The 286775-nt window shown below is 47.7% G+C and overlaps 6 protein-coding genes, 2 long non-coding RNA genes and 1 pseudogene across 12 annotated transcripts in view; 3 read left to right on the forward strand and 6 right to left on the reverse strand.

Annotated features, from left to right (window-relative positions):
* Nucleotides 1-11231: 11231 nt before the first annotated feature.
* LOC148109310 (histo-blood group ABO system transferase 2 pseudogene) lies at nucleotides 11232-12511 on the reverse strand (annotated as a pseudogene).
* A 2327-nt stretch (nucleotides 12512-14838) lies between these two features.
* LOC148109311 (uncharacterized) lies at nucleotides 14839-17457 on the reverse strand. The gene is made up of 2 exons (XR_015725872.1): nucleotides 16897-17457; nucleotides 14839-15158 (listed from the first exon to the last, which is right to left on the reverse strand). It is a non-coding gene; the product is annotated as an uncharacterized LOC148109311 (long non-coding RNA).
* A 9512-nt stretch (nucleotides 17458-26969) lies between these two features.
* LOC148109312 (uncharacterized) lies at nucleotides 26970-31797 on the reverse strand. The gene is made up of 2 exons (XR_015725873.1): nucleotides 31169-31797; nucleotides 26970-27480 (listed from the first exon to the last, which is right to left on the reverse strand). It is a non-coding gene; the product is annotated as an uncharacterized LOC148109312 (long non-coding RNA).
* Nucleotides 31798-31979: 182 nt separating this feature from the next.
* CHAMP1 (chromosome alignment maintaining phosphoprotein 1) lies at nucleotides 31980-45272 on the forward strand. The gene is made up of 3 exons (XM_045772954.1): nucleotides 31980-32107; nucleotides 36617-36736; nucleotides 41736-45272. The coding sequence occupies exon 3, from the start codon at nucleotides 41790-41792 to the stop codon at nucleotides 44238-44240; it is 2451 nt and encodes an 816-aa protein (XP_045628910.1). The 5' UTR covers nucleotides 31980-32107; nucleotides 36617-36736; nucleotides 41736-41789; the 3' UTR covers nucleotides 44241-45272.
* A 5943-nt stretch (nucleotides 45273-51215) lies between these two features.
* Nucleotides 51216-57878, forward strand: LOC148109313 (F-box only protein 36-like). Its single transcript, XM_087865289.1, has 3 exons — nucleotides 51216-51311; nucleotides 54881-54890; nucleotides 57681-57878. The coding sequence occupies exons 1-3, from the start codon at nucleotides 51216-51218 to the stop codon at nucleotides 57836-57838; spliced, it is 264 nt and encodes an 87-aa protein (XP_087721415.1). The 3' UTR covers nucleotides 57839-57878.
* Nucleotides 57879-60804: 2926 nt separating this feature from the next.
* On the reverse strand, nucleotides 60805-82074 carry UPF3A (UPF3A regulator of nonsense mediated mRNA decay). 4 transcript variants are annotated; one of them, XM_087864923.1, is made up of 11 exons: nucleotides 81842-82074; nucleotides 80989-81095; nucleotides 79835-79941; nucleotides 75731-75829; nucleotides 75497-75607; nucleotides 73830-73865; nucleotides 72281-72336; nucleotides 72044-72190; nucleotides 65950-66107; nucleotides 63997-64294; nucleotides 60805-61922 (listed from the first exon to the last, which is right to left on the reverse strand). In XM_087864923.1, exons 1-11 carry the CDS (start codon nucleotides 82046-82048, stop codon nucleotides 61770-61772), a joined length of 1479 nt encoding a protein of 492 aa, XP_087721049.1. In that variant the 5' UTR covers nucleotides 82049-82074; the 3' UTR covers nucleotides 60805-61769. The 4 variants fall into 4 exon arrangements, with proteins under 4 accessions (XP_087721049.1, XP_087721048.1, XP_045628888.1 ...); XM_087864922.1 differs by having other exon boundaries at nucleotides 72032-72190; XM_045772932.2 differs by lacking the exon at nucleotides 73830-73865.
* An 8131-nt stretch (nucleotides 82075-90205) lies between these two features.
* On the reverse strand, nucleotides 90206-120317 carry CDC16 (cell division cycle 16). 2 transcript variants are annotated; one of them, XM_045772929.2, is made up of 18 exons: nucleotides 120049-120317; nucleotides 118871-118925; nucleotides 118674-118771; nucleotides 117450-117488; nucleotides 116966-117106; nucleotides 115124-115283; nucleotides 114115-114206; nucleotides 113502-113635; nucleotides 111254-111333; nucleotides 109579-109628; nucleotides 108590-108663; nucleotides 106969-107094; nucleotides 100787-100939; nucleotides 99134-99197; nucleotides 96623-96684; nucleotides 95401-95536; nucleotides 93814-93904; nucleotides 90206-90696 (listed from the first exon to the last, which is right to left on the reverse strand). In XM_045772929.2, the coding sequence occupies exons 1-18, from the start codon at nucleotides 120148-120150 to the stop codon at nucleotides 90437-90439; spliced, it is 1917 nt and encodes a 638-aa protein (XP_045628885.1). In that variant the 5' UTR covers nucleotides 120151-120317; the 3' UTR covers nucleotides 90206-90436. The 2 variants fall into 2 exon arrangements, with proteins under 2 accessions (XP_045628885.1, XP_045628886.1); XM_045772930.2 differs by having other exon boundaries at nucleotides 120103-120315.
* A 163-nt stretch (nucleotides 120318-120480) lies between these two features.
* On the reverse strand, nucleotides 120481-168541 carry CFAP97D2 (CFAP97 domain containing 2). The gene is made up of 4 exons (XM_087865290.1): nucleotides 168449-168541; nucleotides 157522-157602; nucleotides 156437-156555; nucleotides 120481-120634 (listed from the first exon to the last, which is right to left on the reverse strand). The coding sequence occupies exons 1-4, from the start codon at nucleotides 168539-168541 to the stop codon at nucleotides 120481-120483; spliced, it is 447 nt and encodes a 148-aa protein (XP_087721416.1).
* A 39316-nt stretch (nucleotides 168542-207857) lies between these two features.
* Nucleotides 207858-286775, forward strand: part of RASA3 (RAS p21 protein activator 3) — a 107335-nt gene continuing 28417 nt past the window's right edge. The window contains exons 1-7 of the mRNA XM_045772893.2: nucleotides 207858-208035; nucleotides 250800-250917; nucleotides 263263-263366; nucleotides 270290-270384; nucleotides 277196-277272; nucleotides 285051-285131; nucleotides 285501-285573. Of these exons, the coding sequence (XP_045628849.1) occupies nucleotides 207981-208035; nucleotides 250800-250917; nucleotides 263263-263366; nucleotides 270290-270384; nucleotides 277196-277272; nucleotides 285051-285131; nucleotides 285501-285573 (603 nt within the window). The 5' untranslated portion in view covers nucleotides 207858-207980. The remainder of the gene's footprint in view (nucleotides 208036-250799; nucleotides 250918-263262; nucleotides 263367-270289; nucleotides 270385-277195; nucleotides 277273-285050; nucleotides 285132-285500; nucleotides 285574-286775) is intronic.

Consider the following 286775-nt stretch of genomic DNA (forward strand, 5'->3'; position numbering starts at 1 on the left):
GATTGCTTTTGGGGGGAGGGGTGCTCACTGGTGACCCCACTCACCATCCCCCACAGTGGTCTGCAATCCAGGCTCTGTGCCCAGCGTAGGTCAATCACCAGCACCCCACATGTTCCTGCCATGGGAGCAATCATTCAGCATCACCCCATTGCACAGAGGAGGAGAGCGGGCCCCAGAGAGGGGAGGCAAATGGCTCCAGCCAAAGGGCTCCTCCGCAGAGAAGCTGGAAGGCCAGCCCTCCCAAGCCCCCACTAGCCCACCCAGAGACTCCCTGAGCCCAGAGTGAGCCCTCCCCTGCCTGCCCAGCCACTCGCTGGTCCCTGAGTTTGATGACGGCCTGTTCTTCTTGGCTCTGAAGGTGTTGCTGGTCGACTAGGAGGGGGAGTCCAGCTGGCGGGACAGGCGGTAGCTACAGGACAGAGTGACACGTCTGAGCTAGCAGGAGCCACACTCTGGTCTCCCTCCCAGAGCCTGCCCGGGAGCTGGAATCTGGGTGCCCTAGGGGCCAGCATGCAACAGAGTCTCTGCTGACCAGGGAGCCGTGACCTTCAGGGATAGTCCACTCTGTCCTTTCCCCGCTCTTGCCCATCCTCACCTCTCCTCACTGTGGGGCTCCGAGACCCAGAACCAGGCCCCATAGGGCTCCTCGGGCTCCAGCTTGTAATGATTTTGCAGCCTCCGGAGCAGCTGGATTTCCTGGGGCTGGAGGGAGGACTGGCTGCAGTCAAGGACTGGGCTGGGGAGGATGCAGGGCCTCGTGGGGGCGGGGGGGTAGGATGGGGCAGGGGCCAAGTCCTGGAGCCCCAGCTCATATCTAAAAAGGGCTGAAATCCCTGAAGGCCCACGGGGTCCCTCATTAGAGTAACAACACCCTCACACTCGGGCACCCTGGTGGTGGGCCCCTCCTCCCTGGCCTCCTTCCTGTCCCTCTGACTCTAGCCAGGGCTGCAGCCAGGGGCAGGCTGGACCTCTGTCCCGGGTCCTGCCAGGAAGATGAGGCAGAATGAGGAGAAGAGAAGGGGAAGGGATGGACCAATCTTCTCCCTGCCCTGAGTCAGCCTCCATTGCTGCCACCAGGTCCCCTGGCCCAGCCATGCACTTAGCTGGACCCTGGGAGGGAGTCTGCATTCCAGGCCAGCTGGGTGGGGCGGGGGGTATTCAGTGACCTTTGCGTCCCCAGATATCCAACCCACCTGGCCTTGCACCCTGAGACTTGCTGCCCAGCGTGGGCATGGTTCTGGGGCTCAGCGGACTCTGGGGCCACAGAGCACTTGGCAGTGGTGAGGGAACATGAGGGACCAGTCAGGTGTGAAGCCATGGGTCTTGGGCACGTCCACAGCAGGACTGGGTCATGATACACATTCTGTGTGCAGGTCCCCTGTGAACACCTAACCCTCTCAGTGGGGAGGCCTGTGTGACTGGTGCACCTGTCCTCCACCTACCCCAGAAGAGCGGCCACATTCAAGCATTTCCATGCCCAACCCTCAGGGACAGTTGGGAAGCTGAGGTCCAGAGAGGCAGGGACTGGCCCAGGACAAATGAGGGGTGCAGAGTCCAAGGAGCAGGGCTGCTCTCCAGTCCTAGGCCAGCATCAACCCACCCATGAGGTTTGCTTTGGGGATGAGAGCCCCTCAGATCCTTGGGGATAGCTCCCCACCCCGTCCCATGTGGGGACATGACCTTGGGCATCCCCAGGCAGGTAGAAGCATGTGTACCTGTGTGCGCAGACACACACACACACACACACACACACACACACACACATATACTCTGACTGCCCAGCTGGGGGTCAGAAGGGGAGGACACCCTGGGAGCGAGGTGGGTGACAAAAAGAAGAAAGAGGTCGGAGACAGCTAGGCCATGGGGCAGGGGCATCAGGACTCCTGGCCATACCCCAGATCCACAGCATGGCGAGGGGATACACGTCAGGCTGATAGTCAGGGGGTCCCCAAGGGGCCCAGGAGGGTTGCCAGGGCACTGGGAGAGGACAGGGTCTGGGGTCCGGTGTCCATCACCTCCCTGGGCACCTGGAAGTAGGAACAGAAACCCCCCACTAGTGTGGAGGGGGCTACAGCACAAAAGGCCTCAGCTTACTCTACTGTCAGTTGGGCTGTAGAGATGGGTGTCTCCAGGATTCCACAGGCTTGTAGAAGAGCCTGCTGGCCTTGGATCTCCGTCCCTGACCCACTGTGCTCCCAGTCCTAGGAAAATGCTTTGTACTCCCTCGAGGTCCTTCTGAGCAGAGGGCAGCCTGGGGGCTTGGGGGGCTGAGGACCTGGGTATGCAGAACGTGGCAGAGCACTGACCACTGCTCGGGGGACCAAGGTCAGGACCCTCCTAGGTGCAGCCTCAGGGTTCCCATTTGGAAGAGGTTCCAGACTCAGTGCTCTGGGCATGGTGAGGAGGCCTTAGGAAGGAACTGAGCACCAGGACAGGAAAGGGAAACAGGGACAAGGGAGACTTCTGAGGGTTTCTCACATCGTCCCCGGAGCCCGCAGATCCTGCTCCTGTGAGACACTCAGAGACAGAGACAGAGACTGAACACAGGAGAGAGGAAACCAGGAGAAGTCACAGACTTTCCTCCATCAGCTTGGAAATGACATCCCATCCATTTGCTCCATTCTCTTTCTTAGAGCGCAGTCACAGAGGCCATCCACCCTGGAGGGGAGGGGACTCCCCAGGGATGTGTGACCAGGATTTGGGAATGCCTGGGAACCACTGTGGAGACTGCCCCGCACATGGGCACAGACGAGGCCTGGGGACCTGAGCCTCAACTTAATGGGAGCCCCTGGAAGTCTGTGTCGCCAGGGGATAAGGTTGGAATCAGTTCATTGCAACCTTCCCATGGGGCCTGGGACAAAGGGGTGGCTTTGCCTGGACCCCAGAGCAGACTCAGCCCCTCTGAGCTGTGTTCCATGCCCCGCCCAGCCCCTGGCTCATCCTTGCATTCCCAGGTGTGTGCCCCAGCCTCCTGTGATAGCAGGTACGGAATGTATGTAGAGGTCCTACCCCTGATGGTGTCCCTAAAAGTAGAAGCCAGAACACCCCACTGTGCAGATGGGGAGCCTGGGGAGTCCCTGAGAGGCACAGGGTCTGTCCAGGGTCACGGCCCTGGTCACGAGCAGAAGCCCGGTCTGAAACCAGCTCTGCATCCTCACAGCAGGGACACTGGCTGCACCCAGGCCCCCTGGGGGCTGTAGGTGGGCGTTGTGGGTGTCACTGTATGGATGGGGCATGGGGTGGAGGGTGAGCATAGAGCAGCCAGGGGAGGGGGGCCTTTGGGGGCTCTTGTGGGAGAAGGAAGTCAGGCAAGGGAGCCCCAGGCAGTGGTGACCTCACTTCCCTGACAACGGACCCCAACAGAATTTGGAACTCGGGTAACCAGGCACCCACATTCCAGAGCCAGCCCCCTGCCCAGCTCATTTCATTGGAGATCCTCGAACGAAGAACATGTTTGCGTGTTGCATCCCCAAGTCCGGAGGCTGCAGGCTGAGGAAAACGCGCCCTGCAAACACTTCCCCTCGCTGGGGATGTCGTGTCAGGGCTCCCCGACGCCTCTGGCCATTTGGCAGGAAGGACCGAAAGGTGACACCATGAGGCCCAGAGCCGGCCAGCCCAGCCCCACACGCTCTGATCTGACTGTGCAGCCCCAGGTCCTGTGTGTGTGTGTGTGTGTGTGTGTGTGTGTGTGTGTGTGTGTGTGTGTGTGTGTGTAAGAGGGGTCTTGTAGGGTGGGGCCACTCCGAGCAGGAGCAGGCTGATGGGTCAATGTCCAGTGGGCAGGTCATGTTCACAACCTAGGTCAAGCCTGGCTGGGTGGGACAGGGCATGTGGGGGCTGCGCCCTTCTGCCCAAGGTTTATCCCAAGCCCTGCAGGGATGGGTCACTACATCCCAGGTGCAGGGCTGTGCACGCACAGGTCTGTGTCTTATCTGGCAGCAGCAGGGGGCCTGGGCAGGAGGATAGTGAAGACAGCCAGGCAGGGCTGTGATGCCTCTGGGCCGGCTACCGGTCCCTGTCTTTGCAGAAGACCGTGGATGAGACTGAGAGGAAGCTGGTGGACACGCCCTCCTCTCCAGGAGCAGGGACAGAGGATCACCTGGGAAGGGTGCTGACTCCGCCCAGGCCACTGTCCCCAGTAGTCATTCACTCAGTGAGTGTGATCCAGGAGCCAGAGCCCACGGAGGCCGAGCCCGAAGGTGAGAAGGCTGGGGCTGGGTGTGTGTGGTGTGTGGGGATGGGTCAGTGCTGGCCCCACAGGGAGGAGCCCCCAGAGGCTGGTGTGGGTCCAGGAGCAAGGACCGGGCTCAGAGCACCCAGTGGGTGGACTGCAGTCGGGGACACGTCCTGGTCAGGGTTCCTTCCTGGCTGCAGCTTCTCTGGGAGCCCCTGGGCTGGGTTCTGTCTCTGCAATGGCCACGAGAGGAAGGCAGGAGGGTGAGCTTTTCTCCTCTCACAGCTGCTCCACCATCTGAGGAACTAGAGCCGGCTCCAAGTTCATGGGCAGCTCCAGAGGGAGGGGTGGTGCCTGCAGCAACTTCAGCAGGAGACCAGGAGCCAGCGGGTGACCTGGCACCTGCCTACGGAGAGCCTGAAGCTGTGCAGGAAGAGCCTGCTGGAGAATCTGCCGATGGAGAGCCTGCCCCTGAGCCCGGCACTGCTCCTGCCCCCACACCTGCCCCTCTCTGTGTTCCTGTTCTTGCCCCTGCCCCAAATCCTGCCCCTGCTCCTGCCCCTGCCTGTGCTCCTGATCCTGCAAAGGATGAAACTCCTGCCCCTGCCCCTTGCTCTGCCTGTGCTCCTGTTACTGCCCCAGACCCAGCTCCTGCCCCTGAGCCTGCCAGAGCCACTGCCCTTGCCCCTGCCTGTGCTCCTGTTCCTACCCTCCAGCTCTTGCCCCTGCTCCTGCCCCTTCCTCTACCCCTGCCAGAGCAGCTGCCCCTTCCCCTGCCTGTGCTGCCATTACTGCCCCAGAACCAGCTCATGCCCCAACTCTTGCCCCCTCCCCTGCCAGAACTGCTGCCCCTTCCCCTGCCCCTGCCAGAGACCCTGACCCTTCCACTGCCCCTACCTGTGCTGCTGCTCCTGTCCTGGACCCAGATCCTGCCCCACCTCCTGCCCCTTCCCCTGCCAGAACTGTTGCCCCTTCCCCTGCCCCTGCCAGAGCCGCTGACCCTTCCCCTGCCCCTGCCTGTGCTCACGTTCCTGCCCCGGACCCAGCTCCTGCCCCAACTCCTGCCCCTACCCCTGCCAGAACTGCTGCCCCCTCCCCTGCCCCTGCCTGTGCTCAGGTTCCTGCCCCGGACCCAGCTCCTGCCCCAACTCCTGCCCCTACCCCTGCCAGAACTGCTGCCCCCTCCCCTGCCCCTGCCTGTGCTCAGGTTCCTGCCCCAGACCCAGCTCCTGCCCCAACTCCTGCCCCTACCCCTGCCAGAACTGCTGCCCCTTCCCCTGCCCCTGCCTGTGCTCCAGTTCCTGCCCCAGACCCTGCTCCTGCCCCAACTCCTGCCCCTTCCCCTGCCAGAACCGCTGACCTTTCCCCTGTCCCTGCCTGTGCTCCTGTTCCTACCCCAGACCCTTCTCCTGCCCCAACTGCTGCCCCTTCCCCTGCCCCTGCCAGAGACCCTGACTCTTCCCCTGCCCCTGCCTGTACTTCTGTTCCTGCCCCAGACCCTGCTCCTGCCCCAACTCCTGCCCCTTCCCCTGCCAGAACTGCTGCCCCTTCCCCTGTCCCTGCCTGTGTTCCTGTTCCTGCCCCAGGCCCTGCTCCTGCCCCAACTCCTGCCCCTTCCCCTGCCAGAACTGCTGCCCCTGCCTGTGTTCTGGTTCCTGCCCCAGACCCAGCTTCTGCCCCAACTCCTGCCCCTACCCCTGCCAGAACTGCTGCCCCCTCCCCTGCCCCTGCCTGTGCTCTGGTTCCTGCCCAGGACCCAGCTCCTGCCCCAGACCCTGCTCCTGCCCCAGATCCTGCCCCTTCCCCTGCCAGAACTACTGCCCCTTTCCCTGCCCCTGCCTGTGCTCCAGTTCCTGCCCAGGACCCAGCTCCTGCCCCAGACCCAGCTCCTGCCCCAACTCCTGCCCCTTCCCCTGCCAGAACTGCTGCCCCTTTCCCTGCTCCTGCCTGTGCTCTGGTTCCTGCCCTGGACCCAGCTCCTGCCCCAGACCCAGCTCCTGCCCCTGCTCCTGCCCCCTCCCCTGCCCCTGCCTGTACTTCTGTTCCTGCCCCAGACCCTGCTCCTGCCCCAACTCCTGCCCCTTCCCCTGCCAGAACTGCTGCCCCTGCCTGTGTTCTGGTTCCTGCCCTGGACCCAGCTCCTGCCCCAGACCCAGCTCCTGCCCCAGCTCCTGCCCCCTCCCCTGCCAGAACTGCTGCCCCTTCCCCCTGCCCCTGCCTGTGCTCCTGTCCTTGCTCCTGACCCAGCTCCTGCCTTGGATCCTGCACCTGCCACTGCTGCTGACCCTGTCCCTCCCCTTGCTCCTGCCCCTGTCCCTGCTCTTGCATCTGTCCCTGCTCCTGTCCCTGCCCCTATCCCAACAGCTGCCCCTACTCCTGCTCTTGCAGGGCTCCCAGAGCCACATCCAGAGCCCACAGCCCTGCGGGGAGAGCTCCTTGTGCAATTACCCTTAGTTCCTTCACCCGAACCTGATGTCCTGCCAGAATGTTTCATCCCCTCCCCCTATGTTCTTTCTCTCTGGTACATATTGACTGTTACTTTATCTTTTCATGTTCTGTATACTGTTTATTATTTGTTTTAAGTAAAATTACTTGTTTTCAATTGAACACGTCATGCACATTGAGTATATTCACAATGTTGTGCCACCCCACCAGAGAACATTGCTGCAGAATATCTCCTTCCCCAAAGGAGTCCCTGAACCAGAAGCCCTCCCTGCCATTTCTCCCCCAGCCCACACCCTCAAAACCCCTAAGCTGATCTGTTTCTTTACCTGTTCGGATGTTTCTGTAAATGGAATCACAATAGGTACCTTCGTGTCTGCCCACCTATTTTCAAAGGGGACTCTTTTTTCTGTGTTTATTTGACATAGCATTTCCCTTATTCGATACTGAAATCCCCGATGGATTACAGATCAGACATAATTATAGAGACCACTTTAGGAATTATGGGCACAATCTCAGGGCCAAGACCCCTGTTCCTGCTGGGACACCACGGCCTGACCTCAGACAGGGAACAGCTGGCTTTCCTGTGACCCACAGAGAAACCAGGGAAATGCAGAAAGCTAGTAGACACACTACAAAGGGCAAAAGCATTGCTCACAACCCAAGGCCAGAGAAAGGTTTCCCCTGCCTCTGGTCCAAACCGTGCTCCAAGTCACTGGGTTCCACAGGGACAGAGACCAAACACATGCAAGTCCGAGGGGGAGGATAGGCACGCGGGGAGTATGTGTCAGAGATGCGGGAGCTCCCGGGGAAGGACTCCGGCAAAGGAAACCCTACGGAGGCAGCACTGGTCACGTTCAGATCAGCAGGTTTCTGGTCCGGGGACCAGCAGCCCTGGGGAGAATGTGAGGACACAGAAGTCCCCCGCAGGTCCCCTGGAGAGAAGGGTGATGGGCACCCCTGTCTGGGAGAACAGTGAGTGGCACCCACCCCAGGCCGCAGGTGCACCCATCACCTAGCATGCTCCTCCTCGGACTCACCCCTGAAACTCTCACTCAGTTTTTCACAGATGTATTTTCAGGAGTGTTCATCACAGCGGTGGTGGAGAGAGCAGGCTATGCACCAACGCTAATGCCCAAGGAGATGGATGGGATCCTCGGTCCCAGTCCTCATGAAAGGATGCCCTATAGCTACTGTCACAGCTTCCTCTGGGGCACAAGATCTGGGAAGCCCCTCCTGAGACTCCCCTCCTGCCACCCTGCTCCTGGGAACATTCAGAATTGTCTGATGAGGAGGTGGAGAGGATCCAGGATGACAGCAGGTCCGAGGAGAAGGATGGTCAGCACTGGGAGGACAGTTGGACGTGCCCTAAGCCACCATCCAGGGCCCGGGCTACGATGCCCTCGGACCTCACCCCAAATAATGGCTCCTGATGTAGGGACCCTACTTCCGTGGTTTCACTCCCTCCCTCCCTACATCATTTATCCACTCTGTCATTCATTCCCCCCGCCTCTTTCCTTCCCCTCCACCCCTTCCATCCTCCCTCCCTCCCTCTTTCCCTCACTTCCATCCTCCCTCAGGCCCTCCCTCATTCAGCAGAGGATCTGGGGTCCCTGCTGTGTACTGAGCACCGGGGCTTCATCAGTGAGCACCCCCCAACCCATGCAGTCACATCCACTGTGGGTGGTGACAGGGGCCAGTCCTCAGGGTGAGCAGGGGTGATGAGCACCAGGAATCTGCTCCTGAAAACAGAGACCAGTTGCACAAAGAAAAGAATGGAGAGACCCATGCTTATCACTTCCTCTAGAAAAATCTAGTCCTGAAAAGTAAGTATGTCCTAGACTTAACGCAATGTGAGTTCTCATGGCAGGTACGCACTGATTCCTAGAACCAACGAAGAGTAAATCATCCAGTGTTGATGGGGGTTTGTGACACACCTTTTCTGACCAAATGACAGCGATTCAGCCAACATCTCCAGGGCCTCCAAGTCTTCCCAAGGCCTCTGCAATCCTCTGATTCTTCCATCAACCTCCTTGGGAAGCTCTGTCCTGTTGTCTTCCTTGTTGCCTGCCTCTTCTGGAACCCTTCTGTGGCCTCCCCACCAGGGCCACCCTCACCGGGATTTCCCGTGACCTGTGGCTAGGTGCCCGCATCCTGTGCTGGGCCCCACGAGCCCTGTGCTTTGTGCAAGTCCTGTGTGCTCACTCTGGGTCACTTGGCATCTCCCCTTACAGCGGGCTACATCTTCCTGCGCTGGGTCTCCTCTGAGCAGTCTGTGAGGCCGGACTGTGCCCATGTCACGGGCACTGAATCGCGAGTCTAGAAGGTCCAGATGACCCACTCCCAGTCCCAGCGTGTAGAGAATGGGCCGAGGGTGGTTCCCAAGCAGAGGAGGACTTGGGCCCAGGGGGCCTGAGAGAGGGCATGGCATAGTGAGCCTGCAGAAGGAGAGCAAGCACCATGGCGGCCTGGGTGCTCAAGCCTGCTGGGAGACCAGGTCTCACATGCACTGGCTCTGTCCCCAGGACTGGAGTCCATCAGGGTATCCACACTCCCAGGCTGCAGGCTGGCAGTTGACTTGCAGGGGGGAGGCACCGCTGGTGCAGGAGAGAGCCCTCTGCAGGGAGGAAGGGGCAGGCGCTCCCCCAGCAGCAGGTGCACTGGGGAGGGCTGAGGGGGCATCAGCAGACAGCAGTGGCTGCAGCTGGGGTCTCCACACAGGCCCCTGCCCCAGGGCCAGCACGAGATTGGATGGCCTTTGTCCCCGAAACACAAAGTCTGGCCCAGGACCCCTCCCTCAAGCCCCCATTCCCAATCCTTTGTACTCAGCTCAAGTGACAAGAAATGGCCAATAGTTTAGGTGGTGCTGGGTGCACAGGGACATTTGTTTTTCTGGCCCATGCTGTAACAGTGCTGGCATTTTAAAGATCTCAAGGCTTTGATTCAAAAACTGTAGGAAGGTAGCTTTGTAGCTTTCTGGAAACCTGTCTCTGTGCCTTGCAGCCCTCCCATCCCACCAGCTCTGCTCAGAATCCCTCCAGGCCACAGACCCACAGTCTTGGGTCCTCAGATGGCCCAGACGATGTGATCCAGGTGGGGCAGCAGGACACACTGTGGATTTCAGCAAACCTCCCCCCCCCATAAAGTGAGGGTACCACTGGGCGAGCTGTCTGAAAACAGCCAGGTCAGGGTTCCAGGAAGACACCAGAGGCACAGGAGGAACTGGGGAGCATCTGAACGTCAGGTGGGGACAGTCAGAGCTTCCAGGCCCTATTCCCTAACGCTCCTCATCACTCAGCCTTTCTTCCAGTGAATCTGCTTGGTTTCTGTTTGCCCCAACTGTTACCCGTTGCCCTGGGCAGCAGAGACTCACATACACCTTTAAATGTTTAGGACATCGAATGCCCTCCAGTAGCCACCTCACTACAGTTGGTGGTAAGCAAGAAGTCACTGAGGTCTCCAAGGGTCTGTACTTGGTGTTTCCCTCTTCTGAGATGGGGACACCTGTGGAAGGTGCAGGTGGCCGGCTGCGGGGGGAGCAGGCACCTGACATGGACAGATGGGGTAGGTGAGGCCCAAGGCCCCGGGGGTGTGTGTCCGGCATCTGCACTAAACAGGTCTTCAAAGCTGCAGATTGGCTGGGATCATCTTCAGGCTGAGAAGGAAGATGAGGGGAGCAGAGGGGAGCAGAGGAGGCTCAGCTTAGACAGGAGAGGGCTGAGCCACTCCTTTGGGGGAAAAGTGGGTCAGGTCCAGGCTCATGGGGACAGACCTTAGGCCACTGTGTTACGTGAAATAAGCCAGTCCCTAAAGGACAGATACTGGACGACCCCACTTGTGAGGGATGGAGAGCACTCCAATTCACAGAGGTGGAAGGAGCTGCTGGGTGCCGGGGCTGGGGAGGGGGAATGCGGGTTAGGGTCTCGTCGGTAGAGGTTCAGTTTGGGATGACAATGAAGTTGTGGCGATGGATGGAGGTGGCAGGTGCAGAGCAGTGAATGTACGTATTGCCACTGAATTGTACCCTGAAACGTGCTTAACGGTATCAGTTGTATGTCCACTACACCACAATAGGAAAGTAGTGAGTCAGGAGGACGGGGCCATCGCGAGTCCCAGGAGGGCCCTGGAGCAGGGATCCTGTATCTTGGTTCTCGCTCTCATGCTCTGCCCCTTGTTGGTGACCGAGCTCACAGTAGGCACTCAGTGAATGCTTGCTAACACATAGTGCAGAGAGAATCCACAAGTGCAAACCCTCCAGTGGGCACTGAGGGATCCCAACAGGACGCGCATCCAGATGGAGCCAGTGCCCACATCTCAAAAACACCAGCAAAGAAATAGCCATTTAAAACCAAGGCAGGAACCAGAAATAACCCAGAGGGCTCCATGCTCCTGGAGGCCATGCTAGCGGTCACAGCCTCTGGTGGTCAGGGGACTGGGGGTCTGAGAGATGGCTCAGCACACCCCTGACCCTGAAGGCCCATGGCTGCCGCGAGGTGCAGGGACTGGGAGGAAGACCCAGCCAGGGCCCGTTCTGGCTCCAAGGCTGCTGCAGGGCCGCTCCCAGCCCACCAGGCCGTGTCCGTTTAGAACCAGGGAGAAAACCTTTTCCCTCAATTGTTCTTTTTAAAGATGGTTGCTCAGCATTGACACAGAAAAACATTCGACATAAAACTGGAGCCGTTTGCAGCTGCAAATGACCCAGAAATGATCGAAATGCACTGACCACAAAGAAAGGAACTTGTGCCCCAGGCAGGCCTCCTGTGCATGGGGGCAGCTAGGGGTCCTGGACATGCCCGAGCGGGCAGTGCTGGACTCCACAGTTGAGGGGACAGAAGAAGGAATCTGCTCTTATGGCTCCGCTCAGAGAGGCCACCCTGACGGAGACGGGGCGAGCCCCTCATGCGTTCTGGATGTCCTGGTGATTCTTGGGCACTGCCCGAATCTCAGCATCTTCATGACCCGGGTGGGGGGAGGGCAGCCCAGCAGCCTCAGGTCCCACGTGGCCTCCGGGGCTTGGTGGGCTTGTGGTTCAGGTGGCTCTTGTCAGGCCACATGGCCTCCATGCCATTGGCCAGGTCGACCCCCATTGCCTGGTGACAGGCCAATGTCAGTCAGTGAACCTCCACCACTGACCCCCCCAAAAAGGCCCCCATATAGTAAAAGTTTCCCTGGTGCCTGGGGATGTGGGCCTGGGACTGCAGCCGGCGCGCGTAGCTTAAGTTCTCATTGGCCACCCAGTAGAAACTGAGGTACAAAGTGACAAAGGGGGGGACAGGATCTCTACACCCACATGGTCACGGAACTTCATGTCCACATCCGCGCACACCAGGTCGTCCACCTCACAGAGGAAGTGCTGCTCACAGAAGCGGCTGATCATCGCCATTTGCTGCATGGACACATCCTGCCAGCGCAGGGCGCCGCAGACCTCGAGGACCACCACCCTCCAGCCTTCCCGGAGAGACACACAGGCCCGTCAGCTGGCGGTTCGTGAAGATGTACTAGGTGACCCTGTGTCCACCATGAGGAGAACCACCCTCCGGCCTTCCCAGAGAGGCACAGAGGCCCGTCAGCTGGTGGTTCGTGAAGACGTACTAGGTGACCCTGTGTCTGCCATGAGGCACCGCGGACCTTGAGGACCACCACCCACTGGCCCTCACGGAGGGGCACATGGGTACGGCAGCTGGCTGATCGCTGAAGACGTACTAGGTGACGCTGTGTCCACCATGAGGACCACTGCCCTCCGGCCATCACAGAGGAGCACACAGGCACAGCAGCCAGCTGGTCAGTGAAGACCTAGTAGGTGACCCTGTGTCCCACCATGAAGTGCTTCTTCACCGTCTGCAGGACCAGCTCCAGGAAGACCACATAGCTACAGGGACAGGGGACAGGGTGAGAGGAGGGTCACTGCCAGAGGCTGGCAGCAGGACCCCGAGGCTGAGGGCCATAGACCTGTATACCTTCTTCAAGGGGGCAGGCCCTGGGCTGCTTTAAGCAACAGCCACTCTCCTGGCCTCTCCTGAGTGAGTCTGCCCATGGGGCCTCCCTACCTTCTGCTCCCAGAGATGGGGGCCGTCAGCACCCCATCTTACAAAGGGGTGCCTAAGGCTTAAGAGGTTGGAAGCCCATGCAGCCCCACATGGGCTCTAGCATGCTGGAGCCAGGAACACTCCCCCTGTGCTGAGCTCCCGGGCAAACCCCCAGTTCCTGTCCCCACCTGCCAGGAGCAGAGCACCCTGGGGCACAGCCCTTGTTTCTATGCCCTACAGTCTGGGTAGAACCAGCAGGGCCGGCCACCATCCGCATTTTTTTTTGAGCGGGATGTCATCGGCCCCCACAGAGCTGTCTCCACCTCCTGTAGGGTCCTCCCTTCAAGGCTACTGGGCATCCTGCTGACAAGGTCTTCAGTAAACCCCTGGTATTCCTAGGAGGGGTCACCCTCGAAATCCCCCAGGTCAGGAGTCAGGTCCAGCCCATGGTCAGGGAAGGGGAAAGAGGACCTCTGGAAAAAGAAGGAGCTTGCTTAGGCCCCAGCCTTGAATCCAAGGGTGTAAGCTTCCAGGTCCAGGTCTACATCTCCCCAGACAAGAAGTTGGGAGTCTTGTCCAATCACTCACATGGCTGGTCCCCCTTTGAGGGCACTACCTGCTCCCCACCATGGGGACAGCAGCTCCCCCATCATCAGGCAAGTTTGGTGAGCCCCTCTGAGACTGATTTTTTATGCAGACACTAAGGCTACATCCTTACACCTGCCCCATCACGGGCAGGTTAGCAAATTGCTCACATCGGGAAGGCGGGCACTACATTTAAATAGCGGACAGGCACATTCAACCAGAAGACATGAGTCAGGTCATCAGGGGGCAATTCGGGGTCCAGCCAATGGGGAAACAAGCCAAACATGAAGCAGGGGGAGAGAAGAGTGCTCCTGGCAGAGGGCACAGTGAATGCAAAGTCTTGGACTCAGGCCTGAGGCACATGTGGGACAATCATACCCCTGGGTGGCCCACAGGGGGGCAGGCCGTGGTGGGAGGGGTGAGGCTGGAGAGGATGGGCAGGAGGGGAGCAGACCACAGAGAGGCCCAAATGTAATGTGTCGAAAAGATCACTCTGGTTACTGGAGGAGAATGGGCTCTGTGCAGAAGAGGACAGGGAGACCCCTAACCCTAACCCAACCATAACCCTAACAACCCGTAACACCAATCCTAACCACTAATAACAACGAGCAAATACATCCCTACACCTGTCTTAAAATAGATGTAAGAAGCCTGATCAGAAAAATTGCAAAACCAAGAGCTCTTAAATATATTGTACATCATAAGTGTCTCTTCACAAACATCTCAAAGGTTGTTCAATATACAGAAAACAAGCAATGTTATACTCCGCAATAAATTTTTAAATAAAAACAAGTGGTCATATTAATTGATGCAGAAAAGGTTCTAACCAAAATCCAATGTCTGTTGCTGATATAAACCCTCATGAAAACAGAAATAAGGGGTAATTTTTTTTCAATAAATCTATAGCAAGCACCATGCTCAAGTCTGAATATTGACAGCTGTACTCTGAAATCAGGAACAAGGACAGGATTCTGGCTTTCACAGAAGGACAGACACTGTGTGATTCCACCTGTATGAGGTGTCTAGAGACAGAAAGTTGAACGTGGCTGCAGGGCTGAGAGGAAAGGGGAATGGGGAGTTAGTGTTTCATACATACAGTCTCCCTCAGGGAGAAAGAAAAAGTTCTAGAGAATGGTGTACAACCGTGTGAACTCAGCTAAGGCCAGAGAACTGTGAACCTGAAATGTTTTAAGTGGTAAATGTTACTATGTTTAGTCACAGTGAAAACATGAAGGACTGATGCATGTCACCACGTGGACGGACACTGAAAACAGCCCAAGCGACATAGGCCATCCAGACAGGCCACCCACACTGGAGTCATCTGTGCTCCTAAATCCATCAGGGTTATGCAAATACGGGAAAGTCTCGGGAGCAGTTGCAGAAGAAGAAAACTGGATCCGAATGGAGCAGGACATTTCAGACAGCGAGGCAGGTGGCGACAGTTCAAGTGGGCCTGTGGTCTGGATTATAATATGGAAACCACGGTGATCTCCTCCTTCAGGGCTATGTGGTGGTTCCGCGGGAGCCTGTCCCTGTTCAGGGTAAAACGCACTGAAGTATCCCGTGTGAAGTGGCAAATGTGGTAAAGAAACGACAGCTGGGGAGTCCGAGTGTGGAGATAAAGTGTATTTGTGCTCTGTGACAGGTTCACTGCACCTTGAAATCACCGCAGAGTCAAGTACTCTTACAAACAACCAGGTCAGCACCAGGTCACAGGAGCTGAGACCACATCAAGCTTCCTGATGGAGGCCAAGTCCTCCCAGACCCGGTTCACCCACCGTGGAGAGGCCACTCGCCAGGGTAGGAGGCCACAGGTTAGCAAGAGACTCGTGGGAGGATGACATCGGCGGCTCCTGTGTCTTGGGTTCAGGAGAAGCAGCGGGATCTGGAATTCCAATTTTCCACAACACTCCACCAAAAACTGGTTAGAACTGTGAAAATGCATGAAGGGAAGGCTCAGTACAGTGGACTGGGGTCGCCAGAAGGGGGGCTGGGCAGCGGAGCGGATCACACAGTGTCAGCCACAGGAACAACTGTCAATTACAGACCCCACATTAGAAGCCCCACAGCAGAGACTCATCAGTCACAGGCCCCAAAGGGGAACACGCAGGTTTCACCACCTCCCAGAAATCACCACCCCTGCAGCTCAGCCAGGGAGAACCTCCATCACCCCGAAACCCGCTTTTCTCCAGGGGACTTTCCTCCAGAACAACCCTCCCCTTCCCTCCTCCTCCTCCATGAAATACTCAACAGGGGACAGCCCTGCTCTCAGACACCCGGGAGACACCAACGACAGACGGCGAGGGAGACGGACAGCCCTGCTCTCAGACATCTGTGAGACACCAACAACAGATGGACACCCCTGAGACACCAACGACAGACATCAAGGGAGACGGACAGCCCTGCCCTCGGACACCCATGAGACACTGATGACAGACGTCGAGGGAGACGGACAGCCCTGTCCTCGGACACCCGTGACACACCGACAGACGGCGAGGGAGACGGACAGCCCTGTCCTCAGACACCTGTGAGACACCGACCACAGACAGACACCCGTGAGACACCGACGACAGACGTCGAGGGAGACGGACAGCCCTGCCCTTGGACACCCCTGAGACACCGACGACAGACGTCGAGGCAGACGGACAGCCCTGCCCTCAGACACCCGGGAGACACCGACGACAGACGGTCACCCGGGAGACACCGACCACAGACCTCGAGGGAGACAGACGGCCCTGCCCTCGGACACCCGTGAGACACCGACGACAGACCTCGAGGGAGACGGACAGCCCTGTCCTCGGACACCCGGGAGACACCGATGACAGACCTCGAGGGAGACGGACGGCCCTGCCCTTGGACACCCGGGAGACACCGATGACAGACCTCAAGGGAGACGGACAGCCCTGTCCTCGGACACCCGGGAGACACCGACGACAGACCTCAAGGGAGACGGACGGCCCTGTCCTCGGACACCCGGGAGACACCGATGACAGACGTCGAGGGAGGCAGACGGCCCTGTCCTCGGACACCCGGAGACACGGACGACAGACGGACACCCGGGAGACACCGATGACAGACCTCGAGGGAGACGGACAGCCCTGTCCTCGGACACCCGGGAGACACCGACGACAGACGGTCACCCAGGAGACACTGACGACAGACCTCGAGGGAGACGGACAGCCCGGCTCTCGGACACCCCTGAGACACCGACGACAGACGGGAGAAACGCGGAGACGGAAAGACCGACGCCGTGAGAACACCTGCTCTCCCCACAGCCGTCTGTCTGCAGAGCGCGCGCTGTCGCTACCGAACCTCCAGATGCCAAACCGACTGCCCGGACCGCGTGTGGACGCGGGGAGGACCCTGCGGGGCCGAGGCCGGGGGAGCACGAGCACCAGGTGGGCGGCCGGAGGTTCCCTGACTGCAGACCGCCTGCGGAGCCCCCGGAACCGGATCCGTGTGCGCGTAAACACGGACCCGCGGACCAGCCCAGCGTATCCGGGCCCAGGGAGGGGAGACCCCACGGCCCCGCGCACAGCCCCGCCAGCGACCCCACGGCACCGCACAGAAACCACGGAAACCCCACCGTCTACACAGCGCGCCCTTCCTCCGCGGGGTCCTGTGAGCACGGACCCCTCGGCAGTCCCTGCTCAGGCGGCTTCTCCTCACCTTCTCCTCCCGCGGCGGGTCCTGGGGAGACCCGGGTCCATTGGTGTGGACGCGGAAACACGTCCTCCACTGCAGGTCCTGTCCGCGTGGACGCGGCCCCATGTCCTCCGGAAGTCTCCACAGCGGGTCCTGAGGAGGCCGGGCTCCTGACTGTGGATGAGGCCCCACGTCCTCCCGGGGCCTGGGCGTCAGCACAGAGGGTTGAGGACTTGGAACACCTGCCAGCGCACCGGAAAGCGCATGCCTGGCGGGAGTCGCGGAGCGGGACTCGGGCGCCCCCTGCGGGCGGTGGGGGCGGTGCAGGGCCGGTGCGCTCGGTTCAGTGGAGGCACCTGTCCTTTCTGGGGTCCAGCTGAATCCACTACATTTTGAAAATTCAAACTGAAATGGAGTCCAATTATCCCCTGACTTCTCCAGAAATATAAACAATTAATTAGAAACCCTACGGAATTAAGTGAAATGCAGGCACAAGCTTTACAACTTACACCAAAATTCATTCAAAATTGTAGATAAATTTAAAATGTGAAACTATCAAAATATCAGAAAGAAAACATAAAAGAAAATCTACATGACCTTGGGTTTGGTGATGAGTTTTAACACAACACCAAACGCCAATCCACAAAAGAAAAAAACTGATAACATGAACTTCCTAAAATTAGAACTTCTGCTCTGTGAAAGACCTTGCTCAGAAACTAAAAGACAAGCCACAAACTGGGAGGAAATATTTGCAAAACATATATCTGGTAAAAAATCTGTATTCAAAATATACAAAAAACTATCAGAACTGAACAATAAGGAAACAAACATCTGAACTGATAATGGGCAAGGGTCTGAAAATGCCTGGACAAAGAAGATATGCAGACACAGAATAAGCATACAAAAATATGCTCGACGTCATCATTAGGAAAGAACAAGTGTAAACGACAGTGAGACAGCACTGCACACCCATCCCAAATGCTGAACTCCAGAAACAAGAATACCAATTGCTGGAAGGTGAGGAATGGCAGCAACTGTCCCTTCAGAAGACAGTTTGGCCATTTTCTCCAAACCTAAATAAGTCTCACGTTAAGGTCCAACAATTGTACTTCTAGTATTTAGACCACTGCTTTGAAAAGCTATTTCCAAACAAAAACATGCAGCTATGCACAGCAGCTCTATTCATAGTGGTTACAAACTTAACGAAGCCAGGACGTCCTTCCATAAATAAATCCATAAGCACACTGAGTGTATCCATGTGAAGGAAATATGCCACCCAAAATATGCCTCTTTGGCACAAGGGTTATTTGGGCGGATTAATTTTAAGGAAGAGCAGACATGGAAGAATCTCTAAAAACTGGGTAAAAGTTGCTGTTTGGTGAGTGAAAGTTACGCTGATAAAGGAAAGCTCCATTTGTAAGCCTGTCTCCCTCTGTATCAGGAACAGAATGACTAAATCTTAAGAAACTCTTACCGAAAGAGAAGGCACAGACTTAAATCTGTGCAACCACCATTCCCTCGTTTACTGTACTCACCTGATAACATCCCTTAACTGGCCTTCCCACCACCCAAAATCTTCTGGTCTTTAGCTGAAGATGGCCTTTAGGGCCGGGTCACTTCAAGGAGTTACTCCATTTTCCTGGGTATCTCCCATGAATATGGGACGTATGCATCATATTAAACTTTGACTTGTTTTTCTCTTGTTAATCTATTCAGCAATAAAAAGAAATGAACCATCACCCCCATAAAAATGACACGGATGAACTTTACATTTTTCTAAGTGAAGGAATCTAGTCCGAAATGGTTACACACTGAGTGACCCCATTTGTAGGAGATTCTGGGAAAGGCAAAACTAGAGGTGATAAAAGGATCAGGGGGTGAATTCCATGATGGTTTAATGATTTATACCTGCCATGATGCATTTGTCAAAACCCAAACATTTTGGGGCACCTGGCCGGCTCAGTCGGTGGAGCATGCAACTCTTGATCTTGGGGTTGTGAGTTCAAGTCCCACATTGGCTGTGGAGATTACTTAAAAATAAAATCTTAAAAAACACGAACATTTTGGGGCGCCTGGGTGGCACAGCGGTTAAGCATCTGCCTTCGGCTCAGGGCGTGATCCCGGCGTTATGGGATCGAGCCCCACATCAGGCTCCTCCACTATGAGCCTGCTTCTTCCTCTCCCACTCCCCCTGCTTGTGTTCCCTCTCTCGCTGGCTGTCTCTATCTCTGTCAAATAAATAAATAAAATCTTTTAAAAAAAAAAACACGAACATTTTTATATCCCAAAGAGTAAATCATAATCTACTGAAATTAAGTTATTTAGGATGTGGGAATGTCACAAGATGGTGTAGGGGCCAAGGGCACGCTGCCCCAAATCTGCCACTTTGGCAGATAGATCATTTTAAATAAAAGTTACTTAAGAGTCAGTCTATGAAATGAGGACCCTCAGACCCTCCTCTGTCCCCCTGGAAGCAGGAAATCTATCTCTGTACCAGGAGGTAAAGAGACTTTGACATCACCAGAAATGGGCATTTGGAGCCCAGAAGGCTGTATAAACAACCCTTGTTACTTTTTACTAACTTACTATCCCAGCCCAAATTGTTTAGAATTCCTTACTAATTGAAGCTCCCAAGATTAAGTTTTCTTTGTCCTGTGATTTCATCACAGGTTTATTTTCTTTTTGTCCAAAAAGTATAAAACCTGGCTTCCTTGGTCATTTCTTTAGAACTCAGTTTCCTTGTTGGGTCTCCATGTGCACATCATTACACTTTGGGTTTTTTTCTCTTATTAATCTGTCTCATGTCAATTTCATTCTTAGTCTTGTGGTAAGAACTTTGGACCAAGGAAAATTTCTTCCCCCCCCAATGGAATATAAATGTGACACATAACCTAACTGTATTAGAAACATATGAAAAAAAACCCTCACTGTAGGTTGTATGACAAAAGGTGCTGACCTAAGTATCTTTGGAAATTAATGGAATCTGTAGATTAAAGAAAAAATGTACATACTGTACGTACACAGTGGACTCTATTTGATAAAGTTCTTTCCCATCAGAGTGGTAGCTAACAGTTCTGAAAACACCACATCTGTAATCTGGAACGGAGCAATGAATTAAATAAATGGCAAGTGGGGAGAGCCAGGTTTGTCACTGTTAGAGTAGGAAGTTACAGATCGCCAATGGAGAAGATCACAATATCCACGTGGTGATGGACCAGGTTGGAGACATCAGTATAAACTTGTCTTTAGCTTCCTATGGACACAGACAGTTCCACGTAGAAATCTTTAATTAGGTGTGTTTACATAGGTTGGAACACACGCATATATTGTCTTGCGTTGTCCTCTGAGCACATTCAGTTCCCACAGGTGAGACTTTAATACCATTCTCTAATAAAAGGAACCAGGGCTCTTTGAAGAAATTGCTGACACCAGGACTAAGTAAACATAGAAGCCAGGATAATCTTGAAGTATCAGAAAGTAAGGAAGTACCAAGAAAACCCCGCAAAGATAAAGTATATCAAAGGGAAAGTGGAGCCAATGGAAAGCCCTCCCAATAGCCAAGCAGGAATGAACCAGCAACCAAATACTGTAGCACTGGAGTGTAACCGACAGCCTAATATGACGACCCTGGTGTCCACACTGGTAAAAATAAATGATTAGTTAAAAAGGAATCCACAGGCCCCACAGTGAAGTCACTTACCTTAAGAGACCCAGATCAGCAAGCCAGGACTTACTAACTAACCTAACTGCAGTTTCACACATACACACTCCATGTAACCTTTAACCACTCACCCTGAATAATGGTCTCTTCTGGTCCCCTTAGGACAGTGACCTTGCCTCAGACAATGCACCCTTTGCTAATACTTTCCTTTTCTCGATTTCCTCTCTGCCTTTAAAAACCTATCCTTTCTGGGGTGCCTGGGTGTCTCTTGGTTTTGGCTCAGGTCATGACCTCAGGGTCATGAGATTGAGCCCCACGGTGGGCAACACGTTCAGTGCAGAGTCTGCTTGAGATTCTGTATTTCCCTCTTCTTCTGCACCTCCCCCCTCTCATGCTCTCTTTCTAAAAACAAAAAAATAAATCTTTAAAAACCTTTCTTTCCCTGTAGCTCAAAGGAGTGCCTTTGTATTTTCTAGATGGGATGCTGCCTGAAACATTAATTGTTCAATGAAAAAAATAGGATTGCTTAAATTTTAAATTACATAGTTTTTTTTTTTTTTTTTTTTACAAATGGGTTGAATAGACCTCTCCTAACAGAATTCCAAACAACAGACGTAGACATTCAGCTATCCCCCAAGCAGGAGGAGCTGACTTCCTCTCCCACAGTGTGGGCTCCACATAGCATCTTCCTGCACACTGTACGCACATGGGAGAGAGGAACTCATGGTGGGGAAGCCTGACCAACACGGCCTCAGCCAGCTGACCAATGTTAGCACAGTGACAAGTGACCTCCAGCGCATGTTCCCTTGATATAAAGTGATGACAGAGCACTTTACCTTTGTGGTCTGCTTCCTCAAAACCCATAACCCCAGTCTAATCGTGAGGAAAACACCATAAATCCGAATGCAGGACTTGCTACCAAATACCTGACCAGCTCTCTTCAATGCTGCCAAGGCCATGAAAACAAGACAAGTCAGAGATTGTCACAGCCAACGAGAGCCTGAAGAGACATGATGAATACGTGTCACATGGCACCCTGCATGGGATCCTGGAGCAGGAAAAGTAGAACAGGGGAAACCTGAATAAAGCATGGACTTTACTGAATAATAACATATCAATATTTGTTCATTAATTGCAAAAACTCTGTAGAAAAGCAGAAAGAGAGTAGAAATTGAAGGTCAAATAAGAGAAACCTATTGCATCAGACTGGAAACCCAGAGGAAATGGGTGATTTCCTAGTAAAAATACACTTTAACAAAATGGACCCTAAAATAAGGAAAATACAAACAGACCAATAGCCATCCAGGGACCTCTTGCTCCTGCTGGTTCTCCTCTCACTGTTCTGGGCTTTTCCTCTCCAGGGACAGAGAAGGAACAGCTTCCCTAAGACCGGACCCCACCCACTGTCTCGTCTCCCCAGCCATGCCCCGCCCAGTGAGGACAACTCGCTCAGGGAGTCTCAGGGACTGTTGACCCTGATGTGTGTCAGCTAGCAATTTTTGGATGACGAAGGACTGGACACATTTACTAAAGTAAATGAATTAATATTTTTTAAATGGTGGAAATAAGTTAATACTTGTAAGAGGCAAGTTAAGAGTATTTTTGGACTGGGTGTTACACGCAGCTAATGAATCACTGAACACTACATCAAAACTGATGATGTAGTGTATGTTGGCTACTTGAATTTAAATTTAAAAAAGAGTGTTTCTGGACTTGGCAAGCCCAGGGGCTCACACTCTCACAGTGTGACCTGGACCCTCTCCAACCCTCCACCCTGCTAAGTGCTCTGGGGTGGGCCCATTCCCAGGCACAGTCTCTCTCACTGCATCTGGGGCCTCACACACTCCGGGCTGACACCCACTCACCATCCGTTCTACTGGGAAGGGTTTCTCTATCCTTTGTGTTCCATGAAAAGTCATGGCTTCCAGTGTCTTTGGCCCGGCTTGGGTCACACTCTCATCCTTGAAGCCCTTAGAGCACCCAGAGAACAGAGCATGGGGTTGGGTAGACTTGGATCATACGCCCATCTCTGAGGTGGGTGGAGAGTGGGGTCTGCCCTCCGGAACTGTTTGGATGAGAGACAGGTGAGATGTGGTTCCCAAAGGCAAGCTGAGATGCTGGACTTGGACGTGAGAATGGATGCCAGGCTGGGAAAGCAGCAGATTCCACATCACTGGTGGCTGACCACAGGGCTGTGGAATCTGAAGCAGGGAAGGAAGGGGTCACTTAGGGTCAGGGGCTGCAGCTGCCCATCCAGTGCTCTTGCTGTTCTCCCACGATGGCAACACATTCTTCCACTTGCTGAAAAAGCAACTTTGCTGTTGGTGGGAAACAAGGCTCCTGCCCTGGGCACTGGGTCCTCGCATCTCAGAGACTGGAAGGCACACAGACCTCACTCGTGTCCCTGGGAGGAGGGAGCCCCGGAGTGACATGTGCCCCCCAACACATTAATCACCCATCCCCAAAGAACTAATTGGCTCATTGTACAGTCTCTTCTCTCTCCTTTACAAAGAGACCAAATGTTAGGGTGGTAAGGAAATTATTGCTCAGTGAAGCAGTGGGAGACTCAAGATTATCCCACAGCATGAAATCCACACTTGGCAGGCTTTCTAGGGTCATGCATGTGGCTCTCTGAGACCATACAGCCTCAGCAAGAAACTGCCCACTGGGAGACACAGGTTCTCCTATATCCTTGATTCTTAACAAGTATGCTTGTTAAGTCAAATATTTACATTATAACCGGAGCCCGAAGGACTGCAGGGCCAGTCTGCTGTATGGCTGTTGTGGCCATGGGCCACATTCAATGTTTGGAGGGTTACTACCTCTCTTAGAAGGCTAGGAGGCTGTGAGGGAGGATTGCTTGTCTCAACCACACAGACATTGGGAATGGAAACACTCCAAGGGGCTGTCTACAGCGCCCATGGACCTTTTAAATTCCCAAGAGCACAGTCAGCTCAGTGATTGACCATGGGGGTTATCAGGACCTGAATTGGAAGACCACAGATCCTTCCTGGATGATCGGAGGCCAAAGACGGTCCTGTCTGAGACCTGACTGTCTACTGCTGATTGCTCGGCTAGGACGAAGGATCCTGCCAGTGCCAGGAGGGCCCCACCACCCCACAAGAGGGCTGCACATGGGGGCGGGTAGTGCACTGCAGCCAGTCCTATATAAATCCATACGTGTCTACTGAGTACCCTCATGGGTCAGGGCTGTGCTGAAACCTGGGGCTGCCCCGGCAGAGTGGGGCCAGTGGCACCCTTCCCAGGTGGGAGGATGGAAGAACCCTGTATAACCTCTAAGGCCCTCCACACCCTTGACTGCTGTTGAGTTCGATCTGAAACAGTCAGTGACCAGGCAGATGTCTCATACTTCTTCTGTTAGTACCCAGGACTGAGGGGCTGAAGACCAACACTCCAGTTCAACCTCTGATGCATGTGTGACCCTGCGTGAGTCCTGCCCAACCCAGAGCACCAGAGAGATGGGGAGGGGGCAGAGAAAGGCAGTTATGCTAACCCTGACTCTCATCTCAAGCCTGGCCCTGACCCCAACGCACGCTCCCAAACATAAAATCCTAACCCTAAACCTTAATGACATTTTGTTTGCACATTCACCACCGATGGACATTCGCATAGTTTCTACATTTTGGCTATTGTTAACATTGCTAGGGGTTAGGGGTTCCGGGTTCAGATTTGGGGTTCAGGGTTCAGGTTCAGGGCTGGCATTAAGTAGGGGTTTGGGTCTGCAGTTCAAAATTCAGGGCTAGAGGTTCAGATTGGGGTTTGGATTCAGGACTCAGGTTAAGAGTTAGGGTAAAGGTTAGAGGTTACAGATTGTCTTCAGGTTGTCATCATAGATCCAAAATTTCTTCCCAAAGGGTCTAAATCTGAAATCTATTTACTCTGGGTGTCACGAGCAGGTTCAGAGTTAGGGTCCCAGGAACTCCCTACCAAGAGTGTTCTGATGCTCATCTGACAGGTGCAAAGAGGCTGCCTCTTCTCTCAAACAAACCCTTTGTAGAGAGGGATGAGCCAATGCTAAATTCGGGATCACTGTGTGTTTCGTGGAGGTGTGGAACCAAAACCAGGACTCATGGAATATGAAACAGGAGACAAACAATTCACGGACTCTTTATTCTTCCACAATAACAAAGACCAAGTTTAGCTCCAAACAGAATCTGATAATGTTTCCCTGGAAGGACTACGGTACTAATTATGTAAAATGAAGAAACCCTTTTAAAAAGAGGGGCGCCTGGGTGGCTCAGCCATTAAGCGTCTGCCTTCGGCTCAGGTCGTGATCCCAGAGTCCTGGGATCGAGCTCCGCATCAAGCCCTGCATTGGGCTCCCTGCTCGGCGGGAAGCCTGCTTCTCCCTCTCACACTCCCCTTGCTGGTCTTCCCTCTCTCGCTGTCTCTCTCTGTCAAGTAAATAAAATCTTTAAAAAAATTTTTTTTAAAAAGAAAGGAAAAGAGTTTTGTTTGAGCCCAAGTTAGGACAGCTGCCAAGCATATACGATCTTCACCAAGACGACAGTGCTCGGGGAAGAACATTTGGTGCAGGGTTACATGATTTTTACATAAAGACTTACAAATCATCGTGACCAAAGACAGTCCAGGAAGTTTTATCTTTATCTTATGTTTTTAGTATATGCCAAGCTGTGTGACTTTAATCTTATGGGAACCAGGGAAGTTTCTTTCTTTTTCTTATCTTGTGCTCAGAATGTTCCTTTTGGTTTTTTGGTTTGTCTGTTTAATGAAGCAGACATACAACGTGTGCTCCAGGAAGAAAGAGAGCCCATGCTTTGACGTTCTGCTAAGTCGTTCTGACCTTGGTAAATGTGAAAGTGTAGCTTCCTTGGGAGCCCAGGAGCAAGGCCCACAAACACTAAAAGGGAAAATTTCCTTTACCATTAGTCACTACTGGTACCAAAAGAGGGCCCCCTCCCCCAGGCTTAAACTAATAATCACCGGAGGATACTTATTTCGTTCCAAAATAAAATTTTATTAGTAACTAATTGGATGCCAGTGTGCAGTTTGTGGGGGTGTCACCAACGTTTTCAGTATGCAAACACATACGATGCAGGCAATGTTGTAACACACCGCTCACTGGAGTACCAACTACAAGGAGGGCTACTAGAACTATATCTACTATTAAACTCAACAGAAGCACCCTTTATGGGCATTTTATGAGGACACCTATCCATAAGACCTAACATCTCAGTGTAAGCAATCCATCCATTAGTATCATCAGTGACAACAGCCTGCTGACCTCTATAACCAACCCATCATTTACCTAGAGGCTTGAAATACACACTCCAACCGCCAGAGACACACTTCTCAGCAACAGAACAGGACTGGCCCACTCCCGAGGAACCAATTCTTACAGGGACGGGTATCTTAAAATCCCGCTCCTTGGAAATTCCAGCCATTAGGACAAAGTCACAGAAACCATGCCCAAACTTCACAAAAGGGACAGGTATCTCACCACTAGAGGCTGCAGATCACCACCCCTCTCACGGAGCAACTCCACAGTGGACTCCAGAGGCGTCCTCTTCTCAGGATTACAAGGGCCACTACATTCTTCCAATACTCCATCCTTAGAACAAGACCTTTTATTGTAGTCAGTCCTGTGTGCAGGCTCACGGTGAGCCCTGCGAAAGCCAGACACCGTCTTGAGAGTACTCAGCCTCTCATGCCTGTCCTAGCACCCCTCCCCCCAACTTCTCTACCAACTATGAAATACTCGGAACAAGTCTGGCCATACTCCACCCAAGAGGCATATTCTTCATCTGTGAAATTACAGTGAAACGACACTGACCCCTTGCACCTTCTGAACCTAGGTAAACTCGAGATCCAGGTTGGCCAGGGCTGCAACCCCTACCCCCTACTCCCCACACCCCCTTACCTTGTGCCCTCCAGATCGGTTTCCACTTAGCTCATTCTCAGCCACTGTCTCTGCAGAATACTTAATACTAAGCCAGCACCTGGGACCTACTCAATACTATAAATTAATAATCATTTCATCAACCTCCAGGCATCCCCATGCCATCCCTGCCAGCAAAGGTTCCTCTGCTTTGGGCACTTGGGAACAGAGCCCTGTGGAGGCGTGCTCTATGTGGTACAAAGGAGGAATGCTGCTCCCAGATTTTCCTGCCAGCTCTCCAGAAAAGGGTTTTCAGTGGTATTTCAATTCTAACTTATCTTATAATCGCACGTCCACATGTCTGCAACCCAATAGGAGTGGTATTAATTAAATGACCTTGGAGGCCACAGGTGAGTCTAAAGTGCTTTCTGGTTCATCAAGTAAGATGACCAGTTGCGGTCTGGGAATTCACTGTCGTTTCCATGGCAGTGGTGCTCAGAAATGGAGCTGTGACTGTGAGTGTGTGAGTCTGAGTGTGTGTTCGGCCACAGTCATCAAGTGGAACACACCTTCTCGTGATCATAGAACTTTGGTTTAATTGGTGCCAAGCAGTCCAAGATGATCAAAAGCAGTAAATACTATGGCATTTATGCTTGTGATTCTCTTGCCTTTTTTCTTTTTAAAATCAATGTAGATATCAAAATGCATCATGGTACCTCTTTTTCAGCAAACCAGTCAAAACATGCCCCTGAAACTATTTCCAAGCCGCTTCCCCTCCTCTGCTGTCCTCTGGAAGCGAGAACAGATCCACCTCAAACAGGAAAATACCTCCCAGAGCTTCACCGTGTCTTAACAGCTGCAACTCGGCTAATTTCCAAGTTCCATGTTCCCTCCACTTCTCCATAGTATTTCAAACCTTCTGAATTATGTCCGCTTCTTCAATGGGGTGCTTTATTCCTGGGAAAACAGCAATCATGTGGTCACCTGGGTGCACTGGACAAATTCTGTGGCACTGAGGATGGCCCTGGGGTCCCCAATCATCCAGGACACACTTCAAGGAGCCCCCACAGTCTGGAAGGCTTGCTTCCTGAGGAGTAAGGAAAAAGCAGTGAATCAATAGGTCAGTCTAGGCAAAAGTTGTAAAGCCAAACATTATACTACAAACTTTGGTCCCCATAATCTTTGGTTTTGTGGTATCTTCTGCATTTAAATTTTGAAAAGAAGTTGGTAGCCTTAGCAAAGACAGCTATCCAGTTTCTGTGGCAGAACAAACATCCATTTCCCTTAGGCCTTTTTCTGGGCTTTTGAAATTTCTGTTTGGCTCCAACTCATGGGACAGTAAAACAAGTTATCTTTAATGTTGGTAAGGCGAGTGCTAACCATCACAGAGCTGGACAACCAACTGAAAACAAGGCAGGCGGTCCAGATACACTTGTGAAGGCAAACAGATTCCACCGCTTTCATACACAAATCTCCCTGAAAGGCTCAGGAGCTGGCCTGAAGAGAGAGGGGTGGCCTTCTAGCTACGTCAGAACCTGTTCACCTAAAATCCACTCTCAGTGACTGGAGAGCTTCCCACTAGTCAAAAATGTCCAACATCACTAGCCATCAGGGAAATTCAAATCAAAACCACAAAGAGACACCACCTCACACCGGTCAGAGTGGCTAAAATTAACCACTCAGGAAACAACAGGTGTTGGCGAGGTTGTGCAGAAAAGGGAACCCTCTTACACTGTTGGTGGGAATGCAAGCTGGTGCAGCCACTGTGGAAAACAGTATGGAGGGTCCTCGCAACATGGAAAATAGAGCTACCCTACGACCCAGCCATTGCACTACTGGGTATTTACCCCGAAGATACAGACATAGTGAAAAGAAGGGGCACATGCACCCCAATGTTTATAGCAGCGTTGTCCACAATAGCTAAACTGTGGAAGGAGCCGAGATGCCCTTCAACAGATGACTGGATAAAGAAGATGTGGTTCATACGTACAGTGGAATATTACTCAGCCATCAGAAAGGATGAATACTTACCATTTGCATTGACATGGGTGGAACTGGAGGGGATTACACTAAGTGAAATAAGTCAAGCAGAGAAAGACAATTATCATATGGTCTCACTCATATGTGGAACATAAGGGATACAGTGGAGGACCATAGGAGAAGGAAGGGAAAACTGAGTGGGAAGACATCAGAGAGGGAGACAGACCATGAGAGACTCTGGACTCCAGGAACCAAACTGAGGGTTACAGAAGGGAGGGGAGTGGGAGGATGGGGTAGCCAGGTGATGGGTATTAAGGAGGGCATGTGTGGTGATGAGCACTGGGTGTTATAGGCAACTAATGAATCACTGAACATTACATCAAAAACTAATAATGTACTATATGGTGGCTAATTGCACATAATAATAATTTAAAAAAAAAGAAACAAAAAGGAGCAGAAAGGTAGGAGTGTCCCAGTTTGCTCTATCCCCCCAAGGCATCTTTGCAAAGGATGAGACACGGTTCTATCCCACCAGGTACAGGGGGCTTCTGTAGGGGGTCCGTCTTGTATCTAAGAGAAATGTGAGGATGGAACTTTTTGTTTTGAAGTTGGACAGTGCGTATCCCTAATTACCCCCAATGAACAAGCTATCATTCTTTTCTAACAATATCAGTTAACTTACATATTCTATGGGAAAGACAGAAAACCAGAGACCTAAATCTCGGCAGCCCTGTTGTTGAAATGAAACAAGGACTAGTTGTGACCTCAGAGGACTAAACACACCGGCGGGTGGAGAGCAGCTCTCAGGAAGTAACCACAGTTACCATGTCTAAGTGTCTATATTCATTTCTCGGTCATCTTTATGACATTCCTTGAGATGTACCTTAATGCTCTAGTGTGGATTGAAAATTTAAGTCTGCCTTTTTCTGACAAAAACTCTGTGATTTTGGACAGTCAGCCAACAAACTGCAGTGTTTGCAGTAGTGACTCTGTGAGGCTTTAAGTATGTACACAGGCTCAGTGTCACTATTTCTTAGAAGCACATCACAGATGACAATGCCCACTACCATTTCAGGTGTGTTTTGGGCTTCTCCTTCACTAAGGATATCAAGGTGATCACTTCTTGCCGTGATTTTAGTTCACCTGCTTCCATCTGGTATGAGTTGAGAAAACACCCAAATAAGTTAAGAAGTATGTGCTAAACAGGAGGCTTCAACCGGACTTTAAAAGGCTGTAAGGCCTAGTTTTAGTACAGGGTTCTGTGAACCTAATTTCTGCTCCTGGGTTACTTCAAGTTTAGGGCAATATACTGACAGATTCTAAAAGACCAAGATTTCAATAAATGGGAGTTCATTTAAATCATTCATCTTTTTTAAAATTTATTTTTATTTGAGAGAGAGAGAGAGAGAGCATGAGCGGGGTGGGGGGCAGAGCGAGAGAAGCAGACTCCCCGCTCAGCTTGAGGAAAAAACAAAGTATAGCAGCCATTCAAATTCTGGCCTGCAGCCACCATGAACCTTGTTTGTGAAACTGGATTTCAAAACAGAACGTAAAAAGCTCCTTCTTAAAGAACAGAAACCCAGAACTCCAGTGCTCCAGAGGCACCCACACACTTGGCAATCACCTCCAGGCCCCAGGGACTCCTGTCTGCGGATAGCAAAGCTCAGAACAAGGATGTGTCTGCAAAACGATAGTTCACAAATTGACAAATCACCCCAAGACAACTGATCTTCAGCAACTGAAGAAATAATAAGCTGGCACCTTGCTACCAGTCTCAGGTCTCTTACCAGTTCTTTAACTGGAAATTGTGTGATGTGCGTGACAAAGTACCTTCCAGGGGGAGCCGTAGGGGTAACAAGAGGAGGAAGAGTTGAAAGTTATTTTGTAATACTGATAAAGCAGCAACACTTGTAATTATTAGACTTTTTAAAAATACAGACCTAAAAGGAGAAAAACAGCACTACATATATACCCATACCGAATTTCACAACATAACTTATTAAAGGTAACAATCTCAAAAGTTAATATGCAAAACTCGATGGTCAGAGAAAGGTTTCTACATTTAAAATTCACAGCTTCAAAAGTGTAGATTGACTATCACTGTTTATGGACATCTCTGTTTCTTCTCTCATAAATAAGCTGTTGTGTCTTTTGCCTGTATATTTGATGGGGTGTTCAACTGTCCTTTTTCACAAAGAAAGTTTTGTTATGTTAGGAGATAAAGAGTTCATGTCACAGTTGGGACTTGGGAGCATGGGAAATGTCTGCCTAGGTAAAGGTTATTAAAGGAAATTTTCAACTTTTCACATTTGTGGGCCCTACTCCTAGCTCCCAGGGAAGCTATACTTAACATTTACCAAGGTCAACATGAATTGGCAAAACCTCAAAGCACGGGCTCTATTTCTGCCCCGCGCACACACTGTACCTCTGCTTCCTTACAGAAGATACCCAAGAAGGAGCACTCCGAACACAAAAAGTAAGAAACTTCCCAGGTTTCCATAAGATTAAAGTCATACAGCCCTGCACACACTAGGAACTTAAAGTCTGCAACTTTCTGAAATGTTCTTTGTCTAATAATTTGTACCTTTTTATGTAAAAAAATGTATATAATCCCACACCAAATGTTCCCTTACCACAGCACTGTCTCCCTTGTAAAGATCGTGTATCCTGGGCAGCTGTCCTAATCTGGGCATGAATAAAACTCTTTTTTAAGAAACTCTAAAAGGTTTGTTCCTTTTGCCTCGAAAGACGAATGGTGGCCCCCACCCCCGCCCAGGAGTCAGTTCATAATGTACCTGGCAGGTACCCCCTTCGAGACCAGGCAGGTGCCTCCATCCAGGAGTCCACGGAACATGGGTGAAAAAAATAACTGAAGGTTTTAAAATCTTTCATTATGCGGAGAGTTTTCTTCCGAAGCTATTAAAGCTAATCACAATTAATTGATCACTCTGCTATACAAGCAAAAATCTGAAAATTCCGTAAAACGCGCCCGTTACTATTTAAATATTAGAAGTCAGCATATTCTCAACAAATCAAAGAACGCAAGGCCCTCAATCCCTCGAGAAAGGGAGCGAGAACCAAGGACAGCCTGGAGACGCCCGCACTGACGGCGAGCGGAAGCCGCCTGCACAGCCCGGGGGGCGGCTGGCGCACCGGCCGCAGGTTCACCCTGCACTCGCGGCCGCGACTCTGGGACGCCGCGCCCGCTCCACGCTCAGCACCGTCTCGGCCGGCCGCTCGAGGCCCGCGGGCCCGTTCACCTCAAAGAACTCGGCAGAAGCGAGAAACGGCGCGCCGGGCGACCCCTCGGACCCTCGACCCGGCCGCAGTCAAGCAGGGAGCCGGGCCCTCAACGGCTCGCGTCGGTCCGAGCGACAGGGACTGAAGACCCCGCCGCCGCGGGGCCCAAGCAGCTCGGGGAGCGGGACAGGGCGCGTCACTTCCGGAGGCGGGGCGGGCCACTCGACAGGCCGGCGAGCTCCCGGCAAAGCGGCGCCCGGCGATCAGCGACCTGATTGGGCCGCGCTGAAGGGCGCGGGACCCCAAATTCGCTTCCCGTCAGCCCCCGCCAGCCCGTCCCGCGGCCGCGCGCACGCCCGCGCGCCCGCAGTCCGCGCCTGCGCCGCGCCGCCATTCCGGAGGCCGCCGCGCCGCAGGGCCTCGCGGAGCAGCCGGGGACCGCGAGCGCGGCTCCCGCCGTCCTTCGCGTGTGCGGACGCCGCCGCGGCCCACCGGTGAGGAGCGGGCCGCGCGGGCAGGGGTGTCGCGCGGACCGGGACGCCCCGCAGGCCCGGGTCCGAGGAGGCCCGCCCGGGGCGTGCACCGAGGAGCGGCCTGCACGGGTCCGCCGGCGGGGTGGGCCTCGGGGCGGGGGGAGCCCCGCGTCGTCTGCGGGAGGCGGGAAGCACCGTGCCGGACAGCACGGGGAGGTCGGGAGCTGGCTCCGAGAGGGAGGCGCTCGTTCCGCTTCAGCCCAGGACGCGGTTGTCGCTGCCCCTCGTCGGCGTGGGCTTTTGTCATTGTTGCTGCTTAAAAACGAGCTGGGCCACCCAGAGTGGGAGACGCGAAATCCTGCAGCCGGCCAGGGGGTGGTTTCCAGGTTATGCGGAGAGCTCCTGCCAGCAGCGACAGAAGCGGCCGGCTTACAAACGGGCAGGGGACTTGGTGGGTCTTCTCCACACAAGGCGCCCGGATGGCCCGTGAGCGCATCGCAGGATGCGCATCGCCATCCGAATTAGGGAGGTAAAACCAGAGTGAGGACCCACGGATGGCTGTGAGCAGAAACAAGTCACAGGTGTTGGGGAGGGGGCGCAGGTGGGGCAGGGGGCACAGCCGTGCGTGGCTGCCGGCCACAGAAAGTGCTGCAGCCAGCGACTGCGGAAAAGGGTGTCGTGGTTCCTCCGATTTTAGCACAGAATGAGGTAGGATCCAGCAATTCCGCTCCTGGGTTTAGACTCCCAGGAGTCGAAAGCAGGGGCTCAGATCGTTGTACGCCTGTGTAACCTGCGGCTTTGTTCAGAATAGCCAAAGGAGGGAAGTACTCCAAATATCTATCAACAGATGGAGGGAAAGTAAATTGTGGTATGCACAGTGGAATGGGACTCACCCTTAGAAAGGAATACAATTTAATACATGCCGTGGCATAGATGTGGAGAGTGAAATAAGCCAGACACAGAAGGACAAATGCACGATCCCATTCACTGGGACAGAAAATTGAATAGAGATTACCAGGGCCCAGTGGGACTGGGAGAATGGGGAGTTCTTGTTTAATGGGTGCAGAGTTCTGTTTGTGGTGATGAGAAGTTCTGGAAATGGATAATGGGGATGATTGTACAGCATTGTGATATTCTTTTTTTTTTTTTTTAAAGATTTTATTTATTTATTCGACAGAGAGATAGACAGCCAGCGAGAGAGGAAACACAAGCAGGGGAGTGGGAGAGGAAGAAACAGGCTCATAGCGGAGGAGCCCGATGCGGGGCTTGATCCCATAACGCCGGGATCACGCCCTGAGCCGAAGGCAGACGCTTAACCGCTGTGCCACCCAGGCGCCACAGCATTGTGATATTCTTAATGCCACTAAATCGTGGTTTTGAAAATTGTTAGAATAGTAAATTTTGTTGTATTTTACCATAATTTAGAAAATGTATGGGGGGCGCCTGGGTGGCTCAGTCGGTTGAACCTCCGACTCTTGGTTTAGACTCACGTCATGATTTCTGGGTGGTGGGATCAAGCCCCACCCACATCGGGCTCTGTGCTCAGTATGGAGTCCGCTTGTCCCTCTCCTTTTCTCTCTCTCTCTGAAATAAATATGTAAAATCTTAAAAAAAAAAAAAAAAAGTCTGGGAAAGGCAAAACCACGGAGACAGTAAAAAGACCAGTGTTTATGAAGAGCACAGGGAATTGTTCTGGCTGGGAAATTATTCTGTTCCATTGTGTAATGCTGGGTATGGGACACTGCGTTTGTGGAAACCCATGGGTTTGTACAACAAGGAGAGTGACCCCTAACTGAACTCTGCACTTTAGTAAATAATAATATATGAGTATTCCTTCCTCAGTTGTAACAATAATAGAAATTATGTGCAGAGGAGGAAAGAAGGTAAATCAAGGTAGAGAACTTCCCATTTAATTTTTTCTTTAACCTGAAACTAAAAAATAAAGTTTACTAATTTTTAATTAAGTTTTAGGGGTGAAGAGCAATGGTAGTGGGTTAGCTTTGAACATGCTGTCCATATTGAGTTTTGTTTTTAAAAGCTGTGCATCAGAAATTTTTTTTAATGTTTTTTTATTACATTATGTTAGTCACCATACAGTACATCCTTGGTTTCCATCAGAAAATTTTTAAAGGTGACCAGGTGTTAGACTTTGAGGAAGCTCTTGAATAGGAGATAGGTGTGATGCAGTGGTGGACTGGCAAACCACTGAGAACTTTCTTTAGGGACAGCATGTAGTCTGTAGAGGCAGAAAGTAGAATGAGAAAAATTTTGTTAGTCGGGGCAGTGTAGAGTTACTTTCATGATTAGACTTAGGAGCTCTGAAATTTAGGGGGGAAATTGCTAGAATCTTAAAGCTGGGAGGAATGTGTCTAGCCTCTACCCAGGAGCTGAATTCAGGACTCGTTGTTGCAGTGTGCCCATGTGAAAGAGATCCAGAATCAGGAAGTCAGGATCTTCTGTTGATTCCTCTGACCTAACTGTTGTGATCTCAAGCACTTTTCTCCATCAGCATCAGTTTTCTCAATTGTAAAGTGAAGAGTTTGGACTCTGGTCCTCTGAGGATCCTTTCAGTCCTGTACCGGCCATTGGCTCATAATTACAGAGGGCTCCTTCCTGGCAGAGCAACTCCTTCTAGTCCATGATTGAGTAGTTCGTAAAACTTTATCTTGAGCTGGAATCTGTTTTCCTGCTAGCTTCCACTTGTTGCTCCTAGGACATGTTATGTATTATCCATAATTCTTCCACGTTTGAAGTTGGTCGGTTTCTGTACTCACAAAAGACATGTTTTTAAAGACTGCTTTCTTTTGCATGTTGCCTGTTGTTACGAACTCAAAGTGTCTTTGCTGCCCAGAGCTGGAGACAGTGATCCATTGGGACATTCTGTCGAACGTAGGCTGTGGAATGCAGTTCTCTGCGGATTCCTCTTAGTGATTTTGCCCATTGTACCAACTTGTCAAGATCTTACAGATTCCAGTACATTAGTTTAGTCAAGATATATTAGAAAGAACCTGGATAAATGGCAGAACTTTAATCTGGTCCTTTGTCAGTTGCTGATTATTTGCTTCATCTTGAGCAGATTACTTAAGGTCTAGATTTGAATTTCCTCAGCTATAAATTTAAGTTTTAAAGTAGATGATCCCTGAGGTCTTTCTGCTCTAAATCCCAGTGATTTGAAAACTAAATGTAGCTCAGGTCTCTGCTAGTTTTAAACTCCTGTGAATCCAAGATCAGGTCTGCAGTCGGGGCGCCTGGGTAGCGCAGTCCTTAAAGCGTCTGCCTTCGGCTCAGGGCATGATCCTGGCGTTCCGGGATCGAGTCCCGCATCGGGCTCCTCCGCTGGGAGCCTGCTTCTTCCTCTCCCACTCCCCCTGCTTGTGTTCCCTCTCTCGCTGGCTGTCTCTCTGTCACATAAATAAATAAAATCTTAAAAAAAAAAAAAAAATCAGGTCTGCAGTCTTCATGATGCAAGGGTTACAGGGGTGAATTGGTAGTCCCTGCCCTCTGAGAGCCAGACTCTTTTAGTACCAAAGAGTGATGGCTACGCTGGGGGTGCGCACACAAAGAGGATGGGGGGGCAGGGAGCATGTTGGCCATTATTTAAGAAGTAATTCTGCCTGAAGAATGGAGAAACTTCCCTGATAGCTGGGTGGTGAGACCAGGGAGTGTAAAGAAGAGGAAATGCCTGTGTGAAGGTCCAGAGGCTTGGTTTGTAGAATTACAGGTGGTTCAGTATTTAGAGAATGGGGTCCAGTCAGGGGCCAGACAGATGGTGAAGAGCTTTATATGCTGTGGTTTTGTGAGCTGCAGGCATTGGGGATACCTTGAGGAATTGTGTGCAGGCAAATGCCATTAGGGTTTTATGTTTGGAACATGACTGGAAACCGTATGGTGAGTGGATTGCAAGGACGTGAGACTGGAGGCGGGGAGAGCACAGCTATCACAATTACAGCAGTTGACCACGGGTAGAGAAATGTGCCAGAACTTATCAGCAGAAGTGTGTTGTGAGCTATTACCTAGCTTGTTCGTGGCCAGTTTTCTTCCTTTCTCTTCAACAACTTACCCAGTACCTGATATTTTTTTGAAATCCAGGTGTGAAGAGGCCTAAGGGCTCACTGAAGCACCACTCTCCTTTCTTGTCCCCCAAAGCCTCTTCTTTCTTTGCCCCTTGGTCCTGTTGATTATCTTGTCCTTTCCTCACTGCCTGGTACTTCACTGCTCCGCAGTGTAGTGTGAATAATGGACAAAACATCAGCTGCTCTTGTAGTCTGTGAGTGAGATGGTGGGTTTGGGAGGGCTGTGCTTATAGACAAGGGCGTTAATTCCATAGTGGATTTTAAAGTAGAATTAGATGTGGGTGGTGTCGTGGTCATCTTTGGTATTATTTCATTAAAGCAAGTGGATTGGACCCCTGTCACTGTTGGAGGGAACAGGACAGCGAGAGAAACAGGCAAAATTCTTTTGCAGGGCACAGATTATCACAGAAATGTAGTTTTGATTACACTTCCTTTCCTTCCTTTTTTTTTTTTTCAGGTCCAGCTCTCATCTTTGTTCTTCATATACACAGGCTATTTTCTGTAGTTAACTCAGAAGCCATGTAGACTTGCCTGCCCTTTGAAGACATACTTTTAAGACTTCTAGGAAGATAAGCTGGTAAGTCTACCAGGGAAAACCGTGTTGGGCTTTCTTTCCTGCTCTAAACGTACTTGTCCTGGATTTATAGTGTTATTCTACCAATTTTCCTTTGCATATGTTTATGTTTGCCTTTTAACATTTAGAATATTTTAAAAATGTGACCTTTTTGAAAAGTGCTTAAGGAAAAATCTATGAAAACATATACACTCATGCATAATGGGGCATGAATGTGTGCTAGATACGCATATATATGATAGAGTTTGGGGACTGAGAAGTGAATTCTGTACAATTCTTTTTCTTTTCTTTTCTTTCTTTTTTTTTTTTTTTTTTTTAAGTAAGAGGTTATTAGGATATGATAACGAGGCTTGGGAGTAGGCAGGTTTGGGTATACTGGCCAGAAGAGTTGGTGGTAGGAAGAGGAAATAGGGAGGGGCAGGTGGGAGACATGGGGAACACCAAAATCTGAGGAGCCGTGGAATTTAACACAGATTGAGAGGGAACAAGATGGTGGAGGAACTGGTTGAGTGGCGCTAGATGAAGGGTGGGAGCGCTGATGGTTTAACAGACAGCAATTAAGGACAAAAGGAGTCAGTCCAATCTGAGAAGCTGAGGTGGCTGAGGCCACTGGAGGCAAAAGCAGCAGGAATTAGGCCAAGTGGTATTCATCAAAGAGAGTAGTTTACAGGAGCTGCTGTAAAACGCAGGGTGAGTGTAGAATTTCCAGAGAGGCAAGAAACAAAGATAGAGCCAATGGGAACTAGAAATAAGGAGAAATGGTGGTAGAGCTTTGCCTGTGGAAAGGAGCCACAACACTTGGGTAGGAGCCGGGGTCCAGGGTGTGGCTGAAGAAGAGACCAGCTCTCTACTTGTTGAACTGTGTTAGAGATGTCGCTTTTTCATTCGGTAAGTTTGCCGGAAGCATTTTTTAAAGACCTTCCTGATGACGGAATACTGTGCTCAGTAATTTCTGTGGGACTAGAAGAAAATGCTTTACCCGTATAGTTCATAATCTGATCCCTGTATTACACACTTACTGGGCTTATTGATAACCTCTATTTTATGAGTTAGTATTGGTAAAAAAGTTGATGAGTTAACATACAGAAAATGAAGAAAGTTGTTTTGTTGATGGGATTATAAATTAGGCAAAAAGAGGAGAGAGTTCATTAAGTAAGATAATTCTACTGTACACCAGTTTTTTGTCTTTGTTTTTAAGATTTTATTTATTTATTTATTTATTTATTTATTTATTTATTTATTGGACAGAGAAAGAGAGAGAATGAGTACAAATAGGAGGAGTGGCAGGGACAGGGAGAAGCAGACTCCCTGCTGAGCAGAAAGCCCGACGTGGGGCTCAATCCCAGGACCCTGGGATCATGACCTGAGCCGAAAGTAGATGCTTAACCTACTGAGCCACCCAGGCGCCCCTGTACACCAGTTTCTTGAGAAGATGGGAAAGTCTTCACAGTTAACAGTTCATTTAAGCTTAAGAAACTCAAGTCATGAGGGGCGCCTGGGTGGCACAGCGGTTGAGCGTCTGCCTTCAGCTCAGGGCGTGATCCCGGCGCTCTGGGATCGAGCCCCACATCAGGCTCCTCTGCTATGAGCCTGCTTCTTCCTCTCCCACTCCCCCTGCTTGTGTTCCCTCTCTCGCTGGCTGTCTCTCTCTCTCTGTCGAATAAATAAATAAAATCTTTAAAAAAAAAAAAAAAGAAAAGAAACTCAAGTCATGAAAAGTACGAAACCTCTCTTCCTGTCATGAGTAGGACTTGAGTATAGTTCAGATGAGATACTGTGTGTTGGTCAGGCAGAACTTTACCAAGGTCATTGGGGAATATTTACTTACCAGAAACTGAAGTATTTGTTAGAGGCTACCCTCGTAGTTTCTAATATAATAATCATCGCTGACACTGAGGGCTCTCCACAAGATACTGTTCTAGGTATGCTACAGAATATTAATATCCATTGTAGAGTCCAGAAAACTGAAGCATAGAAAGGTTCAACAACTTAACAAAGCCATATAGTGGAAACAGGACTCACTCAAACCCAGCAAGCCTGAGGTCTTAACCTCTGTGTTGTAAAATATATGATGTAGGGCTTATTATAATATAATGATGTGGTTTAATATGTAATGTCCTCCTTATTTAATATGAACATCCCTTGACTGTTCATTATGGCCACTTACAGCCAGATGGGTTATTGAGATACCGCTGCCTTTTCTTTTAACGTTCTTCTAGTTTTATGAGACGTTGGGTCTGAGATGAGTTGTTAACCTACACGTTCTTTCTACATGTTTTCTTCATTATGTTTGTAAGTTGAAGATTCTTTTCAGAGATTTTTCTTTAGTACTAAGTGATTATATTCTTTTTTTAGTCCATATAGCCCTAAAAACAATATTCTAAAAGCCAGGATAGTTGCAGGGTAGTTCACAAGGGGCTAATACTTTCTGAAAAGCACTTGTTTGTTTCCTCAACTGTCTTGTCACCTTTTTAAATTTAGACCGCTCCCCCAAAATGCAAATGATACGCCAGTGATATGGGTGATAGAAAACAATGTTGTCAGTAATGACATCTTCAAAACAAGTCCTCAAAATAGAAATGTTAAGTTTTTTAAGTTAATATTTTTGAAATTATTAAAGGGGGAGCCTCTGACTATAAATAAGTATCTCTATACTGTATTTCGAGGAGCTGTACCATGGAAGGAATACGTTTTGACCCTGTAATTACTATTAGCACAGAACACACTGCGTGCTCTCGGTGGCAGCTAATACTCTGGTAAAGGATGGGACGTAATTTAATGAGAAAAGACTTTGCGACTCACTTGGAGAAACTCACTGCGTATGTTACAGAATCTCTTTTTGCAGTTGGTGAGTTCCCACACTGAGAAGAGCATACCAGATGGAACCAGTAGAGAACAGAATAGAGTCTAGGGGCACTTGGCTGGCTCAGTTGGAAGAGTGTGCTACTCTTCATCTCAGGGTCATGAGTTCAAGCCCCATGTTGGAGATAGAGATTGCCTAGAAAAATTTAAAAATGAAAGAAAGAATAGAGTCCGGAATGAATTCATAAACACAAAATTTAGTAAATGCTAAATGGAACATTACATATCAGTGAGGAAAAGGTTTGGAGAGACAACTGAACTATCCATTTGGGATGAAAAAATAGGCTGAATCCCTATCTCTTTTTACCAAATAGAGTAAAAAAACAAATGTAAAGGGGAGCCTGGGTGGCTTACTCAATTAAGTGTCTGACTTGGCTTTGGTTCAGGTCATGATCCCAGGGTTGTGAGATCGAGCCCCAAGTCGAGCTCTGCCCCCCGCCAAAAAATACAAATGTAAAAAGAATGAAATCCTCAAAATCATAGGAAAAAAATATCGACTGCTTTAAAAAGTAATGGAGTGGGAAAGCATGATTTGTAACAGTCACAAGGAAAACACCTTTAAGTGTTTAATTTTTACATAAACCAGTTGTGTGTGAAAAAAGCACATATATATGTACACGTACATACTATAAAAGTGAAGAAACATGATAAAACTAGGAAAATATTTTCAGTCAAGGTCTCCTTTCTTTTATGCAGACTATAAATAAATGGACAAGGCACATCCCACAAAAGAAATACACATGGCTAATAAACCAGAGAAAATGTTCACTCTCTCTCATTAAAGAAAAGCACCTTAAAACAATGCTGAGACTCCAATTTTCACCTGAGAAGTAGCAAAGATTAGAAGTTTAATAATGCTCAGTATTGATGAGGGAGTTGGGGAATTGTCCCTGGTATATACACTCTTGGTTGGTATGTAATAGTACTGTAACTTTTTGAAAGTTTCATGAAATGTATCAATTTTAAATGTAAATCACCCTTGAACCAGGTAGTTCACTTCTAGGGATTTTCCCTTCAGAAATACCCTCACATTCAAGCTATGCACAAGGAAATTTAGTGCTTACTCTCTATCCAGTAGGAACACAGATGTGCTTACTTCGGCCTACTTGGCCTACTGTAGTTTGTAGAATCACTGAAACCTCTTCCTCTTCCTGCCCTGAAGCCTCAGGAGCCTGGACTTCTTTCTCCTGAACCACCTTCTCTTCCTTAAATGGAAACAGGTTGTAGAACAGTGTGTTAATATGCCATTTGTGTAGGATGTGTTTGTACGAGGCTGTGTAAATATGGTGTTCTGCATGAATGAGTACATTTTTAACTGTGAGCTCCGTTACTTTTCACCACCCTAGAAGACTTGCTTAAACTTTTAAAAAGTCATAATTACTGGCAAGCATGATTACTGCTTCCAGGGTGTCCTCTATCTGAATTACCCTTTGCTGGGCGAACTCCTTTACGTCATTCAGGATCTGTGTTCAAGCGTCTTTCCTCGACAGCCTTCTCTGCGTTCACATTTGGCTTTGCACCTAATGTAAGCACCACAGTACAAGACATCTCTTTAAACCCAACTGCCTAGAAAAACGGGACACAGAAAATAATTCATTTATTAAATGAATGATTAAAATATTTGATATGAGGATGGATAAAACATTACAAAATGTGTTGATATTTTTAAAAAGCCATCTTTTCTTAGTTTTAGTCGAACAAACGCTCTCTGAATTGGAGCTAGTTTCTTGCTCAGGCTTAAACTGCCTAGCTTTAATTTTGATGTTGGCTGAGCTTTATGTGCTGACAGCTTGTTGATTCCGGGTTTCAGAGTCAAGATGTAAGGCACATGCTAGGTGACTCTGGGGTCAGGCTTGGATCACTGTTATAACCTGGGTGAGGCACCTCTCTGAACCTGTTTCTTCATCTACAAATGAAAATAATACTGAGTCATAGTGTTAGGAGGATTACATGAGGGGATCCCTCTAAAAGTAGCAGTTACTGGGACTCAGTTAAAAATGAGTTCCATGTCTCCTTTCTCTTCAAAATCTTTATTGAGATATGATCTGATAAATGCACATGCCATTCCAGACGTAAAATTATGCAGTTAAAGAATCAAAATTATGTTCCCTGAAAATAATTAATTTCTACTTTATTGCAGCACTGTTGGAAGTTTTTACAGAATATAATCGTGTGTGTTGTGACAGAGAGAGAAATGGAAGTATTCCAAGAACTCCGTAAACCATCATCACGTTTGGAGTGTGACCACTGCAGTTTCCGAGGCACGGATTATGAAAATGTGCAAATCCACATGGGCACCATCCATCCAGAATTTTGTGATGAAATGGATGCTGGTGGGTTAGGTAAAATGATATTTTACCAGAAAAGTGCAAAGCTATTCCACTGCCATAAGTGCTTCTTCACCAGCAAGATGTACTCTAATGTGTACTATCACATCACGTCCAAACATGCAGGCCCAGAGAAGTGGAATGAGAAACCAAAAAATCAGCTAAGCAAAGAAACAGATCCTGGGAAAAGCCCTCCTCTTCCTGAGCACCAGAAAATACCCTCTAATTCAGCAGAACTCCCAAAACCCCTACCTGCCCTTTCCATAGAAACACAGAAACTTGGCCCAGTCTTGTCTCCAGAATCACCAAAACCTACACCTCTCACTTCCCTGGAGCCTCAGAAGCCTGGCCCTGTTGTTTCTCCTGAGTCACAGACACCTTCTCTTCCTTCTCCTGAGCCTCCAAAATCTGCCTCTATTTCTTCTCCTGAACTTCCAAAACCAGTCCCTCTTGTTTCTGAGTCTCAGAAACCCATCCCTGTTCCTTCTCCAGAACCACAGAAACTTGCCCCTATATCTCCTGAGCCAGTAAAGGCCACTCTTATTAATCCTAAACCCCAGAAACACTCCCATTTCCCAGAAACATTGGGGCCACCTTCAGGCTCATCTCCAGAGTCACCAGTTTTGGCTGCTTCCCCTGAACCTTGGGGTCCATCCCCAACTGCATCTCCAGAGTCTCGGAAGCCAGCCCGGACTGTCTCCCCTGAGCCAAGGAAGCCATCCCCATCGGAGTCTCCTGAGCCTTGGAAGCCATTCCCTGCTGTCTCCCCAGAGCCCAGAAGACCAGCCCCAGCTGTGTCACCAGGTTCTTGGAAGCCAGGGCCACCTGGGTCCCCAAGGTCTTGGAAATCCAGTCCTTCGGCGTCATCAGGACCTTGGAAGCCAGCTAAACCTGCTCCATCTGTGTCTCCTGGTCCTTGGAAGCCAATTCCTTCTATCTCACCTGGACCATGGAAACCAACTTCCTCTGTGTCCCCCGCATCCTGGAAATCTTCATCGGTGTCCCCTGGTTCCTGGAAGTCTCCCCCTGCGTCTCCTGAGTCATGGAAGTCTGGCCCGCCAGAACTCCGAAAGACAACTCCCACCTTGTCACCTGAACATTGGAAGACAGTTCCCTCAGTGTCCCCTGAGCTTCGTAAAGCAGGACCTCCCTTGTCTCCTGAGCTTCGCAAACCAGGCCCACCATTGTCCCCAGAGATCCGCAGTCCAGCAGGATCTCCAGAGCTCAGAAAACCTTCAGGGTCTCCAGAGCTTTGGAAGCTTTCTCCTGATCAGCGAAAAACTTCTCCTGCTTCACTTGATTTTCCCGAGTCCCAGAAAAGTTCCCGTGGTGGTTCCCCTGACCTCTGGAAGTCTTCCTTTTTTATTGAACCTCGGAAACCTTCTGGACCGTCTGAGTCCCCTAAGGCGACCTCCGATATCTGGAAGCCTGTTCTCTCTCTTGATACCGAACCTAGAAAACCCGCCCTGTTTTCTGAGCCCACCAAAACAGCCCCTCCAGCTTCTCCTGAACCACGAAAACGTGCTCTTTTTCCAGAGCCCCGGAAACATGCCCTTTTCCCTGAACTTCCCAAATCTGCTATCTTCTCAGAATCTCAGAAGGCAGTTGAGCTTGGTGACGAACTACAGACAGATGCCCTAGATGATCAAAAGTGTGATCTTTTGGTTCAGGAAGAACTACTAGCTACACCTAAGAAACTCTTAGAAGACACTTTATTTCCTTCCTCGAAGAAACTCAAGAAAGACAACCAGGAGAACTCAGATGCTGAGCTTAGTAGCAGTGAGTACATCAAAGCGGATTTAGACGTGATAGACAGCAAGGGCCAAGAGTCGAGCAGTGATCAGGAGCAGGTTGATGTAGAGTCTATTGATTTTAGTAAAGAGAACAAAATGGACATGACTAGTCCAGAGCAGTCCAAAAATGTGTTACAGTTTACTGAAGAGAAAGAGGCTTTTATCTCCGAAGAAGAGATTGCAAAGTATATGAAGCGCGGAAAAGGAAAGTATTACTGCAAAATTTGTTGCTGTCGAGCTATGAAAAAAGGTGCGGTTTTGCATCATTTGGTTAATAAGCATAATGTTCATAGCCCTTACAAATGTACAATTTGTGGAAAGGCTTTTCTTTTGGAATCTCTCCTTAAAAATCATGTAGCAGCCCACGGGCAGAGTTTACTTAAATGTCCACGTTGTAATTTTGAATCAAATTTCCCAAGAGGCTTTAAGAAACATCTAACTCACTGTCAGAGCCGGCATAATGAGGAGGCAAATAAGAAGCTCATGGAAGCCCTTGAGCAGCCACTGGAGGAGCAGCAAATCTGACTTTTCCACGTGGCGTGGGCACAGTATCGACAGAGCTGTTGGAACTGTAACACGCGGTTGGATCAGTAGATGTTGGCGTGTGTGCTGTACTGTGTTTAACTGTCGCAGTAGCGTTACAAAGAATAAGCATTTGGGTTTTTTTATGGTCTCTGTTTATGTGGCTATCTTGTACGTCAAGAAATTTGTAACTGTATTCCAGATGGATAAAATTTCTCTAATTTCTTTTAAATGTATTTGAATAATATGAAGATGTAGGTGGTCCACTTAACAGTCAAGAGCAAGTTTACTCAATTTAAAACTTCTAGTCAAAGTGTATTTTTTTTTTTTTTGTGAAACTAACTTCAGATAATGGAAATTATTAGTTGGAATGTTTAAGAATTAGGCATGAAAAATTTGAGAAATTTTTTTGTCTTAAATGTATTTTCAGATCATAAAAGGTATTTTGAAGTTCCTATCTGATCATGTAAAGTTAGTTTATTTATAAATCTTGAGCAGTTCTAGATGTTTATTAGCTTTTACGTCATGGAAAATTGGAGTCTCAGGGTTGCTGATTTTCTGCTAAAAGAGATGTCGAGTAAGTTTAAAAAGGTTTGCAGCCTCCTCTAGGAAACCGGGAAAGATGAGTGTGACTTAGGTCTTGTCCTTAGTTATTTCCTTCGGAGTCTTCCATTCTGCACCACTTTCCCCACCCCACCCACCCCACCCGCCAGGTCTCTCTCTTTTCTTCCCTGTGAGCTCACACCAATAGATGATCCTTAACTGCCAAATGTGTCAGAACTGCACTTCCTGCTCCTGGGCCTCACACGCCACCTAGGGGGGTTCAGACCTGGTCATGAGTAGGAACTGAGAGTCTTCCAGATTCACAGTAGAAAATTTTGTAAGTAGACATTTCTGTTTGAGAGTACGTCAGTTGTATGTTTTCCACAGTTGTTAACTGTAAATACCTTGTGCCTGTTCGTGGGTTATTTTGTTCTAAAATATTTTGTCAAATGTGTATCAACCAAATTAAAAACAAAGGCTTTCATGTCAGCATCCTCATGTGTGTGTTTTCTTCTGTGTAATTGTATGATACCCAGATTCCATGATTCTTTCCTGTTCCCCCTGTTCTCATCATGCTAATTTTCCTATCTGGAGCAGCATTTTCTAAGCTATGTTTTCTCAATACTGTGGCCAGGTAAGTGAGGGAAATGCTACACTTGGCGGTGCTTGTTGTGGACAATCCACATCCTGGCTGACTTGCGTAAAAACAGTGTGAAACATTTAGTGCCGTAAGGATTCTCCTGTGCAGCCAAGGGTTGAGAGACTACCTTTAATTAAGCTGTTCCCAACACTTTTTTTTTTCTTTTTAAAGATTTTATTATTTGTCAGAGAGACAGCCAGCAAGAGAGGGAACACAAGCAGGGGGAGTGGGAGAAGCAGGCTCCCAGCAGAGGAGCCTGATGTGGGGCCAGATCCCAGGACTCTGAGATCACGCCCTGAGCCGAAGGCAGATGCTTAACGACTGAGCCACCCAGGCGCCCCCTGTTCCCAACACTTGAACAGTGAGCACTTTGTTTTCCATAGCATCCAAATTAAGAGGCCAATTGAGAAGACTTCTGTGCTTATAGAATCCTGGGATGATCTTAGTGTTTGTAGAATCCTGGGAAGACCTTACAGGCTCTAGGTCTCACCTCTTTGGGGAGTAGTTGATGCTGTTGTCAGTTTACACTGGGCCCCTTGAGGACAAGCTTCCAGTACTGGAGTTTCCTTCTAGGCCAATAAGAAGGACAGTGGTCTTGTTCTCATCTATACGGACTCAAAATTACGACTGGAAAAGACAGGTGTGCAGCACCCAGAAACCCTTTTGAAGCCTGCAGTCTCTGTAACAGATTATTTTCCTTAGGACTTTACACTTCTGCAAATTTCTCACAGAATCCTTCCTAGACCTTTGTGCAAGGTGGAGGCAACTAGATCCCATGACTTGCCATCTTATGTGGGTTTTTTCACAATACAGAGGATATTATGCTAAAGTAGGGGATGCACGAATAGTTTAGCCCTTTGGTTAAGCCAGTGTGTTCTTGGCTCACCTCACGGCTGTCCACTTTTTTCTCATTGTACCTCAGGATCGGGATAACTGAACAGCCCTCCCTTTTTTTAACCTTGGCAATTTTGCCTCCTATACAGTAGCATCCCTCCAGTCAGTGTGACCCTGTCTACATATTCATTTTATTTTCCTATGTAATTACAACTATTTTAAATGAACTCAATCCAACGATTTTATATAATATGAAAAATTACTGTACCATCTTTCACTCAACATTCATGGACCTGGCACTATTATATTTTATGTGACCTACTGACTTTTCATTAATTGGACACTTCAGTACTTGAACTGGGATGTGCCTGTAGCAGATACTGCTTTTGTTTTAAGACTTTTTAAAAAAATGTTTAATGTCTCACCCAACATGGGGCTTGAACCCACATCTCTGGGATCTAGAGTCATGCTCCACCAATTGAGCCAACCAGGCACCACACTCCTTTTGTTTTTAATATTGGTGTGGATTCTGCAGCTTGGTCTTAGATGAAGACAGGAGGATGCTTACAATTCGCATCTGTAAACATCACAAAAAGAAGGGCATCTTTTAATCTGAGTTATATCCCCAGACCTTAAACACCCTGAAATTGTCTGCTTTCCTCAGTCTAGCTGTTTTGTTGGGTAATTTGGGGCATGTGGTATATGAGTTTCCTATTGCTGCCATAAATAAATGAGATTCAGTTGCTTACAACAGCACAAATTTGTTTTCTTACGTTGCTGTAGTTCACTGGGCCAAAGTCAGGGTGTCAGCAGGGCTGCCTTCTCTTCTGCAGCATCCATTCCCTTCCCTTTCTGTTGGCTCATGGTCCCCTTGCTAGCACCTAGCATCTCCTGCTTCCCTCCTCCATGTCAAGATCCTTGTGTTTACATTCGGTGACCCAGATAATCTAAGCTGATCTGCCTGTTTTAAAGTCAGCTGATTAGCAGCCCTAAATCTCCTTTGCCATGTAAACTGCCATAGTCATAGGGCCTGGCAGTTGGGAGTTGGACATCTTTTGGGGCCACTCTGCCTACCAGACCTGGGCTTGAAATTTGGGGTTTTGATTCCTCTGCTTGGCCTACTGCAAGCTAGCTTTCTTCAGCAATGTGTCTGTTACCACCTCACTGGTCTAGGCCATCACCACTGTGTACATCTGTTAGTACAGTAGACTGTAGTGTTGGGACTCACTGTCAGCCCCCAACCACCCTCTACACACTGAAATCAGGTCTCCACAAGACTGATTTTATGTTACACATTTAAGGTCTTCCGTTAGCAAACCATACCTGACTCAAGCAACCTTCCAACCCCACTCTGCTCATTGTTTTTTCTTCCCCAAGAAAATGCTCCCTGTTTCCTATTAAACTGCTACCCTGGGGCGCCTGGGGGGCTCAGTCAGTGAAGTGTCTGCCTTCGGCTCAGGTCATGATCTCTGGGTCCTAGGATTGAGCCCCACATCAGGCTCGGTGGGAAGCCTGCTTCTCCCTCTCCCTCTGCCACTTCCCCCTGCCCGTGCCCTCTCTCCCTCTCTAATAAATCTTAAAAAACAAAAAACTGCTACTCTCAATAAGCCAGGCACAGCTCTCTCCACTTTCCAGGGCTACTCTTGCCAAACTGCTTTTTATTTTATGAATTGGAGAAAGAAAAGAAGAGAAAAACCCTCTAAGACTGAATCAGTGCAGGAATGCTACATTTTCATTACAAGTTCTCCGGACTAAAACTGAAAAAACTGTTGGAATAAAATAAAATAAGATGATTTAATACTTTTGATCCTGGCCAATTAGTGGCTTAGTTGGTTTGAGCATAATACTAACTTTTTGCTTCTATCACTAGCTGATCTCTTGCAAATGCTTGCCACGGGCCAACAAGAGGACTAGATGAAATACATAGAAGCCTAAGAAATTCTTGATTTGTGTAAATGGAAGAGTTAGTTCTAGGTCAAGTGAAAAAAATTTTTATTTGAATCAAAAAAGAGAACCCTGGCCCCTCAATCAGTTCCCAGACTTGAGCCAGTTTACAAACCCAGAACCCCTTGTATGCCGGGGAGGCATGGTCCCCTTGAGCGAGGACCCAAGTACACTGCCAAAAAATTCATAGTTAGCCTTTCTCCCAAGGGACTGGTGGCCTTGGAGCAGCGTAACTGTGTGCTGCAGAGAGGAAGTAGACCCTCAGGACAACCTGAAACAGTAGATCAAAGGCAGTCAAGCAGCGAGGATTCTGGGAAGATGGTGGGGTAGGAAGCACCAGAAATCTGTCCCCCAGGTAGGCAACAGTTGCACTGGCAGGACCTGTCTGGTGTAACTATTTGAAGAAGCCTTGCAGCTTGCAGGGACGGCCTGCACAGTAAATTCTAGCTCTTCACACAGTGGCAGCTACCCATCCCCCACCCCCGCCACGTGAACATCTTGCACAGGACTTACAGGAACTAGGATGGGTAAGAAGGACCCGGTCTTCCAAATACTGGGGATCTGTGCTTTGACTGCTGATTGCTAGTTCTGTCAAAGGTGCAGGCAAAGAGGCGGGCAGACATTCTGGTTGCCTCTCCTCCTCTGTTGCAATCTCTTCCCCCCCCAGCTGAAGTGACTTTGAGATTTAAAGGGCCAGGACTCACCACCACCACTACCCCCTAACACCCCCACCCCAACGTCGGTTCTGCTTTTCCCCATTTGGGAGCCAGACATTAAAGACTAGGACATTAAAAAACAGCTGCATGTACAAGGAAAACGAGAAAGAGGCCATGAATGCCCAAGGAAAGGGTCCGAAGAGACATAAGAAGACACTGTTCATACCTCAGGCTGATAGAACCTACAATGATAAAAACAACAAAAAACAGCACACCCTGGGGAAGAGGGAGAACCCGATTTCCACAGTTCTGCATTGTAGATTCAAATGTCCAGTGTTTCACAAAGCATCACAAGATATACAAAGAAACAGGAAAGTATGACCCATTCCATGGAAAAAATTTCAACAGAATCTGTGAGAAAGATTTAATGGCAGATCTAGTAAACAAAGCCCCTAAAACAATGGCCCTAAAGGTGGAGAAAGTCAAGAAAAGGGTGTATGGACAAAATGGAAATACCAACAAGACTGAAAACCTAAAAAGAAATTCTGGAGCTGAAAATACAACTGAAATGAAAAATTCACTAAGGGGATTCAAAGGCAGATTTGAGCAGACAGAAGTATTCGTGAACTTGAAGATAGGACAATGGAAATTATCCAGGTTGAGGAACAGAAAGAAAAAAGAATGAAGAAAAGTGAGCAGAACCTACGAGCCCTGTGCGACACAGTCAAGTAGACCAACATACACACTGTGGGCAACCCAGAAGGGGAAGAAAGAGAGAAAGGGGCAGAGCAAATATCTGAAGAAATAAATGGCTGAAAACGTCCCAAACTTGAGGGGAGACATGAGTATAAACATCCAAGAAGTTCAACAAATTCCAAGTAGTATGAACTTGAGACCCACCCTGAGACCATTATAATCAAATGTTTAAAAGACAGAGAACGAATCTTGAAAGCAGCAGCAGAGAAGAAAATAACCACACACAGGGGTCCTCCATGAGAATATGTGCAGATTTCGTATCACAATGTGAAGGCCAGAAGACACTGGGTCGATGCGTTAAGAGTGCTAAAAGAAAAAAACCAACAACTGTTAACCAAGAATCCCATATCTGGCAAAACTGTCCTTCAAAAGTGAGGGAGAAATCAAGACATTCCCAGAATAAACCAAAGCTGAGTGAGTCTGTGACCACGAGATGTACCCACAGTAAATGCTCAGTGGAGTCCTGCAGGGAGAAATGAACGGACACTAGACACTACCTCAACGCCGTGTGGAGAAATGAATATCTTCATAAAGGTAAATATATGGGCAATTATAAAAGCTCGTGTTATTGTAACAATGGTTTGTAACTACTTTTTTCTTAGCTAAGTCATTTAAGAGACTAAGACATATGAAGAAAAAATATTACTGTAAAACCAGTATTACTGTAACTTGGCTTTGTAACTCCAAATCTTGTTTTCCACAACACTTGGGGAATAATGCATTTTTTTAAAAAAATTTATGTTTTCGGACACACAAGGTATAAAGATGTAATTCGTGGCATCAACAACCCAAAGGGGGAGGGGACGGAGTTGTAAAGGAGCAGTTTTTCTGTTACAGAAGTTGCACTGCTACAAATTCAAATTAGAATGTTATAACTTTAGGATGTTGATCCCCATGGTAACCACAAAGAAAACTGCTATAGATTGCATGCAAAAGGAAATTAAGAAGGAATTCAAACATTCCACTTAAAAAAATCAACTACACGTGAAAGAGACAAATACAGGAATGAGGGAAAAAATAGAGACCTTCCATGTGCTCCTTAAGCTATAGGGCACAGGAAACAAACAGCACCACGTCTCGTCTAGTGGGTGAGACGGAGACTTTCCACCTCAGCAAGAAAGAACCGGAAGATGAACTGTGGCCTGAGGACCATTCATGAGCCCCCTTATCAGAGGGAGAAGGAGGGGGAGCCCAGGCCCCCAGAAGGCCTTGCTGGTGGGAAGGGGGTTCTTCTCATCTGCCAGGCACAGCTGGCTCTGCTGAATGACCATCAAAGGTTCACAGCCAGTGGGGTGAGGCAGGTGGGAATCGACAGGGTCCACATTATAGGCACTCAAAACATACTAGCTGAATACGTGCAGGGATGGCCCTTCCACACATGTGCAAGTGAAAGGCTACCAGGAACCTGATGCAGGCCAGCTGAGTTCCTTTACACACGTATTGTGACAACGCAAATCCAACCCTCTTCCAAGTAGCCGTGTTTGCTCCTGCTCGGAACGGGGCCCAAGTAAGTCACCTGCTCTTGCTGGTGAAAAAAAGCAGGAGTGGCGAGCACGGCCAGGCCTTGGGTACTGTTTTGCGGCTGTGGAACTGCAGAAGGAGCCCATGACCTGTCTCCTGCCCTACATTCTGTATAAGACTAAAAGCCAGGCTCCCTCTCCATGCAAGGACTTCCAGCACTTGCCCATCCCCCAAATTGAGGTAAGGCACTGGCAAAACTAAGGGCCTACCTTCTTGGACGTTACAGCTTTGATGCTTGACGAGCACACGCTTACTCGCCTGCTGGGGATCACGAGTACAGCGGTTAAGAGCTTGGGCTGTGAAGTCGGACAAACCTGCCTTTGTACCTGCCTCCCGTGCTTGGCGCGCGCGCGCGCGCGCGCGCGCGCGCGCGCGTGTGTGTGTGCGCGCGCGCGCGTGCCGAAGGTGACCTTGAGCAAGCTATCATCCTCAGGTGCAAAACAGGGCAGACTGGTAGGACCTCCCTCATAAGGTTATTACGGAATAAGACAGCATAAAGTGCTCAGAGCTCTCAGTAAAATTCCCGGCACACTGAACGTACTTCGTAAATACCGGATGCCATTGTTACTTTAGGCTCTGATTGAAAATGAGGACTGTGACCACTGGCGGGGAGAGTAATAGTGAAAGATTAAGATTTTACGGCTAACCTCTTCTTGGCAGTGAGTTGAGGACATTTATGTCTGCTTCCCAGAAACAGAAGATGAATGAGTCCAAATGAATAACAAACCCTTTTAAAGGTCGGTTCTTCGTTTTCACTAAGATTGAAAGACTTATTAGATGGTAAAACCCTTACAAGTAATTTCTAATTATAGATACTTTGAACATTTGGCATAGAACTCGAAAGAAATTTAAAGAATTAGGTGGCATTCCTATGACAAGACCCCTCTGGTCCCTAACTACATCAACGTGGTCGCAGCAGTGAGACCAAAAAAATGAAAAACTGGAATAGGACTGTCCGGGATCATCTTGTTCCATCAGTACAAAGTAGTCATTCAGTTCATCCGTCAACATGTGAACCAACTGGAAAGAATCCCCATCCGAGATGAATTTTCTTTTTAACATGTACTTCTGAACATCTTAAACATTTACAGAAGTCGAGAGAGTAGTGAACTGGATCCTTACCAGCTTCAACCGTTGTGAACACACTGCTGTTTTTAATTCACAGAGGGATATGGCACCTCTTGTTTTTATGTTTTAGTCAATCGGGCTGCCATAGCAGATTACCGCTGCCTGGCCCCCACGGTGGAAACACCGATGCCAGAATGTGTGTGTCCGCGGGTTTGGGCACGTTACCTGGTCACGGAAGGTTTCTCTCCGCCTGGAACGAGAAACAGCCCTCCCAAGAGAGGTGGGGAACACGCACGCAGATTTCGTGCTGAACGAGCAGCAGTGGGGGGAACACTCTGGGGGTGCACGCGGCAGTGTCAAGTTGTCTCAGGCGCCCGTGGCTGCTCCTTCCTCCCTCTTGGCACTAGAGGCCCGGCTGGTGCATGTGAGGAGCCCAGGGGCTGCCCCACTCGGCTGAACTCCTACAAGCTGACTGTGGTTTGCAGTAACCCCCGGCCGAGCTGTGGTGCAGCCATGGGACCTACTGTCTGGGGCTGCCAGGGGGCCCTCCCTGGGCCACATGGTCAGACACTTCTTGTTCTATCCCGGGAGTGTCCCAGAGTGGAACCCATGAAGGGTGCATTGATTTGTTCACTCATTTAAAAGTGTCTGCTCTGTGTCAGAACCAGCTTTAGGCTCTGGAATAGGAAATGAATAAAGCAGCCTGCTTCTGTGGTGTTCAAAGGCAGAGGGGAGTGGTAATAGACAAACCAGGGCTATGAGGGGTGAGAAGGCACGGAGTTGATTCTAAAATGAAGAGTGAGTTTCTCAGGGAAGGCCGGGCACTCAGGGCACGGGGAAGACTGGTCCATAGCAGCAGGCTCACACCCTAAGGGGCAGGGGGAGCCTGGGAGCCTTGTAGGGTCAGAAGGTCTGCAGGGGCTTGAGACGCTGTACTCTCGAACAAGTGAGGATGCAGGGGAGAGGCATCTTGGTAGCTGAGGGGACAGCCACGTCAGTAGGAAACAAGGGCACAAAGAGGTGCAAGTGGAGGCAGCATGTGTGTGTTGGACACAGAAAGGAGCACCAAGGAAAGGTTGGATGGTCCCAAAGCACAGGTCCTCTTGGATTACTCAGGGCCACCGCAGTGCCATCCCTAAACGACTCCCACTGGTGACACCCATGCTGGCCCCTCGTGCCATAGTTGCTCACAAGGCATCAGTGAGCTGGGGTCCTGCGGGTCCTGTAACCCCAACAAAGGCACAGCCTTGCCAACAGTGTCAAGCTTGTAGATCTTTGCCAGTCTGCGGTAAATGCCTACAGAAAGAAAAGTCACAGAACAAACTTGTTAAGTTCTCACAAGTTCTTCGAGTGCAGCTACCCTTCTGGATAGCTGAGGCTCTCTGGTCTGTGAAACTATCCTAGTCTACAAATTGGTTGAAGGGCCATGTCTCTCTCAGGGTTGCTCAAGTCAGACCTGTATTCACAGATCTGACATAGGGTTTAAGTATGCAAACCAAACAGGGATCTCGTGGGCACTTTATCTTTTTCAACCCAGGCACTTGGTGATCAATCAATCCAGAGTTATCTGGGGGAGGGCCCTTCTGCCTGCTCTGGTCAGCTTCCCGGCTTTGCCACTGAACTCCTGGGTCTTCGTCTCCCATTTAAGTCAGGGTGCCTGTACTAATTTCCTATGGCTGTTACGACAAATGACCGCAAGCTTCGTGGCTTAAAAGCACAGAAATCTACGGTTACAGTCCTGGAGGTTGGAGCCCACAATCAGTGTCTGCAGGGCTTGCTCCCGCTGGAGACTGCAGGAGACAATCTTTTCCTGGCCTCCTCCAGCTTGTGGAGGCTGCAGGCTCCCTTGGCTTGTGGCAGTATCTGCACCTCATCCTCTCTTCTGAATACCTGGGTGTAAAACCCTTCCCTGCCTCCTTCACCTGCACAGCCCAGGAGAGTCTCCCCATCTCAGGTCCTGAATTTAATGCCTACAAAAACCCTTTTCCTCCCCATATACGGTAACCTTCACAAGCTCCAGAGACTAGGATGTGGCTACCTTTTGGGGCCATTTTCCAGCCCACTCCAGAGCCCACTTCAAGTGCGACAGGAATTTTTGGCATCTCAGCCTCATTGGGCCACTTAGTAACCAGTTGCGCCAAGTAGAATCTCTCCTTTGTTTAAACCAACACACTATCCATAAACTCAGCCCAACTCAGTATTGTTTTATTCTGTGGACTCCTATACTCAGAATCCGTTCCTCCAATTGTTCCCTTCATTTTTGCTGACATGAATTAGTAAAAGGTTGGGTTCTTCTCGTGTGGAAGCCAAGTCTTCCCAGCATCGACTTTGTTATTGGCTACTTCAGGTCTGAAAGCAGTGGTGGGCTGGGGGCAGCATAAGTGAGGTGTGGGTGTTGGTGAGCCTGGTGTGCTCCGAGTCTTTCCAAAACTCCTAAGTACCTCCATTCTGGTACAGAGGCCGTTCTTTCCATATTACCGAACCAACTTTCACATTTTGTGGCTATTTCAACCCTGTGACTATACAACAATATATTTTACCACTTGCATAGCAACTCCCAGGTCTTATGTTTTAAAAATTTAGATGTCTTGTTTGCTGTTTACATTCCAGTTCAGTGCTGTTAGTAATTGCCACCCTATACCACAATCTTGCACTCCTTTGCCTTTTACACTGTTCCACAGTGGTGGCAATGTGAGTTCCACAAACTCGACCCACACGAATAGTTGATTCCAGGTGCCACAGGTGACTAGTCATTTTCCATCACAGGGCTGGGCTGCCAGATTCTAATTCCTGGATATTAATGGTATTTCTACTCACGCCACTGTAACTTCTTTCCCGATTTCCTTGTGTTACTGTCACCTCTAACTTCCACGCTGTTTATCTGTTTTCCTTTGGAATTCTTGGTTTTAAGCAACAGAAACCAATCCTAGCTGAGTTAAGCAAAAAAGGGAAATTATTGGAAGGATCTCAAGTAACCCAGAGAATGAACGAGATGAGACTCAGAACCAACGGACGGGGTGGAATGCAGGAAGCCACACTGGGGCCCTGGGGAAGCACCACTGCCCTCTCACCGGGTGCCATTAGCACCACCACCACCTCACGCTGCTGCCTTGGGTGGCCCCAGATTGTGCCTCACCTCTGCATGACTCCTGAACCAGGGTCATGGGGTTGAGCTCTGGCTTCCTGTTGCCAGGGGCAAGGAATCCCAAAATTTATTCCTCCCAAATAGATCAGTATACTTGGAGAAGATGATTTAAAAAAATACCCATATTTCCTGTCAACACCTTATTTCAGCCCTTATGCCAGTGAACTGTTATAATTGTCTCTTCATTCACTTATGTGGATTTCCCTGGCAAACAGAGAGCTCATTATCAGCAAAACTCCTGTGCTTTGTAACCGCAGCATGCATCATCTGTCCCCAGCACGACATATACACCCAGACAAGTGTATCTTCACAGAAGGAATCAAAGTGGGGGTATAGGGTATAGGGCTGCCCTTGGCAGGTGAGGGTGTCTGTGGTGTGGAAGGGAGAAGACGCAGCCCTGTCCCTTATTCCTAGAGGGGAGAACCTATAATTCACCTCTTAGAAGCAGCACAAGAGGTCGACTGAAATGTATATTAAATGGAAATGCTTAGGTTCTAGGAAAACTTGGAGGACTTCGTATTTTTCTAAATATTTCTTGGGGTTTTTAAAAAAGATTTTTATTTATTTGAGAGAGAGAGCACGCATGAGTGGAAGGAGAGGCAGAGGGAGAAGGATAAGCAGACTGTGCTGAGAACAGAGCCCAACACGGGGCTTGATCCCAGGACCCTGAGATCATGACCTGAGCCAAAATCAGGAGTTGGGACACTTAACCGACTGAAACACCCAGGCACGCCTAAATATTTCTTGTTTAATTAGCAAAGTTTCAAGAGGAACCATAGTTTTATCACATTACAACCTACCAGTTGGTTCTACATTATAACCTCAAGGCTTTGGGTTGTTTCTTTGCAGCCATTTGTAAAAGGAGGTCATGGCTGTGCACTGGCATGGCCTCTGGTTCTTATAGGAAGCACGGTGGGGTGACAATGGTCTCTCGAGGCCTCAGAACCACCTGGAGGATGACAGCTGGGCCCTAAATTAACTGAAGTTCTTAGGCAGTGCTTGGGGACGTGCATTTCTAACAGGGCCCCCCGGAGCTGCTGGGGGGCGGGTATCACACTTACTGCTGTGCAAGCGGCGGGTTTCCTGGGGTGAACGCTTTCTCACACATTCACACAAACCCAAACCTGTCCATCAGGATCAGATTTGACAGCAAGTAATAGACACAGTCACTCAAACAGCTTCAACAACAAGGAACACCCCTTCACCCAACAGGAGTCCACAGGAGGTGGGCATCAAGGGTGAGCCGGTCCTGCAGTTCTACCACAGCAGTCAGGAGCCTGGGGTCTTCCCACTGCTACATTTTGGCTCCATGTGAAGGCTGACTTCCCTTGGGCCTCCTTGGCCACATACAGGACAGAGTGGGTCTGCTCTGTCACCTCCCTGCACTGACCAGGGACAGCCAACCCCATACAGGCTCAGGGCAGACTGGCTGTGTCTGGGGGTGGCACTGATCAGACGGGGGCAGGCAACCAGGGGTTATGTTCACAAGAAAGCAGGCAAAGGGATCACAGGCTACTTGGCAGTGGAGACAGAATACATATCAAGTGTCTGTTGCTTTAGGTGACAGTTTTTGCCTAGAATACTGAACACTCCATGTTATGTTTATGGCAAGATGACTGTGAAAACAGTTGAGTCCCGGATTACGGATAGCCTAGTGGAGGAAACTTTTAACTTTTTAAAAAAGTTGTTCCTTTGAGATCTGACAAAAGTTTAATATAGACCATAGACCAGTCCATAGAAAAAAAATTTTATGATCTGCTTATTCACAGTATAGTGAGACTAATTTAGGGAGCCTATGGGCAGACAGAGGAACAGCAGGGTCACAACAGCACTCAACGTGGATTTCAGGTTAAGGATTCCTGATCTAGGGGATCTGGTTCTCCCACTTATGACTTGGAGGAGTTGAGAAAGACCCTACCTTTTTGGGGTTTCTGCTCCTTTTGTGTTTAAGGAAGGGTGTGAGCCCTGAGAAGTCAGGGTGGTCTACTTTGCTCACTGCTGTAGGCTTGACGCCTACAAAAGTGCCGTCTCCCACACAGAGGTGTTCAGTGCAGATGTGAGGAATGAATGAATGAACGTCCCAGGGTGATGACAGAACTGCCTCTTCAAAGAGCTGTTGTCAGACAAAATGTGAAAAATATCACAACGGTGAGACTCTATCAATTCACTGAAGCAAAGCTGGAATTCCTTAACGTGACCATCTTTTCAGTGGGAATATGGCTTTATTCCCTTTGTGAAGAATCACAGGAACTTTTAAATCAAGTGACTTCTTTTGAGAGTGGGTGGGACTGAGTTGGCCTGTCATAACCTGGTCTGTCTCTCTTGCTGGTATTTAGGTCAGATGCGGAAAGTGTTTGGGAAAGAAGTATTGGATTATTCTTCGAATCTGTGTCAGGGAAAATCTGATTTGTTAGTTGGCATGCCTGACAACATAGTCCTACAGATCTTCTCTTTTTTTTATTTGGATGACAGTGGGCAGCTGTTGAAAACCTAGAAAAATTCCAAAAGGTAAGGCCTTAAAAAATACATAGATGTATTTTTTACCAGTAATTTTGAAGAGAAAGGGCATGATTTAGAAAACCTTAACTTCATATGATGACAAACACTGGATTTGGGCAATGGTAAAATATGTTTTACTTACAGCCCGAGAAACTTGTTAAGTTACTGCTCCAGAGGAAAAAGTAACACAACAGAGAGAATGATAAAGTGCTTATCTGTACAATATAAGGTCAGCGAGTGTCACAGGCAAACCTATTCTAGCAAAAGGAAATCCATCATGCTGCATGTCACGGTGAATGGTGTTAACACACATATTAAAGAAAGTGGTAAAAGATAGTACTGATATAGTTTCTACTTGAACTTACGCAAACACTAAAAACAGAAAAAGAAATTGCATGGAAATCCCTAAATACTGGTTTTGCCAGTGTCCTTCAATGAGAAACTTGGCAGTTTAACATAAACTTGGAAACCTTTTTTTCTGGATAATTAGTAATAAAACTTTACAAATATGAGAGCAGCTTCTGACTTTGCCAGCAACAGGTGCTCGGTATCTCTAAACCCGTTTCCTAGTTTATAAAAGGGAGATCATGTACGTCCTGCCCAATCAATCTTAAAAGTGAGTCTAAGCTGAAACTGGGAAGTGTATATGGAAGTATTTCATACCAAGGTAACCCATTATACAAATGTATTATTGTTTTATTTATTTTAAATTTATTTGATAGAGAAAGACACAGCGAGAGAGGGAACACAAGCAGAGGGAGAGGGAGAAGCAGGCTTCCCGTCAAGCAGGGAGCCCAATGCGGGGCTCCATCCCAGGACCCTGGGATCACGACTTGAGCCGAAGGCAGACACTTAGTGACTGAACCACCCAGGCACCCCAATGTATTATTGTTTTAAATCAGTAATCTCAAAGTGACTTCTGGGAAGCCCTGCGGACAAATCTCAGGGACCTTTGAGACGGTGTAACTACTTTTTACTTATTTTCCAGCTTTACTGAGGTATAACTGACAAATTTGTAACATTTAAAGTGTCCAAAATACTGATTTGTAAAATGTGTACATTATGAAAGGATTCACATTGAGTTAGCATCACCTCACATATTTACTTATTTTGGGGTGAGAAAACTCTACTCTCCTAGCAAATTCCAATTACACAATACAGTGTTATCACCTACAGTCACTATGTTGCACATAAGATCCTTGACCTTATTCTTATAACTGAATAACCTATGACTTTCACTAACCTCTATTTTCCTCACACCCTCGTCCTGGCGGCCACCACTTTACTCTGTCTCTATGAGTTTGACTTTTTTCCACACTGTACATGTAAGTGATACTATGCAGTATTTGTCTTGTTTGTTTCGCTTACCTCACTTAGCACAGGGCCCTCCAAGTTCATCCACGTTGTTGAAGATGGTAGGGTTTCCTTTTATGAGGCCGCATCATATTCCATTTTCTTTATCCACCCAACCATCATGGACACTATGGTTGTTTCCATACCTTGGCTACTGCGAATAATGCTGTGATGAACGTGTAAACAGATATCTCCTCAAGGTAGTCCTGATTCTGCTCCCTTTGGATCTATCTATGCCCACAGGGGCACTGCTGGATCATACGGTTTTTAATTTAACATTCTATTTTTAATTTCTTGAGGAACCTCCACACTGGCATACCGTAGTGGCTCTACTACTTGGCATTTCCACCAATGGTACACAAGGGTTCCCTTTCCTTCATATCCTTGTCAAGACTTGCTCTCCTGTCTTTCTGATTTTAACCACTCTTGACAGGTGTGAGATGGTATCTCCTTGGGGTTTTGATTTGTACTTCTCTGATGAGTAGTGGTGTTGAGTACCTTTTCATGGACCTGTTGGCCATCTGGGATGTCTTCTTTGGAAAAATGTCTATTCGGGTCTTTTGCCCCTTTTTTTTTTATTGGGTAATTTGGGTTTTTTTGCTGTTGAGTTGAAGGAGCTCCTCACAGATTTTGAATATTAACCCCTTAATAGTTATGTTGTGTGAAGACATTTTTTTCCTCTCATTTTATAAATGGGTTCCTTTCGTGTGAAGCTTTTTAGTCCAATGTAGTCCATTTGTTTGTTTTTACTTTTGTTGCCTTTGCTTTTCGTGTCAAATACAAAACATTATCACCAAGACTGGGTGACAAGGATCGAATCCTCTATGTTTCCTTCTAGGAATTTTATGGTTGCAGGTCTTATGTTCGAGTCTTCAGTCCATCTTGAGCCGCACTTGTGTTTCCAGATCAAAGCCCAAATGAGCAGTGAGAACACAATGGCTTCCTCATCAGGAGATCCAGTCTGATCCATACTCTAAGTAGGAGTCTGTAAACTACGGTCCACAGGCCAACTATGGCCTGCTGCATGTTTTTATAAATAAAATTTTATTGGAACACAGCCCTGCCCATTCATTATGTATTGCCTAACGGCAGAGTTTACAAGTTGTAACAGAGATCAGAGAGTCTGCACAGTCTCAAAGAGTTACTATCTACCCCTTTTCCATCAGGGCTGGCTGTGCTGGGTTACATGGAGCTCACAGAATCACAGCAAGTCCTTCTCACCCCTCCCCTGCCAAGTTCTTGGAGTTCCAGAGTCAAGAGCAAGAACACTACAATGCCATGGGACAGACTACGTATGCAACAGTCAAATGTCTTTAATGATAAATGAGTAATTCTCAGGGTTTTTTTGTTTTTTTAAAGATTTTATTTATTTGAGAGAGACAGAGATAGGGAGAGAGAGAGCACAAGCAGGGTCGGGGGAGAGAGAAACAAGCTCCCTGCAGGCCAGGGAGCCCGTTGTGGGACTCAATCCCGTGACCCCAAACATGACCTGAGCCAAAGGCAGATGCTTAACTGACTGAGCCACACGGGTGCCCCAAATTCTCAGTTTTTTATAAACATGTCATATTTAGTAAAGAATAATCAACAAAATACTCAGGTAATTAAAGCTACATTTTGAAAAGCAATATTTTATTATGTAAAATTCAATGTAGGAAAAGTACCATAACTGGACTTCAAATCCATAGCAACTAAAATTATTTAATATGTGGTCCAAAGCATAGTGCCAAAAATACATAAATGTTTAAAAATTTCACTAACATTAAAAAGTACTATGAACGCATAATTGCAGAAAGCTCCATTAAGTCTTTTAAAAATAAAGCTGCCTCAGACTGCAAAAAGGAAAACCCCAGATGTTGTACCTAAGTTATCCTTGTCCCCAAATAATGCCCTTATGTTACCTCAGCAGCCCTTACATAACAGTGGTTACACACCATGAGCAGGTTACACAAAGACTGTGAAAACAGTGGCCAAATTGTTCAAGGGGCAATACTTCAAGCTGTGGGACTGGACATAGTGGTAAGGCTCTTGTGTCCTAGGGCTACAGCACACAGACGTCAGGGAGTGTCCACAACAGACGGCACAGGTGTCTGGACCACCAGCTGACAACAGCATGAGAGCTGCTCCCTTCCCTTTTTTAAACCACAGCTCACACACACGCGATCTGGATCCCGACAGATCGCTTACTCAACCTATGTACCGGTTATTCCTACAACATGCTTCAAAGTGCTTCAGAGTCCACGCTGGTACAATACTAATTTTCTTCCGTTTTAATCGTATGTTTCTACTTTTCAAAGGAGATTATTCATTCCGTTCTGGCTAAACAGTATATACTAGTTTATACTAAAAACAGTAAAATCTATGACAACTTTTCAATTTTTTAACAGCTTGCTTCTTTCTTAAGAATGGTTTCTAGATGTTTCTATGCCACATTTATATTTCTAGTTTCTGACTTCTTTATGAGGAGTAAATGCATCTTGTGGGTTATACTCAAGGCTGACTGATACATTTCTGGAATGTCCTCTCTAACCCACAACATGCTGAATGGGAGCTCCCCGTCAAATGTGCGCACTGACTCACCCTGCCTCTTCACTCTTCTGGGGACCAGCCCATGCAGAATCTTCAGCCTCGCCCCTGCTCCCATCACGGCCCTCCACAGAGGTTCCCCCGCCAGTTTCTCGTGCTCGGATGCGAGCTCCCGGCTGGTACAGCTGCAAGGCCGGCCGATCCTGCCGGGACAGAGGGGTGGGTTACCCTTCCAAAGGCTGGCGATACAGGAGGGAGCAAAATGTCTCTACTTGCAGGATCTAATGATCCTAATTATCTACCACAAATCAGTCTTGCGGCTAAAAAATCTGCCTTTTTCACAGCACTATCTCAGAAACCAGGCATTCTGAAGCCCAAAAAAAGCTATGAAAAGGAAGACAGTCGATATTTAAAATAACCTGATAGAAGGTAAATTAGTGTCTGGGAAAATGTTATGCTCAAACCCAGAACACCCCCAGAGCCAGTAGAATCATTGCATTCCCCTCCCAGGTGGACAGGTGAAGACTTACACACATGTCTCAGCCCCTCCAACTCACCAGGCAGGGTAATCACGCAGCCTGAGACAAAGCAAGGCACAGCTCCTCAGAGGTGGCTTTTTAGGGTCATGAACTGAATAGTTAGTAACATCTGTGATGAGCGCTTTCCATGTGGGTTATTCCTGAACTGTCCCCATCACCTGATTAAATTCTCAGAGATGGAAGAATGCAACAATGTTTGAATAAAGTGTGTAAAATACTACTGAACTGCTTCAGGACACCAGGATGGTGAGGCCAGTAAAGGACAGAGGGACTCTGAAGCTTAAGGACCAGGAGCAACAGTGGGAAGCCAGCCAGCTCTGCCCTGAAGAAGAGGGTGACCAATCAACTGCTGGCTCAAGGGAGCCTCCTGCACCTGCACCCCTTCCTTGGCCTCCGAGGGGCCCTGGCACATCCAGCACGGTGTTTCTGCAGGGCTCACCAACTTACTTTTACCCACTCCCAGGCCCCAGGGTCCCCATCAGGGCATTTACCGGCATGCCCTTTTCTTTAGCAGAAGCCTGGCCGGTGAAGAGAATGGGAAAGGGCTGGGCAGGGGCCGTAGGTCTGAATCCCTGTGCACACAGAGGTGCAGGGCTCCCATGCCACCTTCTGCCTTAGGCCAACATGCACGGTCCTGCTTTTCACCAGGGCAACACTGGTGTGCACAGATGGTGAAAGGACACTGTAACCGGTCGGGCCTCATACGAAAAGTGCCATTATGCACAGGGCACTTTATTACCTCCAGGGCATCACAGTTCATTGAGAGGAGTCCCAACACCTAAAGCTGTGCAAATACAGATCACTCACGGCCACTACATGAAAAGGCAGCGGAGACACGAGTGTTCATGAAACAACCCCCACCAAAAAGACCCATGGCTGTACCTACTGTACCTGAGATTAAGGTAACTACAGAAACTTTTGAGTAATACAGATGTGGTTAGTCAAGGGTGCAGAGAAGAAGGCTCCCCTCTTGCCGGTAGCTCTGCCTTGCCTTTACTGGAAACATTTTAAAAATCCACATCACTGATACCAGCAACACCTTGGGTGGATCTGAAGGGGATTCTGCTGAGAAAGCCAATCTCGGGTCACACACTGTGTGCTTCCATTTCTAAAGAACCCCTGAAATGACAAAATCATGCAGAAAGAGGACAGTGTGCCTGCTGGGGTCAGGGATGGGGTGGCAGGAGGGTGCGGACTGCAACCCGGGGAGACTGGGGAGCCTCGGTCCCCTCGGTCATCAGGTGGCGGGCCGGTGGGGGACTGGCTGGCACCATGGCGCCTGGCCCTGGAAGGGAGGGAACCCCATTAATATTAAGTGCTTCTCCACAACAGCGTGATGTGAATAAAAATTAACCTCAAACTCTGGGGGGGAAAAAAAAGCCATTTGTTGGTCTAAGTGGGCAATTCCAATCCTGTGTCGACTGTGCAGATCTAACTGACCGGTATTTATGAGCCCTCTGACTATCTCCTAATAATCGGTATGTTATTAGTAACGTAAGAGAAAGCTCCACAGGGTGTCATGAAATGCAAGCTGTCGGGCAGTACACGCCCTAAGAGCGCAGGACCCAGCAGGGGCGGACTTCCCACTGTCAGTGTGAGTGATCTGAAATCTCAAGACACCTGATGTAGATTTCTCTGTCTTGGCTAAACAAAGGAACTTCTGTTTGGCAAAGCAGGTATAAGCCTGCAGATGTGTAGTCTATACTTTTAGGGTTGATGAATGAATGAATAGAAGAACCTTGTTTCCTGGGCGCTCCGCTTTGGGTGCTGGGCCGCTTTCACTTCTGTGCTCTCTCCCAGGCCGCTCTGCTGCCTCCACAGGGATGCCACTGTCCTGGCTCCCCTTCTTCCCTCTGTCTGGGGGGACTCCTTTCCCCCATTTTGGCTCTTCTTCGTTTCTCCTTGAAAACTTGTCAAACTCACAGTGAGCTCTGTGCTTTCTGCTGTCATCCATGTGGCATCTCTGTGTTTCAGGCTCTTTTTCTCGAAATCTTCTCTCCATTTCCCTTTGCTCTTTATCACTGTCATTCTGTGACCTGTGATTCAATACAAATTCTCAGTAACCTTAGGTATACTGCTTGTCGAGTACCTGTCTTGCCATCCAGACTGTAAGTTCCAGAAGAGGCAGGGAATCCCTAAGTCTGCTCATCAGCACATCACAGGCGTGCACGTAACGGGCACAGCACAGGCATTCAAGAAAAAATTGCTGAAAGATGAATCAACAATAGTAACGACAGTATCTACTGTTAAACCTGAAGGACATACATAATAGGCATATATACTTAGTTTTCTAATTCTCAGTAACCCCCCAAAGTAAATATAACTCCCCCTTTACAGATAAAATACAGGAGACCAAAGTGCTCATGTGACTTTCCTAGTGGCCCAGGTCCACGTCCATGAGGACACAGAGCTGATACTGACAGCTTGGTTTCTGCTTCAAGTGTAGTAAAATTAATTGAAATTTACTAATTTTTATACATACATCAAACTGATATGAATAATAAATAAATAAATGGCTGCTTAGCTCCATTGGTTCTTAAAGTCTTTCCCTTCACAACGCACAGGTAAAAGTCCTCACATGCTGTCCATGGCTTCCCCACAAAACAGAAGCAGCAGGATTGGTAGGGAGAAAAAGATCTCTGACAAAAGTATGAATTCATGCCAGAAACATGACAAAAGGCACTGCTATATCATAAACAATAATACGAACACCTCTAACAGAAACCAGAGTGCTAACAGATCATAGATTTCATAATCATGTAAAAATTAATTTTATAAACAAACCAATAAACCAGAACCCCCAAAAAGAGGGCAACAATTTTTTTTTTTAATCACAACTCTGTGTGGACGAAAGGACAGTAAAAAGTCACTCAGATGGCTGTGTTTCTGAGCAAACAGCAGCCTAATCTCATGACCCTGCCATCTTGCCTGCAAACATAAATTCACTTCCAGACACCTCAGAAGCAGAGCAGCCCTGGGCTCCAGGAAGCTCCAGGGGTGTCCTGATACAGTGCATGGGCAAGAGCCCTAGGCCAGGGGAACAAGAAGCCTAGATACACGTGGCCCCCTTGACTGTGTGGAGGTGGCCAAACTTTGACGAGGCTCAGAGGTAGGAGGGAGGGGCTCCCACCTGACAAGGTTCTGGCAGATCTCCCTGGCCCCTGTGCAGAGACTGTGTCTTCCCATTCCTACAGAAGCCCTGCTTGAGCTCCTTTCATGAGCAGCATGTCACAAGCAGGTAGAGAAGTACACACCTAAGGACCCCTAGCCTGAGACAGGCTGGGCTGGTGAACACCAGCTGCTGGGCTGGTGAACACCAGCTGCTGGTCAAATTCCACGGAAGGGCCACAGGGACGATAACGCCAACAAAGGAAGCTTAGCACTTGGACAAGAGACTGTGAAGGAGATCCTGAAGACCTAAAAGGCGGTAACAGGAATCCAAAGGAAGAGGCTAGGACAGGCACAGCTAAGAAACCAGCAAAACGACGTGTCCCTGCTTGGAAAGCAGACTTGAGGCAGATGAAGGGAGCTGACTAAGTTCCTAGTATGACCAAGGAGAAATAAAGATGTGGACAAGCATATCGTCATAAAATCTCTAATTCCACAAGCAGTATGAAATACAAGCACTTGTACTGACAAAGGACAGTCTGTGATCCTTCATGTGGTCAAAGCAACAAAAGCGCAGGCTTACTTTTCCCTGGGCTCCTCCAGTGAGCTCCCCAAGGGCGTGGGCTTCAGGACAGCACAGCTAGCACAGGGCTCCCGTATTCCATCTCCGATATCCACTTCCTCGTGTCTTTCTTTTGGCTTCTCAGTTGGTTCCTCCCCCTTTTCTGGTTTCTTAAGAAGCTAAGAAATTATGATCTCAGTAAAATATCACTTTTGGAGTATTTTATAAAGGAAGTTGTTTAATAAAAAATTAAAAATATAAAACAACATTGAGCACAAATATTTGGATAACAAAAATGTAAACTAAAGGTGCAGCGACCAGGTTTTTGGTTAAATACTGAGGGGAACACTCAGTCGATGAAATACTATAGTTATGAACAACGATCTAGGACAGTTGATGTGATGAGATGTTATTATTGACAAAAAAAAAAAAAAAAAAAAAGACCTGGTCTCTGTATGTTTACACACACAGAAAAACATCTAAAAGGCTGGCAGCACTGTGTTAATAGCGATGATTTTCGGGTGGTGGAACTGAAATGATTTCTTTCCTTTTGTCACCAAGTTCTAGTTTTTTCTAAAATGAACAAATATTGCTTCTGTAACACGTAAAAATATATTGTTTAAAATGTTGCTTTATGTTGATGACTTTTAGAATAGCTTAAACTTTTTGAAAACACATCTTACTCTTTCTTGAATCAGCCTGAGCAGGTTGCTGTCTCTGAATTTGGGCCTTCCCCCCCGCCCCGCCCCCGTTCTCTGTGTAGTTTACTCTTTGAAATTCAAGTGCCATAGGTAAATCAGTTTATAAAACAAAAGTAGAAGGCATACTTCTGAGAATTTTTTTTTTTTAAGATTTTATTTATTTATTTGATAGAGAGAGAGACAGCCAGCGAGAGAGGGAACACAGGCAGGGGGAGTGGGAGAGGGAGAAGCAGGCTCCCAGCAGAGGAACCTGATGTGGGGCTCGATCCCAGGACTCTGGGATCACGCCCTGAGCTGAAGGCAGATGCTTAACAACTGAGCCACCCAGGCGCCCCGAGAATTTTCTAACTTATAAAAGTGAGCATATTTTAAATTGTACTATAGCAAAATTATACACAAATTTCAACTACATGAGTTCATTTAAGAGTGAAACAAATAAAATGTAAGACCGAGTACAAAAAGTTGCTTCTCATCACAGGTGTGCACTATGTTACCTTACATGCTCTTATTCTGCCTGCAGGGTCTGTGAATTTAAACGTTTCCTGTCAGATATCAATTGACATTTATGATTTTTTTAAAAGACTTTATTTATTTGACAGAGAGAGAGCAAGAGAGAGAGAGCACAAGCAGGGGGAGCGGCAGGCACAGGGAGAGGGAGAAGCAGGCTCCCTGCTGAGCAGAGAGCCTGACACAGGGTTCGATTCCAGGACCCTGAGACCATGACCCTCTGAGCTGAAGGCAGACGCTTAATCGACTGAGCCACCCAGGCGCCCCTATTGACATTTATGTTTTAAGGTCTTATTTACTTGACAGAGAGAGAGTGCACACACAAGGAGGGGAAATGGCAGGCAGAGGCAGAGGGGGAAGCAGGCTCCCTGCTGAGCAGAAGTCTGTACTTGGGGCTCGATCCCAAGGACCCTGGGATCATGACCTGAGGCAAAGGCAGACACTCAGCTGACTGAGCCACCCAGGCGCCCCTATTGACATATTTTTTAATTAAAATGGTAATATATGCTGGTAATAAAAGTAAACCACAGGGAAGTATAATAGTTTATGTTTCCACCCATCCATCCAACAAATAATTGGTGCACCTATGAATCGTTTTTACTTGCAATACTTCTGAAACCAAACGTGCGGCATCCTTTTCAACACCACTTCTCCAACCCTCCAACACAGACTGGGTGTCCTACAGTTCCATTCGGTTTTGACACTAGCTAGCTGGAACTGATGTCAGATTGCACAAAACTGTCTCCACTTCAGACACCTGAAGCCACCCACAGCCTCAGCCACCTGTCATCTCACTGGCATATAGAAGACACTCTTATCACTCCAGAGACTGCAAGGATTCTAGAAGCTTTGTGCCCAGAACTGGGGAAAAAGGCTCTGTGTCAGGTGCTAGGAATATAGTTGTGCATAAGAGACAAGTGACCACAATGAAGGAATTCACAGGACATTCTGGCTGAGGCAGTGGTGGCCATGGGAGGAGGGGAGAATGGTGTACACAGTGACAAAATAGAAAAAGTACACCAGATAATCTTAGGTGTCACGAAATGCTACAAACACCTACTAAAAAAGAAAAAAAGGACAGAGAGAGATGTGGGGTGAGGAGTGATGGCTTCTCAAAGGGTTCAGGGAGGGTCTCTCTGTGGAAGTTAGACATGATGAGGAAACACTTATGAGAAGACATAAGTGGAAGGAAGCAAGCAGAGGCCTACGGTGAAATCAGACTGGCAAAGGGAGAAGGAGAGAGAGAGGGAGGAGACAGGGAGGGGAGAAGGAGGAAGGGAGAAGGTGGGAGGGGCAAGGAGCCAGGCACAGGAGAAGGTGGAAGCAGGTGCCAGGTCTTCTGTGTGTCCATCCAGCCCACATCTGTTGTTAATAAGCTTTGTGATAAAGATCACACAACTTTGTTAATAATGTAATCTATTGCCTACAATTTATATATTCAGGAATTTTATTTGTAACTTTGGTAATCTAACTTCTTACTTCAACTTAAGCTCACTACCTAGTTTTAGAGTCCTCAGAGGAAAATAAAAATAGCTGGGTTGCTCTTATATCATAGCTCTCTTTATTGTTAAAAACAGCCATGAGTTCTCTCTGCATTTGTATTTTTATGATATTAACACACACTCTTCTAGCATTTCTTCACTGATATTTTCAGGTTAAAAAAATTTTTTTTAATTCTCCAAATGATTTGTAAATCAGACATCCCTAAAATGAGCCCAGATGCTCACTTAGGGCAAACCTTGGGCTGGGGTGTGTGCCCTCAGGTCAGGACACCAGATACTCCTAAGGACAGAGATTGCTGCTTACTCGTGTCATTGGGGTCTACTCTGCAACCAAGGTCTTGTTTTACCAGACTTGGATAAGAATATCCTTTCTCTTGCTTTGTTTGTGTTTTGACTCCTTTTCTATATGAAAGAGCATATGTTTATTTTTGTTGACTTAATTTTGTTTTTCTTTGGCTTATTTTGGACTCTAATTTCACAATTTAAAATGTAAAAGTGAAATGCTATACTCCAAATACTTCAAGTCTTACTTAAAATTATAAATGAAATTGTAAGCTACAACTTCGAACATTATTCTTGAAAAACTCTCAAAGCTATTGATAAAAGTGCTTTTGAGAACGTAAAGATTAGGCAGTGAGCTAGCTATTATGTGCTTAGAAAGGTCAATGAGAAGGTTAGGCAATATTTCCATCTGTGACTGTAAAATCTGCATTAAATGCAAATACCTACTCTGCCTGAACATGACAGCTGAATTTCTAACACGATTACTGTTTAAGGATTCCCTACAATATTAAGGTTTCATTATTAGCTCCCTTTCGAGGGCTTTTAATTTATGCTGTTGGAGATGACAGGTTATAGGAAGTCGGTCTGCTACAATTTTCTTGGGAGAGTTGTGTGTTCACTAAACCATGTGGACAAACAGAAAACACGCCCTTGGTTATTTCCCTGAGGAACACCCTGGTTTTGCCATGTTCTTGCCGATGAGGGACAGACCATCTTTGATAGTCCTGGTTGGACTCCTCAATCTCATCAATGTTATCAGACTGTGAGACACTTTCTGTGGGACAACTGGTTCCCTACTCATCTTGCATATCTAGGATTTGTCTTCACAGCAAATGTGCTCAAGGGACGTGACCTACCCATACTTTTTTTTTTTTTTTTAGATTTTTATTTATGTATTTGACAGAGAGAGACAGCTAGCAAGAGAGGGAACACAAGCAGGGGGAGTGGGAGAGGAAGAAGCAGGCTCCCAGCGGAGGAGCCTTATGTGGGGCTCGATCCCAGAACGCCGGGATCGCGCCCTGAGCCAAAGGCAGACGCTTAACGACTGAGCCACCCAGGCACCCCTGCCCCATACCTTTTATCAAGATACGGTTTTCAACACTGTCTTTAAACTTGAAGAGAGACATTTTTGGCTCTCTTCCTGGCACTTCTTGAATATGTCCCCATCTGAGACTAGGTGCCACTATGTGGCCTGCTCTGACCAGTGCAATGTGGGTGGATAGGCTGTGTCTCTTCCATGTGGTTTAAGAACCAGCGTGCAAGCTTGTGTGCCACACATTTCTTTCCCCATCCTAGGGAATGCGGAAACGAATGCCAAGGTGGAGCCTCCATCAACGGGTCACTGGATGGCAATGGTGAGCAGCGTACGATGGCCACGGAATACCAGCAACAGACTCCAGTTGCATGAACTGGTGAGGTGTGAGGCTATCTGCTACTGCAGCAAACCCAGACAGGCCTGAGGGAGACGCATAGTGGTGTGTTTTCATAGGAATTTTGTTAAGAAATTGTTCCATCCAGCAAGTGAGCCCCATGTGACCACCGACAAGGAGAAACTGATTTAGAAGCAAACGCCTAGAAAAAGCTTCACCTCCCTTGAAGAAATGGCATGTTTTATCCTCATGGATAATGAAACTATGTTTCTGATCAATCATATCAGAAAGTAATTTATGATGGATAAAGAAGATGTGTTAGGGGCCTACGCCTGGGTGGCGTAGGCGTTAAGCATCTGCCTTTGGCTCAGGGCGTGGTCCCGGCATTCTGGGATCGAGCCCCACATCAGGCTCCTCCACTAGGAGCCTGCTTCTTCCTCTCCCACTCCCCCTGCTTGTGTTCCCTCTCTCACTGGCTATCTCTGTCAAATAAAATAAAATCTTTAAAAAAAAAAAAAAAAAAAAAAGATGTGGTATACCACACACACACACACACACACACACACACACACGATGGAATATCACGCAACTATCAAAAAGAATGAAATCTTGCCATCTGCAACAACATGGATGGAATTAAAGAATATTACGCTAAGCAAAATAAGTCAATGAGAGAAAGGCAATTATCATATGATCTCACTGATATGTGGAATTTAAGAAACAAAACAGAGGATCCTAGGGGAAGAGAAGAAAAATAAAACAAGATGAAATCAGAGAGGGAGACAAACCATAAGACACTCTTAAAACTGAGGGTTGCTGGAGGGGAGGGGTGGGGGATGGGCATTAAAGAGGGCACGTGATGCAATGAGCACTGAGTATATTACATAAGACTGATGAATCACTGAACTCTACCTCTGACACTAATGATACATTATATATTAATTGAATTTAAATTAAAAATATAATATATATCTAAAAAAGAAACTATTGCTCAATTATGGCGACTCTGACCTCTTCCCCATCCTCTCCCTTTCTACTCCATCTTCCCCCAAGTCCTGATCTTTTATTTTCTTTATGATACAATTTCAATGAATTCCTAAAAGCCCTTCAAAGCCTTCGTGGAATAAGGGAAGATACATATTAGGTTGAAATCTAGGTTTGATAAGGCCATCTAAGCAGATACTAACAAGGAAGGGCTGACTCACACTGGAGCACCCTATTTTACACAGCGAAGAACTACTTCTGTGCATTAACCCATCCTTCTAAATGAACACATCAGTCAAAAGAGGTATTGCGCAAGAGATGTAGAAACCACTGCTGCTATGGTTAAAAAAATGTAAAAACCCAGTTCTAGGAGTGAGCCTTTATCTAGAAAGGCCAGTATACACCGAGCCAGTAGTTTCCAAATGTATACTTTTAGTCAGGGAGTCTTTTCTCTAAAGGAAAATGTAAGCAGAAGCCCAGTCTGTGACAAGTAAGCGTGGGGTTCCTCTGGGTGAAGTGCTGCCATCACACCCAGGAGGCCAGGCCCCCTCGCCCACAGTACGCCCAAGGAACTCCCAGGGCTCAGGGAACACAGTTTGAGAACCACTACTGTACTGCAGAGAAATGGAACCATAATAACAAAACAGTAGATTAACTGAAAACGTCCTTACAAGTCGGAAGAGCTAAATACCTAAAAGGCAAAATTGTGGCAGAACTAGCTTTGGAAAAAAGAAATGAGCTGTCTCCTCAAAATTACCTTAATCCTTACTTCTCTCTCAGCCGCTCTCTTCTGTCTGTCTGCCTCTTTCCTCTTACACCTCTCCTCTTCTCTCTTCTTTCTCTTTTCTTCTTCCCGTAAACGCTTCTTCTCCAGCTCCCTCCTCCTTCGCTCTTCTCGCTTCTCTTCTCGAATCCTCTAGAGACGTGGAAAAGCATGTGTATAAATTATCTGTGTGGACATGGCAGGGACAGGAAGGATACTCATCAGGTGAAAGGGTGGACCTACCTGCTTCTCTAATTTTCTATTTCTAATATATTCCAAAAGAGGTGTGGTTCTTCTAGCTAAAACACAAAAATTGCAATGTAGTATTTAACTCTAAAATAAGATTTCTCTCCTTCATTTTAAACACTTGTTTCCAATCTGATCTTTAAATAATTAGTCTGGCTCAGTCGGAAGAGCATGCAACTCTTGATCTCGGGGTTGTAAATTCGTGCCCCATGTTGGGTGTAGAGATTACTTAAAAATAAAATCTTAGGAATAAATAAACAAAATTTAGATGAGCATACGTTGTATTTGGGGGAGTTCCTATTTCATCACTATAAAGTCAAGTAATTTGGAGGCACTGACAATTCTACAAATAATAGGCAATGAATTCCTGATTCTCAAGGGAGTCTTCATATTACTCACAAAGATGCTATAAAAGCAAAAAAGAAAAGTGAGTACAACACATTAGACTTCCTGAACGTTACGAGTATTTTCCCATTTTTGCAGATATTTTAAAACATTACATAACACAGTTCTAGATTCCCTTTGATTCAACATATATTCTAGAAATTTCTTCTTTTTCTGCTCTCTAGACAATGATGTTAAACAATGTAGATTCTTGTAATTTCTTATCATATACATTCCACAAACCAGAATAACCAGATGTAAAAGTTTAGACAGTGACCCCACAGGGCACTTCATCTAAGCAGCACTAACCACCCAGGAATGAACCTCTCTGTAAACTCAAACTTGATCCTCAGCTTTCATGCCCCAGACGTGTCTGATCTGACCTGGAATTTGGTGCCCAAATACAGCGGGCCTCAAGGCAGCCTCTCAGGGGGACTGGTTCTGAGAAATATGTGTTCCCCATGGCAATGGCTGACGATGCAGGTGGGAAGGTGGAAGATGGCGTGGGTCTATTCCACAGCGCTTTCAAGACCTAAGATTAAATGGGGGAAGGAAGAATCTCTGGACACACTTGAAGCCTGGCCATGACATTTCCCGAATTCTGAGATTCAGTATTTAATCAGGAATTTTATAAGAGGGCCCCTGGGCAGGGATTCTTACCTTGGAATTAAGGACTCCTGAACACCTCGACATAATGTGTCAAATGGCTTCTGCCAGGAAAGCTCTGCCCCAGATTTAGGGCTGCGCAAATGCCCACGTCATCACAGGTGCAGGGGTCAAGAAGAGCCTGTTCCCTCCCTGGTTGGCTCCTAGGTTAATCATGAACTCTCAGGAAGAGCACAGCTGACGCCCTCTGTAACAGGCAGTTGCCTCAAATTAGGGAGGACTCTTGCTCTGCACCATGGGAGTTGTGGACTTGTCGGCAAAGAGCAAGACCAAGACTTCCCTGGATGGGTGGAAGAGCTGACAAGACCCCACCCACCTTCCCCCTTCTCTAACAAAATACCTGCCTTGCTACCCCAAAGGATCAATGTGAAGGGTAAAGGAAACCCTGTATAATAAAGTGCTTTACAAACCATAAAAGTGTATCATTTGTTAAACAGAAGGTGCATGGCATGTAATATAACACTAAGTTAACCAACTTCTAACTGTTACCACTTACAGACGGCTGCTGCATCCTGGGCACTGTCACAACCACCTGGGAGGAAACAGGGATGCTAAGTCTCAGGGCTGGAAGCTGAGCCCAAGTCGTCTGTCTGCTCTACAGACCCTGCTATGCCACTGCACTAACCTGCAACTTCAGAGGGAATTAATATTTCCACTTAACCCTCACTGCTCAGACTAGATCATAGAATCCACTGAAGGCCAAAATCTAAGAAAAGAAAAAGGCAATTTGCCTTGAATAGCCGGATAAGGTCCCAACTTCAATGGGCAGAAACAGGATCACAGAAACAAAGCTCCACAGCCTCATCCTGGGCTAGTAGATTGTGAATCACACTTACTCATTCCCTAAAATACTACAATGCACCTACCGTGCACCAGGCAAGTGGCTGGGGTGGGAAAGGGTGTCCCTCCACTGTGGGAGGGTGGCTGCAGCCAGCTGGATGGTGTGTATCTGGCCACCAAGGACTGTCTCAAAGCTGCTCACAAGTGGAAGACCCTGGTCCTTTTCTGTGGCTATCCTGTACATGAGCATTTATAGCAAAGAGAGAAGGGGGGGCGAGTCCTATAAATAATTTCTAATTTGCTTTCTTTTTTTTTTTTTTTTTTAGCTCTTTTTAAATTTAACATGTTCTACAGTGAGATCATGATTTGCTTCCAGTAATATTTCTTCCCCAGTCTGCCCCATGTCAGTGATGGTGCCTCCAACCATTGATCTGTTCGAGTCAAACTCTTGGAGGCCTAGATTCTTTCTGTTCCCTTTCTTCCCACACCCAATCTGCCAGAGCATATGCAGACTCTGCCGGCTAGCACAAGCAGCCCTCCCTGGACTAGAGCAAAGCCTCCCCACTGGAAGCCTGATGTCTCCTCAGGGCAGCCACAATCCATCATGTACGGAGCAATGTGCATGGAGTGATGGGGAAAACTAATCAGGCCACATCACTCCATCAGCAGTCTCCAGCTGTCTCTTGAACAAACTCCAAACCTCTTACCCACCTGCCTCTCCAGCCACTCTGCCCCCAGCCCACCATGTACCAATCACACAAGCATATATCCTATTCCTACAGGCCCACATCTCAGCTCCCAGTCCCTTCTTCTTCCATGTCTTAGCACAGCTGCTCTCAGAGGGCCTTTCCCTCCCAGGACTGTTTCATCATAGTGTGGCACTGATCACAGGGACATGCCCTGGCTTAAAGCCTGATTATTGTTGCAGGTGTTTACTACAGTCTTCCCCACAAGCAGGGCAGATACATGACAGCAGAGGCCTCATGTGTCCCGTTCATGTTGCCTCCGCAAACCTAGGCTGAGTCAGTACCCAACCAACGTGTGCTGACCAAAAATGAGCACATGCATGGTAAGCACATCTTTATAAATATTTAGTGATTAAAAAATCCTTTGAGCTACACATCAAATCAGCTGTTACAAAATATAAAACTCCCTTCTCCACTGCTCATTTGGAAGCATCATAACTGTGAACAAATAACAGGAACCAAAAGCTCTGGTGCTCTCCCTCAACAGACACTCGGAAATATTTGCCATATTTCTTTACAACTGGAAAACACTCTATTTCTCTGCTAAGCCTGTCACAAGTGTGAATTTTTAAATAATCATGAAAAAGAAATAAATACATATCTCAATCTAGTAAAGAAAAGAAATGAGCAAACAGACCAATAAGTTCTCTTGTCTTTGCCTCTATGTCTCCCAGAAGAGTTTCGGGATTGGCATTAGGTTTCTCTTCCTCCACACAGTAAGTTTCCAAAAACTTCTTATATTCTGGATCTGGAAATTAAAAAAGAAAAAAAGAAAAGAAACATGCTCCTCCCCACATATGGGAGAGAAACTATCTTTGGTTGGTGTATTTAATTTTGCAGTTTCATAATCCAGCCTTTGTAAAGGACTCACCGTCTTCAATGCTTCCAGTTTGGGCATCTTTTCTCTTTAGCTTCTTTTTGGCTATCTTCTGGAATGGGGCGAACTCTACCACTGCAGGATATTCTAGGCCTTTCACAGAAAACAAATTGCAAAAACCATTCTAAAATTCCACTATATTCATTTTGGAAAATAATGATTTAGCTTTCTTTCTTTTTTTCTTTTTTTTTGGGGGGGGAGGGGCAGAGGGAGACGGAAAGAGAATCTTAAGCAGGCTCCACACCCAGGAGAGCCCAACGCAGGGCTGAGATCGTGACCTGAGCTGAAATCAAGAGTCGGGTGCTTAACCAATTGAGCCACTGAGGTGCCCCATGATCTAGCTTTCTTAAAGATTGGCCCTAACTACATTACCGTTTAAACTATTATTTTCAAGCAACTGCAAACTTAGCATGTCAAACTCCAGATCTGAACAAAGGACAGGCACTTATTTATTAAAGAAAATGATTTCTCACATTGCAATAGTGGTTACATAACTGAATGCGTTCAAAATATATCAAGCTGCACACCTTAAAATATCAGTATACCCTTCTCTCCCCCACTGAAGAGTCTATCATGGAATACCTTTAAATAGGTTCCTTACTAGTCACATTTTTTTAAAATTTTAAAATGTCAATTCATTGATCAATCTGTTATATGAATTCAAGGGGACTACCATGCTTAGAAGAGGCACCAAAGAGGGGCCTCAGATGGTGTGTGCAATACTCAGACAGGGTTTGCTTCAAACAGAAAAGTTCAGAACAAAAGCCATGAGAAACTGACTTGGTCATTATGTATGTGGGGGGGGGAGGAACATACCAAGAAACATTCATTATTTGCTTAATCAACAGAGGGAACACTTCCACGTTGGTACTGAATCCTTTAGCCTTGTCAGGAATGGTCAGGTGACCATGATATTGCAACTCTTATTTATCTGGACAATATTTCTGTGCTAACCATAACTATTCAGAATAAAGTCAAAGACCAGGAGGAGAGCAGGGCTTTGGACAGGCAGGAACAATGTCTGATTCACTGCTGCACCCACATGCCTGGTACATAGATACTTATTAAGTAGGAGTTGACACACTCCTGATTTCAAAACTTCTTACAAAGCTATGGTAACCAAAATAGTATGGTACTGGCATAAAAAAAGAAACAGACAGATGTCTACAACAGAGAGCCCAGAAATAAACCCTCACATACATGATCAAATGGTTTTCAACGAGGGTGCCAAGACTATTCAGTGGGGAAAGGACAGTCTTCTTTAACAAATACTGCTGGAGGGCGCCTGGGTGGCTCAGCTGGTTAAGCATCTGTGTTCGGCTCAGGTCGTGATCCCAGAGTCCAGGGATTGAGCCCCGTGTCAGGCTCCCTGCTCACTGGGGAGTCTGCTTCTCCCTCTGCCCTTCGCATTGCTCATGCTCTCTCTCACTCACTCTCTCTCAAATAAATAGAATCTTAATAAAAAAATACTGCTGGAAAAACTGGATATTCACATGCAAAAGAACAAAGCTGGACTCTTACCAGATACCACCGAGAAAAGTTGACTCAAAATGGATCAAACACCTAAACATGAGACCTAAAAATATAAAACTCTTGGCAGAAAACATGGAGGAAAACCTTGACATTGGATTTAGCAATAATTTCTTAGATGTGACACCAAAAGTACAGGCAACTAAAGTAAAAACAGAAAAACTGGACCACATCACGTTAAAAACATCTGGGTGTCACAAAATACAATGAAAAGAATATAAAGGCTACCTATGGAAAGGGAAAAAATCCTACATCTGATGAGGGGTTAAGATCCATAATATATATATAAAAAAATCTACAACAAGAAACAAATAACTCAATTTAAACATGGCATTCCTCCAAAGAGGACATACAAATGGCCAACAAGCACACAAAGATGCTCAGCATCACTAAGCATTAGGGAAACGTAAGTCAAGATCACAGTGAAATACTACCTCACACCCATACCCTTTGATGTCTGCTATCGAAGAAACAGAAAACAACAAGTGTTGGGAGGATGTGGAGAAATTGGAGGCCTCGTGCCCAGGTGGTGCGGATAAAAAATGAAGTAGCCTCTATGGAAAACAGTATGGCAGTTCCTCAGGACATTAAAAATATAATTACTTATGATCTAACAATTCCACTATGGTTATACCCAAAAAAACTGAAAGCAGAGTCTCAAAGAGATACTTGTACACCCATGTTCAGGACAGCACTATTCACAATAGCAAAGAGCTGGAAGCAACCCCTGTGTCCACTGACAGACAAATGGATAAACAAAACGTGGTATATACACACAGTAGAGTATTAGTCAGTCTTAAAAAGAAAATTCTGAGACACGCTACAGCACAGATGAACATTGAGGACACCACGCGATGTCAAATAAGCCAGTCATGAAAAGAGAAATACTGTATGATTCCACTTTTATGAGGTATCTAGACTAGTAAATTCATAGGAACAAAATAGAAAGGTGAATGCCAGGGGCTAGGGGTTGGGGAGAAGTGGGGAATTATTTAAAGAGTCCAGTGTTTTAGTTCTATAAGATGAAGAGAGTTCTGGAGATGGGTTGCACAACAGTGTGAATGTACTTAACACTACTGGACTGTATGCTTAGAAAAGACTAAGATGAGGGACGCCTGGGTGGCTCAGTCAGGTGAGCACCTGGAGCATATGACTCTTGCTTTGGGCTCAGCTCATGATCTCTGGGTCCTGGGATTGAGGTGTTGGCCTCTGCGCTCAGGCAGAGAGTCCGCTTGTCCCTCTCCCTCCCCTTCTGCTCCTCCTCTCACGCACTCTCTCTCAAATAAATAAAATCTTATAAAAAACACTAAGATGATAAATTAATGTTATATTTATCATAAATCTTTAAGAAGTAAAGGGAAATGGCACTTGAATAAAGGTGCATTCAACACAAACATCAAATAGTTCAAGATTACATCTGTTTTTCCTCACAGGAAAAAAATCTCTTGGCCTCAGCCGAGTAACTCTTTAAGGATATTTTGTTAGCTCTCAGTGAAGAAGAAAACACTTATCAGCAGTGGAGTGGGGTGGAGTGGGAGGAGGTTGGTTGGTGAGGGGTATACAGAAAATATGCTGTTACAGGTGTACACGCTTGATTGCAGCAGACACAACAGCTGACAGTCTGACTGGAAGGAGGACAAAAGCAAGATCCGAAAAGTACAGAGAATCAGAACCATTTAGAGTAGAGGTAAATACCCGTCTCGGCAGGCAATGCTGTTCAACAGAGTCAGAAACTCATGTTCATTATTACAATCCCCTCCCCCATGACACTGTCCAGAAATGGTATAATTATGAAGAGTACTCTGTTTAACATTATTTTATAAATTTTTTTCAAGATGTATTTACTTATTTTAGGGGTGCTGGATGGCTCAGTTGGTTAAGCCTCTGCCCTGGGCTCAGGTCATGATCCCAGGGTCCTGGGATCAAGCCCTGAGTCAGGCTCTCTGCTCAGTGGGGAGCCTGCTTCTCCCTCTCCCTCTGCCTGCCACTTCCCCTGCTCATGCTCTTTCTCTCTCTCTGTCAAATAAATAAATAAAATCTTAAAACAAATTTTATTTACTTATTTTAGTGAGGGGGGAGGGGCAGAGGGAGAGAGAGAGACTCTTAAGGAGACATCTCATTGAGTGTGGAAGGAGCCAATGCTGAGATCATGACCTGAGCCAAAATTAAGAGTCAGATGCTTAACCAACTGAGCCACCCAGGTGCCCCAAGAGTACTCTAAGAAAACATAGATATAAATGAATAATATATTTTAGAAAATTTCTATTGCACAAGAGTAAAGTGATTTGGTTTTGGTACATAAGTGAAGTTCACTTATCCAGAATCTCATTTATATGAAATACTCCACTCCAATAATAAATAAATAGATTGTCACTGATACAAACAATTGATGGATTTATGTATAATTTTACCTTTCAACATAAGCACACAACCACAGTAACACAACTGAAATTTATGAACTTATTTTAGATGGGTATCTGAGAATTTAATTATAATTCACAAACATCCCAGCAAAATTTAATGTACTTTGAGATTATATTAAAGAGTTTAAAAAGCCAGTGATCCAACCTTTACTGTCAATGAAGATATAGCCATCAAAACGATCTCTAAAAAGAAGGATGTCATCAGGATTTCTAAAATTAATGTATGCTCTTGAGTAAAGATGAGGATAAAGACTGAAATAAGAGATAACAGGGAAAATAGTTAGTAAAAAATTCAAGACTTCTTTAATTTTGATTTTTTTCTTTTCTAGATACCTAAATGCCAAAGAACACCTCTCAGCTAATTACAACAATCTGGGTATTCTTTAGCAAAAAAAAAAACAAAAATAAACAAAACATTACCCAAGATCTTTTTAATAACTTGGGAAAGACACTTAAGGTCAGTCTCTCTATGACACAGAACAGGGTTAAAATACTGGTCTTCCAAAGTTGAAAACCAAAGGCAAGGTTATTCAAAGGTCAGTCCTTATCACACATCATGACCCAATACAACCTAACCATGATTCATTCATAGATGAAAACATCATATGGCACAAGAGACTCTTCACTGACTTAGAGAACACCTCTATGTACTCTAGGGAGTATTCACTGTAGCACATGGTATGGGGACTACAGAAGAACTAAGCCTTTCTCCTCTGCCTCACAACTACCAACTTCCTTCATAGGCAGGAACTTTCAACCCCATTCCACAGATGAGAACACTGAGGCCCAGAGAAATTCAGTAGGTGCAAAAGGTGCAGTTAGTTAAAAGGTGGGACTGGGATTCCAAGCTGAGTTACTCTGAGTCCAGGGCCTGTCCTTTAACTGTACCAGTTTTTTTAAACTTTAGTCATTTGAAAGTCATCTATTTTTTTTTTTTAAACAAATCTATACCCCTGAGTGATATTTTTCTTTGAATGGACTGGCGGTTTTTACTTAATCACAAAACGCAGCTCAACTGTGCCCTGTGGAAGGTGTGGCCTGAGCTCTGCCTTCCCTGCTCGTGAGGATGTGGACGTGCTGAAGTGACCGGGGTGCGAGAGGGACTCGGCAAAGCAGCTGGGAGGTAGGGTGGCAGGGCGGGACGGGAGCACACGGGTCTTGCTCCGGTGTCTGGTTTCCGTGTCGGATGGGGGGTGCCGGCGGAGGCACCCGTCAGCTCTCCTCTAGGGAAGTGTCCGTGCGGGAAAGAGGGAGACACACAGCCTCCGCGGTCGCGCGGCCGGGCTCCCGGCTTCTCACCTCAAGTCGGCGGTGAAGAACTCGAAGTAGTCGTGCGCGGGCAGCGGGTGCAGCTGCTCCTCCAGCTGCTCCTTGGTGAGGCTGGGAGGAAGCCGCCGGATCACCACCTGAGGGAAGTGCGGACGGTGGGCTCGGCGTCCCGCCCCGCGCTGCCACGCGTGAACGCCGCCCGTGTTCAGGCTCGGAGGGAGCGCTGCCCCGGAGTCCGGCAGAAACGCCCACCGTCGGAAAGGCGCAGGAATCCGGGCACCGACCCGGCACGGCCGTCGGAAAGCGCGGCGCGGAACACCCCGCGTACTGTCCGCGCCCGCGTGGAAAACTCGACCCTCACACGCCCGCGGTGGGCGCCGACCGCACCGCACACGGCCCCTGCCCGGGACGCAGCGTCTCAGCGCGCCAGCCCCGACTGGAAACACCACAGGCTCCGGGCGCCGCTCTTCCTCCCCACGCCAGGAAAGGCCGCTTCAGGCGGGGCAGGAAACGGCCCGCTTCTGGCCGCTGGCCGCGGTGCTGAAGTGACCCGTCCCGGCCCCGCTCGCCCAGAACACGCCACCCGGGGCCTCACCCCCTCCGCTACGCCCCAAACCCTGAGCCCGTCACGCCTTCGCTCAGGACCATTCCTCTTCTCGCCAGGTTTGCCCGCCCCGCCTACCCGCCTCCGGAACACAACACCCTTAGCCCCCCTCCCCCGCCTCCAGCACCACGCCAACCCTTGGCCCCGCCCCACCTCGCTCAAGACGATCCCTCTTCTCGCGAGGTTTGCACGCACTTGCCCCCCTGTCCTCGCCTCGACCCACCCTGTTGAAGACCCTCCTCCCCTCGCGAGGTTTGTCTGCCCCGCCCCTTCCCCCACCTTGCTCAGAACCGTCTTCTTCTCCTCGCGAGGTTTGCCTGTAACACCCCCACAGCCGAAGGACGAGGTCGGTGGCACCTCGGGTTCTCGCCGCGGCGACTCCCGGCGGAACTGTACTTCCACAGCCGACAGCTTTTCTCTCCCGCTCGAGCCCCGCGCAGCAACGGCCGCCCCGGAGCCTCCCACCCCCTCCTTCTCTGAGCGCATCTCGCACCCGCCGCGGAGCAGCAGCTGCCGCCCGCCCCAGCCGAAACGTCGCGAGAACTGGGCCGTTGCCCCTCCCCCCCGCCGCCCATGATGCTCCACGTCCAGCACCCCGTTCTCATGCCCCACCGGGGCCTGGGGCGTGCCGCGGACCGGGACCTCCAGCCGGGAGTGCACGGTGCCGGAAAACTCCGACCAGTGCGGGCAGCCGGGTCTCGGGAGGGTCTGGGAGCAACGAAGGGTGGAAAGGCTTCGCCCAGTAGCCGGTCAGCGGGAAATTAGGGACCAACAGGGGACTCGATCTCAGAACCCCAAGATCAAGACCCCAGCCGAAGGCAGACGGCCAACTGACTGGGCCACCCAGGTGCCCCTCTTTACTTCCTGTCATTAACAAGGTTCTAAGAAATGGTTTCACAAAAATCACAGAATTTTAGAATTGAGGTTTGATTATTCTGAAAATTTAAAAATCTTATAATACAAATCGTAAGATATAGTGAATGAAATATACTTGTAAAATAGCTTAAGATTTTATATAAAAAATAACTGCATCACAAAATCTAGCTTTCTAGACATCATCACCAACCCTGTTAAAATGTTTTGTTTTACGTACACACACAACTTTAGACAAAATAACCTCCAAATATCAGAGTGAATGAAGCAGTTGACTTTGCTTTGCCACGCCACACATGAATGTGGTCCTGGGGTAAATGCTCGTCACCTTTTACTTGGGAGCACACCTAATTGGTAATGGATGGCAGTGGTTTAAAGCAGCAGGTGACCATAATACCCATATTCCTCCGAAAATGACAGTATGACAGTCTCTTTAAAGTTGGCAGGAAGGGTGCCTTTTTAGGAAGCTATCACTATAAGAGTACAAAATTGGGTAGTGATAGAAAAATACTTGACAGTACAACTACACGTTACCATTCTTTGATACTCTCTGAAGCCTAAATGCGGCATTAACTGCTGATCTGAAAAACAGCCTGGATTTTGCCTTTCATTTCTTAAAGCACTGGCAATATGGTAATGGCTCCTTTATCAGGAGTTTGCTTTATCAGAAACCTAAAAAATACCACATACATGATCAATGAAGAAATTACACGAAGAAATATTTTGGTCTGGAAGGCAAAATAAATGTGAAAACAATATTAATACCTTCATTTTTATCTATTTTAAAAATTACTATTTTAAGTTCATTTGATTTTCTAGCCCTACCTAAAGAGGGAGGCATAAAAATAGGCACATGTGATACCTGACAGAGAAGAGACTGAAAAGCCATTAAATAAAGATGAAAACTCAGAACCTCAGTAGAGCAGTAGGTAACTCATAAGTGCATTACTGCATTAAACCGACATTCACTGTGGTAAGCTGAACCAACAGCCTGGATGCTGGGCCCTGGAAGCATTAAGAGCTGCATTCAGTTTCCTCAAATGTACAAAGTCTTACTTCAAAGACCTCCTGGAGTTAGCACTTGGGAACCTCAAGGAATGAGAGCCATTATTTTTTCCCCTTAGCTTAAGGTAGATATATACGGAATACATTTTAGGTGAAGATAAAAGTTTTGGTATTTAAGGGAGCATTTCAGATGCCAGGAAAAAAAATTTTTAAGTGGGCTCCACTCCCCAATATGGGGCTTGAACTCATGACCCCGAGGTCAAGACCTGAGCTGAGATCAAGAGTTGGACGCTTAACCAACTGAATAAGCCACCCAGGCCCCCCGGAAAATTCATTTCTGTATAATAGTTTGCTAATCATGCTCTGAGTAAATGTCTCAGACACCATTAAAAAGTAGGGTACTGTACCAGCTGAAGTCAGGATGAGGGCTTCTAAGAGTCTGACAAATGAAGCATACAATCCCATCTCTATTAGACATATTTAAAGCTCTGAATGAGAAACACTGTCAACCAAAAATTTCATATCTGGCAAAACTATTCTTCAAGAAGGAAGGAGAAATTAAGACATCCCCAATAAACAGAAGTTAAGGGAGTTTGTCACTGGTAGACAAGTATAAGTGCCTTCAAAAAATGCCAAAGGGAGCCCTTCAGGCCGAAATGAAAGAATGCTAAACAATAATTTGAAATCCTATCAAGAAATAACAAGGGTAATGATAACTACATAGGTAAATATATAAAAGCCAGTATTAGTGTACTCTTGGTTTGTAATTCTTTTTTTCCTGTATGATTTAAAAGGCAAATAAATAAAACAAAAATTATAATTCAGTGTTAATGGGAACAATGAATAAACACGTCATCTGTGACAACAGCAATATTAAGAAAGGGGGAAGGCAGGGCGCATAGCAGTAGTGTGCTCAAATTAGGTGGTTGTAAGTTTAAGACGAAAAATGTAATCCTCAAGGTAGCCATGAAGAAAAACAACAATAAAAATACAGAAATACACACAAAAATATCAACTACACAATAAGGCAGTGAAAGAGGAACTGAGGAACAAGAAATAAGCAAAACACATAGAAAACAAACAGCTGGCGGCAGCTCAGGCTAAAGTCCTCATCAGCACTACTTCAAATGTAAATGATCAAACTCGCCCAATTAAAACCCAAAATGGATTTAAAAAAAAATGATCCATTTGTATGCTGTCTATAGGAGACCTGCTTAGATACAAAGACACAAAAGAGTGAAAGTAAAAGAATGAAAAAATATTCCATGTAAATAGTAACAGAGAGAGTTGGGCTGGCAAAACTGTTACAAGAGACAAAAAGGACATTATATATTGATAAAAGGGCCAATCCATCAAGAAGCTGAAAGAAGTATAACGTATATGCATCCAGTAAGAGCCCCAAAATACATGAAGCCAAAATCAGCAAAATGGAAGGGAGAAAGACACAGTTCTACACTCACAGTTTCAGACTTCAACACTCAATTTTCAGTAATAGAATCCTATTTGGTCATGTTGTAGGCATAACATCAACAAGGAAATAGAAGATTTGAAAAGTACTATAAACCAACCAGACCACTTCACCCAATAAAAGCAGAATACACAATCATCTCCAGCGAACAGCGTTATGTTCTCCAAGAAGGACCATAAATTAGGCCACAAGAAAAGTCTAAATACACTTAAAAAGACTGAACTTATACAAAATATCCTTTCCAACTACAATGGAATAAAACTGGAAATTCATAATAGGTCACCAAAAAACTCATAAATATGTGGGAAATTAAACAACACACTCTTAAATAACCAACGGGTCAAAAAAGAAATCACCTAAACACAAATGAAAACAAAATACAGCATAACACTTACGGAATGCAGCCAAAACAGTGCTCAGAGGGAAATATATAGCTCTAAATGCTTACGTTAAAAACAAAATCTTAATTCAGTAATAAAATTCTAAACCTTAAGGAACCAGAAAAAGAATAGCAAACTAAACCCAAAACTAGCAGAAGGAAGGGAATAAGTATTCAAGTGGAAATTAAAATACAAACTAGAAAAACAACAGAGAAAGTAAGAGCAAAAGCTGATTCCTTGAAATGATCTACAAAATTGCCAAATCTTTAGCCAGATGGACTGAGGAGGGAAAAAAACTTTTATTGGTAAAATCATAAAATGTTAGAGGAGAAATTATTACAGACTTTACAGAAATAAAGGATAACAGGATACTATGAACCAACAAACTGAATAACCTAGATGAAACAAATTCTTAGAAACATACAAACTACCAAAACTGACGCAAAAACAAACAGCTGTAACAAGTAAGGAGACTGAATCAATAATCAAAAATCTCCCAACACAGAAAGGCCCAGAACCAGATGGATGGCTTCACTGGTGAATTCCACCAAATTTAAAGAAATAACACCAATTCTTTTCAAAAACCTTCCCAAGAAACCTGAAGAGGAGAGGATACTACTTAACTCATTTTATGAGGCCAGTGTTAGCCCAACACAAGATCCAAAAGCATTACAGAAATGCAGACCAATAAATCTCTCTTATGAATGTATATGTAAACTCAACAAAAAATAATTAAACTGAATTTAGCATTTTATTAAAAGTATTGTACAACATGACCAAATAGGATTCATCCCAGGATCACAAGGCTGGTTCAACATAGAAAAATCAATCAGTATAATATATCACAATAGAAGGAAGGAAAAAACCTACATGACGTTATATAAATGAACCAGAGATGTTCCCCGTATACTGAACCCTATGTTGTTCACTTCTTCACAGCAGGCGGAGATGGTTAGCTGAAGGCCAACAATACCAAATTCAATTTTTACACATGCAATTGTTTTAAATATAGCTTAAACAAGCATATCTTTAGCCATCTAGAGCCTGCCTGTTTTGCATACTAGGGAAATCTACACTCAGCATCCGTTAGCTGTAAATAAGACAAATCCCGGGACGTGAAAGACCACACTGCCTGCCACTACACTTCAGACTTCTCTAACCCTGAAACTTCCTACCCAGCTGCTACCACATTGCCCCCAAAGAGCTCCTCAAATACAGCTACCCAAATAAAATGGGCTACCGCCACCTTACGGTCATGTTTTTCCCTCAACAGCCCCCAAACCCTAGAACTCATTACCGCTTACCATCACAACTGATCCACAAAAAAGAAAAAAAATTTGACAAAATCTGCAACGTTTCCTGATAAAAAGCAACAACAAAGCATTCAATAGGCTAGGAATAGAAGGGGACTTCTCCAACACCATGAAAGGCATCGGTGAGAACCTGTGATTTGCATCACTTTCAATGGTGAAAGACTGAAGACTTCCCCCTAAGATCAGGAACAGGACAAGGATGCCTGCTTCTGTCGCTTCTATTAGCATAATACTGGCGTTCTAGCCAGAGCAGTTATGCAAGGAAAAGAAATAAAGGGAATCCAAATTTGGAAAAAGAAGCAGACCTATCTCTATGTACAGATGACGTGATCCTACTACGTAGAAAATCCTAAATAAATACATGCGTGCACACACACACACAAACTGTTAAAGCTAACAAACACATTGAGGATAAAAAGTCAACACAAAAAAACTGGCTGTATTTCTATACACTAGGAATGAACGATCCAAAAAGGAAACTAAGAGAACTCCATTTACAATAGCATCCAAAAGAATGAAACACTTGGGAATAAATTTAACCAAAGACGTGAAAGACTGGCACAATAAAAAGTACAAAGCACTGCTGGAAGAAGTTAAAGACGGCATAAATAAATGGAAGGACAGCCTGTGTTCATGGATTCGATGACACATTAAGAAGATCTACAAATTCAATGAAATCCCTATGACAATTCCAGATACATTTTTTGTTGCAGAAATGGAAAAAAACCTAAATGCATATGGTAATTCAAGGAAGCCACAACAGCCAAAACAATTCTGAAAAAGAACAAAGCTGAAGGGGTGCCTGGGTGGTTCAGTCGTTTAGGCTCAGGTCATGATCTCAGGGTCCTGGAATCAGCCCCATGTCCAGCTCCCTGCTCAGTAGGGAGTCTGCTTCTCCCCCACCTTCTGTTCTCCCCCTACTTGTGCTCTCTCTCTCTCACATAAATAAAACTTAAAAAAGTTGGAGGACTCACACATCCCAGTTTCAAAGCCTACTACAAAGCTACAGGAATCAAAACTGTGGTACTAACATAAGGATACACATATGGACTAATGGAATAGAATCCAGAGCCCAGAAATAAACCCTCATATTTATCAACAATTGATTTTTGACATGGGTGCCAAGACTATTAGATGGGAAAAGGACAGTCACTTTAAAAAATGGTGCTGGGAAAACTGAATATCCACACTCCAAAGAGTGAAATTGAACACAACTTACAACATTTACACAAATTAACTCAAAATGGATCGAAGACCTAAGTTCAAGAACTAAAGTTATGGAAATCTTAGAGAAAAACCTAGTGAAAATCTGCATAATCTTGGATTTGGCAACAGTTTTGTAAATATAACACCAGAAGCATAGTAAACAAAATAGATAAATTAAACTTCATTAAATTAAAAATGTGTGCATCAAAGGACACTATCAAGAGAGTGAAAACACAATGGAAAGAATGGGAGAAGATATGTACAAATCACGTATCTGAGGATATCCAGAATTGATAAAGGACTCCAACAGCTCAACAACAAAAAGATAAACAGCCCAATTTAAAAGTGGGCACAGGATCTGAACAGACATTTCTCCAAAGACATACAAATGGCCAATAAGTACAGGATGATGCTCGACATCAATGGTTACTAGGGAAACACAAACCAAACCAGAAGAGCTACTACTTCCCACCCACTAGAATAATTGTAATTAACAAAGAGTAAAAAGCCCTGGTAAGGATGCAGAGAAACCGAAACCTCATACACTGGTGGTGGGAATGTAAAATGGGCAGTTGCTGTAGAAATTTGGCCAGTTCCTCAAAAAGTTAAACACTGAATTAGCACGTGAGCCAATTTCTCCTAGGCATACACCCGAAGGAACTGAAAACAGGGACTCAAATATTCACATACTCCTATTCACAGCAACATTATTCACAATAGTCAAAAGGTGGAAACAACCCAAGTGTCCATCCCCAGATAAATATGATATAGGTGATATATGGTATGGAATATTACTCAACCATAAAAAGGAATAAAGTTCTCGTAAAAGCTACAAGAGGAATGAACTTAAAAAATATGGTAGGTAAAGTCGGACACAAAAGGACAGATGCTGTAGATTCCACTTATATGAATTGGTCTAGATAGGCAAATTCAGACACAGAATAGATTAGAGGTTATCAAGGGGCGCCTGGATGCTTCAGTGGTCAAGCCTCTGCCTTCGGCTCAGGTCATGATCCCAGAGTCCTGGGACTGAGCCCCGTATCAGGCTCCCTGCTCAATGGGGAGTCTGCTTCTCCCTCTGCCCCTCCCCCTGCTCTTGCTCTCTCTCTCTCTTGCTCTCAAATAAATAAAATCTTAAAAAAAAAAAAAAGGAGCTGGAAGGAGAGATGAGTATGGAGTTAATGCTTAACGAGCACAAAATTTGTTTGGGATGATGAAAAAAATTGGAAATAAATGCCACTGAATTATGCACTTAAAAATGGTTAAGATGGCTGTCTATCTATCTCTATAACCACACACTCACACACTTTCTCAGAGCAGTTCAGGTTTACAGGAAAATGGAACAGAGAGCACAAGTTCCCACGGACCCCCCACCCACACCTTGCACTGGTGTATTTTTATCAACAGTAATGCACTGGTATTAACTGAAGTCCATAGTGCACACTATGTACATTTTACCAGAATAAAGACAAAAAACAGAACAACAAAAAACAAATGAATGGGGGGTATATCACAGGGACACAGGAGCCAAGCTGAAGGAGCTCCCAATGGCCAACACCAAAACAACCAAAACCCTAAAATAATATTGTTTAGGATTAGAACCTAAAATGTAAAATACATATACATGAGTCCACGCTGATGGCTGAATAAACAGGAGTCACAAATTTTCATTACAGAAGAATTCCAGATAATACATGCTGATATTCTCCCTTCTAGGGGTAGAGCTTAAACCTCTTGGTCCTAAAAACAAACCACCCCCCAAAAAACAAAACCTTGGTCCTACTGAGGACAGGCTGAAATTTATGACTTGCTTCTAAGCATGCATTATGGACAGGGAAAAACAGTAACTTTACAGGGAAAACCTGGTAGACACCATCAAGATTAACACCATCTGTGATAAATCATGCTGGTATTGTGAACCCCTGACATGTGATGAGAACAGCGCTTCATCCACAACTGTGGTATTTTCTTCCCAAAACCAAGAACCCTAGTCCAATATGAGAAATACATCAAACAAACTCAAATAGAGGGACATTCTTCAAAACAACTGACCAGTCCTCCTCAAATCCATCTAGGTCATGAAAAACATAGTCACAGCAGAGAGGAGCCTAAGGAGAGCTCAGGGCACTGTGGCTCCTGGACAGGGTGCTGGGGCAGCATGAGGACATTAATGGAAAAGTGGTGGAACTCCAATGAAGCCTGGAGTTGCATGACTTGCAGCATACCCGTGTGCACTTCTTTGTTAAGACAAGGTTTCCTGGTCACTCAGATGTGAATGGGGAGAAACCCGGTGAGGGGTCTGTGGGAGCTCTCTCTGCTACCGCTGCAGCTTTTTCTTCATAAACCTAAACTCAGCCCAAAAGAAAAGCTGACTGAAAAAGGAAAAAAAGACGTAATACACAATTTACCTCTTTATTCCTCTACACAAAACTGTTTTGTAGGATCAGAAAACGTGTGTTGTGAAGGTGTGCGGTCCGGTCTCTTCCAGCAGGCCTCCATTCCTAAATGGAGAGGTGCAAGCCTGCATTCGTGTCAAGAAATGGTGAATTCTGAAGACGGGACAAGGATGTGAGGAAACCCTGACCCCCCCCCCCCCCCAGGACAAAATGGAGCTGAGACCTGTTTGCAATCACGTGCTGTGGTCTGACATAGAGGTCTCCAGCATCATGTCACTTTCGTTCATTTCAATTTCGAAGGTTTCTTCCAAGGAAGGTCTGGGATCTGGGGTTTTCCTTGAGGTTTCTAGTGGTGCAAGCCCTGTTTCTTCTGTAGTCTGTTTTTCTACTTCAAATTCCCTGAAATCCCACGGAGGTGAAATAATGTTTTTTAGTGTCTTCATTGTATGCACATCAAAGTCATAACATTTTAATTTGTCTTTAATGTCTGCTCCTAAAAGGAAACACCACAAGGAGAATAAAATAAGAAACTCCATCATTTATCTGTCATTTCCATGGTTACACAGCACTGCCTCCATCATTTAGTTGAATGGTACTTTTAAGAGCACAAGTACAGCTCAGAAGAAAAAAACATTCCAATCACTCTTCTCTTCCTCTTCTCTTTATTATCAAGGGGGTTGTTGGGGAGATTTAGAAGCACATACGGTTTCTGCTCCCTATGGCTCAGCAGCACCTGTTCCTAAAGCCCTCACACAGGAGGGGAGCCAGCCAACAGGCACCTGCCCTCACCTGCTACAAACAAGAACCGCTGGCTGGCATTCTGGCATCGGTATAGTCGTGAGCCTTATGCACACAGAAACCACAATGAAAGGAAATGCACTTTCCACATATCAAAATCTTAAGACTAATGGACAAGAGACTTCCAACAGATACATGAGGTTCAATCATTTCTGACATAAACAATATAATTTTACACAGTTCAAACTAATAGCTTTCAGTAATAGGTGTTTTGACAGATCATGACATGCAAGCCTTCTAAAAATAAAAATAGCACAGTATGGTGATTGGAGTTAATAATACTGTATTGCATATCGCAAAGTTGCTAAGACAGATCTTAAAAGTTCTCATCAAAAGAAAAAATTTTCTAACTATGTATCCATCTAGGTCATGAAATACACAGTCACAGCAGAGAGGAGCCTAACTAGACTTGGGGTGATCATTTCGCAATGTATACAAATACTGAACCATTATGTTGTACACCTGAAACTAATATGCAATGTGACAATTACACCTGAATAAAAAAAATAAAGAGTACATAATGACTGATACACTTGGAAATCTCCACTGTAAGACCATTAGCTTCGTGAGGACAGGCAAAACATCTGTCTCACTCAGTACTCTACCTCCAGACTCTCCCTAGCTTTATAGAAATTTTGCATTTAAACCTCACAATCCTCCTTGAAGAAAAGAGGAACCTGAGGCTCAGACCTGCCCAAAGCCATGTGGCTGAGTGGCAAAGCTACGTTTTCAACCCAGAGTCTTTAGGGCGCCAGAGCTCAAGTTTTATGCTTTAGCTTTAAGAAACTGAGTCATAACACACACCATAAAGTGTGCATTGCTGGGCAAACCCTCATATATGCACATACCCACACAGCCATCACCAGACCGAAGGAGAACACACTCCCAGCTCCCAGAAAACCACCCTATGCCCGTTCCATTGAATACCGCCCCTTCTCAAACCAGAAGTAATCACTGCTCAAATTCTTCTATCACCACTGATTAGTTCTGCTTATTACTAATCTTCACACAAATGGAATTAATCATTGTATATTCTTTTGTCAAAATGCATGAGATTCACCTATGTTACAGCATGACTTAATAGTCCTTCTAAGTATGTAGTACTCTATTGCATGAGCTCGCCACAATGTCTTTCTCCATTCTCCTATGTGTGGACATTCAGTTTTTTCCAGTTAGGGTATATGAACATAGCTGCTGGAAACAATCCTCTCTGTGAGCGCTGGCTTCCTGAGGCCCTTGTACCACACACCTGGGAGTAGAACTCCTACATCCTAAGAGCAGCACGGCAGGTCACCACCCTAACACCGCAACAAATCACACCTCTTAGCCCCCACCCACGATGACACTGCACTCAATCATGTGACCTGTGCTGAACAGAATGTGATGGAAGTGATTCTGTGACACTTCCAGCTTTCAAGAGGTCTTGAGGCTTTAGTTCTCGTCCTTAGAACCCTGAGACCTCCATACTACAAAGAACGCTGAGATAAAAGACCTGCAAGAGGCCCGGCTGTGTCAGCTGAGGTCCCTATCTGTGCATGAGGCCATCTCACTGTCAGCTCGTCAAGTGCCTGCTAACCACAGCTGCATTAGTGAATGAGACCAGCAAACGAGCCACCAAACAACCTAGAGAACTGTGAGAAATAATGCATCATTGTCGGCTGGAGTGGTTTGTCTGGTAGCAACAGGTAATAAGCCTGTTTAACTTTAGCAGACATGTTCAACAGTGTTCCAAAGTGTAGTCCACCAACAATCAACAATACACCAAGTACCAGCTGCTCCGTACCACCACCAACACTAGGCACTGTTAGTACTTTCCATTTGTAGCCAGCCTGGCAGGTGTGCAGTGACATTTCAGTATGGTTTTAATTTCATTTCCTTTATATGTAATGATATTGAGCACATCCATTTGCCACATCGGTGGATATCCTCTTTGGCGAAGCTCCTGTTCAAGTGTTTTGCCCACTTTGGATCTACCTTTTTTTTCCTTTTCAAATTTTTATTTAAATTCTAGTTAACATACAGTGCAATATGGACCCATTTTTTAATTGAACTTTTTCTTATTGATTTATAAGATTTTTCGTATTCTAGACACAATTTCTTTGACCAGTGTACAAACTGTAACTTCTGGTCTATGATCTGCCTTTTACTCTGTTAACAGTGTTTTTCATGAACAGAAGTTCTTCATTTTATTGAAGCCTAATTTAATTAACACATTTTTCCTCTCATGGTTTTATATCCAGGTCTCAAGGTTTAACCTCACTGCACCCTCGTTACCTTATAAATTTGTAACTAAGTAAGTGCCCAAATACAGCAATTCCATCCAGATTTATCTTACGACTTGCTTATTACAAAAAAATTATTTAAAGAATTACACAGCACTGTAATGTGAATGTAAACCAACTTAATATCCCACTGAAATGTAAAAGTTAATATGCTACTAACCCCATTTTATAAAGTACTAAGGACAGAACCTTTTCATTTATTAGAAATTAGAAATTATTAGAAACTAAGTCTCCAGGATTTTTTCCATCAATTAGACTGATTCTCCTATATCACAGCATTTTATACGTACTCTGTAATAGTATTTTGCATATACCGAGTACTCTATTTTACAATTCATGAATACTTAATAAGTCATTAATTCCCACAGCATTGTTTCAACAAAATTAAATGGAGTTTCTTGATATTAATATAGTTAAATGGTTAGAAAGATAAACTTAGAACCTTACATGAGATTTGAGAAACCTAAACAAAGACATACAACAATCTAAAGAACAGAATACAATGTCAATCAAAATAATTAGCATCTTACCAATGTAAGCTTCAGAATCACCAATGTACATCTCAATGCAGTGACCAAGCATTGTAACAGAAAATGTATCATCTCGCCTAAGACCAAGGGCCTGTCAGAAAAGATTCAGCGTGGTTATTACAAGAAAATGTATTTCCCTCTCTTTCATTTAAAAATATTCCTGTAGGACTCAATTCAAAACACTCCAGGGAATCGGGGTGAGCGGGGGGGGGGGGGTTACATGAGTAGTCATGAACTGATGTCTGTTCAAGTTGGGTGATGGCCATGTGGAGGGTCATTACACCATTCTGCTTTGTTTGAAATCCCACTCCTCCAAAAAGATTTTCAAAACTGTATCTCCACACAGAGCCTTCTAAGCCTTCTGTATTAATTATATAAGAAGAGAGGCAAATTATACCGACTTCACACACATTTGAAAGATCACACAAACCAGAAAAGTTGCTAGTCCATACTTCGACTAGCTCAGTACTCTGGTTATCACAGTGGCATTTGCAGGACTTGATCTTGCCTGAAAATTTTAACCAACCCTATGGGTTTTCTCATATTTTATCTTTCTCTCCAAATACCATGATTTCACTGATTCTAAGACCCACATTTTTTTTTCTGAAAAAAAATTTTTTTCTCAACTTGGGATGTCTTGAACAACTGGTGGTTTCTTACTACTGTGGTCAGTTGGCCCCAGGCATCATGACTGTCATGCGTGAGTAGCCTGGACTTGGAGGCCATGGAGTTGTAGACTAAGCCACAAACCACATGAACGCTCACAAGTACAGGAACTGCCATTGTTGTTGACACTTTTTGGCAGCATAAGATCTGCAGAGCCAACGTCTCTGTTTGGGAAAAACCTAGTCAAGAGCAGGGTGTATGTGCTGGCACCACGAAAGCAGAGACATTGACCACCCAGTACAAAAGTGATTTAGAAGAACCAAACTCTGAATGTGAAGAATAGAGGAACTTAAGTATCTGTTTCACTTATATTTTCTTTTTTATGTAGATACTAGAGTGATCCCTGATGAAAATCTATGTCCTAATATGTCCAAAGAGAGCACTTTTTCTAAGTACCAAAAAACGGAGAGATGAGAATCGTGAAGTTTCAAGGTTTATTTGTACGCGTCTGTCTGACTCTGTGTGTGTGTGTGTGTGTGTGTGCAGTCAACTTGCTTCTTAATGGTGTCTTAGATTTGGTGAGATACGGCATGTGGATTTAGGAGAGATTCTTTCTTTGTGATGAACACAGATTGTTTTGTTCACCAAAGTGATCTAAGGGAATTAATTCTAAGTCCTAAATAGAGAAACTGGAATTTCTTTTCTCCTGCTTAGATGGGGCCAACAAATACCACGGACACATGTGTCTCACTGCACACTTAGGACAAGTCTCACATTTATCTCTAATTTGATGAGTACTGCACAACACACATGCTTTTCTCTGCAAAGGAAAGAAAGCACAAGGTCGCCTGAAGAATTTTAAAACTGCAAAACAGACACTGCCTAGAAAAACAAGCAAGCAAACAAAAAGCCCCAACATCGCCTAGAAAAGATCTTAAAAAATAAATGAATAAAAAAGTGGTAAATGTTAACTAGACATACTGTGTGGAAATAGTCAACAGCATTTTCAAAGTTGCCCATCAGACTGTGGATATAGCCTATGGCAGAATAGGTGGATGCGTTCTGGGGAATTAACACCAGTGCCTGACGGTGATAGTCCAAGGCCTCGGCATACTTTCTGTGAGAGAAGACGAGAGAGGGAGTTGGGAGCAGGGAGCAGGGAGAACGGGAAGAAAGAGAGAAAACAATTAGCAGGTACAGTGAAAGCACTCACTTGCTAGGTCTAAGAGGAGTATTCATCCACGTAAAAACATCAGAAGAGCAGTTCAGGCTGGTAACGGTTCTTCACAGCCACCACTGTGCACCTGGACACCTCCCTGGAATCCCCCTTCCCGCCTGCTCCACCAGCCAGCTGAGGGCACTCCCGCAGGGACCCAAGACTGGAGCTGGAACCGCACTACACTGCAGGGCCTCCTTTATGGCGAGACAAACCAGCCACACCACTGCTGGTTAAAAGCAACCAAAGGTCCAAAGAAGTTACTTGGGACAACATTTCTCAAAGTTCTCTGGAATATCTGCCCTATAAACCTTTTGTGAAAAAAGGTTCACTAAACTTTGGGAAATGTTGCGGCTCATAATGAATAGCAAATACTACAAGATATCCTGAAACAGATAAACCTGTTATATTCTGAGTAGCCTAGAGTTTCCCAAATTTATTTAACCAAAGAATCTATTTTTCAAGAAACTCATTTAACCAAAGAATCTGTTTTTCAAAGGCTGATGTTTATCATATCATAAAACTCATACCTAGAGAAAAAGAGTGAGTTAGAATATGGATATGGTTTTAAATATACCCTACTACCCTTATTCTTCCAAATTAATTTTGAACACCAATTTTTCAAATCTAAGAAAATAAAAGTTATTATAATTCTTTCAACTTCTAAACTGTACCACCAGAATATAAAAATTAAGAAGTAATAAATACCACTAGAGATAATTATTTTGATGCTTGCTATATTTGAGCAGCAAAGTACACAGCTGGAAGATCTCAAAATAAAAATATGGAAAAGGGTGCTTGGCTGGCTCCGCCAGTGAAGCGTGTAACTCCCGATCTTGGGGTCATAGTCTGAGCTCCACATTGGGTATAAAGATGACTTAAAAATAGAAAATCTTAAAAAAAAAAACAAACATGGAGAAGGCTACACAAAATTAAGTAAACTTTTAGTCACAAAGAATATTTCTGAAAATGTCCTACTTTACTTACTTAAGCTTCCTGCAGACATGCCCCAAGTTGTTCAACAAAGGCTCCCATTTGTCAACTGTTACCTGAAACACAGCAGCATCAAACCCATGACTCACGCAGGCCGCTTCTCAGATGGGCCCATTCAACCACACCACCACACGTGCCAATACAGGCTGCCCTCTCTCCTGGTGCCTATGCAGCCTGAAGCAGAGCCTTTGTTGGATTCTCTATCTTTCTTTCCTTATTAGAAGCGACTCCCTGAGGACGCTATTACTTATTAAAACAACTTTGTTAATAAGCCCCACCATACTGAAGAAGTTCAACTTCTGTATCTCCAGCCCAGAGCCTTCCAACTGCCTACTAAATATTCCTATTTAGAAAGCTCACAAGTACTGCAAATCCAGTGTGCCACGCACTAACCTCTTACGCTCTCTCCTGCCATCCCAGCTCCCCACCCTCATGTCCTTCTGAGCGCCTGCTTCTCATGCCTGGCACCCATATCATCCGTGACCCCTAGGAACTACCAAAGGCTCATTCATCAGCCCCCTCAGTGTAACGCCAACCCCCATGTAACAAGTCTTACCTGGGCCCCACCACCTCAGGATAAGATGCAAGGCCCTTAATGATACACACTTAACCCTCCTGCCCCATTTCTTGACCTTCTCTGTGAACTTAAAATCCATGCTTTACTGGATTCGCTCTAACTCAGCACACACTGTTCTCTATACCTTTTATAACCTCTTCCTCACTTGTGCCTGGCTGATGTCTGCTCCTGCTTTAGGATGGAGGTTTAAGATGCCGTATCCAAGAGGCCTTCTCGGCCCATCCTCAAGTCTGGGTTAACTGCCCTTCTGTGTGGGTTCCTTTATTTGCTCAATCAACAGCTGTTTTTGCGCATTGTTTAATTATTGCCAATTTACTTATCTGTAATCCCCAACAGGTCTAAGGGCAGGAACTATCATGGCAGTTTCCTATTGCCCCCCAATACCTCGCTCAGAGCTCAGCACACAGTCGACACACATTGGTCAGTCTGAGCTAACCAAACAACAGACCTGAGCCACCCTCTCCAGCTCCCGAGCCTGGCTCTAGGAGACATAGCCCACGGGAACGAAAACACGCCCTTCGTGATTCTTAGGCACCATTGCTTCCCTGTGGCTATTCTGACATTTGCTACAGTTAACAACTGAGGTCAAACAGTATTTCCCCACCTTCGTGTGACTTTTTAATGGGCATTTTATCAATTTAGTAGTATTGTGCATTTGTACTTAAAACCATTACTGTAAAATTCTGTAAGACTCCACAGTGCCCTCAGATCATCAAAACGTATAGTTTCAACTCTAAGTGGGGTTTGTGATAGTGTGTCTTAAAATTTTCTGTGCATGAGAATCATCTCGGGATCTTGCTAAAACTGCAGACTGTGTGTGATTCAGTGGATCTAGGATTGTGCACTTCTAGTCAGCTTCCAGGTGATGCAAGGCAGTTCGTCTAGTTAGAACAGCAAGGCTTTAAGGTATTCAACTCTGAAGAGTGGCAAGGTGATATGTGGCAACCCCATATTAACAAAAACACATTCATTATCCAGACTGCCCGAGACTGAGCTGTTCAAGAACCTGTTTTATACACATACATGTACCAACACACAGAAATATAGTGTTTGTAAGTTCCTAGGACAAATAAAAGACCAAAATAGATAAAGCTGTGTCTATGGGGACAAGCGGACTGCCCTTGGCAGGGATCCAGAGGGAGCTGTGTCTGTGTCAGTAAAGAGGAACCAACAGCCAAGAAAGATGTGGGCTACAAGCAAGGGTGCCCAAAAAGGAACAGAGTAAAAATGGGAAGCTGAAATCATAATGGAATAAAACAAAATAAATGTGAATAAAAAGAATCAAGAACCAGAAGAGTAGTGATATGCAAATCCCTTACCTACGGACGTTGACAATATCTAAAACTGTTCATTTTAAAATAATACCCAGGTGTACACATCCAAGCTAGCTGGGAAGTTAATTCATGAGCACACATCTTTCATATGGCAAAACCTAGTTAAATATTTCAAACATCGAGAGATGTAAATATGTATTAAGTATGAGGTAAGAGAAAGCCATGGTAGGTCTGAATAAAGGGATACTTGGCCTTATTCCTACAGAGGTGGGTACTGTATATTTACCCATTAATCAAAGAGGAGGCTCTTCAGTTCCAGAGAAGGACATCTTATGTTAGATGATACAGTGCCCACCAGTGTCCAGTATCACATATTCCCCATATCAAATAATCAACAAATATATTCTGATTACTCCCACATATCAAAACTACAGCCTTTTAGGAAGCACACAACCGACACCTACCCTCCCTCTCAATTAGAAACACACTCATTTTATACCATGTAGCAAAACAAGTGCCTGAAATCCAAACATTAACAAGCTATTTGCCAGGATAAATATTAGTCCCTGTCTCCTAGGCAAGACAGATTGTCCGTATCATTGTTCTCATTCAACAGCAAACACCCTTCAGAGTTACAAATATTACATAAAATACCTCATTTCCAATTGCTTTAATTTTTTCCAAAGCATCAAGAAACCATTTTTCTGCTGTTTTCCATCTAAAATAAAGGGGGAAACTTTGCAGATTATTCAAAATTAGCATGTATAAACATTATAAGAAAAATGAGGTAAACTTCTGTAAATAGTTTATTAAAACTCAAATTTAAAGGTCAGATAAATGATTAATTTTATGGCATTAATATCACAGGAGTTCAAGATTTTAGTAGATACAGTTAATTCTCATTATTCTTGGTAATTATATTTCATAAAGTCACTGTGAACACTGTTTTAACAAATACTGAACTATGGCTCCTGGCGAAAATATAGGGTCAGGTTCCTGCAAACCTGTGGTCAACTGTTCAACGTATAACCTGTTTTCCATGTGCTTCTGTTGACTGACACCTTACTTAACATACATGTTGACCCACTGACACTGAACACGACCAGCAACAAAGCTCATCTGCAGCCCTCTTGTACGTAGGGTCACGAACAGCACGTCAGTGCCACGCTTGGGGATCATTTTAAACAGTGACATCATCAACAAAAAGCATAAAAAGGTGAAAAGAAAAAAAATGCTCGTTTACAGTATGAGAGCAGAAATGGGAAGGCAGAACGTCATCTCCGCCTCAGCTGGGAACGTGCATCTATCTGCAAACGTGAAAGTGCTGACTCTGGCTTACAAACCAATGGACTGTCTAATAAACCATCACTGTATATTATTTTAAAACAGCTCCAGGGGTGCCTGGGTGGCTCAGTTGTTAAGCGTCTGCCTTTGGCTCAGGGCGTGATCCCGGTGTTCTGGGATCGAGCCCCACATCAGGCTCCCCTGCTGAGAGCCTGCTTCTTCCTCTCCCACTCCCCCTGCTTGTGTTCCCTCTCTCACTGGCTGTCTCTCTCTCTGTCAAATAAATAAATAAAATCTTTTAAAAAAATAAATAAATAAAACCTTTAAAAAAATAAATAAATAAAACAGCTCCAAACTTGCTTTTATATATACCCGATCATCCAATTTTTAGAATACACACACACACCCCATAAATAACACTACAGTAGTACTGAGTTACTGTTTTTAAATTAATGTATATTTTAGCACAAAGAACTACAAATATTTTTCTCTTTAGAGTATGACACTGAATTACTTATTCTACAAATATCCAAGGATAGAGTAATGTCTCAAATGACTAGTAAACTCCAAGACTGAGCCATTCTAATTAGTTTAATTTTCAGATTAACTGGCAACTAAATGAGTAATATTTTTCTTTCACAACTGTGGGAAATCCTTCTCAAATGTAGGACTCCAGCTCCTAATCAACAACAAGGTGATGAAGGGTTCCGTGATGCCTCCAGGCCACCGTATGGGGTGTAGTCACTTGACCATCGGCAACAACTGTCCAGTCTTGGAACTATGAGCCTGTGGCAGCCAACGTCCAAGGGGACCAAAACCTGTTTAGTAAATTTAAAGAAATCCAAGATAACACTTCGTATTTTCTTTTTTTTTTAACTGTCTGCCTCCTTCTCCTAAAATGGTACATATTTAAAAACAAAAATCGAATGAAGAGTCACTGAGGACAGTAAAACCTCTACTGACTGAGGTTTTACTTCATTTACAGAAAGAAAATGGAAGGGTTTTGGGCCTTTCAGTACTTACTCTCCATTCTGAAATGCAACCACACCAACCTCATGCATAACAAATGGGTCTTCTGGTGCAATGCTTAGCGCTTGGCCAAAGAATCTTTCAGCCAATTTTGAGTTATTGGTCAATCCATATTCTAATCCGATGTACAGCATTGGCAAATGACACCTAAAAAATTGGAAAATTTCACATATTCAACACCTAAAACTTTATAATTCAGCAGCAATTAATTTACCAATTTTAAATCCTGTCCGCAAAATAACTTAAACACAGCCAAAAAGCAAGGTACTTAACTTTTTTTCTAACACTTCATTTACTGATATTTAATCAAGGTCTAATAGGTTTTTAGATTGATCAGCTACTACTTCTAGAATCTATCAGCCACCTACTCATCTTTATTTTTCATCATTCTACAGTAGAAACAAAAAACCCAAAAACCCTCTGAAGCAGGACAGGTGTGTGCTTCCTGTTTTCTTCCACGATGCTAATGTCAGACCCTTAGCTTGGACTGTGTTCCCTCCTCTCCTCTTCTGATTCGGCACCATGTGTCCTTCATGAGGTATTCAAGTTCCACTTCCCTTTGTGAAACGCTTCTGACTTTCTAAACTAAATGGCTCTCCCTTGTGTGGATTCCTATTATCTCAACTCCTGTCAGTTCTATGCCAGGGAGTTCAGAAGTATGTCATGTATACCCCATTTTCACATCCTCTGAAACAGTTGTAGGCACAGAGTAAGTACTAACCACTTCTTAACTGAATCTTCATCTCTTGTCAGACCAGTAATTACATTAAAAGAAACAGAATAATATTTCTTTGGAGATGGATCTAAAAAAGTCTATAAATAGTAACCAACTGGTTGATATGTGCTTTGGTTTTAATCGAGAATCATGAGTCAGATAAAGACTCCATCACCTACAGAAGGGTCGTGAAGAACCCTTAAAAGGATTTACCTGGAGGAAGTACTTCCAAAATGGCCAAGTAAGGACCTCCAAAACTCTCCTCTATAAAAGCAACAAGAACACTGACAAATTATCAAAATAAACTTTTTCAAAACTTTGGAAGTTAACCAAAGGCTTACAACAACCTGAAGGGTGTTCATTCTAGAAAAACAGTGTAAGTGTGCAAAAGACACAGGGAACAATTAACAATCTGGGGTCAGAGGGGGGGGGGGGACCAGTTAACAGAAACTGTCTGGGACAAAGACCAAATGTTGGATGTACTAGACAAACCCTTTAAATATACTATTTTAGACATGAAAATAGAAATAAATAGAAAATCTCGAGTTGAAAAGTAAAATAAAAAATTCAGAAGGGTTTGACAGCAGTTTGAACAGGCTGAAAAATCAGTGAACCTGAAGACAGATCGATAGATAGATCAACTGAGACTACCCAGTCTAAGGAACAGAAAGATAAAAGAATGAAGAGAAATGAACAGAGCTTCAGAGACCTGTGGGTTGCCATCAAGCACACCACAATATGCAAGACAAGAGCCCCAGAAGGCAAAGGGAGACAGGAAGGGGCAGAAAGAATATCTGAAAACAAAGAATATTTGGGCCAAAAACACCCCAATGCTAAAACAAACAAACAAACAAAAACCCAAACCAAACCTCCAAGTAGACCAGAGATCCACACCCAGACAAATCATAGACCACTGAAAAAGCAACCCCCCACCTTTAAAGCAGTAAGAAACTACAACTTATAACACACAAGAGATTCCCAATAAGATTAACACCTGACTTCTAATCAAATACCTGGAGGCCAAAAAGGCAGACAGACGATGTTTAAAGTGCTGAAAGAAACAGAGCACCAACCAAGATTTTATACCCAACAAAACTATCCTTGAAAATGAAGGTGAAATCAAGAATTTCTCAGGGAAGCAAACAGCTGAGAAATCTTGTTGCAGATTCACCTTACAAGAAATACCAAAGGGAGTCCTCAGGCTGAAATGAAAAGGACACTAGACAGTACCTCAAATCCCACATTAAAAAAAAAATAGCTTAGTAAAAGTAACCACACAGATAAACATAAGACCATATAAATACATTTTTGTTTGCAACTCTTTCCTTCTATTTGATTTAATAGATAACTGAATATAACAATTATAAATTTGTGTTGAGGGACTTAACAATGTGCAAGATGTGACGTGTATGATAACAGCACAAAGGAAGTAGGAGGGAAGAGAGATGCACAGGGGTAAAGTTTTTATATACTCCTGGAATTATGGTGCTGTGGTGGAGTAAGAAATATATTCGGTCTTCCCTTTGTTCTTGATACAGAGCACCTAAAACCCTCGCAATCTCCTGAGTGATGGGAGTCTCTCTTGTTATTCATGACCCCTTTTGATCACACCTGTTTATGCTAATGAAGGTGATGCAGGGTAGCACTCTGCAACAGCCTTGTGATGGGACTGGTCACCAGAAGGACCAAGTGATGAGAGGGTGGCAACTTTTCTTCCCACCCACTGACCTCCCAGGAAGGGATGGGTTAGAGATTAAGCCCCATAAAAACTTTTAAACAGTGAGCCTCAGAGCTTCTGGGCTGGTGAGCACAGAGTAGTGCTGGGAGGGTGGCATGCCTGGAGAGGGGTAGAAGCTGTGGGCACCCCCACCCACATACTTTGCCCTGTGCATCTCTTCCACCTGGCTATTCCTGAGTGTATCTTTTATAATAAACCAAAAAACGTAAGTAAAATGCCCTCCTGAGTTCGGTGGGTCATTCTAGCAAATCATCAAATCTCAGGAGAGGGTCATGGGAACCTCTGATTCATAGCTAGTCAGAAGTGAAAGTGCCTGGACTTACCACTGGCATCTGAAGTGGAAAGGGGCACTCTTGTGGAACTGAGAGCTTACCCTGTGAAGGGTCTGCACTAAGTCTGGGTAATATCAGAACTGAACTGACGTGTAGGATGCAGGTGGTGTCCAGAGAATCAGGGAACTGGTTGTTGGTGTTGGAAAGCCCCTTTGTTAATATTAATCTAAACTAGACTGTTTTAAGATGTTAACTGTAATCTCCAAGATAACCACAAAAACAAAACAAAAACCCAAAACAACAAAAAAAAACAACTCAAAAAAACATACTATAAGGAAAAACCAAGGAATTAAAATGTATGTTACAAAATATCTAATACAAAAGGCAGTAATAAGGAAGAAAAAGATATGACACAAAACAGAGTAAAATGGCAAACAAATTCTAAATTCTCAGTAATTATATAACACATAAATGGATAAAATTCCATCAATAGGCAAGTCATTGGCAGAATGGGTAATAAAACCACAATCCAACTACATGTTGTCTATAAGAGACATACTTTAGATTCAAAGACACAAACAAGTTAAAAGTAAAAGGATGGGAAAAAGACCATGCAGACAGTAACAAAGGAGAACTGGTGAGATTGTAACAATATCAGACAAAATAGCCTTATGACAAAATCTGTTACCAGAGACAATGAAGGACCTTCTATAATAATAGAAGGTTCAATCCATCAAGAACCTAACAACAGAGACCCAAAATACATGTAGCAAAAACTGCCAGAATTGGAGGGGAAACGAGACAATTCACACAGTAGTAGCTGGGAGGTTTCAATACCCCACCTGCCATAAAGGACAGAATAATGGGCAGAAGATAAATAAGAAAACAGAAGATGAGAACAACACTATCACCCAACGAGAACCAAGGGATTACAATGAATCCCTTGTACACTGAACTCAAAAAGAGCAGAATTCTCAAGCGTACCCAGAACATTCTCTACAACAGACAGTGTTGGGTCATAAAACAAGCCTCAATAACTTTGAAAAGACTATGTTCTCCAACCACAATGGAATTAAACTAGAAATCCTAACAGAAGGAAATTTGGGAAATTCGCAAATATGTGGAAATTAAACAACATACTCTTACATAACCAGTGGCTCAAAGAAGATATCCTAAAGGAAATTTTAAAATATTTACACAATTTCAAACATTCACCCAAACATAGGGCAAGTTAAGAGAATGCAAAGTTGTTCTGATGGGGAAGAACTGAAAAGAACAATGCTTATCTTAATGAGCTGATCTGAAATTTTAATTGGATAAAATTTGTTAAATTGGGAAACAGTGTCATTGGTTTTGATTCTTAGGTAGGAACTAACAAACAACTAATAATAACTATTCTGGGTTTGTGAGCACCCAGAAAAAAAAAATTAAAAAAAAAAAAAAAAAAGCACACTCTAGCCTGTACTCATAAGAAACAATCCACAGTAAATTATGGAGATTTTTTACTGCCAATTTATCAGACTGATAGATACGGGGTCTAGGTAGACATGGGAACCAAGCTTCAGCAAAGCACTGGAAAAGTCTTACACATTTTCGTGGATAAATTGGAGAATCCTGGACTGGGTATCAAGGACCATTTGGGCAAATCAATAATTGGATGAACAATTTTAACCTGGAGGATTATTTTTTTTTTAAAGATTTTATTTATTTGAAGGGGTAGGAGAGGGGCAGAGGAAGAGGGAGGGGCAGACTCCCTGCTGAGCAGGGAGCCTCAACGTGAGGCTGGATCCCAGGACCCTGAGATCATGACCTGAGCCAAAGGCAGAAACTTAACTGACTGAGCCACCCAGGCACCTCTGGAGGCTTGTTTCTAGTATGTTGGTATTAAGACTGAATTTAAATGCCCCCTGCCTTGACCAAATTCATGTTAAGCCCTACCCCAATGTGACTACATTTGGAGAAGGCCTGTGAGGAAATTAAATAAAGGTTAAATGAGGTCATAAGGGTGAGGACATGACACAATAGGGCTGGAACCCCTGTGAAAGGAAGAGACCAGGGTTCTCTCCCTGCCATATGAGGACACAGTGAGAAGATGGCCATCTGCAAGTTAGGAAGAGCACCCTCACCACGGACTGAATGGGCCAGCACTTTAACAAGTGACTTCCCAGCCTCTGGAGTGGTGAGAAAATACATTTTCAGAGCACCTGGGTGGCTCAGTCAGTTGAACGTCTGTCTTTGGTTCGGGTCATGATCTCAGGGTCCTGAGATCGAGCCCCACTTCGGGCTCCCTGCTAGGCAGGGAGCCTGCTTCTCCCTCTGCCCCTCCGCAGTACTCATGCTCTCTCTACTGCACGCACTCTCTCTCATGGAAATAAAAAAATTTAAAAAAGAAAAAAAGAAAAAAAAAAGAAAATACATTTTCTTTCTTCAAATCATCCTGTCTATGGCACTTTGGTAAGGCAGTCTGAGGAGACTAATGCAGTTAGGGAGTGAAACTTTACAATATATACATGGATGACAAGTTAGATATAAAAGTCACATACGCCAAATCTAATAGAACTGAAAAAAATCTGGGCATCATTAATAATTTAGATGCAGAACTGGGCGCCAAAATAAGTCTGACAGTCTGAAGAGGGCTAACCCTAACGAGAGAACATTCAGTGTAAATGAGTATATGATCCCACTCCTGAATACTACAAACAAACAAATTAAGGCAGCTTTTACTGAGTGCTTTCTGCACGTCAGGTACTGTTCAAAGTCTTTAACTGGTATTGTCTCCATCACTCCCAGGAACTACTCCCAGGAATAAGTACTGCGATTACACCTATTTTTCAAGAGGATACATACTTTGCCAAGATCATCAGGCAGTGTGACCTACTGCACGCCTACTACCTACCTCTCCAGAGATGGAGGTGGCCCACAAAAAACAAACACTGCTCGGCAGGCCTAGGGCTAGGGCTAGGTGAGTCCAAAGAGAGTGGACAGGAATAACAGCAACACTTCATTCCCCAAAGTATGATACTCTTAGGGCACACTTACGCCACTGAGTATCAATACACTTAATATTGACATAAATCTAGAACACTGGCAAGTACAGTCCAATAAGCCCACAGCAAATACCTTTTGGACTTAAACAGGATATAAATAACAATTTGCGCATGAATACTTTCATTCTTGCATGAGCACGTGAGAAGGAGCTTCTAGCCTCATCTCTTCCCTCAGCTTCATTCCCTTCTGTATTGGTTAAGGTGAGCAGCCAGACAAAATCACTACACCAGCCTCTCCTTCCCTCAATTTCCACAGTTACTTTACGATCATAAGCTATTAACAGGACACAAGTATGGTATTTTTGTTTAGTTCAGCGACTAGATGGCGGTGGCAGTAACAAGGGAATCGTCATCTTGTGAGCAAGAGCAACCCTCTGTGGATTTGACCGCGTGCTCTGCCGTACCCTTTCATCAGCTGTGCAGCTGTGAAGTAGGCAGCCATGGCCTGGTCGTGCTCGCTCTCCACTGCAAACGAGTGCCCGTATGCCACCCACGCCGGCCCGTAAGTCTTCTCAAGTGTTGTCGCTTTGCTGAAAAAAGAGATGTCATTCTAGTCATACACTCATTCTTCAATTGTTAATCTTATATAAACTGATGGCTTCGAGGGTATTAGAACAAATGAGCTCTCAACATATTGAATACTTGTATAGCAATTGTGTTATTTCAAATAAAACAATGCTTAATAGTACAAGCAAAATTTTAAGAAATTTTGAGAGGTCCATAACTTTTTAGGTATGATAACCCACTGGCAACCTGTACAGAATTGACAAATATAACTTAATCCAGGAGCTTTGTTTCACCAACGGTGGTGGCAGCAAGCCTTTATTGAGACACCATGTTAGAGGCCTTATATGCATCACCTAATCCTAGTAACTTGCAAGATAAATCATTATATTTTAAACATAAGGATACTGAGCCGGGGAAGATTAAGTGACGTCCCATGGATGGTGGTAAGAGAGTCACTCTGGTTCTGCAGATTGAACTGCACGGTCTCAAACAGTCGTAAGTAATCTCCGGTCAGCAGACACACTGGTGACCCATACCATAAAATATGGAAAACATAAAGGATGAGATTCCCATTTCCCAGCATTTTATTTTCTACGTTTTCTACCACTCAAATGTTTCATGTCGAGTCCATCACTTAATCAGAGAAGCACACCTTCCTACTCCACGAAAAAGTACAAGTTCTTCTAAAATGCATAAGACTCAACTAACCAGAGAATTCCTCCCTATTTTTTTCCTAGTGAAAGATCCTTACATGTCATCCTCCTGGTTTTACTAACGAGCCTGGGATACAAGTATTGGATCATTCCCATTTTTAAAGAAGAGAGAGGGTCAGAGAAATTAACTTTCCCAAGGAATTACAGCTAGTAAGTGGCAGGACTTGCATTTGAATTCAAATCTGGGTCCAAAGTTTATACACTTTCCCTTAGGAGCCATTTTCTATTTTGTTCACGTGGAAGAAATCAGTTGTTACAATATTTTAAATCTCTAGTAATTCTTCCCACACTAGACATTTTTCTGTACTTGCATAATTGAATAATACTGGTTAAGGAGCTTGACTGGGTTGCATGGAGTCCCTCAAGCTAAGACCACAGCAGATTCTTGTTATAAACCAGTTCACTATGCCAAGAATTCTGTTCTACAGACACATTTAGTGATCCTAATCTCACGTGGTTTCATGTAATTTCACAACTGTTAACAAAAAGTCCTAAAAGATTAATAGTATCTCCATAAATGAAAAACAGGTTTCAAATTACATTGTTTCATATTTTTTCTGATTTACAAATAATAAATATATCCTAAGTTCTCGAGAACAAGGTCGACACCACTGACTTTAATCATCTCCCCTCATGACATCTTGTAAAAAGGTACATAATTGACACAACTGAACTGAATCTGCTAAAGAAATCATTCTTTCATACTGCTTTTCAATTATTTAACTAATTATTGTATTGAAAAGGATGAACAAGAAAACACTTCCTATAAGCTTATTACAGATGGAGGAAGACAACAGATTCATACCTGAGATATCTTCTGGCATGTTCATTTTTATGACCAACCATGAGATAGTAGCATCCCACTGCAAACCAAGACACCTACAAAGTTCAAAATTTATTGTGACCGAAGCTGCTTAACTTGCAACTGGAAATCTCTAACATATTAGGCCAGAGAGTGGACTAGATGCTCCATCACATGTTCTAGTTCAAGTTATTCAAGTTAGAAAATTCTCTGAGACAGGGTATTAAGTCCTAGGTGAAAAAGAACAGATTCTTCCTCACAGTGCCTTCAACGATGTCCCTGCATTCGATAGAAGATGAGACCCCTAAATGCTTAGTTCAAACACAAGCCTGAATCGTGTTCCCTGGCATGAACCTGGCTCTAAGCAGGCACTAACCAGGATCGGCCTCATTAGCTGACTTCTCTTACACTGGTTTTGCCTCTTTCTAAATTATTTTCACACTGGCCTAGGGTACAGATTCTTGTGTGAGCCTTAGGCCTTGATCCTGACTTCTGTCTCTAAAGACATAGTTCCTGATTCCAGTTTCAATTTCTGGGTCCTGGCTGTGATCCACAGCAGTATGGGAGACACAAGGATTCAATCATTACACAGTTCAACAAGGTATCTTACACATGCAATGTGAAAAATCATTACTCCCAAGAGGTGAGAGTAGGACTTACACTTTCAACATTTTATTTTTCTGTATGTCAAGTATTTTAAAAGAAGCATATATAATTTCTATAACCGGAAAAAAAAGGATTTTTGTCTTAAGCTATTGTTTGTAGATACTTAAAAAAAGAAAAAAAAAACTTTCGTGGACTGAAAAAGTTAACACTGCTTGTAATTATCATAGCACTAGGAGGTTCTCCTCCAACACCTTGAAATAAAACATTATTCACTTGAATTTAAATATAAGCTACTACTTAAAAACACCAGTTAAGTATTTTTTTAAGGTTCAGGTATTAAAAAAAAAAAAAAACACCCTAAGAAAAAAAGGTATACATTTACTTACAGGATTACTAGGATATAGATCCACCAACTTATGAGAAAGATAGAAAAGTTCTACATTAAAGAAAAAGAAAAAAAAAAACAATTATATCCAATGAATTTTAAGATATGACTTTCCTTCAGTTAAACTCTCCACAATCAGACTTTGTTCTCACAGCAGTAATTTCATACTTTTCTTTTTTTCACCTAATGAGATATACAAACTGCACGGGGCAGCTGCTACAGCTGTTTCATTCACTTCCCCCCGCCCTGACTCCTGACCCCATAAGTGGGTGCTAAGTGCTTCTGAGTGGCTGGAAAACCGGATGAGTGGCACAGGACAGAGCACATCATGGTGCTTAAGAAGCACCTATCTTAGGGGCGCCTGGGTGGCTCAGTCGTTAAGCGTCTGCCTTCGGCTCAGGGCGGGATCCTGGAGTTCTGGGATCGAGCCCCACATCAGGCTCCTCCACTGGGAGCCTGCTTCTTCCTCTCCCATTCCCCCTGCCTGTGTTTCCTCTCTCGCTGGCTGTCTCTGTCAAATAAATAAATAAAATCTTTAAAAAAAAAAAAAAAGAAAGAAGCACCTATCTTAAAAACTGATGTCTCTCACTCCATGGCCTTATTATGGACCATCTCAACCACCCACAACCAATGTGAGTAACCAAACTTTCAAGTTTATCAAATCAGCAAGATGATTTCTTGAGTAATGTGTAAATCCTAGCACGCCATGATGACGTTTCCTACGTGCAGACTCGGACTCATCAGACCAGGACAGCCATTGTGACCGCGTCCGCAACAAGCTCCGGCAGATGTGATGCTGATGGTCCATAGACCACACTCTGAGCAGCAGGGGTTTGGAACTGGGAGTGTCTGGCTTTCTACACTCCTGACAGAGTTCATTATTCAGTTTAAAAGATTTAAGGGCAAATATCATCCAAACGTAACAATGTTTCTGAAATGTTAAAATACAGAAAGCACAAGCAAAAAATTCTACCCCCCTCCAGTTTCTAAACAGTTACTGCCTGCTGTCTTATCAATATTCTTACGGATTTTACAAAAAAAAAGGAAAAAAGGAAAAACGGAAAAACTGCCCCCCAGTACTCTAAAGCTTATGTAACCTAAAGCACAAACTACATTTGAGAAAAGGAGGCAGGGATAAAGAAATAGTGTTCTGGTGGCATAACAGAATTGACCCTCAGTCATTTTGATAAACCTTTCTTACCCTAGTTATTACTTTTATTGGAGAACTCCATTATGTTGTCACCTGCAATCTCAATTATCCAGGATTTATGAGACAAAACTCCCAGTTACAGAAATTTTTTTTGTCTTAACAATTATTATATTTTTTAAGGATTCTATTTATTTATTTGCCAGAGATAGAGAACGTATGCACGAGCAGGGGGAGCGGCAGGCAGAGGGAGAAGGAAGCTCTCCAACGCAGGGCTTGATCCCAGGACGCTGGGATCATGACCCGAGCCGAAGGCAGACACTTAACCAACTGAGCCACCCAGACATCTCTTAACAATTATTATATTATCTGTTATTTTAAGTAGGCTCCACACCCAGTGTGGAGTCCAACACAGGTCCTGAACTCACGACCCTGAGATCAAGAACTCAGCTGAGTCAAGAGTCGGACGCTCAACCAAGTGAGCCACCCAGATGCCCCAACAATTATTTTAATTAAAAAAAAATTTTACCATTTGCTTTATTCAGCTCCACAAGTGTCCCTATATGTACAGGTAAACAGTTTGCATGGAAAGGATCTTTCTCCATTACTCTGAAAGTCAAAGCAACACATTTACTACATCAGAAGCAGTATGTAACAGAACATAACTCATTAAAATTAGCTATGTCTAAATACTCATTATAGCATTATGTAAAATACTGTGCGTTACAATACTTTCTTACTTCATCTTCAGGTTGGCACAGTTAAGGTTATAATTATCTTATAAAAGAAAGGGAAAATTCGGGTTCATTTATTAGGTATAAAAATAAACACTATCACATATTTATTTCAAATCAATAGAACTATAACACATAAAATAAGCAATCCAATTATTTAGAAGGATTAAAAGCAATATGAAATATTAAAGAGATCGTAAGCATTTGTCAAAGTTTTTGTAAAATCAAGTATTTTAAGCAACCCCAAAGATCTGTTAAAAATAGCATATGTGGGGGCGCCTGGGTGGCACAGCGGTTAAGCGTCTGCCTTCGGCTCAGGGCGTGATCCCGGAGTTCTGGGATCGAGCCCCACGTCAGGCTCTTCCTCTATGAGCCTGCTTCTTCCTCTCCCACTCCCCCTGTTTGTGTTCCCTCTCTCGCTGCTGTCTCTCTCTCTGTCGAATAAATAAATAAAATCTTAAAAAAAAAAAATAGCATATGTGTGCTCACTTCAGCAGCACATACATTAAAAACAGCATACGTAATTTAGCTAAGAGACAAGTTTGAATTGTGTACATTTGAAAACTAGTATGGGAGGATATGGCCTGGCTAGTTAGTGAGCCTGACTGAGCAACCAGTATCTAGAGGATTTTACTAGTCCCTACTTTAACAAAGAATGGATTTTATCAAGATAAAAAGCTTCTGCACAGCAAAGGAAACAGTCAACAAAACAAAGAGGAAACCCACAGAATGGGAGAAGATATTTGCAAATGACACTACAGATAAAAGGCTGGTATCCAAGATCTATAAAGAACTTCTCAAACTCAATACCCAAGAAACAAATTATCAAATAAATAAATGGGCAGAAAATATGAACAGACAATTTTCCAATGAAGACATACGAATGGCTAACAGACACATGAAAAAATGTTCAGTATCATTAGTCATCAGGGAAAGTCAAATCAAAACCACATTGAGATACCACCTTACACCAGTTAGAATGGCAAAAATTGGCAAGACAGGAAACAAGTGTTGGAGAGGATGTGGAGAAAGGGGAACCTTCTTACACTGTTGGTGGGAATGTAAGCTGGTACAGCCACTTTGGAAAACAGTGTGGAGGTTCCTCAAAAAATTAAAAATAGAGCTCCCCTATGACCCAGTAATTGCACTACTCGGTATTTACCCGAGATACAGACATAGTGAAGAGAAGGGCCATATGCACCCCAATGTTCATAGCAGCATTGTCCACACTAGCCAAACTGTGGAAAGAGCCAAGATGTCCTTCAACAGAGAATGGATAAAGATGTAGTTCATAGATACAATGGAATATTACTCAGCCATCAGAAAGAACGATTACCCAACATTTGCATCAACATGGACAGGACTGGAGGAGATTATGCTAAGTGAAATAAGTCAAGCAGAGAAAGACAATTATCATATGGTTTCACTCATTTGTGGAACATAAGGAATAGCAGGGAGATCGTTAGAAGAAGGAAGGGAAAAATGAAGGGGGGTGGTAAACAGAGGGGGATATGAACCACGAGAGACTATGGACTCCGGGAAACAAACTGAGGGTTTAAGAAGGGAGGGGGTGTGGGGAGATGGGCTAGCCTGGTGAAGGGTATTAAGGAGGGCACGTATTGCATGAAGCACTGGGTGTTATACGCAATGAATCATGGAACACTACATCAAAAGCTAATGGTGTACTGTATGGTGACTAACATAACATAATAAAAAAGTAAATAAATTTAAAAAATTTTAAAAAAAAAGAATGGATTTTATAAGACTATGTGCCAGAATGGTATTTTCAAACTTGAAAATTATAAGACAAATTAGGGGCACGTCTATTCCCCAGACAATGGAATGAAGCTACAGTGTACATAAACTGTGCCTGTAAATCGCTCTTCAGACCACAGTAACCCCTCTAGTACTCTGTGAAAGGTAAAGGCAACTTAAGTCATCACCAATTAGCTCAAGATTACTCAGAAAGCAGTCCCGCACCCTTCTTAGGTAAAAAGGGACTGGACTCTACGTTCCTACACAGAAATGAGTAGATATACTTACACAGAAGTAAGCTTGTAGCACATTTTAAAATCACAGTTATAATAATGTCTTTCAGCTAACGACACTACCACATCCAGATTCTCTTGCAAACCATCTACAGACTCAGGGAGGACAGTTTCACTAGGTTTATTATACTGCAACAGAGAGAAAGGTAAACGTGAACTCGGTGAGCAGCACAAATCAAATGGCAGACTCATCTGGCCCAAGGGCTCGGGTTTGCACAAGGCTGGTGGGAGCCTCTGAAAGCTCTAACTTCCTGTCTCATCCGTCCTCCTCTCAATTAGCTCAACTCTCTTCTCAATTTTATCACGGAACTCCAGGGTAGGAAGTATTTTACAAATTACAAGTTCAGGAAACATAAGAAAAAAATCCTCATTTTCATACAACATCACCCCATTTATGCGATAGTTCAATCTTTTAGGAGTCCCTAGGAGAAAGACATGTTTTGGAAACTTTTTTAGGATCGTATCATATATTTTAAGTAACTGAAATTTATTCTTGCAAATACGCTAAATTAATAAAAATTAACTTTTAAAAATTTAACTAGTAGAAGAACGGAGACCAAATTTAGTGAAATATTTACATAAAGCAAATACTATGTGTTTTTACTTACCTTTTTTAATTTGTTCTCAAAGAGAAAGCGTAGCAATTCCTGTTCTTCAGTACAGAGCTTGCTAAGAGGTAGTGATTCAAGAAGTTCTTTTTCTTAAAAATGTTAAGAAAAAAGAATGTCCTCACAATATTTATGGGGGAAAAAACATCAGCAGTGAAAAATATTCTTCTATAATTCTTGGTCTAAGTAAATCAAACTCAAAAGAGAAAATAAAAAGATCAAAATGTATAAGAAAAACCAAGACAGTGGTTCCAGACCCAGGTGATAAGAACCACCTGGAGGGCTGAGCCATGAAGCCTTTTAGGCGATGCTGGTCACGACCAGATGCGAGGACCAACAGGCTGGTTTCCCAACCTCACCCTGTGTGGACAATTCTGTCATGCTGGCTATCCTGAGCACCACAGGATGGTTAGCAGGATCTCTGATCTCTAAAAACTAGATGCTAGTAGCAACCTTGCACTCCCATGCCAATTTGAAAAATGCCCATACAGGGCAAAATCAACCTGGCTGAGAACCACTGCACTAGGCTAAACTATGCTTGAACCCCATTAATACCACAACCCCACTTTCTCTCCGTTTCTTGCATATATCCCCCTCACATTACTGCTCACATACTAGGTCTGTGGGTCTCAGCCCTAGTTGTGCCTTAGGGTCATCCGAGAGCTGTAATACATCTGATGCCAGGGCGCCAAGACCAGAGATTCTATTCCACTTGCCTGGAGTTGGGACCTGCATACTGATGTTTTTAAAGCCCCTCAGGGCTTTGAGGTGCTGGCACGCTGGGCACCTCTGATGGTCTTATCACATCAAAACCCCTAAAGATTCTGATAGCAAGGGACACTGTACACTACTGTCCTTTGCAATGTGCTCCACATTTGAAGATGCTAAGGAAGTTAACAGGTCTATTTAAACCTGCATATAGTCTGCTCTTGGTTCTACAGATTTCAGAGGAAAAAAATTCTAAACAATATTAATTGTGCTAAACATGAAAACACCTGAGTTTCCAAACCTTCTTGGGCTGTCAACATGTGATGTGATGTTAAAAGATCAAATGCTTCAAAACAGTAGGCATCGAGCTTCAAAGCTTCTTTGTAGCTATAGGTAGCTAGGGCTCGATTATCCAGGGCATCGTAGATCTTCCCTCGTAGGAGACAAATAGAACTCTTTATCTGTTGAAAAAATGATGAGTCAAACACAAATCAATACTTCTAAACTGAACTTTGGATCAAGAACTATATAGGGGCACCTGGGTGGCTCAATCGGTTAAGGGTCTGCCTTTGGCTCAGGTCATGATCCTGGAATCCCAGGATCGAGTCCCACATCAGGCTCCCCGGTCAATGGCGAGTCTGCTTCTCCCTCTAACCCTCCCCACTCTTGTGCTTTCTCTAACAAATAAATAAAATCTTCAAAAAAAAAAAAAAAATTTACATACTGTCTGAACACTGAGACTTTTCTTAACCTCTAAAAGGATTTGTTCCACCCCACAACCGTCAAGACGGTATAAATTAACAGAAACAGGAAAGCAAAGTAAAACTTCTCTAATCTATCTCTCCTAGGCTCTTCTCATTTCAACAATCTTTATAGAGAACATGTCATTGTTACTTTGTTCCTTATCTGTTCTGTATAAAAGACGGTAATGATTTAGATAGCAAACAGCACACAAATATTAAACTCAGTTTGACAGGCAGATCTCAATGAAAGGATCTTAGTTAATATGGGAAAATGAAGCAACATAGCACAATGATCATGGATTTATAGGACTGGACAGATCTGAGTTCAAATCCCAGGTCTGATGCTTACTAGTGACCCCAGACAAGTTTCCTTCTCTCATCTAACTTACAAGGCCTTGAGCACTACAGGTGATGGTTCTCTGCATAGCTAGCACATGTTAAGGTGTTCACACAGTAGCCACTGCACTACTACCACTAACAAGAGGATACAGTAATCCAACTTATATTCAGACTCTGACCCTCAAGAAACTCTTAACTAAACTTATAGATGATCCAGAGATGGGTGGCTAAAATGGGTAAAGGGCAAAGAAGATTGAGAAAATCCAAACCTAAAAATATTAAAGGATATAACAAGAAAATTTTAGACCTATTCAGTATCCTATGACTTGTAAAAAAAAAAAAAAAGTGATTTTATAAAATAATAGCACATTACAAATAAACTATGCTTTTCTTAGCAGGTAAATTAGTGGATAAGCAGTCCAAAAATAATAATGGTAATACCAAGCTCCCTCATAAATACCTTTCTAAGCAGAAAAATGAATGTGCTTCTTAGCACATAAATAGGTACCTCAAGAAGGCTGTTAAAACAAACAAACAAACAAACAAACAAAAAAACAGTCCAGATGTCCAGATTAGTAATCTGACTGTGAATATTATTTGTTACGTTACATTATATAATCTCTGCCAATAAGGAATTTGCGATTTCAGGCAGATATGAAGTATACAGACTGAAATATTCAAAATAACATAAATAGTAATACCAAACCACTCCCCGGAAAGAAGAAAACTAAAGTAATCAAGAGTTCATGGGGTAGGGGTCGCAACACCGTAAGATGGGGAAAGGGTATTCCACCTGTGGGAGTAGTTTAAGGTATCAAAAATAAGAAGAAAAATCTCAAGTCAGCCTATTTCAGATTCAAGCAATGAAGACATAACTACAGTTTCCAACTAAGGACTCCGAAATGTCTCAGAATCTTTTTGTGTTTCAGTGGCAAGTAGTTGGGAACCAGACTGTTTTAACATGGTTATACTCAAATAAAAGAAGGTGGTTCATGTTTGCCATGTCATGTGAGTAATTCTTACTGATGTTACTCAAGCATGCTTACTGCAGCACAACTCACCGAAGACTGTGACATTTCCCAGTCACTGGAGGGGTCTTTCAAGCCACTTTCATCCTTCAAGTATTTCTCAAATAACCTTTTGTTGATTGGCTCCTCCAGATCAAGAATATCGAGAGCCTGCTGATGCTCCTTTGCAGCATACTGTGTAAAGGCCAGAAACACTTTTTACCACCCGCAGCTTCGAAGACTAGACATACACACGAGTACCGCAGATTTGAAAAGGGTAATAAAATATCATACCCACTCATGACCTAAATTTAAAATGTAGAGTTTAAAATTTAGAATTCTAAAGCAGACTCTTCTTCATGCATGTCAGATTCCAGTAAATGGAGCATCAATATTTTATAGCAAACAATATTAAAGAAAAGACTATTACTAATCTGCCAAGCTCGATCACCAGAATCTGTACACATGTGTAAGGGATGTATAACATTCATATAATTAAACTTTTACCAAAGAAAACTGAAACAGAGAGCAAACTTACATGGCATCTAGCTGCAAGGTAGCGACATGCTTCATACAGCTAGGAAAGAAATTAATCTATTAAAAAAGAGATCAAGATAACATACACCTCATTCTAAAAAAGTATAAGCATAAAATGAAGGAATCTACTTTCATAATTTGTCCTTTTACTGTTGCAGAAAACCCAAATCCAGTCTTTTTAACTCATACTCATTGTGGATCTACTGTTTACTAGGCAGCAAGGATTCAAAAAGGAGTAAGGAGGGGCGCCTGAGTGGCTCAGTCAGTCAAGCGTCTGTTTTCAGCTCAGGTCATGATCCAAGGGGCCTGGGATAAGAGTCCTGCATCGGGCTCCCTGCTCAGTAGGAAGTCTGCTTCTCCCTCTGCCCCGCCCCCCCCCATGCCTGCACGCACACGCACTCTGAAATAAATAAATAAATAAAATCTTTTTTTAAAAAAAGTAAAATAAAAGAGTAAAAAAAAAAAAAACAAAGGAGTAAGGATCTGCCCTCAAGGAGGTTACGGCAGGAAGACATAAGACACAGCACTACATAAGATATAAACTACCTAAACTCTGAAAGAAGGACGTGAGAAATACTAGCCAGTTAAAGAAAACATGTGCAAGAGAGAGAAAAGTGAGAGGCTGGCCAGCATTCCAGGCACTAGGCATGAACAGCTGTCACAAGTCCAAGGGCCTGCAAGTAGTCAGCACAACTGGGGTGTGTGTTACATGTACTGGTGGTGGTGCTGGGTTCCACACAGACTGCAGAGAAATCTTAAAAGACCTTTGATGCCTACTGATGCATCTAATTTTACCCTGTGGGTGATGGGAGATCACTGAGAGATACCGTGAGTGCTATAATCGGCCTGCGTTTCTGTGTTTTGGGAAGATTACCCTTGTAACGGTTTAAAAGATAGTTAAAAAGAGAGGGAAAGTAGAGTGGGAAAGATGTTACTAGAGAAAAGAGACAAGAGAGGCAAATTAAAGACCTGACAGGTATGAGCAGTAATGAGATGGAAAGGAATATCCATAATTTCAGAGTTATTTAGAAAACATAATTTTCAAAACTTAGTGACTGAGGGGGCAAAACTTAGACTGAGGGGGCAAAAATGACTGAGATTAGGAGCAAGAAAATTTCTCCACATTCAGTAAAAAAACCTGAATCCTTTTAAATAATTCTGACATTTAATCTAATGACAGTTTTGAAAAGCTTTGGCAAGTTGTAGAGTTCACACCGACACTTACTTTGTCCAGTTTCCGTGAGCGAAGCGCATGAGCTGCTCTATGATACTGTGCTGTTAGGTAAAGACACTGAGCCAACCAATAAATGTCCTGGGGCTCCTCTGGAAGGGAAAAATCACACAAATGGTCAGAGGTACAAGGAAAAATAGAAAGGTTTTTAAAATATAGAAATCAGAAAAAAAATAGAAGTTGTCACTTACCATGAGAGAGTGAAGCTACTTTATCTGCCCAAAATAGAGCACTTTGATACTGTTGCTATATTAAAAAAAAAAAAGTAACTGCACTGTTATTTCAATAGTTTTAAACAGATATCTAGTATTATTAGAATGCCATATAGTAAATCAACATCTTAATACAATAATTGTTTACATGTAGCAGGGGTCTACCAATCATATCTTCATTTTACATCTCAGCTAGGTGAGTTTTGGTTCAGTGGTACAATAAAAACATTGTTTGATATTTACAGCTCAAGAAGGTAGGATTTCTTTTTAAACTTATACATTGGAAAAATGTATCAGCGGGTATCTAAAACACTAGAAAATTTAAACAATTCTTTTGCAGTATTTCATTAGCAATGGTTCTCAGTTCTCCAACGAAAACTAGAAACCCCATTGCCAATCTGGGAAGAGGAATGCTTACGGAATGGTTACACATCTGCTCACTCTAAGTGCCCCAAGAGTGGAAACCAGGCCCCTTTCATTGCTCACTAGTCCCCAGGGCTCCAAAGAAAGTGCTCAGGGGCGTCATATTCCATTCAACTGACTGACCAAAATACAGCCCTCCAATGTACGCAGGCATCTGGCAGCATTTCACACCATTGTGAACATTTCATATCGAATACGCTTCCCCCCCCCCTTCTTGGTTTCCGACTTATTTGGAGAGTATAAACTTTACAAAAACTAAGTGACCTTGCTGATTCTGGAGTCGCTTCTTCAACACTGCTGTTCATTCGAGAGCAGGGCAGGGGATACAGTCAACTTTTTTAAAGTACTGACTCGACAAAACACGGTTATATGTACCTTTATTCACTTAAATTCTGCCAAATAAGAATTAAAACTAAAACTTGAAAATTTTCTATTAACTAGCTAAATTCAAAAGCCACCCTGCAACCTTCCTCCTGGAGTAATCCCTCCACTTCACTGAGCGCCCGCTCTGCGCCCAGCAGTTAGGCTGCTGCAGAGCGGGGCTCCGGGCACATGCGAGGCTCGCGGGGCGCTTAGGTGGTGTCCACCCCCGTGTTCCTCATCCTCCCAGCTGCACAGAAGGCGGGGGTGGGGGTGCTGGACCCCTCCCTTCGGGGGCTTTACCCCAGGGCGAAGGCCCATGCCCCGCCGGACCAAGCGCCACCAAGACCGCGACCACAGTCTCCTCTACGGACCAGCGCTCGGAGCCGGTTTGCCTCACGAGTCCCGGCGCGGGTCGGGCCGCCCACCTGGTCCAGGTACTGCCGGACGCGTTTCCGCAGCCGCTCCAGGTTCATGGCCGCGCGGCCGGGGAGTCCGACCGAGCGCCGTCCGCCGCCCCGGCGCGTGCCCTCCTTCCCGCGGCCCACCGAACCCGCCCGAAGCCCGCTCAGCAGCCGTCCGACCCCGCGCACCGCCCGGAATCTTCCGCTCCCGGCCAGACCCCGCCCCGGAAGTCCTTCGCAAACGCGTCCCCTCTGGCGCCAGAATCGAGGGTCGCACCGTTGGTTCCGAGACGTTCCCTTGGCCCTAGGGTTGCGGGCGGTTGGGGGACCGTGGACGCCTTTCCTTCCCACTCAAGGTTCCTGGTCGCGCGGCGCGTCGTTGTGTCCGTGCGCCGTTCACTCCTATGCTCGTTCTGGGGGCGGGCGAGAGGCGCTCAGGGCCGGCCGCGGGGCCGCCGCAGACGGGCTTGGGGCGTAGGCGGCGACGCGGGCCTCGAAGTTCTGAGGCCGAGTCCGGGCGCGCTGCTGGGGTCGCCGCGTGTCCCTGTCGCGCCGTCTTGCGGCAGAATCCCAGGTAGAGGAAGCCGTGACCCAAACCCAGTGAGAACGGCAGAGGCTGGCCGACTGCGGCCGGGTCCGCCCCGTGGAACGTCATTGTGGACGCGCCTGCGCTGGCGGGGACCCCTGTGCCGTGCCTCCCTTGCAGGGGCGCCCGCACTGACTAAACTCGCCCGGGCCAGCTGAACCCCTCCCTCGACACCCCGAGGCTTCGTGCTCCGTCGTGCCTCGTCCCATCTTAGCAAGAATCCCCCCTCCGTGTGTGCTCACCCTCGTTTACGGGCCGATTCCTCGTCCCCCCCCCCCCCGCTTCCTTCGGCAAGAACGCTCCCCCCACCCACGATGCTCCCTCTTGATAACCTTCCATTCGGAGACCCCCGCCCTGCTCCTTGGCCGTGAATTTGCACTTGCCTGTGCTGTCTGCGGGTTGAGCCCGCCTTCTCGTCCTCCCCGCTCGTTTCCACGCGGTGGCCCCTCTACCTGTGGTGACAGCTCCCCTGCCCTGAATAAAATCTCCTTGCGTGCCTTGGCCAACGCCCCGGAGGAGTGTGTTCTTCAGCACACGTATATGAAGTACCCAGAAGAGGCCGATGCACCGAGAAGGGTCAGCGCTGGCTGTGGGGCGGGAGTGAGGGATGGGCTTGGGTGGATCACATACCGGGGATCTCAGTGGTCTAAACTGGACTGTAGCGACTCTTGCACAGCTCTGAACGAACTGTACGCTTTCCATTTTACCGTATGTGAAATAGAGCTCAATAAGACTGTAAAAATAACTTCTCTGACAAGCTGTGGACTACCTCAAAGAGTTACCTCACAGAGCAACCTGAGGTAGTGCACAGAACTTTGTACCGTCGACGGGAGGGAAACAGGTGTGAATATGCAAGTGCAGTGAACAACTGCGAAGACGCGGGACTCAGGAGGGAGTGGAGGGGCCGCGGGGGATCACTCAGTACTACCCAAGTGACAATCGGGTGACGCATAAGTGACGATGGAGACTTTCCTCCTCATAATAAAGCAAAGGCAATGCATTCTCATTACCCCCCCCCAAAATTAATATAGATGGTTGAACCGAAAATGAAGTCAAAAGACAAGCAAGAAATAAACTGGAAACCTACCATAAGATGCTAATTTCCGGGGCGCCTGGGTGGCTCAGTTGTTAAGCGTCTGCCTTCGGCTCAGGGCGTGATCCCGGCGTTCTGGAATCGAGCCCCACATCAGGCTCCTCCGCTATGAGCCTGCTTCTTCCTCTCCCGCTCCCCCTGCTTGTGTTCCCTCTCTCGCTGGCTGTCTCTCTCTCTATCAAATATATAAATAAAATCTTAAAAAAAAAAGATGCTAATTTCCTTTAGATTAAAGCCACTATAAAAAGACCAATGGCTCGGGGCGCCTGGGTAGCTCAGTCAGTTGAGTGTCTGCCTTCAGCTCAGGTCATGACCCCAAAGTCTAGGGACCGAGCCCAACATCGGGCTCCCTACGCAGCAGGGAGCCTACTTCTCCCTCTCTCTCTGCTCCCCCGCCCCACTCGTGCTCTCTCTCTCTCTCTTGCTCTTGCTCTCTCTGTCAAATAAATAAAATCTTTAAAAAAAAAAAAAAGACCAATGGCTCAAGAATTTAAATGGACAAATGACTGAAAATACACTCCACAGGGAAAGACATGCAAATAGATTCTAGAATTATGAAAGAAAGCTCACCATCATAATAAAAATTAAAATTATAGTAGGATACCACTTTTCATACATCAGCAAAGATCAAATAGATTGGTGATGCTTTGTTGGCAAGGTTGTGGGGAAACAGGCTTTCTCATACACTATTTTTGTGCGTGATGTTGGTGTACTGTCTATGGTGAACAAGTTGGAATGTCTTCCAAAACTAAATATGTACACACTCTGCCCTAATGTTTCCATTTCTAGAGATACATTTTGCACATGTGCAGAATGACCTGCTTTATAAGGATAGTCGTGATAGCACTGTCTGTCGAAGCAGAAGGTTAGGGACACTTTAATAACCTGACCCGTAGGAAACCCATTCAAGAAGGCACAGTGTACTCACATCGTGGAACACCGTACAGCTGTTTAAAAGAACAAGGCAGGGGCGCCTGACTGGCTCAGTCAGAAGAGCATGCAACTCTTGACCTCAGGGTTGTGAGTTCAAGCCCCATGTTGGGTGTAGAGATTACTTAAAAATAAATAAATAAACTTCAAAATATATAAACAAAATTTAAAAAATAAAGAATAAGGCAGTTCTGTGTATGACTATGGAACAATCTCCAACATATATTAAGGGGGGAAAAGCAAGGTATAAGGAAGTATTTCTCATATGCATCCATTTGAGTAAAATAGGAAACTAACAATAAAGAATAGGTAAGATCCTTAAACTACCTCTTAGATCCTTAAACTATCTCAAATCAGAAAACTGGCCACAAATGCAATGCCTTCTGGGATGAGCACTGGAAGCTATGAGAGGAGCCGTGAGAAAGGACTTTCCCTGGGTATCTTCTTGTGCCCCTTGAATTTCAGACATGTACGTTTATTACCTTTTAAAGGTAGATAAAACCTTTATACATATAAAAGCCTAAGAAAGAAAGAAAATGTAGAGAACTGAAAAGAACATAAAACTTCCCGTAGAGAATCCTATCCATTCAAAAATTCTCTTCTTAGCACTTTCGTGAGTAATCTGCCATCTCCTTTCTGTGCATACACATACACTGGTAACACATTGAAATTTCTTCTCCTATATCTTTCCCTTCCCTTCACCTCTTCCCAGAAACAATCCCTGTCAATGATTGCTGTTCACTTCATACTCTCCTTCCTGAGCTTTGAATGTACATATACATATTTACAAATATCTTTCTCTTTTCTACAAAAAAGGGGTGATGTAATATGTCATTATTCTGAGAATTGCCTGGCTCCCTGGTGTACATTAGAGATCTTTCCCTGTCAGAACTGCTTTGTTCTTTTCAACAACAGGAGAATGTTTCGTGTTATGCTCATCAGACCAGGCTGGGGTACGATGCTCTGTCAGCTAATGGTCTATCAGCAGATTCCACCTGAGCACCTGTGATGGTTAGTTTTATGTGTTAATTAGACTGGAGCATAGGATACCCATATCTTTGGTCCAACATGGTTCTGGGTCTGTTCGTGAGGTGTTTTCAATAAAATTAATATTTGAATCAGCAGACTGAGTAAAGCAGATTGCCCTCCCGCAACGTGGGCCTCATCTAATCCATTAGAGGCCTGAACAGAACAAAAAGGTAGAGTAAGAGAGAATTTGCTCTCTGCCTAACTGCTTGAGTTGAGACAATCGTTGACCTTCTGCCTTGGGACTCAAACTCAGACTGGAATTCACACCATTGACCCTCCTAGGTCTCCAGCTTGCCAACTGCAGATCTCGGGATTTCTCAGCCTCCATAACTACATGAGCTAATTCCTTATAATAAATCATATATGCACACACACACACTCTTCTCTCCTATTGGTTCAGTTTCTCTGGGAAACAGATTAATACAATGGCCATTTCATTTAGGAAATCACTTAGCTCCCCAAGTTGAGCTTATGTGTTGCTCATATTACTAAAAAGTATATGAAAAGTATACTAAATATTTAGTATTTAGTACTAAAAATTTAGTATTTAGTATACAAAATACTAAAAATATTACTTTTTAGTAGTACTGCATTTTCCTCGTAGAAACATGATTGTAATTGCCTGTTCATTCCTCCATAGCGCCCTGTGGTCTGTGTGTTCTTGAAGGCAAGTACTGAGGGAGAACGTGAAGAGAGGAGAATAAACAGAATTTCCCCTATTAATCAAACCACACTTGGGCATTCAAACATTTGGCAGAGTTCTGATTTTGTTCCTAATCTTCAATTAGTACCTGAAATGAGTCTCACCAGACCTGTGTCACAGTTTGGCAGGGCTGCTTTCTGTCTAGAGGCTCTAGGGAAGAATCCGATTCCTTGGCTTTTCCTGCTTCTAGAAGATGCCTGCGTGGCTTGCTTTTCGATCTTCAGATCTGTGACTCTGACCTTCTTACCTCTCTCACTTATGGCTACCCTTGTGATTACAGTGCGTTCACCCAAATAACCCGGGGTAGTTGCCTTATTTAACAACCTTAACTTAATCACCTCTGCAAAGTCCCTTTTGCCATTTGGGGTAACATTCACTAGGTCAGAAATTCGGTATCTTTGGGGTTGTTATTCTGCCCTCCACGCTACCTAACCAAGTCAGGGACCCAAAAACATGCCTTTATTACAAAAATAAGAAAATATGGGTGAATCAGAGGAAATCCACCCTTTCTACCTGAAACCAACTCAAAGTACGTGGACTACCCCTCCCAGGACCATCTCATCTCTTCTTTCCAACACCGTAGCCAGTGATTTACCCACTCCTTGCTGGAGGATAGCCATGCAGTGGGGAGGTTCAGATCTTGGGCAGGTTTCTGAGCCTCTCTGTGCATTGATTTCTTCATTTGTAAAATGGGGATGATAACAGCTCACACTTTGTAGGACTGATACGTGTAAAGATTGAATGAGATAATTTATGTAAAGTGCTAGAATCACACTGAACATATTGTAATTGTAATAAATATGTATATCAGTATATATATATATATATATTGCTTCACATTACATTGCATTACATTTTTTAAAAAATTTTGAAGATTTTATTTAATCATTTGACACAGAGAGAGAGAGAGAGAGAGCACATGTAGGGGGAGCAGCAGGCAGAGGGAGAGGGAGAAGCAGGCTCCCTGCAGAACAAGGAGCCCGATGTGGGACATGATCCAGGACCTTGGGACTCAATCACAGGGGATCACGATCTGAGCCGAAGGCAGATACTTAACTGACCGAGCCACCCAGGGTGCTCCTTGAATTTATTTGTAGAGGTGGTAGTAGCAGTCTCACTAGCAAGTCTGAGGGACAGAAACTAGCAGCACTGAAATTTATCTTAGCCATTTCCCAGGTCCATCTCAAAATTGGACACTTTGCTCTAGTGCCATTTAAGTCCCTGTGCCATGATGGTTCTTGTCTACTTTCTGGGCTATTCAATTCTATATAACAGCCAAAAAGCAGTGACCAGGCTGACAAACAAACTTTCAGATAGGCCTGGAGTTTCTCTGTTGTGGTAAGACTGGCCAGGTGACTTGTCATGCCCGATTTCATGTTTAGAGTCTTCATTGAACATTTTTTATTAATATAATATCCTAGTTAAAGTTACATATTTGAGATTAATAATTAGCAAAATCACAAACACAGTCTAAAATTTTCTCACTACCAAACTCATTTCTAAAAAGACAAAATAAAATAGTGAATTCAGTTTGGGTTACAAGCCCTTAGTAACTCAATCACTTTGCTGTTTCCCAGGCGTGTTGAAGTGCACACATGGCAGCCAGGCTCACCCGCTGCAAAGGGACTTCACAGAGTAAACACATACCCTTGAAAATACAGCTTATCACTGTTTTTCCATCCCGTTCTTTCCTGCTCTTGAAGGCAGCTCCAGAATCCTCTCCACTTTAAATCAGAGGATTGCTGAGACATTTGACTCTCTGAAGAATCTGACCCATGGACCGTTTTGTTTTAAAGTCTGAGGATCTTTAAGTAACAACCAATGTCGACATGAGGCTTCTCCATTTTCAAAGCACCTTCCCATGTAGCATGTTATTCATGTTATTCACCTCACACCTGCCTGTGTCGTGGGGGCATCAGCATCACCGTGGAGGATGGGCTCTGAGTCTCGGGGGCTGGATGTGCCTCGGCACCAGGGGGCTGGCTCATTCTGAATCTTGTGCTTGAAGGTCACTCCCCTAGAGGGGCAGGTAGCGTTCTTGCTATTACAAACTTCCTATGAATGAGTCCCAGAATGTTCTAGTTAATATCATTTCTCATTTCAGACGTTGCCGGAAGTATTTATAAGCCATACCATTTTACTTTACCAAGTCAGTAAGTGCGGTAGGGGAAACATAATGATGGACGTTTTAACCCAAGGAGCATCAGTGTAAGATCAGTGATGATGACGCGGCAGTGGGCGTAGAAGGAGGAAGAGCACAAGGATAAACTAGGTGTCTGCTGTGGACTGAATGTTTGTGCCCTCCCACAAAATGCATGTGTTAAAACCTAACAAGGAATTTGGTGTTACTAACACCTGCTCCCTGCCTGCCCTTGGGAGGGTGGCTTGTTGTTTGCCCAGAAACTTCAGGCCAGCCTCTGCCTGGCCAGATGGCAAACTCGTCAGCTATCTAGGACCACCACTCCTCCCCCTCCTCCTCCTCCTCCTCCTCTACTCCTTCTTCTCCTCCTCCCCCTCTTCTTCTCCTTCTTCTTCTTCCTCCTCCTCTCCCCTTCCCCCTCTCCCATCCTCCTCCCCCCTCCTTCTTCTTCTTCTTCCCCTCCCCCTCCTTCTTCTCCTTCTCCTCCTTCTCTTCCTCCTTCTTCTTCCTCCTCATCCTCCTCCTCCTTCCATTGTGGCAGTAGGAAGGTGGCACGGCTTTCCCTCACCTCAGATGATCCACTGCTTCATAGCCAGCATGTAGTAGTGAACCCTCATGGGCCCTGAGGTACCAAGATCCAGCCAGCTGCTACATGGAGTTTGACCAAGATCCAGCCAGCTGCTCCTTGGCAGGTTGATTGGAATCCTACCACAGAAAGAGCAGCACTTTTTTCTTTCTGGAATGACAGCTTAATCAGGATTTGAATTTATTTTCCTTGCCTTTCACATTTCATCAGATCACCACCTATGGACTTTGTAACCACCGCATCCATCTTCACAATTCTAACCAAGGATGTGAAGTAAAAGTGCAGCCAATGCCCATGGTGCTCATTGGACTCGCCATATGCAGAGACAGTTGCATTATTTTTGGTATCAGCAATTTAAAAAGATGTACAACCAGGGAGGTATGTGTACGTGTTGGGCACAATCTTCCCTCCACTTTCTCCCTTGCACCTATACCTGTGGCCAAAATGCACCAATCAGGTGTCACTGCTCAGTTATCTAAGGAGGTAGTAAAGGCCGAGGGACAGCTAAAGACTGTTCTCAAGGGCCAGCAGAGTGACACGGGGCAGTGGGAAGGATGGCTTACCCTCAAATAGCTTGTTCTTCTGCAGGAGAAATTCCCACTGCCTTCAAAATGGGACAATGAAGAATCATGTATAGAAAGAGGAAAGGACGCTGTGGTCACAAATCAAGCCACAAGTGATATTGGATAGCAATAAATTTTCATTCAATTTTTTCTAACCCCTGACCCAAGATTTTTTCTGGTGTGTTAACTAGTCTGAAGTCAGCCAAATACTGAAGAACAGCTGTACATTGATATTTTTATGCTATTCTAATTTTTGTGAAATATCACATGCATAAATCTGTTTTGCTGTTTTTGTTTTATGATTCCTTCCTTAAACTGTCCATGGAATACAGTCAGGAACACAAGGCATAGACTTTCAGTATGACCAGAATATTAAATATCTCAAGTAGTTTCTCAAGAATTTAAATTACTCTGAAATAAGGAGAGAACAATAATCTTGCTCATTGGATTGAGAAGTCTTGTGATATTGTTATCACAGGAGAGTAATTTAAGAATTGGTAGACTCCTATTGGCTGAAATAGGAAAAATATCGGGCTTTGAAAGGAGGCAAATAATTATTAACACATCAATGATTTGCAGACATCTCTGTTGTCATTTTACGTGACAATTGTAAAAATGTGGAATTAACCAAACATCAAATCTCCATTTGCTATGGATTTGATAGAGTAGGCAGCTGGTTAGACATGAGCTGGAGGCAAGGTGCTGGTAAGTAGATGACATATTAGAAGATATTTGAGGACACAACACCCCGACCCCCTGCGGTGCAGACTAAGAGCCACAGGTGCAGAACATGAACTCTCCTCTTCACCCTCTGACCCAGGGTAACCTATAGCCTCATTATAATATTTTTGCATGGTTTGTACCCATCCTCTGGGAAGATGGCCATGACAGTGCCACAAGAACCTTGTAGGGCCCAAAACTCCACCTCACAACAGCTAGGAGAGGGTGGAAAGAACCTCAGTCAGAGACCCCCCAGCCACAATGCATAACCTATGCAAACATAAAAAGAGAAGACACCCCTGACCCCAGTGCAGTTGCCACCTCTGCCCTCTTGCACCCTGAGGGCCTTCTGTCCTTACAACTGCTTTGTGCTTGGGACCTTCCTCCTGGCTGTCTTTGAGTGTGGATTCTCGTGCAAATCTGATACACATTGCAGACTCTCCTGCTGGTAACAGATTTTCCTGTGTCCTGCTGCGTTTGCTGCAGGCTTGCTAAGCATCTACACTGAACACCACTTAGACACTGGTCAGTTGGATCCGTTCAGGTTCTGATGGGCTGTCAGTGTCTCCAGCAGCGGGAGGCGATGGAGTGCTACCTGCCCAGATGCCAGGGCCGCAGGAACCCAGCCTCCTGAGGAGATAACAAAACCTTCTTGGTTAATAACTGTCTTTTGAATTAACCTCCACATAGATAAATAATGTCTGGTAAATGTTTGTTAACTTAAATTGAGGTTTTATGTTGGTTCATAAACGTATAGGCTAGGGGTGCCTGGGTGGCTCAATCAGTTAAGCATCTGCCTTTGGCTCAGGTCAGGATCCTGAGGTCCTGGGATCAAGCCCCACCCCCCCAGCATAGGGCTCTCTGCTCAGCAGGGAGTCGGCTTCCTCTGCCCTTCCACCCCACATGCTTGCGCTGTCTCTCTTTCTCTCTCTGAAATAAATAAATAAAATCTTAAAAAAACATATATCAACGTACAGCCTTGTGAAACCTGCTCTCATGGAAAATGAGACCCTGGAGGGGTAACTTACCTACTCAAGGTCACAGAGCCAATCAGCACAAAACCACAGCTAAAAGCTGGATGTCAGGACAATAATGATTTCTTTCTTTCTTTCTTTTTTTTACTTTTTTAAAGATTTTATTTATTTATTTTATTAATAATATTTTTTTATTATGTTAGTCGCCATACAGCACATCCCTAGTTTTTGATGTAAAGTTCCATGATTCATTACTTGCGTATAACACCCAGTGACTTCTGTTGTCTTATGTGTTAGTGACCCTAAGTGCGGGCTTTTAAGGCAAATTCAAGATCTGGGGGAAATAGTTTAGGGCAAACGATCATCTCAAAATCTTTAGAGTATTGCTGATTGCTTGTTTCTGTGACCCTGTGTTCACTTGAGCAGAGGTAAGTTGATTACGTGTTGGTCGTGCTGGGCCTCTAACAGTTGAGTGTATGTTGTACAGTAATTTGAGCGTATTTCCGTCATGGAATACCATTGCTTTATTGATTATTTTATTCAGTTGGTCGAAGTTAGGGCACGTGACTTGGGGACATGTCATAGATCTGTGTCAGTGGGAGTCAAGGTAAGTTATGCCCACAGGACTTTACAGAAACTTTACCGGGAATTACTGTCTATGCTCGGGAGTCATTCTGCTTGGGAGCTGGGTTTGAGGCTTGGGAAAATGAGCATCAGCATCATCCCACTTGCAGAGAGAGAGATCTTAACTGGAAGGCCCTTGGACAATTTGAAAGTGCCCGGTGATTTGAGCCCACTGCCCCTCTGGGCCTCTGGGCTCATGGGCTGGAGCCGCAGTACCAGGGAGCACCACTAGTGACCGCCACTTCTCCATGCATCCTTGGTTTTGCGCTAAGGGTTGTAGGGGACCATGGCTGGCCCAGAACTGGAGATTGGTCCGGGTAGGGGCATCAGAAGGTTGTCGTGAGGTTCAGGTCATAGAGCCCGAGAATCAGTGAAGGCCCCAGGTTAATAGCTCCTAGGGTTCTTTCTGTTTCAGCCACTGTTTTGAGGCTCAGTACTGTGTGTGGTTCTCCTTATATACTTACGGGTTATATAAAATTTACTCTGGTCCCAAAATAGACTTTGGAGTTTCTGGCAGTCCTATATCTCAGTATCTTTGAGAAACTAGAGAGTGGCCGCTGCATTGTGGAGCTGTCACTGGAGGCTGGATGACACAGAGGAGGGACCTAGAGATCCAGAGGGAAGGAGGCCCCCAAGTACAGTCAGGTCCTGCTCTCTCTGAGGGGAATGCCTCTTCAATTCGGCACAGGGGCCCTCCTTGCCCAACCCAGTGACCGCCTGGACCATAGCAGCTCCTGCAGCATGCTGCGAGGACAAGCCCAGTCTCTCCTCCTGCTCCCTCTCCCCCTCCCCACCCTCTACCACCCATCACTGTCCCCATTCATTCTAGTTACGGTGATTTTAAAGCATTTCAAAGTCCTACACATTTAAACTAATTTGATGCACAGTGTGACATGGGACTAAACATACACCTGGTACCGTATTTTTTCAAGTTATCTTTAAAATCAAAGCTCCCTAACCGACTAAAGTCTCTCTGAGCAAAGTTCAGAAAGAGCCGAAATTACCCTGTCATGGGAAGACCTGTGCTGTTTCCCAATAGAGAGTTGTTTCTTTCTTTTCTTTTCTTTTTTTTAAGATTTTATTTATTTATTTGACAGAGAGAGAGGCAGTGAGAGAGGGAACACAAGCAGGGGGAGTGGGAGAGGGAGAATCAGGCTTCCCACTGAGCTGGGAGCCCGATGCGGGGCTTGATCCCAGAACGCTGGGATCATGACCTGAGCCAAAGGCAGACGCCTAACCACTGAGCCACCCAGGCGCCCCAGAGAGTTGCTTCTTGATGATGTGGAGTCATCTGGCAGTCTTTTCTTTTTTAAGATTTTACTTATTTATTTGAGAGAGCACAAGCAGTGGGAGCAGCACGCAGAGGGAGAGGGAGAAGCAGACTCCCAGCTGAGCAGGGAGCCCGACGCCGAACTTGATCCCAGGACCCTGAAATCATGACCTGAGCTGAAGGCTGACGCTTAACCAACTGAGCCCCCCAGTCACCCCTCATATCATCTTTTTTTAAAATAGCAGCTTCATTGAGACAATTTTATACAATAAAAATCACCCTTTAGAAGTGTATATTCGAGTGGTTTTGGTATTTTCAGAGTTTTGCAATCATTACCAAATTCAATTTTAGATTTAGTTTGTTGAATAAATGAATGAAGGTGTGTATGAGTCTTTCGATCATTTTTTTTTTTTGAGGCATTAACTATGGGATAGATGTTCATTGTCATAGAATAGCATGAGGGGTCTTCTTTGGGTGTGACAGAGAGAGTAAGCATTTTCTGAGACACTCTTGGCAACCCTCAATCCGTCCATCGAAGCCCCATGGAGTCCTTTTACACCTCAGGGTTATGTGTTCTGGAGACTGGTATAGTTTCTTCACATGGAGGAGTTTTAATCTGATTTATTTAGATATTGTTTAAGTTATAATCACAGGTTTTTAAGGTAAATTATGCAAATCTACCTGAGAATTATAAACAAATACCAAACAGCACAGCTATGGTAATAAAGTATTGGTGACTAGAGAAAAAATCTGACTCAAAACTCCGTAGCTCCCAATATCACTCCTCTGTGTAACTGGTTTCCAGTTATCAGCTGAAGAAGCATGACAAATCGCTCTGCTGCGTCATCTGGCCAGGCATAGTTTGAGAGTGCTGGCTCATGCATGTGCACAGCTGTGCTCAGTGTGATAACAGTGGGGAGGACCTGGCTGGCCTCACGAGCCAGCACCCCAGAGGACCAGGGGTGCTGTGGCTTCGGGGAGCCCATGGCCACCTTGCCGTTTTCCCCGCCACACCTCTCAGACTTACCTTCTTTTCCCAGTTTGTGTTATGAGTCCTTCCCTCCCCTACACTTTTTGGGCTCGGGCTTGGATGTGGCCTTGCTATAACTCTCAGTTTCAGTTCCTGTTGGATTAAAACTGCATATTGGAAATAACACTGTCCTTGCCCAAGGACAGTAAAATATCAATTTACTAGAATGCAAAGTGAATGGGGTATTTTAATTTACTGACAATTCTATTTCATTTAGAATCAATCATATAATCTTTTTGTTTAAAATAGCAGCTTTATGGAGACATAATGTTATACAATATAATTTATTCTTTTAAGGTATATATTTGAGTGGTTTTGGTATATTCAGATTGTGCAATCATCACCAAATCTAGTTTTAGAAGAATTTTATCACCCTTCCCTGCCAAAAGAAAACCCATAGTGCTCCTCAGCTCCCACTCCTCAGGTCCCCTCCCACAGCCCCTGGCAACCACTAATCCACCTTGCATTTCTGTGGGTTTTTGTATTCTGGACATTTCATGTAAATGGAACCATACAGTATATGGCCTTTTGTATCTGGTTTCTTTCACAGAGTCTAATGTCTTCAAGATTTATGCACAAAGAAGCATGTATCAGAACTTTATTCTCTTTATGGTTGCATAATATTCCATTGGATGGTTATATCACATCTTGCTTACCTATTCATCAGCTGATGGACATTTGAGTTGTTTCTACTTTCTGGCTATTATAAATAACATTGCTATGAACATTCTTGTACAAGTTTTCTGTGGGCATGTGTTTTCATTTCTCCTGGGTATATACCCAGCAGTGGAATTCGTAGGTTATATGGTAACTTTATGCTTGACTTCTGGAAGAACAGCCAGACTGGTTGCCCCATTGACCATTTACATTCCTACCAGCAGAGGGTGAGTTCCAGTCTCTCCATATCACTCGCCAACTTGTTATCTTCTGTCTTCTGATTCTGGTCAACTAGTGGGTGTGAAGTGGGATCTCATTGTGGTTTTGACTCGCATTTCCCTAATAATATTGAGCATCTTTTCATGGGCTTACTGGCCATTTGTACATCTTCTTTAAAGAAACGTTGATTTAAATAATCAGATAGTCATTTATTCTTTCACTTTTGTTGTTGAATATCTTTCTAAAATGCATTGAGGTACTCGTCAGTGCTTCTACAATCGCCCTTTGAGCCTCACCGGCTTGCTGGTATTGGGTGGTGCAGGTCTGGACACCCCAGCCAGGGTTTTTTTCATTTGTTTCCCTCATCCTTACATGAAGGCTGTGCTGGAAACTGTCTGTGGATAAAGTCTGGTATAAAGGTGGGACCTAGTCCTATGGGTCACTCAGGGAAAGAAGTGGAATGGGGTTTCTTTCTCTGTTCTAGTACCATCTGGACTTGGAAAGGGGAGAATTACGGGCACCTCCTCCACATGAGATAGTCCAGTTACTCTGACCTTCCCTAGCGTAGGTGGGGCTACAGTTCACAGATCGTCTAAAATGCTAGGAGTGGAATTCTTATGTCTTTGTTTATTTTCATAATACAGTTAAGATATAATTAGGCAAAGAAACCATCAAGGGATGGCCAGGATGATCACAAAATATTATCCAAACTTACATATTAGGTCAAGAGGTAAGTTGAAAGCCACCTCAATAAACACAGTAACAGATTTCTATGGCTTGAAATAAGCCACATTAAAGTTTTTTCCAATATCTTAAATGGTTGAAACCTTTAAAAAGAAACTATTGGATTCTCTTCTGGCTCTAACTGCAAACCAAAGATGTTAAGCCCCTACTGGGAGCTCTGCTTAATCCCTGATGTTACAGGTTCCTGAGGAATAATTGTTGAATGATGATGCAGGAATATTTCAATAATTAAATTCTGATTCCAACTACTGATATAAAAATATTCCCCTATTCCTGAGTTGATACTGTCATATAAAAATAACCTTGGGCGCCTGGGTGGCTCAGTTGGTTAAGCATCTGCCTTCTGCTGCCTGCTTCTCCTTCTCCCTCTGCCCTTCCCCCACTCATGCTTGCTCTCTCTCTCAAATAAATAAATAAATATTTTTTAAAAAATCGAATAACATTAACAGGACACCTCCTTTTCCTCATCCCTTTTCTTTCCATACCGACTTCTCCAACACACAGACACACACACACATCCACACATAGTTACACACACATAGCCAGACATCCACACATAGACATGCACGTCTATACACAGATATACACACACATACACACACACTGAAATTATAAAATCCTTGACGAGTCGATGTCTTGAGGTACCATTTGTCTATCACATGTTCCCTTGAATGATTTTCTATGAACAGAATTTAGGTTTGCAGAAATGTTAAATGCTCTGTCTTTACTAATTTTTAAAAATCTTTTGACCCCCTTTGTGTATACACCCCCCATCACCCTGGCAACTGCCAGTCTGTTCTCTGTATCTCCTGGCTTGATTTTTGGGTTTTGTTTTGTTTTTAGATTTGACATATAAGAAGGGTTGTATGGTGTTTGTCTTTCTGTCACTTACCTCACTTAGCACAATGCCCTCGAGGTCCATCCATGTCGTCATAAATGGTAAGATTTCATTCTTTGTTATCGCTGAGTAATATTCCATCATTGTGTGTGTGTTCCATTGTGTGTGTGTTTATGTGTGCATGGATGTGTGGGGGTGTGTGTGTGTGTACATGTGTTTATGTGTGTTTATGTACAGGTGTACATGTGTACACTGTGTGTATGTATGTATACGTGTATGTGTGCATATGGATGCTCGTGTGTATGTGTGTGCTGGTGTGCATATGGATGCATGTGTGTACATGTGTATGGACGTATGTATACGTGTATGTGTGCATATGGATGCTCGTGTGTATGTGTGTGCGGGTGTGCGTATGGATGCATGTGTGTACATGTGTATGGACGTATGTATACGTGTGTGTGTGCATATGGATGCATGTGTGTACATGTGTATGGACGTATGTGTACGTGTATGTGTGCATATGGATGCTCGTGTGTATGTGTGTGTGTGTGGGTGTGTGTGCGGGTGTGTGCATGTGTGTGGATGTGTGTGTATACCACATTTTTTCATCTCATCACCTGTTGGTGGACACTTAGATTGTTTCCATTTATTGACTACTGTGAATAATGCTGCAGTGACCATGGGGTGTAATAATTTTTCAAGTTAGTGGGTTTTTTTAAAATTAGTTAATGTTTTTATTCTGTGTGGACGATACATACGGTAAGGAAGGAAAGAAAGAAATATTTCACTACTTGCCAAGTAGATGTCAGGCACTTTTATAATCATTTTTGCAAATGTTGCTCTTTTATCCCTGACCTGAGTTCTGGGAGGTGGTTCATATTCACTCCTTGCAAGTGAGGAATGGAGGTTCACTGGCTGAGCAAGCTTGGTGCCAGCCTGACGCCCACTGCCCCAAGCACACCCCTCTATGCAACTTGTATCAACTTTTGACTTATGCTCCCTAAGACCCTGACCCTGGCGTGGGTTTCATTTGCGTTTCCTTCTCATGTGTGGTTATTTGGGGCTGGGGCACTGGATTAGAGGAATACATACTTCCAGTTAACTGAGGGTTCCTGTAAGTTTCAGGATGGCTGATGAGTTTTATTGTTTTTTAAAGTTTTATTTTAATTCCAGTTAGTTAGCATACAGTGTAATATTAGTCTCAGGTGCACAATACAGTGATTCGACAGTTTCGTACAGCACCCAGTGCTCACAGGACAAGTGCCCTCCTTCATCCCTGTCCTCTATTCCCCCCAACCCCCAAGCCCCCCACCTTCCCTCTGGTCCCCACCAGTGTGTTCTCTGTAGTTCAGAGTCTGTTTCTTGGCTAATGAGCTTTATGCAATGATCTTATAGAAATCTTAGCCCCTCCGGATAAAAACAGGTACCAAGTTAGCTAAGTAATTTCTCTTTGGAGTTAGGGATAAATGAAGATGGAAGTAGAAATCCTTCCTTCGAAATGTTTTAGATATTTTGCAAGCTAATATTTAAACTAGGAAAAAAAAAAAAAAGCTGAGGCTCGCAGGAGAGCTGGCAGTGCAGCCATTCAGCAAATTAAGAAAGTAAGTGTTGCTTTAGGAGAAGCTGCTCGAAGAGAAGGAGCCTGTCTCTCGGTTTTCTCTGCCCAGTCAATGAGGGGCATATTTCTGGAATGTTAAAGGTAAACTGTGGTATACCCTGTGTGTACCAGATGAGCACAAGCCCCAGACTCAGCCAACAGAGATCAGGGTGGGTGTCTGGTCCTCAGACAGCTGGTCAAGGAGGGCTACGGTGGGGCCCATTTTCTGACCTTCTGTTCTTATGAAACGGCTCTTTTCTCCGTAATCCTGCAGTTTTCAAACAGCTTGATTTTGGTTTTCTTTCTCAAAGGTAGAGCCCTTGATAAAAGTGTCCTGCTACCCCCATCCCCACCTCCATGCTATTTCCAAGATTGGGAGGCAGGGGCTTGTCAGGGAAAAGCACAAGCATAGTCTTAAGAGAAGCTTCTTCCACTTCTGAGCCATTACACCCAAGAGCCGGGAAGGGATTTTTGACTAAGCCCCATAACTGGTGTCCTTCCCTCTGCCCCTGCGCCTGCCACCCTCTTCCTCCTGTACGTAGACACGTGGAGGCTGAAGGCTCTGGGAACTTAACACAGCATGTGCAAACTGCTTGTGACAGAGCTGTCTTTTGATTTGGGACGCTCAGACCACAGTTCTTTCTGACGTGGGATGCAGAGGCAATGAGTTGTTTCCTTAGGCTATCTGTGTTTGTCTTTCCATGGAGAGCAGGGATCAGCTCACCAGAGGCCTGGATCACTAGGGGCTGGTCTTGTCAGAGCCCTAAGTGCTTCTGCGCCAAGGCACCATTTCCCGAGACACCAAGCTGACTCTTCAAACCAAGTGCAGTCTCTGGGTTGTGGCTGCAGGAAACCCTATTTCTAGGAGCTTCTGTTTTCCCTCCCTTTGTTTTACTTTATCTCAACATCTCCTCTTGCCCTTGGGCTTTATCTGTTTCCTGTTATGTAAAAGGGGAATTTCAAGAGAGTCAACATAAATAAATGAAGGATGGATTTGAAACATAGGTTCCAAGCATTTTCTTGACATTTGCTAAAGAAAACAATATAATGGAGGAAAAAGAAAGGAAACAAAACAAAGAAAAAAGCAGAAACTAGAGCAAACAGGATACTTACATCAGTGAACATAAATGGACAAAACTGAGGGAAAAAGCCGCTGGGACCAGGGTAAAAAGCGAAATTACAGTGTTCCGCTTGAGGACACAAACCTGAAATAAAGTGGCGCAGATCCTAGGCATAGGGTGATGTCACCTGACACAGGAGCCTGCGGAGACCAGCCACAGCAGACAGCGGAGTCAGCCGCGCGAGGAAAATGCCAGGTGCGGTAGAAAGGGCCCTGGACCCAGAGACAGGGACCAGACCAGCCTTCCCGCCAGGGGAGAAAGGGGTCCCTTGCTCCTGTCTGCAGAGAGGATACGGAAATTCAGAAATTCGCGGCTCACCTGCGGGGAGTGGAAGCCTCCGCATAGCAGCTGTTGTGAAATACAGTGTGAACATTTTTGATACTGCAAACTGATATTTTTAACTTGCAATAAATTTGGAAAAAATGAACTTTGGTCTCTAAACAACATACACAAGTTACATATTTATTAAATTCTATATTAATTAGAGATTTAAAGTGAATCAAGAAAACCGTAAAAGTACTAGGAGAAAATATGGGAGAATATTTTTCCAATCGTAGCTCAAGAGATTCCTTTCTACGTATGGCACTAGAATCAGATTCCATAAAGGAAAATAGTGGCTGACTTGGCTACTGTAAAATAAACTTAGGTGAAATGATAATAATGTGGCAAAAAATATTTGTGACATTGATAATAGAAAGAAGCAAATATTGATAATATATAAAGAGTCACTATATGTTAACAACTAGAAGGGACACACCCAGTTGAAAATAAACAGTTAATTCACAGAAGAAGTTGGATGGAAGGAGATTCTAAAGTATGTATAATCCTGAGCATTGTCGAGAAGACGAGTAAACAGGCACTTTGAGGCACTGCAAAGTAGGTGCAAGTTGCTAGACCATTTTGGAGGGCAGCTTGGTAGTATCGAAAAATTAAATGTGCATACCTTTTGATTGAACAATTTTACTTTAAGGCACATAAGTTACAGAACTAGTACAGAAATAATGAATTAGGGCGTATCTGTAGAAAAGTTACTTTGTAACTGCTGAAAAGAAATGAAGAAGATCTTCATGCACTGACACGAAACTATTTCCATGATACATAATAGAATACAATGAGCAATTTACAGAAAACTGAATAGCGTGTGATCCCGTGTTTGTTCAGATAAACAAACATATATACATCATGAATAAAAGTCAGTGCTCACTAGCAAGTTAACAGTGATTACGTCTAAGGTTTCGGTCCAAGAGAATCCCCACCTTTTACTTACACACTTTACTGTTCGATGTCTCATTTTTTGCAATAAACAAACATAAGTATTGTAATTAAAAATAAAGATTTGAGGGGTGCCTGGGTGGCTCAGTGAAGTGTCTGCCTTTGGCTCAGGTCATGAGCTCAGGGTCCTGGGATCGAGTCCCACATCAGGCTCCCTGCTCAGCGGGGAGTCTGCTTCTCTCTCTACCCCTCCCCCTGCTCATGATCTCTCTCTCTCTCTCTCAAATAAATAAAATCTTTAAAAAAAATAAAGATTTGAAATGAAATACTCGAGGTTTCAATGTAAATTGAAAAATAAATTAGATTTTCTGAATGCCTCCGTATTAGTAATTATTAGTTACGCATCTTTGGAAAAGGTGCTTGTTGCCGCTGTTGTCAAGATCTGTAAGAAATGTCCAAGGCAAGCAGGCAGGCAAGCTGGGGCTTCTCAACATCCCTACCATTGCATACGCAGATGCCTGTGAGGCCAGCAGCTCCCTAAAGGAGCAGGGTCCCTCGAAGGAGGGCACTGGGCTGAGGGCCCGTGGGGCCTGGGACATGCTCAGGGGCAGGGGTTTGGGGCTGAGGGTGCTTATTTAAACTTTGGTGTTTATGCAATTTCTTACAGTGGACTAGACTTCAAGGGAAAGAAATCTGCTGAAATGACCCACAACATAGTGGCTATATATACAGGTAAGGGGAGCAAGTGAAGATTTTACAATTCTTTAATTTGATTCATTGGAACATTAATAAGCAGGATAATTAATGACAAAATTAAAATCTTATTTTTTTCATTCAAAATTATGGTTTTGCCAGCAATAAGAATAAGATGAAGAGAGAAAATTTAGATTTTAAATTATCTGGCAAACTTTTGCAAATTATTAATTTTCTTTGCCTCTCTGGACACAGTGTGCCCCAGCTGATTCAGGGTTGTCCCACGATTTCCTAGTGATATTTCATGCGTACTATCCTGCTAAGTTATTATTTTTCACCAAATCTCTCTCCCTCGACCTATAATCAATCAGCTGAGTTCATTTTCATTTCCTTACAGTTTTTGTGTGAGGAAATGGATGAATTCATCCGTTGAGTCATTGTTCTATGTCATCTATTTTTAGGGTAGGACCATTTGGCAAATGGTTGCAGACAATAGACTAAAATGTCCTAAAACAACAAAGAAGCCGTGAGTCCAAATGAGTGATAAATCTGATGAAGCAAATGGAAATTTCAAACAGCTATGTATTTAAAACGAACAAGAAACCATAGGCACCTTGTCCCTGTGCTTTTCTGCAGTCTCCCAGGACACCCTGCGCCAGCGTCCGGGTACCTGCCAGCCTGTCCTGGTCTCCTGCCCCCTCTGGGCTCTGTGTGATGATGGCTCTGGGTTTCTGGTCCTTTCCAGAACGGTTTTGTTTTCTCCTTGCACTCTGTGGAGTTCCTGTTCTCTTTTCCCCCTGTTTAGATTCCAAAAAACAGTGCGGATAGTTCTTGAAATACTGGAAGAGTTAAAGCCTGTGAGAGCCCTGCTTCTGCATTGGCGAGAATGAGCCCGAGTGCCCACAGGGCAGAAGGGGTCCCAGAAAAGGAGTGTTTACTCTGGTTCACTTGTTTGACAAACGTTTGGCAGCCCGTCCTGCTCCAGGTGCCTGGTTTGGGAGGTGCTGGGCTTCAGAGATGAGCAGCGACCTCACAGCCCAGGTAGGGAAGGGGGCGCACAGACCCAGTGAAGGTAGAGAGGAGGGTATGCAGCACAGTGTAGTCAGGGAGCTGGGGGCACAGGGCTGGGGATGCTCAGGGTTTCCTCAGGGCAGTGGGAAGAGGTAGCAACAGGAAGTGAGGCTGGGACAGAGTCCTGAGATGGTAGAGGTGTGAGGGGGCATGCAAGCAGGGAAGGACATCCCCAGCGGCAGGTGCATCTAGGCCGTTTGCAGAGGCTGGACTGTGCAGGGCCAGGTGCAGCTCTAGGAGTTCTGACTTACCTTGAAGGCAATGGGGAGCCACAGAATGGATGTGAGGCACGTTTCTGCATTTCCAAACGACCACTGCAGAGAAAGGGTGAGAATGGATGAGAGAGAATGGGAGTGGAGGGGGCATTGTGGGAACCCACTGCAGGGATGCAGGGTGAGGGATGGGAAGGGTGGAGGCAGGGCTCATGGGGACAGGAGGGAGCTGTCACGAGGAAGAAACAGGAGCAGCCGGTTCCCACGGGCTCTAAGAGAGGACCGGCGGTGGAGGGTGGAGCACAGGTTTCAGGTAGGTGGCTGGGTGGATGTGGGGAGAGGTGTCAAAATAGGGTGAACCGTCGAGCATCATCCTCACCACTGTCAGAACGTTTAAATGCACTGTGCTTCACTGATAGCAGCTTGCCATCCATGGTTGTATTTGCCGCCAAGAAAGGAAAATTGCCTTCAGCAAAACCATGCCACGCACTGGAAGATGCATTGGCGCTTCAGAGCCATTAAGGGGTGTGTGTGTGGAGGGGTGTATCTTAGAGTCTGTGAATTATGGTTATCTCACTTAATCCTTAGAGCTAGCTACCAATGCTAGCCTTACTGAGGTTAAAACTTGCCTGGAGTCACAGAGAATGGGTAGTGGCCTGGATCTTGAGCATGAGGTCTAACTAGGTGGGACACAGGTAGAATCACCTGTTGGATACAACGGCCGACAGACACATGAAAACATGCTCCACATCCCTCAGCATCAGGGGAATACAAACCAAAACCACATGAGATCCTGCCTCACACCGGTTGGAATGGCTAAAATCAACAAGACAGGAAACAACAGGTGTTGGCGAGGTTGTGGAGAAAGGGGACCCTCTTCCACTGTTGGTGGGAATGCAAGCTGGTGCAGCCCCTCTGGAAAACAGTAGGGAGGGTCCTCACAACATGGAAAATAGAGCTACCCTACGACCCAGCAATTGCACTACTGGGTATTTACCCCAAAGATACAGTAATATAGTGATCCGAAGGGGCCCCTGCACCCCAGTGTTCACAGCAGCCACGTCCACACTAGCCAAACTGTGGAAAGAGCTCAGATGCCCATCGACACATGAATGGATAAAGGAGATGTGGTTCATACGTACAACGGAATACTACTCAGCCATCAGAAAGAATGAAATCTTACCATTTGCAATGACGGGGATGAAACTAGAGGGTACTATGCTGAGCGAAATAAGTCTGCCAGAGAAAGACAGTTATCATATGATCTCACTCATATGTGGAATTTAAGAAACAAAACAGAGGATCATAGGGGAAGAGAAGAAAAAATAAAACAAGACCAAATCCGAGAGGGAGGCAAATCGCAAGAGACTCTTAATCATAGGAAACAAACTGAGAGCTGCTGGAGGGGAGGGGGTGGGGTGGGGTAACTGGGGGATGGGCATTAAGGAGGGCACTTGGTGGAGTGAGCACGGCGTGTTGTCTGTAAGTGATGAATCACTGAGCTCTACCTCTGAAACTAATAACATACTGTATGTTAATTAATTTAATTTAAATAAAAAAAGAAGAACCACCTGTCAGGCCGATGGCGGGGGGGGGGGGGGGCGGGGCGGGCAACAGGGTTAAACACAAGATTCCTGAAGGAACGTGCAGGGGAGTGGTGTGCAGAGAGGGCAGGGGTCCGAGGGGCCCAGCACGGAAGGGCGGTCAGGAGACCCGAGGGCACGACCGGGCAGAAGAAAGCAATCCGGGAGAAGTGAGAGAGACCGTGGAAGGAGCTGCGAGTACAGGACCGAGCTCCACCGCAGCGCTGCGAGGCGGCCACGCGTGAGGGCCACGCTCTAGATTCCATCGAACAAAACGGACGCTTTTGCAGGCCAGAAGCAATGAAAAATCCCAGCAATTGCGTCCAACACAAAAGGAGCGGCTCCGGCAGGAGCCTGCAGGAGAACCGTGCATCGCGAGCTGCGTCTCAGCCTCAGGACCTCGCTCACCTGCAGGCGAGGCCAGGGGACTGAGCAGAGATGGGGGGCTGCGCTGTGGCAACAGGCTCGAGAAACATTTTAACGAGGTGCAAACATTCTTTTCATTTAATGTGAGGTGAAAAAATTCAGGATATAAGATTATAGATGAGGAACAATTCTAATTGTACTCAGTACATTTCTATATGCACCAAAGTAAAACTACGAGAAAATGCAGACAAAAATTATTATCTCTGAGTGATAGAACTACACGTAACTTTGTTTTTTCCCTTTATATTCACTGATATAAATGTATATTCCTTTCTAATTAGGAACACATGAAATTATACTCAAAACTTCAAAAGGAAGCAAACGAATTTGGCAAGTGGGAAGTCGCAGGTGCGTTCTTCCGATAGGCTGCTCCACCCCTGCTGTGTGCCGGGCACTGCGCTGGGCATGCGGTCCGCACTGGTGAACAGCACAGACAGTCCGCTGTGCTCGTGAGGCTTGTGGTTTTGGGGAAGATGGGAGTAAACAGGTAAACTCACAAACAAATCACACAGTACGGTGCACGTGATAAGGGAAAAGATCATCGTCAGAGCAAGTGTCCAGGGGGACGTCATTTAGAGTGGGTGTCAGGCCTTCCTCAGGATATGCCATGTGCACTAAGACAGAAGCCTGAAGAGGTACTGGGCCTGGAAGAACGTTCTAGATTCCTACCCACATATTGGGAAGGACCCCGAGACACTGGGAGGGAGTGTTGTAAGTGAGACGATGTTTTCACTGACGGCGCAGACCCGTTCACTTTGCCCCCGGCCTTCTTTTAGGACACCATGGCTCAGGCGGTTCCGCCAGTTAGACGTCATCCAATGGGGCCTCTGCTTTTCTTTCTACGTTAAAAGATACATGTACGGATGACCTGTAGCTACTCAAGGGTTGACAGGGTCACGTGGGCTTCACATGTGTCAGGTGTGGGCAAGAGGGGTGGAGTGCATGGGGAGGGTCTGAGTCTGGGCTGCTACTGATGAGTGGGCTCTGGTCTCGCTGTGAGCTCTCATGGCATCACAGAGCACGTGTTTCTGGATTACGCCGTATTTGTGGATCAGCTTTACCTTTGCTCTGCTCTGTTACATGAGTAACTGGCGGCTGGCTTCATGTGTCTTCCTTCTTTCCTGAATTTTCATTTATTCAAATTCTACCTCTAAGGTTTTTTAAAGTTCCTTGTATATAAAACTACAAAGGAGTCCTATTTACGGTCATTGAGGGATGAGGTCGTCAGTGACTTGCGGATCTGCTCGTTCATTTTGAACACAGCAGGGAAACTTGCTCCTTGAGGGTTCTGGGAGCCTGAAGGAAGGGGTTCTCTAGGCCCCTACATAGGAAAGTGGACGCACACTGGATGAAAAGAGCACCCAGAGGGATCCCTTCCTGCCAGAACCAGGTCATGGAGCCACAGGCTGAACAATTTGGTACCGAGTGGACCTGAGACGGTCCAGTCCAGGGAGCCATGTGGAGGGTTAGGAGCTCTCTGCATATTCTGGGTATTAATCCCTTGTCAGATCGATGATTTACAAATATTTTCTCCAAGTTCGTGAGCTCCCTTTTTACTCTGTGAACAGTGTCTTGATGTACAAAATTTTTCAGTTTTCATGAAGTCGTTTGTCTAGTTTTTCTTCTCTTGCCTGCGCCTTTGGTGTCATATCCAAGAAATCATTGCCAAATCGAATTATAGGAAGCTTTTTCCTGTTTTCTCCTAAGAGTTTTATTGTTTTACATTGTGCATTTAGTTCTTTGATCCATTTTGATTTAATTTTTGTTCATAGTTTAGGTAAGAGTCCAACTTCTTCTTCTTCTTCTTTTTTTTTTTTTTTTTTGCATGTGGACACCCAGTTTTCCCAGCACTGTTTGTTGAAAAGACTGTCCTTTCTCCATTGAATGATCTTGGCACCCTTGTCAAAAATCATTTGACCATATCTGCAAAGGTTTATTTCTGGGCATTCTATTCTATTCTATTAGTCCATATGTCTGTCTTTATGCCAGTACCAGGCTATTTCGATTACTATAACTCTGTAGTAAGTTATAAAATCAGTGAGTGTGAGTCCTCTGGTTTGTTCTTCTTTTTCAAGATTTTATTTTGGCTGTTTGGGGTCCCCTGAAATTCCATATAATTTTAGGATGGGTTTTTCTATTTCTGCAAAAATGTCATTGGGGTTTTGATAGACATACTGAATCTGTGGGTCGCTTTGCGTAGTACTGACATTTTAACATTAAGTCTTCCAATCTGTGAACATGGTGTTTCCATTTATTTATGTCTTCTTCAATCTCTTTCAGCAATGTTTTATAGTTTTTATTGTATGATCTCTCACCTTCTTGGTTAATTCCTAAGTATCATTACTTTTGAGACTTTTGCAAATGCAATTATTTTTGTAATTTCCTTTTCAGAGTGTTCAATGTTCATGTACAGAAATGCAGTTGATTTTTTGTATTGACTTTGTGTCCTGCTACTTTGCTGAATTCATTTATCAGTCCTAACATTTTGTGTGTGTGTGTGTAATCATTAAGATTTCTACATATAGGGGCGCCTGGGTGGCACAGCGGTTGAGCGTCTGCCTTCGGCTCAGGGCGTGATCCCGGCGATCTGGGATCGAGCCCCACATCAGGCTCTTCTGCTATGAGCCTGCTTCTTCCTCTCCCACTCCCCCTGCTTGTGTTCCCTCTCTCGCTGGCTGTCTCTATCTCTGTCGAATAAATAAATAAAATCTTTAAAAAAAAAAAAGATTTCTACATATAAGATCATATCATCGGTGACCAAGATCATTTCATTTCTTCCTTTCCAGTTTGGAAGCCTCTTACTTCCCTTGACGAGTTGTTCTAGCTGGAACTCCCAATACTACATTGAACAGAAGCGTTGAAAGCAAGATCGTCCTGATCTGAGAGGAAAAGCTCTCAGTCTTTCACCTTTATGATGTCCATTGAGAGTTTTCATACATGGCTTTTATTATGTGGAGGTATGTTCCCTTCTAGTCCTTGTTTGTTGAGTGTTTTTACCATGAAAAGATGTTGAATTTGTCAAATGCTCTTCTGCATCAATTGAGATAATCGTATCTTTTTTCTCCATTCATTCTGTTAATGCAGAGTATTATATCAATTGATTTTCATATGTTGAACCATCCTTGTATTCTAGGAGTGAATCTCACTTGTCATGGTGTATGATCTTTTTAATACGCTGCTAATTGGTTTACTGGCATTTTGTTGAGGATGTTTGCACCAATGTTCATCAGGAATGTTGGTGTGCAGTTTTTTCTTGTGGAGTCTTTGTCTGGCTGAGGTATCAGGGGGAATGCTGCCCTCATAGAATGAATTAGGAAGTGTTTCCTCTTCAATTTTTTGGAAAAGTTTGACAAGCATTAGTATTAGTTTTTCTTTAAATATTTAGTAGAATTCACCAGTGAAGGCACTGGGTCCAGGGCTTTTTTGTTGGGGGATGTTTGATCACTGGTTCAATCTCCTTCCTAATTATAGGTCTATTCAGATTTTCTGTTTTCATGACTTAGTGTTGGTAGGTTTTATGGTTCTGTTAATTTTTCCATTTCATCTATGTATCCAATTTGTTGGCATATGATTTTTTCATAGTATTCTCCTATAATCCTTTTTTAAAAAGATTTTATTTATTTATTTATTTATTTGACAGAGAGAGAGAGCAAGCATGGGCAGGGGGAGGGGCAGAGGGACAAGCAGACTCCAAGCTGAGGGCAGAGCCTAACTGGGCTCGATCCCAGGACCCTGAGATCATGACCCAAGCTGAAGTCAGACACTTAACCTACTGAACCACCCAGGTGCCTCCATTTCTTATTTTAGTAACTTGAGTCTTTTCTCTTTTTTCCTTTGTGCATCTACCTCAAGGTTTATTTATTTATTTTTTTATCTTTTGAAGAACCAACTTTTAGTTTCATTGATTGTCTCTAGTTTTTTCCTACTGTTTATTTCCTTTATTCTGCTCTATGCTTTATTATTTCCTTCCTTCTGCTGGCTTTAGATTCAGTTTGTTCTTTTCCTGGTTCCTCACGTAGTAAAATTAAGTTGTTGATATGAGATCTTTCTTTTTTTTTAAATGTGTTTGTAGCTATAAATTCCCTCCTTAGCACCAATTTCCTTCATATCCCATAAGTTTTGGTATGTTGTGCATTCATTTTCATTTGTCTCTAAGTATTTTCTAATTTCCCTTGTGTTTTCTTCTTTTATCTACTGGTTGTTTAAGAGTGTGTTGTTTAATTTCCAAAATTTTGTGAATTTTCCAGTTTTCCATTCTGTTATTGATTTCTAATTTCATCCTGTTGTGGTCAGAGAAGATACTTTGTATGATATCTATCTCTTTAAATCTATTGATACTTTGTGGCCTAAAATATGGTCTATTCTGGAAAATGCCACACATACACTTGAAAAGAATGTGTGTGCTGCTGTTGTTGGGTAGAGTGTTCTGTGTATGTCTGTGAGGTCTAGTTGGTTTCCTTACTTATCTTCTTGTTCTGTCCATTGTTCTAAGCAGATAGCAAAGTCTCCAATTACTATTGTAGAACTGTCTATTTCTCCCATCAATTGTCAGATTTTGCTTCATATATTTTATTTTATTTTTATTCTTTTAAGATTTATTTATTTATTTGTTTGACAGAGAGAGACAGCGAGAGAGAGAGCACAAGCATGGGGAGTGGGAGAGGGAGAAGCAGGCTTTCTGCTGAGCAGGGAGCCCGATATGGGGCATGATCCCAGGATCATGACCTGAGCCAAAGGCAGATGCTTAACGACTGAGCCCACCAGGCCCCCCTGCTTCATTTATTTTAGTGATCTGTCCTTAGACGTACAAATGTTTATAATTTTTTATCTTCTTGGTGTATTAAATCTTTTTAAATATATGACATCCTTCTTGTCTCTTGCAAACTTTTTTTTGCATCTGAAGTATATTTTGTTTGGTATTAGAATAGCCACTTCTGCTCTTTTTTGGTTGCTATTTGCTTGAGATATTTTTTTTCATCCTTTGACTTTCAATAGGTTTGGATGAAGTGAGTCTCTTATAGACGGTATATAGTTTGATCATGTGTTTTTATGCACTATGCCAATCTCTCTTCTGATTGGAGAGTTTATCCATTTATATTTAAAGTAATTACTGATAAGGAGGGACTTCTAGTATTTTGCTATTTGTTTTCCATACGCCTTATAGCTTTATGTTGTTCATTTCCTGCATTACTATCTTCTTTTGTGTTTAGTTGATTTTTTTTGGTAGTAAAACATTTAAATTCTTTTCTTGTTTCTTTTTGCATATATTTTCTATAACTATTTTATTTGTGGCTATCACTATGATTTCATTCAATATCCTAAAGTTACAACACTCTAAATTGAATTTAGACCAGATTAACTTCAATAACATACAAAAACTCTTCCCTTACAGCTGTGTTCCCATCCTTTTTAGTTTTTGATGTCATAAAATTACACTCTTACACATCATGTGCCCCCAAACTTAAAATAACAAATCTTTTAAATAAATTAGTCTCTTAAATTATGTATAAAATAAGATTTGGAGTTCCAAAGTTCCAATAATACTAGCTTTGATATTTGTCCATTCATTTACCATTATTGAGATCTTTAGTTCTCTATATGGCTTTGATTTATTGTATCATAACTAGTAATTCCACCACGAAGGACTCCCTTGAGCATTTCCTATGGGTCAGGTCTAGTGGTAATGAACTCCTTCAGACTTCATATATCTGAGATTGTCTCAATTTCTCCCTCACTTTTGAAAGACAGATTTTCTGGATACAGGATTCTTGATTGACATTTTTTTCTTTTAGCACTCAGAATATATCAGACCACTGCCTTCTGGTCTCTGAAGGTTCTGATGAGAAATCTGCTAATTCTCTTATTGGTGACCATTGTATGTAATGATTTGCTTCTTTCTTGATGCTTTTAAGATTCTCTCTGTCTTGTCTTTCTAAAGTATGATTATAATGTGTCTTGGCTTGCGTCTCTTTGAGTTCATCTTACTTGAAGTTCATTAAACTTCTTGGATGGAACTTGGGAAGTTCTTAGCCATTATTTCTTCAAATATTCTCTCTGCACCTTTCTCTCTCTTCTCCTTCTGGAACTCCTGGCATATGTATGTTGATTCACTTCATGTTGTCCCACAGGTCCTTTAGGTTCTGCCTGTTTTTCTTCACTCTTTTATATTTCTGTTCCTCAGCCTGGATAATTTCCATTGCCTTATCTTCAGGTTCACTGACTTTTTTCTTCTGCCTGCTTAAATCTTCCTTTGAATCCCTCTAGTAAATTTTGCTTTTCAGTTATGTACTTTTTCAGCTTCAGAGTTTCTTCTGGTTTCTTTTTAGGTTTTATGTCTCTTCGTTGATATTTCCATTTTGTTCATTCATCATTTTCTTGACTTTCTCCACATCTTCCTTCAGTTCTTTGAGCATCTAAAACCATTGTTTTAAAGTTTTTGTCTTGTACGTCTGACAACAGGTCATTTTCAGAGACAGTTTCTGTTGATGCATTTTTCCCCCTTTGAATGGATATTACTTTCCTGTTTCTTTGCATGCCTTGGTTGAAAACTGGACATTTGAATCAGTAATGTGGTAGCTCTGGAAATGAGATTCTCCCCCTTCCTCAGGGCTAGCTGATTTTTTACATTATAATTGACTAATTTATTTATTTTGTTTTATTTTTATCATCATAGGCTGTCTCTGTGCTGAGGATCAACCTGAGGTGTAAACTTCTCATTTCTTTTCTGAGACTTTTTCTCGGCGTTCTTTAATGTCTGACTCCCAGAAAGAAAAACGGGGTAGGGGGGAGTGTGTGGAAATGAGGAGTGGATAGAGAAGGACACTGGTCCTTTAAATTCCCTGGAAGTCACTTCAGCAGGAGGAGGGTGGTCTTGCAACAATGAGGGGGGGTGCAATGCCTCTTCATCTGCACCTTTGTGATCAGAAGTAACAATCAGTGATCACAATATAGACCTGATATTCAGAGGTAAGGGTCCTTGTTGCTTACTTTGGCTCTCACAAACTGCTCTAGGAACACGTGTACTTATGAGTCTGCGGGTGGGCAGTAGGTAGCTGCTACTTTGCTAAGAGCTGATAGTGACTGGAATTAACCACAATTTTACATCCAAGCCTTTCTCTTGGGAGTCATAGCTTTCAATAGACTCCAGAGTTCCAAAGTAGTTACTTCACAGAGATTTTGCTTGTGCAATTGTCTAGGTGGAGAGATAGATTCCTGGTGCTTCCTACTCTACCATCTTCCCCACTGAGCACAGAGCCTGACACGGGGCTTGATCCCACCACCCTGAGATCATGACCTGAGCTGAAATCAAGAGTCGGTTGCTTAACCAATTGAGCCACTCAGCAACCCCAGAAACCTCATACCCTTTAACTATCAACTCACTATCCTTCCATGCCCCCAACCCTAAGCAACCACTAATCTACTTTCTTTTTCTGTGGAATTATCCATTCTGGCCATTTCATAGAAGTGGAACAGTATAACATATGTTCTTTTGGGACTGGCTTCTTTCTCTTAGCATAATGTTCTCAAGATTCATCCATGCTGTAGTATTTTCAGGACTTCACTCCTTTTTAAGAATTTTTAAAAATATTTTATTTATTTGACAGAAAGAAAGTGAAAGAGAGCACAAGTAGAAGGGAGGCACAGAGGCAGAGAGAGAAGCAGACTCCCCACTGAGCAGAGAGCCCAGTGCAGGGCTTGATCCCAGGACCCTGGGACCATGACCTGAACTGAAAGCAGACACTTGACTAAGCCACCCAGGAGCCCCAGTACTTCAGTCCTTTTAATGGATGAGTAATATTCCATTTTATGGGTATACCAAATTTTGTTTATTCGTTTTTCAGTTGATGAACATTTGGATTCTTTCTACCATTTGGTTATTATGAATAATACTGCTGTGAATATTCATATACCTGTCTGACTGTGGACATGTTCTCATTTCTCTTATGTATGTATCTAGGAGTGGAATTACTGAATCATATGGTAACTCTGTGTTTTCATATTTGAAAACCTATCAGACTATTTTCCGCAGTGGCTGCACCATTTTACATTCCCACCAGCTGTGAATGAAGGTTCCAATTTTTCTATATCCTCACCAACATTTGTTAGTATCTGCCTTTTATTCTTGTGGGAATAAAGTGGTATCACACTGTGGTTATGACTTGCCTTTTTATGATGACTAATGATGTTGAGCATTTTTTTTCATGTGCTTATTGGCTTTTTATAGATCTTCCTTGGAGAAATATTTATGCAGATCCTTTGCCTATCTTTTAATTGGGTCATTTTTCTTTTTATCATTTGTCTATAAGAGTTTTTCATATATTCTTGATGCAAGTCCCTTATCAGATATATGACTAGCAAATAGTTTCTCTCATTCTGTTGCCTGTCTTTTCACCTTCTTGATACTGTTCTTTGAAGCACAAAATTTCTTTAAAAAAAAAGATTTTATTTATTTATTTTTCAGAGAGAGAGATACAGAGATAGAGAGAACAAGGAGGAGGAGCAGCAGAGGCAGAGGGAGAAGCAGACTCTGCTGAGCAAGCAGCCTGATGTGGGACTTAATCCCAGGACAGCGTGATCATGACCAGAGCCGAAGGCAGACGCTTAACCAACTGGGCCACTCAGGCATCCCTGAAACACAAAAGTTCTTAAAAAACAAAAAAGTTCTTAATTTTGACTAAGGCTAATTTATCCAAGTAACTATTTTCTCTTTTGTTGTCATATCTACTCCCATTGCCAAATATGAGGTCAGGATGATTCACCTCTGTGTTTTCTTTTTCTTTCCTTTTTTTTTTTTTAAGATTTTATTTATTTATTTGACAGAAAGAAAGCCAGCCAGATAGGGAACACAAGCAGGGGGAGTAGGAGAGGAAGAAGCAGGCTCCAGCGGAGGAGCCCGATGTGGGGCTCGATCCCACAACGCCGGGATCACGCCCTGAGCCGAAGGCAGACGCTTAACGACTGCGCCACCCAGGCGCCCCTCACCTCTGTGTTTTCTTATGTGAATTTTTTTTTCATTTTATTTATTTATTTGACAGAGAGAGAGGCAGTGAGAGAGGGAACACAAGCAAGGGGAGTGGGAGAGGGAGAAGCAGGCTTCCCTCTGAGCAGGGAGCCCGATGCGGGGCTCGATCCCAGAACCCTGAGATCATGACCTGAGCCGAAGGCAGACACTTAACAACTGATCCACCCAGGTGCCCCTTATGTGAATTTTTATAGTCTCAGCTTTTATATTTTGGTCTGATCCATTTTGAGTTAATTGTAATATATGGTGTGAAGTAAGAGTCCAACTTTGTTCTTTTGCATATGAATATAGGTTGTTCCAGCACCAATTGTTGAAAAGACTATTCTTTCCTTATTGAATGGTTCTGGCACCATTATTGAAAATAAATTGATGTAGACACATGGGTTTATTTCTGGACTCTCAATTCTATTCCATTGATCTATACCTGCCCTTATGTTGGCACCACATTGTCTTGATTATCGTTACTTTACAGAAAGTTTTGGAATCAGGACACACAAGTCTTACTTTGTTCTTCTTTTCAGAACTGTTTTGACAATTTGATGTCCCTTGCAGTTCCAAAGAATTTTCAGATCTGATTGTCAGTTTCTACAAAGAAATCAGCTGGGATTCTGGTAGGGATTGCACCGAATCTGAAATCAGTTTGGGGAGTAGTACCACCTTAACAATACGAAATCTTCTGATTTATGAACACGGGATTTTTCCCCATTTACTTAGATATTCTTTCATTTCTTTCAACGTTTTGTAGTTTTCAAAACATAAGTTTTGCACTTCCTTTATTAAATTTATTCCCAAGTATTTTGTTCTTTTTGATGCTTTTGTGAATGGAATAATTTTCTTAATTTCATTTTCAGATTGCTAATTGCAAGCATGTAAAAATGTAATGGACTTTTGTATATTAATCTTGTACCTTGCTACCTTGTTGAACTTGTCTATTAGTTCTAATACTTTTTTTTTTAAACTGGTTTCCTTAGGATTTTCTGTATGGAAGGTCGTATTATCTGTGAATAGAGACAGCTTCATGTTTTCCTCCCCAGTGTGGTGTCTTTTATCTCATGTCCAATGAAGTCTGGAACTTGCCCACACTCTGCTGCGAATGAACTCAGTCACTCTGAGGGAACATCAGGAGCCAGCCGTTTCATGGCATGTTTACCCCCCAGGCAAAATCTCAGAGCTCTGGAGCTCAGAGTGGGGACAATGCCAAGCTTCTCTCTGTGTGACACCCATGCTCTTCCATTCTAGTAGGAGAGGACACGTAGATCTTCATGGCTTCAAACCACTATAGTAATTGAACTAGGCCAAGGGGATCAGGCCCCAGTATTCTCACCACACTTGATATAGAGCCTCCATCCTCGAGTGGGAGCTGAGCAGAAAGGAGGGAGCCCTCACCTCTGGGCCATACTCATCTGAGACTTGGTCTCAATAATAGGCAGCAGGGGACAGGATGATAAATGGTGAAGTCCTGCCTTTTCCCGGAAGAAAGCTCTCCAGCTGGGAGTTAGAGAGAGAGGGAGCCCTGTGTTCTTGGCTATGGCAGTCTGGAACAGTCTCTGCTTTGCTGAGCTGGGAGGGAGGGGGAAGGAGTGGGTCCCAGTTCAAGTACTATGGAACCTATCTGTTCTTGCCACCTTTCAGCAGCTTTTCTTGGATAAATGTTTCTTTATATTGTGTATGCCCTTAGAACCATCTCCATAAACTTTAATGGTTGTTTTAAAATGGTTTTTATCAATTTTGCTGGGGAGTGTGTCCAGGGACCTCCTTATGCTGTCATGCTTGGAAGACCTTCTCTGTGTGACTCATATTTGAGATTCTTCGTTTATCATTGAGTTTTCAATCTTGGGCAGAGATATTGGTTTTTTAATTTTTTTTTTAAGCATGAATACTCACAGCAGCCTTATTTGTAATAGCCAAAGACTAGAAACAACCCAAATGTTCACCACTAGGCGAAAGGGCAAACAGACGGCGATAGCTGTGTACGAGGAGGACGACGCAGCCACAAACAGGAGTGCTCTGCGGACTCACTCGGCCGTGACATTATGTGGGCGAAAGGCAGGAAGACGCAGACACCGCAGGAATCGACTCACACAGGGCTCAGAAAGCGCAAGCTTGTCCATGAGGACAAAGAGCAGACTGTGGGTGCATGGGGACGGGAAAGAGGAGGGGTGGGGTAGTTACTGATGGAAACAGGAGAGCTTGGGGAGTGATGGATGCAGTTATGATCCTGATTGTGCTGATATTCTCAAAGGTGTAAAGCATGTCAAATGTATCAAATGGAACACTGTAAATATAAAGTTTACTATATACCAATTATAATTTATTGACATAAAGCCATTAAAAAATAAAACAAAGACCGAAAACCCAACTGTTGGTCACGTATTTTCCGTATAGTGCTGATTTTTGCTATTGCGTAGCTAGCTAGCTAGGTACATCCATGCTAATTGAACCAGGTAGTTTGCAGTGTTCTGGCTTGCTTCCCTTCCACACCATGTGTTAACTTGGTAAGTGTCTTTTTTTTTTTTAAAGATTTTATTTATTTATTTGACAGAGATAGAGACAGCCAGCAAGAGAGGGAACACAAGCAGGGGGAGCGGGAGAGGAAGAAGCAGGCTCCCAGCGGAGGAGCCTGATGTGGGGCTCGATCCTGTAAACGCCAGAATCACGCCCTGAGCCGAAGGCAGACGCTTAACCGCTGTGCCACCCAGGCGCCCCAGTAAGTGTCTTTTATTAAATAAAGGACAGAGAAATGAAACGGCCAGTGATCAGGCTCAAATTGATGCATTCTTAACAAAAATCATTGACTTTCATTCTTGCTCCATTAAACTTATCACAAGGAGACACGCCATTTCTACCATTACCTTGTGAATTAGCTTGGTGCACTCTGCTTCAACACAGGAGTGAAGCTGAATTCATCCTAAGTTTGAACGAGCAAAGTGACCACACTCTGTTCTCACCTACGGCCCAGAGTTGAGCAAAGAGAAATATGTAGGAAAGGCACAAAGGGGTCTTTGACTGCTTTAAAATTCAAGCAGGACAAGGAGGTGGTCTGTGACTTGCAAAGCCTACGGAGATAATTTCCTGGTGTGGGAGGAGTTGGGTCACTTCCCAGGCCACCTTTGGCCCCTCACATCCCTTCCACGTTTCCTGAAGTCTGGCTCTGTCTGGCTCCCTTGTTCAAGCTCGGGCACTTCCTGTGGCCCTCTGACTGGCTGGCACCTCCCCGGGATCACTTCTGCTTCCTCTTTTCCCTCCTCCTCCCCTCACTTCCTGTGCGTGACGAATCAGGCAAGTTCTGAGGGGGAAGCCACTTGATTGTGTGGGCTGGTTGGGATCCGGGCTGATTGGGATCCGGGCAGCAGGGGGAGACTCTCCCTGTAGGATCCTGTCCTGGATTGAGATTAACTCTTAGTTTAGGGTACTTCATTACAGCTTTCAGGTAAGTAGCCTCAGCAGTGATTTTTATACTCAAGTTAAATATCTGTCTTTAAAGCAGAAAGCGATTCCAAATCTAATGTAAACTAGCCCAGGAAAATGGAGGTTGACCCATAACACCAGGGTTTTATGGCAGGGGCTGGATGGTGGGTGCAGCCAGGAAGCAAGGAGGCATTCCTGACACCCAGACCCTCTCCCCGTCCCCCAAACTCCCCAGAGTGAAGCCCCAGGTGAGCCACTGCTGGAAAACCCAGAGACAGATTGCTTCCACAAACCCATCCCAGCAGGAATGCAGGATCCGCCCCTCCCATGGAGCCCTCCTATGTGACACGCTTCCTGCTGCTTGCGGGTCAACTGAATTTTAATTCATTGCGAAATCTGGAAACTACTCTGAGCTTCTTGGAGACAGGCACAGGCTAAAGGTTTTAGAAGCATGCGCGCTTCTGAAAACTGGCCCGCGTTAAATCATCCATCACAAGCACTACTGAACTTTTGCATTTAAAAGGAAAGGACAGTGATTTAACCAGTGAGCAAAGTCTGGGAATTTGTAGGGTGCAGGGCACAGGCGTTATTTGCCTTAGAGAAAGGGGCTCTTAGGATTCGTAAGTGTCTCTAAATATTTGTAGGCAGATTTTAAAGACTGTGGAGACCTGCTGTCCTGCGCCATCAGAGAGAGCTCCACTTTGGGTAAAAACACTGTGGTTGGTAGGGAACAGCACGAGCACTGGGCTGTCCTCTAACAAACAGGAACAGTCACCATCCCACGCTGGACACAGAGTTTCACGACCTTCGATGCTGTTTCCAGACAGACATTGGGCCCAGTGTTGTGCTGGCAGAAAAACAACATTCTTGGCGCTTTTGCAGATGGAAATGCAGGAGTATGCCTGAGCACGGGCCCGGGGCCAGGAACCTGCTTCCTACCATCTTCTAGGTGCCATCTTGGGCAAGTTCCATTGCTGCCTGGTGCCTCAGTTTCCCCAAGGCCCCTCCCTCATGGGATGAGTATAAGGGTTAAACAGGAAGACGGTGTAGCAGGCACAGACAGCACAGAGGGACCCCAAGAGCTGCTGTTGGTGTCCTTGTTCTGTTGTGTGTATGGAATTAGCCTGAGCCCCAGCTAAGACCCTGATTCATGCACCACGGAGGAAAAGACACAGGGCTCTCTGCAGGGAGGGTGGGAACACCGTATTCTGGCTCAGGGGCTCAGGGGCAGCTCTTCTGTGCAGGCCCTGGAGCGGAACTCTCTGGGCCCTGCCAGGTTTGGTGCTGACTGTAGGGTGCAGGGGTACCTCTTCTGGGTGCAGTTGTTTCTGCTCTCAGTCTGTCCCCTGGTCCTCAGGATGCAGGACAACTTCTCCAGCAGCAGGCGGTTGTCCCTGTCGATGATGGCAAGCCGCTCCCCCTCCAGCTGTGGACAGACACACAAAGAGCCTTTGGAACCACCAGCCACGTCCATGCTGTTATTGTGCAGAGGTATTTAGAGGGACCCTCACCCCCCATTCCCTTTGACCTGAGCTCACCGTGGGCTTTAACTGCTTGCAAGCTTCAGCAGCCCATGCGGCATGGGCAGGCTCCTTTGTTTGTGAATTGGAATACATTAGCATGGGGCCAAATTTCATATGCTCAGAGTGCAAGTAACAGCGAGGATGCTACGATTCTTTGTGAAATTAGGTCACCCTCCAAAACTCTGTGACAGTGATGCTGATGAGGGAGTCACTTCGTGTTTTAAGAGAGGCGTCCTACACTGTTCCGAAGAGGAGAAGATTGGAGCCCAGAGGAAGTGAAAATCCTCGTGGTTTAGGGTTAGAACCTGATTGATGTGCTGGCTTGTTGACAAGGATGGGTCAGCTTCTCTGCTCTGCCCATTTCAGGTGTCATTACAACAGCCACGTGAGGAGCACGCAGCACTCTGCTCTGGAGGCATCACCATCCGCATAACCACGAGAGTCTTATTCTCACTAGATGGTTTACACTTTGAGAAATAAATATTCTGTGGTGGTCAAGAAATGCTCTTGTTTATTATTTTTTATTTATTTTTATTTATTTTTAAGAAATGGTCTTGTTTAAAGCAAGGGTACTAATCGATTTCTTTAAAGCTGCAGTGAGTAACTTGCCCTGTGCATTCCTGCCCCTCCCGCCCTCTCTTCCTGGAGACAAAGGGTCAGCAGGAAGACTGGAGAAGACTCCCGGTGTACCTACCACCCACCCGCTCCGTTCTGGCGAGATGAGGTCAATTGGCTGCTGACACGACATGTCATCGGTGATGACAGGAACCGTTTATCCCTTACTGAGCCTGCGTTTTCCATTTCCCTAGTTTCTGAGCGGACGTCTGCTCATTAGCTGCACCAGTAACCGAGAAGTAGAACGAGACTACCTTCAGCTTCTGGAGTTTCAGGTGGAGGTGGCTGAGGCTCCGTGGGGCGCGGGCGTCCACGAGGGGCTGGGCGTCCTGGACCTGTGGCGCAGAAAGGCCGTGTGACCCCAGGCACACTCTTAGCAGGTAAGTAACATGCACTCAGATCCGGCACCTTCTGGGCTATGGCACGGGGGACAAGTAAAGATGAGACTCCAAGTCAGCCTGGGACAGATAGTCCTGAATGAGGCTCAGGACTTGAGTCAGAACCGAAGTACCCCTGGGGGGAAACAGCCCAGCAAACGAGCCCACACTGCTGTTTTCAGGTAGAGAATCAAGTGGGTACGGAGGAAGAACTCATTACATCTAAGCGCCAGCGGACGTTTCTATTCTGTTGCCAGAGGCCTCTAAGACGGTGAATTATGAAACTGTCTCCACCTCCCTCTAATCTCTGAGCCTCCAGGGACATGTTCAGAATGAGCACTGAAACATTGATTAACTGCAAAACGATCTCTGGTTTCCTAGCAGAAAACGTACAAAAACGGGAAGAAAATTTACATTTTAAAATGTGATGGAGTAAATGCATGAGAGCCATATGTATTACCATGTGCAATAAAAAGGACCCCCCCCCCCCATATTCTAGATACTTGCGTGTAGACTGCTAGCCACTGGGACCTACTAGCTGGGAACTGGCAAGCGACAGTGCTGGGAAAGCCCACCAGCTGAGTGTGTCTAAAACGATAGTGTGGGCACCACGACTCTGGGAATCAGACCCCCTGAACCACGCAGCAGAGCGGCAGGGCTTCTGTGCAGACAGCCAGGACACGGCAAAGGGGCTCGATGGCCAGAAGTCTGAGCAGCACACTCAGGAATGGGTGCGTGGCCCCTAATGTGAGGGGAAGAATGACGCGCAGAGACAAGGGAGTAACACAACTGCGTACGTGACCTGGAGGCCCTCTGTCACCAGGTGTGGAGGAAGACAAGACCAGAGGTGGGCTGGCCAGTGCTGTGGGGTGGTGAGCAGAGGTATGCCAGTGATGGTGGGAATGGGGTCAGCAGTAGCCAGGCCTCCTGGGGGCACGTGTCTGTGGGGTGGGGTGAGGGAGAAAGGAGTGGCGAAGAATGGTCCGAGGCTGGTGGTTTTGATGCCTGGTGACAGCAGGACAGGAAGAGAGGTGGTGAGCAGTTTGGGGGTAGCCAGTAAGTCCTATGTTGGGTGAGTGTGGTGCTATCTAGAAGCAATTAGTTTGGGCTGCAGGTAAAAATTTGAGGCTAATTACGGTTATTAAAAATACGACACTAATTTGCCTTACAGCCCTTACTTTTGACCGAGGTCTTTTGAATACACTGTTTTCATAGCTGCTCCCTCCTGTTTGTTATACACATTAAATACGGAGGAAAGGACCTATTCCTTACAGCTGATAAATGTGGGAGGACTGAGGACATTGAAACATTGCCATTTTATGACCATCGTAGTACAGACTGGTTGGGGCACAATCATCAGTAGAGGCTCCATCTTGGGGGAAAGTCTGGTGAGGAAGACAGAGCTGGAGTGACTGACGTGGGGCTCCGACAGAGAACGACAGGGTTCACCTCGAAGAACCATGAGATGCTCAGCACTGAGAGATGCCAGGAAGCCTGAGGCTGGCCTTCAGCGAGTGCCTGGCAAGGCTGAGAGCAGGGGCCTCGTGGAGTCTTCACAAGAGGCAGGGATGCCTGCCGTCGTCTGCTCTGCCTCTGGAGATATGAGCATGGGAGACTGGCTGAGCTCACAGCGGGTAAGGCTGGGGTGGGAGGGGGTGTCAGGGCTCCTCCCGGCTCAGTGCCTAAAAAGTCACAGTTTCTCTAGGCATATTTCTGGGGACCAGGCTGCCCCAAAGACCACATGCCCAGACATGGGGAGTCCACAAACTGGATTAATTGGAGCATGCCGAGCCTCCAATCAGTTTCCGGTACTTTGCCTTCCAGACGCTGGAGGGATGTTTCCAACATGAAAATGAGAAATAAAGAAACCAAACAGTGGACCTTGCAGAGACAGAGATGATGCCAGGATCAGAGGAAAACGTCGGGTAAACTCTAAGTAACAACCTTGGAGAGACAAAAGAAGATGTTGCATCTGTACAATTAGAAGGATATTCTTGGAAAAAGGAATAATTACTGATAATAGTCCTTGAAAACTAAAGCTGAAATAAACTGAATTAAAGGGCTGAGGATAAAACCGAGAAACCTCCCAAAACTGAGCCAGAAATAGAGAAATGGACAGCAGAAGCAAAAATAAAAGGAATTAGAGATTCGATATTGGGTCTGGGACATCTAACTAGTAGGGTTTCCAGAAAGTGGAAAGGGACGGAATTTTCAGAGTCTCTAAAATGAAAGAATTCCTCAGAATGAACTCAAGGAGACTCATATGAAAGCATGTCGTCACAAAATGTCAGAACATCAGTAGTAAAGAGGAGGTCCTTCCTAAAAGTTTCCGGAAAGAAACACTCACCTGCCCACACCCGTGGTCACACAGGAGTCACAGGATTCTTTAAAGAAGGTGGCTGACGCAGAGGGCTGGCCACCCATTAACGCATGCTTACCCTGCCAGTCTCGGGCTGTCACTCCTGCCCGGACAGGACACCATTTCCCAGGAGTCTTGGCACTGAGGTATGGCCCTTGGTGAGTTCTTCCCAATGCAGCATCAGCCACCTGATGTTCCAGTTTTAGGCCAAGGTCTCTAGGAAGCAGGTGTGCCTTCTGTGCTCTCCCTCCCGCCCCCTGGCTGGACCCAGGTTGTCCCAGAGCCTAATGGGCCGCGGAGCTACAGGGGAGTGGGGCTGGTCTGGAGTCATTCCCACACGGGGACAGGAGCAGGGATTACACTTGATGGTGTTAGGGTCTTTATACATTTAGGGTCTATTTGTTACAGCAGTTCACATTATCCTAACTTAAGATGAGGACCAATGCTTTCAACATTCTGAACATCAACAAGGCTATTTCCATCCCAGAATCTTATACCAAACTTTCTATCAAGAGTGGTGGTGGTGGGGGGTGCCTGGGCGGCTCCATCAGTAAAGTGTCTGCCTTCAGCTCAGGTCATGATCTCAGGGTTCTGGGATCGAGACCCGCATCGGGCTCCCTGCTCAGCGGGGAGTCTGCTTCTGCCTCTGCCTGCTGCTCCCCCTGCTTGTGCTCTCTCTCTTTCTGACAAATAAATAAAGAAAATATTTTTTTTTTAAAAAAAGAGTGATGGGAGAATAGAAGGGTTTTTTGCACAGAGACCAAAAAAACCCCAAAACAAAAGAAAAAAGCCCCAAGCTAATAAAAAACCTCCCCTTCCTGTTCTTGGGAAGCCACTGTGGGACTTGCTTCATCACGTGAGCGCTTAAGCCAAGACGTGGAAAAACATGGCATCCAGGAGAAGCGTTTTCAACACGGGAGACCAGCCAAGGGAGCCCCACAGACATCAACTCAGTGGGCCCATGTGGCATGCCATGGGCCATCCAGACTGGAGCAGGAAGATGGAGGACCACAGAAGGGGGGGCCTGAAAAATTATTTGAAGTTTTTGAGAATTTTTCATCAGCATTTGATGACTAACGGAATATTTGAGAAAAAAACAGCTACAAATACATAGAAAACTCAAGCAACATGAAAACAAGGCAATATTAACTCTTAGAAGAAATTGTAAGAGAAAGGAGATATAATTACGACTTGACTAACAGTAAATGATTTTGCATAGTCACTATAACTGGTTGTGGATTTAATAAAAACTGAGTATATCTACGTGGAGAAGATATGGCAAATAAGCATTTATTTCATTCTGAGAAATGGAGAGCATTGGAGGCATGGCTGCCTCGGGACGGGCTTTGCTACAGGGAGAGGCTATTGTTTTTCAGCAGAGTGTTTTGGCACTATTTGATTTTTTAAAGATGTACTTACATTGTTGTAATGAACATTAAAGTATCTGAAGAATGATCAGAGAGATCACTAGAATGGAGAGAAGCATCATCAACCATGTAAGGCTCCTCAGAAAGCAGGTGGCCTGAGGGCACAGCAGAGTCAGCCACGCCTGGGCCCCACCAGGAGCCTGGCCCCCTGGCACTGCACATGGGCTTCCCCAGCCACGCTCAGCAGCCCCGTGCCCACCAGGAGAGTGTGAATCATTCTTTCCGGTAGGGTTTTGCCAGACGGGTGTGCACGTGAAGCCGAGGGCTCCGACGGCTCTGGTGGGTCAGCAACCTCCACCCTCCTCTGACTTCCCTCCCTGCTCTCTCCACCGGTGCCCCCATGGTGTGTTTCAGAAGTGCGGAGGGCACTGAGACAGGAGCGACGGTATTGAAGACCCCTCCCCTCCCATGGAAAATAAACAAGGGCCAACATCCTGTCCTATGGGGTTCAGATTTTGAAAACAGAAGCATCACAGTGCACCTGAGGTTGTAACCGCGCTTCAGCCCACCCCTCGCCTCCCCAGGCCACCCCCACCCTGAAGTCACCTGCACCCCTCCCACCCTGCTTATGCATCTTTACCCCTGGGAAGGCACCTATACCAACTTATTCTATTGTTATCTTTTTAAATTTACGGAAATTGTATTGACCTATAATTACCACTCTGCTTCTTTATTCACTCAAAATTATGGTTTCTAAGAAATATAGTATAAACTTTAAACATAAATAAAAATAAGAAAAATAGTATAATGAACCTCCATGTAGTCTCACTCAGCTTCACCAAAACCAACTCGTGGCCATTCTGATTTCAACTCTGCCCCCATCCACTGTCCCTCCCTCATCTGAGATTATAGCAAAGCAAACCAAGCACATCGTTTTCACCCTTAAACGTTTTAATATATGTTTCCAAAATATAGGGAAACTTTTAAAAAATACGTAAAAGTGATACCATAATCACAGCAGGTTGACAACTGTCCTTTGACTAAGTGCTCAGGGACCGCCCACGTCCCTTCTACTGTCCCTCCTCTTGCCCCGCGTGTATTTGCTTGTTTGACTTAGGACCCAAGTAAAAAGGTCCATAAATTGCACTTACTTGGTGTATCTTCTGCATCTCTCTCTCTTTTTAAAATATTTATTTATTTATTTATTTATTTTTGAGTGACGCGGGGGGGGGGAGGGGAGAGAGAATCTCAAGCATGCACCCCGCTGAGCATGCAGCCTGCTGACAAGGGGCTCAATCTCACAACCCTGAGATCACAACCTGAGCGGAAATCAAGTCAGATGCTTAACCGACTGAGCCACCCAGGCGCCCCTGCATCTCCGTTAACAATTATAGTTTCTCCCTCCATTTCCCGCTTTACAATGTGTTATAAGGAAACCAGATCCTTGGTCCTGTGGACATTCTCAGTCTGGATTTTGCTGACGGAATGCCTGGCACCACCTGTAAACTGACAGAAATTCAGGTTCAATTTTTTCCTTAGCAAGACTATCCCTTAGGTGATGCTGTGATATTTTATCACAAAGTGCACGTCTGCTTGTCTCTGTTTTTGTGAAAAATAGAGACGTTCCAAGTCCATCATTCATTCTGCGTTTATTCGCTGGAATACTTCTATGAAGACAAGCTTTACTTCGGGAGGATACGTACTGGGCTCTCTTTAGGGGTTGGTTCTTAGCCCCTTTCAAATGTGGCCAATAAGGTGTTTCTGTTTAACATCATTTGGAAATCAAAGATTCAAACTTATTTGGTGTGTTTCAGTCCACCGCCATTGATATTCAACGTGCCGTACCTGTGGCCTGGGAGACAGTTGGCTTTCTCAACAGTGCTACTAGCCTTGACAGTTTCCTTGCCTTCTGGAGTGACAAGATGATGCGGGATTATCTCGTATATATATCCTACCTCAACTTGGAATCTGCCATTTCTACAAGCGAGCCTGCTTCTTCCAATGGGAAAGGGCGTTTAGAGACCGCAGTCTGGGAGCCAGGAGTTTCGTTTATACCAGGTTTGTTCTTCCAAGGCCTTTGCCATAGGCAGAGCTCACCTGGTCCTTCCAGCTTTGGTTCAGAACCCCATTCCCTTTAGTTCGGCTTCTGGGTCTTATTTCTTCATTGCCCTTCTCTGGAGCTCAAATTCCCAGTTCTCAACGACACCAGCATGACTCCTCATTTGCTTTATCCCACCCTAAACACACACATAGTCCATAAGAATAATACTGACATCTCGTGGACATCAGCCTCAGCAACGTACTCATGGATATGTCTCCACGGGCGTGGGAAACAGAAGCAAAAATAAACCATTGCGATGACACCAAAACGAAAAACTTCTGCACAGTGAAGGAAACCACCAACAAAGAAAAAGCAACCTACCAAACGGGAGAGGGTATCTACAAATGACAAATACAGTAAGGGTTAATATCCAAGATATAAAAAGAACTTGTACAACTCAATATTGAAAAACAATCTCATTAAAAAATGGGCAGAGAATCTGAATAGACATTTTCCTGAAGAAGACATCCAGATGGCCACCAGACACATGAAAAGAGACTCAACATTCCTCATCACCAGGAAAATGCAAATCAAAACCAGTGAGGTATCCCCTCACACCTGTCAGAATGACTAGAATCAAAAAGACAAGAAATAACAAGTGTTGGAGAGAATGTGGAGAAGCGGGAAAAAGAGAACCCTCGTGCACTGTTGGTGAGAATGTAAATTGGTTCAGCCACTGTGGAAAGCAGGAGGGAGGTTCCTCAAAAAAAAAAAAAAAAAAAAGAAAAGAAAAAAAGAAATACCACATGATCTAATAATTCCACTATAGGGTTTTTACCCAAAGAAAATGAAGACACTAATTTGAAAAGATACACGCGCCCCTACGTTTATTGTAGCGTTATTTACAGAAGCACCCAAGTGTCCGCTGATACCTGGATGGATAAAGAAGAGATGGTGCATACATGTAATGGAATATTACTCAGTCATAAAAAAGAAAGATCTTGCCATTTGCGACAACATGGATGGACCCAGAGGGTACCAGTACCGGGCTAAGTGAAACACATCAGAGAAAGATAAATAGCATACAATTTCACTTATATGTGGGATCTGAAAAGCAAAACGAACAAACAAAAAACAGACTCGTCAATGCACAGAACAGACTGGTGGTTGCCAGAGGGGAGGGGGTGGGGGATGGGTGAAACAGGTGACGGGCATTAAGGGGTACAAACGTCCAAGTATAAAATAAATAAGTCAAGGGGACGAAAACGACAGCATAGGGAATGCAGTCGATAATACTGTAGTCACCTTGTACACTGACAGACGGTGACTACACTTAGGGTACTGAGCACTGAGGGATGTACAGAATTACCAAATCACTGTGCTGCACACCTGAAACCAAGACGGCATTATATGTTAATTATACTTCAACTTAAAAAAGAAATACATAAATCAAAAAGATAAAGACAACTTAAACATGATTATGAAACCAATTGCATCTGCACTTAGGTCCATTTTATTTTCAATATCTTGGAATGCTTCTTCAGTTTAATTTTGTTTTGTAATATGCGAAATATTTACCTGGCCCCAGAGTCAAATCTGTCAAACAGCTGCTTTTTCTAAGAGGTCTGGGGTGTCCCAGTCATCTTGGCCCTGTTCCCTGTTGACAAATCTAATTTTACCATCACTCCTTTAACTTCTGAAAATAAAGGATACACGATATGTGTCAATTTATTTATACGTATGTGTACGTAGCTAAATTGTCATCCCCTCTTTTTTAGACAAACGTAGCATATCTCACACCTTCTACTTCACGTTACCTTTTCCATTTCGCAATGCACTCTAGACATAATTCTATAGTGGTATGTAGAGAGGTTTCTTGTTCCTTTCCGTACCTGTATAGTACGTCATCGTGTGAAAGCACCCGAATTTATTCACCCAGCTGCCTTTGGTGGACGTTTGGGTTAGCTCCGATTCTGTCATTACAAACACTGCTGCAATCAGTATCTTTTGCGATTTCTTTTCAGATCTTTGCCAGCGTGCTTTTGGAATGGGTACTGCTGGGGTGAAGTCAAGGGCAGTTTCATTGAGGATTGCCAGTTTGGGGGATTTTGGCCAACCTGCTAGTCGAGAAAGGGCATTACAGTGCAAGTTTAATTTACATTTCGCTGTTATAAGTGAGGTGGACCAACTTTTTATAGGTTAAGAGCTACTTGCAATTCTTTTTCTGTGAGCTTTTGTTCATCCCCCTTGCCCATCTTTATGTGGAGTGGTTTGCATTTTTCTTTTTCTTTTTAGAAGTTCTTTATATATAAGGATATTAACCCTTTGTGATGTAAGTTGCAATTGTTTTTCCCAATTTATACTTGTTTTTCCATGGATTATTCTGGGTTCTTTAGATATTTAACCATTTCATCTACAAATGGAAAAAACCCCAATACCTACTTCATTGCATTTTCACACCTAATGGATTTGTCTTGTCTGCTTGCTAATACCTCTGACACAATTTAAAGGGTATACGGGATAGTAGGCATCCTTGTCCTATTTCCAACTTTATAGGGAATACCTTTAGTGTTTCCCTGTTAATTAAGTACTGTCTTAGGACCGAGACATTTATATTTTATTATGTTAGGGAAGTATCAATAGCAATGTCTATTTTATAAAGGTCATTTGAATTTTATTTTTAGCATGAATGGGTGTTTAGGCTCGGAGATGGAAGGTCCTGTTGAGATGCCAGGCTGAGGACAAGGTGCTCCATTCTAGAAATGCTTTGGGCATGGCACTCTCCTGCAAATCCTTTCTCTCCCTTTTATTGCATTGAGTCCTATATGTTCCCAAGGATTCTCAGCCCAGCAGTTAAAAACTAAGTAACTCTGAAGAGCTGACTCCCCTTACTCCTAATATGGAAGAAGAATTTGTGTAAAGCCAGGTTTTAGCGCCAGATGGTGAGATTTGGAATTGGTGCCTGCTGCTGTCTCCAGCCAGGTCAGTGTGGCGGCCATCCCCAGTGCCCTCGCTCCTGCCTCCCTTCCTTCTGCTGCAGGCCCAGTTTCCCCAGTGCCCTCGCTCCTGCCTCCCTTCCTTCTGCTGCAGGCCCACGTTTCCCCTCATTCACCGGGACTCCGCCATCCGGACCGCAGCCTTGTCTTCCCACAATGCATTCTACTCCACAGGGACAGCGCTGCCAGCTCCCTGCACCCTCCTGTCCTGACCTCTCTGCTCCTCTCCTCTCCAGCAAACCCCTGCCAGGACTCCTGGCATCGCTCCCGCCTGGAATGGCCCCTCTGGCTGCAGTTGCCCTATTCCACACCCACAGTTCCCTTCTTTTCAGTTTTCTTAGTTGACTGTATCTGAGACTTGCTCCCCGTCTTCATGTCATTCCCATCCAGGTAGGACATACGGCCCTCCCTTTAACACCTGACACTGGGATCACGGGTTCCCCCGCCCCGTGTCCTCGGCTGCTGGCCACACCGTACGGGGGTGTTTCCGCACTCCCTTCTTAGGCCCACAACCGTGTGCTTCTGAGACATGTTGGAGGTGCACACAGCAGGGCCATGTAATTGCAGGCTCCACCACCATGCTGGGTCCCGCGCCAAATGCCAGCTTTCCCTATTCAGGTCCCTGCTTCGTGCAATGACTATTTAAAATCTTCTCTCTCACTGCTTCTTAGGTGCGGAGCCCAGTTACTCGCTCACATTGAGGGTGTTTATCCTGCCTCTTCCCAGAGACAATTCTAGTCCCTGGGACCCACACATGAGCAACAAAACCCTCATGGCATTTGCATTCTTATCTATTATTCAAAGAGGCAATGCCGGGACGCCTGGGGGAGCTCAGTCGGTGAAGCATCTGCCTTCGGCTCATGATCTCGGGGTCCTGGGATTGAGTCCCGCATCGGGCTCCCTGCTCAGTGGGGAGTCTGCTTCTCCCTCTGCCTGCTGCTCCCCTGCGTGTGCTCTTGCTCTCTGATAAATATATAAATAAAATCATAAAAAAGAGGCAGTTGATTTTGTACTTATTACCATAAGCGTTCTTTCAGTTTTTCACAGCCAACAACTATTTGCTGAGCATGACTCACCAGGTGTTACAGGTGCTGAGGATACCACAGCAGCACGATGTGGCCACCACCCCCTCAGGTGGGAGAAACACACAAGATAAAGGCGTTACATCAGTCGTGTGGTGACATGAGACAGCAGAACGAGGGGCCAGAGAGTGATGGGGTGTGCTTCCTAAACGAGGGTACAGAGGAGATTGTAGCAAGCCCAGAGGTCTGGGGAAGTGCGGGTGAGCCCTGGGACAGCCGGGCTCCCAAGGAGGACAGCAGGTGCAGGGCCCAGGCCGGGGGGCGGGCAGAGCAGCCTCGCAGTAAGTGTGACCTCCCTGAGGCCACAGCATTCCCACAACCCAGGCACGCAGAATCCTGGGAGGAGTAGAAAGGCCCACCTGGATCTTGTGTCCTGCAGAAACCTGGGTCCCCTTGGGGAGATGCCCAGACAGCATCACAGAGCAACACCCCTTCTTAGAGCATTTCTCAACTTCGAGGAACACAGACGTGCAGAGACGGCATGGGCGGGGCATCATCAGAGGCAGAAGACAGCCACGGCAGGCCCTTTCAAAAGCACAAGGTGACCTTCTCAAATGATATCTGCATTTGTATCAAATAATGGAAATAATAGCATATCTCCTAATGGAGATAAAAGTCGGCTTTTAGTCCCCCTGGAATATGCTGTTTTGATAGGGGAGAGGGTCCGTCGGATTTCTGTGTCTTAAGATAGTTTCAAGTCAGTTAGGAAACATTAAGTGCCTTATAAACGTGCCATAATTCAGAGCCCTAAAATATGGCAGCTGAAAACCACAATCCATTTAATGCAATTTTTATTGTATGGCAACATTTATGACCAAACTTTTAAGGAAATACGATTTCAACCATTCCATCTCTGAAAACAAAATTAGCTTTTGGTTTCCAGGGAAAGCCCTGGCGTTCCACGGGGGCAGCTCTGGCACCTGGTCTGAGCCGTCTGGGTTGGCACCCACCTTTCCTACCTTTCTCCTGTGAGCCTGGTAGGCTTTCTCCCAGGTGCGTGGCAGGCACTCGCTGCCCCCGCAGGGAGGAGTTGGCCTGGGGGCTCTCCGCATTTCGAACAGCAAAACCAGCTGCTCCCTTCCACTAGCCGGCCTGCGTGCATTCTGCAGACTGTTGTGTTTGCTGGATCAGCTGACAGTTGTCATGGCGTCCAAGCCAAGGAGAAAAGAAAGGGCTAGAAGGTATCTTAACATAGGAGAGCTAAGATCCTTCTGCTCTAAAGGGTATTTTCTCAAGAGATCTCAAGTAGCTTAGTGATGCCGTTTTGATGCCACTGCCCACCTCCCCCGTTTCTTCCCCAGCTGACTTTCCCCTTCCCAGGCTCCCTTCTTTTCTTGCTTTCTTCCTTCCCCAACCATCCTTTCCCTCTCTCCTCTCTCATATTCTCCTCCCTCCCCCTTCCTGCCTCCCTTTGCCTCCTATCTTTGAATAACTTGTAATAATTTGCATAACTCCAAATATTCTTATTTGCAGCTTAGGTGGCAGATTTTCTTTCTTTTTTTTTTTTCCCAATTGACTTGAGGATTAGGTACAGAAAATTTCACTGGTTTTAAGCTGTTCCTCTCTGTGGCTTTTATCTGGTTGGGACGGGTTTCCCATGACACAGATGAAGGACTGTGGTGCCAGAATATCTGCTGGTTGTTCATCTTTGTCGAAATCATAGGCATAATTTTAGAGGTGACGTGATTAGAGGAATTGGCTAATGACAAAATGGCAATATTATTTTCATCTCAAATTGCCGGTCGTCGTGACGTCACCATACCCATCACGGAAACCTTGTGGTGCAGGATCAGTGACTGGGGGCTCGCGGTCGAGCTGGGAGTCGGCAAACAGAACACAACAGAGAAGGGGCATTTTATGAAGAATTGTGTTCTGCATATGAGCGTGATTCAGTGGCTGTTGGTCTGAAAGAGAATTAGCTAAGCCTAAATTGAATCAGACTTCGGAAAAGTAAGATGTGAATAAAATCAGAATATGACTTTCTCCTGTCTGGCTTTAGGTGGCGAGGTATGGTGCACTTAGCTGGTTCCAATGCTCTTCAAAAGTTTGGCAGAAGACTTTGCAGGCTGGTAAAATTGCTGATGTACTGATAGTTAAAAAGTTGGGTTTTTCAAAGTGAATTTATTTTAGTTCACAAGTAATAACTTCGGAAAATTATGCATATACAGTAGAAGATAGATGTAAGAATTACTGCCTGAAAAATACAGCTGGCACTTGAAGACATGAGGCTTCACTAAGATTTCTTAGCCTACGGGCGCCTGGGTGCCTCAGTCGTTAAGCGTCTGCCTTTGGCTCAGGGCCTGATCCCAGGGTCCTGGGATCGAGCCCCGTATCGGGCTCCTCCACTGGGAAGCCTGCTTCTCCCACTCCCCCTGCTTGTGTTCCCTCTCTTGCTGGTTGTTTCTCTCTGTCAAATAAATAAATAAAATCTTCAAAAAAAAAAGATTTCTTAGTCTATAAAATCTACATGTCATATTTATCTGACTATAGAAAGAAAGAAAATCAATAATAATAATAAATAAATAACTTTCTTTACCCAGCTACTGCCATTGGTCAAGCCCAACATTCAGTACACACTCCAGGAAACCCTGCCATTAATGAAATAATGGTATTGATGATAATGATTGAGTCCCCAACTAGTACTCCAAGATTTTTTTTGTTCAGACTGTGGGGCTGGTTCTGTATGATTCTTGTCTTTCTCTTTTCCTGAAGCCTGTCCGGGCAACACTCAACATCACTGCCAATCAACTGAGGGACGGAGGCATGCTCGTGCCGTGTGATATATCACGGACGGAGGGCAAAGTGGAAGCTGGACAGAATACATGATATGTAAAGGTCTTTGGGGTTTTTGTTTTTAGCAATGTGGGCCCTCGTAGCGGCGATGATGCGCACGTTGGTACTGACGCACCTTATGAATGAGTGGGCTCAATTTGCATTCTTGCCGGTGTTCTGCCCACTGATTTATGTTCACTCTTTTTAAAAAATATTTTCATTTAATTATTTGACAGAGCAAGCAGGGAAGTGGCAGGCAGAGGGAGAGGGAAACACAGGCTCCCCGCTGAGGAGGGAGCCCCATGCGGAACTTGAGCCCAAGACCCCGGGATCATGACCTGAGCGGAAGGCAGACGCTTCACCGACTGAGCCACCAGGCACCCCTGTTCATGTTTACTCTTAACTGACCCACACTTGCTGTCTAATCTGATTGATGGTGGGGTCCCCCAGCAGAGGGTCTGGAAAAACTAGACGTAGCCCACACTGAACCAGAAAGATCACTGTCAGCCACATGGTACACCCACCGATCCAGGCTCAAACTAAGTCTGGTTCTTAACATAGTCTTTTTAAAAATGTTTATTTATTTATGTATTTATTTATTTTAGAGAGAAGGAGAGAGAGTGTGCAGGTGTATGTGGTGGGGGAGGGGGCAGGAACAGAGGGAGAGAGAGAATCCTGAAACAGACTCCCCACTGAGCCGATCCCAAGACCCTGAGATCATGACCTGAGGCAAAATCAAGAGTCAGACGCTCCACCAGCTGAGCCACCCAGGCTCCCTGTTTCTTAACATATTCTGAACAAGGTCAGACCAGAAAAATCAGTTAATCAGTAACTCCTTGCAATCTATCCTGAGGAAATAATCCGAAACATTGACAAGGATTTATACATAACAAAGAATTACTCATAAAAGTAGAAAACTGGAAAGTCTGGAGTTTAATTAATAGTGTCAGTGTCAGTTTCTACTAATGTTCTTTTTCTGTTCTGAGATCCAATCCATGACATCACTTTCTAGTTTGTGAATTTTTAAGTAGAGAATTTTTTGATACTGAGCTAGGTTTGAACACTTAACATTACACAGTTTCTGTTTATACTTTGCACAAAGTAAACAGCAAAGCCTATTTTGATTTGATTATTCAGATAATACCTGTATGCTCAGCTCCAGCCTTAATCAGTTATTGGCTCAATATTGACTTGAATATTGAGTTTATCAGAAATACCTTGAAATGGTGACTCCCCGAATATGTGAAGGCTATTAGTACAATTGACCATTACAGTGTATATAATATATGCTACAAAGCATTTGTGCAGTGATATATGTTAATTAAACCCTTACTATTCATAACTCCTTGTATGTGTCCTGTGACGACAACCTGAAGTTCAGGCTTTGGAGTTTATGTCCCTCTGCCCTCCCACGAGACCAGCGAGGTCAAAACAAAGCAACAGGCCTCATTCTTATTCCGCAACACAGAGAAGTTTAAAGACAATCTCAAATTACTTCAGGTTAATTCAGCTTTTGGAGGGCAAATACTGATTCACGGGGACAGGAACGTGTTTCCAGAGCCCTCCGCTGAGTGTGGGTCACTGGAGAACCTTAACCAAAGAACCAGGATACCTACTTTCAGGAAGGGTGGCCCCGGGCTCTTCGCCTCCCGGTGAAAACGACGGAAAATCCTGGGTATCGTCTTAATAACAGACCTTCCCCCCAAAGCAGCTGCCAAGTTACTGCAGGGCAGGGACAAAATGGGGGAACGTCCGGCAGCCCAAATTCACATTGCTTAGGCGCCCAGACACCCCCAAATAGTGAGATTGGCGAGTAGTCCTGGGCCGACCATGTCTCAAGGTGCCAAGGAAAAGTGACAGCCCGACCCTCCCAAAGGCCTCAGACCGTCCCGGTGTCTCCTGGGCAGCAGCGTCTTACAAAGCGAACGGCCCACGACTAGAACCAGCAGAAAGCTCAGAACAGACTCCCAGAAACATCAGACACTGAAGTCATGGGACACAGGTCACTGGACAGCTACACTTACTGCGTTTTAAGGGGGAAAAGGGCAAAATCAGAAACATCTTCAGGGTACAGAAACTACAAAAGTTCTCGGTACAGGAGGGATTTTCACAAAATCTGCACAATTTGACCGTAGGCTGAGCTGTAGCGAAGCGGCCGCAAGGCTCCAAAGGCAGCGTTCACACAGATAACGTCGGCCGCAGCCGGAGCTAGGAATTCGCAACAGACGGTAACCAGGAATCCCCTATATTTGGAAATTAAGGAAAGCAATTCTAAGGCCAGGGGCAGGACAGGGCTGTCCTGTGCCGTCCACGAGGCGCCTGCAGGGTGGGACGCAGTCGCCGGGACCACCAGGCGTTCAGCAGCCGCTGGAGCCTTACTCGGGCGACCACGGCTCCACAGCGTCAGCCCCGAGAAGATCCACTTCGGGTTATGAGCCCTGCTCTGGGGACGCTTCCCGGGAACAGGCCAGAGAGGAAGAGCTACGCACAGTAATGAGGCCCGTCGCTGCCGGTGGAGAGCTGCGGCCTGGTGTCCAGGCAGGCGGAGGCCACCCGCCCACGAGCCTGGTTGGGGAGGTGAGAAGCCCAAGAAAGCCGAAACAAAACAGCAGCTCTCCAGTCAGTCAGGAACGTTCACACAGCCTAGAGCGCACCTCGGAAAAGCTGACTTGTTATAGGTGGGAATGAAGCGATTTTTAACTTTTAAAATGGATTTTATCATATTTGTGTGGTTAATATTTTAAAAAGCTACTTTTATTTATTTGTTTATTTGACACAGAGAGAGAGAGAACATGAGTTTGGAGCAGAGGGAGAAGGAGAAGCAGACTCCCCACTGAGCAGAGAGCCCGATGCGGGACTCGATCCCAGGACGCCGGCATCATGACCTGACCAAAGGCACTTAACCGACTGAGTCACCCAGGCGCCCCCGTGCGGTTACTTTTTTAAAAATCGATTTGATGTGCATATTAGGCCTTGATCAGACCGTTTACAGCCCACCAGTTCCTCCCTGGTGCCACTCTCTTACCCACTGAACTTGGAGAACTCACGGAAGGGTGACTCCGTCCCCACCTCCTCAGCCGGCCTCTCCTGTGAGGTGAACGAGCCGCTATGTGGCCTCCGATGTCAAGCAGAGTGTTCCCGGGTCTCACACTGTCTGGGCGTGTGGTGGGGACTGCGTCCTCGCATCACCAGCCCCGCACGGACACGGTGTTTGGCTGTGCAGTGTGACTGCAGTGAGGGGGCCACAGATGGAGAAAATGCTGAACACTGGGCACTTTCCAGGGCCACCAAGTGTTCCTGGCAAGAACACCTGGAAAGGATCTTACGGATTCTTCTTCTGCCTTCCTCCCTCTTCCACACCAGGCTGAGTGGAGAGCTGATTGGAATTTTTAGTCTGCTTTTGCTCAGAAAGCCAGGCAAAGCTGACCCCTTGGGGCCGTCGTGCCAACTCCCAGCTCCCATTGTGGAGAAAGCGAGGACACAGGGCCTGCGTGATCAGACGGGCGCAGAGCCGGCAGGGAGGGGGTTCCTGTGCTGCACAGACGCTCATGTGTGCAAGAGCACCCTGTCCCCCCAGGATCTCCACCCCAATTTATTGTTTATCTAGCTGCTGTTTTTTGTCCCTTGCTATTGGTCCTCAAGTCTGTCATCTGCAGGGAAGGCTCACTCCCTGGGGGTGAGGGTGCAGGGAAGCGGGTGTCGGCCAGAACAGAGGAGCCAGCAGAACAGCCGGCGCCGGCGCCTGGAAGAGAACCACCTTCCACTGCCTGCGCGGAGGGTGCTGGGAGCGCCTGCCCACCCTGGTGTGGCTGCCACAGTCTCCAGGTCCTTCAGTCTGGGCTCTGCAGGGCCACAAACTAAACAGGGTGCGTGATGCTCAGAGCCCAGGAGACCCTGTCCTGGAACCCTGCAGATGCCCCCAGCATTTCAGGAGCCCTGGGGTGGGGGGAAGAGGCCCCTAGGCTCTCTCCCCCTGTTCCTTGCTGCCATTTTATTTTACTTATTTATTTAAGATGTATTTACTTAAGAGAGAGAGAGAGGGGAGGAGGGACAGAGGAAAAGAGAGAATCCTGAAACGGACCCCTGCTGTGCGAGAAGCCCACGACCCTGAGATCAGGACCTGAGCCCAAACCACCAACTGAGCCCCAGGCGCCCCTCCTTGCTGCCATTTTAATGCAGATGCAACTGTAAAATAATTAAACCATTTTCTCCATCGTAAAAACAAGGGAGCAGTTCATGTATTTTTGGCAAGGTAGTCTCCCTTTCAAGAGAAAGGAAAAAATACCACTGAACCACAAAGTGCACCCTCACCCCGACTTCGGAGGAGGATGGGCTGTGAGACAGGGGAGCCCCCGGGCGCACAAGGGACTCCTTGACTTCTGCTGGGGCACCGTCCCCGTGGGGCTCTGCCCTCCTGGCGTGTGTGTTCAGGCGGCCAGAAGGAGGCTGTGAATGGGGGCCTCGTCTCCCTCCGGCACAGCGCGCCCTGGAGAACGGTGACCTTCACGAGGTACTTTGGGTGGAGAGCGGTCTGTTGGTGGTAGGGTTTCGGAATATAGGTGAGGTTCGGTGCGGTGTGGTCCGGAGTCGACGACCAAGAAGGAATTGTTGAGGCATCTTTGGTGCAAAATGGTCTTATTAAAGCACGGGGACAGGACCCGTGGGCAGAAAGAGCTGCTGCCCTGGGTTGTCAGGGTGGCTCATTATACACCATGGGGCTGGGGGAGGTGAGGAAAAGGGAGGTTTCAAAGGATTTTCGTCAGTTAGAGAAGACTCACAGCACTGGCTTTGCCATTGTCAAGTTCGGGTGGTTTTTCCCTGTAGCAAGGCATTCACAGCAAGATAGGAGCTTCCTGGAGGAACATTACACTCTGCCCGCTTCAAGTATCTGCCAATGGGCTGCAGATTATAAGGACATGTAATTGTGTCTACATTCCCTCCTGGAAGCTGGGTTATTGTTAGAAATACTTTGTTCTTGTAAATTGCTAAGACTTTTGTAAACTGAGAGAGACTCAAGTCTTGCAGGATTGTAATCTCTATAAATTAACTATGTGTTTTCCTTTAGGCGGCCAGGACTGCCTGAGGAATGTCACATATATCCCATGGGGGGGGTGATGGCTGTGGGGTGTCAGCTTCTGCCTGTCGTCAGCTTGCCTTCTGTTCCCTCATCATTGGGAGTTATGTCTGTGTGACATTCTTCCAGGAAGCCCCCAACCATCTTAACGCTAAGGCCTTGCTAGAGGGAGAAACAACCTTTACTTGACAAAGGCAAGACCTCTGGTATCCTGTGAGTCCTATCCTTTTGAAACCTCCCTTTTCCTCACCTCCCCCAGCCCCATGGTGTAATATGAGCCACCCTCACAACCCGGGGCAGCAGCTCTTTCTGCCCACGGTCCTGTCCCCGTGCTGTAATAAAACCATTTTGCACCGAAGACATCTCAAGAATTCTTTCTTGGTCATTGGCTCCGGACTCCACTGCACCGAACCTCGCCTATATTCCAAACCACATCACTCTCCACCCCTTCCCACGTTTTAATAAGATTGCTTGTTGCCTAATTGGAAGAACTTAGAGCAAAGCAACTAGAGAAATGGGCTAATTCAGGGTTTGTTAACCTCAGCACTGTTGACATTTTGGGCTGAAGGAACCATTCCCTCTCTTATCATTGTCATCCCTCCCTCCCAGAGCAACAACCAAAAATGTCCCCAGGAGATATGGGGGCTAAATTGTCCCCAGCTGGGAACCCCTGATGGGTCTATCAGTGAAACTTCAGGCGAGGTAAATAACTAGGTTACATTGGGGGAGATTTTTTCTTGGAAGGTCAGCCTCATGGAATCAGAGCCGTTGATTCCCTTTCCTGTGTGAAGCAAGGGAGGGTGCTATAAATTGGTATTATCGGTTCCAGGCCGGCAGAGAGGGCAGGCAGGCCTGCGGTGTCTGTAGCCATGAGAAAAGCAGCTCGAGTGAAAACCAGATCTACTCTTGGGAAGAGTCTGGACATCTGAAGGGGGCACAGGGATGGGCTGGCTTAGGGAGGAGCTGCCTCAGGAGCTGGTGGACATGAGGGTTGAGAGTAGCTCCTCCCCGTCCCTCAGTCCTCCCCGAGCTCTCTTACTGCAGGTGGGTTTCCTTGTGGGGAGCTGTAGTGTGTGCCACACTGGGGAAGCATTTATGGACACAGCACAGAAACGAGAGGGCTAGGAGTTGGGAAGATTGGAAACTCACAGAAGTCATGGAGAGAGTAATAAGCTGTACAAACTGTGCTTTTGGAAGTTTGGGCCAAGTTCACCAAAACTGATGAGAAAGACAAATCGAGGACCTAAATAACAAATTATTTTCTTATTGGTGCTCAGCACCCTTTCTATCAGTAGGGATGGCAGGAACCTTCAATAGAAAACCTGCACGTTTCTAGTTGAATTTTACCCCTAGAAAAACCAAGAACTGATGTGGTTTTGGAATACAGGTGAGGTTCGGTGGAGTGAGGTCCAGAGCCGACGGTCAAGAAAAAGTTCTTGAGGCAACTTTGGTGCAAAAAAGGTGGTTTATTACAGCTCGGGGACAGGCCCTGTGGGCAGAAAGAGCTGCTGCCCCGGGGTTGTGAGGGTGGCTGATTATATACCATGGGGCTGGGGGAGGTGAGGAAAAGGGAGGTTTCAGAGGAACTTTCATACACTAAAGAGGACCTACAAGACCCCGGAGGCCTTGCCTTTGTCAAGTACAGGTGGTTTCTCCCTCTAGCAAGGCCTTAATGAGCAGAGAGTTGGCGGCTTCCTGGGAGAATGTCACACTGGCTCACCCCGGAGTGGGGGTGGGGTAGCAGGGTGTCAGCCTGCGCTTTGTCCTCAGCCAGCCTGTGGCTCCCTCAACAGGAACTATTTGCAAGATCTTTAGGTTCATGTTGCCACGAAGAATTTTTAAACTTCTTTGAACTCCCTAACAGGAAAGTGTTCTGCTTGCCCTGGATGACGGGATAATCAGTGAGTCATTAAAATCTGGAAATTATGTTGAGTCCCTCAAATAGAAACCTAGTTATATTGGTTTCAATGGTTTGATTAAAACTGGGACCCTAGTCCCCTCCTTGGACCTGCTCCGTCTTCCCTACCAGTGGCCACTGCATTCAGAGTGAGCTGATGGGCTCCTAAGCTTCTCCTGGAACAAAACTGAGTTTTAAGTGAGCAGAGTGTTCTGTAGCCATCTTATCCTTGGGCCAGCAACGCTCTTGGGTTGCTTACTTTTTAAAAGTAGAAGTGGTTGCTGTCAAAATGGCACCAGATCCAGTAAATAGTAACACCAACCATTGCAACCTTACAAGGAAGGCCCGACGGTGTGGAGACAGAGCTGGTTCCCAGGTGCTCTGATTCGTGGTCCAGCGAAGTTCCCCTCTACTTTGACCTTTATGTTTGTAATGTGTTGGTGACACACCGAGGTGTTTCCACAATGAGAATTCACCTTCCTTTATAGACATCACAATAGATGACTGGTTTCAAGGACATAAAAATTAGAAGAGTTACAAAACAAAATTTAACTTCATGAATTTGATGATCTAATTGGCTTTATTCAGTGACTCATGAATCAGGCAGCTACCATCCAGCAGATAGAAAGGAAATCTGGGGAGCTGTATGATACGGAAGGCTGTTACAGGCAGAAACAAGCGGGACAAGGAAGTTATTAGTGAAAGAAAAGAAAAGATTGTTTTGGGCAAGGTCACCTTCCTTTGGGGAACGGTAGGGGTCTTCAGGCAGCCTCCTTAGTGGAAATTCCAGACGGGTGGGTTCAAGGTCACATTCTGGGGAGAGGTGGAAACCTTATCTAAATCTTGGTTTGCTGGTGCTTGGGTGGCTCAGTTGGTTGGTTGTCTGACTCTTGATTTCGGCTCAGGTCCTGATCTCAGGGTTGTGGGATCCAGCCCTGCGACGGGCTCCACATTCAGTGGGGGTCTGCTTGAGATTCTCTCTCTCTCCCTCTGCCCCTCCCCCATTCATGCACACGCGCTCTCTCTCAAATAAATAAACAAATCAGATTAAAAAAATCTTTGCTTGCTGTCAGTGGGGCAAGTGACTCCATTTTGGACCTGCTGTTTCGTTTTTGACAATTCCTCCCTTTTAATCACTCTCAGTCTGACTGAGGATGTGGTCAGAATTCAGGACACTAGCCCCATGCTCAGCTCCAGCTCTGTGGTCCTCAGCAGCACTGACCTCCTGAGACTTTCACGCTCAGGTTCACACTTCTAAGCTGGCCATTCGTTTCATGCTGTTTCTGACCTTCCAGTCTCAGGGAGATCTTTCGCTTGGTGGTTAGCAACTGTGAACATGCTTTTAAAGGTTTTGAGAGAACACAACATGCCAGGGAAATTACTATGATGGCACAGGAGACCTCCCAACATCTGGAGTGCACCCCAGAGTCATGGTTCCCAAGACCCAAAGCAGTGAAAATTTAAGAAGTCAAAGAAAGATCCCATGAAAGGAGTCACCTTTTAGAGCCAGTGGCCTGCTCGGTGACTTTATGTGATGGAGTTTCCACTTCCCCAGAAGTGTTCACCCAGGCGCAGCAGGTGGTGTTGGCTGCCCCACAGACACCTTCTTGTTCAGCTGAAAGGCAATCACGGCCTATTCTCGTATCAAGAACTACCTGGACCAGAGAGTCTGAGGGTTCAGGGCGGGGGGGGGGGGTAGCTATTGTCTTAGCAGCAGAGTCGGTAATACTTTCGAGGGTTAAGGAGAAGTTCCTCATCATAGCTTCATTTGCATTTACTCCCAACTAGGGAAGCAGGGACCTGCCAAAGGAACGAATGCTGAGTTGTGAAAGCTTCCTCAAAGGTCCTTTCTAATCGCAGTGCAGAATCAGGGGATTTGAGTGCTGCTTGGGGGCACTGTCAGATAACCTAAGAGGCATTGCCAGGGTGCGCACCAGCCATGGAAGTATTCGCTGGTCCAAGGAGAACGATAATCACCACAGACAAAGGTAAATCCTGTTAGGGCATAGACCAGTCCTGTGGAGGTGGGGCTGTTAATGGACAGATGAGAGTTTCTAACGACAAATCCACCAATCTGAAAAGTCCTTAGCAGTAGCCCAGGAGAGGCGGGTGATGGCATTATTCCTCCAGCCCAGTGCTAGAGTAAAGGAAAGAAGGAAAAGAAGGGAGGGTTTCATGTTCAGTTCAAGGGGGAGGTCTTGATCCGGCGTCTGGGGCAGAAGGAGTCCACGTCAATGTCGGCTGCCTCTCCTCCCCCCCAGTTTGGCTCTGAGACCTCCAGCAGCTGTGCAGGACAGGAGACAGGTAGTGTCTTCCGTGGCCGTGAGACACGTGCCCAAGGCTTGCTGACTGTGGTGTAGCAGGAGTGTCAGGGGTCAGGAGCCCGTGAGAAGATGTGGTACAGCCCTTTCCAAGGGCATTCAAGGGCAGTCCTCGTTTTCAGTAACTCCACATCAGAAGGGTGGTAGAAAAATGGAAATGTTAGCTTGTAAAATTGGACTCAGGACCCAGTCCAGTTCACAGGTTATACAACAAAGCCTCAAAGACAATACATTTTCCCTATATAATTATGCTCACAGTTAAATCACAGTTAAACTATTTTTATTTAAACTTGTCCTGATTATTTACATTAGTGCACTAAGAATAGTGGTTAATCATAAAGCTCTTTTTAAGACTTTTTACGACTGCTTTGCTGGATCTTTTCATAAGGAACCTCAGATTGAACTCTTACAAACTTCTTGAGGCCAGGAAGCCACGCCAACAACTTGCCATCAGATTTGTCTCTAATAACTATCATTTCGGTGAATTCCTAACAGTCAAAGCCTTGATAATATAACCACTATTTCCCACTGTGTTCTATTACAAGGACAGATTCTTATTGAACTTATGCAAATAACTTATGCATGATAGTAACAATGCCGTCATGAAAAGAATACTTAACAGTTTCCAAATTCTGGAGTAAGCAGGTAGGGAGAGAAAGCAAATGTTTCATCCTTGTTTACAAAGGTGTACTTTACCAAATTGCTGTAAGACATGAATAGCTTACGAGAAAAAAAGTTTCCTTAAAACTGGAAAAACAAAACATTAAGGAACCGGCAGTGTTTCCAATAAAAATCACCATCCTCCTCAGTCCCATGCGATTAATATCTATTCTACTTGAATCCAATTTTTGCATCGGTTCAGGAAATTCTGGCCCAGTTCAGTTTTATGATCTGAAAGTTTTGTCAGAAGCCTATACTTGTCAAAGTCCTTTCCATTAATCTCCTTACAGATGAGGTACTTTTGCAGGGACACTTTTGCAAAGCATCAGAGTAAAACAATAACTCTCTTTAAAAGACAAAAAACTAAAAAATGCCCATTATGAAAGATCTGATGAGGGTTCATAATAATGAAATTAACAAGGAGATTTTGTAATTTCTATGCCGCACAACATTTGAAGATAGTAACAGAATAATGACTGATAACATATCAGGATGTATCAGATTTCTAGGAATGTCACACAATTTCTGGAACACTTGTAAACCTACACAAATACTACATAAAGGAGGGTTATTAATACTTATTTGATAATGTTTCTGATGTATTTAACATGTTAAATAAGCTTAATTAGTTTAACATCTCCCTTTTCACAAGAGGAAAGTAAATCTTTTGAAATGTTTCATGGACCCTTTGGGAAACCCAAAGATAGTTCAACGTCAAAAAGACTTTATTTAGAATTTGATTTTGGGAAGTTTGTCAAAAATATCACAAAGTTTTAAAACACTTGGTAAAGTAGGATCATAGGTCATTGTGAAATAATATTTAGCTATTCATTTAACCAAAATGACAATTAAAGACTTCACAGGCAAATATAGAAAGTTGAATAGTTGTTTAAAAAAAGAAACAACTTAGCTCTTCTAAATAATAGCTTTAATACTGAATATTTTCCCTGAAATTCATTTGGGTTAGTTTCTATTACGTTTCTGAGAATTTCATTTATATAAGTGCTTAATTTTCTTTAAGCCAATTAAACAGAGCTCATTTACAAATTAATTTTGGCAATACCCTCCAGAGACAGAAAACACCACATATCTATAACACACACGTATAGACAGGCATGAACATATGGACAGACACAAGCAGAGACCTTACTGCTTTTGTTCTGAAATGACTGTCGTGAATCAGTTTCAAACGTCCTCTCCCCCTTTTGTTTTTCTTTTGATGAGAAATAGCTCCCTGAAGTTGATATTTTAAAGAATTGACCTAGATAAGAATATAGGAGTTCCCGGAGAAGGCCAGGTAGAACACTGACATCTCAAAGGCTTGGGGAAAGAATGCAAGATCCTTCTAGAAGGACTTCTGTGCTCTTAAGGCCAGAATTTTTACAATACTTACAAGACTTTTGAGATAAGTAGGAGAGGTTTTGGGATTGGTAAAAAGGATTGGTGGACTTTGAATTGTGTCAGAGCCACACCTTTTGTCCTGTAAAGACTAGATTTGTAAAACATGGACAATTGTTTTTTGGGCCACCACCTATATGATTTCAAGTTTGACATACCCATCCATTTATGTTGGAATATTTTTCTTTCTTTCCAGGTACATTTAGCTTAGGAGAGAATTCCTTAAATAATTCCTACCAGGCTCTGAAAATCAGCTTCCAATTTGGCCAAATTTCTGGTCATAGAGTTATTAAATTCTTTCTAATATCTTGTCAGGTTTCAGTGGGGACAAACAGTTAATTTCTCACAGTATTAAACAACTCACGGGACTGAGAGGTGTCCTCAAAGAGGATGCAGAGGTCACCACCTTCCCAAGACCCAGAATCACTCCTAAAGGTGACCAAAGAAGGAACTGACAGCCTGCACATCCCAGATGGACAGCCAGCCAAGTTCTTAATAAGACAAGCAAGAAGACAGTGGCTGTCCCTGACAGAAAAGGAGCCATAACCAGTGGACTTAAAGTAGGTAAGGAAGGGATCATGTGAAATTTTATTTGCCTCTCTCGACTGAGCACTACAGACAGAAATTTGGGAGAGCTGACTCTGATAAGAATGCTCACCTTCACCCAGCTTCTGTTTTTCCAAGGTCCCCTCTGTAGACTCCCGTATCAACCAGAATTTGGCAAGGTTTTTCATTAATTTTAATTATCACTTGCCCATGTTTGTTTAAGAGAACAACATAGCAGTTTACCAGACAATCCTTGAGAGCCCTGTCCGTGCTAGGTGGGTCCCATGCAGGAGCCCTCCTTTGAAGGTAGGTATGAAGGCATTTGAGTGTATGTTGAAGGATTTACACAAAACCTTTGAGGACAATCTCTTTTCTGGTGTCCCAGTTGATTGCAAATGAGACATCAATTTCTGGACCAGTATTGATGATGGTCCCCCAGGAGAGTATGATGGGGAAATCCAGGTATTGTTTAAGATACTTTTTGTGTCTTTTACTTTTCATTAGCCTTTTGCAATGACACTTTCAATAAAGCTATTTTGGAATCTTAAAGCCTTTTGGGAACTTCTAAAATAGATATCCCATTCTGTTTGTTTAATATGGGCATCTTTACTTTGAAGTGCACTTCTTAATTGATCTTGTCTAATTGGAACACTCCTTGTAATGGCCACTGCAATTCTAGGTTGTTCTTAGTAAGACTTTGCATTTTTGTCAATATTTACAGCTTCCAGGACCACGGTTTTAAGACGTAAAATAAGCAGGGGTGCCAGAAGTTGCGCTTAAAGAGTTTAAAGGTCCTATTTCTTTTAGTGAAGCCCTTGGGCCTCTTGCAGCCAAACAAACACATAAAAGGGCTGTGCCAATGGATGGGGAGTTGTGTAGTATTTTAGTGTACCTTGTTGCATGAACATTTTCGGGAGGTTGGCAAGTGACCTAGTGTCAATCTCGCCCATTCCATGACCAACTTAATCTAACATGGGAGTCTTTGAGTTGGCCCACATATTTTTGTGTCTTTTGGCCTCCAAGATCCCTGTTAGTGACAGCCTTTATCTACACAAAACAAGAAAAGCTAATACGTACACCTTAGTGTATTGTCATTACCGAGAGATGTTGCTGTGTCCTGGCCACAGGAAGGCCCTCCATTGGTTCCTGTGGAGCCGTGGTCTGGGGAAGGTTTGAACCAGCAAACCTCCACCGGTGGGTCCCGTGGATGGGGAAGCTCCACATAAATGGGGAGCTATAAACTGTCACTATCAATTCTCATGTGGATCTTGGAGAAGAGTTGAGGGCTGGGAGTTTCCCAGAACTGTGGTCTGAAAAGACAATTAGGTCAAGGAGGTGTCCTGCAAGGACAGTGGAGCTCAGAACTGAGAAGAACTTACCCATGGCCCCTGGCAGTGTCAGGAGAGCCAGAGAACCTAAGAAGAGTTCGTGGGTACCACACCCTCGTTTCTTGCCCCCATGTGTTGTCAGAAGTTTGGATCAGATCCCACCACTGCCACCAAATCTGTCAAGCAAAATCCACCTGAAAAATGTGAAGATCTAATTGGCTGTTTGAATTGTGAATCAGGCAGGATCCCATCTGGCAAATGGAAAGGATTTCCAAGGAGCTGTACAAAATGGAAGGCTTTTATACGCAGGAGGAAAGGACAAAGGAAGTTTCTAGAAAAGAGTGGATTGTTTTGGGAAGGTCACCTTCCTTTGGGGAAAGGTGGGAGTCTATCAAGCAGCTTCCCAAGCACTAGCAGAAATTCCAGATGGATGGGCTCAAGGTCACGTTCTGGAGAGAGGTTGAAGCTGCATCTAAATCTCAGTTTGCTCTCCATGGGGCAAATGACTCCACTTTGGACCTGCTGTTTCTTTTTTGGGCAGAGGATTCGACCAGGCCTTTAGTTGGGACAAACTGTTGTTTGCCTTGAGGTAATGAGATGCAGGTGGAGGGTTTTCATTCCCGCATGTTACTAACACAGTGGGTCTGGGAAAAGTGAGTAAAGGGACAGAGCTAGTCGGGGGCGATGGTGTTCTCCGTTCCTTCGTCTCGTTCACCGGCTGCCACGAACTGCTTCCTCTGCTGTGTGTGTTTCCTGACAACTAATGCTCACTGGACCCTTTCCAATCAGGTTCCTGGCCTTTAGTCTTAATGGAGACCACACTAATTAAGATTTCCGTAGTCTTGTTTGCTCCCTGCCAAACCCAAAGATTCCTGTTCCCATCCCACGCCCAACCTCTCTGCAGGTTCTCTGACAAGCCCGTGTGCCACTGGCTCCTTTGTGGGAAAAATGAAGATTTACCCCAAAGCTAAAGAAGATGAAGTCGGAACCCCCTGGACAGGCCCCCAAGGCCTTAGGAAGACCCTGTTCATTTTCTCTCTGTAATTTTAATTTCTTTTCTTTTCCATTTTTGCCCCATCCACCCCAATATGACCAAATTGTATCAGCTTCAGCCTCCATCAAACCTGGATTGGCCTCTATTCATCTGGAAAATGCTTCCTGCTCCCCTGGGTTCTATTATTACCTCTCTATGAGTGCTGTCCTTACACACACACTTTTGAGATGAGCTCTGGTTCATTCCTGGTGTGTTTTCTCAACCATTGTGTCCTCTGAGGGAAATGCATGAGCCAGAATGTGAGGCCCAGAGGGCAGCCTCCCACCCACAACCAGGGCAGCTCTTCCTGAGTATACATAATATGTTGGTGTGGTGTTTACTTCTGTTTGAAGAAAATGTCCTGGAACTCATAGAAATTATGAAAACCATAGTTCTAAGTAGTCTAACTTAGTATCCATGGCTGGAATCTTAAATGTTAATAACATGCTAATATATATGATTTTGCTCATGAGCATGGAATAATAATTTGCTATAGTATGTGATTTTAAAAGATATCGGTGAATTAGACAATGAATTGGCGCAATTCTTCCCAATCAGATGGAGCTACCAGGTGAAACGTGCAGCTAGGAGCATATGGTCAGAACAACAGGTTTTTCTTTTCTTCACATTTTGAGCATAGAGATTTGGCATATTAGTGAAGCCATAAGTTTTTACTCACAGCACAACACATTCTTCTAACTAAAGATGAGATGGCACACGGGAAGACAAAACACAAGGAGTGGTGGTCGATGGGCACATGCTGCATCCATGCTGCTGTATTATCTACCCAGAGAAATTGAAAACACTAATTCAAAGGGATACATGCACCCCTGCTTCTTGTTGCATTATCTACAATAACCAAGTAATGGCAGAAGCCCAGATGTCCATCGACAGGGAATGGATAAAGATGTGGTCTATACATGCAATGGAATATTACTCGGCCATAAAAAGAATGAAATCTTGCCATTGCAATGACGTGGATGGAGACAGAGGGTGCAATGCTGAGTGAAATAAGTCAGAGAAAGACAAATAACATATGATCTCACTCACATGAGGAATTTAAGGAAAAACAAACCAAAAAAATGGGGGGAAAAAGAGACAAACCAAGAAACAGATTCAGCTACAGATGGTGCCAGAGGGGAGGTGGTGAGGGATGGGAACAGGGGATGGGGTGAAGGAGGGCACTTGTCCTGATGAGCACCGGGTGACGTATGAAGTATTGACTCACCATATTGTACCCTCGATACTAATACTACATTCGTGTTAACCATATTGGAATTAAAAACAAAGAAATATCACGTCCCCCCCAAAAAAAAGAAAGAAGAAAGAGTGGTAGTCCATAGGGACATGCTGTGTCCCGCAGAGCACCGAAGAGCAGAGTGGTGGGCTCGCATGAGCAGTCAGACGCCTCCTACAAGCTCCACACACACAGGGATTCAAGAGGAAACTCTACCTGCAGTGTATACTGCTGGTACATTAACCTCACCTTTCTGAGATTGACCGCTAGCTAGAAAAACCATCCCATCCCCAGGGGCCACCTGCAATAGCGATGAAGCGTATGGAGGACCAACAACATCAGAGCGTTTTAGCGCGAGCCGGAGACTAATGAACGAACAATAGGACAACGGAAAGATGATTGAGGGTCATAAAAAATGATGCATTGAAATGCGTCAGCAACAGAATAGATGCGGTTTGGGTGCCGGGTGGCTCAGTCGGTCCCTGCATGTCGGGCTCCCTTCTCAGCAGGGAGTCTGCTTCTCTCTCTGTGCCCCCTCCCCCCATTCGTGCTCGCTCTCTCTCTCTCTCTCTCTCTCTCGCAAAAATAAATAAATAAAATCTTTTTAAAAAACAAGAATAGAGGTGGTTTTAAAGAGACAACCTGCCACAGAGTACCCTACAACAGAGTGTGACCCAAGACAGTAACTTGCCCTCTACACTCGGCATCATTCAAGCTCTTAGAAGAGTCATAGACCTAATTTTCATTTCCACGTTTTAAGAAGGATCCTAGGAATATTATGTAGGGGGTGCTTTGAAGTGGCAGAATGCCCCCACGTTTTGGGAACTGTGGACTAGGGCATCTGTCCTACACTCAAGTGGTGGAGGGATGCCATGCTCCTGAAGGACCCTGAGGGCAGCTCTGAGAGGCGGGCTGTCCTTGTGCATGAACAAGCTTCCAGTCTGCTCCCCCTGCCCTCCTTTCCCCTCACCCACTAAGGCAGGTTTCCAGCCTGCAGACACCAGAGTTCTTCTTCAAATACCTTGAATCAACAGTCTTTGGGCTACAGCTTCTGGTGTGGGTCTGAGGCTGCCGAGTAAACGCTTCCTCATTCTGGCCTGGGTTGGGGTATGTCAGTGGGTGGGGAGGAGAGGGGATTGCTGGCCTACTGCCAGGCTCCTCCCGCGTCCATCCCGATTAGAGCGCAGGGACAACCCCATCTGTGGGCACACAGTTCCCAGCTTGCCTTTTCACTCAGAGAAGTTGATGGCCAGCCCGCGTAGCTCATCAGAAGGAGCCGCTGGTTCTTAACATACGTGAGCACCCAAGTACCCCAGACTCGCATAAGAAAATCAGCGACCTAGAGCACAGAGGTGGAACTCCACAAAGACAGCTCCCCTTAGAGAACAGCCGTGTACAAGACAACAGAAAATTAAATACAGTCTCAGAAAGATCAAGGAAAATATTGCATGTCCATAATCTAAGAAGAGGATACTATTTACAAACAGGCAGAGAACAAGAAAGAAATTAAAAATATGAGTGCTGAACTTAATGTCACGGAGAAGTTCGAGGCTGAGATCCAAGGAGGTTTCCAGAACATGTATCACAAAACAGAGAGATGAGAAATAAACCAGGAGAGACAGAGTCATAAACACGCCGCTGAGGAGTCAAGTGTCTGAACACTCAGGGCTGCAGAGAAAACAAAGCAGGGTGACTAATCAAGACATACCAGGAAAATTTCCCAGAGCGAGAGAAGATGTGAGTCATGAGATAGCTCCCACTCCGGGCTGAGGAAGTCGGGCTGGAACCAGCCACTCGCAGGCCTGGCCAGTGGGTGTCTCAGGACACTTGGGAGAGAAACCCCTCGGAAAGCCCGAGCAAGAAGAGACAAGATCCCCGGTGAGGATCTGGAACCAGACTGGCTTCAGACCCACAGCTGGAAGACAGCTGAGGTGTCATGGGTAAAAGGGCAAACTGCCCCCTCTCTTTCGAGAACAAAAATAAACAAAGAAAAGGAGAAAGAGGAACACATTTCAGCTCCACTGAAGCTAGACACAGCCATGAGTCCAAACCACGCCAGATGGGGACAGGGAGACCCCGACAGGCTGTAGGTCACAGCACTTTACAGTCAGTGCCACAAACCGATGGAAAGGGGGTGGACATCAGGCCTCACTGGGCGTGGAAAACGAGCAGGGTTCAAGCCACCAGAGAGGTGTCCTTGGAGAGGCAGTGGAAGCGGGCACTGTGAGTGTCCCTATGCCTGCCTGTGCGCTGGGGTCCACCCTCACACCCAACCTGGTGTCCAGACTGAATTTCCTATAAAAAGCTGATCCAGGGAGGACTCACTATACTTGAAGATGAGTCACAATCAGAAAGAAACCAGCACAGGATTCACACAGAAATATAGTAAGAGAGAAAAATACAAAATAAAGGGAAAGGAAAAAAGTAAAAACAATAACAGCGGAACGGTGTGGCCATAAAGGGAGTGAAAACGGACCAAAGACATGTCCAGGGATAGAAACACTGCCCTTCCAAACTGGGAGAGACACACAGAGCAAACCAAAGAAAGCATATATTTTTATTTTATTATTTTTTTTTTTTAATTAATAATGATTTTTTATTATATTATGTTAGTCACCATACAGTACATCCCCGGTTTTCGATGTAAGGCTCGATGATTCATTAGTTGTGTATAACACCCAGTGCACCATGCAATATGTGCCCTCCTTACTACCCATCACCGGTCTATCCCATTCCCCCACCCCTCTCCCCTCTGTAGCCCTCAGTTTGTTTCTCATAGTCCATAGTCTTTCATGTTTCATTCCCCCTTCTGATTACCCCCCCTTCCTTTATCCCTTTCTTCCCCTACTGATCGTTCTAGTTCTTATGTTCCATAGATGAGAGAAATCATATGATAGTTGTCTTTCTCTGCTTGACTTATTTCACTAAGCATTATCTCCTCCAGTGCCGTCCATGTTGTAGCAAATGTTGAGAACTCATTCTTTCTGATTGCTGAGTAATATTCCATTGTATATATGGACCACAACTTCTTAATCCAGTCATCTGTTGCAGGGCATCTCGGCTCCTTCCACGATTTAGCTATTGTGGACATTGCTGCTATGAACATTGGGGTGCATATGGCCCTTCTCTTCACTACGTCTGTATCTTTGGGGTAAACACCCAGTAGCGCAATGGCTGGATCATAGGGTAGCTCAATTTTTAACTTTTTAAGGGACCTCCACACGGTTTTCCAGAGTGGCTGTACCAACTTGCATTCCCACCAACAATGTAGGAGGGATCCCCTTTCTCCACATCCTCTCCAACAATTGTTGTTTCTTGCCTTGTCTATTTTTGCCATTCTAACTGGCGTAAGGTGGTATCTCAGTGTGGTTTTGATTTGAATTTCCTTGATGGCTAATGATTTTGAACATTTTTTCATGTGTCTGTTAGCCATTTGTATGTCTTCATTGGAAAAGTGTCTGTTCATATCTTCTGCCCATTTTTTGATTTGTTTATTTGTTTCTCGTGTATTGAGTTTGAGAAGTTCTTTGTAGATCTTGGATACCAGTCCTTTATCTGTAGTGTCATTTGCAAATATATTCTCCCATTCCGTGGGCTGCCTCTTAGTTTTTCTGACTGTTTCCTTGGATGTGCAGAAACTTTTAATCTTGATGAAGTCCCATAAATTCATTTTATCTTTTGTTTCTCTTGCCTTTGGGGATGTGTCATGAAAAAGGTTGCTTTGGCTGATGTCGTAGAGGTTGCTGCCTATGTTCTCCTCTAGAATTTTGATGGATTCCTGTCTCACATCGAGGTCTTTCATCCATTTGGAGTTTATTTTTGTGTATGGTGTGAGATAGTGGTCAAGTTTCATTCTTTTGCATGTAGCTGTCCAATTTTCCCAGCACCATTTATTGAAGAGACTGTCTTTTTCCCACCAGATGTTTTTTCCTGCTTTATCAAATATTAGTTGCCCAAAGAGCTGAGGGTCCATTTCTGGGCTCTCTATTCTGTTCCATTGGTCTATGTGTCTGTTTTTGTGCCAGTACCATGCTGTCTTTGTGATCACAGCTTTGTAGTACAGCTCGAAGTCCGGCATTGTGATACCCCCAGCTTTGTTTTTCCTTTTCAACAGTTCCTTGGAGATTCGGGGTCTTTTCTGGTTCCATACAAATTTAAGGACTATTTGTTCCAGTTCTTTGAAAAACGTTCTCGGTATTTTGATCGGGATAGCATTGAAAGTGTAGATTGCTCTGGGTAGCATGGACATTTTAACTATGTTAATTCTTCCGATCCATGAGCATGGAATATCTTTCCATCTTTTTATGTCTTCCTCAATGTCTTTTAAGAGTGATTTATAGTTTCTAGAATAAAGGTCCTTTACGTCTCTGGTTAAGTTAATTCCAAGGTAACGTATGGTTTTTGGTGCTATTGTAAATGGGATGGATTCCCTGATTTCTCTTTCTTCGTTCTCGTTATTCGTGTACAGAAATGCAACTGATTTCTGAGCATTGATTTTGTATCCCGCCACGTTACTGAATTGCTCTATAACTTCTAATAGTTTGGGAGTGGCTTCTTTTGGGTTTTCCATATAGAGTATCATGTCGTCTGCGAAGAGAGACATTTTGACTTCTTCTTTGCCGATTTGAATACCTTTGATCCCTTTTTGTTGTCTGATTGCTGTTGCAAGGACTTCTAGTACTATGTTGAATAATAGTGGCGAGAGTGGGCATCCTTGTCGTGTTCCTGATCTTAAGGGAAAGGCTTCCAGCTTTTCCCCATTGAGAATAATATTTGCAGTAGGCTTTTCATAGATGGCTTTTATGAGATTGAGAAATGTACCTTCTATTCCTACACTCTGAAGGGTTTTAATCAGGAAAGGATGCTGTATTTTGTCAAATGCTTTTTCGGCATCAATTGAGAGGATCATATGGTTCTTGAGTCTTTTCTTGTTGATATGATGTATCACGCTGATTGATTTGCGAATATTGAACCACGCTTGCATCCCAGGTATGAATCCCACTTGATCGTGGTGGATAATCCACGCACGAGGAAGCAGTTGACCAAAATTAGAGCTGAAATCAATCAAGCAGAAACCAGAAGTACAGTAGAGCAGATCAACAGGACTAGAAGCTGGTTCTTGGAGAGAATCAATAAAATTGACAGACCACTGGCAAGACTTATCCAAAAGAAAAGAGAAAGGACCCAGATTATTAAAATTATGAATGAAAAAGGAGAGGTCACGACGAACACCACTGAAATTGGAAGGATTATTAGAAATTTTTATCAACAGCTATATGCCAATAAACTAAGCAATCTGGAAGAGATGGAATCCTTCCTGGAAACCTATAAACTACCAAGATTGAAAAAGGAAGAAATTGATTTCTTAAACAGGCCAATTAATTATGAAGAAATTGAGTCAGTGATAAACAACCTTCCAAATAACAAAACTCCAGGCCCGGATGGTTTTCCTGGGGAATTCTACCAAACATTCAAAGAGGAAATAATACCTATTCTCCTAAAGCTATTTCAAAAAATAGAAACAGAAGGAAAGCTACCAAACTCATTCTATGAGGCCAATATTACCTTGATCCCCAAACCAGGCAAAGACCCCCTCAAAAAGGAGAATTACAGACCGATTTCCCTAATGAATATGGACGCCAAAATCCTCAACAAGATACTTGCTAATAGAATCCAACAGTTCATTAGAAAGCATATATTTTTAAAGGAAAGTCACGATGTCTACACTATACTGTGAAATACTTTCATAAGACTAAGCTTAATGTGCCCTTTCTGACATTCAGTGGGTGCCCAGAAATAAACAGACTGTCAGGCTGAATTACAAGCAAAACCAGCATTATGCTGTGTGTGGAACAGGGCCGACACAGAGGGAACAGAGGGTGTGTGGGAACAGGGCTCACACACAGACTCGGAGGGTTTGCAATGAAAGGGTGGGCATAGGAGTATCAGACAAAAGATCCTGAAAAAGAGTTATCATGTAGTATATATATATTTTTTAATTGGAGAGGTAAATAATTAAAATAGCCAGAGAAAAAGACTCATGGGGGTAGGGTTATGCTGTCAAATGAATGGCAAGTCAGCGAACAAAGGGAAAGCTCAGATATATACTCAAGTTTATACAGGCATTTTGATAAAAATGACTTTTCGAATCACGAGGTAAAGGGTTAGTACACAAGTGTCTTGTGACAACTAAATAGCCATCAGAAAAATTAACTTCTCCCTACTTGACAACTCACACTGCAATAAATTCTAGATAAACCAAAATTTAATTAGAGAAAATAAAAGCATGAAGTTAGTAAATGATAATATGAGTGATTAAAAAAAGAGAAGTTCTAAGTATGATACAAAATTCCAGAATATAAAAGATTAAAGATTAATAAATTTCATCACATTAAAATAGAATATATCTTCAGTTAAAAAACAGCATAAACACAATCCGATGACAAAATAACCAATCTGGGTAAGTATTTGTAACCTATAATCGTAGACAAAAGGTTAATTTCCTTAGCAAATATTGAGTACCAGCAAATCAATACAGAAGACCACGGACTCAGTAGAAAAATGAGCAGTAAGATGAGTAGATATTTCAGAGCAAAAGAAGTACACGGGTCTCCAAGTTGGGAAAGCGTTCACGACAGCAGGAAATGCAAGCTGACGAGGACAGAGGACAGCGACGGGTCTGAGACGTGCACAGAACCCACCCTCCCTCCTTTGTGAGCCCAGGGTCAGAGGCACCTGTGGGTCCCCTTGCAGCGGGCGGTGCCACAGTGAGTGCAAGAGACGCCTGCTGTTTCCAGGGCCAGGCCTTCAGATCACAGCGGTGCCTCCTCTGCCCTTTTCTGGGGCGGGACCAGGGCTGGTGACACAGCTGTGACCACACAGACTGACAGGCTCAGAGGACGGGGGGTGCCTGAGTGACCGCGTGGAGCGGAGCCACTAACCAGTGGGTCTGAGGCCAGCTAAAGAGGTGGCGTGTGCCCCACACCGGAATGGGGAGGTGGGGAGGGGGAGGCGGGCACCGCTGGTTCCCGTGAGAGGCCCTTGGCACCGCCTGATGTTCTCAAGATAAATGCATATATTTCGACCCACGGGACGAGCTTTCCGAATGCTGACCCAGGCACACCGCAAGATTCTCCGTTTGTGTCTGTGAGGTCTGAGTAAGGAAGCGCTCTCCCTGGCTTTGTGCTTCCGTCTCGGAGGTGCTCAGAGGCACCGCCCGGGCCCTGTGGATTCTGCTCGCACGGAGGCCCAAGGCGGAAGGGCCCTGCCCAAGCTCCATTCAACCGTCCTATCTCCACCGAGAAGACTCAGTGGGACGTGGTGGGTCACTTGATTTTTAAACCAACCAGGGGCAACTTATTCAGCCAGACGAGGGTCGTTCTTCTAAGCAGTGTGTTGGGAAGACCTTGTGCTTTGGGACCTGGGACCTACTCTGAACTTCATGCCTAAGTAGAGGGCCCTGTGACAGGGGACTGAGCATGGACTTGGGAGCAGGGACAGACGCCAACCACGGCTCTGCTCCTTACTGGCCATGGCACCGTGGGGAAGGGGCTAGCGGTACCGTCTGACTCGTGGTGTGGAGAACCGTGTGGTCCCACCCTGCGGAGACCCTGCGCAGAGCCTGCTTGCGCCGTCGGGGCGGAGGGCGGAGCCCAGGCGCAGCCCACACAGAGGCCTTGCCCACGTGCAGCAGACGGTCGATGAGACTGTGCCCTGACGCGGAGAGGCCACGCTGCTGCTCCGCGGAGCTGTGACGCGTTCTTTGGGATGTCCTTCGATGCAGCAAATCTTTGTCTTCGAAGGTAAATTTGAATTTTATTTTCAACACAACCCAAGTAATCGGAATGATTATTGTAAAGGAAGGGACTGATGAACACAGGGCAATGAGGCGCTTACCCAAGTTCACCGAGCCTCTTAGCTGTGGAAGCCGTGTGGACGGCTGTGTCCCGGAGGGCGCCCTGCCTGGGTCCAGACCTCAGCTTGCTGCTCGCTAACAAGAGCATCTGTGAAATGGGTTGACAATAGTCTGAACCCCACGCGGTGACTATAGAGGGGCCAACTGTCTGGTCCGCCCAGGGTGGAGGGGTGTCCCTGGACGCTAGCACCGAGCAGCCCCGGCCAGCGCGGCCGGCTGGCCCCCGAGGACCTGGCCTCAAGTAAGGCTTGCCAGCGTGACACTCAGATCGGGCTCTGCTGGAAAGCCTTCCCTCGTTCTCACAAGTTACTTTTTACTTATTTATTTGTATGTGTTTGTTGATGAAGAACAACCGGTTCTGGGCTTCGGGTGCAAGGAAGTGAGGACTGGCCCCAAAGCAGGTAGCGTCCCTGGCGGGGCCCCGGGGAGCAGGAGACTGAGGGGCAGGAGCCGCACTGGGCTTGGGGCTCAGACACTGGCCCCGCAGGCTGTGTGGGGCTCGTGGCAGCTCCGAGGCTTCGGGACAGGCTGCTGAAGGGTCTCACTCGCAACCACCCATTTCCCTTCCTGCGCGGGCTTTCTGTGTGGACACCCTCCAGCTCGCCGCTCTGGGCCTGGGACGCTGACTGGGCGTGACTCAGGAGCACCCCGCTCCCGCGTGGCGTCCACACCGGTTCCCACGGCTGCCGGCTGCATCTGGTCAGGGCTTCCCCGGCCACAGTCCTGAGAAAGAACGGACGATGGCCCCACTCACCCTTCTAAACCGGGCCTGTCGTGTGCCAGCCTAGGCCGGGCTGACCTTCCAGGATCCAAGAAACCGCAACTCAGCAGGAGAAGGTGGAAGGCCCCACAAGTTAGTTTTAAGGACAATCCAGAAAAGATGGCGTTTTTGTTAGAAGAAACAAGATGGTGATGGACGACACGACTCGCTCGTTATCCTCCTTGCGCGCTTACCTCTCAGAGGAGGAAGACTGCAATAAAAATACAACGTTGGGAACGATAAATATCAGAAGCATCAGTCCATCGTTGGGGTACATACTGCAGGTGGGTGTCCCCGAAATGGGGTCTCTGGGAGACCGGCTTGTCCTGCTTTGCCCCAGGAATGCTCCAGTTTTAAACCGAATTCCCAGGGGCGCCTGGGTGGCTGGGTTGGTGAAGCATCAGCCTTCGGCTCAGGTCACGATCTCAGGGTCCTGGGATCGAGTCCCGCATCAGGCTCCGTGCTCAGCGGAGACTCTAGTTCTCCCTCTGCCGCTCCCCCTGCTCGTGCTCTCTCTCTCTAATAAATAAATAAAACCGAAGTCTCACGTCCTGAGATCCCCCTAGGCCCTGGCAGACTGGGACTGGTGGTCACCCACTCCCGGGGCATGACGGGAATGCGAACCCCGGGCCTCCTGGACCTGCCCAGTCAGACCTCAGGCTGCGCCCAGCCTGCTGCTCCTACCTGGCCCTTCGGGATGCGCCAGGGCAGCAAAGGGTCGAGCATCTACTCCAGGAGGTGCTGGGGTGCAGGCTAGGCCGCCTCTGTGACCCAGCGGCTGGGGCAGATGCAGAACAACCCCTCTGCCCCAGCCCCGCTCTCCGCTCTCCGGGCCGAAGGCACAGGTCCGTGCTCAGCCTGGATCGGCGGAGACGCAGGAGGCCCGGGGTGCCTGGGCTGCGACATTGTCTTATTCCCAGCAGGGGGCACAGGCTCGTTCTGCCTTCCTCGAAATCTGAGCAAACCCGGCGGTCAGGTGCTGAAATACCAGCTCACGGGTTCACGAACACAGGTCAGATTCGGCACCAGCCGTGAGGGACGCGAGCCTGTCAGGGGCATCACTAGGGCTGGAGTGGGGTGCTGTGTCGTTACAAATACTCTCTCGGGCTCCGGTCACACTGACGCTGGCAATCACAGATTTCTTTGAGGAAAAGATATAGGAGGATATTCTGATACTCAGCACCTGCTTGGCCAGTCACCTTTTCAAATTTACTTGTGGGGAATGGGTGGGTGCTGCCCGGTGTGGTAATGAAGCTCTGAAATGCCTTGACTGGGACAGAGAGGAAAACGAGATGCTTTCGCGACATGTATGTGACTAAAAATGCAATCTCTCTCTCTTTTTAATTGAAGTACAGTTGACACACAGCGTTATATTAATTTCAGGTGTACAATGCATTGATTCGACGATTGTCCCTTATGCAATGCTCACGTGGTAACTGTGGTCACCGTACAATTATTTAATATTAGCGACTGCTTTCCCGATGCTGTTTTTCCGTCTCCTTGGCTTATTTATTTTATACCCACAAGTTTGTACCCCTAACGCCCTTCACCTGTTTCGCCCAAACCCCACCCCTCTCCTGGCGACCACAGGCCTGTTCTCTGTATTTAAGAGTGTGTCTCTGTTTTGTTTGCTTGGTTTCTCAGATTCCACAAAGAGGTGAGATCATAGGACATTTGTCTCCATCTGACTTATTTCCCTTTGCCAACACTTGTTATTTCTTGTCTTTTTGATATTAGCCATTCCAACAGGTGAGCAGGTGTCAGGGGATACACCATTGTGGTTTTGATTTGTACCTCCCTTATGATGTTCTCAGTTCTTCTTATTTTTAAAGATTTTATTTATTTATTTGAGAGAGAGAGAGCACATGTGAGCACACAGGCAGGGGGAGCAGAGGCAGAGGCAGAAGCAGGTTCCTTGTCGAGCAGGGAGCCTGACGTGGGGCTCGATCCCAGGACCCTGAGATCATGACCTGAGCCAGAGTCAGATGCTTAACCAACTGAGCCACTCAGGCACCCTGATGTTTTTATTTCTTAAGGAGAAAATATGAGACAAAGTAAAGACAGTGGCCCTATAAATTTTGTTATATCTGCATTATTTCACAGTTATTGGTTACTTTCTGCTACCTGAGAAATTGCCTCATGTGATATCGACCTCCTGTGACCTCTGTGTGTGATCGTAGTCTTGGGTCTCAGTATCTTCTGCGAAGGGGTAGAGGACCATGATGACGGGGCCTCTGAGCATGACCCCAGCCTGTGGGCAGCAGAGCAGAGGACGTGGGCCCTCAGCCCCTGGCTCTGCCTCAGCCCGTGAAGAAAACTGGGTCGGTCACAGCAGCCTTCAGAGGCCACGGTGGAAACCGTGAGTCCTACCTCAGGACGATGTGGCTAAGAGACACAGTTGAGTAGGTGCACTGAGAATATTATGACAAAAACTAAGTAAGGTGAAGAGATGAGAATGCATGGGGCAGGGAGGCAGTTATTTGAGGTAAAGTAGAGAAGTCTCTCCGGGATCGCTTGAGCAAAATCTCAGAGGGAGAAGCAAGAGCAACATGCGGCTCTGGAGCAACACTCCAGCAGAGAGAACAGCAGGTGCAAAGGTCCTGAGGCAGGCGAGTCCTTGGGAGAAGGCACGGAGGCCATGGACCAGGAGCCCTGAGAAGTGGCAAACAGCATGGCAGGAAGTGAGGCCAGAGGACAGACAGAGCAGGGACACACAGGCCTTGTTTGCATGTAGGGTTTGAGATTTTGGACAGCAGGCCAGTCCAGGGTGAGAGCAGAGGAGTGACACAGCATGGATTGAGTTTCCAGAGGACTGCTCTCACTGTGAAGTGAGAAACAGATGTTTGTTCCTGCGCTGGGTGGGTTGTGGTGACCCTGCTCTAATTCATCCCAAATTTCTAGCCTGGTGAACAAAAATGGAGTTTCAAAAACGCTACCTCAATGAGCCCAAGACCTCTCCTACGACTCCGCGTCCTCACTTCAAGGGTGACTGTAGACGGCAGCCGGGTCAGGTAGCACCCAGGAGTTAGTGAATTCATCACCATAGATGTATATTCTGCATCCCCTCAACTGGGGGGCCAGGATTTAGCAGAGCCTACGGGAGATAGTCCAGCTGGGAATCCTATGGCTTCCTGCCACCAAACGTGGCATTTCAGCCCAGGAGCCTGGTCTGTCCTGTCGGGCCCACCGGCTCCCTTTCCCCCTCGCTGCACAGGCTTCCAGAGGCTGCTGGCTCGAGCAATCAGGGGGGTGAGGGAGGCAAAACAGTGAAGGCCAGGAGGGGGGCTGCAGGCTGGTGGTCTCCCTTGAGGACACAGCACTTGGCAGTCCAGAGGCCCTGCTAATCGTGTCTGCTCTTAGTTAAACATGAGACGCGCAGGGAGAGCACGGTGCCGGGGGTGGAAAGGTGTCCTCACCGACCTTGCCCCTTCACATGCGCAGAGGAGAGGGGCAGCGTCTCAGTACCCACCCAGTTAGGAAATGCATGGGATACTCAGGAGCTTCCATGCGGATGGTGCAGAGCCCTCGCTGCTCTTGCTCTGACTGGGTGGAAATGCTCGCTCAGCGACGTGAGTGTAGGAACATAAGGACGGTTTTCACGCAAGAGGAGTGGGATTGTGATTGCATTCCTTTAAATTTCCCTTAATTTTTTTTTTTAGCAATGAAAATTGGTGATGGGTGAAAAACACTTTGAAATAATGTAATTAAACATATTTTGTAAGGTAAGGACCCGTTGCGTCCAGCATCATATGCATGCATTTCCCATCAGATTTTCTCTTTCTTTAGGGGCAGCCTTGGAGGAATGACTGAAGGGCTGATGTCCCCCCGCCCCCTAAATAACACGTCTGGGATAAGTTCCTAAGTGCACGTGGAGAAGCACACCAAGGAGTCCACACCAGCAGGCCAGTCTGAAAGCAAAGACCCCCTCCTCCCCAGAGCTGGGTGCTGGGCCACCACAGCTGCCCCCCTGGCCCAGCACCCCACCCCGTGCCAAGCACCAGCTGCCTGACCAAGAAGACCAGCATCCGGCTGGCCGCAGGTCCTGGGACCTGCTCCCCACCCACCACGTCCACATCTCAGAAAGAGGTGATCAGCCCTGGATGGGAGAGGGCTCTGCTTCCGGCCCCGGAGTCTCGCCGTCCAGCTGCATGCAGACAGCCCTGACCTGTGGTGTGGGGTGAGAGGCGGGACTTTGGGGTAACAGCACTGGACCTAGAATGGGAAGAGAGGGCACCCCTCCCACTCAGATGCTAGCTGGTCCCAGACCCTGGACTCTCCAGTGACCTCCTTCACTGCCCTCACAATCAAGCACAAAGGTGGGATGGGACAGCGGAGGGAACTGTCTCAAACTGAGTCTCACCGCCAGCCACTGCTGAGAAGCACCTGACGTCTGACTGGAAATGAAAGGGGGTAGTGTGTGGTGCCTGCCAATTTCCAAGTGTAAATTCTGCAAGGGGGGGAAGAGCTGTAAATGGCACGTCATTAGGTGGCATTTCCACCATATAAGAGGCATCAGCAGCCTCAAGAGCACGGGTTTATGTAATTTCGTAAGCTGTGTAACCTTATATAATTTGATTTTTAATAATGGTTTTGTTCAATAGTCAGCTGGCAAAACTCCTGAAAATTTGTTGGTCGGATCTTGTGAGCTGGTACTTCCAGCACTCCAGCGGCTCAGTCTCTGAGAATCCGGAAATCAATTAGAAATTAAATAAACTGGATTGTCTAAGTGACTCTAGAATAGAAGATTTTAGAAGACCTTACATCTGGTCAGGATAGGTACTATCTCATAAAATTTGTGTGAGTACATCAGGTCATGACCTAACGTGTGTTTACTGATGTGGGTCTTTTACTAGAAGTTTGAGCAATTCTGGGAATCGGAAACTCCCGCTGCGTTTCTGCACAACGTTGGTTTGAGAGCTACGGGGGCTACCCCGCCCATCAGTACAGCGACAGTCTGACTTCGGAGAGCGCTGGGCGACGAGCTTCGAGCTTCGAGCTTCGGGGGACGTCTGCCTGCCCTGCAGGTGAGGGTCTGAGGGAAGAGGGAGGGGTCCCCCCCATGTGCGCTGGGTCACCTGAGGTCAAACCCGATGGCAGTGTTTTCACTCTTGACACCGAGGGCGAGGGCACCGTTTCCTCAGGTGCGGGGGATAAACATGAGGTCACGCCCTTCCTGTGGGGAGCCCGAGATCCGCGCCCCACAGGAGAGGATGTTGGCCCACGTGGGGCTGTAGCAAGAGCAGGAGGGGACAGTCGACTTGGTTTCTGCTGCCACATTGTCCTTCCGTCAGTTTTTTCTTTTTATTTCGAGGTAACTGTAGATTCACATGCAGTCCAAGGAATAATTCCAAGATCCCGTGTGCTCTGCGCCGTTTCCTCCACGGGCAGCAGCTTGCAGGACTGTGGTCACTGCGTCCGAGATCCCTGCCGGAAGACTGCTTTGATCCGCTCCCCACTGCTCAGACGGCCTGTTCCGCGTGCACTGGTGTGTGTGCTCACATCGGTGCGACTCTGTCACGCGTGGACTCCTGGGGCCACGCACGCTACCGAGACGCAGACCGTTTCCGGGCACGGGGTCCCTCTTGCCCTTCCCTGACCCCTGGCAGCCCCTACGGGCTCTCCCCTGCACCGTTCGTCACTCCACGATGCTGTGTAAACGGCGTCCTGGGGCCCGTGACATAGACCGTCCTCCCTCGCACCCGCAGTTCATTCTCCTCTGCGGCTGAGTGGGGTTTGGACCACCACCCCCGCCCCTGGGGTGGAAGCACAGCTTGGGGGTTGTTTCTGGGCTGTGGCTGCAGTGAGCCCTGCTGGCTTTGTGTGCGTGATGTCTGGGAGGCTGCTTTCTCTCCACAGAGGAACATGGGCCGGCTGCCACCTTGGGTCACCAGAGGCCACCCTCAGCACTGGCTCCAAGCACAGCCCAGAGGAGGACAGAAGGGGTGGAGGCCCGCAGGGGCAGCTGACTTCCAGAGACCCCAGCGCAAGAGCAGTGCGGGGGCGGGGGTGGGTGGGTGACATCACCAGGTGCTCAGGGCATTTGCAGCATCAGCGGGCTGGAGAGGAAAGAGCCACACCCTTGCTCTGGGGTGGGGGTGACCACGAAAAAGCCACCAGGAAGCAGGGTGGGGATGGGGGGTGGCTGGCGGAGTCTGGTCTGATTGCTGTCCCATTCCCCACGTACCGCTGGTCCAGCGCCCTGGGGGCTGGGGCCGCCTGTCCCCACTTTACAAAGACACTCAGAAATAATCTGGGGGGAACAGTTAAGTTCACATCAAAGTGTTTGGAAGGAACTGAAAATAAGTGGTAGGTCACAGCCCATGCGTGTGGTCTAGTTGTGTCAGTCCCTCACTTTTCATGCTGGAGGGTAAGTGAAATGTGCCAACCCCCACAGATACTGTGTTCGCTCCCGAGCCCCCAGCTTTGTCTTTCTTCCTCTCTGTGGTCACTGGCCCCCGCGACACGCACTATGGCAGATTTCCTTCTCAGCAGCTGCCATCATCCACTCCCTCTGGTGCCACCCACACCCCGAGGCTGCGGAGGGGGGGCCATGCCTTGGGGGGGCCCTCTCGCAGGGGCTTTTCAGTGTCCCAGACCGCCACATCTTCCCAGGAGGCTCTCCATTCTCCCCGCGGTGCTGCTCTGCTGTCCATGCTTCGAGACGGCGCCTACTCCTAGGACTTCCTCTTGTTTCTCTCGTCTGCCCATCCACACTGAGCGGAGTGCCGGCAGAGGAAAGTTATTTGGGGTAGCTACACGGGTAGTTCGAGGGCCCTGAGGTGAGGGGTGTGTGTTGTGTTTTTCTGGTATTCCCACAGGGCCTAGCAGGTTCCAGATACATGCTGGGTGCTCACTAAAGTTTGCTAAATAAATGAATTGCTAAACAGAGTTCTGCATTCCGACGAATTATAGGGTCACTGAGTGAAATTGTATATAAATACTAATAAAACCTTGAAGGGAGCAAAGAGAAACAAAAATACTTTTGTTATAATCATGCGCACACAAATACATTTTTGCCCTTTTATTTTTTAAAAGATTTTATGTATGTATGTATGTTATTTATTTATTTTAGAGAGAATCTGAAGCAGACTCTGCAGTGAGCACCAAGCCCAATGCAGGGCTTGTTCTCACCACCGCAAGATCATAACCCAAGCCGAAACCAAGAGTCGGTTCCCCCCCGACTGAGACGCCCAGGTGCCCCCATTTTTGCCCTTTTAAAGTCTTTACTATTTGTTGGGACCGGCTCTTACCAGGCACTGACACAATCAGTTTGCCCGGCTGTGCTGGTGTTGGGGGTTAGGGTTGAGACTCGGGCTGGGTCTCCAGTGCCTGTTCCCTGGAGGATGCATCTGTGGGTTGGATGAAAGGTTTTCTAGAGCCCTGGGCTTTTTCCCCTTGGGAGTTTGTGCTGTGATTCTGCTGAGTACCTAGAGTCAGAGTAGTCTTGGCAGCAAACCCTCATCCCAAATGGTGTGAATCAGGTACCCTTTTCCTTTGAACTTTTTCTGGGATAGGGTTAGGTTAGGGTTAGGGTTTGGGATTGATGGAGATTTTTTTTTTCTTACAGAGGGAGGGAGAGAGAAAGAGAGGCAGAAGGAGAGGGAGAGAGAGAATCGTAAGCAGGTTCCACACCTAGCCCAACTCAGGGCTCAATCGCACAACCCGGGCCAAAATCAGGAGTCAGACGGATGCTTAACCCACTGCGCCACCCAGGCGCCCCTTGTTGGAGATTTTAAAAGGAAAAAATACATATACTCCTGCCATAGCTAAGAAGTTAAGATTTGGAGTCCAATTAATTGCTGATTTCAGGGCTGTCTTCAAAAAATACCTTGATATTTGGCTAATTCTGGTCAAAAATAGCAAGTTAGATTTTATTATGTTAAAAACAGTTATTTTGAGCAAATAGTCTTCATAATAAGCAATCAAGACATCACACAAATCTATTCAATGGGTAAATCCATTAGACATCCGAGGTTATATTTTACTATTACTCAAATTGACAGGTGGTCGATATTAACAATGATTAATATTACATTGATATTAATCAAATGGCATCCCATATAAACTTTATTTTTTAAGGTTTTATTTTAATTCCACTTAATTAACATACAGTGTTCTATTAGTTTCAGGTGTACAATGTAGTGATTCAATGCTTGCGTACATCACCTGGTGTTCTTCCCAACTAGTGCCCTCCTCCGTCCCCTCCCTCACCACCTCCCCTCTGGGACCTCAGTGCCTTCTCTGTAGATCGGAGTCCGTTTCTGGGTTTGTCTCTCTCTCTCTCTCTTTTTTTTTCCCTTTTCTCATTTGTTTTGTGTCTTATATTCCACACGTGAGTGAAATCATATGGTATTTATGTTTCTCTGATTGTCTTATTTTGCGAAGCATAAAATACTCTAGTTCCATCCCTGTTGTTGCAAATGGCATGATTTCATTATTTTTTATGGATGAATAACATTCCATTATATATGGACACCACTTCTTTATCCATTCATCTATTGATGGACACTTGGGCTGTTTCCACATCTTGGCTAAGTAAATAATGCTGCTACAAACACTGGGGTACATGTATGCCCTTGAAGTAGTAATTTGTATTCTGTGGGTAAATACCCAGTAGTGCAATTGTTGGACCCTAGGGTAGTTCTAATTTAACTTTTTGAGGAAGCTCCGCACTGTGTTCCACAGTGGCTACAGTAGCTTGCTTTCCCATTCCTTTCTCCACATCCTTGACAATGCCTGCTGTTTCTTGTGTTGTTGACTTAACCATACACACTTCGTTAAGGGTTTTATTGGTAAGGGTAGTGTAGGCTTGGACTATGGCGATTCCTCAATCCTATTGGCTTTACCCACTAAGAAGTGAGAAGTTCATTTCTCACTTTCGTATTTTTCACTTTCACGGCTGCAGATCCCAGCGGGCCTCCAGTAGTGACTCAGGGATCCGGGCTGCTGCTGTCTTATCTCTGAGTTCCAAAATGAGGCCTCTTCAATTGCCACAGATGGAGGAGAGACTGGAAAATATCCCAGCGTCTTTTCTCAGCTTCCAGGCAGATGTGATGTCCCTTCCTTCCATTTCCAGGCACACAGGTCCTCAACCTCTCGGAGCACTGGGCCTACTTTCTACCAGCCGCACAACATCTGGGCTTTAAGCATCCAGAAAGAATCTTAGTGTAGGTGTGTTCACTGTCTGTGTGGCCCAACCAACTAACATTTGAGAAATAGTATTCAAAGGTGTATTACGACTTACTTCTCTAGATTCTCTAAGTGCCTTCTCTCATAGACACTCAGGCCACCGGGGAGCTGCACTCCATGAGTCCTGAGAGCCTGAGTAAATCTTATCAGAGAATTATGAATTCGCATTATGTGCCTAAGTTTTTCACGAGGCAATAGGAGAAACCAGTGTGTTTATTCGACAAATGTCAGTGGAGCTTTCACTGTGTACCAGCTGCTGCAGTGAGCATATCAGCGGAAGTTAGTCATTTGAGATTAAAAACATCCTTCCCTAACGTGCTGAGGATCCCTATGAAAAAAATTCCATGTTGCCTAGTTGGCCAAAATAGTTTTTTTTCTGAAAAACGAATATACTTCTGTTTATTAAATTATAGAACTTGCATAAAATCACATATTTCCATTTTCTTTTCACCTTGGCTACCAGAAAACTCGGAGCTGGGCTTCCCATTTGTCGTGTAGCTGCTCCCAGTGTAGACATCTGACACAACAGCTTCTCCCTTCAATACCTCTTTTGTACCCTTTAAAAATTGTTCTGTTGTATACTGGCCATTTATTTTATGCCATTTCAAATCCTTTGAAAGTATTTTGATCAAATGTGAATAATAAATTATTTAATTATGCTGTCTTAGCAATTCATAAATATCTACTTGTTGATAGTTTGATACTTTTTAAGAAGCATTTTTGGAGGGAGTGCAGAAGAGGGTTCTATCAAAGAGAGAAAATGTAACTGTGAGTTATAAACAAAAGAGATTATACTTTCAACAAAGCCCTCATCTTTTCCTTTAATCCCCCAACATTTTCCACTTTCTTTCTTTTTTTTTTTTTAAGTAGACTCCATACCCAACGTGGCGCCCGAACTCACGACCCCGAGATCAAGAGTCACACACTCCACCGACTAAGCCAGCCAGGTGCCCCTATTATCCTGATCCTTACCGTCAAAGCTCTAAGGGAACAGATTGTAATTTTCCTTTGTGCAGAACAGTTTTGAGGAGACACGGTAGTGCACAGTTCTGTGCACAGTTCCGTGGAGGCTGAGTTCTGTTAAGGGAGGAATCCTAGAAGTATGCTGTGCCGGTCTCTGTGCTGATGCTGTGAGATGCTATGCATCTCAGAGGGAAACAAAGGTCCATACTCGTGGACATCTTGCCTCACTGATGTGAGGAACCTCTGAACCTTCACAGATTTATTTCCCATCCTCTGAGCACATGTGTCTTAGAGTGCGCATGTCTCACTAAAGCCTCCGATGAACTGCCAACTTCTTGCTCATCCGGTAGGACTAAAATGACATCAATGTAGTGAACCAAATTAACATTCTTTTTTTTTTAAGATTTTTTTATTGATTGATTTGACAGAGAGTGAGCACAAGCAGGCAGAATGGGAGCAGAGGGAGAGGGAGAAGCAGGTGCCCGCTAAGCAGACAGCCCAATGTGAGGCTCGATCCCAGGACCCTGAGATCACAACCTGAGCCAAAGGCAGATGCTTCACCGACGGAGCCACCCAGGCGTCCACCAAATTAACATTCTGAAGCCTGTCCAGATGGTCCAGGTCTGGACTGTATTATAACAGAGGGGCAGGTTGTAAGTGTGTTAGTCTACACCATGTGATGTAAATTACTCCTGATTCTCCTTCTTATTGCACGCGGCGAAGCGTGGACATGTTAGCTCCGTAGCCACACGCCATGGCCAGAGGCCAGGTGGCAGGCACAGCAGCTGTGGCTGGGCTTGTCCATGTCACCCTCTGGAACCTGTCTGGTGTCAGAGGGGGGACTGGCAAATTAAATGATCCATGAGGTCTTTAAGGGCGGTCTTGGTCTCTTTCCCCGGGATGTGTTATTGTTTTTATTTTCCATCCTGGCACCCCACTTGGGCTTCCCTGCTGGGATGACTCTTCACCCCACACCAAGGAACCAACTTGGGTTTTCTGACAACAGTCACACATGTCTATGCCAATTTTACCTTCAGTGCCAGAAGAAGTAAATGGTAACCAGGGGAGCCCACTGTGAGACCTGCAGGGACCTGGGCTCCACGTATTCCCTGGACCTCACAAATCCTATTCTACATGTTGGGTCCCTGGATACCACGTCGATTCAGACTTGAAGCCCGGTAGCGTATGAAATGTCTAGGTAAATGGCCATAGGTGCCTTTGGTGGGGGGGAGGTGTCCTAGGGGAAACCTGACCATACATATGTGTGGCCAAATCCTCTCCCCCACTCAGTGGGTTTGGGGGATGAGAACAGGCTCATATCTGGAAACTGGGCAAAGGATTGTGATGTTTTATTGGGGCAAATTTCTTCAGCCTCCTGATACCTATCTTTGCTTTCCTTTGGCTGTATGAATGGAGCAATACTCTTACTGGCTGGCTAACTGTCCCCTCTGGACAGCATGTTTGGCTGACTATCTTTGCAGCTCTCCACAGTTCAGAGTATCCAGGCTGTCACTCCAGTCTTGCTGCTTAATATAATAGCACCTGGCTTGCTGCTGATGCTTAAACATCACTGCTTGGCCTCTGTTATGTCACAATCTGATCATTGTCACTGCCATCAGCGAGCCCAGCGCTCTCGGTAACAGCATCTGTACCCTCAGCCCAGTCCTATGATGGCCAGCGACCAAGGAGACTCTGGCCTCTACATTCCTCAATACTTTTGTAAATCAAGTGTCCTCTGAGCTTTCTAGGAAACCTAGTCAGCAACTAGGTTTCCTGGTTGTGGGAGTGTATTTACTCTCCTGTGCCACTTCTCTGAATATTTTGATGCTTTTCTCTGCTGTCTGCCACAACTACTTGGCATTTCAACTTAGGGTGGGATATCACTTTTTATGAGCTTCCGAAGGCCATGCTAGTGGCATGGGGATACTTGCCAACACGCCAAATCCTGTATCCTGACTGAATGATCCCGTATCAGTAAACTCGAACCTGATCTACCTTTTGTTCTGCCTGCCCAAATACAACATCTGGTTCTGTGTTTATTCACCCAACCCTTTGGGCACATGTTCCCTTGGTTGTGAGGCTCCTTTGCAGAGAGGACCTTCTTCCTTTGTCTTATCTGGCACTTCTCCAGCGGGGTGATGGTGACATGGTGGAGGAGTGGAGCTAGAGGCTGACCACTGGCATACTGTTGTCTTGCAGAGGTCTCTGCAGTCATCATTAAACACAGAGAGAGCATTGTCTTTAACAGGGAGACATGAGACACCTCTTCAGGTCCAGAAGATTTAGGGAAATCTGGGATTCAAGATTTTGAGTGCATTAAACTAGATGACCCTTTCCCAAGCCTCAGGGTCTCTCTTCTTCCCCAGTGTCCCTGCCCTGCCCTACTCCATTCCCCTGCCCGGTGCCCCCCATACCTCCCATCTGGCTTCCTTCTATCCTGGGCCCCTCGCCCCACCAGGTCCCCTAACCCAGAACCCCACCGGGTTCCCCTCAATCCTCGCCCCCCCTTTCTCCATTCCCCCTTCTGGTTCCCTGGCCTCCTCCACCTCCTCGCTCCTCACCTCCTCATGGCTCCCCGCCCATTTCCCCCCACCCCCACCACCCCGTCCGGTCTCCTCTATCGGTTCCCTCCTCCGCCCCGTTCCCCCATGCCCTACCCCGTTCTCCCCATCCCTCCCTCTCCCCGTCCGGTCTTCCCCATCCCAACACCCCCTCCCCCGGTTCCCCCATCCCTCGACCCCCCCCAGCCAGCTCCCCACCATCCCTTGCCCTGTTCCTCCCATCCCTCGCACCGCCCCCCCCCCCGTCCGTTCCTCTCCATCCCCTCGCCTCCACCCCCCCCACCTGATTCCTCTCCATCCCCTCGCTCGGTTCCCCCATCTCTCGCCCCCTCCCACCGGTTCCCCCACCGTCCCTCCCGGCTCCCCATATCCCTCGCGCCCCCCAGCCGGTTCCCCATCCTCCCTCCGAGTCCCCCCCTCCCCCCCCCCGCGCCTCCCTGCGAGGTTGCCCCCCATTCCGCGCCGCCCCCACCGCCGGGTCCCTTCCGAGCCCTCCCCTGAGACCGATTCCGCCCTCTCCGAGCCTCGGCCAATGCGGAACTGGAGCTGTTTTGCGGGCGGAGCCGTCTCGCTCCCGCCTCCTAGACCTCAGCCAATGGGCAGTTGGGGTCGCGCTGCGGGCGGAACCGTCATGCCCCGCCTCTCTGCGGCCACGACCAATAGGGAGCTGGGCAGGCCCGTGGGCGGAGCCGGGCGGCGCTGGCGCCGCGGACCCGGCGCGCACGGAGTCTGGCGCAGAGCGCTGGGACTGCGCCGCCGCTCGGGCTCCGGCTGCTCCGCGGGGCTCGGCGCGCGAATTCTGGCGAGGCCCGCGGGCTCCCGGGCGGGCGACCCAGCATGGCGGTGGAGGAAGAGGGGCTCCGGGTCTTCCAGAGCGTGAAGATCAAGATCGGTGAGCGCCGTGCGTCCCCTCCCCCCGAGGACGGGCCGGGCTGCGGCGGGCGCGGCGACCCTGGGGGACGCAGCTCCCGGAGGCGCGGTCCGGGGGGTGGGGGCCCGTGCGGTGCAGGACGCGGGTCCCGTCCCCGCCGGGAGCGCGCGCCGGTGGGAGCCAGGGTGCGTGCATTCCCGGGGACGGATCCGCAGACCTCAGGTTCCGCATCTCCCCTCAGCTGCTGCGCCCAGAAACTTCCTTCCATCCGTTCGTTCCCCCGGGGCGTGGGCCCGGGTCTGGTTGCGGGCTGGTGAGGGTGCGCGCGTCCGTGTGGGCGGATGTGTGTGCGTGTGTCGTGGGTGTGTGTGTGTGCGTGCACAGTCCGAGTGTGGATGTGTGGAGTGCGCCTGGCTCGGAGCTCGCTCGGGCTGGGAGACGGGGAGCCGCCCCCAGCCCCCCCTTCCATTGAGAACTGGCTGGAGGAGCTTTGGGCCACCAGCGCCTGCCATTCAGGCCGTGTCACCGGGGAGGATTCTGCCCTTCTCACTGGGTCCGAGAGCTGGGGGAGGGAAATGAAATACAGACTCTGGAGTGGGCTGGGAGGCTATATCTGGACTTCCTGGGGTTATCTGGAGAGATTTGCTTTTTCCCAGTGCGGTTTTGTCTCGGGAGGGTGATGTGCAAGTTTTTTTTTCCTTCCTAAACACAAGATCCTTGCCTGGAGTGACTGTTATGCATTCATGCCATAAATGTGCCAGATGAGAGGCCAGCTTAGGGTGGAGAGTGTTGCCTGTCCTCAGGGTCCTTCTTGCGTCCACATTCCCTTCTATTCCCATGTGAAAAGGGGCCACTGGGAACGGAGCCAGACACCCAGTGACTGACTGTCAGTTGTTGACATTTGATGCTGCCCAAGGAATTCCAGCTACCCCAAATCAGCGTGTTGTTTCCTGTCTGCTTTATTTTGGTTTGTGGATCATCTCTGAGACACTGTTGATATTTGGCTGAGGAGCATTGCAGATTGGATGGAGCAGCTCTTCAGGCTTGAGGAGTCTGCCTGCAGACGATTCCTCTTGTTTACTTGGTTGGAATCTGCTGTCACTCTCACACTGAGAGATTCAATACTGCATGCCTCTACTAGGGTCCTTCAGCCAAGAGCCCTCCCTCAGCACCTGGGTGTGGGATGCTTCTTTAATCAAGGGAGCAGGAGGGGGGCCTTGGGGCGGGGGTCTGGTTGTGCAGAAGTGTGTCCTCTTTCCAGGTACGGCCGGCAGGAATGGGTCTGAGGACCTTGTGGTCAGGCCAGTCACACCCAGTCTCATACTTGACTCCAGCAGTGTTCTGGAACAGTGGTAGGTTGAGCAGAGAGGGTTGATTTCTTTCTAGAATGGCGCAGTGCATGAAGCAGGGGAGTGAGGAGACCCCTGGAGATGCAGGAGAGCAACCCCGCTGGCCTGCCAATGCACATCTGTGGGTGGGTTCTGGATCCCAACAAGGAGGGGCCTGGTGTGGAAGGAAGAGGGTTTGAAGACATTGCTTGGTTAGGCCTTCTGTGTTTTGTGTTCCACTTTCAAAAAGGGAGAGAAACACCCAGCTCAGTTTTGGAATAGTGCATCTGACACATCTGCCATCTCTAACCCCATGTGGGAGTGGATACTGTTGGAAGCTTTGGAACCCCTTCCCCATGTTTGAGGGATGTAGCAGTGAGGACAGCACCGCTGTCCAACTCCCTGGATGTTGTTCCAGCTCCAGGAAGCTCTTGTCTCTCTCTTCTCTCTGAGGGTCTTCATCCACAGTGCACAGTGCAGGTCTGCAAGAGAGGGATATCTGTCTCTCACCTTTGTAGCTGGGGGTGGTCAGGGAGCAAGGGCCTACACAGCACAGGCAGGGCACCCTTGTGCTTGAGTACAGGCTGTGCTTATGAGTTCGAGCCTGGGCTACAGGCCCTCAAGGTGAACTGGGTGGGCTGGTTTGGGGCTTAGTCTCACCTAACTTGAGGGACAGCCTGTTAATAGAATGGGAGCAGGATGGTTCTGAGCATGGAAGGTGCTGTGCTGAGGTCTTGATTTCTTTCCTTAGTTGTCTGTCGTGGCCAGTCTTGGCTCTGACTTGCCTGAATGCCCTGGTCGTAAAGGCACAAGATGATGAGGAACACCGTCGTTGACCTGGAAGGGGGCAGACACGCATGAATCATACACACACATGGTCACATGCACACTCGCCTCTCCTTGTTAGGGGACACACTGGCCAAGCCATCCATTCATCTCTGAGCCTTGTCTCCAGGCTAGCTGGCTGCATGCCCGTGTGCTCTTGGCTGGCTAGATGACCCAGAGCAAGTGTCCTCCCCTTCCATAGCCTCCTTTTTCCATTTGCAAAATGCAGGCAGTAATTGTCTACTGCATCCGGTGGGGGCTTACAAGACGGTATTGTTCCGGCTTGCATTAATACCCACCCCCTCACTACCAGAAAAGGAGAGAGAAAAATTCTCCTTGAAGTTGTACCAGTAAGCACTATCACTACTCCTGTTGCTAAGAAAAAAGGCACAACATTTTTGGGGGTGAAGAGTCTTTTAGGTGTCGGGGCCTTGGCCTTTGGTTCTTAAATAGTTTTGGATTGTGTGGTGGTACTTGTCTCATTGACAGTGGGAAGAATCTCTTCCGTGTTTTCCTCTTCCCCTTTCTCTTGCCCTTCCACCTTTTGCAAAAGCCAAGTCAGAGTGAGGCATTTTTATTTTAACTGTTTTGAGTCCTTGTCTTGAACCTTTTGCTCCCCCCCCCCCCCGAAATCTTGCAGTTATTTTGGGTAGTTCTTCTGCAGACTTCAAAATCTTAAACATTGTCTACCTTTGGTAGCCATTGTTACTGTTTTTATGCTAGTATCTCTTGTTGTCTAAGGCCAAATGCACTTCCTATGAGATGGTAACTTTGAGGAAGCATGCTTCTCTGACTTTCCATGAGTCAGGGCCTTCGTGCTGGAAGGGAAGCCGCGTGAAGACCGTGGGTGAGGAGTGTGCGGAGGACCCACAGTGAGAGCAGCTCTGGCGGTGTTATTTTGGGCACAACGCTCGATCAGGCATTGTGGTATAGCGTTGTTCTCAGTGGTATGTTCCTTGTCCCTAATAGTTACCTCTGGTTTTCAAAAGTATCATCTTATCTTGATAAATGTGTTCAATTAAGAGCAATATACAAAGGTTTTTCTCTCGAGCTAAAAAAAAAAAAAAAAAAAAAATTCTAGCCTTGCACTTCAGAGTGAGAAAAGCCCTCTTGCTCTGTAAATGGTTTTCATCATCAGGCTTGAGAGCCCAGTTTGGATCTGCTTGGTGCCTTGGCGTGTATGTCCCATGTCAGGCCACGCTCTGCCTGGTTCCCTGCCACAGGCTTTCCTTTCTTCCCTGCTTCTCCCTTCCTTCTCCTTGGAACCTCTTGTGCTCCGCTGGGCTCGGAGCACACGCTCACGTTCCCTCTCTCTAGGATTACAGCTTGTCCCCCTGCAGGGTGCTGGTGCTGTGGGCCCAGGCAGGCCTGCCCCAGCCTCGTGCCCTCCCTCCAACCAGTCACAAACACAGTCCTGCCAGAAGCAGGAGGTCCCTCCGGCAGGGAACTCAGTGAGACCAGAGCAGGAAATGGTGCCTGAGGGTCTCTGGCCTGGACCTCCCTTGGCCAAATGGCTGCTTTGGAGGGGTGTGGTGGAGAAGGCCCAGACAACAGGGGCTGGAAGCTGAGGGTTCTGGGTCTGCTCTGTTAAAAGTGGATCTTTCACCGAATTTCCTACATGGGAAACGATAGTGTGTTCATCACACACCCTGTAAGGGTCAGATGAGGTGGTGGCCTGCTTGATAAGTTAAAATAGTTACTGTTGATAGTAGGGTCTTCAGAGGACTAAGAAGATGTGGTTCTCCCCATGAGAGAAAACATTTTGTGAATATAGTGGAGTGATATCAGTGATGACTTTTTCACTGTGTGTGTGTGTGTGTGACAGTGGACGAAGGCCCAGCCACACATGGTTCTTGGCATGAGGGGTTTTATATTCTGTTGAGCTCTCTGATGCTAAAATTAACCTGGATATTCTATTAACCGAGCTCAGCTAGCTGCCTGTGCTATTTTTAACCCCTAAGGACTAGTGTACAGATCTGGGCTGTGCCTGGGGAGCAGCCCGGCTCCAGGGCCAAGGGTGATTTTAGTTTGTGGCTCCAGGTTTTACTTGGGAAGGGGTGGGTTTGCTGTGCACGTGTGTGGCATGGAGAGAGTTTCAGACTTTCAGGGTCTAGTTTGTGTGTATTATCTCATTTTATTTTTATTTATTTATTTTTTAAAATTTTATTTATTTATTTGACAGAGAGAGAGAGAGACAGCCAGTGAGAGAGGGAACACAAGCAGGGGGAGTGGGAGAGGAAGAAGCAGGCTCCTAGCGGAGCAGGGAGCCCGATGTGGGGCTCAATCCCAGGAGTCCGGGATCACTCCCCGAGCCGAAGGCAGACGCTTAACGACTGAGCCACCCAGGCGCCCCTATTATCTCATTTTAACTTACGTTCTCACAGGTCTGTGACATTGAAGTTGAGGAAGGGAGACCCGTATAACTTAATTTACCTGCCTAAAGTCACCTAGCCTGTAAGAGCAGAGCTGGGGTTTAAACCAATGCTGATGTTCTTGTTCTCGCCACTTATCGTGGTCTGTCTTTCTGTGTGATCTTGGATTTGAATGGTGGGGGTACAGGGAAGGGGTGGAGAAGACAGAAGTGGTGAGTTCTAGGGCCAAGAGGAGACAGGACCACTGTCTCTTGGCGACGGACAGCCGGGGGCACTGGCCTTGTTGTCCTGAGACTTGCAGTCTGACTGGGGGCTGCCGCGGTGGAAGTTGGAGGGGCAAGGAATTGTGAAGATGGGGTCCTGAACAGAATACAGAGTCCAGAGATGATTGGTTAAGCAGGGTCACTGGCAACACATATGTTTTGGGAAAAGGCATTGGGCAGGTGAGCAGAGCAGGGGTTCCTGTAGGTGTAATCACTTGGCTGGAACATAGCATTTGGTAGGAACATTGAGATTCGCTTCTCTGAAAGTTATGAGGCATCTGAGCATATAAACACTCACACCCTCCTGAAGCCTCGGGGGATCAGAACATCGGGATATCACGTGTTCATCATAGATGTGCACGTGTTTAGAAAGGAGATGGATGTATTTGCTGGAAACAAGCAGAAGTGGTAGCTGCGAATGCCCGAGAATTGAGGTTTGCAAGATGCCCTTGAAGGCGAGGCTGCGAGTGCACCTCCCACTTCCTAGTGACCTTGGAGGTGGGTTCAGGCTGTCGTAGGCACAGGCAGAGCGTTCCTGGCCGCAGGAGGGACAAGAGCCCCTGGGAGCCAGCCGAAGAGAGGAGGGCGTGACTGATGGCACCTGGGATCCCAGACCCAAGACTGAGTTTCTCACTAATTCTGCAACTTTAGACAAATCTGCCAAACCCTGTCTGCCTCAGTTTCTCTGTTTGTCAAAGTGGAGAGTAAGGCCCTTTTTTGTGGAGTTAATGAGCCTGTGTGAACGAAGGCACTTGTCCTGCTCCGTCTTTCTAGGCAGTAGGTGTTACTGCCCATACAGTTTGAAGCTGTTCTGTTAGGCGTGTGACAAAGGGGAGTTCCCGCTGTAGCTAGATGCATCAGTTGAGAGAGGACTGGACTTCACCTGTGTGTTTGCACGTGGGTGAGTTCAGGAAGGGCGTTGGGAAAAAGTGGCCCTGAACCTGCCATGAGGTTTTGAGGAGCGGGGAGCCAGTGCGTGAAGTAGATCTGCATGGATGCCATTGGGGGGGCAGCATGGTGGCTGGCGTGGCTGGCAGTCCTGCGGCCTCAGGGTGAGCCTTGTGGGGACTTGCTGTCGTCTGCGGTGGTGGTTTCCCTTTGGAAGGTCTGAGGCTTGAGAGCAGAGGGGAGAGCACGATGCTTGAGGAGGATGTCCTCACCGATTGGTCTTCTGCACCCTGATGTTGGAGTGGGGCTCTGTATCTGCACAGTGAAGGAGGGGCTGTAACTGTGAGGGACTGATGTGCTGCAGCCAGCAGGTGCTAATGACTAGGGTTGATCGACCACAGTCTGCTGTTAAGTGAACACTGGTGATTGAAAGGGTGATTATACTATGGGACTTCCACAGTGTGGAGTATTATGCAACTTTCAGAGGAATGAGTTAGAGTCAGGCCAGGCTGTGTGACATGCAGGAAGTTCCAAAGGGTATGACTAGAAAGAAAAGCAAAACGCAGAAAAATCTACCTAAGATCATCCCTTAAGGAATAGTAAAACACAGATACACACTGCAGATGTGGACAGAAAGGCGCACCAAGCCTATCAGCTGGACTCGCTGTGGTGGGCAGCGTGGAAGAGGAAAGCCAGTGAGACGGAAAAGACCTGTTTCAGAAAATCAAGGATATTACTCTTAGGCACACATGTGGAATTATGTGTATAGATAGGCACATGAAGTGTTTAAAAATCACAACTTTAAAAATGGAAAGAATGACTTTTTGGAGAGGAAGGCCCCAGAAAGGTAAAATAATTTACCCAGAGTGCTGATAGGTATGGGAGAATTGGGAGAGAGGCTGCCGTTGGAGTCCAGAAACAGCGAGTCAGATGCTGGAGCAAAGGGAGGAGGAGCATAGGGCAGGGGCCGGCTTGTGAGTGGTCCTCGAGGCGGCTCCGATGTGTGGAGAAACCAACACGGATGAAAGGGAGTTTAAAGTCACGTCATCCAAGCAGATAGCCCAGGACTTGTCTTTAAGTGTGAGGAGTATTCGGAATTCACAGTAAACACATTCAAGCTTTGGTGTAAGTGCAGGTCCCATGACTATCCTTAGAAATCAGGAGATGGGTGTCCCTGATTCTTGGCTTCCCGGCCTGCTCTGCAGGCTGCAACGCCAGAAGTGGTTCTCACACAAGGTTTGTTGGTCAAACTCAGGGGCCACTGGGGCCTCTATCTGGAAGCTTTTGGTTTGAGTATCTGTTTTGTCTTTGCTGGAAGTGGTGGATCATCAAGCTGATTCTGGGATCAAAGAGAGTGATTCCTTGTCTGATGACTATCTGAAAGAGTGAGCTGTGTTCCTGCACACAGGGCTGGACTCCCTGGGGCTGCAGCTGTGTCTGTTCTGAAATTTAACATTGCTGGTTTCAGTTTTTTTTTTTTTTTTTGAGAGAGAGAGAGAGAGCGAGCAAGCCTGAGTGCGCACACCAGCACTTGTGGGCAGGGAGGGGCAGAGCGAGAGGTAGGGAGAGAAACAGGCTCCACGCCCAGTGAGGAGCCTGACCTGGGACGTGATCTCACGACCCTGAGATCATGACCTAAGCTGAAATCAGGAGTCAGACGCTTAACTGACTGAGACACCAAGGTGCCCCTGGTTTCAGTTTTCCAGTAAGCTTAAACCCCTCTCTGGGGACAGTTGCTTCCTGATACAGCTGGTAAATTCTGCATCTCACATCTGAGCCACACGTGGTGCATCTCACACGTCAGAGCCACACGTGGTGCATCTCACACGTCGGAGCCACACGTGCATCTCGCACGTCAGAGCCACACGTGGTGCATCTCGCACGTCGGAGCCACACGTGGTGCCTCTCGCTTCGGAGCCACACGTGGTGCCTCTTGCGTCGGAGCCACACGTGGTGCCTCTCGCGTCTGAGCGACACGTGGTGCCTCTCGCGTCTGAGCCACACGTGGTGCATCTCGCGTCTGAGCCACATTGTGAGGGGCACCACACTCCTCTGAGGGCTAGAAGGAGGCTGGAGGCTGTGCTCAAGTTACACAGTAAAACAGAACTTTTTCTGGAAACAGAACAGTACCCTTCACTCCTAAGTCTGTCGAGGAATGACTCTCATGGCTGTTTTTTCCTCTTCACATTGTTTCTGTTCCTCTTATCTGAATAATTTCCAAAATGTGAAGCATTATTCTGTCTTGGCCCTTAATTGCCAGTGGGATAAAACCCAAAGGTAAACAAAGTGGCCAAATCTTTCTTAGCCTCGGGGGTGACTCAGCCTGGAGACCTGTGGCCGGCGGTGCTTTCTTGTTGGGCTGGCCAGCCCCCAGCACACGCTCTGCAGCACGTTCTGCTCAGGTGCCTAGGGTGGCTCCTTCGCACCGCGAGCAGGACCCAGTCACAAGGCTTGTCCTCAGAGCCATCTTCCTCCTTTCTCAGTCTCCAGGGCTGGCAGGCTCCTGGATGGAGCTCTGGCTTCTGGATTCTTCAGGACATTTAACGGAGTTGAGATGCTAGTTATCTGTGTACTTCTTTCTGGAGCTTTGTTTTTGGACTGCACGGTTTTCTAAGTTACAACATGGGTCCAGTTGGTGCGATCTTCGTGTGGGCCAGTTGTCTCGTGCACTGACTCAGGGCTGGTTTCTCCTTTCTCATCGTGTGCATTCTAAGAGCCCACATGTGGTTGAGGACTGTTACATGTGCCTCTAGACCTCTGTGGCTTTGTTGTGTGTTTCCTTTCTTCTGAGGAAGAAGATTCGTTTTCCTTTTTTAGCTCTTGTGGTTTCTGTTTTTGGTCCTGAATCCACTTCTGGGAGGTACAAGAACAGAAGGTTTGTTTGATTTTGTCCATTTTCATTCCACCAGATCAGTCGCTGCTTAGGGAGCCATGAGCACGCTGAGCAAAGCAGTGTGCCTTCCTGTCCGATCTTCTCACGATTCTGTGCACAAGACAGACATTTAACTGGCCCCCACCTCTGAGGCTCAGAGAAGCTGGTGACTTTTCTAAAATCACACTAGCAAGAGAGCCTGCGGCTGCCCAAGTCGGCTTGTGATGGACACAGCGCTTTGTGGTCAGGGAGGAACTGCCTTCTCGGGTGTGTTATCAAATTACTTCCTCAGACAGGAGATAGCTGCCTTCCCACCCATGCCTTTTGCCTCCTTAGTGAACCCTTAAATGAGCATTTATGGGACTTACTCAGCAGGGTGACCCGTTTGGATGAATGTGTGGATAGCCAGGGGCTTAGAGCCTGCTGACCCACTTCCCAGCTGAGTAAGGTCTTAAGCTGCCTGGTGCAGCTAAGACCTGCTTCAAAAGGAGGGCTGTCCTGGTGGGGCAGCCCTGCTTCTCCCTGACTCCCACCCTCAGGCTTCTGTCCGATCATCCCCTTCTCCCGGTCGGCTGGACCCACTCTTCCCCACTCCCCACCCTCCCCGCCCCCGGTGCTGACCTTACCTTGTGCAGGGAAAGCTCTCCGGGCAAGACAGGCAGTGAAGGCGTGGCCTTGCGGCAGGTGGAAGATGGGTTGAGTAGGGCAGTTAAACTCGGACACTTTGGAGGGTAGATCAGCCTCAGGCCCCTGAGCCTCTGGGCACCTGCTTATTTTGGTCCAGCTAAACTGGGGCTTTCCAAGGCTGGGGTCAGACTGAGATCCAGGAACACAAGTTGGTTCCGGAAAACCCATCAGTGTGAAGATCCTAGGGGACCTGGCCAAGCCCATTACTTGTTTTGAGGTCTGGGGTGCGTGCTGTGACCTGGCTGGTTTTCCCATGGCCTTTGGGATGAGGGCCCAGCCGGGGAATTCCAGACCACTCGGGGCTGAGGCTGGCGATCTCTGCCTGCTCAGGAGGCCCTGCTGGCCTGTCCTGAGGCTGACTGCCATGAATAGTTTGTTTTTGTTTTTTTTAAGATTTTATTTATTTGACACAGAGAGAGAGAGAAAGAGCACGGTCAGGGGAAGTGGCAGGCAGAGGCAGAGGGAGAAGCAGACTCCCCGCTGAGCGGATAGCCCGATGCGGGGCTTGATGTCGGGACCCTGGGATCATGACCTGAGCCAAAGGCAGGCGTTTAACCAACTGAGCCACCCAGTCTCCCCCCATGAATAGTTTTTAACTTAGGATCAAATAATTGGATATTTTATTACTTTATGGGGTGAGTTTCAAGGGCAGTAAACTCTGCCTATACGATGTATACACAGAAAGTACTTAGCAGCACCACGCGGTATGTCCAGGAGTTGGTCAGGCTTGCAGAGGAGCCAGGTGTTCTTGAACTTTCCTCACAGCTGCATCCCACGAGGCAGAGGGTTTACTTGAGGGAGGCAGTCGTCCGTCTGTACTTTCTTACGAGGCCGCCTCTTGTTGGAACATGGTTTTGTGTGTGCACAGACACGTGCACAGAATTCACACACACATACACACACACACAAGTATGCACACATGCATACACACGGGCACATTAGGTACATGCATACACACAGACGCACACATGCACACACGTGGGCACACCACTAGACACGCACACATGCACAGAACACACACACGGGCACATTCCGCTCACACACGTGCATTCATGGGCCCTAGAGCCTGTCTCGGGGTAGAGGCACATGATGGTGTGTGCCAAGTGTGGGGGTAGGGTGGAGACATAAGGGAGGCTCGCACCCCTGGTGACAACTCTTTCCCGCCAGCTGAGATCCATGGCACCAGCGAACTGGCCACGCGTGGCGGAGTAGAGTGTGTGGCGTTCAAGAAGCGGTCCTGTTCCTCAAACAAATCCATCTTTGTTCTTCTGTTCACTGTGGTGGGGGCTGCAGATAGACTGCAGGGAGTCACGTGGCCCCTGTGAGCTGATCCCCAGGGGGTCTGTGGGTGTGCTTTGGGGGCACCTGCAGTCTGAGAGCCTGCCCTGGGGTCTCAGTACTTGGACACCTACCTTTCTGCTTTCTATGACTTGAGAATTTTTTCTGCAGTTGTTTTTGAGTTTTTAATTTTTTGTATTTGAATCAGAAGCCTTTCACTTTTCAGGCCCACAACCTGGGCCCTGCAGCTTTTTCCCCGATTTGTTTCTGAACTGTTTGTCGGCCGGCTGCCCTCGGGTGGGAGTTCCCCGTCCTTGGGCAGCTCCGGGGCCTCTGGGCTGGGCTGTGCAGCGCAGGAGGGTACAGTGGAATGAGCATGAGGGATGTCACTTCGGGAAACGGGAGAAGGGGCCACTGCCAGCACTGGCACCTGAGGCGCAGCTGGTGAGCATCTGGTGGCGCCAAGAAGGCAGTCCTTGGGCAGCTCTGTAGGTTTTGACGAGAAGCTCCTTCCGCGTGTTAACTTGCGGCAGGCGCCTACACGGGCTCTTGTGTCCCTCCAGGTTCATGGGGGCAAACGCTGGAAATAAGCAGCTTGCTTGGGAGAGCCCCCCGAATGGCAGCCAGGGCACGCACCTTTCTGGAAGAGGCGAGGCCTCGCCTGGGGTGATGATTTCCCATTTCCCTCTGAGCTGGGTCCACTGCAGATGGTGACTCCTTGAGAAATCATGGGAGGCGATGGTCAGAAGACCTTGCTTGGCTTCCTGAGCCCCCAGCTGGCTCCGTCCATCTGGAATCCACGGCATTCCTTTCTCTGTTCATCATTTCCTGCTCTGCACAGCTTGCGACAAGTACTTGGAGAAAGAGTTTCTCAGCATTTGGACCCAAGAATGTGTTTATGCATGTCCTGACTGGAAATAAAGGGTCACATGAGAGAAAAAACCACTTGTCATTATGTTTTTGCTCAGTATCTTGATTTTCTCTTTGTTATTGTTTCATAAAGTGTTTTCCAGTGATCCCTTCAGGGAACCCCTTTCCTGTCTTCCTGGACCAGCAGAGCCTTGAGTTAAGGCAGCGGAGGGGGTGGTCAGGAGGGAGCAGGAAGGGGCAGGCAGAGTGTCTGGTCCCGGGAGTTAAGACTCTTACTTCTCGTTCACCCGGTCGGTCGTTATTCACTGTGATTAGTAACAATTTAATTTGGTGTCTCTCCTTTTGGAATGCGCCCCTGCCCTCCCTGCTCTTTCCCCAGCTTGTGTCAGCTTCCCTGTGGGCAGCTGTACGGGAATCGCTGGTTTTGTGAACGTAAGGGTGTTGACTTTCAAAAGTAGGATGTGTCTATTGGTTTTCAGCGGAGAGGGTCAGCGGACAGGCCAGCTTGAGTGCACGAGTTGTTGCGTCCCGCTTCAGAATTCTCCGTTGCCATGGCCTCCACGGGCTGATGGCGTTGTTTTCAAATAAAATATTTCAGACCTCTTTGGGAGATGTCCCGTGCGTCGAATCCGGGAGGTACGCGGGTGTGGGAGTACGTGTCGAGTCTCCGTGTTGGGTTGGCGATAGGCCGGGAGGGGTGGCATCCACAGTAGGTGTAAGACAGATGACTTTTTGGGTCACCACAAGCAGTGGAAGAACTTTGAGTTTGACTTGATGTGTTAATCACAAATGCTAGTTGGGGAAAAGTGGGTTTTCAGAAGATTTCCTCCTGCTGTAAAGTGCTCGCAGGTTGCTTAGGCCGTGGTTCTGAGTCACGGGGTTGACGTGGACCGAAGTCAGCCCAAGGGGGGCCTGATGTGTCCGCTTGTTTCTCGCTAGCTGGGTGCCACCATCAGATGCTTCCCAGGGGGCTGTGGAGCCATAGAAGCTGAGTATTTCATGGCACACAAAGAAAATACAGCCTTGCTTTCCAAGTTTTTACGGACTGAAGGATAAATAAGACAGTGTCTCGTATTTATGGGAATAATAATGGGAATTTTCAGGTCTTGGGGAAGCGAGCTCTCCTTTGTGCTGAGAAGACGGGGACGGGTCTGACCTGCTGCTCCTGCCCTCCCGGAAGCAGATGCCTCCGTGTGCACGCGCACTTCCCAAACCTGCAGAATTCAGTTTTAATTATGCAGAGTGGTCCCCATCATATAAGAAGAGCACTTACTTTTATCTTTAAAAATAAATCAAAAATCAACTCTGTGTTTTACCTGTTCTAAGGCCTTCTCTGTTCCAAAGTGCGATCTCCCCCACGTGTAACAGCTCTGGAGATTTCCTTCCCTTCCTTGGCAGCAGGTGACAGCGGTCTGTCTTACAACAGAGGCTTCTCTTAGGCTCTTGAGATTGGGGGGGAGGTGGGGTCTTGCTGGGACAGCAGGAGCAGGGAGAGCTAGGGACCGGGTCTAGAGATTGACTGGGTGGCCGGACAGGACACTGTTTTGTACATTTGTATTTACGTGTGAGCATTTTGGAGTTGCACACCTTCAGCTAAAAATCTTCCGCTAAAATGGGGCCAGCAGGACGGGGGAGGATGGTATGGTGCCTCTGAGGCCACAGGCAGCAGGCCGCGCACAAACACGGGGTTTGGTCCCGCGTGTCTTCTTCCTCTCCAGACCCGTCTGTAGTTCGCAGGGTCCTTAGTGGGAGGGCAAGAATGAGAGTAGGAAAGCAGTCATTCACAGAATGCTTCAGAAACGCAGCTCCCGACTGGGGACATGTGGGAACAGCAAGGCTCGCCCCTTTCTGGGGGGTCCTCCTGATCCTGGCGTTTCCCAAGAGTCTCAGCCTCTTGGCCGTGAATGGCAGCACAGTGGGAAGGCCCCAGCGCTGTCTCTCTGGGACCCCAGCCCCCAGCTTCCTGGGTTTTTGCTCAGCCCTACTCAGAGTCCTCGATCCTGAAAGGAGTGGAAAGCCAGAAGAGAGAGGGGCCCTGTGAGTTTTTCTCAGACTGTTCTTGGGCCGCTCGGGAACCTTGCTCCTTCCTTGAGAGAGCATGACCGGCCCTGCGGATGGATGCACCACCGTCTTCACGCCCAGCTCTGTGAGACCCATCCTAGGCTCACGCACATCTGGTCCCAGCCCCTGCTGGTCTCCTGGGAGTGAGTGTGTCCAGATACTCAACTTTCCTTTAATGAATGCCGTGGTTTTAATCCAGGACAGTTTTGCGCCCCAGGGGACATTTGGCCATGTTTGGAGATGTTTTTGTTTGTCTCCACAGCTCAGCACCTGACAGCACAGGGCACTCACCTCGAGAATGCCCTACTGGGTGGGGAGAGGTTAGGGCGCCTTGAACACCATGGGTGTGTGACTGACTAGCTCTCTTGCTTCTCTCTAGGAATGTGGCCTTGAAGTGCGGTCAGTCACATTTGGGGGCAGGGAGTAGACATCTCATGTTTGCCTCATGGAAAGACCCCTGTAGTGTGGACCCAACTGATATGGGCTGAGGGTCTAGGGTGTGAAAAAGAAGGGCAGCACCCTGGGGCTGAGCTGGTGACATTCCTGGCTCTGCACCTTACCTGCTGTGTGAACTTTGGAAGTCGCTTAACCTCTCTGTGTCTGTACACTGAGGGTAACAGTAGGCTTCTTAGGGCTGCTAAGTGGGTTGACTGGCATGGTGACGATGTGCTGGGCCTGCCTGCGCCTCACCTAAGCGTGCCTGTCCCTATCTCCTCCGGCTCTGCCTCACTCTGAGGAGGAACTGGAGGCCTCACAGGGCTGGGATGGGCAACCACGGTATTTTCCTCACCTGTTGAAAGCAGGACGGCTGGCCAGACTCCTCGAGAAGACGTGGCTGTGTGGAAGGGCCGGGCTGGAAGGGCTGGAGTTGGTGGCGGGCACCTGGGGTCTGGCCCCCATGCTCCTGGCCGGGTGGGCTCACCTGCATTACCTGTCCCCCAGGCCTTGGGCCCCACTTGTCCCATCAGGCTGGGGGGGACCCAGGGACGTCTCCAGCTGCACCGCAGGCTGCTTCCGGGCCTGTCTGTTCCCTTCATGGAGCGTGTCCCTGTTTCTTCCTTCAGCATGCTGCCTCTGACTTACAGGTAAAATATTAACCCAGAAGCATAATCTCACGTTTAAATTAGTTTCGGAGGGACAGTTGCTCCCGTAGCAATGTGGTTAGGAGGCTGTGTTTTCCCTTGGGATGCAGCCGAAGGAGGAGACAGGAGGTGTTCCCGAGTTCTCGGCTGGTTGTGAAGCATTTAGTGCAAACAGTTCATCCAAGGCTGCGTGTGTTTTGGACGAAGCTGTAAAAACAGCAGGCCACGCCGTCCCACTAGGTGCTAGGGTGACAATTCAAGGTTTTTGGCATGTTGTTTTGAATTCTGTAGCTTTTTTGTGGATCATTTCATGGTTTTATCTCTGTGGCACAGGCGCCGATGGTGGGAAGTGGTATTAATGAATCAGTTAGCTATTTTGGAAACTACAGGAAGTCATCTTGATATGAACCTGCACTTGGAGCGTGCAGCCCCCCTCCCCCGAGAAACAAGTGTTGTTTTGTGCGCTGAGCAGGCTCCCATGATCACGGTGGGGGTCTGACGGCTCCAGCCCCACTGTCATTCTCCTGACGTGGGTGCTCGTCACTGAGCCCTTACGCTCACATGCTGACCTTGCCCAGGAGGACACCCAGGAAAACTGTGACTTCTCTTGCCGTTAGACAAGAGGCAAATGCTGGGTTGCCAGACACAGTTGCAGGTTACCCACCAGCAAGGGAGGCCCTCATGGGCTGGAGGTGTTTTTAGGTGGTGAGGCCTTACTCTGAGCCTCCTGAGGCATGACCTCTGCGTGCTGACCCGCGCACTGCGGTGCTTCCTGCACACAGACACTGGCGGAGCGGGAGGAGCCCACCACTTGAGCTGACCGCTGCCCGCCCTGGGATTAACTGGGAGCTCTGGATCATTTCGTTGGCGGTTTGTAGAGCCTGCCTTCTCCTTGCATATGGAAATGGGCTGCCGAGGGGTCAACACCACACAAGTTTGGAGCGAGTGTTTACGTACTCCTGGGTTTATACTCAAAACCTGCCCACATTTTATTAACGGAGAAGAGTAAACAAAGATTACTGAAGAATGAAGAAAAACAAGTTGCTTTTATAAGTAAAATTAAATGCATGATAATGTTCCACTCATTGTGGCTTGTGCAGTTGAAAGACCAGCTAAAAATAGGTGTTATTTTTTCAAAGGTAGAATGAGGGTCCTGGCCTGTTTTGCACCATGTGGCCCCCTGGGCCCTGTGTGATCAGCGGGTACCCTGCGTGGGCAAGGCGCAGACGACCCAGTGTCCTTCATAGGCTGGTTTGGACTTGATCTAAGAAAGGAAACCCAGGAAACCCGGCAGGGGGAGCTGGCACAGTGACGGGAGGAAGTCCATTTTCAGCTCCGCAGATGAGTTTGCGGTTTGGGTTTCTGATAGCGCCGCGCAGGCTCCCGCACACGTCTGCCTTGTACACGCTCGATAACGGTTTGTGGAGTGAATCGTGCAAATCTCTGATAGAAACTTGTTTCACAATCTTGACACACAGGTGACAAAGTTCAGCAGTCTGGTTTCCGCGTTAGTGTGCTTCTCTTCTTCAGCGGTCTGTCTGAAGCAGCTTGGCGCTCCGGGTGGGCCTAGCAGGGACCCCTTTCGATTCAGATGTTACCACTCTGCAGCCACAGGCCACACGCTGAGGGACCTCGTGACCTGCCCAGAGGGTGCATGGGGCTGTGGGGGGGCCTGGGCTGTACCTGTTGGGTTAGGGTGTCAGATGTGCCGGATAGGCCCCTGCCGAGAGGGGACCTCTGCACCCCAGGTGCCACACGTGAGCCCCTCCTTGAGCAAACTCTGCCCAGGACAGCAGAGCAGGAAAAGCAGCCGCCTTTGGGGCCAACTGCTCACCTGCTCATTTGGGCTGTCCCAGGACCACCCCAAGCCCCTGAGTCAGCAAAGGGCTCCCAGTGACCTTTTCCCTGTCCTCCCAGTCCCCCTGTCCTCCCGGTCCCCCTATTCCCTGTCCTCCCAGTCCCCCTGCCCCCTGTCTTCCCAGTCCCCCTGTTCTCCCGGTCCCCCTATCCCCTGTCCTCCCGGTCCACCTGCCCCCTGTCCTCCCAGCCCCCCTGTCCTCCCGGTCCCCCTGTCCCCTGTCCTCTCAACCCCTCTATCCGCCCAGCCCCCCTGCCCCCTGTCCTCCCGGCCTCCCTGCCCCCTGTCCTCCCAGCCCCCTGTCTTCCTTGTCCCCCTGTCCTCCTGGTCCCCCTGCTCCCTGACCTTCCAGCCCTCCTGCCCTGGCCATGTGCATGTCCCATTGCTGCGCCCCCCCCCCCCCCCCCCCAGGAGATGGTCTCCTTCCCTCTGAGGTTCCTTTCTGAAATACTTTGCAGTGACTGCTGAGGCTGTGGCTGAGCTGGTTCCGCTCGGCTGCCTTTCAGGAAGAGGAGGCTGCTGGGCCCCCCGGAGGTGGGAGAGGAGGGGGCATGCCTGTCACACCCTCCTCAAATTCTTCACCAGGACTCTCCAAGTGGGGTCCTCGTGCCAGCAGCATCACCCGGGGACTGGTTTGGGCCCTACCCCAGACTTACAGAATCAGGGACTCTGGGGCGGGGCCTGGAGACCCTTGTTTGCAGGGGTTCCCGTGCAGCCCGAAGCTGAGGGCCCCTGGTCCTTACAGCTGAGCTGAGAATCCAGCAGGGCCTCCACGCGGCCCTCTGTGGAAGGTGCTTGGGCTCTGGGGGCAGAGGCCCTGACTTTCCCTGGTGGAGGTCCTGCCAGGACCACGTTCCGACTACCCGGAGCCTCTGGGAACAGCAGCTCAGGGAAGGAGCTTCTCAGGAGCCCCTCCAGGTGCTGTGCTAACACCCATTCGCATAGACGGACTGTTTTGTTCCCCTTATTTGCTTTTGCTGTCATCAGATTGGTCTGATGACACAGCGGCATGTCCCACGCAGACTGCACGGTGTGCCCAGGCTGAGGTGCCCGTGGGGTGCGTGGGGCCAGAGTTGACAGAAGAGGACGGGGCGGTGCCACGGACCCAACCCCACGACGGGGCTTACTTGATTTTTGCTTTTGTTTCTTCCACGAACCCCCGCATCCCATTCTTTGGAATTAAAGGCCAGGGTGAAGTGTGCCTCCTCCCACAACAGTGGGAACAGAAGGTATTGGAAGTTGGTCATGTTCTATTTTGAATTACTGCTGCTGTACGTTGTTACTGCAGCCACAACTTGGGATCTGACGTGCCCCTGGAAGTGCTGGTCTTGTTCAAATTACAACCAGGGGGAGCCCTAACCACTGACCTTGGAGAGAGGTTTTACACACTCTGCTATTATATTGAGGTTTTTTTGAACAGCTTGTGTGGTTAGAGGCTATTTTGGAAAGAAAGCTTGTCACGAATGTTGTCGAAAATACCGAGCCTCTCCATGGGAGTTGTTGAGAGGCGGGCTTTTGTGCGGGGGCGGGACGTGATGCTTCCGTCCCGAAGTCACCGGCTCACTCGTGGCATCAACAGTTTGCCGATCTGCACCGCTGTTTTCTTTTTTCCCCGTGGCAGCCCTGAGCGGTGATGGTGCCCGCTCGGCATCTTTGCCAGGGCCTCACGGTGGACGCGTTGGCGCAGTGTGCATCCAGGGTCAGTCCCACTGGCCAATCAGGCTTTTAGGGTGATTCACTGTCCCCACGTAAGCATGAACCAGGGTTCAGCTTGTCCGTTTTCGGAGGAGTGTCCCTGTGCCGTGAGGCTCTCTTCAGGCTCCCTCAGAGGCCTGGGCTCCGTGGCCCGTGGTGTGTCACCGGCTGTTCTGAATGCGGGCTGATACTGCCACCCTCGCTGTCTGGCACGCCGGCTCCTGGTGAGGACTCTAACTCAGATGTGCAGGACGTACTGTGGTACCCGACACCAGAGGAGAGTGCCCCCCTTTCGTGTCTGCCGTTTCTGCTCCCAGGGTCTCTGGTCTCCTAGGGTTTCCAGCAGCTGTGTGCTTCTGTCTTTTGGATGCCATGTATGTGTTTACAAAAGTAAACATTTTCACTGGAGAAAATTTGGGGGATATAGAAAAGCAAAGTTAGGACATGAAAACTTGTAATTCTACGTCAGGTGCCTTTTTATGGATAACACCCCAGACACTTCCATTCTGGGGGCGAGACTGGACTGTCACTATTGTGCGTGAGTGGCTAAGACACAGGTATGTTTATGGGTACTGCCTGGGTGGTCCCGGTGCCGATATCCCATGTAGCCTACAGCAGGTGCGTGGGGCCCACCGCCGTCTCTGCTGTAGAAGCTAGAAAGAGATGGTCCACTGTGTTCACAGACTTGAGGGCCTGGCTTTAGTTTCCCAGGTAGGTGTACAAGACCTTGGTGCAGCGTTACGAGGACAAGTTGAAGTCAGATGTCCCGGGTTCAGTGTTAGCTTTGACGTTTCCTAGTTTTGTGTCTTGGGAGAAGGTTGACGGAAATGTCGGTTGGTTTTATCATTGTCGTCTTGGGCTGTCGTTGGTTTGGGATTATGTGAACATGAGTTCCCATGCAGGAGGCAAGAGGAGGCTGTGAACGGGCTCCTGGTGCTTGGGTGCGGTTCTGGTGTGGATGGGGAGGAACCAAGGGGAGCACTGGGATCGAGCTGGGGGCATGAAGTAAGGGAAGAAAAAGGTGCTCAGTGCCTTAGAGCACCTGCTGTTTACATAACGCCTTTCTCAAGATGACAGCATGGCGCCCGAGGTTTGGCTTGACGTGGAGCCAGCCTAGCGTCCCGTGACTGAGATGACGCTCTGAGAACCCGTTTGTCAGCCTGGCTCTGTGCTGCCTCTTGTCTGACCTGAGGAATCGATGGTTCTCAGAAGTTTCCTTTGGGAAACTTGCGTTTTGATCGCGTTGAAAGTTGTAAGCGGATTGAGGTGGACACGGCATCTGACTCCCGCGCTGCTCTCCCGTCTTCGTGCCGCCGCGCGCCCTTCGCAGCCCGGCGACCTCCCGTCCTCACTTCTGCTGGGAATGGGGGGTTCACTCTAAGTCCCTGGCTGCTGCTGATTCCATGATTCCGTGGTACCGCTCTGTGATAAACTGTATTCACTGCAGTGATTTCGTGGAACCAGATTGTCAGGGAAAGACCATGACTTACTGTGGGGACACTCGGGGATGGTAATAAAGGTCAAGAGCAGTGGCTGTTGTTGTGGTTGGGGAACTGACACCCCTCTGTGGATTGCAGCCCCCAGAGTGCAGTGACGTCCCGACAGACCAGCGTCTCAGGGGCTCCTATGACCGGTCCCTCTCGCTCCTGTGCTGTAGCAGCAAGAAGGCTCCACCGGGGGGACAGTGACCGGTCCCTGGTCCCATGTTAACTGCTGAAACTCTGTGCTGGCAGTGAGCAGGAGTGAAAGCTTCAGCGTGGTCAGCAGGGGCGCATAGTCTGTGGGCACGCCAGGAATCATGCTAGGCATGCTCAGGCACGGTTATCCCCCTGTTGTTGATGGGGAAATTGAGGCTTAGCAAGAGGCTCGTGTCCAGTCTGGGGTGACAGCGCAGGGGAGGTGGTTTGGCTGGGCACGGGGCCATCACTGTACCAGCTCAGCTCTATTCTGGGAAGAGCACTGGTAGCGTGAGACCCTCTGGAGGCACTGAGGTTCACGATCCCCTGCAGGGCCCTGCTCTCCTCTCATCCGGGCGGCTTGGAGCTTCTCGGGTGGGTTGGGATGGGGGGGGGGCAGGACGTACTGTCATGGGAGTGGAGTCCCCAAGGGGCAGTTGCTGCCACAGGAACCTCCTGGAGAGGCTCCGGGCCGCCTGCCCGGCCACAGTAGATGTCCAGGTCGGGGGTGGCCGGGCCCCGGCCCCGCGGGGAGACTTGTACACTTGGCCAGAATATGAGACGCAGCCATTCCTAGAGCAGTTGATGAGGGTAGAGAGTGAAACCCATGGAATTACAGCACCAAAAGGCAGGACACAAGATGTCACATCTGTGACCGCCAGCGTGAGAAAGACGGAAAGCACACAGGGCCCAGGCTTGTGTGGGACACTTCCTCCTTTCCCTGTGATTAGATGTTCCGGGCAGTCAGTTTACTATTTTAACACACAGCCTGTGGCCTGCTCTGTTTCTAATTCAGGCCGCTCTCTGCCCCTTGTGCCTCCACCTGCCCTGACTGGGCTTTCTGCCTTCTGACCTCATGGCCTTTGTCCTGTTCCCTCTTTGCTCTCCTCCCCACCACCCCGCCAAGTCTCCCCGACCCTGGGCCCTGGGGTCTGCCTCCTTCCTCAGTGTTCTGGTAGGGTCAGGCCTTCAGAAGGTCTTGGTGGCTCAAAGTACTTTTCATTTCTTAGACATAATGGGAGATATTAAGATTGGGGGGGTTTTCTAGGAATTAAACTTATTTGATTCATGGGAAATTGTGAATTGGCCCTTCGTTGAATAATAGGCAGACTGCCTAGGCCAGCCAAAGCCTCGGATTCTAGGAGCTAAAAATAGGAGTGGTGGGTAAAGGGCCGGCTGGCAGAGAGTAGAGGCTCAAGATGGGACTGGCGAGCTGGCGCTCACGGTGACCGCAGAGCCCTGCGCTGCAGGCAGCTGGCAGAGGAAGTGGGGCCAGCCCGGGTTTGGCTAGAGAGCTTTCTTTTTTTTTCTTTTTTTTTTTTAAAGATTTGATTTTATTTATTCGACAGAGATAGAGACAGCCAGTGAGAGAGGGAAACAAGCAGGGGGAGTGGAAGAGGAAGCAGCAGGCTCATAGTGGAGGAGCCTGATGTGGGGCTCGATCCCAGATCAAGGGGATCACGCCCTGAGCCAAAGGCAGACGCTTAACCGCTGTGCCACCCAGGCGCCCCGCTAGAGAGCTTTCTGTACAGTTTCACGTTTTAATCAAGCAACCACATGTGGTAAGAGGGATGGTTGGAGTTTAAATTATAATAAATTAAGGACTAAATGTGGACATTTCAGTATTGGTTTATTAGCTGAAGCCAGACTTCAAACCAGAAAAAATCATTCAAGTCAGAGGGCAAGATGCCTGCTTTGTATACAAGTCAGCACGGGGAAACCTGAGTATAACTTGGAGATTGGGGCACCAGGGTGGCTCAGGCGTTCAAGAGTCTGCCTCTTGGTTGTGGCTCAGGTCATGATCTCAGGGTGGTGAGATCGAGTCCCGCGTCAGGCTCCGTGCTCAGCAGGGAGTCTGCTGGAGATTCTCTCCCTCCACCCCTCTGTCTCCCTCTCTCTCTCTCTCAAAAAAAAATGTGTGTGTATGTGTATATATATATATATATATATGAACTCTTTAAAAGAACAACGTGGAGACTAGCAAAAGTGCTAGGGTTGGTAACTAAGGTGTTTACTGCATGTGTGTCATCTTCGTTTGTATAGCTGACTTTTTAAAATGTGAGGCAGGATATTCTTAGGTTTCTAATAGAAAGTATCACAGAGGTCACAGAAGGAGATCAGAACATGTCTAGGGGCCTAACTGATGACAGTGACGGCATTTTCGTTCCCCGAGGAAAGGTGGCATGTTCAGTAAGTGGAGTTGGCTTAATCGGCTGTCTTGAAAAAAGTGATGCCCTAACTCCCGCCGTACAAAATAGATTCCGAATGGATTGATGGTGACAACGTGTGAAAATAGAACAGAAATATCAGGGACGGTCTGCAGACTGTTGTGCATAACCTCTGGAATGTTCCTGAGTGATCAGTAAACTAAAGGCTGAAGAGGAAAAGACGGCGATTTGGTTATTTAAGAGAGCACGGTTTGAGTGTGGCAGGAGACACCAGGTCACAGCACGCTGGGCTCACACTCATGACCTACCTGCTCGCAGCCCGCCCCGTGTGCTCCCACAGGACAAGCCAGCTGCCAGAGCGGTGGGACCTGTCCCTGGAAACCCCACGTGCACAGCTGCGTGTCGCGTGCTAGCGGTGCGTGGTGTGCACCTTCACCCCTGTGGGCAGCCCTGCTCTCATCCCCACCGGAGAGGCAGAGGCCATAGTGTGGGACGGTTGGGCACACGGGGCCACCCCGCGGAAGCGAGTTGTTTTCAGACAGCAGCTGGGGGGACCCGTCCCTCTTGGTGCCTCCTGTGGACGCTATGCCATTCCCGAAAAGGAAGGAGATAAACCCACAGGTAGTATCAAATTTATCATATGGCGAAGAGAAAAAGTTGGTTGCTTTCGTGAACAGTTCAGAACTACCCCCTCCCGTGCGTATACCCCTTATACAGTTGTGAGATCTCAGAGAAAGCTCTGGAAGCCTTTGAACCAAATGGTCAGCGTGTGAAGGGAAGGAAAGATGATTTACCGTTTCTGTGTATGCTTTCGTAGCACGGTTACAATGGACCTGCGTTTCCTTTGTAAGTAGAAATGTTTAAAGATAGATAAAGAATACAGTTTCCTTTTAAAACTCTTAACTTTAAGCCTAGAGCTTTACTAAAAGGAATTCTGCATATTATTCAGTTATTATGAATTAGGTGCCTGCTGTATACCCAGAAATGGGATAGATGATTTTGTAGCATGTGTGACCATTTGGACCCAGCTGGTTCAGAAGTTAAACAGAAAATAACTAACAGAATAATTAAAGTGATTAATCCAGCAGATGCCTACGGCAAATCCGCCAGTCCCCAGGGACTCAGACTGGGCAGTGGGAAGCAGCAGCCTACATGCGGTTTGTGAATGAGTTTCTAACGTAAGGTGAATAGAGTGGGCATTTAATCACAAAGCTCCGAATTATGTTTCATTTTACATTTAAACTTTATCAGAAATTGCCTTTGTTATTACACATAATAAATTGACTTGGTTACTGTTTAATATAAATTGAAGGAATTATTGGCTATTAAATTTATAAGCATTTCTATTTAACTATAAACATGCTCTATAGAAATTTTGAAAAACCTAGTTCTGAATTTTCAAGAATAAGAAAAAAGTGACTCATTCCCCCAGTGAGAGGCTTGGCACAGTCAACATTTGGGTAACATTCCGGTTCTTGTGTTCAGCCGTTTCTTCTCCGGTTTTATTTTCCATATGGAGATGTCGCGTGTGCACATATTTAAATACATATCTGTACACGTACATATTCCACATATCCTTTAAAAATTTGACTCCAAATATTTCTATGTGTTTCTGGAAGTTCTTCATAAAAATCACTGGTTGCTGCGCGGCCTTCTGCTCAGCCTTACCCACTCCTCCCCCCGGCCCTCTGCGCTGCTCAGGACACGTGTGGCTTCCTGCCTGCCTCCCCCATGCACAGGCGGTTCTGGGGGCGGTGATCTGACCTGCCCTCTGCAGCCTTGTGCCCTGGCCCAATGAGGTCGAAGGCACTTTATCTGTTGGCGTCTCCCGTGGTTGAATGTTAAGTGTTTCCTTGTTTTCTTGCCAACATAAATATTGTTATAATAAACACTGATCATTTATAAATCTTTGTTTTATGGATTATAGTTGACCCTTAAACAACATAGGTTTGAACTGCATGGGTCCGCTTACGTGTGGATTTTTTTCAATAAATATAGCGTATACTGTAGATGTATTTTCTCTCCCTTAGGATTCTTTTTTTCTCTTCCCTTATGACTCTTTTAATAACATTTTCTTTTCTCCAGCTTACTTTACTATAAGAACACAGTTTATAATATAAATATGTACACAATATGTATTAATCAACTGTCTGGGTTATTGGTAAGGCTGGTCAACAGTAGACTATTAGTCGTTTTTTTTTTTTTTTAAGTTGAAGTATAACTAACATATAATGCCGTCTTGGTTTCAGGTGTGCAGCACAGTGATTCGGTAATTCTGTACATCCCTCAGTGCTCAGTACCCTAAGTGTAGTCACCATCTGTCAGTGTACAAGGTGACTTCAGTATTATCGACTGCATTCCCTATGCTGTCGTTTTCGTCCCCTTGACTTATTTATTTTATACTTGGAAGTTTGTACCCCTTAATGCCCGTCACCTGTTTCACCCATCCCCCACCCCCTCCCCTCTGGCAACCACCAGTCTGTTCTGTGCATTGACGAGTCTGTTTTTTGTTTGTTCGTTTTGCTTTTCAGATCCCACATATAAGTGAAATTGTATGGTATTTATCTTTCTCTGATGTGTTTCACTTAGCCCGGTACTGGTACCCTCTGGGTCCATCCATGTTGTCGCAAATGGCAAGATCTCTTTCTTTTTTTGTGGCTGAGTAATATATATGATAATAATATAAATAATGTGATATAATTATATAATATAAACATTATAATATGTAATTATAATGTAAAAATGATGAAAGTAATATAATGTCATAATAAACATAGGGGTGCATGTATCTTTTCAAGTTAGTGTTTTCATTTTCTTTGGATAAATACCCAGTCGTGGCATTATTGGATCTTACGGTAGTTCTATATTTGACTTTCTGAGGACCCTCCGTACTGTTTTCCACAGTGGCTGCAGCAGCTTGCTTTCCCACCAACAGTGCATGAAGGCTCCCCTTTTTCTACACGCTCTCTAACACCTGTTGTTTCTCCTGGTTCTGATTCTAGCCATTCTGACAGGTGTGAGGTGATAGGTATCTCATTGTGGTTTTGATTTGCATTTCCCCGATGATGAGGAATGTTGAGCCTCTTTTCCTGTGTCTGTTGGCCATCTGGATGTCTTCTTTGGAGAAATGTCTGTTCAGGCCCTCTGCCCATTATTTAATTGGATTATTTGGGTTTTTTTGGTGTTGAGTTATACAAGTTTTTAAAATATATTTTGGATAGTAATCCTTCATCAGTTATGTCCTTTGCAAATATCTTCTCCCATTTAGTAGGTTGCCTTCTGATTTTGTTGGAGATTTTCCTTTGCTGTGCAGAAGATTTTTATTTTGGTACAGTGCCAGTCGTTTATTTTTGTTTTTGTTTCTCTTGCCCGAGGAGGCATATCCATAAATAATGTGGCTAAGGCTGAGGTCCATGATATTACTGCCTATGTTTTCTTTTAGGAATTTTATGGTTTCAGGTCACATTTAGGTCCTTAATCCATTTTGAGTTTATTTTTGTGTATGATGTAAGAAAGTGGTTTAGTTTCATTCTTCTGCATGGTGCTGTCCAGTTTTCTCAACACCATTAACTGAGGTGACTGTCTTTTCCCGTGGCATATTCTTGCCTCCTTTGTTCTAGATTAATTGAAAATATAAGTGTGGGTGTACTGCTGTGTTCTGTTGTGTTAGTCTGTGTGTCTGTTTTTGTGCTAGCCCTGTACTGTTTTACTATAGCTTTATCGTAGATCTTGAAATCTGGGATTGTGATACCTCTGGCTTTGTTCTTCTTTTTCAAGATTGCTTTGGCTATTTGGGGTCTTTTGTGAATACAAATTTTAGGATTATTTCTTCTAGTTCTTGAAAAATGCTGTTGGTATTTTGATAGTGATTGCATTAAAGCTGTAGATTGCTTTTGGTACTGTGGACATTTTTAACAGTATTGGTTCTTCCAATCCATGAGCATGAGATGTCTTCCCGTTTGTTTGTGTCATCTGCAATTTCTCTCACGAATGTTTCATAGTTTTGAAGTACAGGTCTTTCACCTCCTTGATTAAATTTATTTATAGGCATTTTATTATTTTTGGTGCAGTTGGAAATGGGATTGTTGTCTTCATCTCTCTTGCTGCTGCTCCGTTATTACTGGAAAATAATGCAGCAGATTTCTGCATATTAATTTTTTATCTTGCAACTTTACTGAATTCATTTATTAATTCTTTTTTTATTATGTTCATTATCATTTATTAGTTCTAATAGATTTTTGGTGGAGTCTCTGGGGTTTTCTATATATAGTATCATATAGAATCTGCAAATACTGAAAGTTTTACTTTTTTCTTACCAATTTGGATGCCTTTTATTTCTTTTTCTTGTCTGATTGCTGAGGCTGGGACTTCCAGTACTGTGATGAATAAACATGGTGAGAGTGGATATCCCTGTCTTGTTTCTGACCTTAGGAGAAAAGCTGTCAGTTTTTACCCATTGAGGATAATGTTAGCAGTGAGTTTGTCGTGTATGGCCTTCATTATGCTGAGGTATGTTCCCTCAAAACCTACTTTGTTGAGGGTTTTTTTTTTTTTCTTCCATGAATGGATGTTGTATTTTGTCAGATGCTTTTTCTGTATCTGTTGAGGTGATCAGATGGTTTTTATCCTTTCTCTTATTTTTTTTTTAAAGATTATTTCTTTATTTGAGAGAGAGACAGAGATAGCAAGAGAGAGTATAAGAAGGGAGGAGAGGGAGAAGCACACTCCCCACTTAGCAGGGAGCCTGAGGTGGGGCTCAATCCCAGGACCCTGAGATCATGACCTGAGCGGAAGGCAGAGGCTTCACGAACTGAGCCACCCAGGTGCCCCTATCCTTTCTCTTATTGATGTGATGTATCTCGTTGATTGATCTGCAAATGGGGAACCACCCTTGCATTCCTGGGATAGATCCCACTTAATCGCGGTGAATGATTCTTTTAATGTACTGTTGGATTCAGTTTGCTGGTATTTTGTAGAGGATTTTGCATCTATCTTCATGAAGGATATTGGCCTGTAGTTTCCTTTTTTGGTGGAGTCTTTATCTGGTTTTGGTATCAGGGTAATGCTGGCTTTATAGAATGAGTTTGGAAGTTTTCCTATGTTTTGGAATAGTTTGAGAAAAGTAGTTAAGTTTTGGGGGAATCAAAAGTAATACGTGGATTTTTTTGACTGTGCAGGGTGTTCTCACTGTAACCACTGTGTTGTTGAAGGGTCAAGTGTATTTTTCTTAGGAGACCTAGATATTGATTTATTCATGGTTTTTCAAAAAAAAATTTTTTTTTTAGAGAGAAATTGTGTGCATGTGGGGGGTGGGGAGCAGAGGGAGAGGGAGAGAGAGAATCTTAAACAGGCACCACACCTAGTGCAGAGCCCAACACGGGGCTCGATCTCACGTCCCTGAGATCATGACCTGAGCTGAAGTCATGAGTCTGATGGTTCGTCGACGGAGGCCCCAGGCGCCTTCAGCTGCTGTTGTAAATAAACCTGTCACTCGCTTGCTGTGCAGCCTCACTGCCCGGGGTGTCGGGACTCGGGCAGGAGGCACAGGTGCGTCAGATGGTTGGTGGCCCGCTGGGGACACGGCCAGGAACCCCTGGGGACAGGGGCTCAGGACCTTGAGTGGTGGCTGTTCTTGTACTCCCCCTCCCCACCCAGGCGAGGCTGGTCATCTTTCCCTTCCGAAAATTAGGGCCTCTTGTTCATCTGTGGGCTGGGAAGGCCTGCAGGGGGGCCACCTGCTGTTGGGGGGCCGGAAAGTTCTCTGCATGGGGTCCTTGGCTTTGGGCAGCAGGGAAGGACCAGAGCTTGCCCGTGCAGTGGCTCTGAGTGGGAGACGCTACCAGTGACCAGGATGTGTTTCTCTGTGAGCTCCCGGTTTGCTGATGTTTGGTGGTGTTAGGCCTGAAGAGGAAGGTACGTCATCTCTCCTGGGCAGTCTGCCACAGTGATAAATGAGGAAGGGAAAACCAAAGTCTTAAGTTCAAGTTTCTTCCTCGTCTAGAATGGCCATTAGGACTCAAGTCCAGTGGCCAGCGCACACGTTTGTTTTGTGGTTCTCCATGGCGGGCAGCGGAGTAGAGCTGTCTTTGTGGCTGGTGACTGACCAAGGCAGACGCTCGCACTGGTGGCGCTGGGGGCAGGGCCATCGGCTGAGACCCCAGGGACCAGGCTCAGGCACAGAGCCCGTTTCCGCTAGTTGGAGGTTCAGGTGATGACAGCCCAGCGGTGCTGCACTTTGATGCTGGCAGCGGCTCTGTCCGCGTGTGGTGGGTGACTGGTGGTGGGCCCTGGGGCCCTGCAGCTCCCTTTGGCGGACGGGCATCTCTGGAATAGATATAACGTGCTTCTGGGGTTCCCGGTGCATATGGCACATGTCCCGCGAAGAATCCCAAGGAACCCTGAAGTCTTAAGCTGGTGGACTGCCTCTCATTTTGCCAGATGCCCCCGTGATGTTGGCGGCAAGCGGACTCACTGATCGCTCCCTGTGCCAGGTGTGCTAGTCTAAGGAGGACAGGCCTTGCCCTTGCTCTGGTGATGAGGACACTGAGGAGCTGAGGAGCTGCAGGGTGGGCTCTGACTCTGGTCTTCTGCTCTGGGCTGGACTGGTGACTTCTTGAGGACCCAGAGCAACACAAACCTTCCATGTGAAGCCGGTCCACAGACTGCGCTTTTGCTGTTCGCTTCCTCCACCCTTCCCAGACCCTGAAAGGGGAGAGGGTCTGAGTTTCAAGCTCAGAACGGACAGAAGTCAGTGAACTGCTCAGTGCTCCGAGGGCAGCAGGTGTGAGGGCCACTGACCTGCCAGCTCATCGTGGTTGCTACGTGTGGGCTCAGTCACCTCCCAGACCAAGTGAGCCCTGGTCCCAGTAAGGCTCTGCCCCAAGAATGGTTTAGGTAAGAGCCCGACTCTGGGAGACCCACACCCAGGTGTGAAGGTCCCCCCACGTCTGCCCAGTCAGGGTGGTGGGGTGAGCCCAGTGCAGACCACTGTTGAGAAAACCCTGCAGTAAGACCCTACCCCGTGTGACTGGCGGGGATTCGCGCCCGGGGCCCTGGGGCTCTGCCTTGAGGGAGCAGAACTTGTGGGACAACGGACCTTTTCAGGCGAAGCCCCCGGAACAGAATCTCCGCCCGTGTGCCCACAGGCCGTGTCAGAGTGGGTCTGTGTGTCAGGAACACACACGGCTGGCTAAGATGCCGCCACAGCGTGGTGAGGAGCGGTTCGACTCCTGCTTCTGCCTCTCACACCCCGTGACTCTGGGCCCCCGTTCCACTTGGAGACGCAGTCGTGCACCGAAAGTGGTGCCCGCGGCTGCTGAGGTCTGTGGGGGGCGTTGTGACCCATGCGGTCCCCCCCTCACTCCTGAACACAGCCCTTGGAGTTTGAGGGTGAGGTGGCCGGGCTGCATGGAAGTCCCACACCAGGGAGGGGGTTGGCTGATCTGAACGGGGAGATAAAGTCAGAGTTGAGTCTCCTACAAGTTCATTTATTCACTATTTCAGCAAAGTTTAAAAAACATCCTGTGTGTGTCAATATGGTCTCATTCCTCATGGCCCGTGGCTCGTCCAGGGCAGCCGGCTTGTAAACTGGGCAGTGTTTCCTGCCTAATTAGACCAATAGCAATATTAAAAATAACTTGGGAGTTTTGAACACGTCGAGTTCAGTAGAGATCTGTGGCTTCTCTGTGAGGTGCTGCAGCCCGCTGGGTTTGAAACAGCCTTGCTCAGGCCCCAGGGAGGGGGCACCACAGCCTGGGATGTGTCTAGGGAGTGACTCAGGCGGGGACAGCAGTCCAAATGTGCTGGGTGGGTCTGGGATCCAGTGGGCGTTTCTGTTTTCTTGCAGCTGGAGACATGGCAGAGCTTTTCCCCTCTCCTGTGCACGAATCAGCAAACAGAACAGCCCATGGCCCTTTAGAAATAATTTTAAAGCCTTTATTACGTCATTCTTTAAATCCCTGCATAGGTCCTGCTTCCCCATCCCGTGCACCTTCTAGCTGCCTCTCTCCTTGCCGGCCTGTCATGAAGAAGTCTGTCTTCCGGAAATTCCACGGGTGACACGTCTGAGGTCATCTTGGCGGGCCCAGGACTTTTGACCTCTGGGTGGTTCCCAGTTAGCCACGAGGATGTTCTTTTGTTCAGCATGGGAATGGCTTTGTGAAGCTAACAGGGAGTGAGTGACAGCGCCCGTGAGGCAGCCTAGCCTTTGCTTGCAGCAAGGAGAGGACCTGTGCACAAAAGCACAGCATGCACGTAGGGTAGGAAAGGGAGCGCCAGCCCCGACCGGGCGGTGGAGGAGTGCAGCCGTGCTGTCCGGCTCTGAGGGGTGGACAGGATGTGGATGCACCGGTGCGGAGGGTCCGCACGGCCCGCACGTGAGGAGACATGGGCACTGGCCAGCGCCAGCTTCGGCTCGGCCACGTGCATCGTTGAAGGTCATCCTGCACATGCAAATCGGCATCGGCTTGTGGGGATCCCTGAATGCCCGGCTGAGCAGGAGTTCTCTGTTGGGTGGGTAATGGGGTGCTTCTGAGGGGCGAGGAGGGAGAGACAATCGTGGTCGTCAGCCACACGCTAGCTGTAGAGGATGAAAGTGCGTGGAAAGTTTCGGAAAGGGTAGTTCCTTCTGGAGAGCGTGCTGAGGCTTCTGGGTCAGGCCACCCCGCCACGGCAGGGGTGGCTGTGCCTGGAGGGGCCCGTGTGTAGGTCGCTGGTGCCGCGTCCGTTCGCAGAGGGTCTCCTGAGGCCACGGGGAGGCACCCCTGCCGTAGGCAGTCCAGAGCCAGAGTGTCGATGGCGGGCTGTCATCCCGTGCAGCCAGGCGGGCTTCGGACAGTGAGTGAAAGCCCGGAGTTGCCCCAGGACTGGTTAGAACCCGGGTTCTGTGTTCAGGCGCCGGCAGGGGCGGCCCGGGGGTCTGCCATTCTGACACTGCTGCTGGTGTGGGGAGCACGTCTGAGAACCACTGGTGAGATGGGCACGGAGCTGCCGGTCCTGGTGACTGGCCACCCTGTTCACAGAGGGGGGACTGAGGCCCGAAGAGGGGGGCAGTGCTGTCCGTGCTGCTTCTCCTGATTCTCTGCGGTGCGGGAGCAGACGGGTGTGTGCGTGTGGGTCTCCGGATGACTGGGCACTAACTCGGTATTTGAAAATCTGGTAAATAAGCGGAATCATCAAGCATTTACCCTAACTTTCTGTGTGAACTTTACTAACAGGTCACCAAATGGTAGACAAAGGGCAAACTTCTCTTTATAAAATCACTTCAGTTTATAAATTAAAATGAAAGGTAAAATTAGGATCCATTTTGCAACCTCTCATGGGTTAAGGGATCTGGCTCCATTTTTATGAGCTACAGAAGAGGCAGGACTGAGCGACAGGATAAAATTTGGAAGAACGCTGAGCCCTGGTGGAGGGGTCATTGAGCTGGGACGACTGGAAGAACATTCTGGAGTGCTGGGACCGTTCCACGTGTTGGTCTGATTCCGCGCTGTGCACATACGTGGAGTCCGCGGGGTTGTGTTCACCGAGTGTGTGTTACACCGCACCAAGAACATCTCTATTTATACCCTTTCTTGCTCCATCTGGGAAAGGACATCGGGTGGACAGTATCCTCTGTGTGATAACCACAGTCGCATGGAGCAGCCGCTGCCTTGGTCACAACACTGGGAACCGTCTGGACTTTGCCTTTTAAAATTGTGATAAGATGGGCATAACACAGAACTCACCACTTAGCCATTTTTAAATGTACACGTCAGTGGCATTTACCACCACCTCTCTTTAGTTTCACCCTTCGTAATCCCGCGGAGGGACACCGCGTGATCTTCAGGTAAACCGCCTAGGGCAGCGATGGCACTGCGTCCTGCTGCCCCCGCCCCACCCACATGTAGGTGCACGACTGCGTTGTCTCCGCCTGCTTGCTGCGTGGACATTCACATGTGCGTTTCTGTGTTCAGTTCTTGTGCGTGTGCGGCCCACAGTGGGGTTGCTGGGGCATGTCCTAGCTGTTTCCACGGTGGCTGCACCACTCCGCACTCCCCCAGCCGCGTACAAGTACTGCACTTTCTCCACATCCTCACCAACATTTGTTATTTCCTTTTTAAAAACAATTCTGGCTGTGTTCATGGCAGAGTGGTATCTAAGTACGGGTTTGACTTGCATTTCCGTAATGACATGTGACGTCCAGTGTCTTCTCACGTCCATGTGGACAGTTTGGATATCTTTGGAAAAATGCCTTTCAGGTTCTTTGCCCATTTTTAAAGGGGTCATTTGTCTTTAGTTGTTAAGTTGTAGGAGCTCTTTATATATTTTAGATCCCAGAATACTCATCGGATATGTGACTTGCAGGAATCTTCTCTTGCTCTGTTGATAACCGTCTCCCACAGTCTGCATTGCCACCGATCTTTGCTCTCAAGGCCTTGAGATGCATCACCTGTTTCCCTGTTTCTCTTTATGTCGCAGCTGGAGGAAAGGGGTCAGTCAGCCTGGTGGTCGTGGCACCTTGCTCAGGAGTTCTTCCAACCCAGAGCACCCCCCCACCACCACCTCTCACCCCTACCTGGGGTGTTGGCACTGTCCTGGTGACTGGCCCATCTTATCATCAGCTGCCTTCTGTTGCCACCATCTGTCTTCTCTGTGCCCTCGCTTCTGGCAGCTGAGCAAGGGAAAGAGGAAGGGATTTTATGGGTTTATTGGGGGGAGCAGCCCCTCTGCCTTCTGCACATGGAGGTTAGCCCTGCTGGCATTTCAGTAATGCTGCCTTCCTTACAAAGGAGCAGAAACAGATGTGTCACACACGTGCATCTCATAGGCGTGATACAGCACTGTTAACATTACACGCACTAACATGGATATTACCTGTGTGTGAGGTCAGCCCCGTGCTAAGCTGTCATAATTGCCTTCACTCCTGGGGAGACCGTCAGACCACAAAATGCAAAGTGCTTGAGAAACAGCCTGGGGTGTATTTAACCAACCGAAAAGATAGTAAGTTACATAGGAAAGGGTCAGGCTTTCATCAGAAAGGCCTCTCAGAGTCTCTTTACCCCAGAATAACATGAAGTTTCGCTTTCGCCATGGACCTGGGATTTCCACCATCTGTCTATTTCCCTTCGGGCCAGATGCAAGTGAACAAAGGAATACCTTCGTTTAAAAGTCTTTCCAGAACTTTGTGTTTTGCACTGGAGGTATGAATGCCAGGCTCTGATTTTATAAGTAAGAAAATGGTTTTTCTAATCTTTTGTTAATATCTAAGAAATTTTCTTTCTCAGGCTTAAGCCAGGACTCTTTCAGAGAATGGAGTGGGGAAAAGAAAGAAAAACAAAGATAGTACCAAAGTGTTCAGAGCAGAAACAGCAGCCTGAAATCCTATGTTGGTTGCTTCCGAAAAATAAACCTAGATCTTGCAGAAGACTCTCTTTCCAGTGCGGGCTGGGAGGGGCCGTCTTTGGCCAAGTCGGGGTCTTATTTTATGTATCAAGGCATTGCTGCCCCTGGAAGAGGTTGCAGGTTGGAATGGAAATTTGGGCTGTTTAATGTATTTAAAGAGCTCTAAGAAATGTAGCAGTGCCTTTAACAGGTCAAGCTGACCTGAATGCTTCTTTTGTGTTTTGTCAAATGATGAGGACCCTTGGGCAGGCAGAGATGTGTCCTCCTCGCAGCCCAGAGCAGTGCCTGGAGGAGGCGCTCAGGTCAAATGGGAAGGGACCAGGTGAAGGGCGATGTGGAGGGGGCCGCAGTGTCTGGTCACAGCACGTGGCTGCGTGACCGTGATGTAAATGACGGCTTGCGGAGTTAGCATATTTCGAATCAACTTATAGAGACAATAGGTAAGATATTTATAGGTACAGAACAGGGTGAAATGTTGAATACTTGACATTGTAAAAAAATCATCCTTCATAACAGGGATCAACAGCTGATTTCAAATTGATCAGCAGAGAAACATCAGTGATACGCTTATTTAAATTGATGATGCTTGCTTGGGAACTAAGAGACAGAAATTAGTGAATGTGACTGTTTCTGGAGAGAGGGTCTGTGGTTGGGCCTGGGGCTGCACGAAGACTGTCATGTTTGATCTTGGATTCCCACAGCTGCCTTGCAGGTACTTCTGAACGATAACAGCAAAAAAGCATATATATAAACAAAGTATTTTAATGGACACCTGTACACACAGAATGTTTCCACCTCTCTCCACTGCCACTGAGGCTGTGAGCTGGAGTAGACCAGCCTCTGGAACCTCACGCTGTCTCCAGGAAAGGAGCTGGTTTTTCTCTCGGGCCGGCTCGGCAGGCTGGAAGCACACAGATGGACTTGGTTTGTGCGTGGTTCCAGCTAACCGCAGAAGCGCCCATGCCGTCACACGCCTGCTCGTCACACGCCCATGCCGTCACACACCTGGCTCTCTGGTGTCTTCAAAGCCAGTGCTCGGACCCAGACAGCGTAAACCCAGAATCACTCATGCTGGGGTGAAGGGCTGGGGGAGTTCGCTCTCCTGGCCAGAAATGGGACGTGGAAACCAAAGTGGTGCACCCCCGCCGCTGTGTGGGAAGTGGCAGAAATCTACGCCCGGAATATTTACTGTCTTAAAAACCTGTTGCCACAATCACCTCCCTCCCATTTTGCCATCGTAAAACAGAAAAATGAAAGAACAGGCATTTCTCTGATTCCCAGCGAATGTTTAATTGAAAAGACAGGCAGTAGTAGGTCAGTGGAACCTCATTCACTGCCGCTGGGACTGTAAAGTGTCACAGCCACCATGGGAAACGGTTTGGAGGCTCCTCAGACAGTTAAACCCAGAGTTACCACATCCCCCAGCACCTCCACTCCTGGGCGTGCTCATGTCCGCACGGAAACTGGTACTCAAACAGCCACAGCAGCGCTATGCACAGCAGCCCGAAGTTGGAAACAACCCAAGTGTCTGTCAGCTGAAGAATGGCTGAACAGATCGTGCAACACCCATACAGCGGAGTATTACTCAGCCGTGAGAAGGAACAGGTCTGCACTGTGAATGAACCTTGAACGCCATGCTGAATGAAAGAAGTCAGACGCAAAAGATCACATGTGATACGATTCTATTTATATGAATGTCCAGAAGAGCCGAAACTATAGAGATGGAAAGTAGGTTAGTGGTTGCCAGGGCCTGGGGGAGGCAGAAGGGATGTGACAGTTAATAGGTCCACGTTTATTTATTTCAGGGACATGAAAATGTTCTAACGCTGATTGTGGGGATAGTTGCACAACCTAGTGAATGTACTAAAAAACATTGAATTGTACACTTTAAATAGGTGAATTTTATGATACGCTGATCCTATTGCAATAAAGCTGTTAAGAGAAAAAACAGAAATCAAGACACACACGTGTACACACACACATACACAGACATATACACATACAAGCAAGTTAAGTGTATAAACACCTCAATGGGAGGAAATGGCGGGCTTTGGGCATGGCCCTGTGGCCCTGGTGTCCTCTGACAGACATTCGCCAGGTGATCTCTCTCAGGTGATCTCCCCTGTGTTCTCTCGGGTGATCTCCCGGATGTTCTCTCGGGTGATCTCCTGGGTGTTCTCTCGGGTGATCTCCCAGGTGTTCTCTCAGGTAATCTCTCAGGTATTCTCTCAGGGGATCTCCCAGGTGTTCTCTCGGGTGATCTCTCAGGGGATCCCCGGGGTGTTCTCTCAGGGGATCTCCCAGATGTTCTCTCGGGTGATCTCCTGGGTGTTCTCCCAGGTATTCTTCCCTCTTCCTCTTTCTTATTTGGGTCACATGATAACTCCTCTGGAGGTGGGAGTGCCAGGTGAAAACTGTTCCCAGGCTGAGGTTTCCTGTGGCACTGAGGGCATCCTGAAGACTATGTGCTCTCTTTTGTGTGGCCCCTACTTATTGGTACCTCCTGTTTACTGTACAGATGCACAGGGATAATGTTCTAGGAGGGCCCAGGCCCAGCCTGGGGACAGCTCAGATCCTCATCTTCACCATTGTTCAGGGGCCCTTACTCTTCCAGAAGTTTCCATAGTACCTCACTTTAGTTTCCTGCATTTAAAAAAAAAAAAAAAACTCAGCCTATTCCTGCCATTTGTGTCCCTGTTACATTCTTCAGCCTCCTCAGCTACCTCCTCACCCTTGTCCCTTCACTGTAACCTGCTAGAGATTCCTAATGCAACTAGTAGAAACAAAGCATAGAAGAGCAAAAGACTTTGGGGAGCAGAGCTGTGCTGGAAGGTGTGGAGGAAGCACAGACCCTATAGTCTCATTTTTTACCTGCCACAGGCAGTCTTCCAGCCAGAAATTCCCATTAATCAGGGGGAGCCCAGATGCCACTTGCGCTTTGGGGGTGGTGAAGAACTCCAGGGCAGGTGCACCTTGATGATAGACTGGCGTCCTTAAGAGTGGGGCCCCAGAAGACCACATGAGGGGTCAGGGAGGGCAGGCACACCCATGCATGTGGCTGGAGGGGCCCAAAATGTACAAGGCCAGGCAGTTGCCCCCTGAGAGGGGCTGCCCCCACCAGACCCACAACCATTTCAACAAGGGGAAGTAGCCAGCATGGCTGGATTTTCAGAGTTTTCAAAGGGATTAGAAAGAAATGTGAAACCACTTTATTTTTAAGTCACTAACTCATCCGCTAACTCCAAATCTAGAACTGTGTGGGGGGCAGTCTGTGTCTCATTGCCGCCTTAGACCAAGGGCCCCAGGCGGAGACCTGAGGGCAGGACCCAGCAGAGGCTGTTCTCCTGGCCTCGGTGGGGCCACAGCCTGAGGTCACAGCACCTGAGGGGCCATAGATCTGTGTATTGTTATGACAGTGTTAGCTGGTGATGGGAAATTGTCTTCCATTCTCAGGCTCAGAACAGTACAGCTTCCTGACAAATGGAACTCCAGGGCAGGGGCACCTTTCCCTAGTGGGTAAATGCAAAGTAACTGTAGGACCAGCAGGGGTGCCCCTGCCCAGGATCATGGGTGTAAACCCAGTGAGAGTATAGCCCTTCTCTGATGTGGCTCTGGCAGCAACCCAGTGGACCCCAGCATGCTCACTCGGGGGCATTAACTGTCTTTGTTCGAGTCTGTTGGTCTGTTAAGGAATGTTAAAAATAACAGCTGGATCCTGAAGTTGTAAAAGCAGCCAGCACAGTTCATCACGGTGGACCCGCTCAACTCGCCTTTACCGCTAGAGTGACCGCTCGGGAAGGGTTTGGTCACAACCACTGGTGGCTCTGCCTGGTCCAGCCTTCAAAGGGCGCTGCAGACCGGGCTGTTCCTTCATCTGGGCTGCCCTGTGTGCTTGTCTATCACATTTATTTTACTCTTCTCCAATCTGGGATACATGCATGTGAAATTAGATCAGAACGTACCTGGTGGGAACAGCAGAGTATCTCCTGTAGCTGCCGCATGGTGCCCACAGCACACGGCTCCCAGGCCCTCGGGACTGTGACAGATTCGATAGTGTGATGGCTGCATGGTGTCAGACATTCTCTCACTGGACTAATCCCGTGATTCAGATTATCTCCACTGCACCTGGATGGAGCTCCTGAACCTGAGGACGTGTGTGTGTCCTGGTATAGTTTTCCTCACAGCTTTTCGGCTTGGGAACAACTTGTGTCTCACAGCTTTGGGGCCAGGGATTTGGGGCCCACGGGTTGGGATGGATTTGGCTGGATGAAGCTCCTGTACCGTGAGGCCTTCATGGGGCTCGAGGTCTGCTGGTGGATGGGCTGGGCTGCAGGTCCCCGATGTGTGCCTCCTGGGTTGTGGGCCCACGAAGGTATTGGAAGGGCATCTGTGCTCGGGCTGTGAGACAGTGTTAGGAGCGGAAATGCCGGTCCGAGTCCATGGTGTGTGGAGTTCTAGCCTTGAGCCAGGTGGGGCCTCCTTGTTCACACCACCTTCTCTGCTGAGATGCTTCACAGCGGTTGTGATTTGTGCCCCGCTTCTCGTGGTGGACGGGACGAGACGTTGCCACATGAAGTGTGTTTGTGCACCCCTTATAGAATGAACACGACGCGCGCCCAGCCCGCCTTTCCTGCCTCCTGTGTGAGGCTAGCAGAGGGTTGCTCCAGAACAGTGTTTCTCGTGGAGGACTGGTGCGCTTCCCTTCCAAGTAAATTCTGAGAAGTGTGCCTTCTGCTATATTTCCATTCGTGCCACAGCTCCCAGGGAACTCGGAGCTTAACTGATCACTGAGTCACACATGTTAGGGCTGGATAGATATAATTTTCTTCTTTTCATTATATTTTGAACTTTTAATTTCCATGTGAACAGCCTTATTTTTTGAGAGAGAGAGAGTGTGTGTGCATGCAAGAAGCAGAGGGAGAGAGAGAATCCTCAAGCCGACTCCCTGCTAAGCACGGAGCTTGACCCGGGGCTCGATCCCACAACCCTGAGATCATGACCTGAGCTGAAACCAAGAGGCCTGGATGCTTAACCGACTGAGCCACCCAGGCGCCCCGTGAACAGCCTTATTTTATGCTTGTCTTCTCCCTACCCCATTACCTGTATTACAGATTTCTTGGAGGAAATCTGAAATGTGTATTAAGTGGTTCTTCCTGCATCATGATGCCCTGGAGGCAGAGGAGGCAGGTGTCTGATGACGGTGGCGTCCAGGCAGCTCAGCATGGAGTTTTCAGACTGAATCAGTGTGCGGTAGGGGAGGCTGCTTATAACTTGATTTAGAAATCCAGTTTTGTCTGTTTTTATGGAGTTTTGTTCTATTTAACGTCAAGTGATAAAATAGCAAGGTATTCAAAAATATATGTTCAGGGAAATAGAATATTTTCATCCTGAAATTGATCTTTTTGGGGAGATAGGCTCTTATGTTGTTATAACAAGCTATGCTGGCTACCAGACTCTGGGCCGTTTAAGTATTCTGAACCAGAATGACCGAAAGACCTGCGTAAATTCTCCCACAGTGTTCCCCTTCCACACGTGGAGGCCACTGGGCGGGGAGGGCCCACTAGGCCGTGTGGATGTGGTGGATCTGAGCACGTGGAGGAGGAACCCCGGAGGCTCACAGCTAGAAGGAAGGTGCTTAGTAGAGCCTCCCTCTACATGCTTCCCTCTGATGCTCCTCCCTTCCTTCCTCCACCCTTCTCTTCCTGGGGATGTTGAGGGCACTCCAGCCTCTGTGCTGGGTGCTGGAGGGCAGCAAACAAGATCAGACCCCTCAGAGGTGATGCAGCTGCGTGCTGTCGCCAGCGTCATTCCTAGGGCACTGGGGTCCATGACCTCCAACGCCCCCTTTCGGGGTAGGGATGGCCTTGCTCCTCGGCACCCTTGAGGCCCTCCAGACTGGACAGAGGCTTCTTTATCAGGCTGAACCCCACCCCCCACCCCCCCAGCAGCAGCGAGGCATGGGCGTCCACACATGGGTCTTCCCTCTCTCTGGTTGAGCGGGAGGCTGAGGGTTCGGTTTTTCTGGCACAAGGATTGTTAGCAATGGTGGCTCGGGAACAAAGACGCTTGTAGAACACAACCTCTGTCGTCCTTACCCAAGGCTTCGTTCCTGGATGTCGGAATCAGAGTTGCTCATTCAGTGTCTTTTGTTTACTGTTTCTTAAGACCTTTTACTTCTGTTAGGTGTTTGGGGAAGGAATCAAGTTCCAAATGTGCTGTCTTCATCAAATCTGGTTCGTTCATAGCATACGTTCCAGACGTGGTCAGTAGGAGAAGGAGTCATATGAAAATGATCCTAATTTGGTTCTTAGAATGAAACCAAGGTTTGCTTTTCTTTTGCTTGGTGGTCACTTATTCATCCAGTCACTCAGCAAATAATTCAGCACCTGCCGTATACTGGGACAGCTTTACTTTCCTGTGTAAATGTCTCCACGTGCTGAGAAGAGGGACATGTTTTTCCTTAGGGACAGAAAGGCACCGTAATACGCAGCCGGGCAGGGAAATGGCCTCCAGCCTTTGGGATAAGGAGTCAGTGTGGAAGGAGTGGTCATCTCTGCTGAATATGGTCGGGGTGGGACCCCCAAGAGCTGAGATGCCCACCCCCGTTCTGCAGCGGGGCTCCCAGCGGAGACTCGGGGAAACTCCTCATTCCCAGCCTGTTCGGTCCCGATAGGCCCCCAGCTTAAGGACCCTGGGCAGAGGACATGGCTGGGGTGTCTTTCCCTTCTCTCCGCACGGTACCCACCATGAGGAATGGCAGCTACTATTGCTTGTGTTCTGAGGTTCGTTGGAGAAGAAACAGGAACGAAGTCCCAGTTCTGTATTTTCCACCAGCGATCATCTCTCATGAGACTTTCAGACAAGTTTCTTTTCTCCTTTGAAGAAACACAGGAACTTGGAGCTAAATATCTCATTTGTTGCAAAAAAAATTCCAAAGGGAAGCATGGTAACCCTGATTCCCATCATAAAGTTGTCCTCCGAGAAGTCCACAACGTCGGGCTGGTGTTACGGTTAAAGATTTGTGAATGCTGCGAGAGTGACCAGTTCCCAAACCAGAACCGGAAGACAGAAGGGTTCGTTTTGGGGCTGGCGTGTGTGAGGTGACTGCTTTGTTGGGTCAGCTCAGCAGGAGGAGCCCTGCGTCCGCTCCTCTTGCCCCTCCGTACCTGCCCCCTCTCTGGAGATACCCGTGAACCTAGTTGTACCCTTTGATGCCTGCGGATGGACACACACCCTGCATGCATGTGCATATGGCCTTTCCCGGCTGCCGGAAGTCTTCAGAAAGTCCGTTTTCTGACATTTGACAACCAACTTGAAGCTTGGCTCAGATTCATGGCCGCTTACCAGATCGGCCATGTTTTCACGGCTGGACTCCTGTAGACATGGTGTGTTCTGGAGGATTGTACTGTTGTGGTTCTGCAAGAAAACATTCATTGTTATTTCCTTCTTCACCCGCTAGGAGCCTTTGATGATTCCCAAAAGAAACACCTCTGCAATCTTTTAAGTTAAAAGCTTCTTGGAGCTGGAGGAGCCTTGGAGAGCTACTGTGTTCTCGTGCTCTTACAGTGGGGGAAACTGAGGCTTGGAGAGTCAGGTCTCATGTTCTGGCTGTGCGCAGGAAGGGACCACGTGCGCTGATCACAGCCGCTGCTTCTGGAAATCCCGAAGGAGCACTCTGCTCAGAAATAAGCTGCATTGGCACAGAAAACCCCCACCCCGTTGCATGGGGGCCTGTAACGACATTAAATGAAAAGTCAAGAAAGCTCCAAACAAACTGAGTTCGTCTCTGCCCTCTTGGAGGCTCCGGCGTGCCCGTTGGCAAACTGGCATCTTTTAAATGAGCTTGTTTCCCCCAAGTGAGTTAACGGCTGTTTTTGTTGGGAGGTTTTGGTGCTGAGTTCTGAGGAGCTCGTGCTCTGGTTCAGGGTTGGTTTCTGTTGCTTTTTTCAGTTTTGACAAGAATGAGGCAGTTTGGTCCTTTATGGTGCTACAGGTGTTAGCGGCTGTGCCTGGGTGGTCGTTGGCACGGTGCTGGACTCTCGGAACTGCCCAGTCTTCCATGCACGGGCTCGGCTGCCTGCGGCTGTCCCAGAAGATGCAGAGACAGGAAAGGCCTCTGAGAGGCAAGAGTGTGTCCAAGGCTTTTCTTCCTTGGAGGGGACGTCGCCTGGGCGTCCAGTCGCAAGCTGCCTGTGAGCGGGGCTGTGGCCCTGCTGTTCATGCCTGTGAGCTTCCAGTAGAGGACGCTAGATTGCGGTGTTGATAATGATCTCTCGATAGACCCAGGGTCCCAGGAGGAGTTGAGGAGTCGCTACGTTTTCTGCAGGGCCGGCTGGGCATGCTGCTGCCTGCAGGTTTCCCCTTCGTGTGGGGGAGGGGCCATGGGAGGGAGACACTTGACCTACAGCGGGTCTCCCCTCGGGACTTACTTCTAACTGGCTAAGCGCTCTGTATTTTAAACAGCTGGAAGGGTGCCCGGGTGGCTCAGTCGGTGAAGCATCTGCCTTTGGCTCAGGTCATGATCCCAGGGTCCTGGGATCGAGCCCGGCTTCAGGCTCTCTGCTTAGTGGGGAGCCTGCTTCTTCCCCTCCGCCCTTGCTGTGTGCTCACTCTCTGTCCCTCTCTCAAATAAATAAATAAAATCTTTAAAAAAATAAACAGCTGGAGTTCATAGTTTCGTCAATAAAAAAGAGTCCTCCTCCTTAATTATTGCCCCAGCTTTGATCTAATACTGTCAGATCAAATTCAGAATAAAACAAGCCAGGGGATGAATGGGTTAGCGGACTGTGGTCCGTCCGTACTACGAAATATCACGTAGCCTTGACAAGGAAGGGAGTCCTGACATTTGCTACGACACACGTGAACCTTGAGGCCATTGTGCTGAGTGAGATAAGGCCGTCACAGAAGGACAAATACTGAACGATCCCACTTCGGTGAATGACCTAGAGTAGCAGGATTCACAGACGCAAAGTGGAAGGGTGGGTGCTGGGGAGGGGAACGAGGACGTGTTTAGTGGGTGCAGAGTTTCAGTTTTGCACGATGAAAAAGTTATAGAGGTTCGTTGCACAACAGTGTAAATATGCCTAACACTACTGAGCTCTGCACTTAAAGGTGGTTAAGATGATACATTTTAAATTGTATGTACCTTACCATAATTTGCACATTTAAAACAAGGGGGCTGGTGTGAATAAAACAAACAATCCTAACTGTAGGCTAATGGATCCCCACTTCTATCAGTTTGTTTCGGAGGGTGGAGGGTACGTGTATTACCTCTCATTCTAACACCACACAGGTATTCTCTTTGGTATTTTGACTTGTGGTAGCAGGAAAGACATTATAAAGAGCTAGTAATGAGTGTACAAAAGAGAAAGCAGTGCATTGCTATGAAATAAATTCATTATTTGGAAATGTGCCTGTGATTAGCAAGGGAATGAACTAATTCTATGCTAAGTTGATGGTATATTTACATTTGCTTTTTAGGTGAAGCCAAAAATCTTCCCACTTACCCTGGGCCAAACAAGATGCGAGATTGCTACTGCACTGTGAACCTGGACCGGGAGGAGGTTTTCAGGACCAAAATTGTGGAGAAGTCACTCTGGTAATGTCTGCTGTTCCTTTACTCGATCCGTTTTCCTCTGTGTGGAGAGCACCCCGAACACGGGTGCCGTTTGCCGCTGTCCGCGCTGCTCCGTGTGAGTGAGGCACTGGGACATCCACACGAGCTCCTGTTTTCAGGGCAGTGCTGCTGCCGTCTTGGTGGCAGACGATGGTCTTCCCAGATGCTCGTGCCGCCCAGGACCGAGCGGCCTGCAGGTGCCTGGGGGAGCTGTTGCCCGGTACTGGGCGCCTGTGGGCACCGTCTAGTCAGAGATGAGCTGCAGGTGTGTACCCAACACAGCACCAGTCAGACATTTTGAGAGGTGAATATTTGGGAAGCTTTTTTTTTTTTTTTTTATCACCTTCCTTTAAATTTTCCTAGAGAGACATATCTGAGATGGGTGTGGAGGTAATACTCACTGAGGAAAGGGGGCCTGGACCGCGTTCACGGATAGCGTTAGAGAAGGTCCGGTCAGAAGGAGCAGCACCTAACAGGTCCTCAGACTGAGGAATTTGCCACGCGGTAAGCACCTCGGTGCGCCTCAAAGTCAGCTGCGAAGGGCCACTCACCGCTGGAGGTCTCATCGACACTGACGTCTGCCCAGGACATGTAGGGTGGGCCGTAATCTTCATTTCTGACAAGCTCCCGGGATGCTGCTCCTGGACCACACCCCAGGGACAGGAGGTGAGGGCACCCTGAAAGTTGCAGCAGTTTACGTGGGGGGCGGGGAGAGAGGACCCAGAAATGCGAGTGTTAGCGAGGGGTGGGGATCGTGGTTTGCAGCCCGGGTGAAGCCAGCAAAGCTGTAGTGGGGTCCCGAGCAAGTCTCTCATCATCGAGTTGTTAGTGGAGTGGAGAAGGGTCCCCACGAAGCCCGCGACTGACCCTCCAGGGTTAGAATTACGGGTTGTGTGCACCCGTGCAGACAGCTGTTTGAGTTGGAGAACATTTTTAGCTGAAGAATTATCTCCTTGCATATTGGTCCTTCTACAAGGGAAGAAACAGCACGTTCTGACCACTGACTGAACTTAGTGTTTACAAACCTGTTAGGGATCTCCTGCCCCTGAAATGGGGAGACACCTTTCGATCTCCGTCTGCTCCGGGCCCCCAGCACCGGGAGGCGCTCCTGAGGCCGAGTGGCCACAGTTGTGTGTGTGCCGGGTGTGCTCAGGAATCTCAGAAATAATTTGTTGAAGAAAAGCAAAAAGCCTGAGACGTTTGTCAGGAGTCAGGTCTGGCTTTGGGGCTGGTGGTGAAGGTGCTGCCAGGGAGGGTGATGTTACTGAACCTTCTGGGTGACTTCCGTTATCCTGGCGCCAGACAAACCCTTTCTGTGTTCACGTGGTTGGTGTCAAGGCCTGGAGGTCATAAACCTGGAAAGTAACTGTGGTCTCGGGGAAGCTGGGCCCTCCCCAGACGTGCTGAGCCAAGACCTCTGGGAAGGGAGTCTATTTGGGAACCTCTGTTTTAGGCAAGGTTGAGAATGGGGGTCATTGGTCTTCAAAACATTTTAGACAAGTTTAGAAATGGAAATCGTGGCAGTTCCTGGCTTTGGTGGTACTAGAAAATGGGAGGCCCAGAGCTAAATAAAGATAATGATGTCATAATACTGTCCTCTCGGAAAATCAGCCATCTGAGATACAGCCAGAATCAGGTGGTAGCCCCCAAGATGGTGTCCCAAGGAGCCAGTTAACTCTAGTCGGTGCCCTGAGGTAATGGTTTGGACTTGGAAACTTCATGCTCTCCTTACAGACAGTTTTAATGACCTTGGCTATTTTTGTTTACTTATTTATTTATTAGTTCAATGGATATTTATTTATTTTTTAAAGATTTATTTATTTATTTGAGAGAGAGAGAGAGAGAGAGCGCACGTACGTGTGGGTGAGGGAGGGGCAGAAGGGGAGAATCTGGAGCAGACTCCCCACTGAGCTTGGAGCCTGGTGCGATCCCAGGACCCTGAGATCCTGACCTGAGCTGAAACCAAGAGTCAGACGCTTAACTGACTGAGCCACCCAGGCGCCCCTCAATGAATATTTATTGAATGCTTCTCTGATGTGCCAGACAAGGAGAGGGTGCTGCCAACAGAAAGTTAACCCTGACAGCAAAGAAAGACGCTAACACAAAATAATTCCAGCAGCTTAAAAAATATGGGTGCGCTTGGACATTTAGTATCGAGGCAAAAACAGTATTCACACTGGTGGACCTTGAGAGCTGGTAGCCCCAGAGCTCTGCTCCATAGGGTTAGGGTGAAAAGGCAAGTCAACGCACCCACAAAAGAAGTTAGCAAAAGCTCTCTTGTGAGTTTGCAGGCCTGAATCCGTACCGTGTCTGTGATCCGAAAACCTCAGTCCGCGCACATGCGTTACCGTAGTCCTGGACTCGTAGTTTGTAACATCCACTGAGGTGACGAAATGCCAGTCAAAACAAATCCAAACGTACCCTTCAGTCCAGGCCTCAAAGACTCTTCCTCTGTGATTGCTGAGGAGAAAATACTCAAAGAACATAAGGAGATAAAGTGTCGTGTGCCTTTGCCAAGAAAAACAACAGACTAAGAATCAGACCTGCCGAGTTTGCAGAGCGTCAGCCAACAAAGTTTAGTGAATTTGAAGTAATAAGAGACAAGACTAAAACATGAATGGGATGAGAAATGCTAAAGAATGATGAACCCAGTTTGCAAAAGAACCAAATAGAATTTCCAGAAAGGAAGAACACAAGAATTATGAAAACATCACTGGACGAATAAATAGCTGACCAGGTGTGGCCGAAGGGAGAAGTGGTGAATGCGAAGCAAGCTCGGAATACACCTCAGGTCGGCAAAGAACTGGGAAAGATGAGAGAGGTTTAGGGACAGGACGGCATGGTGTCCACACACGTCTCGTGAGGACCCGTGAGGTGAGAGGCAAGAAGGGTGGGAGCCCTTCTGGGGCTCTGGGGCCCACCCACCTGAGGATAGCTGGAAGAAGGCAATATTTGAAGATTCTGGCTCGAGTGGCCTTGGCTGGAGCCCAGAAGCAGAAGACCCATCTGGAGGCCTGTGCCGATGTTGAGGCCAGAGGAGGAAGGCCCAGGCTCCAACGGCATCTGCCAGTGAGAAGGAACTGGGCACACTGGGAGCCAAGATGGCCACCAGTGTGGGCAGGGGTCGGTCATCACCTCCGAGGAAGTCCCCTCCTCGCCTGTGCCATGGCCGAGGAGTCTTGCCTCTCCCCAGCATGCTTCCACCGGCCTCAGCGTTTCCTCTCAGATTGGATGCTCCATTTGGCTGAGTCACTGTGGGAAATAAAGAGCTTCCACGTGGTCTCTGAACTCAAAAGAGCCAGAGGGCTTGGCGGCCTGGCCGGGCTTCTGGGGCAGGGTAGGTCTTGAGCTCAGCTGCTGCTTGTACCATCTTCAGACTCAGCCAGACGTGTAGATGGAATGTGTCAGAGAGAAGGGGACACACGTCTCCTTCCCTTCTTCTCCCCAGCAGAGGGTTGTGCCTGGGGTCCCTGGGATGGCGACTGTGCTGCACAGGTGTCCCCAGCACTCACTCATGTCTACCCTTCGCTAGTGATTCCTCAGGAGGTATCGTAGGGAAAGGCCCTGGTTTGTTCTTTTCTTTCCTTTTGATGTGGGAGAGCAGGGGCTGGGGGGAGGCTCTGCTTCAGATCAGCTTGGAAGAGCTCGTTGGGTCAGACGCTGGGAGCACAAGCCCTTTCCTCCTGGCCTTGTCCCTTCTCCACAAAAGTGACTTTGGGCAAAGTTTATGTCTTGCTAGGAAAACTACTTTCCTGATGTTGAGGGTGAGCTTTGTTCACACGTAACTTTTGTGGCTATAATCGTGTCACCACTTAAACGGCAGCTCATCGTCTGCTTGCTGAAACTCGAGGCTCCAGGGCGTTGGGCGGCCAGGTCGGGGCTCACAGGCAGCTGGACGGCCTGGGTCATCTGCAGAGAGCACCTGCGGACCCCACCCATGAGAGTCTACCTCCTGCTTCCAAAACAGGGATGGGGAGGGTTACACCGTGGATGAAATCACCATTTTATCCAGTAAAAGAAGCGTATCCGTGTTACGTGCACAAAAGAAGTTAAAAGCAAGACCTCTGAGGTGCTGGGTTAACCTGCTCATGAGCAAGAATATTCCACAAAGTCCTAGTGTTTTCGTTTCCTTTTGTTAATGTATGTGATTATTGCGAGGATGACATTGCCTACTTTCCCACAAAGTCCCCACAACATGTACAAACAGCTTCAGGGTGGGGGAGGAGCTGCCCCACACTTCCTGATCTGACCCTCACGTGGCCGCTCTGACTGGGGGGGACCATGCTGAGCTGCTCCCCACGGTCGCTCCGGGACCCCCGCCCACGGGCAGTCACCGTCTGCCTCCTCTCACCTGGTTTCGTGTGTGTTGGGGGGGAAGGGGCACCACCTGGTGCTGGCCTGCAGCCCTGACTTGTCTCCCTCGGAGGCCGGGCTCTGGCGGCTGCTCGCGGCTTCTCACCGTCTAGCGGGCACGGTGCTCCCAACGCGCAGGCCGTGCTTGTGTCCGTTGAGTGTGAACGGCAGGTCACAAAGCTGTGTTCACAGTGAGATTCCCTTTTATTCCAAAAATGGTCTGGAATCTGTGGACATAATGTCGGTGTGGTTGTTTTGGGGGGGGGTAGTAGATTATAGGCGATGTTTTTGTTTTTGCTTTTTTACATAAGATTAGAAGTTAGGCAGTAAAATAACTGCTTTCTGGAGCAAAGTGAGGAGGGGTTAGCTCGTCACCATGTTTATCGACACGGGCGTAATTACAGCCCCTCACATCCTGTCGTTCCTGCTGAGCCCGTTCCCGAAGGAGAGGTCGTTCCCGGGCAGGATGGGTGCGCACTTCCAATCTGGAATTAAAGGGGTGTGTGGGTCTGAGACGTGGCAGCGCCTTTCTGCTCGTACTGAAAAATGTCAGTTGCTCGGAAACCGGCCCTGCGGTGCGCCAGGCACGACTCCAGCAGGGATGACCCCGAGGCTCACAGTCTTGCGGGGGAGAAGCTGTCTGGGTTAGACTCTGGAAGGGACGGTGAGGGTCTGTGGTTCGGGAACACAGACTCCATTTTCTTGGAGGTTTTTAATAAAAACCAAGTCGTTGACGAACACTGACTTTGATTTATGAGGCTGTACACATAACAGTTTCTCCTAACATTTACTTTTAGTTCTGATTTCTCCAAGTTTAAGTTTAAAAAAAAGTCTTTTGGACATAAATGCAGGCTTTACACAGTCCTTGCCAGTGGGAGTAGGTGAATTCATGCCCCACAATCTTGAGGTGCTCCAGGGGGATCCATCCCCCCCACTATTCTGGGGTTCTCCGGGCGGGGATTCATCCCCCCCATTCTGGGGTGCTCCGGGGGGATCCATCCCCCCACTGTTCTGGGGTGTTCCAGGCGGGGATCCATCCCCCCCACTGTTCTGGGGTTCTCCGGGCGGGGATCCATCCCCCCCACTGTTCTGGGGCTCTCCGGGCGGGGATCCATCCCCGCCACTGTTCTGGGGTTCTCCAGGTGGGGATCCATCCGCCCCACTGTTCTGGGGTGCTGCAGGCGGGGATCCATCCCCCCACTGTTCTGGGGTGCTCCAGGCGGGGATCCATCCCCCCCACTGTTCTGGGGTGCTCCAGGCAGGGATCCATCCCCGCCACTATTCTGGGGTGCTGCAGGCGGGGATCCATCACCCCACTGTTCTGGGGTGTTCCAGGCGGGGATCCATCCCCCCCACTGTTCTGGGGTGCTCCGGGGGGATCCATCCCCCCACTGTTCTGGGGTGTTCCAGGCGGGGATCCATCCCACCGTTCTGGGGTGCTCTGGGTGGGGATCATCTCTCCATGGTCCTGCTCTAGGAGGAATCCCCAGTTTGGGTCCTGGTGCTTGGGGAAGAGTGTGAGCAGCTCTGGGTGTGTTTCCTGCCTGGTCCTGTGCCTGCCTGATGCTGACCTGGGGCTCCTCTGGCCCTGCCTGCCAGGCTGCCACCCTCGAATGTCTGTCCCTTGATCTGCGGCAGCCACCATGGACCCTTTAGTGCTTCACGCCCGCATCCCAGCATGGAGCCCCTCGAGTGCAGGCAGCGATGGGCCCAGGTGACACTTCAGCCCAGCACAGGGACAGACACTGATCTGACTTCCGACTCTCTGCTTCCTGGGGGAGGCTTAGCTACGTCCCTCCTGTCCCTGCTGCAAGTGTACAGAATGCCACACGACATGACACGTGTCCCTTGTGGGACCAGAGCAGCTTTCATCGGGTGCTGCGCCTCCCTGGAGGCTGCTGTGAGTGGGTCGGGTGGTGACGTGAGTCAGGTCGGGGTTCAGCACAGAGGCTGAGCACGCGTCCTCCTGTGAAGACGCAGCGGGGGCTGGGGAGGCAGGCCACGCAGGGGTTCAAAGGAGGTCTGAAGGGAGTGAGAAGAAGCCAGGAGGGTTTCCTCCTGCCTCTGAGAGCATGTGGAGGGGACTGGCAGTGGAGGCTTGTGCCTCCGAGGCTCCTTTCCGGAACCGTGTGTCACAGGCCTTCCTGGTGCCCGTGCCCGCTGCAGATGTAGACGCGGACGCTGCCGGCTCGGCGGTCCCTGTCGGAGCCTGCGCTCCACTTCTTCGGTGTTTCTGGTTCTTCTCCTGTGGACGTTTGAACAGTATTTGGTTTAGTGAAATTTTAATCCAGCTTTTAGTTAACGACTGAGGCACATTTTATTAGCTGAACTCTGAGCTGTTTGGAGATAGGCTGGTGCCCTTTCTGGAAAACCCACCCTGCTTGCCTGGCTCCTGGTCCATGTCGGGCTGTGGGGGAGGCCCTGAGTTCCCTCTGGGAGCCTGGATGCTCGGTCCCCAGTGTGGCCTTCTCTGTGGCATACGACCATCGTAAGAATGGTCCTCTACAGAAAGACTCGGAGTGGGGTTCCTTATTCTTGGGCAGCCTTTCCATCTTCCCCAAATCTGGAGCAGCTCAGGCAGCCCCGCCCCTCCGCTCCCCTGCCCAGATGTTGGGAAATGGACTCTGGCGTTTGCGACATAGCATGAAACCAGAGAAAACGAGGCGCACAGCTGTTTTCCCGTGAGCAAGCATCGTGGCCGCAGGGCTAGCAGCCTTGGTGTGGGTGGGGCGCTGCCAGCCTCGCGCAGATGCTGGGAAATGACTCATGGAGAAGTCCGCGGTTTCTCCGTGGGTTCCCGATGAGGCCTGTCTGAACCTCTGTTCTGCACATCTGGGCTCTGGGAGGAGTGGGAGGAAGGCAGGCGGTTTCCCCTTGTCGAGCTACTTACAGATCAGCTCCGTTTTCGGCAGGAGGATGTCATCTTCTCTCTTTGTGAGAGTTCACTGGATTTTGTGAAACTGCATTTGAGCTCCTCCCCGTAATTACGGAGGAAAGAGCTTGTCACTCCGGCCAGCCTCGGAGGCGGGTGCCGTGGTACACACTCACCCCTTTCTGTCAGATGCAGTATTTAAGGCAAGCCAAGTCCTTTGGGCTGCTTTTTTCTTTATTTGGAAAGAGGGCTCTGGAGCCCTAAGGCTGCAAGTGGGGCCGACTGTGTGGGGCATGAGTCATGCATCTGACTGCTGCTGACCCTGGCTGGGGACAAAGCGGGGTCTGTGTGGAGAGATAGCCCAGGTTAAGCTGCTAATGGGGAGGAAGGGGAGGCTGGGGGCTGGGGCCCCCTTTGAGTTCACAAGAAAGGAGACATTGTCTTGCCCGGCACATGGAGAAGGGCGGGGATGGGAGAACGCTTCGGTTTCCCTTCTCTCTGGGAACATGCTTCTGACTCTGCAGCCTGCGAAGAGCAAGTGCAGACTTTCCTGTTGACCCAGGACGGGGGTGGGGTTGTCCAGATGACCGTGTTGGTGTGTCCTGGGGTGGGGGACACTCGGGAGGGGTACCCGCTCCGCTTGCAGCCCATGTCCACCCTCCTGCCCCGGCAGACGTCACCGCTGCGCGGGCCGCCTCAGCTCCGGAGGGCAAGAGCCCTGCTGCTCTCTGCCGGGGCACATTTTGGAGAAGGCAGGACCACATGCCTGTCCTTGCCCATTGATAATAGAGAGCATTAACCACTTTGTGGTGTTTCCAGTTAAAAAGGTGTTTCTTACATGCTGCGTATCAGTTATTTATCTTCTCATCTGTGACACAAGTTGGAAAATTGTCAGTGGATTAACGTCCTGAGCATGAGCTGACATGGATATAGTGCGGGCCGGAGGCATTTCGGCAACAGCGTTCACACACGGTTGGTTGACACAGAGCCACACCGGTGATTTAAACTTTCCCCGTGAAAGCGTGAGGTTCATTTTGCCGTCAGATGAGCCAAGTTTGTACATGTTGGTAAGACTCCATGTTGGTGGGCGTGTGGACTGAATCCGTCCTCGTTTTCTGGAGGGCCGCTCCGCGTGACGCCCCGGAGCCTTCCGACAGCGAGTACCCTTCCACCAAGCACGTGCGCCGTGGGAGCTCCTGAGACCACGGGACAGCCGTGCACCAGGCCACTCTGCTCCGGGCGGTAGGCCGGACAGTGCCCGTCGGGCTCGGGTCGGGCGAGAGTCCCGCAGATGTGCTCCCTCAGTCCTCAGGGCTGTTTGGCGACAAACGTATTACGTACTTAGTTGGAAAGCGGTCTGTGGCGTGATATAAAGGAAAAGGTGAACTGTGCATCAGGATAGACAATGTAATCCTACTTTTATTGTAAAAATATGTGTTTCCATCGTATCTATTTCTGTTCTATGTTCATAGATCTTCAGAGAAAAAATCTAGGATATACCCTATAATGTTAATTCTGGTTTTCACTTTCTGACATCTTCATGTATTTTTAAAATTTAGGTTTTTAAAAAATGGCTTTATTGAGATATAATTCACATACCACATAACTGCCCTCCTTAAATGTACAATTCTGTGGCTTTCAGTATATTTGGACTTGTATCCATCAATTTTGGAGTATTTTCGTGTCCCTTCACAACCCGTTTCTTGCGGCCTTGGCCCACTTTCTGTCCTACAGATTTGCCCGTTTGGGGCATTTCATGAACAGTGTGTGGCCTTTTGTGGCTTCTCTCCCTAGCGTCATGATTTCAGGGTCGTCTGTGGGTAGCAGGTGTCCGAGCTTCGCTGCTCTCGGTGCCTCATGATGTTCCGCGGTGTGGACGGACCACACTTGGTTCACCCGTTCCCCTGCCGGTGGACGTTTGGGTTGTTTCCGCTGTTTGGCTGTTGTGAGCACTGCCATAAACTCGCATGCACAAGTGTTTGTGTGGGTGTGTTTTCCCACTGCTCTGGGCTGCACGTCTGGGAGTGGGCTTTGTCGCGCCCTTTCGAGGAGCTGCCGCGGTTCCGGTGTGCCTTCCTGCAGGCTCCGACTTCTCCACAGCCTCATGCTTGTTATCATTATTTCTAGTTAAAAGTTATAGGAAGCATTCTTATCCGTGAATATTCCTTTTTTCAAAGCAAACAATTGAGAGCATAAAGGAGTAAAGAAGCACAGGGAAATTCTAAGAACATACATGTGAGTCTAATGAATCCACATACCGTGGAAAGCAGTGTCTTCCGGGGTACCTTGGTGAGTTTGTGTAGTCAGTGGGGAGCTGGTGCCTGCAGACGGGACCCGTCAGGACTCCGCCAGCCCCTCAGGAGCACGTGCTTACCACCAAGGCTGGGCGTCCTGCTGCCTTGAGTCACGTGGAACGTGGCTGCCTGCAGTCTGGCTCTCTCCTCGGGGTGCAGGCGCCCCCTTCGTGTTCCCGTGGCCTCTGAGGTGAAGCCTTGCCCGAGTGGCAGGCCTGAGGGTCTGGGATGGGGTTCTGTCTCGCTGAAGAGAATCCGTGTGCTGCCCGTGTGTAACACACGATTAATCTGGAGACTGTGATGACCTCGCAGCTGGTGTCAGTCTTGTGGGTGTGGAATGAAAGGTCTCCTCGTGGCCGGCCCATCACCCTGGAGAGGGTTCTCTGGGGTGAGTGAATTACGGTTGGTTCATGTGGAGTGTAGACGACTGGAGTCCCACCAGCAGGATGGGGTCCCGGGCAGTGGGTGGGACTGTTGGTGAGAGAAGAGAGCACAGTCTGGGTTCACGGGGGCTTTCCCCAGAGATACCTGCCACTGGACAGACAGAAATGTGTGGGCGTACGACTTCATGCGAGGCCTGGGGAGGCAGTTCTGATGTCTGCATGATGGCAGCTTCGTGGCACGGCGCTCTCCCCACCTTCTGACCCTCAGGACAACAGGGTCCCCCCTGCTCTAGTCTTGAGCCAGTGAGTAAAACGCGCTCAGCCTCTCTGGTATTTCCGACGGCAGCTCCTGGGTTGAGCGCACTCTGCGTTGCCGTAGGCAGCTCTCTGGCACCTAGAATGCTTTTCCCTTTGTGGCTGCTTTCCTGGCTGTTGTCTGTCTCACATGGCCTGGTTCTTTGAGACCCCAGACCCCTGACTGTCTCATGTGCTTCTGGATTATTCGCTCTGGTGCTCCAATAGCCTTGGCCCTGCTGGAACACCGGCTTCCACCTTGGGTCCTCAAGGGGACACCGTTGCCTCATCTTCCCACTCTGCACACTCCAGGCCGCGGCAGCGCTGTCTGGAGAGAAGGGCTCAGGTGGGTTCTCAGCACTGCTGTCCCACAAACGTGGCTCCTCTGTGGCGGTTCATGTCTTCTCTGTCCCCACCCGCCCGAGCTGGCTCTCAGCTGCTGGCTGGAGGAGACGGGGATCCCAGCCCCTCTGTGCCCCCCCGTCTGCAGATCGGCCTGCACTGGCCACGTACCGTGGACACATTGCTGCTTGAGGGGGCTGATGACTGCTCTGCCTTTTCCATATTTCAAAGGCCCGACCACCTTCCTCAGCCACTGCTGGGCTGGGCTGGGCTGCAAGCAGCCCCGAACGTCGGCTCCCTCTCCCCGCCTGGCCACTCGAGCCTAGGGTGGGACTCAGGCAGCCTGTCGAGCGGGTGGAGGCCTGCCTGTGCCTTCTGCCCCCAGGGGCTGGTGCATCTCCAGCCTGGTGTGCTGGCACGGAGCCCAGCACCTGTCTGCATCTGTTTTTCTCATGGGGGGGGGGTGTCTCCTTCTGGCCCCAGGAGGGGTCCGTTTGCTCCGTCTTCCCAGGGCTCCCTGAGCCTCCCTGGGCTGACCACGAGCTACAGAGTGAGTGGAAATGTGTGTGTGCTTCAGCAGCTGGGTAATTTTGACGGACACATCACGTGCCTGTGTCGAGGGAGAGTGTACTGTTTGCTGATGGGGCAGGTGGTGGGAAGCAGACACGTGGGGCGACCCCACATCATGCCACGAAAACCACTGTTCGAGGGAGCTGTGGCATCAGTCAGACTGAGAGGCACTGACAAGGAACAGCGCTAATGCCGGCATGAGCGGCCCTTTCTGACGCTGAGTGCGGCGTGCTGTCTGATTTCAGAGACGCTCCGATGTGGTGGGGGGATCGTCCCAGGACTGATAAAGTAAACGGGCTGGAGCTGGGAGCCGCCCCGCCCTCCTCCCCCTGTTCTGGGGACGCATCCGTGTCCCACACGGTGAGGTTCGGCCACGGGGCACCGCGCTGTCCGCCTTCTGTGTGGTCGTTCCAGCTTGAGCAGGAGTGCACGTCCCTCCTCTGACCGACAGCATACCCTGTTAGCTTTCCTGACTGCGTTTCCTGCTTTGGGCCTTGACCGCGTAGCTTGTGTGCAAACGGAATCCCATCAGACTCCAAGGCAGCGGTGGGTGTGCGTGCCGCACGGTGAGCTGCCGACCATCTTGTAACCAGCTGAAGCCACTTTGGGCCCAGCCGTTTCCAGCGTGTGTCCACCGTCTGCGGACTCAGCCCGGCCTAGCCGAGCAGTTGGGGGGCTGTTTAATGACCTCGACTGGGGTTTGCAGTTCACGTGGGGTCTCTGTGCACAGGGGCTCATGTGCAGGGTCCGTGTGGAGGGTCAGCCGGGGTGCAGGGGTCCTCTCCCCGGTGTTGGGTATGGATTTCACCCCGACTTCTGGGGACAGAGGAGCATGGTCTGAAACTGGCACGCTGAGTTTGACGCGCATGAAGGGAGGCCTGCCAGCCGCTGCCCCGCACGTTCCAAGCGTTGTCGAGGTCCTGGGGCATTGGTGCCAGCCCGGACACACACACTGGACCTCCTTCCCACCGCCCGGAGCTCTCCGCCGGCACCGCGGGCTGCTCATTCAGGGTGATGGGCCTTGGGACCGACAGCGGGGACCACGATTGTACCCCAGTGAGCAAACAACAGTTCCACATCTCACGTGTAAAACGCAATGTGGCGTGTTGCTGATACACATAAGAGCGCGATGCCATATGTGTGCCTGAGGCTGGTGCTCTGTGCGCCACCGCCGCACTGCCCAGCTCACCTAATGGAACCCATTCTGCTTGCTTCCCAGCCCCTTCTATGGAGAAGACTTCTACTGTGAGATCCCTCGGAGCTTTCGGCACCTGTCCTTTTACATTTTCGATAGAGACGTTTTCCGGAGGGACTCCATCATAGGTAGGTACTGAAATGAGTGTTTTCTTCATTCTCTCTGCCTCTTTTGGGCGGGGCCTCCTTCTGTCAGCCGCTAGCATCTCCTCCGGGCCATCTGCTCTGAGCCAGCAGTGCCTGCCAGCATTCTTGGCCTGCGCTCAGCAGCTCTGGGAGGTGGCAGTGGGTACCTGGCTGGCCTGGTGGTGGCGTCCCCCGTGCCCTGGACGGGCCTCCCGAGTCCCCCGTGCCCTGGATGCTTCCACGGGCTCCTCCGAGGAGCCAGTGAGCAGAGGACACACCCCTCGAAATCCCCAGATTGTACCTGTCCCTGACTCTGAGAGTCCTTCATGGGGATTGGAATGATATTGGGGTGCTCTCAGAGGCACTGGGCACTCTCAGGCATTGGGGTGCTCTCAGGCACTGGGGTGCTCTCAGAGGCACTAGCATTTCGGTAGAGTGCTCCTGGGGAGGGAGGAGAGGTGTGGAACAGCAGAGCCGCGTGAATCAGGAGTGTCCTGTGTGTGGGCCCCACTGTGCACCCATGCAGACCGCCACCTGCATGGGGTTCCTACAGCGTGCTCCCAGCACCAGAAGGCTTTTAAACATGCCTCCGTTTTCTGACATGGGACCAGTCCTGCAGTGATGAGCTCGTGCTCAGCCTCTCTCCTCTGCTGCTGAGGAGCGTGTGACACCCCAGATACCCAGCTCCCATCCATGCTGGTGGACCCACATCCTCAGGGGCTGAACCTGGAACCCTGTAGTTCTGTGCAGTTCCTGGGGTGATTCTTGCAGTTAGAGGAAAACATGTACTGAGTGCATTTAATAGGTGCAGGGGCTTGTTCTGGATGCTCTACGATAGGACTCCCTTAACCTTCACAGTCCTGAGCTGCAGGTCATGTTCAGCTGAGGGAGCTGGTACAGACAGGCCAGGTGACTGTGTTGGGTTAGCCCAGCTTTCACACCTGCAGCCAGGGTCTCAAGCCTTCACCTTGCTTTAGATCACGCATTGCAGACTTCACTTAGAGGCAGTTGTTGGTTGAATGTGGAGGCTGATGGGGAGGGAGAAGTCCAGGATGACTCCTGGTTATGGGTTTGCACCACCAGGTGAATGATGGGTGTCGGGACATACACAGGGCTGGAAAATGGTGGGTGTGGTCCTGGCAGAGGGTGAGGTGGGGGGAGATGGGGATGACGTGGTGAAGAATGAGTTACTCGGGCCAGGACGAGATACCATCTCCTGCCATGAGCAGAAACCCAGCATCACCATGTAGCACCCTCTCCCCATCATGTACCACCAACCATCCACCCTCCTCCACCATCAGACCACCACCATCCACTGTCCTCCACCATCAGACCACCATCCACCCTCTTTCACCATCAGACTCCAATTCACCCTCCTTCACCATCAGACCACCACCATCCACCCTCCTCCACCATCAGACCACCACCATCCACTGTCCTCCACCATCAGACCACCATCCACCCTCCTTCACCATCAGACTCCTATTCACTCTCCTTCACATCAGACCACTCACCATCCACCTTCCTCCACCATCAGACCACCACCATCCACCTTCCTCCACCATCAGACCACCACCATCCACTCTCCTCCACCATCAGACCACCACCGTCCACTCTCCTCCACCATCAGACCACCACCATCCACCCTTGTCCACTATCAGACCTCCATCCACTCTCCTCCACCATCAGACCACCACCATCCACTCTCCTCCACCATCAGACTACCATCCACTCTCCTCCACCATCAGACCACCACCGTCCACTCTCCTCTACCATCAGACCACCATCCACCCTCCTCCACCATCAGACTACTATTCACCCTCCTTCACCATCAGACCACCACCATCACCACTCACCATCCACCTTCCTCCACCATCAGACCACCATCCCCCCTCCTCCACCATCAGACTACCATCCACCCTCCTCCACTACTAGGCTACTATCTACCTTCCTCCACCATCACCACCTACTCTCCACCATCATCTACCATCCATCATCCATCATATGTTTTCCACATCCCCCACTCATCATGTAATATTTGCCATTCTCCAGCCCTCATCCTGTCCCTTCATTCACCATTTCTGTTCTACCACCCACCATCTTCCACTACTGTCATCTACCACTTCTAGCCCCAAATATGTCCCACCACCCAAAATCCACTTGGTGTAAACCCATAAAGCTGCACTCGTTCAGGACTCCCCATCCCCATTTATATCTGTCCTAGCCCTGGGCACATTTCTCATTTTGGGGAATGGAACTGTGTGACTGGGGTTTCTTCCACCTGAACAGGGCAGCTCTGCATGGCTCAGGACAACAGGGAGGCAGATACCAGCCTCAGGCCGGGGAGGCCCTTCTTCTGCAAAGCCTGTTGGTCAGAAGGGAGCATTCTACCTGTTGCACCAAAAGTTCCTTTTACCTTGTGCCTCCTGTGGTGGAGCCACCTTGAGCATGCTGCCCGCCCTGCATTCCTAGTGCAGCAAAGAAGGGTGGTGCTGCTGTTGACCCCTGGGTAGAGGTTTGGGCTATTTCCAGTTTTTCGTGGTTGTGAATAAAGCTGCCAGCAACACTCTTCTGCATTCTTTATATTGACACATGTTTTCATTTCTCTCAAAGAGACCGGAGAGGCGGATTGCTGGGGTGTCTGTAGGTATTGAAAGATGGCAGAATTTGCCATCGCAGAATATACACTTTGGCATAAGGTTTAATTTGAGCTGAAGGCAGTTGAGAATAAGCAGACACGAGAAAAGATCTCCAGCCTGCCCAAAAAGCAGGACATGAATTTGTGCAGAAGTTAATCACTGAGACAACCCTAGGGCCTATTAGGCTGGAAGTGACGCTGGAGGGGTCTACATAACCCACCTTTGTCTGCCACTGGCCCCTTCCTGCAGTTTGTGCCCTGGAAGCCCAATGGCCTTTCCTTGGTCTGTCTCTTCTCTGAAGCTCTGTTGTTGTTGTTTTAGGTTAAGATCCTACAGAACTTTGAGTTCTTGCTGCTGAGTTTCCCCCGGGTGTATTTGAGATGTGTTAATAAAGTTCCCTTTGTTGTTCTCTTGTTAATCTTTCTTCTGTTTCAGAGCCCGAGAAAACCTACAAGAGTGGGGTGAGGAAGGTTTTCCCTCCCCTACTGTGTGTGTTTACCTCTGTTAGAGACCTCCAAGCCATTCTCCCATATGACTGCGCCATCTTGGGTTTTCCCAGCCGCGCGCGAGTCCCAGGTGCCGCACAGCCTCCCAGCACTCAGAATTGTCAGTTTTTATTTTTAATCCATTTATGCCATCCTGATATGTGTGTAGCAGTATCTCATTGTGGTTTTTATTGCATTTTCCGATGAAAAATGAGGCGTAAATTCTTTTACAGTTTGTATTCTTGGCGTCATAGCTAAGAAATCTTTGCCTGCTCCAGGGTCATGGAGATTTTCTTCTTCTTCTTCTTCCTTTTTTTTTTTTTTTCCAAGAAAGCTTATGGTTTTAGCTCCTACATTTAGATTTATTTCAGGTGAATTGTACATCTGACACAGAGTTCATTTTTCTCCTTGTAAATGTCCAGTTGTGCTAGCATTGTTTATTGAAAAACTATCCTTTCTCCATTGAATTACCTGGGTGTCTTCTTGAAAATCACCCAGCTTTATGTCTATGGGCCTATTTCTAGCTTCTCTAGGCTGCTCCATTGATCTGTACCCCTTTCCCTGCTCCGATACCCACGGTCTTGGCGCCTGTGGCCTTAGCCAGTCTCAAGTCCGCAGTGTGAGCACGCCACCTCTGTTCTTTTTCAAACTTATTTTGCTATTCTAGGCCCTTTGAATTGTCGCTTACATTTTTTTTTCAAAGATTTTATTTATTTATGTGACAGAGAGACAGCCAGCGAGAGAGGGAACACAGCAGGGGAGTGGGAGAGGAAGAAGCAGGCTCATAGCGGAGGAGCCCGACGTGGGACTCGATCCCAGAACGCCGGGATCACGCCCTGAGCCGAAGGCAGACACTCAACGACTACGCTACCCAGGCGCCCCTGTCACTTACATTTTTTAATCAGCTTCTCATTTTCCAAAACCACTGAGATTGCCTAGGTGTATAGATTAATTTGGGGGAGAATTAAAATCTTAACAAAATGGGGGGCGCCTGGGTGACACAGCGGTTAAGCATCTGCCTTCGGCTCAGGGTGTGATCCCGGCGTTCTGGGATCGAGCCCCACATCAGGCTCCTCTGCTACGAGCCTGCTTCTTCGTCTCCCACTCCCCTTGCTTGTGTTCCCTCTCTCGCTGGCTGTCTCTATCTCTGTCAAATAAATAAATAAAATCTTTAAAAAAAATAAAAATAAAAAATAAAATCTTAACAAAATGGAGTCTTTAGACCCTCCGGTAGGACACGTGCTTGGTCTTCCTAAATCTCTCTCATCAGTGTTTGTGATATGTTTCCAGCATATGCATCGTGTGTGTGTGTGTGTGTGTGTTTAAATTTACTCCTATGTATTTTATGTTTTTGATGGAGTAGACAAAGATTTTTTAGGTAGCACACCAGAGGCACAAGCCATCAAAACATCATTCTGTGAATGGTACTGTTGGGCTTTTTTTAAATTTCAGTCCTTATTCTCATTGCTTATATGCACAAATACAACTGATTTTTACGTATGGACTTTGTATTCTGTGGTCCTGGAACTGCCACACCTGTTCTAGCTTTTCTTGTAGATTTTCCTACAGATTCTGTGAATAAGACTTTCTTTCTTTCTTTCCAGTGTGTGTGTTCTTGTGTCCTTCCCTTGCCTCCAGGCCTAGCTAGGACACCATGTTGAACTGCAGTCGTTAAGAGCAAGAGTCTCTCCCACTGGCTTGTCTCAGGAAGCGTCTGTCTGTCCCTCCTTACGTCTGACCTTAGCCGGCTTTCCTGCAGGTTTCACCCCAGTCCTCTGTACCTGGTTCCCCACATCACCTGCCCTCTGTTATGCTACTTGGCACATTCTCTCTTCTGAAGGCATGGGTTTTTTAAAGTGTGAAGGCAGGCAGCCCACCTCTGCCCAGATGAGACAGTGAGGCCCAGAGCAGTTTAGTGGCCTTTTGATGTCACTCACTCAGATAGATTGGGACACATGCGAGTAGATACTATAGTTCGCAGGTCAGCTATTCTCTCTGAACAGCATTTAGAAACACTAATATATATGGTTAAAAAGAACACATTTGTATACTAAGTAATGATGGATAAGTTGTGGGATTCATATAAGCATTAGATATGCAATTCCTCCCTATTTCAGCTAAAGCTTATAAAAACATTGCCATGACTTCATATTTTGAATCTCAAATGTAATCCTCTTATCCAGCTGAATTAATCACAGTCTGAAGATTTCTTTTTCTTTTTTTCAATGAAATATATTGCCCAATTCAATTCTTAGAATTTTTTTTTTCATGTGGTTTTATTCCCTTGAGACTTTAAAACCACATTCCCACTGGGGCAAAAAGGATGGAGTTTGCAGGAGCTGCCAGGAGAGGAAGGACAGTCTTCTCTCATGCTGGGGGTGTGCGGGGGAGGTGAGAGGCAGTGGGGAGGCCGGGTGTTGGGGCCGGGGAGGACAGGTAGGGAAGGAGCAGGAGTCCTGAGGGACCCGTCCTGCCCTGTAACTTGGTGCTGCTGGAGGAAATCCCATATGGCCTGTAATTTGGGCTTCTCTCTGCACTTCTCTGAGTGTCCTCTGCGGACTTTTGCCTGCTCTGTGTCTCTGCACCTGCCTCTCTTGCTCTCTGCCTCCTGCCTTCCTGCCCACCTGCCAACTGCGAGCAGTGGCGTTACTGTGTCCTGCCGTCTGTGGCTGCACACGATCTGGCTCCAGACGGCTCTCGGAGGTGAGAGCTGAGCCAGACAGGTCCAGGAGGGCAGTGGCATGGACGCCGGGGGCGCTGACACGTGTATCCACTTCAGGGGGGACACAAGTACTGGCCTTGCCGCCGAGCCCTGGTGGGGTGATCCCAGGGTCTTTCCCAAGGCTGTTTTGTGGCTGGGAGGGGTGAGGTCCCTTCCCTTTGCGAACATGAAGTGATGTGAATGATGGCACAACTGGCAGGGAGATGGGCGCTGACGGCAGTCGTCCCGACTCCCCAGACCCCAGCCCTCTGCCTGTAGAATGGCTTTTCTGTACGTGTGCTGCCTTCCAGACCCCACCTGTGCCCCATGGGTACGTCTCACCGCAGGGCAGGGCAGAGGTCGGCCGGCCGAGCTCTCAGGACGGGGTTGAAAGCTGTCAGGGAGGAAATCTTTCTCTCTACCCACTGAGGTTCTCTGGCAGGGCCTGTGACACTGGAAGAGAGGAACAGTTTCTTAGCGCCTGCAGCTTACGTCAGACGGGGGCCCCTCCCTGATGAGGACCATGAAGAGCTGGCTGGACTTGGGTAGGGGGGCAGCCCACACGCAGAGAAGCGACCCGACGAGGGGAGAGGATTAGGCTCCCAGGGGGAGAAGGTTGTGGGGAGGCAGGCACCTGGGGGTGAGCGAAGTCAGGTTTGTTCGTGTAGGACCGTCGTGGGGCACCTGTCTGACTTCTTCGCCGGAACACCTCCCGGGAGAGGGTCCATGACAGCCGTCACTCCTCACGAGTGTCTGTGTGCAGGCAGCTCTGGGAGGGCCTCGTTCCGCACCTGCTGGTTCTCATCTGCCTCCAGCTCAAGGAGGCCTATTTCGGGATGGCCTGTGCTGAGCTCCCAAGGACTCGACAGAAGGCAGCCTTTTCTCCTCCGAAAACCTCGTGTGGAGGAGCAGAACGGGCGGCGGCCCCAGCCAGGTCTCGGGAGAGGCCTTCCGGTTGAAACGTTGCCGTTTAGCGCTCCACCCCGTTATCTGTTCTGGATTCTACTGCTGGAAAAAACTGGCCCTGGCCCTAGAGGGATCAGTTGTTCTGGGGGATTTCTTCCCTCTCGTGACTGCTTTTCCTCTGTGTCTGTGCTGTAGGGAAGGTGGCCATTCAGAAGGAGGACTTGCCGAAGTATCACAACAGGGACACTTGGTTCCTGCTGCAGCACGTGGACGCCGACTCAGAGGTGCAGGTGAGGCCTTGGTGGGCCCCGTGTGAGCGGAGGGGACTTTGGTCCTAACGGAGTGGCGGTTAGCAGGTCATCTTGTGGCGAACATAGGCTAGTGGGCTTTGTTTTTTCTTTTGGTTATTGTCACATAGCTTTCAAAGTATAAAATTCGGCACCTGGTGGCTCAGTCGGTGAAGCGTCTGCCTTCGGCTCAGGTCAGTCTCAGGGTCCTGAGATCGAGTCCCACATTGGGCTCCCTGCTCAGCGTGGAGTCTGCTTGTCCCTCTGCCCCTCCCCCTGCTCGTGCTCGCTCTGTCTGTCAAATAAATAAGTAAAAAATCTTGAAAGTATAAAATTCGAAAGGACAATAATTACACATAATTGAAGTAAAGAGAAAATACGGGCGGGCAGAAGTAAAGCTTGGACAGGAGTGATACGTGGAGCCTCACGCTGTAGGTCTGGTTGCCAGGGGGGCCTGCGTGCGTTCCAGCTCCTGCACACAGCAAACAGGGTTTGGAGAGAAGTGACCAGTCACTGAGTTTCCCATCGTCTGAAGCTTCCCCGGGGCTCCACAGCCTCACCTGGGCCATGTGTCACCTGGGACTGACCCCCCATCCAGTGGAAAGGGCTTCCCCCTGCAGGAGAGACTGTGGGGCCAAGTTCCCACCCTCCCGTCCCCGTGATGGGGGCACTGCCCATGCCAGGCATCCGGGACGACACCCGTTGGGAGGGCGACCCTTGTGTAGTTCTAGCCAAGCTCCTCACCCCACACTGGCATCTGGAGTCCACAGTGGGGCACCCTGTCAGCACAGTGCCCCAACGTCAAGACACATGAGCGTTTTCATGCGTGGTCCCGTGAGTTGTCAGGGCACGGCCAGGGTGTGTGACCCAGCATAGCATCTGGCAGGCCAGGCTCAGAGCGCCGGCAGTGGTCCCCAGCAAGCCAGTTTCCTCCTCTGTGAATACCGGACAGTGCTTGATGCAGCAGGATCCCCGACATAGGTGGCCAGTGAGGCCTTCCCCCGCCCCGCCCGGCGCCCCTGCCCCCAGACACCTATCTAGCTGCTTGCCCTCCGCTTCCTTGTAGACCCGCAGGCTCAGGGGAGCTCTGAGGGGGAAGGCAGAGCTCGTGGGGCTTCTGGGATCCATCCACAGACTTGGAGAAAGAAGCAGTGGGAGGGAAGGGTTGAGGAGCTGAGCCAAAGAGAGATACTGTCCTGTGCCTCACACTTGATTCCGGCCAAGGGGCCCACATGTGCTGCAGAAATCAGCAGACACGGCAACTCCTGCAGGGGCCGTGTGCGCCGTGACAGGAGGCATTCCTGCTATGGCCATACCACCCTGAACGTGCCCGATCTCGTCTGATCTCGGAAGCTAAGCAGGGTCGGGCCTGCTTAGTACTTGGATGGGAGACAGGAGGCATTCCTGCCTTTTGTTCTGGTGATTTCCCCGGTCCCTTCTGCTCTGCAGGGGACAGCCTGCAGGCTGTGATGAGAATGCGCCTGCGAGCAGCCCGCCAGTGTCTTTACCACTCTCTTCACATTGTCACCTCTGATCAAAGTTTGATGTCATTGTCCAGTGTAGCTTGTGTAAACTTAACTTTTTTTTTAAGATTTTATTGATTTATTTGACAGAGACACAGCCAGCGAGAGAGGGAACACAGGCAGGGGGAGTGGGAGAGGAAGAAGCAGGCTCCCAGCAGAGAAGCCTGATGTGGGGCTCGATCCCAGAACGCCCGGATCACGCCCTGAGCCGAAAGCAGACGCTTAACAACTGCACCACCCAGGCGCCCTTAAACTTAACTTTCAATTTTGAAATGGCTTCAGATTCATGGGAAGTCAGAAAAAATAGTACACAGGGAATAATGATGAGCAAATTGTGTACTCTCCTATTTATAGAGACAGAACACAGTGAAGAAGGGCCGTGTTCCTTCACCTTGTTTTTCCTCGTGGCAGTATCCTGCTCACCGGTCATGGCCGGGACACGGACATTCCTGTGATCCACGGACCCCATTCAGATCTCATCAGTTTCACGTATTTGCCCATGTACCAGTGTGTGTACGTGCACACATGCGCCCCTGTGCATATCACACATGCACTCGTGTATCACATGCGTGCACCAGTACACGTGCATCACACATGTGCACCTGTGTATCACACGTGTGCACTGGTGCACTGTATCACACATGTGCATGTGTCACACATGTGCACGAGTATGTGCCCCGTGCATATCACACATGCATTCGTGTATCACACGCGTGCACCAGTACACGTGCATCACACATGTGCACCTGTGTATCACACGTGTGCACTGGTGCACTGTATCACACGTGCATGTGTCACACGTGTGCACGAGTATGTGCCCCTGTGCATATCACACATGCATTTGTGTATCACATGCATGCACCAGTGCACATGCATTACACAGGTGCACCTGTGTATCACACGTGTGCACTGGTGCACTGTATCACACATGTGCATGTGTCACACATGTGCACGAGTATGTGCCCCGTGCATATCACACATGCATTCGTGTATCACACGCGTGCACCAGTACACGTGCATCACACATGTGCACCTGTGTATCACACGTGTGCACTGGTGCACTGTATCACACATGTGCATGTGTCACACGTGTGCACGAGTATGTGCCCCTGTGCATATCACACATGCATTTGTGTATCACATGCGTGCACTGGTGCACTGTATCACACATGTGCATATGTCACACGTGTGCACAAGTATGCGCCCCTGTGCATATCACACGTGTGCATTCGTGTATCACACGTGTGCACCAGTACACATGCATCACACAGGTGCACATGTGTATCACATGTGTGCATGTGTGTATCCTGTGCATTTTGTCACATGTGTAGGCTTGTGTAACCTCCACCACAGTCAAGATCCAGAATCACTCCGTCACCACAGAACTTATGTTAATTGTGGTTAATCGTACACCGTGGACTATTTGGGCAGCGTCCTACTGATGTGTTTTGCGTGCCTGTGGGTGAGGTCCTTGTCCTTCTGAGCCTGATTCTTGCTGTCTTTGAGATGGGCTGCTGCCTCTAGCGGGGTCAGCTTCCTAGGAATCTGAGTCATGGATCCCGAACAGAGCGGGTGTTGCCGGGACTGCGAGGACAGGAGGAAGGACGGTGTGTGCGGATCACTGGCTGAGCTCCCGTGCTTTGGTTCCTTCTCAGCGTGCCCACTGAGGAAGTGGTCACCCTGCACAGACCAGGGCTGGACGGGACAGGGAGGGTATGCTCTGCCGCTGTGACCACAGACCGTGGCCAGGACCCTCTCTGCAGGCCAGGATCTGATGCTTTCCTGAGAAAATTGTATGGGAGCCCTGGTGCTTTTCTTATTTTTCAAGCAGTTTTTGCAGAAAAGTGAGCAGAAAATAGAAGGAACTCCCATGTCCTTGCCCCACCTGGCCCCTGTGGTTAGTATCCCATGGTGCAGAGCCGACGTGGCTCCCAGAGGCTGTGCGCACCGCTGGGTGGACAGAGGGTGGTGTCGGGGAGCCCCGGTGGCAGAGTCCCACGGGATGGCCTCATGGGATCACCAGTGACGGCCCCTCTCTCGTTCCATTATTAGTGACTTGTGTTCTCTCGTTTCTTAGTGAGCCTGACTAGAGGTTTAATCAATTTTATTGATTTCTGCTCTGATTCTGTTATTTATTTTTTTCTGCTTACTTTGGATTTAATTTGGTCTTCTCCAGATTCCTTACATTACTGAGGTTCGATCTGTGCTCTCGAATGGGTGTGGTCGCTGCTGTAAGTTTCCCCATAAGCACTGCTTTCACGGCATCCCACATGTTGTGATAAGTTTTATTTTCATTTTCATTTATCTCTCAGTTTCTCTTGAGACTTTTTCTTTGGCCTGTTTGTTATTTGGAAGTATGCTGGTTAATCTTCAAATACTTAGGGATTATTAAGCTGTCTTTCTGCTCCTGACTTCCAGTTTCCTTTCCACTCTTCTGAGAGCAGACGTTGTGTGATTTGTGGCCCAGGACGGCCGTGCTGGCGCGTCCTCCCGGCACAGACCCGCTGTTCTCTGCAGCTGGATGGGGCGTTCACAGGCAGCCGCTGGAGCCGGGGGTTGGGGCGCTGCTCATCTCCCAGTTGCTGTTTAGAGTTCTTACCATTCACCTTAAATAAAATTGGGAAAAACTATCAAGTGAGCATTTTTTAATGCACCACCCTAAGACGTTTTTCTTCTCAGAGAGGCAGGGATGCTTGGCTGAGTCTTAGCGCATGGTCAGGGCCTGCCCTGCCCCAGCCTGGGCTCTGGGTGCTGCCCCCAGGGCCCCACCCCCACCTCCTGCCCTCGGCTCAGCACGTGGGGCCTGGGGCCGGAGGTCAAAACAAGCCCAGTGTCGGGTTCTGCGAGGGCAGAGTGGAGTTCAGTGGGTGTCAGATTCTGTGCAGAGGCTGAGCTGGAAAACCCGCATTTCCTGCCTGCCCTGCGGTGGAGGGTGTGGCCCCGTCCCCCCGGGTGTCGGTGTCTGTGGCTGGGTTGTTTGTGAGGGAGCTGGCGTGTCACCACAGGGCAGGGGCACGCCCAAACCCTCCGCTGCACGAGGACAGATGGGAACTTCTGAGCCGCACACGTGTTGGTTAACCGCGGGGGTGGGGGCGTCCTTTCAGTGCTGGGCATTGCTTGTGTTGCCTCCTGCCATCCTCTCCCAAGTCTCCGGAATACGGTGGCCACAGGCCTTAGCTGACAGCATCTGCCCCTTGGTTAGGAAGTGCTCGCCCTCGAGAGGAAGCGCGGTAGCCACGGGGTCTGCTGCTGCGGACGTGTTCGTCCTCTTCGGGGAAAAACAGGAAACGGACCGCGGGTCGTCCGCCGTGGGGGTCCGTCTCTGCCCAGACACATTCTGTCACTTCTCAGAGCCCATCGAAAATTAAGTAGTGATGTGTCCCCGGAACGGCCATGGCCAGTGTTAAAACTCACCAAGAGAGAGTTGGAGCCCAGCGCACTTGGGAACGCAGCTGGAAACACGAGCCTCACAGGAGCCCGTTCTGTGACAAGCCCGTACTCTGTTCTCCGATCTTGAGCTCTCGCCCTGCTTTTGGGTTTGGAGGGCGGGCTGTCGGTTGCCCCGAGCCTCCATATCCTCTCCATGGCAGAAGGACGGCAGTGCCTGCCCCGTGTGATGCTTCAGGAAGCCCAGAGCCTGGCCTGGCTCAGTGAAAGGGAGCTGCGGGAAGCCAGCTCGCCAGGGACGCTGCTGGCAATGTGGGTGTGTGTCTGCCGCACCTGCAGAGCCGGCTGGCGCTGAGGCCCCCTCTCGCGGGCTGGGCGGGTGCAGTGGGTGATGCTGCCTCCTGGAGCCTGCTGTCGGCACAGCTGTCAGATGAGGGGCCCTTCCAGGGCACAAGCTCCCTGGTCTCTGTGGGAAGGGCCTGTTGCTTCCCTTGGGAAGCCGGCTGCTCCCGGCAAGCGTGTCCCTCCGTAAGCACCCCTGCCGCGTGCGGCAGGAACCCCTCAGAGCCCTTTGCGCATAGTGGGTCTGTGCTCTGGATGCTGGGTGTTGCCCAGGGTCATGCAGGTGTGATGCTGGTCTGGTCCTACCATCAAGGACATATTGCTGTGCCCTCCCTGAGGCCACTGGTCCTACAGGTGAGGGAACGGCCAGAAAGGGCAGCGCCTGGCCTTGCCCGCTGCAGGAAAGGGGTGGGCTCCCTGGGGCCTCAGTGCCCGTCTCCCGCATACACATCAGGTCTCCCGTGTCAGAGTTGTGGGCAAGCCAGAGGCCCTGGGAGGCTGGCCTCAAGCAGAGCGCTGTGCAGGTGTCCAGAAGCCACAGGAAAACCAGTACAGTGGCTGCCACATTCAGAGGAGTGAAATCAGGAGGCCCCTGGGGGCGCCTCTGAGTGGTCCTGCCCACACTCCCCTGGCCCGTCCGTCTGTCCGTCCGTCCGGAGCCCTGGATTCTTCCAGGACAAGGCAGCCTTCAGGGGACTCTCCCCAAGCTGCAGAGTCTAGAAGTTTTAGTTGGAAAGGACCTTGGAGACGGTCCAGTTCAGCCTCCTTTTCTAATTAAAAAGAGTGTTAATTTTGAGGCTCCTTGGAGGCTCAGTCGGTGGAGTGTCTGACTCTTGATCTCAGCTCAGGTCTTGATCTCGGGGTCGTGAGTTCAAGCCCCGCATTGGGCTCCATGCTGGGCTGAGCCTACTTAAAAAGAGAGTTAGTCTTCCCACTGTAGTGTGTTCTCATATAAACGTGCCAGTGCGTCACACCTGCCGCTGTTGGATGTTCCTCAGGGAGCAGGCTCCTCTTCTTTGAAGCCCCTCTCTGCCCCCCCAACCCCTGACCCCTGATGGTAACCTGGTTGGGTCCTCCAGCTGATGTGACGTTTGCGCCGAGGCAGACGCCGACGCAGGCAGAAACACAGCACTGGTCGTGTTCTCGAAATTTCAGCCGTCTCTGCTCCCCTCTCCTTAGAAGCGTCCATGAGCATTAACTTCCTGCCTGGGGCGCAGGACTGAGACCCCCTGGCTGGCATCCAGGCCTCACACACACAGAAGCACTGAGACCGTGGGGCAGAGTTGCCCATGCCTGCATGAGGGCTCAGGTGTCGGATGAAGGGACACAGCCTAAAGCAAGCAAGCAGACGTGTACCTTTTCTTGTGCTGTTTGACCTCTTTCTTCTGAAACAGCGGTCTGGGGGAGCCATGCCCTCTCCTGGTCCCTGGGACCTGAGGGGGGGTGGGGGAAGCGCTGTGATGCCACGTGGGGTCAGGCTTCACGTGGGTGAGCAGAGAGGATGGGAGCACTCCCCTGCGTGTGGCCGTCCCCTGGTGACCCTCTGTTCTCGTGCCTTTCAGGGCAAAGTCCACCTGGAGCTGAGGCTGAGTGAGGTCATCACCGACACGGGCGTCGTCTGCCACAAGCTGGCCACGCGGTAAGACACAGACGGCTGGTCTTCCCGGGAGTAGTAACCCTGAGCGCAGGGAGTGGGGCGGTGGTTGTGTTTCAGACACGCGAATCATAATTCCCAGAGTCGGTGATTCCGCACGACGACACAGTTTCTAGAGGTTCTGGCACATTCTTCTTCATATCGTCATTAAAGCCCAGGTTCACCCCAGAGGTAGCACAGTTGGCTTTTGCAGGTAGCCACGTCAGGGAGACGTTTAGACAGACGTGCTGTCTGGGCCCGGGCGATACGTATGAGGGAACTGTGTGGTGGTGTGTGCGAGGCCGGTCGGCAGACCTACGGCCTGCACTCAGACCACCCACCCGAATCCAGAGCTCCTTGTACCTGTCACACTCGGTGAGTGTGAACGTCTGTGCACACGTCTGAACGTGGTCTCCATACCGTGTGGCGCAGTCTCAACATTTAGGGTCACGGATCCCATAGATCTTCTGGAGGAGGCTGAGGACTGTCAGACGCCTGGACACATGCACAAGCTCGCACATGGGTGCAGGGTCCTTGCCCTCTGACCCCAGCGAGGCCTCAGGGTGCGCACACCCCACTGGACCCCGTTCTCTCGCTGCCTGCCCTGTGGGCCCCACATGTGTCTTTACCAACAATACTTGTAGCTGTTGGGGACCCTGTGGGCGGCTGTCTGGTGCACACTGGTCCCTCCCGCTCTGGCCTGCTGTTTGGAGAATCGGGTCGTTCCTGAGTGAAGGGCGGTCAGGAGGGACTCCTGAGAAGAGGAGCGAAGGTGTGCAGGAACAAGTCCTCTGGCATTAAGGGACCCATGAGAGAGACCAGACGCTCCAGCTTTCTTCATCTTCGGAGAGACGCTTTCCCAAATTCATCTCTTCACCGTCTCTGGCAAGCAGGGCTTCAGTGGATCCGGTGATGCCCTTTTCTTGGGCTCAGACTCCAAGCTCCGCTGTAGGTTGTGCTCCCTCTGTCCCGTCGCAGAGCCGGGGGGAGGGGGCGTGCAAGGAGTGTCTGCCACTGTCCGCCACCCCCGGAGGGCCCTGCCCCGCTGCCCACAGTGCTGTTGGAATTCATTGTCTGTTGGCTGAAGATGGCCTCGGCCTGTTCAGGCTGCGGGGCTGTGGCAGGAGGACACGTGTAGGAACGTGCATAGGACGCGGTAGAGCGTGGGTGCTGCGTAGGACACAGGGAGCTTTGTCCTTCGTTCCCTCAGTGCTCCCATTCTTCTCAAAATAGTTGCTGCGCTCTCAGACCCTGTAGCAGTGAGGAGGGGTTGCCCGTGTTCTTGTTTATTTATAGGTCTGTCCCTTGTTCCAGAACAACCTCAGGCTTTTGAAAGGCAGCCTTACGTGGAATAAGGAGTGTGCTTTAGCGGTGGGGAGACAGAGTGGGCCAGGCTGGGCAGAGAACTAAGGCGGGTGTATGCAGGAGAGGGGGGCCAGGATCCCTGTCCTGAGAGCCACCCCGTCCAGCCACAGATCTGCATGATGGAGGGCGGATGTGAACCATTTGTCCGGGAGTAGCAGTGGTCCTGATGAGAGGACCACAAGTGTGGTGCCCAGAGCAAGAGACTGATAGATCACAGCTACCCACCCTGGCATCCCCACCTATCCCCACCTGTCTCCACCTGCCCCCAGAGCCCCCACCGTCCCTGCCGTCCCCACCCACCCCCAGAGTCCCCGCCGTTCACACTGTCCCCACCCACCTCCAGAGTCCCTGCCGTTCACACTGTCCCCACCCACCTCCAGAGTCCCTGCCGTTCACACTGTCCCCACCTACCTCCAGAGTCCCCACCTTACATGCCGTCACCACCCACCCCCAGAGTCCCTGCCGTCCACACTGTCGTCCCCCCCCCGACCATGCCATCCCCACCTATCCCCACCTGTCTCCACCCGCCCCTAGAGTCCCCGCCAACCATGGAAGATCCTTAGACACTTCCCTGTGGAAGTCTCCTTAGTTAAAGCACCAGGGATTTGCTTGGTTCCTGCATCTTTGTGGTGGAATCCCTCTTGCTTCTTCCTAGTGCATACTAGTACACACGCTAGCACACACACACTAGCACACACACTACTATGCACACTCGTCACACACTAGTAACATGCTAGCACACACTAGTACACATGCTAGCATGCATGCTAGCACACATGTTAGCACATGCTGGCATGCATGACTTCACACCAATATACACACTAGTATATACTTGTACATATTACTGATACGTTAGCACACCTAGTACACACCAGCATATACTAGTACCTGTACCAGCACACACGTACATGCCTAGTACACGCTAATACACACACTACTACATACTAGTACACACTAGCACAGTCTAGTATGCATGCTAGCACACACTCGTACGCACGCTAGCACACACTCGTACACGCTAGCACAGTGCTAGTATGCATGCTATTACACACTCATACGCACGGCTAGCACACTCGTATGCACGCTAGCACACACTCTCACGCACGCTGGCACACTCGTACACGCTAGCACAGTGCTAGTATGCATGCTAGCACACGTACGCACGCTAGCACACACTCGTACACACGCTAGCACACACTAGTACGCACGCTAGCACACACTCATACGCACACTAGCGTAAACGCTAGCACAGTGCTACTATGCACACTAGGACACACTCGTACACACCCTAGCACGCACTAGTATGCATGCTAGCACACACTCCTACACATGCTAGCACACACTCGTACACGCTAGCACAGTGCTAGTATGCACGCTAGCACAGACGTACACACGCTAGCATGCACTCGTACACGCTAGCACACACTAGTACGCACACTAGCACACACTTGTACACACGCTAGCACACACTCGTACGCACGCTAGCACACACTCGTACACGCTAGCACAGTGCTAGTATGCACACAACACACGCTATTACACACTCGTACACGCTAGCACGCACTCGTATGCATGCTAGCACACACTCGTACATGCTAGCACAGTGCTAGTATGCACACAACACACGCTATTACACACTCATACACGCGAGCACAGTGCTAGTATGCACGCAACACACGCTATTACACTCATACGCACGCTAGCACACACTCGTACACGCCAGCACAGTGCTAGTATACACACTGGTGACAGCTGCGCACCCATTGGCACACACTGTCACACACGCAAGTACACTTCGCTCAGGATCCCAGGGCAGACGGGTCCGCCATTGCGATGCAGTGAGGAAGAAAGAGTGGGGGTGCCACAGAGTCCCACAGGGCTCGTGTCCTCCAGTCAAGGGAGTCAGAAGTGTCTGACAGGCTTTTCTATCTTCACCCTGCCTCCCCGTCCATTTTTCTTCACTAAAAAATATCTTTCACATACCATAAAATTCAACGTTTTAAAGTGTACACTTGAGTACCTTCACAAGGTTGTGCAACCATCACCACCAAGCACTGTCCAGTCCCAGAACACTTCATCACCCTGAAAAGGAAATCCTGCGCCCCGTCGTACCCCATCGCCCCCCCCCCCGGCCCCTGGCAAGCACTGGTCTACTTCTGTGGATTTGCCTGTTCTGCATGTTTTGTCTACATGGAATCACATGACATGTGGCTCCTTGTGACTGGCGTCTCACCGAGCGTGGCGTCTTCGAGGTTCGTCCACGCCGCGGCGGGTGTCGGAGAGCCCATCCTGTTAAAGGCTGAATAACGTCCATTTGTGGGTACGCCACGTTTCCTTATCCATCATCCACTGATAGACGTGGGGTGGGTCCCACGTTTTGGCCATTGTGAGCACTGCTGCTGTGAACGTTCTCGTACGCATGTCTGTACAGGCTTGCTTTCGTTTCACTTGGGTACGTAACGCAGGAGGAGAGTAGTGTGTCTATCTCAGCTCTGTTTAAGTTTTCAAGAAAACGCCCGAGTGTTTCTCACGGTGGCGGCCCCATTCACAGGGCCGGCAGCGTGTGACGGCTCCTGTTCCTCCACGTCCTCACTCACCCCAGATCCTTGCCGTGTGTTTCTGCAGCCTCCTAGTGGGTGCGAAGTGGCATTGATTCACATTTCCCTAAATGGTGTTGACCATGCTTTCCTGTCCTTGTTGGCCGGCTCTGTATCTTCTCTGAAGAAATGTCTGTTCAAGTCCTTTATTGATTTTTTAATTGGGTTGTTAGTACTTTATTATTAATTTATAAGAATTTTCCATATATTCTGGATACGAGACTGTTGTCAAGTGTAGGACTTGAAAACATTTTCTGTTATTCTGTTGTCTTCACTTTCTTGATTACGTCTTTTGTAATACAAGAGTCTTAAAACCCTAATCTACTTCACCTGTTGTTTCCTGTGTGTTAGGTAGATTTCTAAGAAATCTTTTCCTAATCTGAGATCGTGAAGATCGACAGCTGTGTTTTCCTTCTAACATTTCTACAGTTTTAGTTCTCACCTTTAGGACCTCAGTACATTTGGAATTAATTTTTTTACGTGTGGTGTTAGGTAGGGGTCAGCATGGATTCCTTTCCTTTTAACTGTCCGGTTGTCTCGGCACCATTTGTGGAGAAGTCCATTCTCTCCCAGCGAATTGTCCCTGGACTCTAATAAATGGGTGGACTGATGCGTGGGCTCGGTTCCGTTCCATTGCCCTGTGTGCCCGTCCCCGTGCTGGTACCACACGGTCTCGGCCAACTTCAGATTTGGGGTAGGTTCTGAAATCAGGAAGTGTGAGTCTTCTATCCTGGTCCTCCTTTTGTGACTCTTCGGCTATCCTGAGCTCTTTTCACTTCCATATGAGTTTTAGGATCAACATGTTAATTTCTGCAAAAACAGCAGCCGCATTTTGACAGCCACTGTACTGAAGCTGTAGAACAGTTTGGGGGATTAGCAGTACGAGCCCTTCCAGCCCCTGCCAGTCTGTCCACTCGGTCAGCTCTTCTGTAATCTTTTTAAAAAATGGCTTTGTTTCTGTAAGATCATTAGAAATGTCGCCTTCCATTCCTGATTTTAGTAATCTGAGTCTTCTGTCCCTCGGTCAGCCTGACCACAGGTGCGTTGAGTCTGCGGACCTTCCCAGAGGCCCCACTTGTTCTGTCTTGTTTGTTCTCTGTTTCATTATCTGTACGGTTCCCTTCTTTCTGCCTGTGTGGGCTTCTCGCTCGTCTTGTTCTGGTTTCTTAAGGTGGAAGTTGAGGTTATTGATTTGTGATCTTTTCTCCTTCTTTGACGTGGATGTTTTCGGCTACAAGTTTTCCTCTAATGTGGCAGTCGTGCTTGTATTTTACCACTCTCTTTCTTAGAGCCCAGTCTGTTGTGTGCACTTGGGACTTCCAGGATGGAAGAGGACACAGTGGCCACTCCACCTGTGATGCAGAGGGCTCTGGACCCAAATCGTGGCATCCAGAGCTAGCAGAACCTCCCCCAGACACGTGACACCCTGCGCATCCTGACTTTCTCTGCACATCATCTCCTTGTGTCACGTTGGGGTAGTGGCATCTATGCTGGCGTTTGTCCAGAATCATACGTGGTTATTTGTACGGGTCCTCCCCTCATGCCCTGGCCTCTCAAAAGTTAGCACGGGCTTGGGCCAGCCTCACAGTGTGAAACCCATCATCTCTGAGGATCTGAGATGTGGCACAGTTACCGTCTAACCCTTCTTCTTGATCAACAAGTGAGTGTAATAAAAACGTGTTTGCATGGAGCTGGGGTCATTGCTCAGGGAGAGGGCGTGGGCCCCCCTGCACATCTGAGCAAGCTGTTTGCCCACCATCCCAGAGCTGCTGCCCTCTGGGGTCCTCTATCTCCCCAACTCTCTTGTCCTTCAGACCACAGCCACTGTCTCCCAGAGGCTTCCAGGCACCCAACAGGTCGACCCCCAACTTGTGTTTCTCCATTGTTCCTAGTTTCTTTTCTCCTCTGCATTGCCGCATGTGACAATTTCATGGTACATGTTTACTGTCGTGCTGTTCGCTGCTGTGCCGGCCGAGCACACCTGAGCTTCCCCACATTCCTGGAAATGTGTCTGCCACGGATAAGATCTCAACAAATATTTGTTTCATGATGATATAATGGACGAATAAATATTTCTTTAATAATGAGTTAATAAAGGGAAGAAGATAACCAAAGACCGAGTCAATAATCTAGGAGAGAAACCCAGAAATATTTCATAAAGTAGAGTAAGAGTAAAGAGTTGAAAATATCAGGGAAGGCTAACATTGTGGGGCCCAGCATGGCAGCACCTCGAAGGGCTGTAAGCACCATGAAGGAGAAATGAAGGAAACAAACCCCTCAACCAGAAAGAAATATTCTGGTTGGTGTTAGAAGCTAACTCCCTGAGGGGGCAAAAGATCGCTTGGCTTAGGAAGGAGTGAGAGAACCCGGTTGTTGCGGACTCCCCAGTGGCCAGGAGAAACTGAGCATTCAGGTATTCGGGGAAAGGGATCGCACATCTCTATAGCCAAACTGATGTTCCTCGTTGAGAGTGGGACTGTCCTGCCACGATGGAACCCTGGGACCCGGACCCCCTGTCCCACCACAGACAACTAGGGAGCTGGGTGCTAGGGGAGTGGAACATTTTGGATGTTGGGCAACTGGCATTTTAACTCTGTGACCCCAAGTAAGGGAAGCAGACAGAGGAGCTGCTGTTGTCCTGGTCGTGTCCTGCAGGTGTGTGGGTGGCGAGGGGCAGGAGGTGTCCCAGGGGGAGCCTGGAGGTGGATGGGGAGACAGAGATTGCAGCTGGGGGTCTGAGTTCGCTGCAGGTGTGTTCTGGAGAGGAGAGGTCTTCCCAGCGCTCCGCAAGCCTGTGTGAATATAGCCAGCGCCACGGGTTTGGGCAGAGCATGGGGCTGTGGTTGAGGGGGCTCGTGTGGGGCTGGGAGGCATTTGACTCTCCGCCAGCCCAGTGGCGATCGTTGCTCCCGCTGTGGGCTCAGCGCAGACTCTGGGAGGGCCACACCTATGCAGTGGGGCCAAACCGTCCCTGGACAGAGGCGGCTGGCACCCCCCCCCCCCGACAAAGCGTCAGATGAGAATTGCCCTGATCGGTCTGCACCGAGAGACCCTTCACCACCGATCAGCTCTGTTCTTCAGAAGGCAACTCATCTGGACACCAGCAACCTGAAATTCGTAACATCCGCACACACTCAAAATCGGCGTGCCAGGAACAGGATGATGTGAGCCACAACCTGGAGAAGGAGCAGTCCGCAGGAGCATACCCAGGGATGACAGAGACGCCAGGGTTACTGCAACGGTGGTCCCAGAACTTGTCCAACCAGCTGTGCTCCAGAAGTGAAAGCAAACCGGGAGCCAGGACGGTCGTACCAGGACCTGTAGGAGGGATCGGGCTTGAGGAAAGCCTGACACTGGGGTGTCTTCTGCTGCCGGGAGGCATGCGTGACATGGAGGTCGTGCACAGGCTAGATCTGCAAGCCCTCTCCGTTGTTGGGGCCCCCGTTTTTCCTCCTGTGACATGGCTTTGCCGTAGCACCTCCGTTGTCAGCCGTTGGAGAGGTACATTCATGAGTCCCGGAAAGCTCTTGAACTGCGGTTGGCTCCCAGGAAGTGAAGGCACCTCCTCAGCTAAGACAGCTTTGTCCTGAATGCAGCACTCGAGTCTCTTGCCCGCAGATGTCCTCTGATTGCTAATCGGTGCGCCCATCACTGTCGATTAGACAGGAGCTTCTGGGCAGTGGGTGACCAGCACCACCCAGAACTCATGGCTCTTGGCCCAGGCTGTTGAGACAGCTGCCCTCTGTGACCTCAGAGCAGTCTTGCGACACTGCCTGGGGACCCCTCACCTCCCGCTCCTGACACCCCCGCCTCTCTCCTCAGCATCCTCGAGTGCCAAGGCCTCCCCATCGTGAATGGGCAGTGTGACCCTTACGCGACTGTGACGCTAGCAGGACCATACAGGCAAGTACCCTGCCCGCACCTGCCCGCAGCCTCCGGGCCTCGACGGTGAGTATTGGCCAGCCGTGACGATGCTGAGGATCCCAGAAAAATGCAGGGTAGGCTGTGCGGTGGGAAGTGTCGCTCTGACTTACTCCCGTTCCCTCTGTTGCCCTAAAATGGCTCTGTAAAAAAATCCCTGTGTTCGCCACATTGGGCATTTTTGGCTCAGGAAAGGTTCCTGATTTGCATACCATCTGGGATGGAGACAAACAGAAATATTTATAAGTAAAGGCCGTAAGTTACTCGTGCATTTGATCGCTCGGCCTTCAGGCGGAAGGGTTTGTTGTCAGCAGCGTTGGTTTGAATCTTAACCCTCCTCCTTGATCACAGATCGGAAGCAAAGAAGACCAAAGTGAAGAAGAAGACCAACAACCCCCAGTTTGATGAAGTGTTTTATTTTGAGGTTGGTGTTTTAGTGGCATGAATGTCACGTTGAGACCCTTTGGGGAAAATATGGCTCCGGGGGGCCTCGGGCACTGGCTCCCCCTGTAAGTTCTGGAATGACCTCCCCGCACCCGATGCCCCCCTCCCACCCTGCCGCATCGGTTGAGTTCCCAGGAACTTTCCTCCTGCCCCTGGAAAGAAAGGCCATTTGTTGCTTCCTTGGTTTTGAGTTGAATGCTAATAAGTTATATTCCCAAATTATCAGGATTTGGGTGTGTTTTTTTTATTGTTCGATTGGTTTGGTTTTTTTTTGGTTTTTGCTTGCTTCACTCAGTCTTCCCTGAGCAGTGGAGGAAGGCTTGTTTCACCAGAAATAGTGAGGGGTTTTGAAGCAAAAGAGGAAATGCATTTGAACACAGAGATCCCCCTGACTGCCTCTCAGCATTGTGAACCCCTGAAATTGGTGAGGTGGGAGGCACGAGGGCTGAAGACCGTCGAACAGAACAGTGGGCAGACGCAGCTGCTTGGTTTAAACCTGACCCGTAGGTGGTATGTTCAGGCCGATGTTCTTCCCACCTGTGAAGTTTTCTCGAAGGCCTCCTGTGCACCAGGTCTGGGTTGCAAGGATGAATAAAGCTCTAGTCCTGTCTTCCTGAGTTTGCCACCAAGCAGAGAAGCGTGGCAGGACGGGACTATGCACTTGGCCAAGTGACTGCTACGTCAGTGGCCTTGAGGACCAGCAAGCCAGCAGGCACCAGTCCTGCCTGGTGGAATAGCACAAGTGCTCCCAGAATGGTGACGCCTGAGGAGAGTCTGGGAAGGGCATCGTGAGGCTGAAGCGGAGTGCGCGTCTAGATGTAGGCTGAGGTTGGTGTGAGAAGGGGCAGTTTTGGAAAATGAACCAAGGAGCTCACATGCAGAGAACCTGGACGTCTTCTGACTGGGGTTTCTAGAAGGCCAGAGGTCAGCAGTGAGGGTTCATGGGCAGCTGAGGGAGGGGGTGTGTGTCGGAGTGCAGAGGGCATAGCATCATCTCCCGCCCAGAAGGACATGCTTAGTTCATAGCCGGGTGCGGACACTGGTTTCCAAGAAATGTGAGGTCAGGCAGGAAGCTGGTATGGTCAGCCTCCTCTCAAGGGGGATTCATGCCAGGGTCCAGAGGCAGGGAGGGAATCGGGAGCAGAGAGTAAATAACTGTTTTTAATACGCATTCTGCACTGC

This window comes from Ursus americanus, chromosome 10 (genome assembly GCF_024610735.1).
Source record: "Ursus americanus isolate L20-20 chromosome 10, mUrsAme1.1.p, whole genome shotgun sequence".
In the NCBI taxonomy this organism is placed as follows: domain Eukaryota; kingdom Metazoa; phylum Chordata; class Mammalia; order Carnivora; family Ursidae; genus Ursus; species Ursus americanus.

Excerpts from the sequence above, each read along its gene's own strand:
- CDC16 (XM_045772929.2), bottom strand. The coding sequence starts at position 120,150 with ATGAACCTGGAGCGGCTGCGGAAACGCGTCCGGCAGTACCTGGACCAG. Across the intron at positions 117,489-118,673 it reads GCTCACGGAAACTGGACAAA|CTGTATGAAGCATGTCGCTA; the intron begins GTAAGTGTCGGT and ends TTTCTTTCCTAG. Across the intron at positions 96,685-99,133 it reads TTAAAGCAATTGGAAATGAG|GTAACAGTTGACAAATGGGA; the intron begins GTATTTTATGTA and ends GCTGTGTTTCAG.
- CFAP97D2 (XM_087865290.1), bottom strand. The coding sequence starts at position 168,541 with ATGCGGAGAGCCCCCAGGCCAACTCCTCCCTGCGGGGGCAGCGAGTGC. Across the intron at positions 157,603-168,448 it reads ACCAGGCTCACAGGAGAAAG|GTCCAGGACGCCCAGCCCCT; the intron begins GTAGGAAAGGTG and ends TCTGCGCCACAG. Across the intron at positions 156,556-157,521 it reads TGAAACTCCAGAAGCTGAAG|CTGGAGGGGGAGCGGCTTGC; the intron begins GTAGTCTCGTTC and ends GTCTGTCCACAG.
- LOC148109313 (XM_087865289.1), top strand. The coding sequence starts at position 51,216 with ATGACCTGTCTCCTGCCCTACATTCTGTATAAGACTAAAAGCCAGGCT.
- UPF3A (XM_087864922.1), bottom strand. The coding sequence starts at position 82,048 with ATGCGCTCAGAGAAGGAGGGGGTGGGAGGCTCCGGGGCGGCCGTTGCT. Across the intron at positions 73,866-75,496 it reads AAAGACAAGAGAACTTATTG|GTGGTTGTGACAGTGCCCAG; the intron begins GTCTGTTTGCTC and ends GTTTCCTCCCAG. Across the intron at positions 61,923-63,996 it reads CGGAGCGCCCAGGAAACAAG|GATCGGCCGGCCTTGCAGCT; the intron begins GTTCTTCTATTC and ends CTGTCCCGGCAG.
- CHAMP1 (XM_045772954.1), top strand. The coding sequence starts at position 41,790 with ATGGAAGTATTCCAAGAACTCCGTAAACCATCATCACGTTTGGAGTGT.